General features: G+C 40.2%; 20 protein-coding genes, 3 long non-coding RNA genes and 2 other non-coding genes across 47 annotated transcripts; 16 read left to right on the top strand and 9 right to left on the bottom strand.

The window, feature by feature from the left end:
- The first annotated feature begins 37,062 nt into the window (after window positions 1-37,062).
- Cyp6a14 (Cytochrome P450 6a14) lies at window positions 37,063-39,035 on the top strand. The gene is made up of 2 exons (XM_002049631.4): window positions 37,063-38,226; window positions 38,288-39,035. Exons 1-2 carry the CDS (start codon window positions 37,110-37,112, stop codon window positions 38,701-38,703), a joined length of 1,533 nt encoding a protein of 510 aa, XP_002049667.1. The 5' UTR covers window positions 37,063-37,109; the 3' UTR covers window positions 38,704-39,035.
- Window positions 39,036-40,374: 1,339 nt separating this feature from the next.
- Cyp6a13 (Cytochrome P450 6a13) lies at window positions 40,375-42,096 on the top strand. The gene has a single exon (XM_002049632.4). The coding sequence runs from the start codon at window positions 40,405-40,407 to the stop codon at window positions 41,896-41,898; it is 1,494 nt and encodes a 497-aa protein (XP_002049668.1). The 5' UTR covers window positions 40,375-40,404; the 3' UTR covers window positions 41,899-42,096.
- A 737-nt stretch (window positions 42,097-42,833) lies between these two features.
- On the top strand, window positions 42,834-45,337 carry LOC6625465 (cytochrome P450 6a22). The gene is made up of 2 exons (XM_032437002.2): window positions 42,834-44,088; window positions 44,808-45,337. Exons 1-2 carry the CDS (start codon window positions 43,023-43,025, stop codon window positions 45,230-45,232), a joined length of 1,491 nt encoding a protein of 496 aa, XP_032292893.2. The 5' UTR covers window positions 42,834-43,022; the 3' UTR covers window positions 45,233-45,337.
- A 611-nt stretch (window positions 45,338-45,948) lies between these two features.
- LOC138911360 (probable cytochrome P450 6a23) lies at window positions 45,949-48,157 on the top strand. Its single transcript, XM_070209939.1, has 2 exons — window positions 45,949-47,043; window positions 47,110-48,157. The coding sequence occupies exons 1-2, from the start codon at window positions 45,963-45,965 to the stop codon at window positions 47,529-47,531; spliced, it is 1,503 nt and encodes a 500-aa protein (XP_070066040.1). The 5' UTR covers window positions 45,949-45,962; the 3' UTR covers window positions 47,532-48,157.
- Window positions 48,158-48,246: 89 nt separating this feature from the next.
- On the top strand, window positions 48,247-50,881 carry LOC6625467 (probable cytochrome P450 6a23). The gene is made up of 2 exons (XM_002049635.3): window positions 48,247-49,772; window positions 49,847-50,881. The coding sequence occupies exons 1-2, from the start codon at window positions 48,695-48,697 to the stop codon at window positions 50,263-50,265; spliced, it is 1,497 nt and encodes a 498-aa protein (XP_002049671.1). The 5' UTR covers window positions 48,247-48,694; the 3' UTR covers window positions 50,266-50,881.
- LOC6625468 (Cytochrome P450 6a21) lies at window positions 50,824-52,571 on the bottom strand. The gene is made up of 2 exons (XM_002049636.4): window positions 51,407-52,571; window positions 50,824-51,347 (listed from the first exon to the last, which is right to left on the bottom strand). The coding sequence occupies exons 1-2, from the start codon at window positions 52,500-52,502 to the stop codon at window positions 50,923-50,925; spliced, it is 1,521 nt and encodes a 506-aa protein (XP_002049672.1). The 5' UTR covers window positions 52,503-52,571; the 3' UTR covers window positions 50,824-50,922.
- A 684-nt stretch (window positions 52,572-53,255) lies between these two features.
- On the bottom strand, window positions 53,256-55,009 carry LOC6625469 (probable cytochrome P450 6a21). Its single transcript, XM_002049637.4, has 2 exons — window positions 53,855-55,009; window positions 53,256-53,795 (listed from the first exon to the last, which is right to left on the bottom strand). Exons 1-2 carry the CDS (start codon window positions 54,948-54,950, stop codon window positions 53,377-53,379), a joined length of 1,515 nt encoding a protein of 504 aa, XP_002049673.1. The 5' UTR covers window positions 54,951-55,009; the 3' UTR covers window positions 53,256-53,376.
- A 2,943-nt stretch (window positions 55,010-57,952) lies between these two features.
- Window positions 57,953-60,062, top strand: Cyp317a1 (Cytochrome P450 317a1). 2 transcript variants are annotated; one of them, XM_070209659.1, is made up of 2 exons: window positions 58,766-58,837; window positions 58,896-60,062. In XM_070209659.1, the coding sequence occupies exon 2, from the start codon at window positions 58,903-58,905 to the stop codon at window positions 59,719-59,721; it is 819 nt and encodes a 272-aa protein (XP_070065760.1). In that variant the 5' UTR covers window positions 58,766-58,837; window positions 58,896-58,902; the 3' UTR covers window positions 59,722-60,062. The 2 variants fall into 2 exon arrangements, with proteins under 2 accessions (XP_002049674.1, XP_070065760.1); XM_002049638.4 differs by having other exon boundaries at window positions 57,953-60,062.
- Window positions 60,063-60,147: 85 nt separating this feature from the next.
- On the bottom strand, window positions 60,148-94,389 carry Kank (kank). 6 transcript variants are annotated; one of them, XM_032436907.2, is made up of 12 exons: window positions 93,851-94,389; window positions 91,927-92,387; window positions 76,263-76,306; window positions 71,037-71,302; window positions 70,418-70,925; window positions 65,048-65,463; window positions 63,547-64,976; window positions 62,256-62,723; window positions 61,949-62,195; window positions 61,508-61,720; window positions 61,221-61,421; window positions 60,148-61,158 (listed from the first exon to the last, which is right to left on the bottom strand). In XM_032436907.2, coding segments are annotated over exons 2-12 (3,957 nt in total). In that variant the 5' UTR covers window positions 91,929-92,387; window positions 93,851-94,389; the 3' UTR covers window positions 60,148-60,996. The 6 variants fall into 6 exon arrangements, with proteins under 6 accessions (XP_032292798.1, XP_015029409.1, XP_015029410.1 ...); XM_015173923.3 differs by lacking the exons at window positions 91,927-92,387; window positions 93,851-94,389 and adding an exon at window positions 78,610-78,958; XM_015173924.3 differs by lacking the exons at window positions 70,418-70,925; window positions 71,037-71,302; window positions 76,263-76,306; window positions 91,927-92,387; window positions 93,851-94,389 and adding an exon at window positions 67,378-67,610.
- On the top strand, window positions 79,023-82,826 carry LOC138911322 (uncharacterized). The gene is made up of 3 exons (XR_011416849.1): window positions 79,023-79,135; window positions 82,034-82,655; window positions 82,740-82,826. It is a non-coding gene; the product is annotated as an uncharacterized lncRNA (long non-coding RNA).
- LOC26530804 (sarcotoxin-1A) lies at window positions 82,833-83,263 on the top strand. Its single transcript, XM_015174762.2, has 3 exons — window positions 82,833-82,956; window positions 83,021-83,062; window positions 83,131-83,263. The coding sequence occupies exons 1-3, from the start codon at window positions 82,858-82,860 to the stop codon at window positions 83,164-83,166; spliced, it is 177 nt and encodes a 58-aa protein (XP_015030248.1). The 5' UTR covers window positions 82,833-82,857; the 3' UTR covers window positions 83,167-83,263.
- Window positions 84,012-84,396, top strand: LOC116651095 (uncharacterized). The gene is made up of 2 exons (XR_004304118.2): window positions 84,012-84,177; window positions 84,244-84,396. It is a non-coding gene; the product is annotated as an uncharacterized lncRNA (long non-coding RNA).
- Window positions 94,390-97,190: 2,801 nt separating the features above from the next.
- Window positions 97,191-101,448, bottom strand: Agps (alkyldihydroxyacetonephosphate synthase). The gene is made up of 5 exons (XM_032436841.2): window positions 100,823-101,448; window positions 100,678-100,764; window positions 98,878-100,066; window positions 97,847-97,951; window positions 97,191-97,778 (listed from the first exon to the last, which is right to left on the bottom strand). Exons 1-5 carry the CDS (start codon window positions 100,939-100,941, stop codon window positions 97,350-97,352), a joined length of 1,929 nt encoding a protein of 642 aa, XP_032292732.1. The 5' UTR covers window positions 100,942-101,448; the 3' UTR covers window positions 97,191-97,349.
- A 126-nt stretch (window positions 101,449-101,574) lies between these two features.
- Window positions 101,575-102,482, top strand: LOC26530807 (uncharacterized). The gene is made up of 4 exons (XR_001450264.3): window positions 101,575-101,929; window positions 101,988-102,101; window positions 102,159-102,247; window positions 102,300-102,482. It is a non-coding gene; the product is annotated as an uncharacterized lncRNA (long non-coding RNA).
- Window positions 102,483-103,785: 1,303 nt separating this feature from the next.
- Lap1 (leucine rich repeat containing protein 7 lap1) lies at window positions 103,786-108,315 on the top strand. Of its 2 annotated transcripts, none has more exons than XM_070210458.1 (6): window positions 103,786-104,165; window positions 104,305-104,499; window positions 104,567-104,702; window positions 104,769-105,058; window positions 105,116-106,993; window positions 107,054-108,315. In XM_070210458.1, exons 2-6 carry the CDS (start codon window positions 104,344-104,346, stop codon window positions 107,228-107,230), a joined length of 2,637 nt encoding a protein of 878 aa, XP_070066559.1. In that variant the 5' UTR covers window positions 103,786-104,165; window positions 104,305-104,343; the 3' UTR covers window positions 107,231-108,315. The 2 variants fall into 2 exon arrangements, with proteins under 2 accessions (XP_070066559.1, XP_015029817.1); XM_015174331.3 differs by having other exon boundaries at window positions 104,248-104,499.
- On the top strand, window positions 107,403-119,563 carry LOC6625878 (fas apoptotic inhibitory molecule 1). 2 transcript variants are annotated; one of them, XM_002049643.4, is made up of 5 exons: window positions 116,059-116,299; window positions 116,447-116,598; window positions 116,706-116,771; window positions 118,028-118,327; window positions 118,396-119,562. In XM_002049643.4, exons 2-5 carry the CDS (start codon window positions 116,461-116,463, stop codon window positions 118,585-118,587), a joined length of 696 nt encoding a protein of 231 aa, XP_002049679.1. In that variant the 5' UTR covers window positions 116,059-116,299; window positions 116,447-116,460; the 3' UTR covers window positions 118,588-119,562. The 2 variants fall into 2 exon arrangements, with proteins under 2 accessions (XP_070066560.1, XP_002049679.1); XM_070210459.1 differs by lacking the exons at window positions 116,059-116,299; window positions 116,447-116,598; window positions 116,706-116,771 and adding an exon at window positions 107,403-107,475 and having other exon boundaries at window positions 118,396-119,563.
- On the bottom strand, window positions 107,880-111,039 carry LOC26531074 (uncharacterized). Of its 2 annotated transcripts, none has more exons than XR_011417032.1 (3): window positions 110,864-111,039; window positions 109,415-110,807; window positions 107,880-109,356 (listed from the first exon to the last, which is right to left on the bottom strand). It is a non-coding gene; the product is annotated as an uncharacterized protein (transcript). The 2 variants fall into 2 exon arrangements; XR_011417031.1 differs by having other exon boundaries at window positions 107,880-109,359; window positions 110,864-111,038.
- On the top strand, window positions 113,343-113,879 carry LOC138911306 (uncharacterized). Its single transcript, XM_070209549.1, has one exon. It carries the CDS (start codon window positions 113,343-113,345, stop codon window positions 113,877-113,879), a length of 537 nt encoding a protein of 178 aa, XP_070065650.1.
- Window positions 119,564-121,021: 1,458 nt separating the features above from the next.
- aPKC (protein kinase C iota type) lies at window positions 121,022-141,849 on the bottom strand. 8 transcript variants are annotated; one of them, XM_032436858.2, is made up of 11 exons: window positions 141,517-141,849; window positions 140,260-140,616; window positions 140,076-140,196; window positions 125,100-125,150; window positions 124,939-125,024; window positions 123,648-124,604; window positions 123,392-123,586; window positions 122,592-122,713; window positions 121,722-121,848; window positions 121,271-121,517; window positions 121,022-121,211 (listed from the first exon to the last, which is right to left on the bottom strand). In XM_032436858.2, exons 2-9 carry the CDS (start codon window positions 140,467-140,469, stop codon window positions 121,761-121,763), a joined length of 1,830 nt encoding a protein of 609 aa, XP_032292749.1. In that variant the 5' UTR covers window positions 140,470-140,616; window positions 141,517-141,849; the 3' UTR covers window positions 121,022-121,211; window positions 121,271-121,517; window positions 121,722-121,760. The 8 variants fall into 8 exon arrangements, with proteins under 8 accessions (XP_032292749.1, XP_032292750.1, XP_032292745.1 ...); XM_032436859.2 differs by lacking the exon at window positions 122,592-122,713 and adding an exon at window positions 121,953-122,068 and having other exon boundaries at window positions 141,517-141,847; XM_032436854.2 differs by lacking the exons at window positions 140,076-140,196; window positions 140,260-140,616; window positions 141,517-141,849 and adding exons at window positions 128,079-129,054; window positions 129,861-130,629.
- A 383-nt stretch (window positions 141,850-142,232) lies between these two features.
- ckn (CRK like proto-oncogene, adaptor protein) lies at window positions 142,233-168,118 on the top strand. 3 transcript variants are annotated; one of them, XM_002049645.4, is made up of 6 exons: window positions 142,234-142,834; window positions 149,388-150,381; window positions 164,502-164,735; window positions 165,227-165,460; window positions 165,599-166,096; window positions 166,164-168,118. In XM_002049645.4, exons 2-6 carry the CDS (start codon window positions 149,440-149,442, stop codon window positions 167,025-167,027), a joined length of 2,772 nt encoding a protein of 923 aa, XP_002049681.1. In that variant the 5' UTR covers window positions 142,234-142,834; window positions 149,388-149,439; the 3' UTR covers window positions 167,028-168,118. The 3 variants fall into 3 exon arrangements, with proteins under 3 accessions (XP_070065770.1, XP_002049681.1, XP_070065769.1); XM_070209668.1 differs by lacking the exon at window positions 142,234-142,834 and adding an exon at window positions 144,983-145,278; XM_070209669.1 differs by lacking the exon at window positions 165,227-165,460 and having other exon boundaries at window positions 142,233-142,834.
- Window positions 168,119-168,978: 860 nt separating this feature from the next.
- On the top strand, window positions 168,979-182,599 carry pcs (SH3 domain-binding protein parcas). 2 transcript variants are annotated; one of them, XM_002049646.4, is made up of 4 exons: window positions 168,979-169,589; window positions 180,424-180,486; window positions 180,547-180,724; window positions 180,787-182,599. In XM_002049646.4, the coding sequence occupies exons 1-4, from the start codon at window positions 169,548-169,550 to the stop codon at window positions 181,995-181,997; spliced, it is 1,494 nt and encodes a 497-aa protein (XP_002049682.1). In that variant the 5' UTR covers window positions 168,979-169,547; the 3' UTR covers window positions 181,998-182,599. The 2 variants fall into 2 exon arrangements, with proteins under 2 accessions (XP_002049682.1, XP_070065689.1); XM_070209588.1 differs by lacking the exon at window positions 168,979-169,589 and adding an exon at window positions 172,022-172,081.
- On the bottom strand, window positions 172,447-172,528 carry TRNAL-AAG (transfer RNA leucine (anticodon AAG)). Its single transcript has one exon. It is a non-coding gene; the product is annotated as a tRNA-Leu (tRNA).
- On the bottom strand, window positions 177,927-183,153 carry LOC6626454 (SAM50-like protein CG7639). The gene is made up of 5 exons (XM_015173918.3): window positions 182,987-183,153; window positions 179,453-180,040; window positions 179,267-179,378; window positions 178,379-178,937; window positions 177,927-178,322 (listed from the first exon to the last, which is right to left on the bottom strand). The coding sequence occupies exons 2-5, from the start codon at window positions 179,965-179,967 to the stop codon at window positions 178,171-178,173; spliced, it is 1,338 nt and encodes a 445-aa protein (XP_015029404.1). The 5' UTR covers window positions 179,968-180,040; window positions 182,987-183,153; the 3' UTR covers window positions 177,927-178,170.
- A 516-nt stretch (window positions 183,154-183,669) lies between these two features.
- LOC6626455 (uncharacterized) lies at window positions 183,670-185,119 on the bottom strand. 3 transcript variants are annotated; one of them, XM_015173916.3, is made up of 3 exons: window positions 184,968-185,119; window positions 184,479-184,885; window positions 183,670-184,418 (listed from the first exon to the last, which is right to left on the bottom strand). In XM_015173916.3, exons 2-3 carry the CDS (start codon window positions 184,716-184,718, stop codon window positions 183,720-183,722), a joined length of 939 nt encoding a protein of 312 aa, XP_015029402.1. In that variant the 5' UTR covers window positions 184,719-184,885; window positions 184,968-185,119; the 3' UTR covers window positions 183,670-183,719. The 3 variants fall into 3 exon arrangements, with proteins under 3 accessions (XP_015029402.1, XP_015029403.1, XP_002049684.1); XM_015173917.3 differs by having other exon boundaries at window positions 184,479-184,850; window positions 184,968-185,118; XM_002049648.4 differs by having other exon boundaries at window positions 184,479-184,814; window positions 184,968-185,114.
- Window positions 185,120-205,771: 20,652 nt separating this feature from the next.
- hbs (hibris) lies at window positions 205,772-235,863 on the top strand. 2 transcript variants are annotated; one of them, XM_015174332.3, is made up of 12 exons: window positions 205,772-206,361; window positions 230,401-230,910; window positions 230,970-231,140; window positions 231,208-231,498; window positions 231,562-231,861; window positions 231,926-232,216; window positions 232,287-232,589; window positions 232,656-232,940; window positions 233,017-233,298; window positions 233,367-234,169; window positions 234,254-234,637; window positions 234,885-235,863. In XM_015174332.3, exons 1-12 carry the CDS (start codon window positions 206,322-206,324, stop codon window positions 234,891-234,893), a joined length of 3,669 nt encoding a protein of 1,222 aa, XP_015029818.1. In that variant the 5' UTR covers window positions 205,772-206,321; the 3' UTR covers window positions 234,894-235,863. The 2 variants fall into 2 exon arrangements, with proteins under 2 accessions (XP_015029818.1, XP_002049685.2); XM_002049649.4 differs by having other exon boundaries at window positions 234,233-234,637.
- Window positions 235,864-246,467: the final 10,604 nt, after the last annotated feature.

The following is a 246,467-nucleotide window of genomic DNA, read 5'->3' as shown; positions in this document are numbered from 1 at the left end:
CAAAGTTTCATTTTTCATTTATTGCTCAAAATATACCATATTTTGTTGCTGTTCAACTATCAAATACTAATGACGAAACTTTTCAGTAAGCTCTTTACACAATCCTTAAAATACTTGCTATAAAGCGCACATCGTCGATTTTTGCTTGCGATTGTCGCCTGAAATGCGGCCAGTGATGGGGGTTTTCATACTCTTTTATATATAAATGTATTATATGTGGTGTATATATACATGTACAGTTTCAACAGTCTTTTTCTATTCAAGCTAGTCCCTCAGTTTAAATCTTTCGTCATAAATCTTAACATAGGTCCGTCTGTGTAATGCAAGCGGTACATATATTGGAGCCGGAGCGATTGGACAACTAAATAAAATTTCTCTATGCTCCTTTTTTAAGAGGCAAGTCCTTTATCACATAGCTCTAAAAGTGGCATGTATTCGTCAAACTATGCAATTAAAGGCTTTATTGTATTCTCAACACATATCTGCAAGGCCCTTAGCCAAATGTCGAAAAGAATATTTATTCTACAAAGTAATAACAAAATTTGTGCTCGATAAAAAGTTTACTAATTTATTTATTGGTTACATTTTATTTTTGATAATATCCAATTCGATATTGGAAAGTTCATTTTTAAATACGGTAGGCTTGTCACCCTTATTCTAACCAGCAGGATCCATTAGATAAATACTTATAACCATGCTAATGCTTAATATGATAGGAATATCTTTTACTTTCATAACTCGGCTAATGTCAAAAGTTTGGCACTAAGCCCCTTTTTAAAAAGCATAAAACAAGACAGAAAGCACCATAAGTTTAAATAGAAGGTTCAACGAGTTCATTCATTGCGTGATTTTACTTTATGACACTCCAAAACGATTCGAGAGTCTTAATAAAATGTGGAAATCACGATTTGTGAGGGTTAGGCTATACACGAAACGCAGTCTGCATCTTCAATTGCTTTAGCTAGATAATCGGACGTTGCACACAGGCCAAATACGCATTATTATTTGTATTAAAAGACAGATTTTACGGCAAAATTTCGGATTTGACAGCACCGTATCCGGCCAGTGAAAAATCATTGCATTTATATATGTTATGTGTGTCCTTTATTGACAACATGTTTTTCCAATAAATTTATTTATGCTCGCATAGAGTTGTCTGATCCCCCCCCGAATACTGACTCTCCCGCGGGTTACATGTACACACATATGTGCGGGCTTAGTAGCTGGCGATAAATGGGTCATTGGTCAAATTGAAATAGTTAAGCTGCGCCTGTGAGTAGCCCGGGCACATTTATCATGATTTGGTTTAAAGTGCCGCCGAATGGTAGCTTTGCAAATTGTCATGGCCGGCAAGCGAAACGCCCAAATCAATTTAAACTTATCAAATTGGCTTTCGGTCGCCTGCCATTGATTGATTTGCATTTGCAGCAAATAAAAAGCGAACAATGACAAATCCGAAAAGTATGACTTTAGCTTCTGAGATTGATTAACGTTGCGAGCACCTAGAAAAGTTTTCATGCAACAATTGGAAGAAGCGCATCTAGTCGAGTGGCAATGAAAAACGCATCAAATAGCAATCAATGTGCATAACATATAATTCTGCTAAATAAAGAAAAAGAAAAGCGCACCGTATCTGTCGAATGGTTTCTAATTATATAATTCTCTTTGGAGCAATGTATTTATTAAAATGCAACTAGTAGCTTGGCTTGAATTCAACTTTAAGCTGTCTATTACTTATTTAGCCCGATCCGAATAATAAACAATTCAAAGCAAGCAAACTTGTCACTTGAGAAGCTTAGCACACATTTCTCCGATAGTTGTTGTGTGCCACAAAACAACTTAATACATGAGTTCTTCGTAGTTGCATGCTTTTTATTTTTTTTATTTTTTATTGCGGTCGTCCTGTTGAATGTCTGCAGCCGCAATGCAAATTTAATGAGCTGCACAAAATTGTGTTTGCAGTTACCATGTTGTGTGTGTACAGAGTCTGTATGCACTCGGGTCAATCAAAAGATTGCAAATGTTGAGACAATATGTCTGCAAGAAAAGCATTTGATGACAATAGTAAGACTTCTAAGCTATCATAAATTCATGATTTGACTTTAATAGCGTCTGAGCTATGCTCTGAAAAAATAAAATAAAACAAAGCAATGAACCCTTTATTTACGGGACATTTTCCAAAAATATATAACGAAAACTGAATGTAGCCAATTGCATGGATGCCACTTTGTTTTTGACTGCTTGCAAATTAGCCCAAGACAAATAGTTGAAAGAAAATTATTATAAGGACAATAATCTACAATTTTATCTTAAATTTTAGAAACAATTGCACCAAAAGAGAACTCAACCTACTTGCGGCCGCATTCAAAGACTGAGAACACACTCAAACAATAAAATCAAGAGTAATTCCAATCCGTCTAAAAGATGACATAATCAGAATAACCATATAAATAACATAATGGCCTAAGCGCAAGCAAAATATTGTTGCCTAATAAAGATATTTATAGCCATAATAAAATCTTTCATGAAGTATGTAATAATTTTTTAAGTGCACATATGTGCTCCTCCGAACATGCATGCGAATTGGAATTTTTCTCTAATTTTGTGCAGGTTATGTTAAATTGAGAATATATCTGAGTTTACAAAGGGTTGCATGCTTTTCGCAGGTTGTTATTACTCAAGCATTTGGAAAGTTTCAAAGCAGCAAGTTTAACTAATTGGTAAATATTTGGCATGAGGGTATTTGTAGTTGGAGATATTTTTAAAGTATGAGCTGTAGTGCAACTGACGCTGACTATTTTGGCTGCAGCAGGGCCTGGAGGTTAAAGTTTCTCAGTTTATTTTAAGTTTATTGAGCGTTCTGTTAGCAGGGGAATAGAACTGTATTAGGCTGCTGGCAAATAAAGTGAGCTTTGAGTGTAGACTGTGGGGCTTGAAGTTATGAATGTCAGTGTGTGTCGTTTAATGCTAGCGATGCATGACCAGAGGCAGAATACGCCTCGGCAAACTTACAAAATGAAACAAACTGCGTGCCACCAGGGGCTGCGTTGACAGTAACAACGCAGCGGTAAAGTTTCTAATATGTGGCAAGCAAAAATGCAAAAGGAAAAATATTTGCGTACGTCAAAGTGCTGAGCAAATATGGCATGTGAGTCTGGCAACGGCAAATAAACCGAAACGAACGACTTTTAACCCACACTCGCACTCACACACATTGTACATATGCCGGCACTAACAAGAAACGGCGGCAGCAAAGCAACTGCATTGCATGTGAACAAGCAGCACGAGTTCACATTGTTGTCATTTGTTCAACGTATTCTGCAGAGCCTGCAACAAAAGCTAAAAGCAACGGGAAAGCAACTTTTGCGAAAAATGTGTCAACATATTGCCAGAAGTTAGTTTTGTGTGGCCTAAACAAAAAAAAAAAAAAAGAAGTAAAAAGAACTTTACTGTGTTTGTTCTCAGCAGGTATAAAAGCATTGATTAATTGAGAGCATAAACAAAATATGCTGCATTCAGTGGGCGCATCAAATAAAATAACCAAATCTTTACCCACACGCAGACGACCATGCAATCTCTATCTGTATGTGCGTACATGTGCATATGAAGCATGCAGCACACATATTGCTCATACGCAGCGTGTGCGCTTAAATATCTACTTGAACTACACATGAGTGATTTGGCAGCTCTCCAGCCAATGGCAATCAAGCTGACAACGAACTATGATTGCAGTTGCCACGCATTTAATGGCTGCCTGATCAACGGCCTGTTAGCGCTCAAAAGCTAATTAAAGTCCGCATGAAATAAATCTAAGAACCTCATTGTCATGGCGCCCGAGCAGCCAGGAACAAGAGTCAAAAGACAAAAATAGACAGGTCTATTAAAAAGTCATTGCCTTGAAGAGGTCGCAGCAAGCATGGCTATTTGAGAAGATGATATAACGAGCAAGCATAGGTCGCTGTCAATCACAGATACCCTAACAAAACCTTTTATAGTGAAATTAAAATATTTTTCCGTATATATAAATAAAATAACATAGTATTTCTATAAGTCAAAGTTCCAGAATATCCATACAAAAAATGCGCATTGCGCTCACTCACCTACAAAATATAAAGTATATTTATATAATCTGCAAATTTATTGGTTAATTATGAACACCCTCTGGAAGGGTATAAAGAGCGGAAAGTAGCCACGACTTCACGACAAATTGTTATTTAATTGTGCGGCAGAAAATGGAAAAAAACAAAAACAGAACACATAAAATAAAAGATAATTAAACGCGACAGTCCGTCGGAAGGACACAGCCAGGGGATTAGGTGGTAATGGCAGGTACATAAATTGCTGCTGCTGAAAAAAAAGGACAGTAAAACGAATATGGGTGACTGAATTAAAAAGCATAGTAAAGACATGACTAAGAGTTTATTTCTGAAATACTGCAGGACGGTAATTATCTACAATTTTAATGTTTCTGGCTTCATTTTTAAGTATTTTTTAAGCGCTGTTGGCATTAGGTTAAATTTGTATTTTTATAAATAGGGAATCCAATGAAACGTCGAAGGCGGCATTAACATCTAAATAGTCGGTAGATAACATATTCACAAGTGACCAACAGGTCAGATTTTGGCATAGGTATTTCAAATAAACTCAAAAAGTAAGAGGCTCTAGTCGGGAGTTACCGGCTAAGGGATACCCGTAACTCTAAAAAAAATTAAAAAATTAAAAAAAATAGTTCCTTGCTTCCGCCTTTACTCAAGAGCCACACCAGATTGAATATTAGCGAGACAATATTACAGCAATTGGTATGTTTTTGACAGAATATATACATAAATGCAAAAATCGATTTACTGTCTATAAATCGAAGCACACACTATCGATAGTTTCGTTAGTACGTCAAAAGAACTATCACAAGACATGATACATTTTTACAAGCACATCATGCAGCAGTGTTGGTAAACCTTTAAGTGTAAGACAAACAGAACTTTAAGCCAGGGCTTAGTGTTGATAGAATGAATAAATAACAATAAAAGACACCAGACAGAAGAACACTTGGAATTGCCCTGTTCAAACACTTGAAAGTGTCAAACAATTTAAGAACGCAGTAAAATATACCACTCCAAGTTATATATATATATATATATATATATATATGTATATACATAGTTTATGGGACCTCCGCTGCGGATGAGTTGGATGTTGGTCTATTGTCTAGCTGCTGTCACTCGCTGGCATTGCATATTGAATTATGCGCTCTGTAAAACGCTTAACGCGCAGACAGCTGACAAGAGAGCACCGACAATTGTCGCGCCAACAACGAACAAACATTGCTTTCATAGTATTAAATCAGTCAGAAGGCGAGAACAATGTCCTTGCACATGATTATCAGGGATATATAATTACTACATATCAATTGCCGCAGTGCACCACCTACTGCTGCACTTAATGCGATTTTGATTTCCCCTGACTATAATTTAATTAATTTTGTTTATCTGTGATTATGTATTTTACAAATGCTTAGCTTTAAGCTAATCACTTTCTCTTTGTTTAGACATAAACCAAATGAAGCTACTTATGCAAAGCTGCTTGGTCCGACCACAATTGCAGGAGCATCAGAGCCAGATCCAGATGTTTGTTGACCTTGTCATGCTATGGTTACCACGGCGTATGCGCAACATAGCCAGTCGAAAATTTAATTAACCGTACCAGGAGCTGTCATAGACCTCAATGTGTGGCAAAATTGGGACTCAAGTTACGAATGTCTTGTGTATATGAAGGCTGGGTGCCTATTTGCATATTACTTAGGTTTCTACCCGCGTCTGGGCAGAGTAATACAAATCATGCCTGTAAGTGAGCTTGAGAATAATGCAAATAATGTACAAATATACGTAAGTGTCTACTTCTATGTGACTCGTGTCAGCATTTGATTTTCTGATGCTCGCAGCTAATTAAGTTTGAGTCTCAGTGAAGATTCAAATCGTATACTGAGATTTGACTTCAATGGAATGGCAATGTTTCTTTTTCTGTTTTTAATCGGTACCTCTTAGGTGCAACATCAAATTGTTGTGCTAATCTGAGCATGGTTTTACCAAATTGGAACCATACTCTGCCTCCGTTCATGCTCTCCCCTGAGTTGTTAGCCACAAATTAGATTTTTCCCCATCAGATTCCAGTTTGCGCAGCATATTTAAGATCCTGGCGGGCATGGAGCTGCTGCCTGGACGCTTAATATGTCAGCGCAGGAAAATTTATGCACCTGATATGCGTGCTTCCTGCCGGTAAGGCCAATATAACGCTAAACAACCAAGCGTGTGGCACATTTGCTGGTCGCGCAGTCGAACGCGACAGCAGATGGCCAGCCCATAGGCCTAAATCGCTGACAGAACCGGCTAGTGGCAGAACCAGGCACAGGTCCTGGCTGGTAGGCAAACATAAATTAAGTTCCCCAAAATATGCTCGTGATTTACGTACGCACTTTGGTCGGACATGTGAGCCACTTTTGCCATATTTGTTCATTTTGCAGGCAGTTTTGTCCATTTTCGGCAAATAATCACATGGTTAATTGTTTGTGCGTTGCCTCTGTTTGTATGTTTGTCTGTTTGTGTCTCTCTCAATTATGGCGATGTTGCCCTTAAATAAGTTGACCATTAGATGCTGCAAACAGCTGACACCTTTAACCGTTTGAAATTCCCCAACTCATTAGAAGGACGAGTGAAAATTCCGACATTTGTATTGGCTTGCGTGCTTGAAGGTAAAAATTATAAGAATGTGAACTTTAAGCTTTTAAAAAGAATGAAATGTTTGATGCATGCCATAAGCTTTAGTGGTAGCTGATGGACTCGGATCCGATTGGATTTGGATGAACGCAAGGATAACCTTAATATGTGTACTTAGTGGACTTTTATCATATCAAATTAAGCACATTCGAAATTATTAAATATGCAGAGTATGTGTAGAAGGAGTCCTTCGTAAATTGAGTTTTTTTTTATCTATTCGTCTCGAGACACCCTTCGATTTTCCACAAAGATATTTACAAATTAGTTTGAGGTCTTTCGGTTGTTGAACCGTGTGGCAAGGGTGTATATTCCGAAGCCTGTCTTAGCGTGCACTTTGATTTATTATTTTAGTAAAATGTCAGCTTCCTAGCTCCTACGTTTTTGGCTGTGCGTTGATAATTAATCGATCAGACAGTCAGACAATCGGTCAATCTCTCTGTTCATCAGTAAGTCAGAACACACAGTTTTAAATATTGAGAATCATATAAAAATATCAGATTCCGAGCTGCTGCTAATCATTAATTCAATCAGTCAGGAGGTCAGTCAGTTATTCAGTCAGCCAGTTAGTCAGTCAGTAAGTCAGCTTGTTAATTGTCAGATAGTCAGCCTTCACATACCGTTTTATATAAGTAAATTTAAGAATCTTCACATCATTCAAACTTAATATTTTGGCCATCTAACAGAGTTAGCTTTACGTCGACTTGGACCCTGGGGTAACCATACACTCACACTTGACATGTGGGAAAGGCTCTCAGTGGAGAACCGGCATAGCGTCAACGCCTCCCCCTGGACACACGCACCCAAACACTCATCCACGGCAGAGATTTATGATACGGTTAGTGTCGAATGAGCGTGAGAGTATCTGTGTAAACATGGAAGCCACTGCTTGCAGCAAGCCTTTTGCCTGCCATGTGGCAGTTCGACTTACTGAATGTGTGTGTGCTTGTGTATGTGTGTGTGCTTGTGTATGCGTGTGTGCGACAATCTGTGTATAGACGAGTCACGCACGCGGCGCAACGTGCACTTGGCGCAAATGACATGTTTATGTGGCATACTTTTCAGCTTAAATTGAGAGTGCCAAAACTTTGAAGCCGTCTCATGGCAAGCAATTAAAAACTGACAAGCAACAAAAACGAAAAAATATATAAATTTATATATATAAATACATATATACGAAAGGAGAAAAAATCAGTTTTGGGTTGCGCATTCTGCGGCTGCAAATCAACACGTACAACTATAAAAAATGGTACAAAATGATGATAAACTCTCGCCCGAATGCTGGGCTCGTGGTGCGTGGTGCGTGGTGGCATTTAGCAGGAGGCTGAGTGTCGCATAAACCGAAACTCGAACACAGATCATGCAAATCATGATGGAAATAAAATTTGGTGCAGGGCGACACAAACAATTTAATAAAACTCAACTTGCGGGAAATTTACATGCTTCACAGCACTTGCCTGACAGATACTTGGCATTCCTAAGCCCAGCCCAACCCCAGCATTCAAAACGTCTTCTTTGTCTGCTTTACAGCTTTCGACTATGGTTAAAGTTTTTTCTTTTACACTCTCGCACACACACACACGTGCACACAAACACGGACGGGACTGTGTCTTGGCTTTGTCTCTTGTCACTTAACTTTTCTGATAGTATTGTCTAGGCAGTGCCTCGGAAAACTTCTTTTGCATTCGTGCTTTCAAAATCGAATTTGTTTCACAATTTCGTTATATGCTGTGGCTGCGGGCACCCAACCAAAAAAAAAACCATATAAATAAACCAGACAAATGGTAGCTAGAAATCCATCCCGCAACCACGAGCGGTATGCGGGCTAAATAAATGTTAATAAGCTCAAGTCGTTGTACTTTTCGGGGCTAAGACTCTTGTCAAATCCGATGAATACAAATAAATTATGCTGTTATTCAAATCAGGCCCAGTTTCCAGCCAGCCGTCGGCATTTTGTTTGTGCCAAAACGCTTGTCTCTAAAGAGCTTTAAATTATCAAAATATTTTAAGCACCAGAAAAGTTCAAATCTGGAATTTGGGAAATGCGGCTATTAGTGTTTTATCCTTAACTGACCATTATAGAGGAAACTTTACTAAACCAATTAGAAAATATTTCATTTTCATTCAATTAAGATAATAAGAATATTTGAATCTGTTGTATACAATTAACCTGGGTTACTCAAATATATTTTGATTAAACCAAATAAGAATTTCACGGAATTATTTAAAATAAGTATATTCGATTCGTTTATTTTGATATTTATTTGGACGCCTTTGACTTCTTTTGTTTGAAGCGTCGTGTAAACCTAAATGCAATTAATTTTCATGCAGCACTTCAAAGCATAATTGAGTGTCAAATTGAATGAATAATTTCGAAATAATATATATTACACCTAATAGATGTCCGAGAGAAAGAGACGGTATATGAGACTTTTATCCCAAAAATAATGGGCTTTTCCGCAGTTGGACAGTTTAATGAGTTTTGTTATATTCGTAGAGGCAAATGCGAAATAGCCTTCTAGCGAAATGTGTGCTTTTCTAAATATACTTATTAAACTGAATCAGGTTCACATTAAGGACAGCTACAAAGGACCTGCAATATGCAAATTTCGAATCTGTCAAACAACAATGAAATCTTATTAAAGCCTACTATGCGTGGCAGACAACCGAGGCACCGACAACAACTGCCAACTGCCAGAACAAATTTAAATCACACAAGGATGAAATATTACACCTGCGGTGAAAATATCAGCATGACCTCACTTGCTACAAGCGGTAAGCGGCATGCGGCACAGGCAACAGGCAAAAGGCAAAAGGCGAGAGGCAACATCAGAGCAAAGTTCAAATCAAATATACAATTTCTTGCCCGACCAAAAATCAGAAAAAAAGCAATCATTGCCAAGCATTAGAGGAAAAGGTAAAGATAAAATATGATAAAATTGTTGAATACATTTAGATTGATGGCGTAAAGGGAAATTATGGCTGCCTCTCCTATATATATATATATACATATGTATATATATATGGGTGCAAATATGCGTGTAATCAGCTTACTTACGCATGTTTATTATGTGTTTACAAATATTCAATTTGTATATTTTTGTAAATGTTCCTAAATTGCATTTAGAGGCAATAAACAAGTTTTGAGAACTTGTTCGTCGGCCAGCTTAAAACAGGCCCGAAAACTTTGTTCGCCACGCTTTAAACGCGCATAAATTGGCACGAATTTTATGCAAATTTCGAGCGCACCAAATTAACAATTATAAACGACGACTTCTCATCGTGCAATTTACATAAATTTACGCGACTTTATGCGGCGATTGCTCCCATCCCAGGACAGAAACCCGTTGTGGCAGGCAACCCTTCACTTGGGGACTTTCAACGCCCGCCGTCTGTCATTCAACGTGGTCGTTGTCCTTGTTGCTCTTGCTTTTGACAGCCTTATTTACCGTAAAAATACAACTTTTTCTTCCCTCTGTTATTTGAGCAGCAGCAACTGGCATCACTTTTTTCCCCAAGTGGCTTGTTTGTTTATAGAATTTACAGTTTTTCCCAGCTCAGTTCCTCAGTTATCTTCCCTTTGGCGGCGAACGCTAAGAAACTGGGCGGTTCTGTGGGCTACTCAGTGTTCAGCGCTGGGTGCTCAGTGTTCAGTGACGCTGCTGCTGCAGGTAATGCAGCCTGTTCATAAATCTAATGTCTGTCATTTTATGGAAATGAAGCGTGCAACGCTGCGTATACGTGATATACACCTATACGAAGGAATATACGTATACACATATGAAGCTAAAACATTTTATGCTGCTTGGGCAATACATCAAATGCAGGCCGCAGGGCGACCTATTGGTGATCGACTACAAGTCACCCAGGAAGTCTAGCAATGGTATATTTTATTTCATTTCATAAATGTAATTCTAAGTATGTTCCACATTATATGAATACACATTTTTTACAAAATATACAAATATTTTCAAATTAAATAAATATATATCCGATAATAGAGTTAAGTGCACTGTGTTAAAGTTAAACTGTAATTTTGAACTTTTGAAAAGTTGAAGAAAAAAAGTTAAGAATAATTAAAATACATTTTAAATAGTCAGTTCCTTTTGCAAGTTTAGAACTAGCAAAAAACATTTCCTGTTTGCAATTAAGTACAATACGAAAAACAATGAAACGTTTGTGATTTTTACTTTCCACACTGAATTCCTCCTCACTGAATTCCTACTTAAGCCTAAGTGAATTTTTAACAGAAACCTATTATTTAATTTCTTTGGATTCTCGAATAGCTTCATTCATAATCAGAACTAAAAATACTGAAAGAACCTTGACCTTCATTTAATGACAATTAAGTAAGTAACTTTGGGAGTATATTTGCAAGATCTACTTAAATCCCATTACTTCGAGTTGGCTTACTTGGGCATCGATTAAATTCCTGTCGTACTGTTACATAAATATCTTGTAAATCTTGAATTGCTGTCAATTTCATTTTTTCTTTGTAAATTAAGTGAAATATCAGCAGCTAATTTGAAGTCATTTCTTACGCTTCGCTAAAGGCGCGGAGAGTGACGCGCCCTGGCACCCAATCATTTCAAGTAGTTTGTTTTGGCGTTACAATTAGTGCGCCGAGAACAGTTAGCTGCAAAATAATTTCACAGCTGATTACACAAAGGACGAAAACAGGCGGAATATTCGTAATTGGAAAATGATGTCAGGCTGATCTCTGTTATCCTGCCACGACGACAACGACCACCAAGATGAGGGCGACAGCGTTGATGTAGAAGTTGAAGTTGTGCCTGCTCCACACTCGACAGCTGATTAATTGACTAAGGGCAAATCAAGCGAACGGCAAAAGCAAGCGGCAAAAAGCTGATTTAGGTCAGGCCAACAAAATGAACAAAAGCAACACAGACAAAAAGAGAGAAAGAGAGAGTGAGTGAGGGAGAGGGCCAAAGAGGGTACCCCAAAGATCTGTTAATTAATTTAGCGAGTTTGTGGCTGCACCCAACAACCAACTATTCGCAAACCAACTGACATCGTCAGCTCTTACTTCACTTTTGCCTTTAAAGCAAAAAACCGCAGGAGACTGTGAAAAATTCAATTCAACAATAAAAGCCGAGTTTTTTTTTCCATTATTTCATTGCTGTTATCATTGGGGTAATGGAAAACAAAACCATACTAACGCAATAAGAATGTCCATGCCCTTAATGTCTAATACACACACACACACATATATGTATATCCATCTCTGCCATAGTGCTCGTTCTGTCTATTGTTGGTGTTGCTGCTTAGGCCTTGGCGCCACTTAAATGTTGCGTATGTGAGCCAATATAAAAAACGAGCCATATAAAATATATAAAAGTGAATAAATGGATGCGCAGAGGCGTCGCTCTCGATGTAAGCATAAAAGTAAAGAGGGTATTTTACAGACAAGCTAGGATTAAATCGGTCAGCTGTAAGAATTTTCCTTGCTTACAGGTCATTTGATACCTTTAATTAGCAATTATGTAGCACAAAATTTTCCTTTTCTTACAGAAATTGAATTCATATCAAATGATACTAAAGCTTCAGAAAGACTAGATAAAATTTCACCGAATGACACAACGCAAGAAAGCTGGAAAAGTGCCAGACTTATTGCATAGTGTAATTTAATCCGATAAGAATTTGCATTGAAACGAAGCTCATGTTAACCTCGCTATTAATAAAGAGACGTACAAAAATCATAAATTTAATTATATGTTTAAATTATTTACAAAATTTTGTCAAGCTGATTAAGCTAGATTTTTTATTTAGATGTTCATGAAAAATTAAAGTAATTGCGAATGTAAGCTAAATGAACATGCAAAAACTGGCCTTCATTTATATAACAGATAACATAGCAGACTAATTCGCTCAGTTTTGATTGATTAAAACCCCTTAGGGCTAACGCCCTGTGCACACTGGATGCGAACATGGAGCCAAAACAGCTTTCGTGTTTCCCAGTGTGGATGTGGGCATACTTACACTATAAATAAGTGCCACATGCCCAACATTTTTATGCTGTTTTATTGCATTGCGCTAAAAGGCAAAGCAAACGAAACTCAAGTAAAATCCGAACCGTGACCATGTCGGCGATGTGAGATGCTAGATGGGAGACGTCAGATTCTCATCTTTTGGTTGCTCGGCTCGATTTGCTCCTCCTCGAGTTCGACTTCGAGTTTCGAGTAGCCCGTTTCTGGTTATGTCGATTTGGCTGGCAATGCCAAAGCCAAATCGTATTATGTGCTACATTTAACGCCCAAACAGCCGAACATTTCATTCAGATACTATCATTTGCCATGCCATCAGCCGTCAAAGTAGAGGAACGCATTGTGATCGGGCTTCTGTCTCTGCGCATATATATATCTATATTCCTTGCCGCCAACTTCACTTAACTTTGCATTACGTTACTTATACGCATACGCGTACATATATCGTCGCTGGCTATTTTATTCCTTAAGCCAGCTGCGATGCAATAAAATCCAACTGCTTTGTGTAAGCCTTTCGCTGGCGCGCCCGCTCCCCCCTCCCCACTCAATCTGCGATTGTACCTGCGGTTAGCTGCGACGCTTGCTGCAAATCGATGCGCAGTCGTAAAATGTGCCAAATTTACTGCATACTTTTGTGCGTGCTCGTGTGTGTGTGTGTGTGTGTGCGCGCGTGTGTGTGTAGTCGTGTGGCTTGCCATTTTTATTCCCTTTTGATTGGCCTTTGTGCAGATTAAAGCTGTATAAAGCAACGCGTAAAATTTACGCGCTCCATCCACAAAACGTTTAACAGTGCGTATGTGTGATTTTTTTTTTACTGGATCTATCAGCTCTGTTGTTCGCCGCTCATACTTATAATTGAGTTTGCATTAATTATTTTCAAATGTTACAGCGAACGAACGAACTACGCTTCGTTTTGTAGCTTAATGGATTTTGCAACGCCAAGCGCTGTGGTCGGCAACAGTTTATTTGATTTTTTTTTTTTTTTTTTTTTTAGAAAATTACCATGGTTCAACACGCAGTGGGCGTATTCAATTAAATTTTAATCAAGTTAATTACGAGCAAATTCAATGGCGACAAATTGACGGAAACGCGCCGAAGAGGATCAGAAAAATAAATACAGCCAACACGTAAGGATGCGACACAGACCTTGGCTGCGAATCGTACGGTAAACGAAATTAAACCTGAAATCGAAGCATACTAACAACATATTCTTTTTTGAGTTGCCATAAATACATCAGGCACCGGCCAGCTAATAGCTCCCACTTACATGCACACCCATGCAAAGGAGCTGCTCCCTTGCCTGCCCGACACTTCGAGACAACAGGCCAAGTGGCGAAGACAGCGAAGCTACTCAAATGCCAAAGCATCGGCTATAATGCAACAGTAAGCACCAGGGCAACAATAGTCGACGTTTGACGTCCGAGCACAGCAACTTGTACTCCAGCCAGAACTTGGCCAACTCTCAAGCGTCTGCCCAAGCAAAGAGGCAAACAGGCAGCCAACCGACTGCAGCTGTGAACAGACACTCAAAGCCTGCTGCACTTGACACTCGAGTGTAAGTGAATCGAGGCGTTAAAATTGCGTTAGTTCCGAACCGATTTCAGAACAAGCAAGGCACTTGATGACCCAGTTCTATTGGCCGAAAGTTGCGCTCTCTCCCTCTAGGCAGCCTGCCTAGGTAAAACTTTGCCAAAGGGTAGTAAATGGGTGAGATGCATACAAAAACTAATGGCGCTCAAAGTAAAGTGTTCTTTCATTGTTTCCCTGGGCACTTGTTGGTAAAACAGTCTGCGGCTTTTCACCAGCTTTGTTAGGTAAAATAAGCAAGCAAGTGATATTACACCCTCTTCAGATTCTACCGAGTATATAGGCTAGCCACGCACGCACGTTTCGTATTTGAAGAGTTGAAGCCAGACTACATTTATATATGGAATGTCACAGACTTGGGTTATATTATACACGAAATCGAAATAGATATCTTTAGTTTTTTTTTTTTATAATATCAAATAAGCAAGCAATTAATTATAGAATATTGCAGAATTTCCCTTTCTCTCTTTTAACATGATTTCTACTTTCTTTGTATGATAACAAACAAAAGCATGTGTTACAGGGTACTTTAGAGTCCTTCTATGATATCAAATTAAAGCAATTTTTGACACATCTTTTCGCCCATTACGTGTATTATTGAATTGCTACAGTCTGTTTAGCAAATTCAATTTCATATTTTTTGAATTTAATAAAACATTTCTAAAAATTACTTTAATATACTATTCTGTTTAAAGAGTATTTAATCATTTATAGCTCATTGTTCTGCAAGAAAATGTTGCAAATTTTTCGCTTATTGGCAGCCAAATGGCAGGGTATTTTCAAGTGCACTTTCAAAATTGCTCACTGCATGCTATGGTAAATGGAAACTTCGCTTCGCCTGCACCTTTAGTTTACCAGCCAATTTCATCAGGTGTCAGCGTTGTCTCTGCCAGAAGTTGTCGGCTTTTGTCACATCTTCGTCGGTTGCCACACAAAATGACATTTTTTGGCATCGGGCCAAACAATAAACTGCTGCAAAGAGCGCTAATTGTAAACCTGTCGCTTGGTGACGGCACGGAATTTAGTGGAGATTCTTTTGATTTCAGCGCTGACGTAAGTGCGCCACATGGCAGAAATGCAAATATTTGCTATGTTTTGTGCGCAGGGCGGCACCGCTCTTTACTTAATACCCCAACGTAACGCGATTCAGCGATTGGAATTGTATGTGAATGCTCCGGAGCCGTGGCATGACAACGCGCCCGGAAATCACGCAGCTCGCATACGCCATTGAATTTTAAATGATGCTGCGGCACATTCACAGAAACAGGCTCAAAAGGCTGTGAATGTGCCTCTGACCGCGACAGAGACTGAGACAGACGCTGAGACTAAGAGATGGAGACTGCGACAAGCAAGCGCCGCTTACAATTACGCCCCGTCTCTCTGCCGAGTGATATGTTTACAGAAATGCAAGACAAGTCGGAAAGCGCTGCGACTAAAAGAAAAAAACACAAAGTTCTTGCCGCTGTTTAAACCAAACCACTGGAGCCACCAATCTAGCAGCCAGCTCCCACGCCCATGCCCATGCCCACGCCAACGACCACGGCCACGACCATGCCCACGTTCCTCACCCTCTCCCTCTCCCTCTTCACGTTCAGGACATAATTGGCGACGTGTGCGCGTTGCCGTTGGCGCCGCCTGCACATTTAATGCTTATGAAATTCTTAGCAGCACTTTCAAGCTGTATAGATATATACTACAAAAGCATTTTTACCTCTGCCACCAATAAGCTTGCGCTATGCTCAGCTAAGCTAAGCGAGACACAAAATTATCAGGCACACGAAACCAAAACAAGTCGGCGCCATGCGAAATTGTGCGACTAGAAGATACCCAGCAACCCGTTTAGTAATTGCATGCATACACTCGCTACTGTGAAGAATCGCATCTTCATTAGTTTCTGTGATGAGATTAAAGATGACAGTTAACCGTGGAATCAAAAACCATGTGTTGGATTCTGGAGTCGCATCGCATAAGCCATAGCATAAAGAACATTCAAGTTCAAACAGTTGGAGTTCACAAACCGTTCTACGTACAAAGCCTATTATTCATTTATCACAGTCACTTGTTTGTACGTTGTTACCAATATACAACTTTCGGTTAATAAACTATTTATAAAAGCGTCCAAAGCGTATTCTCATATTTGGTGGCAGGTGGACGAATCGTGAAATAATCTTTACGCGTCTAACCTATTTGATAACCTTACAAATTATATGTCTTTTATATATTTTAATCCGATATTCACTGCTTTTATATACATGCGGGATCTATATTCGAAATTTATTATCTATCTCCATCTCGTAAAGAACTTAATTATACCCTTGTTAACATCTTTTAGTGGGTATAACAGCAAAAAAAAATGAAACAAATTTGGCAATGAGAGGCGAGCACGTTGTGCACATAATATAAAATGTATTAAAAACAAGTATGAAACTTGACTTAAAAGTCGCGACTATAAGATATCCTATACTCTACACTCACTCTACTCTAGAAACACAAAAAAAGAATAAACAATAATAATAATAAAAAGGCTAAATAAAAATAATTTAGGAATAAATAATACACAGCTTGTGGTAGGGATAACAGCTCTTATGTGGAGCACACTTACGTGTATCTTTGGTGTAACTTATGCTTTGCAAAAATAAAATAAAAAAAAAAACATCAAAATAATTTGAAAGAAACCTTTACACCAGAACGCATACACAAACGGCATGAAAAATCGTTTATCTCAAAGAATATTTTCACTGCCATAGCTCATGAGAAAATGTCATTCCCGACTTCGGATAGCTTGAGTTTTGTTCACAAGACGCTGTGCGTTTGGGTTATTTCTGCTGCTCGCTTCTGTTTATTTTGAGAAAGTGTTGACTACAAAAAAAGTTTGTCAAAGAAAATGGACAAATAGTAAAGTTTTTTTCCTACCTTCTATCTCGTAGCCCACACAATTTGTAATTTTTATGAAGAGCAGCTGCAACTTTGTTGCGCTGTTTGGCAACCGCAGAAAATGTTGGGGCAGGCGAAACCGGAAGCAGCTGCCGATGAGGAAGTGCTGCAGTTATCCAACAAACTCTTTGATTGTACTGCAATGTAATGGGTGCCCGCGGCAAAGGATATGTCTGCACCCGCATATATGCATATTTTATGTCTCACTTATGACATTCCGATATACTGCCAGGCCTGGGTGTTAAAAAAAGTGTTGCACGCTTTTGTATGCTGGCACTTTTGACCACAAAATTGCTTTTATAATGCTCAGATGGGTGTGTGTGTGTGCTCGTACTGAGCCAAAGGCCATGAAAAATTTTAAGTATACTTGACTGAAGCTGAAATATGAGCACAGCTTTCTACAAGCAATTTTGCTGGCAATACTGCAGAAGCATGCGAAATACTTAGAATAAAAATGAGATAGACATTCAAGAGGAATATCTTCCGAAAGAGTTCAAGGCAAAAAGAATTTGGTTTGCTTGATGCCATAAGTGCAATACCTGGTAAAGTATTATGTTGACAAGGAATATGTATATCATATCTCCCGTAGAATTGAATGCATGTTAATTAACATACTAAAATCCAGTTTTTCCTCATAACTTTATAGATAATCCTTGAATTCAACGATACTCTACATCTATCAATTAAATAACAATATTTTTTTCCGATTTTTCCAGGATTTTTTTTCTACGCCTTGGGCAAAAGCTCTAAGCCAAATCCAGCAGCCAACGCAAAAGTTTTTAATGCAAATGTATCTGTCCACTAATTAAATTTTCATTCCATTGTTCGCTTTTACGGGTGGTTAGTTAGCGTCAGGAACAGCAGTGTATGGACCTTCAGGCAAGACTATTGATGGGCAAATCCAAGCAGATAATGGCGCCAATAGGCGGGCAGAGTAATTATGTCTGAGCCCATTCTGTTAACAATGGCACTGTAAATGCATGTCATTGTTGTGATGGACCATGAAATGGCAGAAACAGCAGAAATATTGAAATGTTAAATGGACAGAAATACAAATTATAAAATGTTAAGCGAAGCTAATACATTAGCTTTTAGTGGGTGGGAATTAATTTGAATTATCCTGTAATATAATTAAAATGCATTAAACTGCATTAAAAAAGTTGCAAAAAATCAATCTGCCTACATTTTTTTTATAAATAATTGAATAGTTAATAATCACAGCTGCTGTTACCACACACAATAATAATTGCATACATAATTTTAGTTAAACTAATATATATACATTATTTGGCTGCCCTTTTATTAAACATAAATGTATTATTTAAGCATTTGTTTGCAATATAAACTGTGATTTTTTCGCTTCATTTGAAATTCAATTTGGCAGCCGCAAAAATTCCAATATGCCGGCGAAAGTTGACTTATTTATTAAGGATCGCACAATAATCTCGAGTGCCAGAACATTTCTGAGCAGACAAGTATCTCTATGTGCTAAATCAATAACAATAAATTTGGCTGGCGCACATAAATTCCAGCCCTAAGGCATGCAACGAAATATATATTTATATATAAAAATATATATTTTATATGTCTGTGCAATACGTCGAGGCAATCAATAGTGCCAAGCACACACACACACACACACACACACACGTGTTGGCCATAAATTCATCTTCCCTCGTAATGCTGCCTATCTTTTTGTACAGTGCAAATTGTTCCATGTGGCAACCAACTAATTGCGGCGAATAAAATGTTGCCGAAAAAATGTTGGCTCTAAGCCAATATTCGGTCGAGGAATTTGTTTTCATGTACGCTGAAGCTGTTAACGGAGACAATAAAAAATATTTTCATAAACAATTTTAGAATTTTGTTCATGGACAAATACCACATCCTTTGAATACAACTTGTTAGAGACTTACACGCTTGATTATTTTTCAGTATTTAAAGCAACAGTCAATCACAGAAAACTTGAAAGACTTAAGGAAATAATATAAAAATATATTATGTGTTAAAATATTTGTATTATTATCTTTTAAAAATTGTGGAACAGAAAGGAATAAGAAAAAAATCAAACTCTTCGCTCTATACGCCGCACTTGGAGATGGTGATATATGGTACTAGCAGACGTTGTCGCTTATTTTTCGCTTGTACGAAATTAAAATGTTGCACTATGACCTCGATCCCCCATTGACACACAGAGATAAATCACTTTAGGGTGGTACTCAAGAACCTAACCGTTGTGAAATCTTCCTTGTTCTTACAATTTGTGCTGTGCCTTGGCTACCAATCATGGCATTTAGTCTCCCAGTCAGAGCAAGCAATCTTATACATATATATAATTAAGTTTTACACGTTAGGTTACTATAAAAAAATATATTTCAATTTATTATTTTCACTTAACGGCTACTTTTGTTGAGTACATTCAGATTTGCTTCCCGAATAAGAACTGATTTATCTAACTGTTGCGGTCGCTTAGCAAACTTCGCTTTGAGAGAGTTTGAGTCAAAATTGAGTGAAGTTTGAGCTGCGTCAGCAATTATGCGTGGGATAGTACTCTGATGGGAACATTGACAGTGGCGTGATATTTAGGGTGAATTGTTTATGTCTACCAAAGGGGGACAGTTTGATCTTGACCAATGTCGATGTTATCACCAGGCTCTTTGTTTACAATATTAGAAATGTTTATAATTGTGCTTATGCTTATGTGCTAAGTTATGTTAAAGGGTGGGTGCGACTATGGATATGTCACTCCCCCAACCATTAGAAAAGTGCCTGTCCTCAGGTGTTTAAGTTTGGATATAGTGTAACATTTTCTTCTTTTACAATTGGTATATCTCCTATTATTGTAGGTGTTTCTTCTACTTTGGGTTTTTTATATTTTATAATTAATTTCTTAGGTATGCTTTTGAACTTATATGTCAAATACAGTGTTAAACTTATTAATATGATTACAAATATGGTTATTGTAATTATCTGGAATACATTGTTAAATTTTGTATGTGCATTTATAATTTGTTTCGTTTGTACAAACGAAAGTGGTTCTAATTTTATAACATCATTGCTTACGTAAATGCTTTGAGTATAATCTAACATATTGTTTGAAATTGAAATTTCATTAATTTGCAATGAACAATTAAAGATTTTTATTATATTGTTTCCTTCTATTGTTATTTCGTTATTTATACAATTATGGTTTAATATAGTTTTTGGTAAATTCCAAGTTAAAATTATATTTGGTTCTATGTAGTTGATTTGAAAATTTTGCAAAATTTTAGTATAACTACATTCTGATGTTATTTGGTTTAAAATTCCTGTTAAACATTCATTATTAATTAATTTTTTTGTTTCTCTGCTATAAACTTTTTTATCTTGGGTAAAATATTTTTCATGAGCTATTTCTGTCAAAATATTATTATTTTCATCCGGGTATGGAATTATTTCGAATACCGGGCTTTTTATTATTTCTCGAGGAATATGGGATATTATCAGTATTTCGTTTGTATCTGATTTAAACCAAGTGGAAGTTTTTGTATTCAACAATTTCTCAGAATTAACATGCAACAAATAGTCATGTTTTAGTAATTTTGGGTTAAAAATTCCTAATCTTGTGAGCTGCATTCCCATCTCAATGTCTTCTATATATTCTGTAAAGTGTTGTAAGTTAAATATAAGGATATCTAATTTCTTTCCTTTTTGTTTCTCTTGATCTAGTTCGTTCATGATTTCTATTCCTTTGTTTATAGCTTCTATTATGTAATTTAATTCGTTAACCTGAACGCTGTTTTCTGCTAAGTTGCTTATTTTTTGTTCAATTTCTGCTTTGTCTTCTTGATTTAATGTTCCAAATAAGTATTTATATGCTGTTCCTACTATGTTAACTAAACCTCTTTTGCTACGTTTGGCTATTTTTAAGCCGTTTATTTCTCTGTTTAATTTTTCTACTAGGTATTCGATTTGTATAAGGTTATTGAATTCTTTACTTTGTTCAATTAAATTGTTAAAAGTTTCTTCGGTTTTTGTTGAGGTTATTTATTAGTTTTTCTTTATTAGCTTGAGTGTCATACTCTGGTGTACCTGCATATATGAATATGTCCGCTGGTGTTCTGTTAGTCGTTTTGTGCTTTGTTTTATGATTGTACGTGTAGAGTATAGTTTCAAATTTTGTAAGTTTATTTTCGACGTCTGAGTCGCTGTTAATGATTCTTAGTTTTTCGTTAACTGTCTTATGAAATCGTTCTACGTCGGATATACCATTTTTACTAGTGGTTATATTAATATTTACTGCTTCTGATTTTAGCCATAATTGTAAAGCTGTGCACATAAAAGCTGAGTCTTTGTCTGCCTTTATTTCGATGGGTTTACCCATTTGGTTGAACACTTGTAATATAGCTCGTTTGGTTTCTAGCCAGTCTCTACTTTTTATTTCTATTAATGATGCAAATTTTGAATAGATATCAATGCAAGATAAAAATTGTTTATCTCCTACTATGTAAAAATCCATTACATATTTTTCTCGGATATTAGCGATTTCCGGAGTTATTTCGAAAGTTAATTTTGTATCTCTGTGTTCTGTTTTTGCGATGTTGCAAATCTCACATTCATTTATTAGATTTTGAATTAAATTTTGATAATCTGGGAAATAGTGGGTTTCTTTGAACCAATTGATAGTTTTTTCAATTCCTGGATGTAATAATTCTTTGTGCTTTTTTAATATTAATTCTTTGAATTCTGCGTATGTTTGAAGGTCTATTAATTTTGTACTAGTTTTCATTGCCTTTGTTGAATTATTTGGACTTATTATTTCTAAGTAGGCTTCTTGAAAAATTGGAAAATCTGCTTCGTTGTGGAAGTATAGCACACTTTTCTTTGTGCATAAGTATTCTTTTATTAATTCTTTGGCATGCGTATTAGTCATGTCTTTGTACGTAATTTTTATGTTGGTTTTGTGAAAGTAATTCGTAACTTTTGTTTCGTTCTCGGTTCCTTTTTCAAATTCTATTTGTCGATTATAATAATTAAGTGGTCTTTCTGTGATTTGTAAATGGTTACTGTTGTCTTCTTGAGCACTATGTATTGTTGCTCTTGTGCTAATTGTATCTTCGCCTAAGAAGTTTTCGTTTAATTGAATTCTGGACAGAGCATCTGCCACATAATTTTCTTTTCCTGGGACGTATTTAATTTGGAAATCAAACTCATTTAGCTTGATCTTCCACCTTTGTAATTTCATGTTAGGTTCTTTCATATTATTTAACCAGACGAGTGGTCTGTGATCACTAAGGATTTGAAATTGTCGACCAAAGAGATAGGACCTAAAGTATTTAGTGGCCCAAACGATTGCTAATAATTCTTTTTCAATCGTTGAATAATTTAACTCATGCTCGTTGAGAGTTCTACTTGCATAGCATATAGGCTTATGCTCTTGCGAAAGGACGGCCCCTATTGCCATATTACTTGCGTCTGTAGTTAATGAAAATGGTTTTTCGAAGTTAGGGTATATTAAAATTGGGTCGGATGTTATGAGTACTTTTAGCTTTTCAAACGCTAGTTCGTAGTCTCTGTCTTTTATATTGATTTTTGCTCCCTTTTTTAATTTAAGTGTTAATGGTTTTACTATATTAGCGAAATTTGGTATAAATTTCCTATAGAAACCACATAATCCTAGAAATGATTTAATTTCTTTTGGGGTTTTTGGAATTGGGAATTTGACAATTGCTTGTATCTTGTTGGGATTTGGTTTTATACCCTCAGTTGTGATGATGTGACCGAGAAATTCAGTTTCTTTTCTCATAAACTCGCATTTATCCAACTGTAGTTTTAAGTTAGCTTCTCTAAGCTTCTTAAATACCTTTTGTAGCGACAAAATGTGTTCCTCCAATGAAGTGGAAAAAATAATAATGTCGTCTAAGTAGACCAGACAATCTTTAAAAATTAAATCTTCTAAGAGATTGTTCATACAACGTTGGAACGTTGCAGGTGCATTCTTAAGACCAAATGGCATGCGAGTGTACTCGTAATGGCCATGTTTAGTCGAAAATGCGGTCTTGGGTATTGAACCAGGATCCATTTGGATTTGGTGAAAGCCTTTGGCTAGATCAATGGTTGTGAAATATTGACATTTTCCAAGTTTGTCTAATATTTCATCCATGATCGGGATAGGGTATTTATCATTAATAGTTAGTTCATTGAGATTGCGGTAATCTATGACTAACCGGAACTTTTGCTTTCCAGATGCATCGTTTTTCTTTGGAACGATTATTACTGGTGAGCAGTAAGGGGATTTGGATTTACGTATGATATTTTGTTTTATCATATCGCTTATTTGTTTATTTACTTCCTCATCGTATATTTGAGGATATTTGTATGGACGCTTGTAAATTGGGTCCTCATGTTTTGTTAGAATTTTGTGTTTAATTGTACTAGTGAAAGTCAAATTGTCACCTTCATGGTACTGGATATCACGAAATTCATGTAAAACTTTTTTTATTTTTTCTTTTTCTTCTGAGTTTAGGTGCTCTAGCCTAAACTCATTGTTTTCTATTAATTCATTATTAATAGCGAAGTTAAATGGTCTGTCCTCTGTTGAGGGTGGATCAAGGCACTCTTGTGCGGTCATGTCCTCTTCGACCTCTTCGTCGTTATATCTAAAACAAAAGTTAAATTCTCCTAAGGTTACGGATCCTTGTGCATAGTCTATTTTTGCTTGACATGCCTCAAGGTATTCTCTCCCAATCAGAACATCATAATGCTCTGAGAAGTCGTGAATATAGAATTTTTGTTTGCTCGGACAAATTTTGCTTGCTCCTAAGCGTATACTTTGTTTTAATTCAATAACACCATTTATGGTGTGAACCTTTAATGTTTCGTTGTAAACTGGAAAATTTAAGCGGTTTGTTTTCATTAGATTTATGGTTGAACCTGTGTCGATGACACATTTTAGAACTTCGTCATTCATAATCAATTTTATGAATGGATTTCTTCTGTTTGTTCCGAGGCTTGCTGATGAAAATTTTCGGATGTATCCATTTTCATCTGCCCACTGTTACTATCTCTTTGACGTTTAGTCGGAGGGTTTGGTGCATTCAAGCGTGAATGGGACTGATTTTGGTAGTTTAAGGGATTTTGGTATCTACCTTGACTTAATTTCTGTTGGAACTCGTGGTGAGCTTTCTGATTGTCTTCGGACTTATTATGCTGTTTATTTTGTGCGTGATAACTCTGATTCGTGTTGGAATAACCACTTGAAATGGTGGTTGGGTTAGCATTTTGCTGATAATTTCCCATGTTCCTACGATTGTTATTTGGATTTCCCTGAACATTATTATTTTTAGGTTTTTCAGTAACGCTATTTTCATATAATCCCTCTCTTTGAGCTACTTGCTTTAGTTTTTGTGTCGACGTAATGTCGTGTCTGGCTAACATCATGAAAAGCCTATCTGGTAATTTTTTTGTAATAACATCTTTGATTGTGTTATTCATAGCATTTGTATAAAGGGTTGTATTGCTAGGTATATTTTCTAGTGCTAACTTATTTAAAATAACAAAAGATTTATTCTCGAGCTCCTCGATGAACTTACGGACGTTTCCTTGGTAATTCGTGTTGTATAAGCGTCGAAGGAGTTCTTCAAATGGTGTCTGCACTTTGTATTCTTCAATCAATGCGTTTCTCAGCTCCTGCCAAGTGTTGGCTGCTGTCCTTTGTGATATTCTCTGAGCATCTCCTGTGACTTGCAATTCGATGGCTCCGTATAAGATGCTATGTTGTCTAACATCTCGGGTTGGATACAGGTGTAGGATGTAATCTATCCTTTTAATGAAGGCGTTTAGTTGATCCGTTGATCCGTCAAAGCTTGGCACCTGTCTAAGTTGTGAAAGGGCCTGGTTGAGGTGTTGTTCTGATAATTCCATTGTCATCTTGGTGTAATACACTTTTTTTTGAATAGTTTTGAGTTTGTAGGTTTGAACTTTATTGTTCTTTGATTTTGCACTTTTATTTTAAGTTAAAGTTTGTGATGGATTATTGTGTAAATGTTTTTTTTTTTTTTGTGTGTGTGTCTTAAAAAGACTCAGTAATAACGTATTGCAGGGATCAAACGATATGCAAAGCCAGTCGTTATTAACTGTAGTAGCTTTATTGCCCAAAGGGTCAATATTATTAAGCTACTAGTGACCCGAAGGTTCTTGTGCGGATACGTATTCGAGAAAATTTTTATTACACTCCGACAACACTTTCGGTCGCGATTGTGCGTTAGATCTGGGAATTAATTATCCTTTAGCGATCTTTAATTTTTCCCGACGTATCCTACCGGCTGCGCCAATTAAGTTTTACACGTTAGGTTACTATAAAAAAATATATTTCAATTTATTATTTTCACTTAACGGCTACTTTTGTTGAGTACATTCAGATTTGCTTCCCGAATAAGAACTGATTTATCTAACTGTTGCGGTCGCTTAGCAAACTTCGCTTTGAGAGAGTTTGAGTCAAAATTGAGTGAAGTTTGAGCTGCGTCAGCAATTATGCGTGGGATAGTACTCTGATGGGAACATTGACAGTGGCGTGATATTTAGGGTGAATTGTTTATGTCTACCAAAGGGGGACAGTTTGATCTTGACCAATGTCGATGTTATCACCAGGCTCTTTGTTTACAATATTAGAAATGTTTATAATTGTGCTTATGCTTATGTGCTAAGTTATGTTAAAGGGTGGGTGCGACTATGGATATGTCACTATATATAGAATGAGAGACAGCGAAACATTGTTCTTATGCGTCTTAAGTACATAATATGAAACAAACTATCAAGTACAGTACTATAGAGTATAATGGCAATGGAGACATGAGCAAGAGTAAGCTTGATTTGTATATACCCTGCAGGTGGGCTTACCGTGAGCTTGTTGTTTAAAAAGATTAAAGAATAGAATTGTGTATTTATTTACCAAAATAACAACAAAACTTATTACTATTTAGCTATTAGGATACCTAAATATCAAAGCTATGTACTTATGCTCAACAAAGTGGGGATAGATATCCATGGCTAAAAGTTGTGGAAGTTTGACGGGAGTTAGCCAGTACCAATAAATAACTTGGCTTACACATAAAACTTCTTTCCATTTGTCAACTTATCACACACATCTTTACAACTAGAATATATCTTGTACACCCATTAGATACAGGGTACCCAAAACGGCAAGGAGGAGGTGATAATAAGCCTTTGAAAATGTGGCTATAGAGTACAATTTAAGGCTGACTGCTAGCACCAGTGGAGAAACGGATAAGCCTGCATATAATTAGAGGACATGGGCGCACACTACAAAGACACAAAAGAAGCTCACAACAATAGTTTTTTATCCGCTCAGCCATAATAGACCGATATTCAAGGCATCGTGGCAGAGGTGGGAAGCGTTTTACATATGACAAATAAGCTCCTTAGGAAAATCACATTATCAAAAAAAAATGATTGTTAGATTTAAGCATATGCTTACTTCAATTAAAATAAAAATTAGATGATAATTTTATACATAGTAATAAATAAAAATAATTAATATTACATTAAAAATATTGTTAATAATAAGCGATTCCTTACCTTAGTCCAAAATTTCCGTGAAAGAATTGCAATTTAACTACATATTAAATTAAACCCTTTTCAATTTATTTCGTAGAAAATAATTTAGTACGTGATTTACTTAAGCAATATTAATTATTTGTGTTTATTTTAAGTTGAAATATCTCACTTTATTCCTTGCGGAAACCGCTCGCCTCACAATCCCAACTGCGCTTCCTTAAACACTTAAAACTTTAAGGTAGCCCGAGGACAACAAGCAACAAATGTCTTTGCATACATTGCGGCGCACAAAGAATGCGAAAGCACAAACAAAACGCTCGACCGTTGAGAAACAACGCGCACCATTTTCCTTCATGAATAATTCCAAAGGCTCGCTTTTGCTTTCGCCAGTTTTTGGCTACGTCCTTTTGAAAGCCGCTCTAGCCGAAAATCTTAAGCAGAGGAGACCCTCACACACACACGTCATACGATCACGCGGCTACGCTGTATACTGAGCGTTTTTTTGGCAAAAGCCGCAGGACAATTGAAGGAGGGAAATTTTAACAGAGCGGCTGCTGTGCGCCAAAAAGTGAAAGCAATGCAACACGTGTCCGTAACAGACTTATGTCCAGTGTTGCTAAGGTTAACAGCCGTCAACATTGAGCGACAGCTCTGTTAAGCTTAACAGCTGTAACCCAGTGGCTTACATTACATTGCGTGCTCTTAAATTTTGACAGACTGCGTTGCTCTTAAGGTCGCCTGTAAGCTGCGCTGTCAACTAAATATATTTGCTCATTTATTTATTTAACGGAATATATTTTAATAAATGTTGCAACAGTTTTACGTCACATACCTGCACAGCACACCCAGCGCATACGCACACAGATATATAAGTATATACGAACACCCACATATATTATCTCATAAATTTATGTCAAAAGGGCCAAGGTTGCCGCTCCCAGCCTCAGAAGCCACAGGTGTGGCAGCTGCAAATTAAGTTGCACATATAACTCAGCCACCCGCACCGTATGCCAAGACACCCTCAAGGAAATTGGCTGCTTTCCTAGAATATGCGCGTGCTGTGTATGTGTGTGTGTGTGTGTGTGTGTGTGTGTGTGTGTGTGTGTATGTGTGTGTGTGTGTGTATCTGTACACCCTTCTTCCACAATGCCCCACTATATAGCTACAATTTGTGCGTTAAAAGTTGGCTCGCAAAATATAATGTATACGACCCATGTCGTGTACTTTACAATTGTTGCTGGCTGCGCTTGTCATTACAGCAAACGACTTTGACAGAAAAAGCAAAACACATAAATTACTACAGAAACAAAAAAAAAGCAACAAAAAGAGCCGAACAATAAGGTGACAGCAGCTGGCGACCTGCACTGCGAATCCGAGCCGGGCACACGCATTGTCTTAAGCCGCTTAAATTATGCCATTACAGTCGGGCAATGTCAACGACTCTGCGGTGTGTCAAGGCAGACGGCGACATAACTCGAGATAATTCAGTTATAACGCGCTGCAGAAAAAGTATCTGCAGTGTCAATGAACGTGTTATCCATCCATACGACCAGAGCCAGAGTCCATCTCAATTCCAATGTCAACGACGCCCAAATAACTCTCAAGCCTCTGGGCACATTGAGATGTTCTCATGCGAGTGTAGACGGCAGCTGAGTTATATGATAATTGCAATGAAATGGCAATTTAATTTGGCTTATCAATTGCATAAGCAAACAGGACAAACAGGCCAAAAGCAAGGCCAAAAGGCAGCATCAGCAGCAGCTCAAATTAAAGTCAGCTTTTGGCTGTCTGCCAAACGGTTGACATCGTCCGCTTTAGTTGCAAAACACAGTCCTAAGGCAAAAAGTGTGTGGAGCAGGCCCAAGGCACAAACATGATTTAAATGTCAAAGGCCGACAACTCTGGCAACAAATGCTTAACACAAATTGTCAGCGCTCAAATGCTTAAAAGAAATGAATAATAGTCACCCTTTGAGCATACTTTTAAATACATATTAAAAATGTAAGCAGAGATATTTAAGAAAATGTTACATGAATTTGGATTCTTAACTGTAACAATTATATTCTCATGCTCTGCTGACAAAACAAAAACACATGTTCGGTAGTTGAGTTTACGGCTGGAACGATTTCCATATCTATGATATCAGATTTAGGTTTAAAAATTGTATTTTCCAAATATTTGGTAGATAAAACCAATAGTTGAAATCCATCAGGACTAATTGTTCCTCAAACATATCATTATTTTCAACTTAACCATTTATGATTATTAATTTTTTTGCTCAGCTGTATTGGTCAAGAATTAACCCTTCAGCAACTTTTGATACAGCCCAACACAGACGAAAATATAAATAAACGAAATGTTTAGCAAAGGAAATTATCATTTAGTAAAGCAACATTCTATACTAACCATAAAAAAACTTGCAATCAAACTTAAAGCATTCTTAAAAAACTCATCCAAGTTTAAGCCGAATTTATTCACAAACCGCAACAAATATAAAAATGTGCAATATTGTTAGGGCCCAGAAAGAATTGTATCACATGAGATTTGAATTACACAGACACACACACACACACACACACATACATATATAAAACCGCAGTCGGTCGGTGTGCATGAATTATTTGATATGCAAATCTTATAAAATATGAAGACAAGTTAAAAATGTATTATTGCAGCAAGTTTGCCGCACGATTGCAAGAATGTAATTTAATTTGGACCCACAAAATAAAATGGGATTGCTCACATGGCTGGTTGAAGCGAAAACAGAAGCTCTAGAAAATATTGAGCAGCTGAGGCAGCGACGTGAGCTGATTTGAAAGGGGGAAGCATTGCGAATTGGTTGGCGGTGTTTTCTGTGGTGCAGTCAAGGTAACAGGAATTGAAAAGGAACTGCAATGGGAGTGCGGCTGAGTGGGTTTTGGTAATCGCAAACTGACATAATGAGCACCGACACAAAAGGCAGCCAATGAAGATACCGCTCAAGTTGGGCTGCAATTGTTCCTGCCACAGACACTTTTGCCATTTAATTGAGCGCAACGAGCCAGAAGTCAACTGCGACAAGAGGAAAATCAACAAAGCGACACTAGACCAGACCGGATGGCGCCGTCAAGGTGTTGAGCCACTAATAGCTTCCGCCTGATGCCTCTCTGACTAGTCCGTTGGCAAATTGAAGTGCATCAACGACAGCATTTGCCAAAGCATCTACCAAGCCATCTGTGCGTGGCAGTAACACGTGCCGCAATGACGCTGACAACTCTTTCAGAGTTGTCGCTGTCATTGTCACCAGCTGCACTTCAGCTGGTTCACGTGCTACCCATGGCAAGCAGCCAATGCATACAAATCAGAGAATCGCGCATACGCCATGCATGCCACGCCAAGGTAAGTGCTGTCTCATCAACTCATTAATCAATGAGCGACGACGACAGCTGAAAACGGCAAATGTCACAGCCCTAACAGCAAAGGATTTGCCAAAGGACTTGCTGCCTGACAAAGCGACTAAGCGTCGTGACCTGCCCCACCTTTCAGCATTTTTTCCTTGTTGATTTTTGTGTTGACATTTACGACGCGTTCCCTTACGAATCAGGCATTGATTTGTTTTGGCGTGAGAGCATTTGACAACCTAATGCGTGGACAACAAACGATTTAGAAAATTGATTGTGTCCACACATTCAGTTTCCGGCTGCCACTAATCTAGAGCCCAGCAATTGTGCGCCCATCCGGCCGATTTCAGCGAATTGCTTACGCAATCAACAATTCACCAGCTGCACTGGGCTTGCCATAGAAAATAGCTAGATATGTTTTAGAAGATACCCTTCATATTGGTTTCAAATAATCTATAAAAACTGACCCTTTATTATCCAATGGTGGATGCTTGAAAATTGATTACAAAAATACCCTTGTACAGAGCAAGGGTAGTATTCATATGAAAGATGGGAATATTCAAATTCTAATGTGTGGATTTTATAAAAACTTAAGATATTAAATAGTAGATAGAAATTAGAATAATTGTTAGATGAAATTGATAATGAATTATATTTTTTTTCCTAACTATGTTTATATATACGATGTATCAAATAATATGATTTTACAACTTTGTAGTTGATTAGAATGAGAGGATTATATTTGTTTTTTAATATTTTATTATTTTTCTTGCTCTGACACACAGTTATTCCCCGTTTAACTACAGTCGTTGCTACAGGGTATCTATGTGAATAAATATATCTAAACACTAGCGTAAACATAAAACTCATTTATATTTATTTATTTTAGATGCCAGCCATAAAACATGCCAATATTAAGTGTTGAACATGGTGTCTATTTCGGAAAAATTTAAATGGAAATCGATTTATGGATTTATAAATTTGGCAAGACAACAATTGAATTACCTAAAAGTGTTCAAATGATTTTTTAAACGAAACAGTTTACGTTTGTACTTAATTTACTGTAAATAATAATAAATGACAATATTTAAATGTAGCCAAGTAATAAATTAAGAGCTGCCACAGTGGGAGAAAAAAAATTCCTTTCTCATTTGTATACCCTTGCGCAGGGTATTCAATAATTATAGCGAAGCGCGTTACGCAAAGAAACGAAAAGAACACGTTTGAGTCCATTTCAGAATAACAAGGATCCAAATTCGCTACCCAAATGCGCAAGTGCTATTTAGAAAGTAAAATAGATCATTTTTAACTATGTATATCCACGACTGATAATACAAATATTTACAAACGTATTCCTCTCATTCTTCCTGCTGTCCCCTCAGTTTGCAAGGTATCTCCAGGTATTACATTAAGGGTATTTAATCTGCGCCGAAGTGATTGCATCATTTTATTATATTTTTTTATTGTTTTTCGTAAACCACTTTGTTTCAGTCGACTGCTTTCCACGGCAACGAAGAAATGAATTTCGCTGTGCTTTGATTTTGCATTTCATTTTCCTTGCTTTCTATTCCTTTCTAGATAAATTCTTTGGCGAAGTCCAATAAAAGCATAAATTAAGCGCATGATAAGTTTACAAAACGCTTTGTCAGCTTGGACTTGGTGTTTTGTCTGAGCGGAGCTCGCATAGCTCGCTAGTATTGGACACCTTTTCCGCTCAAGTAATTAGCAATTTATGCAGCTTTGGTTCCAGCCATTTGTTAACAAAATGGCCATCCTTGGGTCGTAAAAGTTATCACCTTTTCGCTGGCCACTCTGGCCTCTGGCCGGAAAAGTATGCTCTGGCAAATTGGTATGCAGACACCAAGTGACTCTCAGCTAAGCATAATGAATTGTTACCTAAGCATGATTTATCTGTGCGCAGTATATAAATCTACCGTAGAGTAAATGAAAAGCGACGGCTATGTTGCACCCTGTAAAAATATTGTTATCTGTATAGATAGATATGCAAGGGAGAATAACACAAGTGAATGAATCAGTAAATGCTTGAAGAGTACTTCAATCAAGTGATATGCGAAACGAACTGAAGACACAAGAATAAATTAACGTGCAACAGACCTTTTCTTAAGCCACAGCAAATATACCTTCTAAACTAAAACACCTGCCCAGAATTACCGCAAATATCTTCCTCATAATTACGTGCATTTTACAAGCTTCTGCTGACCACAATCGACACTTTGACCTTTCGGCCACAATATGCGCTCGTTAGTCAATGTTCAGCAATTTGCTGTGAATCAATAATAAATGTAAATAACATAACGTGCACATCTGTCGGTTCCCTGGGCAGTGTGGGCCATGCTGTTGCTCTTACGGTCAGGATTGATAATGATGCTGATGCTGATGTTGATGCTGATGGTGATGGTGATGGTGATGATGATGCCATCAACGCCGCTGAAGTAATCGAAAATAGGAATTGTTGCAAGTGAAATATGGCAAACTGTGGCTGGACACGCGCCCGTTCAATATAATTCAACGCCACATCATGGCAGCTGTTCTGTTCGGACAAGACAACAGCGCCAATTGACCTGAAATCAATGGGCCACGTAAGCCGGAGCTCCGCTTTTGGCACTGTCCGAGTCATCAAGCCCCACACAACCGGCCTCAGGAGTGGTTGGAATTAATTTTTTTTGTCTTTTGACTGATGGCCCTCTGCCATGTTACAATTATTTTGCTGTCTGCAAATTAAACTAAGACACGAAATTTAAATCACACGTTTTTCTTCACTTCACCTTTGTTGGAGAACCCCACGGAAGCTGTTTCGCTTAGCTAGCTGTTTTTTTCTTTTTGCTACTCGAAACTTATTTATTTGATGTTTCGCGTTGCTAATTAGTTCATTTGTTGCCTTACAAAGTTTTGTTCCGTTTCTTTACCACGCTGCCCTAAAGGGTAAAAGCTTAGGTTCTTCCCAGTCCTGACCGCACTCTCAAATTGTGGTGCAGGGTCGTTTCGCGGGTATATTATCCCAAACCAACCCTTTAATAGCTCCCCAGTTCCGGGATATGCAACATACACGAACGCAGTTGGCAGTGAAAGTTTCAAGAGCATTTCCGAACTACTTTATTAAGTCCGATCATAAATTAATTTAATTTAACCCTAAGCAATGCATAATTATTTGCGAAACTTAATTTAAAAGGGGCATAATAATATTTTTATTAAATTAATATTCAAACAAAAACAATATTGCCTGATCGATTAAATCGATTAAATGTAGTACTATATTTGATATATCTGCCACAATTTCTTTTCTCGCATACTTTTTATATTTTACAATCGAAAAATATCACAACAAATAAATGTGCATAAACAAAATGTGACCTTAAAACCACTTGAACGGAAATTGTAATTGCACGTATACAAAAAATTGTATTTATTTTTTATTCAGCAGAAACCAATATCATATCATATTTCACCATCATATTTCATTGATCAGATCTTTCGTTTGGACTTCAGTATTTGCACAGAAAACATCAATTTCCCAGAATTTGCAGGCATCACTCGCAAAAATGTTTCCAGGTTCAATTATTCATTCGTAGACACTCAAAGCACATCAATATTTCCCACAGGGCTGAGCTTGACATTCACTTTGCTGCAATTGGACATCTAACCAAACCGCCAACTAAATTTCACCAAAATACAACACAGCAAACCACATTGCTGGACCTTTAGCCATTGGCTTTTGGCGTCCCATTGGCTCGCTTTGTAATTTTCTCGTCCAATTCAATCTGCTTCATATATTTATTTGTTACACAATTCGACGCGCGGTCTACAAAAATCTTTGCAATTGCCAGACGCACAATAAATTATAACACAATTTCCTTCGCAAGTTTTCCCCAATTGCCAAATGAAAGCGAAATGAAAAAAAAAATAATAATATGGGAAACCAAAGTTCTTGTAACTAACTGAAATAATCTAAATACAAATCTAATTTCTTCAGCTGGCTTTGCTGAAGAAAAAAAAAAAACTGAGACGCTTCGAGCAACAATAAAAACTTAAATATTGCCCACACATAAGTAATTTATCCGAAATGCTTGCGGTCACTCGATTAAATGCTTAATTAGTGAGAAAATGTAATTTACCTCTGAAGTACTTAAAACGGAATTTGCAAGACGTTGGCCAAATCTTAAATCAAATTAATTATTTTCAGCATCGTTTTCGCTTCTTAAATAAGAGGAAACTACACAAAGTTGAGTTCGCATATCAATTAGCTAAAATTGAATATTTGTAAACTTGAGAGTCAAGCATTAAAGAGAATTAGCTTTTAGCCCACACACAAAATTAATTGAGCCAAAATAACGATGTTAGGATTAAACCTAATTCGATCAATTGTTAGCACATCAGGAGACTTAAGCTGCAAAACTTTGAATAAATTGAAAACATGAATAAAGTTGAGCAGAAGTCAACCTGTTTACAAACAAATCCGGAAAATCAAATCAGCTGCTCGCCTTTGCTGCTCGTTGAGAAAACAACCATAAATCAAAATCTTAAGGTCGCATACTTAAAACATAGCAATCCGCTTAGAAAGAAGGAGGAAAAATGCTAAGTAAACCCTCAAACCAATTGCTTTAAGTAACATGCTTTTGGTAAAAACAACTATAGCCTAAACCCTTACTCTTGGCTAAAAGCCAAGTTAAGCATTTATGCTTTGCATTCGATTGGTCCCGCTGTGAATTTAATATGCCACACTTCATTGCAGTTCGGCTAAAACGCAGCATTACGATTTTTATGTCTATTCGAAAATGGCTCTGGCGTATTAGAGGCATAAAACAGGCATAGGCATTAGCCCAAATCCTTTAAGTACCAATACACACACCCACACACACACACACACACACACACACACACACACACACAATGTGGCACATGCCACAACGTCAACACACTCTTTTGGGCGCGAAGCTGTTTTATTAACGTGCACGTGCAGGGACCAGAACCAGGACGCGAACAAGCAACGAAAATGCCAGCAGGACCTCCTCGAGTTTCCGGCGGTGCTGGCCATCAAAATCAACGTTTAATGTCCGTCTAATCGCTTTCGCATAAATTTGCGCGCGATTTTGCAATAAAGCTAAAAACCCAGTCTGCATGCTGGCTGTCTGTTGGTCCCACCCGCTGTGGTGCCTAGGGGGTATATTGGCTCTAAATTTGATGTTAGTTTCATGGGCTTTACGCATGATTTGAGTTACCATTGGCCAAATTTAATTAAACCAAATGCCAAAAGCCAACACAATCAAAGCAGCAGCAACAACAACAAGAGCAAAAACCAATGGATATCCAACCTTTTGCATGCGAACGAGAGCTGCTGACATTCCAATTAGAAAAGCAAATAAAGCAGACTTTAATTGAAAAATTGTCATCAGTGCCCAGCTCCATTCCAATCGTACACAAGAAGACAACAAAAGGTCAAAATGGTGGGAAATCTTTGTGTAACTGGATTGCATTGCACAATTCATTAGCTTATATTCAAGGCATATGAATATTCTGTTAGAGCACACCCATCGCATCCACTCGCATATCAATTACTCAATTGTTCCAATCAAATTTGCTCAAAAAACAAGTATACAAAAAAGAATAAGTAATACAATTTAAATATCAAGAAACTCTTATTACATGTCATAAGAGAACATACTAAGCTTATTCTCATCGCATCACAAACAACGCATTAGACCACCAAGAAGTCTGCTGGGACAATTATACACTTGTAGAGGGTATTATAATTTTGTCATTGAATTGGTAACTCACAGATAAAGAAAGCCTAAGAAGTATGTATATTCTTTATCAGTATCAAAAGTTGCGTCAAATGCTTATGCTCGTCTTTCTGTTTCCATGCGATATAGTCCCTCAGTGTTTAATGAATTAATGGAAATTCCCTAAGGTCTTCTTGTTGCGAATACTTCATATATCATTTAACAAATATAAGCTTCCTGTTTTAACATATTTGTTTAGGTAGTTATCACGACTAAACTGGGCAATTTTAAGTTTCACTATGTTTTATATATAACTCTATCGGGAAACTATTTCAGCTGACATAGGAACGAAGATAGAATATATCTTAAATAGAAACAATCGGTCGCAAAATTAGTTCTTGTACAGAAAACTTTGTTTGTAAAGGTCAATAGTAAAAATAGGATGAAAAGTGAGTCTCTGTTCATCATGACACGTTCAACAAAACAAACAGCCCATATTCCATAAGAGTATTTAATCTTCGACCTGCCAGACCTGTCTTTCCATCTTGTTTTCTCTCCCATGTACTATCTTATCTTAAACTGGGTTCATAGTTGTACTGCTGCCGTAATTACGCACTGAATACTTGAAATGGTTGCTTCCAGTAAAACACCTATATATTATTGATTTGATAATATTTTGTGTTTTGTCATTGTGAGTATGAGTCAAAATCGATAATACGTAGCTTTCTCCTTTCTATGTTTTTAACTATGAGTATAAATACTACATATTTTTGATTGGCAACAGAAATCCTAACGTAACCGCCGATCTATAAGATCCCACACTAGTTGAGTGGAATTTATTACACCAAGGAGAGATCAGGTTAAATAGAATATTGCATTTTCTACTTAAACGTGTTTAAGCAAACGGATCTATTAGCGTTTTTCTGCTCTTGTGACTTATTTCTCGGGATACTCAATTTTGGAATAGTTGTTACTCTAGCTCAAAATTTGCCACATCTGCGAGAGTGTCATAGATCGCTTTGATATCTCCGAAAGCTTTTCTGTCAGTGCTGTTGGCAAAATATAAATAAAAAGCCGGCAAAGCTCGCCAGATACTTAGTTCCCCATTGACACTTGCCGAGGTAACTCTATACGATTTCCATCATGGTTCTGCTTACGATCGCCCTGCTGGGCGTGGCACTGGCGCTTTTTTACAACTTCTACCTCAATGTGTACAAGTACTGGGATCGTCGGGGCGTACCCTACGAGCGGCCTCTGCCAATATTGGGCAACATGAGAGGTATCGGCACGCGGTTGCATTTCCGCGACATCAATCAGAGACTCTACGATCGCTTTAAGGGCAAGACACCGATCATTGGCATGTTCATGTTCTTCAAGAGAGTCGCTATGATTGTCGACCTGGATCTGATCAAGCAGATGCTGATCAAGGACTTCAACACCTTTCAGGATCGCGGCGTTTTCAGCAATGTGCGCGATGAGCCGCTTACGGGACACCTATTCACGCTCGAGGGCGATGAATGGCGTTCCATGAGACACAAATTGACGCCCGTCTTTACCTCCGGCAAAATGAAGCACATGTTCGGCGTAGTCGTCGAGGTGGGTCATCATCTGGCCGACACCATGGATAAAGCTGTAACCGCTGCTCGCGCCGACGGTGGCGATGTGGAGATCAAAGAGTTCTGTGCTCGCTTCACCACAGACGTCATTGGCACTTGCGCCTTTGGCCTCGAGTGCAACAGCCTGGCCGATCCGCATGCCGAGTTTCGTGCCAAGGGTCGCATGCTGTTCGAAAAGCCGCGTCACCACCAGCTGGTGCAGGCCTTCATCTTCACCAACTCGAAACTATCAAAGAAACTGCACATGAAGGTGTTTCCCGATGATCTATCCAATTTCTTCATGGAGGCTGTGCGGACGACAGTCGATCATCGACTAAAACACGGCATAAAACGCAATGATTTCCTCGATCAGCTGATTGAGCTACGCGCTGAGAACGAGGAGGCGGCACGTCGTGGGAATGGCATCGATCTCTCTCAAGGCCTCACCATTGAGCAAATGGCCGCCCAGGCTTTTGTCTTCTTCATAGCTGGATTTGAGACCTCCTCCAGCACAATGGCTTTTTGTCTATACGAACTGGCACTGCAGCCGGATGTGCAGCACCGCCTCAGGGAGGAGATCGAAACGGTGATCAAGGCGACAGCGGATGGAGAGCTCACCTACGATGCCATTGGGCAGATGAGCTATTTGGAGCAAGTGCTGGCAGGTAGGAAATGCATATTCTCAATACAACTCTTACTCTATTAACCTCTCAACTCTCCCAACAGAGACTCTGCGTAAGCATCCGATTCTGCCCCATTTAATGCGACAAACGAACCAGGATTACAAAGTGCCTGGCACAGACTTGGTCATTGAGCAGGAAACATCTATTATAATTCCTGTACATAGCATACACCACGACCCAGATATTTATCCGGACCCCGAGCGTTTCGATCCATCGCGCTTCGAGCCTGATGCCATTAAGGCGCGACACCAATTTGCATATCTTCCATTTGGAGATGGACCTCGCAACTGCATTGGTGAGCGCTTTGGCAAAATGCAGGCCAAGATTGGCCTCATTTGCCTTCTGCGCCGCTTCAAATTTGGTGTATCTAATCGCACGGAGATTCCGCTGATTCTTAATAACCGGAACTTTCCATTAGCCACTAAATATGGCATTCATCTAAAGGTGGAACGTGTTTAAGAAATCAACTAGAGTGTATATAATATACAAACTAAATTATAATAACTTCTGTGCCGATGGAATTGGGAATTCAAAAAATTTATTAAGTAATCTAAATGATTAGAAATAATAAATTCCATGGAAGCTTTGGGGCGCCATAGATTTAACACACTAGATAATTAACTCAAGTAGGTTGCAAAGGCAACTGAATGTCGAGATATAAGATAAAGGTGTGAAAGTGTTATTTCTTAGTAAAAAGCCATGTTGACTAGTACTTCATAAATTCTCTAATAACTCTATCCAACAGTCTAAAATTTAATAAAAAAAATCATATTTATAAGAGAGAGCAGCTCTTAACTTCCTTCATTGTTATTGTTATTAATCATCCCACCTACTTCCAACTCAATTTAAACTCAAGACCATTCCTTAATCTAAATCCTTAATATGTAAAATAATGTTTATCAAGCCCGTATATCAAACTTATGAAAAATTAACACTCTTACTCTTAATGAAAGTTTTATATACCACGACAACATTCATTATTTTATCCAAAGCACCAAAACCCCACCTGTTTATTATCAGAAAACCGTCTAAATGCCACACAAATACTCTTACCGTATTTCACAGTTCTAAAAATCGAATTAAATTTCAATATGGAAAGCTTTCAAAAACAAACAGCACAACGGAGATGAGGCTATGGACATCAGACTATTAATAGAAAGCATTCTGGACATGTTTATTTGTACGCTTTTATTTGAATATTCAAATCAAACGATTATTGCGCATTTTAGCTGATATGTACATGCTCTTCATGCAAATTGGCAATATGCAATATGCATATTTATTTTGACTAAAAGACTTATTTGCGATTATGAAACCAAAAAATTCCATGGAAACAAAGTAAAACTTTTACCCGTGTAGAGGGTATTCTAATTTTGTCATAAAATGTGTAACGCATAGCAGACATTTTCAACACCATGAGATATATATATATACTCGATCAGTATCGTTGTCCGACTTTCTACTACAGGCGGCAAGTATATGTAGTGGGAAAAGGCGGGATCAGGTACTATTGGTATTAGTTTATATCTGCTCTTATCAAGATTGTATCACCTATGATATAGCATATATATAGAATATAGAATGACAAATAGACGGACAGACCGATAGACATACAGATGGACAATTGTCATGAATATTATTCCTTAAGGGTGTATTTTAAATAATATATAATAGGACATCCATGAAGTTGACATAACAAACAAAAGCTCAATAAGTGTTCATTGAATTTCGTGTAAAAAAATATACATATTTAAAACTGCTGCTGGATTTAAGCCAGCTGCTTGCTTGTGGTTTCTGTTGAAGGCCCATATTTCCACTATTTTTTCACTATTATATTTAATAGTTTAATAAACATGGAAAATAACTTTTGGCAGCATCATAAATAATAAAACTAATGGCAATAATAATAATAATAATAAGAATAATAATAATAATATCAAAATATTTATAATACAAATAATAATAAGAATCATTTAAAAAAAATTAAATTTTGCTACATACCTTGTTCTGTACATATTACACACACATATATATGCCTCTAAGCTGCTTTCCGGCGATAAGAAAGAGAGCGAGAGCGCGGAAGAGAGAGCACGCAAAAAGCTGTCACTATACAATGCAAATGTTCGGTTGGCGTCTCAGTTGCAACGCGTTCATGGAATCATGTTAACGTTTCTTTTATTACTGGTCACCGCCGGTGGCGTCATCTATGTCTGGTTGAATCAGCACTACACGTACTGGCGCCGACGCGGCGTGCCGGGGGAGCGACCTGTTTTCCTGTTGGGTAACATGCGCGGATTTGCGCAAAGGTTTCACTGGATGGACATCAATTGGCGCATTTATGACAAGTTTAGGGGCCGGGAACGATTTTGCGGCTTTTATACGTTCCTTAGCAAGGCGTTATTTGTGCTCGACCTGGAACTGATCAAGCGGATCATGATCAGCGATTTTAACAGCTTTGCGGATCGAGGACTCTTTCACAATGTGCGCGATGACCCACTGACTGGGAATTTGCTGTTTCTAGACGGCGAGCAGTGGCGCTGGCTACGCCAACACCTGACGCCGGTGTTTAGCTCCGGTAAGATGAAGTATATGTTTCCCACAATGGTTCAAGTGGGCGAGCAGCTGGCGTTGAGCGCGGAGCAGCAACTGGGCGAATTCGAGGCGAAGGATCTGTGCGCTCGCTTCACCACGGACGTCATTGGCAGCTGCGCCTTTGGTCTGGAGTGCAACAGTCTTGCCAATCCGGGATCGGAATTCCGTGAAATGGGCCGCTCGATAACGGAACGCCCGCTGCATCAAGGCATTGTACAGGCCTTTATGTTCGCCCAGCCACAGCTGGCAAGGAAATTGCGCCTGCGTCTCTTTCGGCCGGAGGTGAGTCAGTTCTTCATGGACACTGTGCGTCAGACACTGGAGTACAGAAAACGCGAGCACGTCAAGCGCAATGATCTCATCCAGCTGCTCATCGAGCTGGGTGAGCATACGGACGAAACGAAGGCAGCGTTGAGCTTCGAGCAGATTGCCGCACAGGCCATGGTCTTCTTTCTGGCTGGCTTTGACACCTCCTCCACGACCATGTCCTTTTGCCTATACGAGCTGGCGCTCAACCCTGCTGTACAACAGCAGCTGCGCCAGGAAATCCAAAGCACCTTGAAGCGTCACAAGCAACAGCTGGGCTACGAGTGCCTGCAGGAGATGACCTACCTTAACCAGGTGGTGGCAGAAACGCTGCGCAAATATCCCGTGCTGCCGCACCTGGTGCGGCGCACAACCAATGCATACAACGTGCCGGAGAGCAGCCTAATCCTGGAGCCGGGCACGCGTGTTATGATACCCGTGCATAGTATACACCACGATCCAGATATATATCCCGAGCCAGAAAGTTTTGATCCCGCACGCTTCGAGCCCGAAGCGATCCAATCGCGTCACCCATTTGCCTATCTTCCGTTCGGAAATGGACCACGCGCCTGCATAGGTGAGAGATTTGGCCTGATGCAGGTGAAGATTGGCATTGTTACACTCTTGCGCCATTATCAGTTTCGGAGCACACAGAGAACTCAGATTCCTCTGAAATTTAGCAAAAAAAATTTTCTTATCGCTACGGAGTCTGGAGTTCACCTTCAAATGGAGCGACTTGATATCGACTTACCATAAATTATGTTTCCGTTTAAATGCTAACCTTTCAAATGTTGCTTTAGGTCAGGTGCAGAGATTATCAGCACTCGCAATATAAACAATTCAATTGGCACAATGAAATATTTCATGCGAAACCCAAAAGAAACTACGCGCTTTAAATAAATTCGATAAGCAAAAGCTTTTTAAAAGCTAAGCGGCTGGAAGTTCAAATTCCCATTCCCTCTCTTCATTATTGTTTCTGGTCTGGCGCTCTCAGCTCTCCGCTGCGAACAAATCAAAATGTAAACAACGGTTGTTTACCTGTGTTCAAGAAATGTATTCGCTTTAGCATACCCTGTAGCTTAAACTTTTAATTGAAATTTTTCTGCTATATTTGGCGAATGTGCTTTTATGAATTGTTACAGTATTCTAAATGTTTTAAAGAAATGACGTACGTACTTTTATGTTGTTAAATTATTGAGATATTTTTATATACTGATAATACTCAATTTTCTTTGGTGCAACTTGTCGATGTAATATGTAAGATAACGTTAAAGCACCTTCAAAAATATTGTCACAAGTTGGAAGTTCTGCAAAATGGCAATTCAATTAAATCACAAATAAATAAAAATACCATGTATTAGTAAAATGCCAAATGACTAGGAAAACACCCTTTGCTAGAGCATTTCTAACTGTTTATACATATGTATATGCAGATGAACATGCACCTAAAAAAGCGAATGAATTTAAAGAAAAATGGCCAAGCAATAGAAAGGCAGCTTTAAAAGCTGCAAAATACAACGGTAACTATAATGCATGGCATTAACTTTATCGCCACCTGCCTTTTGTGCAATGCCGTTATCACAAAGTCATTATTCAAGTTCAGGGTTTACTTGTTTGCTTCTCTCTCTCGCTTTCGCTCTTTCTCTCGCGCACTCACATTAATGCGAGACATACTGAAAGCGCGCGCCACTGGAAATACTGAGAGCATGCGAATTGCCATCACATAGTTGATCACATAGCTGCCCCGCGCGTCAGCCCACCAATTAAACGAGGCTATCTGCCCGAGATGTTTACATTGAAACGCACTTTGAACCGCAGCTGATTAAGAACCGCTCCACAGACTCCGTCGCCGCAGATCAGTTGAAAGCGAAACGCGCGAAATGCTGGATGTAATTGCGCTGCTCTTAATTACACTGGCCGTCGGGTTCTGGTTTGTGCGCACGAGACTCAGCTATTGGGCGCGACGGAGCATCAGCCATGCGCGGCCCACTTTTCCCATGGGCAACCTGGAGGGTTTTCGGAAGGACAAGCACTTTAAGGACATTCTGACGCCGCTTTATGAGAGCTTCAAGCCCACCGGGGCGCCCTTTGCGGGCTTCTACTTTATGCTGCGACCGGTGGTGCTGGTGCTGGACCTGGAGCTAGCCAAGGAAGTGCTTATCAAGGACTTTGCGAACTTTGAGGATCGCGGCTTGTACCACAATGAGCGCGATGATCCACTCACAGGCCACCTGTTTCGCATAGATGGGCCCAAGTGGCGGCCACTGCGCCAGAAGATGACGTCCACCTTTAGCTCCGGCAAGATGAAGTTCATGTTTCCCACGGTGTGCGCCGTGGGCGAGGAGCTAGCTCAGGTCTGCGCTGAGCAAGCGCAAAATTCCATTTGTGGCATTCTGGAGATAAACGATCTGATGGCCAGGTACACCTCGGATGTGATTGGTAGCTGTGTTTTTGGCTTGGACTGCAATGGACTGCGCAATCCGGAGGCCGAGTTCGCCGTAATGGGACGACGCGCCTTCATAGAGCGACGCCACAACAAACTCATTGATGGCTTCATTGAGAGCTTTCCAAATCTGGCACGCCGTCTGCGCCTACGCCAGATACACCAGGACATTACGGACTTTTACATGCGCATCGTACGGGATACAGTCAATGAGCGCGAGTCAAAGGGCATTGTGCGTAACGATTTCATGAATCTGCTCATCGAGATGAAGCATCGCGGGGAGCTGACGCTGCCCGAAATGGCCGCCCAGTCGTTCATATTCTTTGCCGCCGGCTTCGATACCTCGGCCTCGACCTTGGGATTCGCCCTCTATGAACTGGCCAAGCAGCCACACCTCCAGCTTAAGCTTAGACAGGACATTGAGCAGGCGCTTCAGGCGCATGGAGGCCAATTTACGTACGAGTGCATGCAGGAGCTGCGCTATATGGAGCTGGTCATAGCAGGTCAGTGTGATAACAATAAGTAGGGGTATTCATATATTTCGCACACTGCCAACCAGGAACTTTTTATAGGTGACTTTCTTGCGATGTTCCTTATCATGTTCCAAACAAAATATTATAAAATACCAATGCTTAACACGAAGCATTAAGTTTTAAATCTAGCCTATAGAGTCATCAGTAAATATATGTATAACATATATATAGCTGATAATTATAAAAATTTATTTTATTTTATTATCACTTTTATGAGTTATATTTTCTTTTAATTCCTGGCTAGTTAATACCGCAATCCTAGGTAATTTTCCTATTTTGTTGACTAGAATATATAGATAAGGGGATATTCGCATATTTCTGAACCCCAGAATTTTTGATAAACCATCTAATCTATTACGGAGACAGACTTGTATATATCTGCAGAAAAATAGAAAGAGGGGATGAAGAAAGTAATTGAAAGAAAGGGAAATAGTGAGAGCATGTGCAGAGATTCACTTAGTTAGATAACTAATACAACTTGTTAATATAATACTTATAGTCAAATGTGGGATAGTTATATATAAACTATATAAAATATATAAGCTTCGTTTGCATTTTATATAAGTTCATTTATAATAATATATTCGACTATACACAATTATAATAAGAGATACCTTACATATATGGCCAACATTTTTTTAATTCTTATCTAAATCCGACTTTAATTGAACCTTAACTACAATTTTTAGAAACGCTTCGCAAGTATCCCGTGTTGCCTCATCTGTCGCGCGTCTCTCGCAACTTTTATGCGGCCAAGGGCAATAAACACTTCTACATCGAGCCTGGCCAGATGGTTTTCGTACCAGTCTATGGCATACATCACGACCCAGAGCTATATCCGGAGCCGCACAAGTTTATTCCGGAACGATTTCTCGCCGACCAGATGGCACAGCGACACACCGCCTCCTGGCTGCCCTTTGGCGATGGACCCCGCAACTGCATCGGCATGCGTTTCGGCAAGATGCAGACGAGCGTGGCCCTCTTTTATCTGCTAAGGCGCTTTCAGTTTAGTGTCTGTCCGCGAACCGCGTCCAAAATTGAATTTGTCAAGTCCAACATATTGCTATGTCCAGCCAATGGCATCTATTTGAAGGTTGAGGAGCTAAGAAAATAATAATACAATCACATTTATCAAATTGACATTATGTAGTCTTATATGAATAATGATTTAGTCGATAATAATAAGAAATATATTAATAAATAATTTATCGTACTTACATATCTACAATTATATTGACCACTGCCCGATTTAAGACTATTTTTGTAACTAGGGTTCATTACATTTTGTTCGACATAAAATTAATAAAACTTTAATTAATTGATTAAGAACTTATTATTAGCTTTCTCTTCTTAGACTCACGCCCTGGCTTTTGTTAACATCATTGGGCTAGCAGGATTCCGATTACTATTTTGGGTAACTCAATGACTAAGCAATAGCATTAGCATTCCTTCTATATATAACTACTACGATTACTACCTGGGAACCATTATTTCGTTTGTTCGGTGCAACATTGCGGCATATGATACTATGGAATGAGATTAGATTAGATACTATGCATCCAAAATTGAAAATATTTAAATAACTGTGCCCGATAAGTTCACCAATTAAGCGTGAATTAAAGCTAAACTTTATTTCCCATAACAATTACTTTATTTGCGAATAATAAGAACTTAAGATAATTGATCTTTATTCTTTATATATCAAGAGAGAGGTAGTAACTCGCTCCCTCTCTCTGTCAATGTGTTATAACCACATTTAGCGGAAAGCTCTGCGAGAGCGAGCTTTGGACTATATATAACGTGTGTTGGGCGTATGGTTAGCTCAGTTGACATCGGCGCATAAAATGTCGTTTATTCTAGCGCTGGTCGGTATTATAATATCGCTGCTGTTTTATGCAGTCAGGCATAGGCACAACTATTGGAATCGTCGTGGGATTCCACACGATGTGCCCAAATTTCCGAAGGGCAACATCGGCGACTGGCCGTCCAAGCGACAAATAGGCGTTGTCTTCAGGGATTACTATCTGAAGTACAAGAATGCAAATAGTCCGTTTGCGGGCTTCTATTTCTTTTTCACCAAGACCGTTGTGGTCACCGACATGGAGCTGGTGAAACGCGTCCTCATAAAGGATTTCAATAACTTTGAGAATCGTGGCGTATTCTATAATGAAATTGACGATCCCCTGTCGGCCACGCTGTTCAGCATTGAGGGACAGAAGTGGCGGCAGCTGCGGCACAAGCTGACGCCCACCTTCACCTCGGGCAAGATGAAGCACATGTTGCCCATAGTTTTGCAAGTGGCTGAGGAAATGGTCAAGGTGTTTAACGATAAGGTGTCTGCACCTCAGGTGTTGGAGATCACCGATTTGGTGGGTCGCTATACGGCCGACGTGATTGGCACCTGCGCCTTTGGGCTCGACTGCAATAGTCAGCGCAATCCAGATGCGGACTTTGTCAGCATGGGCAAGCGAGCAGTCACGGAGCGACGCTATCATGGGCTGCTTGATTTCATCTTATTTGGCTTTCCCAAGTTGTCGCGTCGCCTGCATCTGAAGATAACAACTGAAGAGGTTGAGGAATTCTACATGCGCATCGTTCGCGATACCATCAACTACCGCCTCAAGAGCAATGAGAACCGCGGCGATTTCATGGACATGCTCATCGAAATGTATCAGAAGCAGCAGAAGGGCAACACCGATGAGGGCCTTACCTTCGAGGAGCTGGCGGCCCAGGCATTTATATTCTTTGTGGCCGGCTTTGAGACCAGCTCCACAACCATGGGCTTTGCCCTGTACGAACTGGCCCAGCATCAGGACATCCAGGACAAGTTGAGAGCGGAAATAAACGATGTGCTTGGCAAGCACAACAATAAATACTCTTACGACAATGTTAAGCAAATGGAATATCTGGAGCAGGTTGTCATGGGTAACATATTATACAGCCCGTTTGTTTCTGTATTTCCCTAATTCTAAACTTAATACTTCAATATAGAAACTCTTCGCAAATATCCCGTGTTGGCCCATCTGACACGCATGGCCATCTCGGACTATTCGCCAGGAGATCCGAAATATTATATTGAGAAAGGCAGCATTGTTGTGATACCAGCCCTCGGCATACACTACGATCCCGACATCTATCCCGAGCCACAAAAGTTCAAGCCAGAGCGCTTCACGGAGGCAGAGATTTCGGCTCGACCAGCCTGCAGTTGGCTGCCCTTTGGCGATGGTCCCCGCAATTGCATTGGCTCCCGCTTCGGCCTCATGCAGACCTGTGTGGGCCTGGCCCATCTGATCAAAGACTTCAAGTTCAGTGTGTCCCCCGAGACCCAAATACCCATGAAATTGGTCACCAAGAACATACTGTTGTCTTCTGAAAACGGCATTTATTTAAATGTTGAGAGGGTTTCCAAGTAAATACACAATTGTTATTCATGTATGAATTAATCAGTTAGCCAGATAAGAATTATACACAAGAACTCTTTAACTATACTTATCTAATCTAACATTGATAAGTTAAGCAGCTAATCAATTGCTTATACACCCATCACATGCACTCTGTAAATTAATCTGTGTCAAACACATTTTCTATCACCCGAAATTTATTGAATTTTTCTTATAATAGTTAAACACAAAGTGAGTAAGTATAGTTGTCTTATACTAAAACCTATTAATTGTTCTTATATTTAATTCAAATAATGTTTGCCTTTAATACTACAAAAATAAATATTATTATCAGCTGTAGACTTCAGATAAGTAGCTAACATAAAGCAACTAACTTCTTGGTTGACAGCCTTTATTGTTTATCGATTGACCATGTCCGGCATCTATTTGTTTCCCTATGTTTCTTCCATATAAACGTAATGTCATTATCATCTGACAAATAATTAATATATATATATATATAATAATGACGCACAAATGGCACATAAGACAACACCGACCTTTTAAGGTTTATTTAAGGCAATTTAACAAATAAAATAAATAATAATAAATAAAAATATAAATAATAAAAAACTAATATATATCATATAGTTGCTTGAGTAACGGTTGGTTCTGTTTTATTATTATTATTTTATTTTCGTGTAAGCCCAGCATTTATTGGTTTGCTCCCTTAATATGTGGTCAGAACTTTTTACTATTTGGTAACATTATACAATACAGCTTTGTAGGAAACATTAGTTAAGAAATAAGTTCATGTATGAAGGTGTTATCGTGACAGCCCAGCTTGAATTGTATAACATGTGAGGGTTCGAAGTTTTCTCGTTCAACTCAATATTTCAGCCCTCCGCCTGGGAGCTTATGCATTTGCTACCATTACTAGTTATACTTATGTAAAGACTAGCCACTCGAGTCCCATCATCATAATACATCATTATCTACGAGAGAACTCTAGATGAACCCTGTGCCGCCTCGTGTGCCATTTGCTAATATATTTTAATAGAGTCGCGTCAACATGTTTGCAATAAAGTTAATTTTAAGTAGAGGTCCTGACCTGCACCACGGGCCAGAGCAGGGCCTATAAATGCCACAGAGCTTGATTATCTGCCACCCAGTTTAAAAAAGTTTGGTCAACTGACATGTTCGCCTCAACTTTGCTACTCGCGTGTGTCCTGATCGGATTCTATATTTGGATAAGGCAGCGTCTATCCTACTTTGAACGTCGTGGCATTGCGCATGAAGCTCCCCTGCCGTTGGTGGGAAATCTGTGGGGCTGGCGGGTAACAAGACACACCTCGGAAATAGTACAGAATCTCTATGTGAGGTACAAGCACTTGGGCCCACTCATTGGATTTTATTTTCTTATGACGCCCGCCTATATTATTTCGGATATGGAGCTGCTGAAGCGGGTTTTCATCAAGGATTTTGCTAACTTCGACGGTCGAGGGCTGTTTTACAATGAGCGGGACGATCCCTTGTCCGCGCATCTCTTTGCCATTGATGGTCCCAAGTGGCACAGCCTGAGGCCCCGCATGTCGCCCATATTCAGCAGTGCCAAGATGAAGCTTATGTTTCCAGCGGTGCTGCGAACAGCCCGGGAACTGTCGAAAGTGCTACACGAGCGTTGCTCGGGAAAGGCTGCTTCTTTGGAGGTCACCAAGCTGCTGGCGTGCTACACGGCGGACACCATTGGCTCCGCAATTTTCGGGCTGGACTGTAATAGTCTGCGCAATCCAAAAGCGCCCTTTGTGCAGATGGGACTGAATGCGATGCTTAAGAAGCGCATCGATTACATATTCTGTCTGCTCTTCCCAGAGCTGAGTCTCAGACTGCACATCAAGCGAACGCCCGCCGACGTGGAGGCCTTCTACATGGGCCTGGTCAAAGACACCATCAGCCACAGGGAGCAGCACAAGATAAAGCGCAATGACTTTGTTGATATCATGCTGGAAATGAAGCAGAAATACGATTCGGGCAACACAGCCGAGGGTCTGACGGTCAATGAGATCGCCGCCCAGATGTACGTATTTCTGGTGGCGGGCTTTGAGACAACATCCACAGCTCTAACCCTGGCCTTGTACGAGCTGGCACGTCACGAACATATCCAAAGCCAGCTGCGGGAAGAGATCGAGGAGGTCATTGCGAACTATGGGGAGAACGGAGAGCTAAACTACGAGGCCATGCAGAAAATGAAGTATCTGGAGCAGGTCATATCGGGTAAACAAAACTAACAGATCAAAATATTTTAAGAATATTTTATATTTGTGTGTTCTCATTTAACTATCTCTTAGAAACCCTGCGGATGTATCCCGTGGCCACAGAGCACATGCGTCGTGCCAATGGACATTTCGAGGTGCCAGATCATCCGAAGCATTATATACCAGCTGGATCGCATCTGATCATACCTGTCTATGCCATACACCATGATCCGGAATATTATCCGGAGCCGGAGAAGTTTCTGCCCGAACGTTTCACAGAGGAGGCCATACAGAAACGGCCCAGCTGCGCCTTTCTACCCTTCGGTCTGGGTCCCCGCATCTGCATTGGCATGCGTTTTGGCCGTATCAAGCTGGCCGTGGGCTTAATTGCATTAATACGTAATTTTCGCTTTGCCTTTGCGCCCACCACCCCACAGACCATGCAATTCGAGAAGCATTCGTTTCTACTACACACAAAAGGTTTCCAGCTGCAAGTGGAGCCGCTCGGCTAGAAGCTCAAATAGATATCGCAGACGAAGTTTTGCGACTATTAATACAATTGACACGGCTTTCAATTCTTACTCATTCATAATTAATTTTAATTTATATTTGTATTCTTGTATATTATACAATGATAAGAGCATAACAAGCCCCAATAACCAAGGCAGAAGCACAATCACAAAACTGGTTTGCAAATTATGTTTATATATAGTAAATTCACATATACAAGCTAAAGTGACGCAATATTCTCGAGCTTAAGTTAATCATTTGTTCTTCCAACCAGAGAGAGAGAAATAGATAGATAGGGGAAGAGAGAGAGAGAGAGAGAACAGCTTTGAAAGCTTAACAATTAAATATTTACGCATCCCACCATTCACATTCAGTGCATGAGTGAACTTTAGATATGCCAAGCCCACTGGCTCTGTAATAACAAATAAATTGTGTATATACAATAAAAATTATGTTTATGAAAATACGACGTAAGCTCGAATAATTGTTACGGATACAATTTTTATTTTAATAACAATTTGTTCCCTTTAAATTCAACCATTTCTAAAAAATCTCATAAATGATATGTAACCATCCGAACACACAATATAATTAAGTATTAACACAAAACAAAACAACTAGTATTAATATTGAGTCCATATTAAAATGTTTTGTTTAAGCTAGACTTGAACACGCTCCACTTTCAGGTAAATGCCAGACTCGCTAGCTATCAAGAAGCTCTCCTTGTGATTTTTAATGGGTATAATTGTCTTATCGCACACCGAAAACTTAAAGTTTTTGATAAGCATGGCAAGACCAATGCGAGCCTGCATTTCCCCAAATCTCATTCCAATGCAATTACGCGGCCCATCACCAAAGGGAAGCCATTCTCCCGAGTCACGGTTCTTCACTCGTTCGGCTTTAAAATTATCTGGATTGAATCGATTTGGTTCAGGATAGAACTTTTCATCACGGTGAATAGCACCGCAGGGTATCAGCACTGGCATTCCCTTCTTGATAACATAGTTCGGATATCCTGGAACGACAAAGTCCTCTAAGCATTCGCGGTTGAGGACTGGAAGAACCGTGTATAGCCGAAGGGTTTCTGGGAATAAATAACTTGTCTAGTGTTATGTGAATTAAATGGTTAATTGGATTGCTTACCCGATATGACCTGGTTCAAATACTCCATGTCCTTGATACATTCATAAGTTAGCTCTCCATTATACCTGGCTAGTACCTCATTGCAATCGTCCCTCAACCGTTTTTGTATGTCCTCGTTCTGAGCCAATTCAAATAGAGCAAATCCCATGGTGGTGGAAGATGTTTCAAATCCGGCGGCGAAGAAGACGAAAGCCTGGGCAGCTATTTCTTCAATCGTAAGACTCATACTCTCACCCGTCTCGGACTTCATCAATTGATTGTTTTTCAAGTCAATCAGTTGATCCATGAAATCGTTGCGTCGAACATTGTTCTCCTCTCTGTAGGCAACAGTTTCTCTTACAATGCGCATGAAGAACTTTTCAATGTCCTCTGGAGTCATCTTCAAATGAATGCGTCTTGAAAATTTTGGAAAACTGTTCAGAAAAGCAATTCCCAAGGCCCCATGACGATGATCGGTTAAAGCCTTACGACCCATGACACGGAATTCCGCTTCCGGATCCTTGAGACTGCTGCACTCAATGCCAAATGCGCAAGTGCCAATAACATCTGTGGTAAATCGAGCCATGAGTTCCTTAACCTCAATAATCGAAGACTTGGCTATCATTTCTCCGAAGACGTCTACGAATTCGTGACCAATTTTTACAATGGTAGGAAACATGTACTTCATTTTGCCGGACGTAAAGGTTGATGATAGCTTGTTTCTCATAGATCTCCACTTGTGACCATCTAGCAGAAACAGCTGACCAGACAGTGGATCATCCTCGGGGTTGTGAAAGAAGCCTCTATCCGTGAACTTATTGAAATCCTTGATCAGGATATGCTTCACCAAGAAAGGCTCCAAGATAAATGCGGCTGGACGTTGAAACCAATAGAATCCGGCAAATGGTCCCGTTCCTTTAAACTTGTTATAATAATGAATCCAAATATCTGGAAATGCTCGCTTAATGCGGACGCCCGCCAAGTTGCCCATCAGAAAATTGGGCTCCTCGCATGGAATGCCCAAGTTTTGCCAATGCTGCATATTACGACGCAATCTCAAAAAGAGATAGCCTATCAGGGCTAGCACCGCAGTGAGTAATAAGGTGCCGACTCCCATGGCGACCAGCAACTATTTATATGATTCAGATAGATAGACTCGCCGCGATGTAAAAGAACTTTGGCGAAGTACTGAGCGCCACTGCGATCGGGTGCACCTATTTAATGCCCATTTGAAGCTTTCGCACTCAGTGTGACTATAGATATTCTCTGAAGAGCTTTTTGGGAGTGGGTAGTCAGCTGTGACAGTTGTACTCTATCGAAACAAGTTCTTCAGCACTATGGAGCATATTTTGTGGTATATTATTCTATATGCGAATTATATTATTTAATTCAATTATTCTGATGACAATGCTCTCTTTGTTATATAGCTATATTAAAAATGTTAGACGCCGGCTGCATGGTCTGGGTTTCATCCATTGACTATCGCATTTTACTTAATTTATTAAATACACGCTGTAAATTATAACGAGGGCCTGGAGGGATTAAAAGTTTTTATCCTATACCCAGCTAAAATTTTTATGTATGTATGTCCATTGTGAGTCTGCCTGTATTAAGTCTCTCTTGCACTTTCTCTCACTCTCTACCTCTACCTCTTTTTCTTTTCTTTTTCTTTCTGTGCTTTGGACTAATTTGCGAGAGACCGACAGTTCGGCCTAGCAGCAATTTTCATATTAAATATTAATAACAATAATATTGAAGTAATAGAAGCTGGATAGTAGCTGCGATGTAGTCGTAAAAAATATTTATATATTGGCAAGACAAAAATAAGTATGATTTATGTAAATAAGCCCCGCAGTTTCAAGTTAAAATCAAGCAGTGTATTTTATTAAAATTCCTGAGCAACATATTAATAATTCTAAACTCATATCGGGTCATTTGCATAAATCAAATGTACAGTTGATAAGAACTATGATATGTTGCCATGTGAGTTCTTAAACTCGCTCTACCTTTAGGTATATACCTGACTCGCTGGCTATCAAGAAGCTCTCTTTGTGATTTTTAATGGGTATAATTGTCTTATCGCACACCGAAAACTTAAAGTTTTTGATAAGCATGGCAAGACCAATGCGAGCCTGCATTTCCCCAAATCTCATTCCAATGCAATTACGCGGCCCATCACCAAAGGGAAGCCATTCTCCCGAGTCACGGTTCTTCACTCGTTCGGCTTTAAAATTATCTGGATTGAATCGGTTTGGTTCAGGATAGAACTTTTCATCACGGTGAATAGCACCGCAGGGTATCAGCACTGGCATTCCCTTCTTGATAACATAGTTCGGATATCCTGGCACGACAAAGTCCTCTAAGCATTCGCGGTTGAGGACTGGAAGAACCGTGTATAGCCGAAGGGTTTCTGGGAATAAATAACTTGTCAAGTGTTATGTGAATAAAATGGTTAATTGGATTGCTTACCCGATATGACCTGGTTCAAATACTCCATGTCCTTGATACATTCATAAGTTAGCTCTCCATTATACCTGGCTAGTACCTCATTGCAATCCTCCCTCAACCGCTTTTGTATGTCCTCGTTCTGAGCCAATTCAAATAGAGCAAATCCCATGGTGGTGGAAGATGTTTCAAATCCGGCGGCGAAGAAGACGAAAGCCTGGGCAGCTATTTCTTCAATCGTAAGACTCATACTCTCACCCGTCTCGGACTTCATCAATTGATTGTTTTTCAAGTCAATCAGTTGATCCATGAAATCGTTGCGTCGAACATTGTTCTCCTCTCTGTAGGCAACAGTTTCTCTTACAATACGCATAAAGAACTTTTCAATATGTTCTGGAGTCATCTTCAAATGAATGCGTCTTGAAAATTTTGGAAAACTGTTGATAAAAGCCATTCCCAAGTCCCCATGACGTTGGTCGGTTAAAGCCTTACGACCCATGACACGGAATTCCGCTTCCGGATCCTTGAGACTGCTGCACTCAATGCCAAATGCGCAAGTGCCAATAACATCTGTGGTAAATCGAGCCATGAGTTCCTTAACCTCAATAATCGAAGACTTGTCTGTCATTTCTCCGAAGACGTCTACGAACTCGTGACCAATTTTTACAATCGTAGGAAACATGTACTTCATTTTGCCGGACGTAAAGGTTGATGATAGCTTGTTTCTCATAGATCTCCACTTGTGCCCATCTAGCAGAAACAGCTGACCAGACAGTGGATCATCCTCGGGGTTGTGAAAGAAGCCTCTATCCGTGAACTTATTGAAATCCTTGATCAGGATATGCTTCACCAAGAAAGGCTCCAAGATGAATGCGGCTGGACGTTGAAACCAATAGAATCCGGCAAATGGACCTGTTCCTCGGAACTTGTTATAATAATGAATCCAAATATCTGGAAATGCACGCTTAATGCGGACGCCCGTCAAGTTGCCCATCAGAAAATTGGGCTCCTCGCATGGAATGCCCAAGTTTTGCCAATGCTGCATATTTCGACGTATTTGCAAGAAAAGATAGCCTATCAGGGCTATCACCGCCGTTAATAATAAAGTGCCGATGCCCATGCTAATCAGAAATTACTTATGCTAAAACAAGTGAAAGTGGTGGAGCACAAGTCTTACTATTTAAACAAATTTCAGCGGAAAACTAACCGCTACTTCGACGGTGTGTGCCTTATAAAGTCAAGAATATACGGTCGCAATGACATTTGAGCTTTAACGGACTCACTCTCTGGTTAATCTGTTGGCTTGCTAACACACTTGGTAGTGCTTAAATGTGTCCGTAACCCTTATCGATTGGAGCTTTTGCAGACTTTTGTAGCTAGCCTCCAAATATATATTTTAATGTCTGAAACGCCATCTAGAATTCATATAGTTCTCGTCCGGAGGCAAATTTACTCATCAGGTCCTAAATAAATTTTCATAAAGATCCTTGATATTTGAAATATCGTAGATTATTTACTTGACTTGCTTCAATTCATGTCTTCAGGTTTCCATATCTATACCAATGTTTGGAAATTTTGTTGTTTTTTTTTTTTTTTTATGATATTGTTATATTCCGTTTGTCAGGAATCGGCCAACAATATTGGCCATAACAAGGCAATTAAAATAGTTGCTAAAAACACTCCTCGTCTCATAATATACTTTCATAATCCTTTGATTACATGCACATTATGTTGATATAGTATATCTTAATAGATTTAAGATGTTTCAGTTGTGGAATAGAAGCTATTATTAAGCACCACTAAAATAATTGTATGATGTGGTTCTAAGAGCTCGGTACATTAAAGAAACTGTTTAAAATTAAATAATTATCTCAAGCAACACCTTTAATAAGTATAACAAGCTTGGGATTTCCAGCAATAAATAAGGAAGTGATTTAACTAGCTTAAGCAGAAAAGTGCGTGGCATGAACTGCCTGCTTAAGGCATGAGATTTCATCAAAATCTTTTGATTAATTTATAACATAAATTTTAATAAAAATTAAAATGATTTAGTACAAAAAAAAAATGTATGAAGAATAATAAATATATATCAATTTATTAATTATTATCAAAAATAAAAGAATCGATTTTATTCTTATTTTATATATACACCATACCAAAATGGGATATAGGCTTTCGGAAGAAATTTTACACTTTTTGAATTCCTGCCATACTTCCCCCAATTTAAAAAAAATAAAACAAAGAGTCATAATACTGGGCCAAATGTTATGAATTGAAGTATTTCAAACAGGATGCTATGATCGAAAATATTATATTGGCTGTGGTTTACAGACATCTCTTATTTATTCTATTTGGAACTACTCATTGTAAAAATCACGAAGACACTGACAATGTCTGCGATAATTTTGTCATTTAAGGTGAAGCTTTCTCACTCACAAAGATTTGTTTCAATTGAGGTGCGTCTAAATCGGCATATTTATTTACAGGTGGCCCGGTAACGCTGATGTTTGCCTTCTGTCGCATTTTAGTTTAACATTTAATTAGATTTCAAGTACAGCTATTGGTAGAAACAATAACTACAATATAAGCAACAACAATTGAACAGCTTTATTTGTTGTTTGTTGTTATTCGCGATATTTGTTTTAATACCCTGTACGCACATCAAATGTAAGAAAGGGACATTAAATTTGGTATGTAACAGGTAGAAGGAAGTATATCTAATCAAAAATCAAGACTACGAGCTGAGCTGGTCTAAATAAATTAGTTGACCTCTATTTAAGCTAGAGATTAAAATATTAAAACTTTTATTCTGGTATGTCACAACAAGAAGTCTGATTCTACGATTCTCTGTCTACTTCCAAAATATTGATAGACATCGATTTATAAAAAAAAGGTAACAGGAGCCAAATACTGTGTTTGGTTATCAAATACGCAGATAACATATTGGATACCTTTTGCCGGTCCCCCAAAAATTACGATTATTTTTTTTTAAATATATTATTTAAGTACAATTTAAGGTATGCATATCATTAAGATCGGACTAGGTAAGGTGCATTTATTATAGTGCAAGGCTATAACCAGTGCTTAAAGGGGTATCTTCATGTCGGTCACTCACGACGAGTCTGGCTCTTGTTGTTGTAGCATTTACGCGCTAATTGGACGTTAAATTCAACAGGTCAACTAAACAAGTACATTGAGAGCAAAAGCTGCGAGTATTTTTGAACTGTGCTCGAATAAATCCGCTCACATGACTTCAAATTAAATGTAATTTAAAAAAAAAAATAAATGAAAGCTGGCTGATTCGTCAATTTTTATATTTTGCTAGAAAGGGGGGTTATACATACTAGCCCCGCCGTAGACAGCTGATGACTGAAGTCATTAAAAAAAAAAAAAAAACATTACGATAAGGGAGTATATAACATTTATTTGCTTTTGCTCATTGAGCAGACAACTTTTTTGCTCAGTGCAATTAGTTTATGGGCCAGTTTTAATAGAGCTAACCCCACCCCAACGGGAATACCATAGGAATTTCAAAGCCAACAACTGCTCTTTTATCTATAAGAACCAAAAATAAAAAATAAGAATATTGAAAAAAAAAAAAAAAATCAAATAAAAGCCGTACAAAACTGATAACAAACGAAAATGAACTTTAAAGTGTATTGCTACGTAGATAATTTACAGTGTTCAGTCATGCGGAACTAACAAATGCGCTACATCTATTTTTTATTTTTTATGTAAATTATTTGTATCAGCATATTGAGTTCTTGTATAATTAAAATTACAATATTCCCTGAGTAGCAGATGCAAGTGACTAAGAAGTAGTGTTATAGCGAGAGAACTTCTTTTCAAAAAGAGTGTAGACAACTTCAATTGACCGCTCCGACTAGATTGTTTTTGTGCTCACAGCTCATTGATTCGTCCCACGCTGAGACTTAGTCACATTGAGCTGCGAGTCTGCTTTGTTGGCCTCACTCGGACGCCCACTCGGAGCGTGTTAAAGCCATATGCAGCAGTAACTGTAGTGTAGCGTACTCCAGGTACCCCCCTCGCTCCGCCTAAATGAAAAGCTCCCAATGGCGCGGAGCGTATCGTAAATATGTTTTACTCAATTGCACTCAGTCGAACAGCGCGGTTTGGTCATGAAAGTAACAGATTCAACTTGTCGCTGAGAACGCGTCCGCGATTCGCATTAGATCACTGACGGATTCGGTTTCCGGCCACAAAGAGTCACTGGCCAAAACTGTGTGTGACACTGTGATTTCGCGTGTATCTGACTGTGTGTGAGTGTGTATTTTCAATTGTAGTACAATTTAAAACAAATCAGTATGAAAGGCATGTGGATAATATTTATGATATTGGGCCTAATCGTGCTCTGCCTGCTGGTGCTGCTGTTCATGGCCGCGCGCTATCAGCGCGATTATTGGCGCTATTTGGACATACCGCACGAGAGGCCCAAGAAGCTATGGCCCATCGTTAAACAGCTCGTCACCCAGTCGCTTAGCACTGAGGCAATGAAGGCCGCCCACTACACGACCCTCTACAACAAGTTCAAGGGCAGTGGACCCTTCTGCGGTTTCTATGCGCTGCTGCAGCCGCGCGCTCTGGTGCTCGACCGTGAGCTTATACGCCAGATAATGATCAAAGATTTCGCGAATTTCAACGATCGTGGCATTTACTGCAATCAGAAATCGGATCCGCTATCGGGCGATCTGTACGGACTGCGTGGCAATAGATGGAAGGAGATGCGACAGAAACTGGAACCGACGTTTGAGCGAGAGCGCATAGAATGGCTTTATGGCAGCCTGTACGAGGAGGCCGAGCAGCTGCTGCTAATTGTCAGCACCACGCTGATGAAGCAGTCCCACTCCACGCTCCACATACAGAAATTAATGCGACGCTATGTGCTGTCCGCCCTGGCCAGCTGTGTGTTTGGCCTGAACGCCGAGCAGCGCCAAAAATACCCATTGGATGAGTTTGAGCAGATGACGGAGCTGGCGCTGAGCACCCGTAAGCATGGCTATCTGATGAATCTGCTGATGATACGCTTTCCCAACTTTTGCCGCAGGCTGCGCATGCGCCTAACTCCCAAGCAGGCCGAAGTCTACTTTCTGACCCTACTCGAGGATATTGTAGGGCAGCGCGAGGTATCGGATGTACGTACTCAGGATTATCTACAGCTGCTGCTGGACATTAAAGCGCTGGAGCTGACTACGCACGAGTACGAGGCTGACAAGGAGCTAAAGGCGCATCTGCAACACGAATTGGCAGCTCACGCGTTTGTCTTCCTCAAGGCGGGCTACGAGCAGACCGCCAACACCTTGTCCTTTGTGCTATATGAGCTGGCCCTAAACACGGAAGTACAGAGCCAGGTCCGCCAGGAGCTAAAGCAGACCATGGCAAAGCATCAGAATAACCTGAGCTACGAGTGTGTACAATCCCTCACACTCATGGGTCATGTCATCCTGGAAACCCTGCGCATGCATCCCATCACACCCTACATAATGCGTCGCGTCCTCAACAACTACACGCTACCGGAGCACATGAAATACACGCTGGTCAAGGAGCTGTTTGTGATCATACCAACCCATGCCATACACAATGATCCCGAGTATTATCCCGAGCCGGAGCGCTTTAAACCCGAACGCTGGGGCAGTCCCAGAGACTCCTTCAAGGAGCAGAGCACATGGTTTGGCTTTGGCTCCGGCGTCCGCAATTGCATTGGCATGCAATTCGCCCAGCTCCAACTGCGTCTCGCACTGGCGCTACTTCTGCTGGAGTTCGAGTTCACTTTGAACTCCAAGCGACCGCTGGTCAGTCTAGACGATGGCATCGCGCTGCAGCTGACTCCGCTGGGCGTAGTCGAGCCCGGCCTAGAGGAGCGTGCCGTCTAACTGAGGCAAAACCTGCTAATCCCAGTACACGAATATGGAATTTATAATGTGACTAAAGTTTAGATGAATTTAAATACCTTTAAATATTAAGTTTTAATTGGAGCTAAATAATAACTTTGCAAATATGGAAACTCAGAAATTCCTTGAAAGCAATGAAAAGTTAAAATAATATTCACACAAAAATAATAATGAAAAAAAAGAACAAGAGGAAAAATGAAAAAAAAAATTAAGCTTGTAAGTACTTAAGAGTGAAAACTCAAATTAATAAATAAAAAGATAAATACTTGGAATAATATTTAAGAAATCATAAACACAATGAAAACTAAGTAATTAAACTAAATAGTGTTAAGAACCTGACAAATAATATATTTTTGTTAATATATGACAAACTTAGAGACAAACTAAAATAATTAAGCGTAAAACAACTTGAACATAAATTGTATTTATTTAAAATGCTCTAAAATAGTTAATAGTAAAATGAATACATATATGTGTAATATTAAATACAATGTGCCGCCTTAAGTTTGAATATATATATACGTTTACATTGATTCGTACTACGCTTGGGTAGCCGGAAATCCCGGAAATTGTTTTCAATTTAATAAAAGTGCTTATTGAAATATTTTGTTTATCAACCATTATTTTTTTATTGTAAGTAGCTCTGCAAAAATAATTTAATTACACATTAATTAATTGCTTTACATTTGTATTATTATGTTTGTTTACTTTTAATTTGTTGTCGTTTTTTGCATTGTCGTTTGCTGATATGGTTGCTATATGGCTGCTACTCGTGTAGCACAGGCTAGTGCAGTATTTGTTTAGTGATAATGTAAATAATTTCTTACGGGCTTAAAAGAAATATGTATGTTACTATTAATTAAATGTAAGTTTTGTCAGTTTTCCATTGGATTTTAGTAGCATAATTACGAAACTAAGCATTACTTATAATTTTTGCACAGGTTAATTGTTAAGTTGTGAGCTGTTTAGACTTTATAATTAAATAGAGATTCAATTAAATACAATTTAAAAATAATATTTAAAAACTGCTTGTGCCTTCTGTTTTCTGTGTTAACTATTAGCTAAAATATTAACAATTGTTTGTTTGTTTTTTTATAGTTTAGCTGGACTGATATGGAATGCTTAAGCTGTTTTCCCTAGACAGCGCTACGAAATGCTAATTCAAATCTTACCACTAATGTTTGTTCGACATTTTGGCCGCTAATACAGAATGGCTGCCCGGCAGCTGCGACTTTCCCCCGAACTTCCGCTACCGTTTCACTTTGGTGGCTTTGGGCGAGCGGGCAGGGGCAGGGACTTTCGTATGGGCTCCCCTCGATTGGGCAGCTTGCTGCGCAGCATCTGCTCATGCACGTAGAGCAGCAAACCCACGTCGCGATGTCCGGCCTGCCAAGCGATTTTGAAAGCCGTGCTGCCATCCTGCAATATAGGAGAAATAAAATTAATACTGCTGCAGGCTAACGCCCAGGTTTAATACTAACCACGTCCTGGACCAGTGAATCGCAATCCTGTTGCGACAACAAGTGCTTAACAATGTCCACACGTCCATGCTCCGCGGCGCACATCAGCGCCGTGCTACCATCCTCATCCTGAATATTGATATCTGCGCCGGCATCCAGCAGCATGGCAACCATGTCACTATTACCATGCGACACAGCGAGCATCAATGCGGTCTGGCAATGCTGCAAGAGTGGGGCCGAGAATCAGTTCGGTTAGCAATTGATAAAGAGCAGCGTCCAGACTGACACTATGACGTGCCTTTACCTACCTTTTTTGCTCGTATGTTGACATCGGCCATCTGAAACAGTCGCTCCACGACTGTCCGATGCGCCGCTTGCTTCAGCTTGGCCAAAGAAACGAGCATGACGCATGTGTATCCAGCGTTATTCATTTGGTTTACGTTGCAAACCTTGGAATCCAGCAGTATGGATACGACGTCAAAGTTACCATGCGAGACAGCATAATGCATGGCCGTGTTGCCCTGTAAATATAATAATAGAGGTCAAGCACTGAGTATTGAGTAGATGTAATAGCTATGTAGATCATACATGGAATTAATCTCAAGAAAGAATTTTAATTTTATCTCATCTTTTCCTACTTAGCGTTAATAATCTGTCTTTATTAGCTTCCTTGCAAGAGATTCATTGCTTAGCATTGAGTTCAAATTTTGTTTTAAAGCCTAAATGCTCTGGCAACCTTATCAACTCACATTGCTATCGAAGAGGTTGACACAATACTCCAAAACTGGCACGGACAGCGATTCAAAGTAGTCCAAGTAATCCTCAACCTCATGCGGATTGGACGTAGCGGTGCTAGAGATGCGGAACCAGTGCTCCCCAATGGTTGCCTTGGGCGTCTTTAGGCTGAACGATGTAAAGGGCCTGGAGCCCAATTTCTTGAGCAGCGAATCGTTGACGACTTTAAGTGCATCCTTCAGCTCCTTGGGCAGTTCCGTTCTATGCGTCGGCAGAATATAATATTGATATCATTTGATGATTTGAGATTCAAAAACTTACTTTTTTCTGGGCTCTGACGGTGTCTGAGCCAGCTGATGCAGCTGTGCCTTGGTGGGCGGACGCTCCTCTTTTGGACTTTCTTCCACGTCTGCCTGCCGCTCGATGACGGTCACCTGGGAGCCTTCGCTTTGACTAGACTTGAGCGGCGTGCTCGACTTTTTGCGTGCACCTTGTGATATCTCGCGCTCCACGTTGGAATCACTGGACACGGTTAACGCTTGGTCTGGCGAGGCGGACTTGGTGCTTGTCGTCGTTGCCGAAGAGGTCATCAGTGGCGCTGGCGAGGCATCGCGGGACCAGCTAATGCTAACCCGTTTCTCCTCGCGCACAATCAACTCATCGTCGCCAAGCTGGGTTAGATCCAAATCCTGAGACGTTGCAGTTGATTTGCTGGACGGCTGTTTGATAAAGCTCTGCGACTCTGGCGAGAGGTCGTGCGCAGCACTTGGCGGCTTTTCCTGCAGCGAGCTGTGGAATAATATTTTAATGGATTCAGTTTAGTCAGAAGATTCATCGATGTAAACTCTGCTCTGAAGGACGCACGTTAGCAACAGCGCTGAGCAGCCGCTGACCACCAGTGGGTAGCAGGTGAAGCTGCTCAGGCCGGAAAACATCGAGAACACCATGGAAAAACGAAAAGCCAAACAATAAACAAAAAAGTCGATAAACGAAGCGAAGCTGCAAACGCGCCAAAGCCAAAATGAAAACTGAGCCTGAAGGTCAATGCGACCAGGCTGGCATTCGCAACTATTCGGACTCCGAATCTGTCTCGCACACTGAGCATCTCCAATGCGCATGACACACGACTTCCTGTGGGTTTGTGCCTCGGCTAAAAACTTGCAAAAAAAGCTTTTTGTTCTCTGACTACAGTGGGCCATGATGAGCATTACAATATCTATTATAAGTATATAAATATATAAATCGTATATTGCGATTTTTCAATTTTGTGGTCTTTACATACATTAGGTGAAAAATAAAAATCTAGAGACCTACAAAAACTAGGACTAGGATTTTCATCTTATTTTATAATGGACTCTGTAGTCATTCGCTATTTTAATTTAAGTTCCTTAGATTTGAAATGGATGTGAGTAACAAAGAACAAGAATATACCTCGGAAATTTCAATGTTTTCCATATTATGGTGATCAAAAAAAGAACATTTTTGAGCATATACACAAGTCTATAAAACAAACATTGGACTAACTGACAATGCGTGGGACCTAGGTGAATCTACGGTCGGACTAAGAGTGGGGCAGTATAAAACTGAATTAATTAATTAGAGTTCAACTTACCTCAAAAATATTTTTCTTTCCGCCTTGGGGCTCTTTATGGTCGATGGCGTTCCTGTGGCAGTTGGTAGTGTATAAGTATTTTGTCTCTGGAACTGCCTGCGTACTGGACTGGGACTAGTGAGATGCTTAGGGCGCGGAATGCGCGAATCTGCCGAGGCAGAGCGCCTAACCGTGGGCGCAGGCGTGGAAGCTGCCGCCGGAGTAGCCGCAGCAGTCGTTGCAGCGGGCGTCAGCTCGCTGTTGTCCGCCTTTGAAAAATCCTTGGCCAGCACGCGGATAGCCTCTTTGCAGGAATCACAGTAATTGGCCGCACAGGCAATCGAGATGTGCGGCTTGACAATGTCGCCGCAGCCAACGTCCCGTTTGTGCACATGATCCGTGTTGCAAGCTGAGTGTGTAGTGCTCCGCTCTGGCTTAGGCAATGGCGCCGGCTCGGTGTTACTGCCTGCGTGGCGTGTAGATGGGCGTGTCTGTGGCGCCATCAGCTGCTCGGACTTGGTTGCGCTGCGTGAAAGACGCTGCAGTCCATTGGTATCCGTTTGGCGGCTTATCGTTTCCACGTTCCCGCACTGTGTTGCCATCTGTTGCTGTTCCGGCCTCACCTGAGCCCCCGTAGAACGCACAGTGGTCGTTGTTGTTTGGCTCGACGCACTGTGCACCATTTTCATTGGGGTCTGGCAGGCAATGGCCTTGCGCTTGATCGCCAGCTGCTCATGCTCGCCCAGGCTGAAGGTGTTGCTGCGCCCCGGCAGCAGTGGCACGGGCTTTGGTTTCTCCAGCGGCTCCTCTGTGCCACAGCTGACGCTGACGCTGCGCCGAACGATGGCACACTTTTCGCAGAGCACATCCGTGATGCGATGGTCGGAGCTGCCCACGCTGCGCACATCCGGCTGGCAGTTGGTGAAGTTTTCCCTGGTCGTGGGCTTGGCACTGATGCTCACATTGTGCTTGAGCACCGGTCGCTCCGGCACCGTTTGATTTCCCATCTCGCGCCGCTCCCGCTGTGGCACATACATCTGAGTGCCCACCGAGATCAGCTGCCTGAGCCGCTGCTGCCTGCAATCGCTGAGCGCCTGTTCAATCTTCTGCTTCAGCTCCGGCTGCGAGTAGAGCACCTCGGCTTGCTGCGTGCCCACATGCCGGACGGTCAGCTGGGAGCCCACGGCCACATCGCGTGTGGCAGTCACTTTGCTGGCCGCCTGTGTGGCCACATCGCGTCTTATTATGCTGGGCGATATGGAGCTGCTGCGCATGCGCGCTCCCAGGCTCTCCAGCGAAACAGGACTGATGCGCTGCGGCGTAAACTGGACGGGCGAGGCGTTCTTGATGCCTGGACTTGGTGGGGAGGGCGTCTGGCGTTGACCACGCAACAGCTCCTCATTGCGGCGCTGCAGGCGCTGCTTCTCAGCACGCAAAGAGCTGAGTTCCAGCTGAGAAAAGAGGACAGAAGCATGTACATTTGTATGTGACTCGAGTATTGCATAGCAATCCATTTGCTCACCTCCATATCGGGTATGACCTTAACCTGTTCCTCTAGATCCTTGAGACGTTTGAGACTGAGCGCCATTTGCTCACGTATCTGGCACAGCGCCTGTGCATCTGCTGTGGTCTGTCCAGCTTCCGAACTGGCCGGCGACTGCAGGGGGCTGGCAGTGTCATGCCCATTCGCCTGCTCCGCCTTGGGCGTGGCTGTCAAATGATGGCGCCGTGGCGGCGGTGGTGGCGGCGTCGCCTTGGCCTGCTCCAGCTGCTCCACTGGCGACTTGGCATTGGCCGCCACCGTGGCCTGCACATAGCTCTCGTAGTGCACCTCGGCGGGACTGGGACTAGGTCGCTGCTGCAAGGGCAGCGTGTTCGAGCGCTGAAAATGGCGCGGTGTGCTCGACCGCGGTGAGCGATTGCCCGCCATGCAGGAGTCTAAAAATAGAAACGATAAAGCCAGCTTTAGATAATGGTTGGCATTCAACTACTCTCTCCTTCTGTAGTTACTTGCTCTGTCAATAGCTTTGCTCAAAACAATTTTAATTTGCAGACTTGCCATAGACGCATGCAGTTTACTACTGACAACATTTTGGCCCAACCAAATGCCATAATATAATATAATATTAGTGATAAAATATAATAGATGATATACAAACTATGCAAACTGTGCCACAGTCCGCATAATTTGCCAAACAAAAACAGCCACAAAAATACAAAACAAAAATGCCAAAAATAAAAACAAGTCTACAAGACAAAAGACTAATGCTACAACAGACCCGGGTCTCTGTCCCTTAAACGCGTTTGTGTCCGACTGCTGATAAGTCGGGGCGCCGACTGTCGCTATTATTATTCAATATTGATTTTACCTACATACTGACAATTTATTGCACTCATTTGTTTATAGTATAAGAGACAACGTTTTTGCCCGAGCCGGGCATTGCCCGAGCTGGTTTTTGCACTCAATTGCAATTTCAACTGATAGTATCCAATGCTAATCGATAAAAGAAAACCCAAATATATATCCTCTATCTAGCCACGTATGCACGTAGGTGCAACACATACGGTCTCTCCCAGAGCGCTGGAAAAGTCTCTATCTTCCGTTCTTCCATTTAGGATCGTTATGTTATCGATAAACTGTTTGCAGGCTTTCGACACTGTGTCAGCGAAATTTGCTGTCAATATGTTATTTAAGTGCACTCTACGAATTGGCAGGATATCGATATGTTATCGATATTAAATCGATTTCTATCGATATCCCATTAATGCTAATCGATAAGCAGCAAGAGAGTCCGTCGAGCAACTTTTGCGATTTCGGAATCACGTAAATATAACTTGACAATCTTTTTTGACTCCGTAAATTGGAATACGGCGTTGCAGTTATTCGTACTCTTAATAAACCAGAGTTCGCAATGTGTGTGCGCATAGTTTTTACAGACACTGTGTTTCGACAGTTGTTACTCATCGCCTTGCCGGCTGCCAAGTATTTTTGTTTTCTCACTTTTTTTACTGCCGCTGCTCCATTTGCTACTATTAGTTAAATTCAGTATGTATACGACATACTGCATACGACAGCCTCCTGTGCACTGAACTTTAGGCAAAATAAAATGAGACTAGAAGAAAATAGCAAAAATAACCGAAACGATTTCTATTTTTTGTGTGCTGTCGGTGCCAAGTTGGCTGAGCTGTCGAGAAAGATGGTCAAGGCAATGTCGGGCTGGCCGAAGAGACGCAAGTCGCGTGTTTGGTAGCATTGACCGGGCCATAATTAATCAGTTTTTATGAGCCAGAAAATTAGCAAATATGAAAATTGAAAACACGCGTTGCCCCAGCTAATATCAGAGAAAATAGATATTCCCAACCTGCTGTCATGTGGCATTTGGCTAATTAACCTACAGTCATTCCACCAGCTTCGCAATGGACTTTGCCTGGGCTCCGGCTTCATTTTGATCTTTCGATTCGTCTCCTTGTTGCGGCGCAGCGACAACGTGTCGCTGGCTGTGGCAAACATTGTTGTTGTCGATTGTTATTGGTTTTTAGTTTGTTAATAGCACAATTAACTGAACAATGCAACTACATAATTAAGAACACATTCAGCGGTCAAGGCGGCAGCCATTGCACTTTGCTAATGCGAATTAAATAGTATTTTTTTTACGATTTTGTTAGGCGGGCTGCGTTATTTTTGCTGTGTTAATTAAATCACTTGCTGTGTGAGTAATAAACAATATTAATTTGATTTGCTTCGCCAGATATGAAGCAAACGTTCGTACACTCGCATCAAAAATCGATGCGAATAACGTCGCACATTATCTGACACAGTGCGGCATAAAATTACACGCACACTCAACTCACTCTGCATGAATTCATGTTTTATTCTCTTCAAAATTGTGAGCATTGGCATTACAAAAAAATATATATTTTTATTATTGATTTATATGCGTATTAGCGTAGCTTCTTATTTTTATTTTCCACTCCCACGAATTTTCGAATTTTGCCAATGCTGCTTTTTCTTTGATCTATTTTTGAATTTTTCTTTAACACGCGTGTCTTGTCTTCCTCTTAGCGAATTCGCCATAAATTTAGAATTTATTTTTTTTTGTAGTATCTAAAATAGTTATTTAAATACGCTGCATTCGGCTATTTCTAATTTTTTACAGTTTTACATATATTATATATGCCTATAATATACTCAAATTGGATTCGTTTTCTTTGTCGGTCGTTTGTCGATGTTTCGCACTGTTTCGAATTTTTTTAGCTCTAGCATTTCTTTCGCTGATTACTTGTTAATTTCAATTCATATATTTTTATTGCAATTATTTCGTACATTCTAATTTAATTATATATCGGACTACACTCGTTTTATAAATTTATTCGTTTAGATCATTTCGGTTATTGATTGCTTTTTATTTCGCTGCTAGACACATTTTTATGTTTTTCGTTCGAAAGTCGTCGACAAACTGAGTTGAGATTTTCGAGCTGCTGCCAGCCACGAAAAAAAAATCATTTAGCATGAGCTATTTTGTTATTATTCAACAGCTCTTGTGCCAAAGCAGAACAACACAAAAAATTGTTATGTATTACTAACAAAAAAGAAAAACAGCGGCAATTTATGTAAGTCGTATAGGGAGAGAAGAGAGCACAGCGATAAGGTCGTCGCTCGCTCAGCAAATACAAATTAAACAATCTGAACAACACTAAAAAAAGGAAAACAATAACAAATAGAGATACTAGACAACAATTCGCAGATAAGCTAAATGCACATTATTAAATGATAATGTTGATTATTATGATGACGCGAACAAAACCATTTTGTAATATATTTAGATTCATCGTTAGCTGTCTCGAACCTGACCAGAGCGGTGCGAGTGCGCTTCAAGGTGGGTCTCTCTTAAGTTTGTCCGATCGTTTTGCAAGCAAATAATAACAATCTTTGCTTAACTATTTCCATACTTTAAAGTGTGTGTAGTGTATGTCTCGCATAGCCAGACTATGCTATACGAAAAACGCCCCTAATTTGTGAGTATTCATTTCAACAAAAATCGATCGATAAGTATAGATATATTTGCTTATGAGCTGCTGCGAATCGATCAATGCTTGGTTAATTTATTATAAGTTAAAAATAGCTTACAACATATACTAAATATAGTTCAAAAATATATACTTGACGTTTAGTGAAAGTTTAGTTGGTCTAAGTGAAGGACTGCCTCTCAACTCCCTGAGCTGCCTAGGAAAAAAAACAGTGGTGCCTGCCCAGACTTGCTTTTGGGCCCCAAGGTTAACAAAAATGATATCTAAAAGCATTTGGCTATTGTTAGCTAGCTTCCTAGGCTCGTCTCTAAGGTCGACGTCAATTGTCAAAAGTGTTTTGGCAACCATATTTTGGCAATACGCATTAAATTGAAGGCAATTTATAAGCCATTTATTACGTGCCTAAGCAAACACATAACAAATGTTGATGTATGTACAGATCAATATATATGTACATAAGTGTATACTTTAGTTATCATTAATCATTGTCAACTCTATGCTCCTGGCCCAGCTGAACTGTTCGCTTGCAAAATGCGACTATTTGATTTGTTTATTTGGCTGAGTCTCTTGCATTGCTTTTTGCACACTTTATGGCAAATTTATGGCATAAGCAAATACAAGAAAAACGGGCCAGCAGCAAAAACAACAGCAACAACAACAACAACAACATTAGCAGCATTTGCATGCAAATTGAGCGCCAAATGCGCATTTCAAAATTGATTTAAGATACGAACGCCTGAAATCGCCTTGAAGTTGACTGCCGAGCCGCTTGTAAACTCCAATTGAGTTTGAAATGCCAAAGATGCAAAGCGATTGTATCTATATTGGCATAAAGTATCTGTATCTGCAGCTAACTCGGCGGTTTATATGCAGCTTAATGTCTTTTGATTGGGCTGAGACACTTTTTTGGGTGGAGGTCCAAAATTGAATTATGCCTCGGCATTTTGCGTCTCGTTTTTGGAGCTACATTTAAATATTGCTTTGATCTAACAGCTTGCGTGTCGAGTTGACAGCTTCATGCGTTATGTTGCCTGCCAAACACAAGTGTACAATGGGATGGAAATTCAAAAACACACACATTGCACTTAAATTACCAACAAGCCTTAATAACTTATTGAATTGATTTCTTTTACTTTGAAATACTTTTGATCTGGCTCTTGCGTTTACAGTAGATTACGCTAAGAAAACTAAAATGTTCGAGCATCATAATTCATATGAATTCGATTTAATAACTTAACATTTTGTTGGCCCGCAAATACAATTTCAATGTATTAATAGTATTTTCGACTCTTCGTATGTTCAATAAAAAATATTTGATTTATTTCAATTTATATATGGCAACATGAGTAATATTGCTTTATATACGAGTACCATGGAAGGAAGCATATTAAATTGCCATAAAAAATAAATGACTCAAAAATATCCGGACTAGTATTTGAAATGTGGGAAATGTCTACAACGATTCAACTAATATATAAATAAATCTAAGTCATATTTAAAAGAGTATAATATTCAATAGTTGTCTAAAGTCAGCTCTAAATTGATGCAACTACTGTATGCTATATTTTCAAAATATATGTATGTAATCAATTAAAAAAAAAAAACTATTTTCGTTCCATTGTACGGTATCTCAACAACTTCCAACAGTTGTTCAAAATTTTTCACACTTTCCTGCGTAAAAGTGTCACATGCGCGGCGGCGTCGCTAATTGCTGAGAGAAGCAAAGGCAAAAGCGAAATGAAAAGCAAAAGTATCTGCCAGATACAAATGAAGTAGTCTGCCGACTATGAATCATTCAGCAGCAAAGCAAGCCGTCAAGAGTATTTCCTCATCTATTTTCAGCACTCAAAAAACTGACACTCACCTGCGACATCAAAGTAACGATCCCATGTGCTCTGGCCCATCCGACGCTCTTTGACCTCCTTGGAGCCGTAGCCGTTGTTGAGGCTCAGGCTGAGGCTCAGGCTGTTGTTGTTGCGATCCATGGAGTGGGCGCTGCCGTTGGTATAGCTATAGGCGCCTGCCTTACGCCGCTTGGTCGAGGCGCGCTCCAGTGTTCGCTCGAAATCGCTGCAGACCTCGTCGAGCGCTTCGTGGAGGAAGGCGCGCGTTTCCGGCGGACTGACGGCCGGGTGGGCATGGCCATAGATATGGTTGCCCTGATGCCTTGGCGGCTGGTAGATGCCCGCATCGCTCTCGATGCCGCCACGCAGCGAGGAACAGGTGGAGGAGGCTGTGCCATAGGGCGACTCAGCGCGTGGTGCGAGGCTGTTGCTGTAACTGAAGCGTGGCACTGACGAGGAGCGCGGCCGATAGCAGGGCGATTGCCCGGCAGCGGGGCGTGGCGAATCCGGTTCGCTTTCATGTGCGGCCTGCGTAGAGTAAACAGGTGACAAGTTAATCGTGTGCGAAGTGCGCGTCACTTTGATGTTGCCACAGATCAAAGGCCACGAATTTTTCAGTCCAAACAGATTTCGACTCACCTCTGTTAGCTTGGGTTGCACACGACTTTCCGCCTGCCAATCGCTGCCAAACAGACTCTCAAAGCCAAGCATAAACTCCATAGATTTGCGCGAACGTCGACGATCACGTCGCTGCAACTCCTCCTCGCTCGGCTTGGCATTGGCCAGAGCCTCGCAGTAGCGCACAAAGTCCAGATCGATGTGGTATCCATACGGACAGCAGTTGCAGCTGCGCACAGAGCGGGTTAACGTGGAGCTGGGGGTGCCATTGCCCGGCACTTGACGAGCTACAGAAGGACAGGCACAGAGAAATAAGGGAGAAATTGAGATAAACGACCGGATGAGCATCAGAGAAAAAATATGTATAATGTATCTTAAGTGCAGACAACGCATATCTTAATGTCACTATCAAGGTCACGTCTGTCTGAGTTCGTCTGCTTCTGATTCTTGGTATTGGCAACACACACATACACGCACACTTGCAGACCGCATCTTTGTATCTTTTATATATTTGTGGTTGCGTCTGGCTTAGCTTTTGTGTTTGGCAGCCATTTGGTAGTCTCTGAGCCACACCTGCCGCTGGCCTAAAACACGTTTCAGCTTTTTGGTAAATTGAGCCGCAGTCGCAGCAGCGCCCAAGCGCAGTTCTCAGAATGTATCCGTCGGTTAAATTTGTGTGATTTGCTGGCCATATTTATGTTTAATTGCGTCATATAATAACTAATTTTGCTTAATTAAGATAACGAACTATGCACGAGAGTCAAAAGCAATTTACAGCCTTGAGTTGCCTTTTAGGTACCTCGTCTAAAGCAAAAATGTAGCTACTATATATATGAGATTCTAATTTAGTTTTAATTTGTTTGATATTTTAATTGTTTCAACTAGTCAATAAGGAATTGAGCATAATTTCTATTATTATCTACAGATTACAATCGAGTGGAGTTACACTTCGCTTAACTATCTTCTCATACCCTAGACTTGAACTTGGACCGGCATCGCCTTTGTCTAGTTGCCCTACTAACTTGGGCTTCTCTTTAAAAGATTATGAGAACTGTTTATTGATAAGAGTTGGTAGTAGATATAAAAGCAGACCATCTTTATTTTCATGTCCAATATTGAAAACTTTTGATAAATGAAACTATTGGCAGATTTTCTTTATATGTGAGATTGACTAACAAATTTTGCCTGATATATTAAAAGCAAAGCCAAAACATTTTGAAACTAAAAACATGAAACATAAATCGAAAACTAAAATATTGAAAACTGGAATACCACTCACAATTATAACAGATCGACTCAGTTCGCCTCACAGTGGAAATATATGCAATATGTGGTCGGAGAGGCTGTTCCTCTTCAGTGGAGTTTAGTGCTACGACCGCATAACTCTTTTAGTAAAGAGCAATTCCTCTACAGAGGAATTAAGTGTTAACCAAACCCTCTTAGTACAAACAACTCTTTTAATACATATCATTATCTATTCTCTAACAGCTTTCGGCCTCACTGCCACTCACTTGCGCCGCAAATTCTCTGCAGTATGCGCTGTGGTTTTCTTGCGACATACCACTGCAACCACAGGAGCGCCAGCCACAATAAATTCCAAAGCATTTGTTATTGGCCTTAGTCCACTTAAGCTGAAATCGATAATCGAGAAACACGCGTATGTTATTCCCAAGTCTTGCGCCGATGTGCTGACCATTTGAAACGCACGTTCGCAGCCCAACTGGATGGGCACAGACTTAAAATTCTTGTTGAAGTCATCATTCAGCTAATTGGCGATAAGATAGGCGACTTTTGGAGCGCTTATCAGACGGCTAAACAGCGCCTAGTTAAGATTGCAGCAGCACGAAAGCTTTCAGTGTGTGTTTAGCGCCAGGTGGCGCCATCTATGTGTGAGTTGCATTTAACTAAAATTATTTTCGGTTTCACTTTCAGCGCTCGGTTCATTCATAAAAGTGTGCACCTCTTTGCCGTGGGCGTGCCGTGGGTGTCTGCTGTGAAAGTGTTTGGCTGCACTACGCGGCGTATACGTGCTGTGCTAACCAGGCCAATAAACCGCATATTGATGAGCTGCGGCTATGCCTGTTGCCGTCATTAGCAGCAGTCAGGGCCAGGGGTGTAGGCGTGGTGTTTTAATGACGCTGCTTGCCGGCTTAATTATTGTCGCTGTATTGGACACCAAACACCCAACACCCACACACACGCACATTCAATCACAGCTGTTTGTTCAGTTTGGCATGTGCTGTATTTGCTTTTGGCCGTTGCATTGTGGGCGTCCGAGAATGCGGTCTGCCTAATGTCGCCTAATTGGTGGCCAACAGCGGCTCGTCTGGCTGAGTGCTTGTCTATGTCTCGTCAGCCAACAGCGTGTTGGCTGTTTCAGATTGCAAAACATGGTCTCAAGTTGATTGACTGCTGCAAATGCAAATGCAGCGCAGGGATTTTCACTCCAGCACGTGTAAATCAGTGTCCGCTATTAAGGCCAGTCCGCAAATGTAAGAAAAGTGACACTTTTTAAATATCTAATATATTTCTAGCCTTACTCTACAGATGCTCGCCTTATGCAATTGATTTGCATTTCACGGAGATTTTCACTTTGGCTAAGTGTGACTTTCGCTTAGCTTATTCTGCCAAAGTTGCTGAGCTCATCAGCTAATGCATATACTACATTCAATTTTGTGATATTTGCATATTCTATTAAAAACAGCTTTCGACTATATGCTAAAATAAAACTGGCTGCTAAACAACTCAATACCAACATACATCAAGTAATGAAGAACAACTCTTAAAATAATGGAAGACATCTTTTAAGAAGATACTTTTCAAAATAATAGAAAATATATATGATGTGCATGATATGAAACTAAACCCAGCTTTCGATAGATCATAAAGTGATATATACATATTTTAAGATAAAAAGTTATACACAAATATAATGAATAATAGATTTTATTACAACTGTCCGAAACTATAGAGTTCCAGTCTAGCAGGGCACGACTTAGCTTCACATATTTTAGAGCAATTATTGCAGTCAAGGTATATTATTGCAAGATGATTCAGTTAACAGTCAGCAAGCAATTGAAAATCAACGTCAATTCACTTTTTTCTCGCTGCCCTTTCAGTTACGCATGTGAACAAGTTTTGGGAACGTGGACAACTTTATTTACACGAGTGCCGAGACCGCGCTCCATAAAAGGCGCCTATTTATTCGTACAATGACATAAATCGCGCACTCGACGCACATAAAAATTAAGAAATTAGCCCAGCGGACAGGCAACAAACTGAGCTGCAAGTAAAGCTAAATTACGAGCAAGCCCCAACTCTGGCCAAGCACGTAGACAGACTCAGACTGTGCCTTCGACTCCGACTCGGACTGGAACTCGGAGATCGATTTTGCAGTCTTAATGGTGACAGCGAAACGTACTCCAGACAGACCCAAAATCCAAGCAATCCACATCATCATCATCATCGGCAGCGTGGTCCGGTTGTAATGACTAAATTTTCTGTGTGGGCGGCTCTGGCGAAGACGAAGGCGCAAACGCTGCCCAGCATACAAAATGAAGCCGGCTTGTGAATGAATTTCGACGGACAGACTTTATGGGGAGAAGCGAAAAACAAACTTAAATTAAAACTGGTTGTCCGACTAATACATATATAATACAACTTAGCCTCATATGAAGGAACCTGGGCTGCCGTTGTGTCTGAGCCAGCATCGGGTAGGCGGTTGTTGCAGCTGCAGCTAATGAAGCTAACGGTGCAACAGCAGCAAAAAAAAACCCCAACAACAAATTACCGTAAAATGCAAAAACTTAATTATGCTAAACACGTGCAGTCGCTGTTCAATCTAATTGCATGCCACGACACACACGCCAACTAATAGAAACTAAAACAAAACCTTCTTTGATTGATTATACTTTCTTATAGAAAGTATGTTCGTTAATAATGTAAAATTCTGTTAATTTACTATACATTCAATGTACTTTTTCTATACCCTGAACTTATTAAAAATGGGTATTTATCTTATATGGGAGGAGTGCCATGATCACTATAGTCTTGAATCTTCTTGGAGTACAGTTTTTGGGATTATTATATTATCACATTATTATATTATTATTATCATCCTTAAAGTAATATAATATTATCATCCTTAAAGTAATATAAGCGTACTAATAAATTTTGTATTACAATTGGCTTTTACCTAATAGATTGAAAAGCTGAAACTTAAGATATACCCTTATTCATCTATAGTGGGAGCGCTACATAGCTTCTCGAGTTACCAACTGTTATAGTAAAGTTAAAAAAACTTTTAGGTAGTTAGTGTATAAGCTATTTTCGCATAATTGCTGCAGTTCCCTTTTCCCCAGTTTTCCTTTCTGTTCGCTTTGATTTGCTTTAAAGTGCTCCCCATGGAACGACGCAGTGGGCCAATTTATGGTTTTTCCCTATGCATTTGATTACCCAATTAATGCACGGCCTTTTGTTGTTGTTGCTATTATTATTTTTATTACGATTCGCCGCGTGTCATAAATTTTATGCGTATACGCATTCAAAAAAAGAAGAAAATAAAAATATTGTGAACTGCGTGTGGCTAATGAGTCCAATTTGGCACAGACTTGGCTAGTGCCCAGTTGGCATTTACATCTCACGTTTAATTGACTCAATTAACGCCAGCAACAACTAGCCACGCCCACGACCAAAACTGTCAACTCATATCCGCTGTCATAAGTTGGCCAAAAACCAAACATTACTGCATATCAACTGTCTTTATCTATATCGATCTGAGCCACACATTTGAGCCGGTTTTTGGCTGTTTGGCTTTCAGGCTTCATTAAAAACCACATGTGCTTTTTCATTCCCGAAATATTTGAAATTGCAATTATTGCCCGGGGCTGTAGGCGGCAACAGACGCGGCCAAAAGCATAAGACATTTGCATAGGGCTGACTACAACGTGTCCGCACAATGGAAAGTGCGTTGATTGCGGAAAATGCAACTGCAACGGCAACGACGACGGCAACGGCAACTGCAACTGTTGTTAATCTGAGTGCCGCTGCCGCAGTGACAAATTGGCGCAGACCAAAGACATTGCCTTATTGCCGGTGGGTGGGTGTCACCGACGCCGTCATCGCCACTCGAAGCTCTGTGCGGGCGTAAAGTTGACCCACATCCGATTCCGCAGAGTGGCACTCACGTGGGCTTAAGCCACGATCTTATAGCTAAATAAAAAACCTACGCCAAGCGGCACTACGTACCATTTTCCTCAATGAAGGCGCGTTGACTTCGCAAAACGAGCGACCTGTAAGTGGAGAAAATAAAAAATTTGGTTAAAAAATATGCAAAACTCATTTAAATCTTTAAACAAATGCTTAAATAGCTACTGTTTAAATGAAAAAATCTTGTTATGCGAGTTACAATATAAACGAGTTGATACTCCTACTGCCCCGTGCTGCTAATCTGGTCACAAATTATTGTCCTGACAAGATGAACAAAAGAAGAGTGTAATTGCGAGACAAAATAAAATTCCAGCATTGTATAAAATCGACTATGAAATGTATGGTTCCGGTGGGAAATGGGGGGTTGCCTGAACCTCAGATGTATAACTAAGTGTATTCCAAATCCTTTGCTCGTTAAAAAATGCATATTGCATAACTCAACTAAGCTAAGCAACTCCCCAAAAAACAGAGCTAACAAAAACACCTAATGCACAGACTTTGTCTAAATATGTGCCATATATATATGTATATATATATATATATTTCCAACACCACAATTTACCGATTTCTTGTCAATGTTGTTATTCCCTCTGCTCAGATGTAAAGACAAATTTATGTATAAGCATAATGATACGTGTATCATAATCATAAACACACATATTAATTTGGTCTGCGCTCCAAAAATAAGCGACGCCGTCGCTCGTTTCACATGGATGCAACTTGACAGACAGTGATGGGTAGGGGAATGGAGGGGCACGTTGATTACATGTGGGGGAGGTGGCGGGTCTGTGGCTCTGTCATGCATGCGATACGGAAAACCGCATAAATCAGTTGACGCATAAATTTTCATTTTACATAAATTTTGAAATCGAAAAAATAAACGCAACATGAAAAATATGGCATCAAATCGCAAGACGGCTTTCAACATGATTTGTTTATTTTATTTTAAATCGGCAACATTGTTGTTCTGTTTTGGACTGTTGCCGCAGCCGTAAGCGTGGAAAACATGACAGGCAATTAATTTAATAAGATATGAAAATGCACGGCCCGTTGACAGAGTTTTTCCCATCAGCGCCATTTTTGGGCTAATTGCATCAGGTTGACGAGGATTCGGCCAAACCGAAAACAAATTATAAATAATTGCAGCTTCCGTTGCAAATGCGAAGAAACAAATGAAAATGAAAAATGCGGCACGCATGTACAATTTTCCAGGAAAACACACACATACATACATATTCTAAATGCCAGGCTACAGCGAAAGGGGGGAGCTAAGTTCACTAATGAGTGCATCGCCTGAAAGTGAAATAGTCGCAGCCCCTTGTGCTTTATGGGATGGCAAACAGATTATTGTGGATTTTGTGGCACGCATAGTTTCAAAGATGTTTCAAAATACCGACGACAACAGCAGCAACAACAACAACAACAGCTACAACAACAAAAACAATGACAACAATGGGAACAAAGGGGGCCACAGGCAAAACTCAAAATGCTGACAGCTTGATATATTTTATTATAATTTTCCTGCTGCGCTGCCAGAAGCAAGTGTGGAACTAACTATACGAAAGTATCTTGGTATCTGTATCCGCGCACCTAAGTATCTACGCAACTGCACAGCGCATTTTTGCTGCATTCTATGTAGCAGCTGTCTGTCCCTTGCCCAACACTTCATTGATTTATTTATAAATCAGATAGATAGCTTCTATTTGAACAGTTGTCAATGGCAAAACAAATATTTGGTCGCGTTTTGTTAGCGTTTTACACGCGTTTTCTCAGGCCTGTGTAACTTTTAGCATACAGAACAAAAATGTTGACTGACAGCTTTTACTGATTTTCATTTAGATAATTTTCTTATTATTTTACTATTTCTTGCATTAGAAAAATGTATATTTATTATCTCTATACATTTCGGTTTATTGACTTTTAAGATTAGAAGCACATTTTTATTTAAAAACTGTAATAAAATATATTTTACACATCAGCATTTACATATTTTTAACATTCACATATTTTAGCATTGCTTATTTAAAAGATTTTCAGATTTCTGAGAAATATATCTAAGCAAATTATTTTTCTTAACTTCTCGCATCATACTTTAAGCTGACTAACAGGTTTTCTATTATCATCTTTGCCCAATTAACTTAAGATTCTTTTTCATTTGATTTATATATAAACGCTTTGCTGTGTTTCCCATATTTTGGCACTTTAGCAGCTCGATTTTGAACTCACAGTCACACCTTTAACCCACCCCCACACAGCTATATCAAATGTATCTGGCGAGTGATCTTTAATCTCGGCAACAGCGCCCAATTAATTTAACTTTCCGGCCTTAATTTGGGCATTATCGCAGTGGAGATCGCTGCGCAGTGCTGGGCTAGTTATCATTTACCTCCAAAAACGCTTAACGGCTTCCTGTTCCGTGGGCGTCAGGTGCGTTATCTTTTGGGCAAACTTTGACTCATCGTATAAAAGCAAATCGCCGGGTAGACCACTGAGTCCGATTCCAATATTGTCAAGACACACACTCATGCTGCATACGTAATTTTGCGAATGACTATGTCGGCTGGCACTAGGCGCTGCCTAATTAATTGGCAATGCGCTATTTTTGGTAACAAATGGTAGAAATTCTAATTAATTAAATTTGATTGGCAGCGAAACTTCACGCCATGGCGACACCGCAGCTCTCAGACTGAACTCGGGCACGAGAAACACATTACATTTGCTGCACTTTCGGCTGACTCAGCTCAGGGCCACACTTCACTAAGCACGCAAAAACGAATCTTTTGTAGTTTATTGTTTATTTAGTGATTTTAGTTGAACAGCAAACGTAAACGTTCCGCGCTCGAAAATCGCTCGAATCGAACTGAAAGCCAACAGAGAAAAACTTTACGAGTTGCCGCTGAACTTTATGCCCTGTAAGCGTATGTGTTTGTGTTGTTGTGGCTGAGTGTGTGAATGCTACGATGTATTTGTCTTTTTTTTTATTTATTTTTTGTTTGTTGACGGCCAAAAGAGCGGCAAGACAGAACTTTGTTAACCCAGACGAACAATATGAATTGATTTTTGTTTCTCTCTTATTTTTGCTTTTTGGCCAGCTCAAAGCATGGCTCAACCATGCAAGAGTTATCGATACGCTAATTAATAAATATAAGCAGCAGCAAACCAGTTCAACAGTTCGAAAGACTCGTGCTTCGTAACCTGTTGAAACACCCAAACAAACGTCATGCCCGATAAGCGCTTACAGCTAGCCGAGTATCTATGAGAGCGTGTATCTTTCACACATACCTACGTGTATCTACTTGCATATAGTACATTAGGAGCACTCATTTGAAATGCTAGAAACAGAAGCGTCAATATGGTTAGTTCTTTGCGCCTCGAATGCCTATAAAAATGATTGATGAAGCCAAAGGGTGTCGCCTGGCTGTCGCTCTAGAGAGGTGAGCGGGGTCTGCTTTGATGTTGCAGCCAATGCCGAGTTCTTTTTCTGACCCGAAGTCAAACTTAAAATAACTATTAATTGGAAAATAATATTACAATATAATTAAGGGTATTTCAATTTTTATTAACAGAGTCTGCATAAATATTCCCCCTATATTTTTTATATTCTACGAGTAAATAAAGCTTCAAGAATCGAGTGCAGTCGCCCACTTTGTAAACAAACAGCAAATGCAGCAACAACCAAAACACAACGATAGACGCCAACATCGTCCGGACCAAGCTCGACAGCAAAATACAATTGTTGTCCCAAAAACAAACTAAAAAAAAACAAAACGAGAAACTACAGCTATCTTGGCACACCGAATAGCTAATACCCTAGCAGGCACTTTTCTCTTCGAAGAATAGCTTGTAGGTGCTGAGTTTTGTGCAAATAGCTTGGAAAGCAGTAGGATTTTGTAAAAATTTCAGGAGAATAGTGAAACAAGAAGCTACTTCTCAACCCGCTATTCCTATGGTAGCTACATGATATAGTACTGATCCGGCTGGCTCCGACATATAAACAGCTAACAAAAACAAGACAAGACCAGACGGAGATATATATATATACTGGTTGAAGGGACTCCATGCACAGTTCGTGACAAAATTATATTACCCTCTACAAGTGTATATTTACATGTATATATAAAGACACAGTTTGTCACACACACACACACAAACGCACATTGACTGCCTGCGATAAGATAACTCCTAAACACTTCAAATCATTGCAGTGCGTCAAGCTGCATGTCATGCCGTCTGTCAGTGCATGCACTACAAGACCGCGTAGAAATAACAAAATGAAGAGAACAATTGAAGTTTACACGATGCCCAATCAAATGCATTCCATTCGTTTAATACGAATTTAAAATATTGCATGTTCAAATTCCTTATACTTTCAAATAAACTGTCAATGAGTGAAGAACCCAAATATTTATGAAACAGCAAGAATAATTATCTGTTATTTGCCCTTGCAATATTCTAGCTTCTTTTGCAAGAGTATATTACATATTTTAAAAAAAAAATTATCAATTTTACTTGATTGCATTTTGAAGTTTAAATGCGCTAATATAAAAAATACTGAGCAAATACTTATAAAGCTGAAGACCTTTGATGCAAGCGCTATATTTTAGTTATCTAAAATTACCAATAACTAGCTATTATTATAACTATTAATCATTTTAACATATCCAATCGTATTCAGATTTTTACGTATATTTTTTAATCATTAGTCTTAACACAGCATCTAAAAACGAAGACTAAGACAACTTGCTTCTGACAAAACTATTGTTGATAAAGTCATCTTTCGTAGAATTTAAATTATATAGTTCCAAAGTGTGCGCGTGTCTGTGTGTCTGTATTAGTTGACAAAGCGTCAGCTAATAAAAATGTTTATTTCAATTGTAAAGTAAATGAAATGTTTGCCTGTAACAGAAATTATGAATGGCTCATTATGGCTGGCTATTTACACAATTGCCGCCTTATAAGCGATAGCCTATTGTGGATTTCCATGTCAGGCCGCGTATCAGCGCTGCGTGTATTGAACTTTAACTAGTCGAAGTATTAGAGGCATAAAATTGTATTAAAAGTATTATTAGAGGCATGTGTTTTGGTCACTTGCATATTGATTTATGCCTTTAGTTTATTAATTTATGTAAATGCGTGCCATGGAAGCACGCCTGAATAGATTAAAATGCTTGAAATTTTAGTTGGTTGCCCGAACGAACTGTTAATGAGCTAACAACAAAATTTCATGCTCCATGAATGTGGCAGTGAATTCGGTCGCTTATTAATTGTCGCGACCCTCGAGGCCGAGGCGTAGATACAAATTAGCTTCGACTTATTGGCAACTTATACAAACGCGATTCCGAGCGTTAACTGAGCCGGTTATAATTCGCATTCTCGTATCGTATTTTTGGTATCTATGATTTCATAAACAAGTTTTGCCTGCGGATTTCACGGCTTTTAATTATGCGTTAGACAGTTCTGCACATGGAAATCTCATTGCGGGCCCCGCAATAAATGTTTAAATAAATGGCTGCAATTATTTATGCGTCACACCCAATCGATTTTTTCTACGATAGCTGCCGGTGCCTGAGGCCTCTCGATTCTCGATTCGCCAGCTCCGCAGCTCTCGACTTCGACTCAATGAAATTCAGCCAAATGTTTTATTGATGTGTTGTAGATAATGTAATTTTGTATTGTTTAAATTGTAACCGCCTTGGCGGGAACTCATTTATTTTTTGTTTTTAATTTTTTATGTGCCTGCTTGACCGCCGGCGTGGATCCGTTTTTATAGCATATGTCATTTTTTATTTTTTTCTACTTAAATTTTACAGGCTCTGGAGCTGTAAATGTTTTCTTCAAAGAGGCCCCGCAGAGTGTTGAACTACTGTTTTGGTAGTAAGTGAGGTGGGGCTTTAATAAAGTTGTCAAGTGGCAAGTTAATGTCCGCTTTATTGCAGTTTCTCGTTTAACTACTAAATAAAAGTTAGATCGATACAAGATTAATCGCGAAATTTACCGCTCTTGAATGAAAAATGCGGGCGAGAGAAATCTACTTTTCATAACTTGGACAGTTGATGATAAATTCGATGGAGCTAAAACTCATTCTCAGCTATCTAAATAAAATATATATAGGCACCAAGCTCATAATAATACGGTTAGAAATTTGGCAAAGTCAGGTTGTTCTTAGAAAATTGATGTCGAGTCAAGTTCTTAAAATACAAACTTGTAATAGGATAAGTTAATGACAGGCATCTATACCTATAGCTCTGACATTCTGTTCGAAAAATTGATATTTTTATAGATTATGAAACTGCTGGGCTACTTGATTACTCACATAATACTTGGGGAAAGGCCGCGGTTATTTTAAATCAAGCAAATCTATAAATAAATAATTTTCAAAATTCAACCGCGGCTGCATCTTTTATAAAAGACAAAGATAAAGCCAGAAAACTTGTAAGCCATAAAATCCATCTTGAAATATTATTGATTAGGGCTATAGTTAAATAAATAATTCGCATTTCTATATTTACCACATAGAAAGTTTACTGTCTACACATTTGCGCAAATGCTATTGGGAAAAATCCAAGCTAATCTATACTTGGGTCAGTAATTGTATACTTATCATTTCAGTTATTTGCTTGCAACAGAAGCTAAGATGAATTTCTTCCATATGTTAATCGTAATAGCTTTGGTCTTGGCCATTTTTATGGACCAATCGCGTGCTAATTGGATAGATGATATTGGCGCAGAAGTGGTAAGTAAAATATAACATAAAATTAATAAATTTATGAAAAAAATTGTACATGTTAACCTTTTAGGAAAAGGCTGGCAAAGAAGTCGAAGAAATGGGCAGAGCTGTTGTAAGTCATATATATAGACTACGACATTAAATTATATATGCTGAATAACTTTTTTAATATCTTTTTAGGAAAATATGAACAATCAATTTTTATACCAGCAATAACATTTGCTTCATTGTTATCAAAAAATATAAACTTCAATAGATATTACTGAAAATTAAAAAGATGTGAAGTGCTCATAGGAACACGTTTGATTGAAAAGATAAAGATTTTGTTAACGTTTTTCTTTAAATGAATTCATAGATAAATATATGTTTTTATAAAAACTCTTTTAAAAGTAAGTATGAAGTATTTCTATAGTCGAAAATGCCCAACTTAACAAATCTGTTTTCTTCGAATGGAAACAACTTATTAAGCTGATTAAAGTCATATATGAAAAACATTTTGAGCAATTGCTGATGTGTACTTTGCTTTGTGCTTATAAAAATAGAAGTCACGAAAGCTGCAGTCAATTTAAGATATACAAGCTATTTAATACCCTGCATTGCCAAAACCGCACCACATACAATAAACTTTTTATATTTAATAATGAAATTTGTCATTACACTTATAAGATATTATTGAGGCTAAAAGTATTTAAGGTACAAATTCCAAATCTGAAGTTACAGGGTATAAAATCTTTGAGCAAGTGTTGCTTTCATGACTGATTGGCCTCACTTGTATACCCTACCAGCGCCTATTAGGGAGTTTGACAAGCTGATTATATATAACCACAAGATACAAGTCCTTTTAGCACTATATTTATAAGACTATGCAAAGATCCACTCATTTGTAGTACATATTCAATTGCATAAACCTGTTAAGGTTTGTTTGAAAATGTACTTAAATTTATTGCAAGGGTATTCAAATTTCGGCCGGTCGGAAAAAACAATTCTTTCTTATTTTTGGCAAATTATGTCTTATCAGCATCGTTGCGGCTGTTAAGCTATTTATTTATACACAGGCCAGATAACCCAGCAGTCGTCTAATTCTAGTAGCATCTGCATCATCTCTAGATTCAAGAAATACGCAAACTCAATATGAATTACAATATATTAGTGTTAATTGCCGTCATTTTGGCAGTCAATGTGGATGTGGCCAAGGCTAATTTGTGGGACAGCATAAAAGATACATTTGTAAGTTTGCACTAAACATAGATGAAGTATATCAAAATCAACTTTATGAACACTTGTTTATTATAGGAAGACATAATTGACGCAATTAAAGACTTATTCTCATAAGATAAGTTAGTGAACGTGTCAGTCTTAAATGCATTGAATTGTAAACCAAATGATATTTAAATAAAAAAAATGGAATTTCTCTTTAAAAGAAATTCTTTTACATAGACAACTTCACTCTAAGTTTTACTGGCATCAAATTTGTTTGAATTCTCTGGCTCGTAAGAGTGCACGTGTATTTATGCTAGTTTGCCGTTAAGTGTGAAAGGCAGCTCCATCTTCATTTCCACTCGAAGTGACGTCTCGCTTTTTGGGGTCATTTCAATCAGCACCTGTCACACGGTTCGAGCGTTGGCGTGTGAAGTATTTTGGGCTGTCGAGTTTCGTCTAGACGGCGGAGCAGCTCACTTGGCTGTTGTAAATTAATTAAAAGAAATTGTTTTGGCCGCTGGGCTGATGCTGAAAATGTTTCCTAGAACATCGTTCGACACTTTCGCCCAACACATAGGTTTTTTTTCCTTTTTAGTTTTTTGCATATCGATAAGCGGCTAGTCGCGGCCCGTTGCAGTCATAATTTATACGTTTCGGCGCAGTTTATGACAGGCTAACAAATTTCCTGCTGCCGCCCCATGTGGTCAGCAAACGGCGGCCAGCGCGATACAAGATACAAGATGCAAGCACAAGATACAAACGCCAAAGGCGGCTGCCATCAAGGCCGGCGACCGAGCCGCAAACTTATGACTGCCAAATGCCATGAGGCGCATAATCGAAAACAGAATGCACGCGTGCGCTGAAGCTTGAAGCCTGACGCCGCCGCCTGCCGCCGCTGCTCGAGTCGTAAATTATGATATACTCGCAGCGATGCCAGCCCAGGAGACCAAGTCAGGGGGAGGGCATAGCAGATGCATAAATATAGTTTTCAAGTTGATTGCAATCGGCAGTTAAGCAAGGCGCTGGCCGAGTGACTGGCTAGCAAAGGTGAGCAACTCGGAGCTTTATCATCTTTGCCATGATCATCGCCTGACCTGGCCACCCACAGTCGCACAGATTTGCCAGCTGAGCTCGCTATTTGTCAATTATCGCAATGAGCGATCGGCTGCCATTTCGATCGCACGTATCTGGACTGTAAATCAGAGACAAGTCCGCTCATTGCATCACTGTTCAAACATTTTCCACTGGACAGCCGCTAAGTAGACGGTGATCGCAGGCAACAGCAACAACTAAAACTCATAAGTAACAACAATCACAATGAAGCTTAGGTAAATGCTGTTACACTGAGTCGACATTTGGCTGGCATTTTAAGTCACGGGGCGTATACGCAATTTACATATGTCAATGCGAGTGATGCGATGACGCGCCGCTTTATTAGGCGAACACATCGTATATACCTGCCCTCCCCTGCCGTCCTCTTACTCATTTCATTCTTCTTTTTGTTTATTGTACCTGGTTTCCATAAAATTGGTAACATATGACACATATTCTTAAGCTGAACGTAACAATTAAACAATGTAAGCTCCGACCAAAATAAGTATAAATATGCCCGATAGTCTGAAGTAGATTAAGAGCAAGTAACAGGGTATCTGTAAGTCAGGCTTTTGAATATATAACATCCTCTAAAAATATCGATCGCTTTTTAATATTTTCTAAAAAATACAATGCTTTTTACATTTACAATCAAATGCCAAGTTAATAAATCAGAGAGTGCAGTATCAATCCTTTTCATGCCTGATTGAGTGATATTACTAGAAAACGTTCTGTACATCTATAGATAAAATTCCAGATGCTAAATTTACAGATACTTCACATTTAAATTTCTGATAGCGACTGCGGAAGTATCGATACTAAGTATGTCATGGTGGCAATGGAGGCAATGACCATAAGGCTCATATTGTTTTTTTACATAGGATACATCAACTGCAACAGGAACATAACTGTAAGTCTTAATATTTTGAGTTGGTTATTTTTTAAGTGCTGGGTAACCCTGAGTCGAGTCTGGCCGCTTGGCAAACTTGCATTTTGCTTTGCCCGTTGCCGCCAATTAATAAACATTTACGCTCTTTGCATTGATTGCCCGCCAGCGATAAGTTGAAGCGACTTTTAAGACCTGGGCGTATTGAGTTTCGTAATTGAATTCCAAATTTCGAATGCACGTCGGTGAAAGTAAGTCGCAAAAATTCATTTGAAAGGCCGCAGCCGATGACGTCTAATGCAAAACTACTTTTTGTTTCCTTTTCATTATTTCTGGTCATTTTTTATGTGCCAGTCGTGAGTGCATAAACAGTACCGCAAAAAATGCAAAAATACAAAATAAATACTCTAACGATTTCCGAGTTCAAATTGATTTTGTGTTTTGTGCTGCTGCGCAATTGCCAGCTTCACCTAAGCCAGGCTTGTTGAGCAGGTGGAACGTTTCTAAAGGCCGAATATGTATGCAAATATTTGGAGGCCAAACGAATCGGCTCGAGATGGTGACAACTAGTAAACATTTTAAACGCCAGTCGGCTTTGGTCATAGGAAACATAATTTTGTTTTGCTGTTGTGGAATTTCGAAATCGTATTTGTGTCATATGCAAACGAGCCAGTGAGAACAAAACACAAAACTGAAATTCGATAGCCCAAAAATAGCAACTATGTGGAGTGTAAATAATGAGTTGTGAACACGTAGAACGCTGTTGACATTTCACAGTAAGCCCGAAACCTGTTTGGGGCAGAGGCGTAGGACAAAGGGATTACTGAATAATATCACCAGCTGGGTTTTGCTTACTCTGCCAGGGCTGCAAATACTATGAAAATAGTGGTTCGGCCTGTGGTCCCAATAAGTTAAATAGTTTGAGGTATAATATTTTTTTAAATTTATAGAAAACCATTTAGTTTTTTATTTAATGTTGCTCGCTTTGTGTTTTTGGGCTTGGTTTACGCTTCGGTTCGTTTTCGAAAAAAAAAGGAAACTTCGTAGCTCGGTATTGTTATAGACTACAACCTTTTTTAAAAGTTTTGGCTCTTAACTTAATAATAATTTAATGGCACCGCAATAGATACTTCTTTAAAATCTAGTACCTCTATAGCTTTAAAGTGCATGCAAACACTTCGAACATAATCATCATCAGCCACTTGACCGCAAGACATAAAAGCCACAAGTGCCACAAGCGAAATGAAGTAATTTTTGGTTCAACACTTGAAATCACGCCTGCAAATTTCAATTGCCCTCCAGGCATTATAATTATGCCATTATGATTACGAGTGCTCATTACATTGAGCAAAATTTCACGACAATGGGCCACAACCTTCAATGTGGCAACGCTGAAGTGTACAAATTAAATTGGACATTAAGCTGAAGCCGGGCGTACGATGCCGACATATCCGACACAATAGACAAACAGTCAACAAGTTGGCTCTCACAATTGGCACTCACTCGCTGTCAAACAACGGAAGTTGTCTCCAAGGCTGCCGGCAACGGGCTGCGCTGATTTCATTCATCCAAAACTCGACTTGAATTACTTGCAAATTGCTGGCAGCCAACGTTGGAGGGGGACGTTCCGAAAACCACAATCTCAAACAGCTGCTGCATACGAAATGAGATTGTCAGCTGTCAATCAATATTTATGCATGAATTTTGGCATGTTCTGACGATTCTGCAGCCGCAGCTGTTGCCACAAAAATGTGCAAGCTCCACGAATAATTGGGAACCCATTTAACAACTTTCCCACAACATATCAAAATTCAACAAGTGCAGCATCGAGTTAAACCATTATGGATATCATATCTTATAAGCATACAAAACTAAATCAGCCAGAAATGCGCAAAAAAAATTAAGTGAAAAGTCGATTTTGCAACACTCTATGCCAGTGCTGCAAAGCGATCAGTGACGCTTATTATGTGCCTTATTCTCTAATGGCAATCGCTTGATTTTGATCAGTAACAATACAAAAATTGTTCATCAAAGAGCAGAAGATGAATAGCTTAATAAATAAATAAGATCAAACATGTATATTAGGGAAAGGTCATTAGACCATGAACCTGTAACTGTCATAATTTTTCCCAATAGATTTCATTGTTATTATTCATTGCTTTTTCATTATTATTGCTCAAACCAAACAAATAGTTGGGCAAACAACTTAACTAGCCCAAAGTACCCGTTTGTTAGGGCCACCGCAACAGTTTCTGTTGCCAACTGCATAAATCACAATGAAAGCTCCGGTTACCAGGGCCAAAACTGCAAAGGCAAGCGTTATTCCTCACGATGGCACTGATGATGGAACCGGCTGGCATAATAACAGAGAACAGAGCACTTCTTGAGCACGACGCAAATAACTTGCAGCGTGACTGGATAAAATGCCAAGCCGAGCCGAGCCACACAGAGTTAGAGCTGGTTGCCCAACCTCCGGACTCCGTAGCCCATTGGAGCCATGCACTGGCGAGACATCTCCCCAAGTTTCCAATCGTCGCCGGTCGGCGAAATTCAAACAAATCGCTCAAACAATGCAGCAACAACAAAAAAAAATCAAAGAAAAAATATAATAAAATACAAAGCAATTTTTTGACACGACTCGCGCAACTTTGGCTTTTGTTGTTGCCTCGCTTTTTTTGTGGAACTTGGCTGGGATATTAGAAAACCGCACAGTGCGTTGCAACTTGCCTCAGATTTCAGTTAATTGATTAGAAAAACGTGTGCATTTAGATAAGCTCTGAGACACATGATACTCAATAACCATAAACGCATCGCCTTATACGGCTCTTGCGTTGAACGTGATATTATTGTATTTTAAAGAAATAAAATGGTATCTTATAAACGAAATGTCTTGAATTAACTTTTACCAATTTGGTATTGGCTTACTGAGCATGCATACGCAGCTGTATGCTATAAAGTTTTGTTTCTAACAACACAATTACCATAAACTAATTTAATTTCCCTTTTCTTTTTTCTACAAACCACAAAACAATTTAGTTGATTTATATATTATTTAGCTGCAGCTGACACTTATAAATTCTATCCCGACACCCGATCCTCTTTAAGTCATCGAGACCAAGTATGAGGTAAGAGTAATCAAATTTTAAGTAGTTTTTTATTTTTATCAACAAAAAGTTGTTTAGATCAAAATACATTGCTCGCCGAACGATTCTCTGTCGTATTTTTGAGCAAAGTATGTGTTCGAGTATTAATCAAGTTAAATTTATAGTTTCTCTGTTAGACGGTTTTTAATGTAATGCTCGATACTATTAATGCTATTATTATAAATTTAAACTAGAAAGGACATCTTCGAGACTCCGACAATTTGCACACATTTCCCCTTTGCAGATATATTTGAGAAAAGTGAAGCTCGTAAATGCTGAATTTGATGAAAATATCCTAGAAAAGAAACTGAAAGACTTCTTCGCATAGAAACAGGCAGACGAACAGAAGGATATAGCTAAATCAACTTGGCTGTTGAGGCTGATCTGGAATTAATACATCTTATGGGGTCAGAGTTGTCTCCTTCTATGTGTTTCTCTCTTCATGACAAAATTATAATAATCTCTACAGGGCATACAAACATAACGTAGAAAATGTTATTTCAATTAGGTCAAAATGTGCCTTATTCCAGTATATTACAGTCTTTTAGTAGACCAAATTGTCATGCTTCCTGTTCGTCCCTCATTTCTATGTTAATTTTAATGATCTCGAGATGCTTATTTCTCAATATTTTGGGTTCTGGAAAAAACCGAACGCGCAGCCCACTACGTCATTAAAATAAATCCATTTTGATATTATTTGGAGGACAAACTGGGCCCGGATACCGCGATAACCCAGTCAAACTATTTTCTACACTATCCAACGAACTTGCTATGCTTGTAATACCCGCATAAATTTGTAGCTGACAAACATGCAAAAGCTGTTTTTACTCCAGACTAGTGAGTACTGTGCTTGAGACGCCGCCGCTTTGGTGTTCATATTTTGGCTAATGACTGGCACTAACAAAAAATTAAGTGGCCACGAAAAAAACAACATAAAAAGTGGCAGCCACTGCTGCAGCATTTGTTGTTGTTGCTGTTGTGAGTTGACTAGCGCACAAATTTGTTCACATTAAACTTAAAGTTTTTTTTTTGTGTCTTATTTAATTTTATTATTATGGCCTTTTTGCACTGTCGAACATTTATTGGCTGCTTGTTTATGATTTTGTGTTTGTTTGTTTTTTTTGTTAGCCAAGTTCATTTGAGGAAAGACTCCTGCTTGAGGGTCACCAGTCGCTGCCGTTGTTATCGTTGTTGTTGTTCTCGCTGTTGTTTGTTAATTTAGTTGTACGAGGCGTGGCAAATGGCCTGTGAATGGTCTGATGGATAAGCGAACGGCCGCACAGACGAGCCGCTGCATTCATTGCCCAACCACTTTAAGCCTATTAAAAGCTAAGCAACTCAGGCAATGTGCAACGCCAGCCGCACAGCTTATAAAAGATACTTTTTGAAAACTATGCCAAACAGCTCACACGCCAGAAAAAAAAAAAAAAAAACTCTTTTACTCGTAATGTGCGATCGACAAATTGCCAAATAACTGAGCTCAAAAACCAATACTCCAAGTCGAAACTAAGGCCTGAGATCTTTGCATCAAAGTAGCCGCCGTCGACGCCGCCATTCAATGGGATAAAATGCGATTTACAGTGGGCCGGAAGCATTTTTATGATTTTATTTGCATCGTTTTGAATTTTCAAATAATATTTTAATTTTTTTTTAATTTCGCATACATCAAACCCTACCCATTGGGACCTGATTAGATAACATAAGAATGTTGCATAAAGAAAAACGATATAGTATTTCCGCATGAGAAAGGGAAATTATTTCGTGGGCCTCATAAACATTTTAACCCAACTAATATAAAAAGTAGACAAAAATTGTTTCAAACAAATGTAAGAAGCCTATTGAAATGTTATAGAAACAAGTTCAAAAAGTGTTTGATATAATATGAGAAGAGTAAACATATCTATTCATTTTACAATACTTTGGGCTTTCTTTGGCTTCGTGCTTGGAGATAGGATCTTGGCAGAATTTGCTAATAAATTATTTTGTTGCCCCGTGGACCTTTTGCAGCTTCAACATATTTTATGTGGCAGCTTAACCCATTGTGACCCATGGTATGGGCATTGGCACGCGATTCGTGCCCCCCGCCGCCCCAGCATAACAAACCGCATTTTGTCTTCACATTGTTTGCGTGCCAGCTTTTTGCTTATTATTTTTTGTTGTTTTCAACGTCGGCTACTTAAGCAAACATGCAACATTTTGCCCGACCGCTAAAGTATCTCTGAGATACGCGGGCTGGCTTATTAAAATGCAATCAGCGCAGGAAGCGGTATCTGCCGATGCTTATTTATATGTATATATGTATGTGTGTGTGTGTGTGTGTTCTTGGGTTTGTGTGTCTGTTCATAAAACTGTTTGCTGGTTTTGACCATAAGGCGCAGTTGCTCCGAACCGCCTTCAAAACTATGCGCGGCATTTGTGTCAAACACGCGACCCAGTCGCCAATGGTCCCCCAAGTGCCCCGGCAAACAATTGTCGGGAGCTGGCAATGGCTGTTACCAGTTGCAAGTTGCCAGTTGCCAGTTGCAAGTTGCCAAAACTGCCGCCTGCCATTGCACCAAATTGGCAACTGGCTTAGAAAGTCACCAACATTTGCTGCTGCTGCTGTTGCTGTTGATGGCAGCCTGAAAGAAAGTCAAATGCCATGTTGCCACTTACATGTTGCTGTTGCCAGTTGATGTTGCTGTTGCCAGTTGTTGGTGTTGCTGTTGTCGCTGATTTTGTCTTTGCTATTGCTATCGATGTTGCAATTGTTGCTCTTGTGCGCTTTAATTAGCAGCTCCAGGGCAAGGCCTTACCACAGCTGGGCAACTCATCTTTTACTTTTGACTGATTGGTGAACTTTTGTTAGACAGCGCGACGACGTTGATGTTGCTGTTGCTGTTGCTGTCGCTATTGTTGTTGCTGCTGTCTACCGGCAATTTTAGTTTCTTTTGATATCTTCGATTGCACTCTTTGACGTGCTGTTGTCGTTAACTTGTTGTTGTAGCTTGCCAGTTGCCAGTTGCATGTTAATTAAGCGCACCTTGACTGCATTTGCCTCCAGCTGCTGCTGTTGTAGCTGCTGCTGTTGTTGTTGTTGTTGTTGTTGTTGCTGTTGCTGCTGTCGCCGTAGTTCACTGCAAATGTAAAGTTGTTATAGTGATTGTTGTGGTTATTGCTGCTCATGTTTCGTTATGCTGAGCAGGCAGCTTTAAGCCTAACATTTGTTTTATGTCAGCTTGATGAGCAGTTCAAGTATCTATTAGATAAATTACTTAGGTTACGGACTGCATATGACTTCAAAGACATGAGCATACATATCATCAACTCATGCGGCTGACAATGGAGCTATATAACTTTCAAGACATGAAGAAAACTTAAAAAGTTTTTATAAAACAACATAGAGCAACCTAATATTAATTTATAATACCTGCAATAAGCAACACATAAAATTATATATGTAGAGTCTTAGACAAAATTTTCTTAAGTCTGGTATAGTATTAAATCTAAAACAAACTATATAATTGGTATTGAATCTATTTACCTACCCGGAATTCAACAAATTATAAATGTAGCTGTCAGATAAAGACTTTAATAAAACTAAATTAAAATTCGAAATCGCTAGACTACATATGTATCTAGATCAACATTTTATTTCTTGTAGTCTCGAAATATAGCGCAGATAATTCAAAAAACAGTCTGTAGAATATTTATAAATTCTATCGCCCAGATTTTAGAGGCTAGTAATATAGTATGCTACATTTTGCTACTTAATAAATCCATGCTCCACATTTGTTTTATATTTTATATGCATAATTTTCTGCAACTCAAATAAAAACCCCACAAACGGCAAACCCACACTCAGTGGAAGTATGCGAAAAATGTTTCAATTACAACAATTAAAATTTGATTAACAAAGATTTAAGCAAGGTTTCTCCGCTTAATAGCTGGGTCCGTAAGTTAGACAGGCGAAATCAGCCCACACAATGAAACCATAAGCCGAAACATTAAATCAAGTATTTTGCGTTGGTGGCTCAGCTGTGAATGGCCAATTCAGGCAATTCTTTTGAGCCAAGTCCAAGTCCAAGTGTCTGATAGCAATAAGGTAGAATGAACGATATTCTGATGCAAAACCAAACCAAGCAAAAGTTTATGGGTTTGTGATTTTGGCTTTACGGGCTGGTCGTAAAAAACTTTAAAGCACATGATATAAAACACTTGAAAATGGCGTAGGTTTGTTTTTAGTGCGAATTGCTTTAATGAGTCAGTACGGAACCAGTCGAGGCTACGCTCTAGGGGCAGATCACAAAAGTGCGGCGCATCTTCAAGTTAAATGCATGATGTGGCTGGTAAATTTTGACCAGTCATTGCAGGTGTTCTGACTGACTGTTTGACCACTGCGAGAAGGTAGATCTGAGAATTTCCGTTTGATTATAGTTTGTAATGCATTTTTAATGATTTAATCGTTTGTTTTTTTGAGATTTTATTTTGATCTTAACTCTACCCGTTTTAGAGCTACATTTGTAATGCGCATTTGATTCTTTCAGTTTTTAGTTTTAATTTATATTATTTTTTTATTGGTTTTCATGCGTCGACGCACCTGTTTCACTGTTGGTTGCTCTTAAAGGCTAAACAAAAGCAGCTGCCGCCAATTACAAGCGCCAAAACGTTTCCAGCTAATGGACACACATATTTGTTGCATTTTTTCCCACACACACGCGCGCAGCACAACACAACACAACAAAACACAGCAATTCGAAACCGAAACGGAAACCGAAAAAACAATTTGATGTTGCAAGCGACGCGCACGAATCGTAACTGCTGCAGCCAGGCTACGAGAAGCTGCAGCTAGCTGCTGTCTGTAGTAGATCTTGATCTCTCACACACTCACACACATACACACATACACATACGCACTCACTCCCGCGCTCTCGCCCGCTCATACGGCGACTCCTTGTGTTCTCGTATCTCTTCAGCTGCGCTCTCTCGCCTTTTCCGCGTTGCGACGCTAACGACGGCGCCCAGGTGAGCTCCACATAAAGTTCTAACTCGGCGAACGAGAAAAACGAAAACAATAACAAAATTCTGAGCACGTCGCGATTGCGTTTGCGTTTTGTTTGCCGTTGTTGTTAGCTCGCCGCGCTGCCCACAACTGAGCGCCAGGTGCGACAGCAACTGAGCCGCAGCCGCAGCTTGGGCGCGCGCTGCCACAGTAAGCAGCGGCTCGGCAGAGCGCAGTTGTGTCTGTATTGCGGCTGTGTTGTAGGCTTCAATGGGTTAACTGGCTTGCTGTTGTTGTTGTTGCTTGTTATTGCCTATTGCCCGTTTGCCTGTGCATGCGCCGTGTTACACGGCGAGTAAGGCAGACTACACTTAAAGAAATATGGTGCAAGTTGCTTGTACAGCACATTATAAAATGAATGCAAATAAAGCTTTGATTTAAAATAATGTATTTTAGCAAAACCTAAACCAAATTAAATAAATTTAGCAGAATAGTTCAGAAGGAGTAAGATAGGACATTGGTTAGTCGATTCTAGCCAGCTCAACACCTTTGCATAACAGAGCAGGTAATAGAACACCAGCTGCAGAAACATGAATCATGAATGATCTTTCAGCTGTTGCAAAGTGGTCCAGTTGGGTCTTAATGGACATATATATCTGGATGTGCATGTCGCAGGATTCGACTGGGAAAGCAGCGACGACATGTAAACTGAGATTTAAAAGGGGCATTCATAACAATATCTTTTGGATGCGGCAAAAACTAAAGTGGGCTATGAAGGGAATACACATACATATAATGTGCAGGGTATAGAAGATGCACTGAATATTATATTCAGATAATTAATTAACACATTTTTTAAAAGCCAGACCGTTTTCTAGGCTTTTTAATAAACTAGCAAACTGTTTCACTTTACTTTATTAAATCTTAAGTAAGAATGTCTTTAATAGATATTCAAATCGATTGCAATAGATATTAAATGTTTAACATTAAATCGAAGTTTTTATAGATTTTCATGTATTGCTTTACAAGACTCTAATATGAATAACAAAAAACAACATAAAATTCTTCTTAGATATAGAAATCAGCTATTCAGAATTTTTCTAAGGAATAAACTAGCAGCATACTTTTGATCTATAAGGCTCGCTCTCTCGCGTACCTATGCTAATGAGAGTTGACCTGGCACTCAGGTAGACAGAGCCGGGACTCTACGTGCGTTGCACGTCCGCATATTTCAAGGTTTCGGGAAGATGTTCGTCAAAACAAACAGCACAAGGTACCAGAACGAACCGGAGGCTGAGTAATGTGACAGTGCACAATGTGAATGGCCATTATGAGTATGAATGAATATGTATCTCCCGGCAGGGTCTGGAAAACGTGCCTCTTGGCGCAGGACTGAAACAGAAACCGGGACTGCGACTGTGGACTGTGCCATAAATTTGCCGACTTGATTGTGTTTGACTTTAAGGCACTTTGTGGCATAAATCACAGGACCGCAAGCGATGCCAAAGTGAGAAGAAAGAAACTGACTCCGAAGACTAGAGACTGACCCAAGGGTTAATTGCTGACAATTTTCAAAGGCTGGCAGCCAAAAAAAGAGAAGAAGAAGAAGAAAAATAAAACTTAAACGGCTTAGAGAGACCTGGCCAGGTTTAAGTTTTGCACACTTCTCCGATTTTAATCTTTATTTATAGGCCTTGTATGCGTGCGTGTGTGTATCTGTGTGTGCGTGCTCAAACTCTTTTGGGGAGTAACTACCATTTGGCATTGGCACGGTAACAAGACAAGACAGTCCGACGACGATCATCAATAAGCAGCTGCCGGCTGCGCATGCGCCCCATTCCCATTCGCCCCATTCGCCTATTAACGAGCGCAAGGAGCTGGCCGAAAGAGATTTGCAAGTCGTTGTTGTTGTTGTTGTTGTCATTGTTGCCATTGGCAAGCTAACGAAGTTGACAACTTGATGACATTTGATCTCTGGACTTGAACGATAGCAACAACAACAACAACAACAACAGGAATGCCGACAGGCACAAGGCCTAAGCAAAGGCAAACCGCAAATGACAGCGCGATGATCAGATGAGACGCTCAGAAAATCAGACGATCCGACGGTCAGTTGGTTTGATTTTGGTCTAGCCACGCTCACAGCGCATGCAGATTGGATTCAGGTTGGAGTCGCAATTGGAGTTGGAGCCTGTGACTGGATTGCACAGACACAGCAGGGTGCGCTACATTGTAAATCCTTGTGTGAACGAAGCACAGTAAAACAGGTCGCTGCAAGAAAGGTGCACTCAACTTGGCAATAACTTTGCTTAGGCAAAAAAAACAACGAATTTTATATAAGGAGATCATTAATCATATTTGCATTTGGGCTCATAACTTTGGCCAACGGGCATCGATTTTGTGCAGAAAATAGATTTAAAAATACAAAAATTCCAAAATTAATTTTTATTATAAAAAAGTATTATTTTGCAGTGATTTTCGATTCTTAATTAATTAAGTAAAACATCGTTTTACAGTCGATTAATCAATAAGGAAAATGGTTTCTTTAATAAGTATCTAAAGTAAAAAGAGAACGTTTTCTTAATTGATTAATTGATTGTCGAACATTTGCTAAGCTCTTTGCCAAAATAAATAAATTGTATGAACTTAAACATGCTTCAGTTCAGTTCTATCTAATTCATGCGCCCTACACAGTCCACAGATACTCTTATGCACATTTCCTTAGGGCTTATGCGCCGATACTGACACCAGCCTCCAAGTCGAGCTGAAGTCGAGTTGAAGTCTGCTGCATTTTGTGGTCTGGCGGCAGACAAGAGACCCCGTTCGGAGACCACCAACAGCATAGGGAGTGAGGGGCATGGCAAACCAATCTGCAGACTGTCCAGGCTGTCATCAGACATGCGTGGATAGAGTGTTAATGCGGAGTCATTTGGTTTTACAAATATTCCATTTATTTATCAAAACTGTAACACCCATACAAAAATGAGCCCCACTAAAATTGCCAAGGTTCAAAGCAGCTAGAAATCAGTTAAAGGTATTTTAGATTTAGACTAGTATTTCTATAGATATATATTATATAGATATATAGTAAGTGGCTCTAGAGTTTGGCTTTCAGAGCAGCTGCTGCTGCTGTTGCTGTTGCTGCTGCTTGCAGCTGCGGTGGTTTCTCCAGCTTCTCTGCCAGCTGCAACTGTTCCTGCGGTGGCAGCAGATTCCCCGCCGCAAAGATGTTGCGAGGATCCAAATGCTGCTTGGCAGCGGTGTAGAGCGAGCTGCCCGTCTCGGTGACCGCATTGCGATACCAATGGCTGCGTATTTTGCCCACACCATGGTGATGCGACAGGGAGCCACCGCAGGCCAAGATCTCCTCGCGTGCACTGTGCTCAATGGCCTCGAATACCTCAACCGGATTGGGTATGTTCAAATAGCGGAAACCAAAGTAAAAGTATATGCATGCCCCCGCATCGTAGGTCTGTGTCACTCGCGCCGAGATGGTGTAGTGCGAAATGTTGTGTCTGGCGCATTCCTGCAGGCAAATTAATACAAAGTTCGCTTTATAATTATTATTTTTGCAAAATTGATTTTTCTACTAACCGAAACGACGCGTCGTTTCACACAGCGACACAACAAACTGCAGCGATCCCAGGGTACAGACGTCTCAAACGATTCAGCCACAATGCCTTGATGAAGTGCAAAGTCCTGAAAATAAAGCAAAGGAGCTTAATTTATGAGGCTAGCAGAGAAGATTTTTTGATCAGGCAATTGCTTTATTCATTTATATATATATCTATATATAATAAATATAATGTATATTCATTTCTATCATGTTTTAATATATATTTATATGCGACACATTTAAAAAAAATTTTAATAATGCCTGTGCCTAATCTCAAACATTGTAATAAAAAAGGAGCAAGAATTAACACGCCAAATATTCAATACTCAATACTCACACATCTGCCTCTGCATGATATAGTGGGCCGATCCGGCCGACTCGGATCTTTATACAGCCTGCCATAGAAGAGCAGAACCAAAGTTTCGTGAGACTAATTTATCGACTCGACTGTTGATGCCTATCAAAATTGTACGTGTACCTAATGGAATCGGAGATGTCAAGACCCAATGAATCCATTAACAGACTACTGCACAGCTAAAATGCTACGAACGATTTGAAAACAACAGCTATTAAGGCAATAATTAATTAAACTCACATCACACATTTCGCATAGTTAATAAATAAGTGACCACCTGGCAAACATTTTAAGTTGCTTCATAATATTTACCGCCGGAAAGGCGGCACTTTGGAAGACTCGCAACTGGCAAAGGCGACTTAGGGTAAATATTTATAAAAGAACAAATAAATTTGCGTTACGTTTTTTACTTGCTAAGCGTTAATTTGGCGATCTTCTTGCAGTCGCAACTAATATCAGAGACTCGATGATATCTCAATCCGCTTACGGATTGACCAAAAAGGGTATATCATCCCAATGAGAAACTCGATATATACAAGATATTTAGTATGTACATATGACATTTACCCTATATATGAGCATCTGTTATAAATAGTTAAATTTCTCGCCCTCCCATTGAATTGAATTTGGTATTTGTTCGGGGACTACACTCACCCTGATGTATGCGATGACAAAGGTGAATAAATAGCCACGCTCGCCGTTCTGACCACCTGCCGGAAATCCCTTGTAACGTGCGGCGATTTCATAGATGACCGCCTCCTGACGCTGCACATCCTTCTGTTCGCCCTCGAAGAGCAGCGTGGCGGCGCATATGTGCGCCAGATCAATGCCCTTCCACACGGTCACATAGCGCTGTTTGACTGCATCCAGGCAGCTGGCCAGCCAGCTCTTTTCGGGCTTGAGCGCCTGACCGAATAGGAACTGCTCATTGTCCATCAGACGGACCGAGGCGGGCTGGCAGCGTCGTCGGGCCACCTCGCGCATAAAGAGCACGCCCTGCTCAAAGTCGGGGAACACCAAGGAACCATAACGCTGCACTGGCGGCAGCGGACGCACCTTGAGCACGACCTCAGTGATGACGCCCAGCGTGCCCTCGGAGCCGAGTATGATGTGATTGAAGTCCGGGCCACAGCTCACGCGCGGCGCGCTGCACTCTCGCTCCAGTGTGCCCGCGGGCGTCACCATGCGCACACGCACTACCAGATCCTCGATGTTACCGTATACGTTCTTCTTCATGCCGGAGGCGCGCGTGGCCACCCAGCCACCGAGCGTGCTGAACTCATACGAGTCCGGCTCGTGGCCCACGGTGAGACCCTGTTCGCGCAGCACTCGCTCAAGATCCTGACCGACCACGCCCGACTCGAAGCAGACGGTGAGATTCTCGCGATTGAGCCACAGCAGGCGATTCATTTGCGACGTGTCCAGTACACAAATCATGCGCTGCTCCTCCTGCGGACAGGTGATGGCACCCGAAACGCTCGTCCCGCCCCCAAAGGGCAACAGCATCACATTGTGCTTGTGCGCCAGCCTCACCAGCTGCACCACCTCGTCGTGGCAGCGCGGCCACACTACCAGATCCGGTATGCGCCGGAACTTGTTGTGCCACAGGCTGTAGATGTCATGCAGCGTCTGGCCGTGACACCGTACCAGCCGGTCGACGCCCTCCTGCGAGTGCTCCACTTTGGTGCAGCCGCGCAGCTCGTTCAGGAAGGGCGCATTCGCGACTGGCGCCGGGTACGTCGGCGGCAGCTGTGGGTATGCATTGGTGTGATCCACGTGCAGATCGAATTTACTTCTCACCCACTTCGTAAAATTGGGTAATTCACAGCCGGCTAGCGGGTATCTGAAATTGCAAACACAAAAATCGATAAATATCGATTGGCCAAAACTAATTCAAATTTTCGTTTTTTTAGTTTGCCGAAACGAATCAATTGCCAAATAGATGGATTCGAATATTTTTTATCTATTATATTATATTGCTTAAAAATCCTTTTCATATCATTTTTTTTTTTACAACCCAATAATCATAATGTTGGAACTTTTTGCTCAAGGTATTTCAACAGAACTAATTAATTGTTGGTTTTTCAAGATAATTTAACTAAATTCAGCAATTAGGAATTTGGTTCGGCTCTTTAAGTGACAGTGATATGGCAGATTCGAACCAGCTTGCAACCTTGGATACAATACTCAATCAAATTGAATAGATAGGAATATTGTGTTTGCATTTAACTTAAAGAGCTAGTTTTAAAAATATAAATTTAAAAAAAAAATAAATATATATGCATTTAAAGATCCAGCCTGTTCAAGTGTATCAAGCCGAAACTCAGAGATAGAGCTCCAATTTGCATAAACTATTATACACTTTACTTTTGAATTTGATAGCTACTAATTTAATTATTAACATGACTCTTAGCGTATGAATAAGTCGCCCACAAGGCAGATTCTAATACTTACTTGTCGCCTTTAAAGCAGATGATGCCCTGCTGTCCATAGAACTGGGAATCGTTGTAGCCCCAGCCGTACCACTTGAGCGCCTCCTGGCTAAAGTGAAACAGTGAAACATCAGTTGGAATGACAGCTGTGACATATATACACTCACCGCTTCTTGGGTATTACGCTCTCCACGTGCCGCGAGAGTCGCGTGTCCAGCGCCAGAGATGTACCCTCCGGGGGTGGCTCCGGGACTTGTGTGGTCACAGCATTTCGCTTGGCTGCCATTTCGTTGTACAGTGGAGCTTGGTAATTGTGCGATTTGTTTAGAGGGGGAAACACAATTTTGGCTGGTATTTAATTATATTGCACAGCCCGTTGAGCGCAAAAATCGATAATTTGTTTTGTTATTTTTTTTTTTTTTTTTGTTTTTGTTTCGCTTTTGGGATTTGCTGTCGTCAGATGAAACAAATACTTGGCCTGCTACGGCAACTGGGATGCAATCACATTCAATTTGCTATTTGTTTGGTTAAATATTGAGATGTTGGCTCATAATACTTGGTTTCTATTTGCTTGTACTTTGCGCTAAAAACTAAATTAAAATAGAAATTTCACTAAAAAAAAACAACTCGGCGGCAGCTGCTGCACGCGCTTTGGTTTCAATATCTCTACCACGACTGCCAGGCCCGATGAGAGTGCGCCGCGCCGCGAGAGAGAGAGCAGCCCCCAGGGCACGCACTGTGCTTTGGGGGATGGGGCAGAGCGAATCGGTTGTCGCCCGTTTGCAAAACGGTTTCGGCTGAGGTACGAAACTGAAATATATTCGGTATTTGAATATTAAAAAAAAAAAAAATTAAAACTGAGCAATCGATGAATTTCGACTGCACATCTACGTTTTCGTATAAAATTCATTTCATTTTAGCAGTTTGTGAGCTACTCTCAATTTGGCCTGTCCAAATTTTTTTTTCCAAAAAGTTTCAAAATTTATGTAAATTTCGTTTCGTGTTCTTTGGATAAAGTGTAATCATGCCAGGCAAAAAGCGAAGCTCTTCCAAAAAATCAGCTAACTCCTCCACGCCGGTTGCCAACGAATCGGAAGCGACTAGCCCGGAGGGTACACCAGCAGATGCTACCAAAGCTGCTGAAAAGGAGGCGAAGAAGAGCAGAACCAAGAGCAAGTCAAAATCCAAAAGCAAGAAGGATTAAAACAAACCAAAGAATTGACTGGACAAATGATAAACACAAAAAATATTTGAGGACTTTAAAAATTTACAAGGTATATAGTATATATATTGTATATTATTTATATACATTTTTATATCCATTTAATATAGTAATAGAATCAAGGAAAATACGCCTTGCGTATTGAAGATGCAGAACCGATTGACTTGACGACGATGTATTTGGAAAATATATGTTCGATCTTAGCAAGAACTTGTTCAGCAATTGTAATTAAACTTTTTCCGAGCTGGACATATTCTAAAGTCAATTTATCACAATTTCAGCTCATTACACGTCCAGGAAAAGGTCGCAATTGTAATTGAACATTCAAAAGCCGGCATGTCAAGCCGTTTAATACCTGCTCTAATTCAAGGTGAATATACAGTTGATTGGAATAATTAAACTCGAATAGAATTTTATTTTAGGCGTTGGAACTATGAAACGAGCGACGATTGCAACTTGCTTAATTAGTAGGTCCCTGAAGATCAAAGTTATGCAGAAATTGAACCAAACGGCCGGAATGAATGAAATTTACGTATTTAACAGCACTGGAAACTAAATTCTTTAATTTTACCGAACTCACAATTAAATAAGGCTAGCATACATAACCGTTTCTCTCAATCTGCGCGCGCTCTCTTCAAGCACCCGCTCGCTCTTAGTGTTGTCAGCGCTTTTGTTTACGCGGGGGTTGGTTGTTTCACAACACAGGCTGGCCGAAAAAAAGGGGGTGGCGGCTGGTAGGTAGGGTGTGTGTGTATAACAAGCAACTCTCCACATGTGTGAGTCATGTTTTATGCGTAGCGGTTACGTCAATGAAATTTAAACTCGGCGACAGGTGGTTTTAATTGTGAATAAAGCGGGGTGTAACCATCCAATGAGCTGTTATTTTGTGGCGACCCACTTAAATATTTGAAATAAAATTGTCTATACATAGCACTGCATAAGTAATTTATTGTCATGGGAAATGTAACAGTTGCTCGTTAATTTTAAATTTAAATTGACACCCATATTTATCTATTGTGAACACAAGCTATTGTTTTAGTGAGGGAAACTGTTATAAATAGTTTCAAAAACTAAGTTGAAAGTTGGTTTGATTAGTAAATACACTGGCACATAACTATTGTAAGACTATTTTAAATAACATTCCCTAGACTCACGATAGTCAATATGGAACTTTAAAACGACGTTTCAATTCACAACTGCAGTGCGCGAGATTGAAAACAAAACTGAGCTCCTAAAAGCCAGTTGCATTTTACGATTTCGTTGTCTCGTTTAGTTGTTAGTAAATTTTCGTCTCGTGCAAAAGCCAAAAACAACTCTAAGGCAATGTTTATTATGCGCATATTTACACATCTCTGTACAATTTTATAATTGTTTAAAGTGTAAATTCGTGAGACGGGCACAACACGAAACAAAAAGTGGACGCTATTTGTTTAATTTTCGCACTGCGAGCGCTTAGAGCGTCGTCCATTTGGGAGGTTGGGTCAAAGTCTTGAGTTTTTGTCTTTTATTTTTTTTTTTTTTTTTTGATTTATTTTCGCTCTTTTTTACTGGCGGCTTGCTCGAAAACTTGCATTGATGTGTTTACAATGAAGCTTGGAACGCTCAATTTGCACTTCCGTCATTATTGAACACTTTGTTGACACGTGTGATTTACTATATTTGCAAAGCGTTACGCAGCCAGGAAGTGAATAACAAATATTTACTAGCAAACACTATTCGATTAGCTACAGCCACTGAACAATAGCTTATAAATATTACTTTTTGGCAATTTAAATATTAACGGTTGCACGCTAGCGACATCTGGCGGAAAATAGCTGGAGTGCACAGTAACCGATATTCATATTAACACTGCCGCTCCAAGATATTGCAGGTGTATATCGATTACCATAAACACAGTCATCGATATTTATTTGGCTTTGCATTCCTGTGCACTGTGACTGCTGCCAACTCGCAACTTGTCATCTTCAACACGAAAAACATTAAAGAAAATCCAATTTGAGTGCGTAAATAAACACAAAATACAGGCACAACGTGAAAATAGCGTAACATAGCAACCGCATAGGTTTGCAAGGTGCCGGCTGCCTAAAGCAAGCGGCCCCAAGCAGACGTACCTCTCCTATTGTTTGTATTTGTGCGTATACATTGTGTGTGTGTGTATGTGTGTGTGTACGTCGAGTGTTGGAACAATAACAAGCCCAACAAAATGCGAATAAATTGTAACGGAGCAGCGTTCAATGCGGCCGCTGCCTTTGTGCTGCTGCTGCAGCAGAAGCAGCGATGATTCATAGGTAAGTTATGCGCCTGGCTTACCGCTTATTTAGTTCTGTATGTATGTGTATGTGTGTGTATGGCTTATGTGTATTTTTGTAGCCCACAATAATTATACCAACAACAATAACAACGGCCGTGCCTTAATATCGAACGTAGAGCAATAAAACACACACAAGCACACGAAACGTTGGCAAAATGCCGCTGCTGTCCAAATGCTTTCCTTGCTTCAAATTTAAACGTGAAGAGGTCATCGACAAGCTGGACTACAGCAATACACCGCTCCAGGATGCCTTTCCCGAGGTGTGGCAGCACGAACGTACCCTCGAGGAGCTGCATCTGAGCAATGCGCGGGTAAGCAACAGCTAGTTATAAAACACATTTAATATATGTCTTATATATATATATGTTCTATTTTTAGCTACAAACACTGCCGCCGCAGCTGTTCTACTGCCAGGGATTGCGCATCCTTCAGGTGAACAGCAACAATCTGGAGAGCATACCGCAGGCCATTGGTTCGCTGCGTCAATTGCAACATCTCGATCTGAACCGCAATCGTTAGTCGCCGCATCCAAGCACGATAATTACATAAAAACAAAATTCTAATTTTCTGTTCCTTGCAGTTATTGTCAATGTGCCGGAGGAGATTAAGGCGTGCAAACATCTAACCCACTTGGATCTTAGCTGCAACAGCCTGCAACGTTTGCCTGATGCGATTACGTCGCTTATTTCGCTGCAGGAGCTGCTGCTAAATGAAACATACCTGGAGTTTCTGCCTGCAAACTTTGGTCGTTTGGTCAACCTGCGAATTTTGGAGGTGCGCCTCAACAATCTCATAACGCTGCCCAAGTCGATGGTGCGTTTGGTTAGCCTGCAGCGGCTTGATATTGGCGGCAATGAGTTCACCGAGCTGGTAAGCGTAATATAGTTAATTTGCATAAATTAAAGCCTTATTCCGCTTTCATTGTAGCCAGAGGTCGTTGGAGAACTAAAGTCACTGCGCGAGCTGTGGATCGATTTTAATCAAATTCGTCGTGTTGCGCCCAACATTGGCAAACTGCGCGAACTGCAACACTTTGAGGCCAATGGCAATTTGCTGGACACACTGCCTAATGAGCTAAGCAATTGGCGTAACGTGGAGGTCTTGTCAATCTGCTCCAATAATCTGGAGGCATTTCCATTTAGCGTGGGCATGCTTAAGTCGCTAGTCACGTTTAAGTGTGAGTCCAATGGGCTCAGCGAGCTGCCCGACAGCATAAGCTACCTGGAGCAGCTGGAAGAGCTGGTGCTGAGTCACAACAAGCTTATGCGCCTTCCCAGCACAATTGGATCGCTGGTCAAACTGCGCTTCCTCTTCGCCGACGACAATCAGCTGCGCCAGCTGCCCGACGAGCTCTGCAGCTGCAGTCAATTGAGTGTCTTAAGCGTGGCCAACAATCAGCTCTCAGCGTTGCCCCAAAATATAGGCCATTTAGCCAAACTGAAGGTGCTTAATGTAGTTAATAACTATATCAATGCCCTGCCCGTTTCCATGCTGAGCCTGGTAAATCTCACGTCTCTGTGGCTTAGCGACAATCAATCGCAGCCGCTGGTGCCACTTCAGTATTTGGATGCCAGCAGCAAGACGCAGCTCACGTGCTTTATGTTGCCGCAGGTGACGTTCAAGATGCAGGCCCAGCAGCAACAGCAGGTCCAGGACCAATACGAGTTTGTCTACGCGAATCATCAACAGCAGCCACAGCACCCGTCGAGCCCATCACGGCGCATATGCTTTGCCGAGGAGGCGACCATTCTGAGTGCGGGCAGTACCAACACTAACACCAGCAGCGCACCACAGCCCGCTCCAAGTTACTCCGCCAGCTATGTGACAGCTCCGCCCACTCCTGAGCAGCTGCCTGCCGGCAGCTCGGTGCGTTTGATGCGTTCACCCACGCCGTATCCAAAGGAGCTCCGCCAAATGGCCAAGTATATGCGTCAGGCGCAGGCGGCGAATGCGGCGGCATCGGGGTCCAGCGAGGTGCGAGAGGCGCGTGTCGTGGTGCCCAATGGCCAAGTGGCCATGCCACACTGTGATAACAATCAGGACGCTGTGGATCATGCCACGGCAAGTGCAATATATGGCGTTGCGCCCGAGGCGGCCCACATCTACGGTGTCTACCAGCCGGCACAGCAGCAGGCCACACAGGAATATTATGGTTTGCCGCTTGTCAACTACGAGGGGCACTACCAGCAACTCTATGTCGATGCCAACAGCTTGCCGCTGCCTACAACGCATTTGTCAAATGGAGCTGAAGAGAATTATGAGCTGCAACCGCTACAACAGCAGCCAGCAGCGCCTCCACCACGCATGGAACCGCCACCCTATCACATAGCACGCGTGTATACCAAGAAAACGCCCGAAGATCTCACGCTCTACGAGTCCATGCGACAGCGCAAGCATCAACAACAACAAGAACAACAACAACAGCAGCAGCAACAACAGCCAACAACACAACCGCTCTACGAGCAGAGCAACAGCTACCAGGATGCGCTAAATAGCAACTTCAAAACAACGGCAATTGGTGCACAATTGGAGGAGCTGGACTACCAGAACAATATTAACATGGAGCAACTTGAATTGCAGCAACAGGAGCAGCAGCAGCTTGAGCTTGAAGATGAGCAGCAGCAGTTGCAGGATGCGGATGATACCTTATCGCAGAACTCATTGAATTCCACGGCCACCAACAATACATCCAGAACTAAAAAGTCAACCTGGATATTTGGTGTGCACAAAAATCCCACTGTCAAGCAGGTGACCCTCAAATGGGAAAACAGCATTGGCTTCGACATTGCCGAGCTGCTAAATCAGGTTATTATATTATCTTAATTAGGGTATTTAACGTTCTGACACCATTCATTTCCCATTTAGGTGGGCATCTTTGTTAGTGCTATCACGCCAAATTCAAATGCCGCGCGGCTGCTGAGCCTCAACGATAAGCTACTGGAGATCGACGGCTATGACCTGACCAATGCCAATCTGAGCGATGCCAAACGTGTCCTGCTTAACTGCGGCACAGTCATAAATATAATGCTGTCACGCAAGTGATGGCCCCTTCCGTGTCCCACTCCCCCCATGCCTATATATACCGAGACCGAAGACTTGCGCATTTTTCTAAAGTAACTTGAAATACGCTAATATAAATCAGCAAACCATAAATATTAGCAACTGCATTTTCAAGCCATAAACAACCTTTTCACTGGCGCCTTAAACTTGTAATAATAACAGTTGCATTTCATTTAGTTAGAATCTATTTCAACTGCCATTTACGATACTTAGCAGAAGCAAAAGTGGTGAGTTCATTATATCATCATTATTGTATTCTATTTACTTTGATTGAAAACACATTCTTCATTATATGCGAAAAGAAAGTATTTTAAGTATTCGAACTGTAAGCTAAGGCAAGCGTCTTTTACGGAAAACTTCTGAGCTAAGAATTGTTCTAAACACCTTTGAAACTATTCTATAGATTGTTACTTGAACACACGACTGTATTAAAATATGTTTCTTATGTATTTGATTAGCAATAACTAGGTTTTCAGTTTGAAGTTGTTAAAACGTGAGCCAGTATTTGATTGGTATTCAAAATGAAGCAATATTATTTTTTCTGTATTAAAAGTTCTACATATAATTATAATTCTTGAAAGCATTAAACATAATTATTTGTATAATATTAGTATAGTTTTTAACTGGATAGTAGACTTCAATCAACAAACACTTATTATATATTTATTTGAAGAAGTATGATGAAAACATATTGAAGAACAAACGATTGCTTTTAATTTAATATTAATCTCAAAGTGGGCCTTTATTTTTGGCCGCCAGTGTTATTCATAGCAAACATACAGAAAATATAATAAATAGTGCAATTAGCGTTGATTATACGTGCATACAATTACGAGTACCATATAGACAGCATTTACAAAACAAACACATATATACACATTTATATGTGCCTAGATATACATATAAGTATATACAATATTTACAAATAGCGCCTATTTTACGCCCAGCGTTGTTCAAATTTGTTCCAAATTGAAATGATTATGTGCTTAGATTAAGGTTAAACAAAGATATTAGCTGTTTATGTTAGTTGTTATGGTGCAGCAATATAAATTCTATATGAACATAAATATATCTATTCTATATATTTATTGTCTAAATCAATCAATTTTCTATTAAAAAAAAATTGTTAAATTCTCATACCATTGGCGTTGTGAACAGTATTATTTTTTAGCTGATTAATATTTGAATATTATGCTAAAGTTTGACATTTCTATATCTAATAGATCCAAACATTAAAACACAACCACAAATACACACAAATACAGCATAGCATAAGATCGCACATTATATGAAAATTAATTTTGTTTATTCGCGCTACAACAAATCACCCAAACAAGATGCAAACAAAAAATCAGTAATTAAATAAACACAACAATTTTTCACCTAAGCTTGTCTTTTGCCTTTTAAGAAAACAACCTCACATATGTGCATTAACATACCCTAGAATAGTATGGCATATTTGTAGATTGGAATTAAAATACGTAAACACTGAAATGCATTAATGCATTTGATTTGAGGATCGAGTAGTTTATAAAAATTTAATCAGCAATATTTTTTTTTATTATATTTACATCAATTTAACTATAGATTATTTTGTACATATTCCCTGTGTAAATTAAACAGGTATGCAAATATTCGCTCACATTCAGCATTGCAGGCCCTATAAACCATACAATCAACAAAGTAATTCTCGCTATTATAGTGTCTAGTATCAAAGGCTGTTTTAATAGGAGCTTTTATCTCATACTTTGATATCCAACGTTCCTCTTTCAGCAATTTTCTGATTTCGCGCATTGTTGCGCTTGCACTAAATGTTTTGCAATACATTATATAATGACTTGGCCCTATTGGAGGTCGATGACAGTAGAATTGATATCGTACGGTTCGATTTCCCTCCATAATGGGTTTCACACCACACCATTCCGTTGCAGTAGAATCATCGGCAACGGCCATGGGTATTCGAGTTCCCATTAAAAGTAGACTCAAATAGTTCTTGCAGTCGCCAAGAAAAGTATTCCTGTCATATTCTAAAGCAGATTTTCTTTCCTTTCCAGTTTCTTTGCGCCCTCCAATGGCCAAAACCTTTGTGTTTAATGTCAATGTGGCCACTGCTGCAAAGAATTTAAATTTAAATTTTAGTTCACTATTTTGTTTGTTTCATCTTACTTGTATCTCTTTCTGCCGTATCTTTATCCATAATTGCTTCGGTTTCTTTGATTATTATTACAGTATAGATTGACTAGTTATTTGCTTGGCGCGTACTTTGGGATAGATATCTGCCTCTTGTTTGCGATGCATTTATACACTGAACATAACGAAATACTTATAATTTCACAACAAATTTACTGAAAGCTCAGCGAAAGCTTATTGATAATTTAGACCTTTTCAAGAACTTCTTTATTCGTCCTATTTTGAAATTATTTTGGACTACCAAAATCATTACTACTAAGAACCAAAACAAAACCTGATTAGTTGGTTAAAAAACAGCTAAATCTAATGCATGTGTTACACATGTAAATAAATGTGTATTTATTTATCGAGGTGTATGTCGGCTGTAAGCATACATATATGTAAATATATGTAAATGCTAAAATAAAGGAAATAATGAGGTATATGTGTTGCCCTTCTATCCGATTCTCATGAATTTAAGTTAGTCACGTTTTTGTACATTGCTCGTTGTTTACATATTGGCAAGTTGTTTGTTTATTTGTACAGATATAAATATACATGTGTGTGTGTATATGGCTATTTATGCACAAATGTATTTGTTACAGCCGTCCTTTAGTTTATTAATGCTTTTGTTGTTACATATTAATAGCATTTTACAGTCAGATATAGATTGTAGTACAATATTTACAATGATAATATCAAGTAGAAGGCCAGAATCTATAATAAGATATACTCTAACGTATATTAAGGCTTTGTTTCTTAAGTAAAAAATTTATGCATATTAATATCACATTTAAAAGCTAATCATCATATGACAACTTTAGCGAATAACCTTATAATTTTTGAAAAAAAAGAACAGGCAATTTTTCACATTGCTAACATTTTTTAACATGTTCTTTGTGTAAATAATACAAAAACTGAAAAATTCTGTACCTTTCAGCGTCAAGGGCCTCAGCAAATATTTGATCAACCTTAGATCTATAGCCCTTATAACAATTTTCGTTAACAGGCATTTCTAAAACATATTTTGAAGTCCAATTTTCTTGCTTCAGTCGCTTTCTTATATCGTGTAATACTGCCTCGGCATTAACTGTCTGGCCATACATCATATAACCACTATCCCTACCACTGGGATGGCAATAGAATTGAAAGCGTTTTACTTGATTATCCTCCTCGATTCTTTTCATTTCAAGAAATTGCATCATAGACCAATTCATGGCCACTTCTGTGGGCGTACGAGTTCCCATTAGAAGAAGTCCAAAATGCTTCTTGCAGTTGTCAAGAAAAACATTCATATCAAACTTAACCACCGGTTTTTTTTTAGACCTGAAGTTTCGCCTCCGATTACCAATGGACAATACCTTGACTTCCGAGGTCAATGTCGCCACAGCTGGAAATATGTTCAAGTATTATTATTTATTGCCGGCATGAAAAACTGTATCTTACTTGTATCGCTTTTTACATTATCGTGTTCCGCAGTTGTTTCCGATTGTATCATTTTATTGCCGTATTAAAATGTTTCAGTTCCACAGAAGACGAACTATTTGCTTGACGTAAACTTTTTGATTGGCGAAGCTTTCAAGACGACGCTACTTTTTTAAGCAGCACTACGCGAAATACTCATAACAATTTCACAACTCTGCCAAAAGCTTTTTAAAAAAAAGCTTGAGGTAACGCCATTCGAAAGCTTTCAGTGTGTCAAGCGTCAACAAACAAAAATGCTGATTACTCAAATGAAAAGCTAATTGTTATTTTTTAAACTATCTTATATTATTATTTTATATATTTGTATAAGTATTGTCAAGCCATAAGAAGGCAGCGCCAGCACTGCGTATTAGTAATTACTTGCGATTGGATTCTCTGTGTGAATGTTGTAAATATTGCACGAATTTAAAAGTCCTCTTCATTTCCACACCAAGGGCCTCTAAAACAACCTCTTGAATGTATTGATCGGAGCCGTAGTTTTTTTTGCCACCAATTTTTGTTTTCAGAGGCGTTTCTATGACATCTCTTGATATCCACTTTTCCTTTTTCAGTCGTTTTCGCACCAGAGCCATAACTTCCATTGGATTAAAAGTGGGACCAGATATAAGCATGCCTCTTGGATAACTGTGACCTTTCTGGCAAGAAAAGTGATAGCGCCTGGGTTGGTTATCTTCCTTAATGCTCGCCGCAGTAAATCTTTCCACCAAATCCCAATCTTCGACAACTGTTATAGTTCTTCGACTACCAGTTAATAGCAAACACAAATGCTTTCTAAAATCTTCTTTGAAATTATTCACGTCGTATTTGAATGAAGGCGGCTTCTTCGTTGAGTATTCCTCACCTCCGATCGCCAATACTTTTGCCTTACACGTGATTGTAGCGACTTCTGGAAGTACATAAGCATTTTAGAAATATTCAATATTGTTTTTATTTTATTTTAAATTACCCGTCTCTTTGTCAGTTTCTGCATTAAACTCTTCCATTTTTTATATATTTGTTTGTTTACTTATGCGATGCCCACAGTTCCAGCACAGCTGACAAACTGACTGTTGATCGAAAACCCACTTTGCGATTGCCAAAGAGCTCTGACGAAATCCCATTCATTTCACAGAAAAGCTCTGCAAAAGCTTGAGTAGTAAGCTCTGTTTTTGTTTACGTCTTGCACAGCTGTTGTCTCAATCTTACCGGCATAAGCACATACATATACATACACATAAGTGCCTGATCTGAAGCTGTGTATGTATGTCGAAGACAGGCATACAATGGAAAATAGGAGACCTTTGTTTATGTAGTCGATATTTGTAGGCCTCACCATACATGTTTTCCAATTACACGAGATCAAAAGAAAGCTCTTAGTTAAAATAAAGAATACAAAATACTTTATTTAAGAAATTAGAATTTAAGAAACAATTAACTTAAAATTATATTACAAGTAAAGGCAGCGCCTGCACTACCTGAAAGTACAGAGTTTTACGTGTTTTACAGGGTATGCCCGAATAGAATTACTTGTGAATAGATTCTCGGTGTAAGTATAGCAAGAATTTAAAGAGTTTTACATCTTCAGCATGAAGGGCATCAGAAACGATTCCTTGAATGTATTGATCGGAGCCGTAGAATGGGTCATGGGCACGACTAACTTTTGTTTTCAGCGGTGTTTCTATGACATTCGTTGATATCCAATTTTCCGCTTTCAGTCGATTCTTAACTATATTCAGAACATCCACTGCATTAAAAACGGGCCCAGAAATAATCTCCCCAGTCGAATAACTGTTACCGCGCCCACAAACAAAATGATAACGCCTGGGTTGGTTATCCTTCTTAATGCTGGCCGCTCCAAATCTTTGCACCAAGTCCCAATCCTTGACAACGTGGATTGGTGTTGGATTTCCGGTTAATAAAAGACACAAGCGTTTTGTAAAATCTTCCCGAAAAAAGTGCACATCGTCTTTCGCTGGCAGCTGCTTGTTCTTTGGGTATTCTTCATTCCCGTCTCCAATAGCCAAAACTTTTGTCTTGGACGTGATTGTGGCGGCTTCTAGTAATACGTAAATAATGCAAAAATCTATAATATTTTTTTGGTTAATTAAAATGCTGAATGTACCTTCCTCCCTATGTTCCATGTTCGTCTTTTTTAACTTGTTTTTTTCAGTACGAAAGTTACAGATCCAAAACAGCTGAATAACCAACTAAAGACGAACTCTGTGATTGGCAAAAAGCTCTTTCGATTTCGCCACCTTTATAACGAAAATTTTGGACCAAAAGCGCCCTTGAAAGCTTTAAGCTGTGTATGTTTTATATTTTTGTTTACGAACGCATTGTATTTCGGCTAAAATCCAAATACAACCGTGAAGCTTTCGAGATTTGCAATGAGTCAGTTCAACAGTATAGACTGTCAGCTGTTTTTACACTTAAGTTTATTGAAAGAGGCAACGAATAAACAATGGAAATTGTAACAGAAACCAATCAAAACGTTGAGTTACTGCCAGCCAAATCAGAGGTCTTGGCTATTGGCGATCCACAAGAGTATTCCTTCATGAAAACAAATCCACCGCAACGTGATCGAGCTAACTTTCATGCTGACTGTAAAAGGCGCTTGGCGGAACTTGTCTTGGGTAATGCCGCAGATATGAGGAGTGATGAGAGCTCTGTGGATTCCTTCGGAGCCGAGAGTATTCAGATCAACAGTGGAACACGACATATTTACTTACAGTGCAACCAACCCGTCAACGGGTGCATGTTTTGGATGCGCACATATGATTCCAAGTCCCTGTTGCGGGCGGTCAAACAGAAACTAAGCAATGAAAACTGGATTTCGGAGAATACAATGGAAATATCCTTGAAATCGAAGCATAACAATAGCCAGGAGCTGAGTAGAATCGAGAGTCGTATTTACAAAATAGTCTCCGATTACCTCTCGGAACAGGATGCGCGTATACTTCAATTTCTGTGCTGCATGCAGCGACAGCACAGGAAATAAAAATAATAATAATCAGAGTCGAGACTATACTGGAAACTAGCAAATTATCTAGAACTACAAAATAATAAGTTAATAATTAATAAAAAACTAGTAACATTAATCTATCGGTGTGTGTGTTATCTTGTCGAAAGCTATACGCTGATTTGGTATAGTATTTTTGCTAAAATATAAATAATTTCATTTAACCCAGATATCATAACTAAGCTTTTCGAGAGTTTCGATGATTAATCGGTTCAAATTGTAAGATCGAGGTAGCTACTCTGTGAACAGAGAGTATGTAAATTTAAACCGCTCCGGATAAAGGAAAAATTAATTGCCTGGAATATTACTACCTGTTCACTCCAATTGCATAAAAGTAGTCTTCATGTTAAACTTAGAGTAGACTTCGATATACTCTTTCTTATGGGCCTAAATAGGCTGAGGTAGGTTTCGCACTACCTAACTCTTGCTTCGCATTTAATATTATATATTCATTACCTTTTATTCATATATGGTATTTAATTGCGTGCTGCAGTAAGCAACTTTGTTTAGAAATTTAAATTGTTTTTTTTTTGTCAAAAGGAATTTTAAAGGTGTTCCATTATTATTTGATTTGATAATTACACTGAAAAACACATTCAAGGAAGACACACGCTTTAAGTTGCTGCCATGAGGATTGCCATTTGCCAGTTGGAGGCCTTGTCCTTGTCATGTTTCGCTTTGTTATCTCCATGGACTCTTTCATTGTTGTTGTTATTGTTGTTGTTGATATTGTTGGCAACAACTACAGTGCCTGCAATAAAACTACATACAGCGACTGTAAGCGGTTTGAAGCGCCACTTTTCCATTGACCTTCGCGTGTGGAAAATTCTGTTTTTTTTTCTTATTTTCACTTGTTTTTCATATATCCACCTCCCACACACACACACATACACAATCGCAGAGCTAAGAATAATAGCCAAGGCCCAAATTTGACATATGATGTGCCAGCAGCTCCGCTGTGTGGCGAAAACATTTATCAATACTTGTTTTTTTTTTTTTGTGGCCAAATCGAAATACAAAACTAAGACAAACTGTCACACTATCCATTCATCCATCTATCCATTTATCTATCCATCTAAATATCCGTGCATCTATCTAGCTATCACTATCGTACCCCTTCCCGGCTGCCCTTGGCGCGGGTCATTAGCATTTTTGGCGTGTATTTACGGCCGCAAAATATTACGCCATAAACTTGACAGCCAAACAAAATGCGACAAATTTGCGACGCCCCCAAAAAAAGGTCGGGGAGCGAGTTCAGCAGGCGTATGTTGCTTGCCTCGAGTTGGCAACAAATTTATGCCACCCCACCGCGGGCAATATAATTGTCACATTTATATGTAGAAAGCGGTGCGGGGCGGGAAGGGAGAGAGGGAGAGAGCGTACAGCCAATTGATATGAGCAGCCGAAAAGTGTTGTCTTACGCTCAATTTGAGGCAGGCCTCAAGGCAGCGAGCGTTTCAATTGCAATGCATTAGGAGGACACCCAATGAAATGTGCCATCATAATGCACGACTGCGCTATACCCTGCGGGTATATAAATATTAATTACTTTACCACTTCACTGTCGCTCAAATATGTTCTTGCTTGTTTCCCGTGAACAACAGAGCTCGAAACTTATCTCGCGCAATAAAAGATGTTTGTAGGGTATCGTAAGACTCTCTTAATTTCATGGATTAATTCATTTTGATGATGTCTACAACTGATTGATGGCGGCGAGTATTTTATTGACTACTTCAGCTGCCCTATTGCCGAAGGAGCAGCTTAAGTCTCTCTCTTGCAAAGCGCTTGATATAGTTACGCTACCCGCTTGGCTAATGCCATAATTATTGCATACTTGGCGGCGCTTGGGGCTGCTCAAAAAGTAAAGTTTATTTTTATGCTCAACGACGATGGCGTCGGCGACATGTGTGCAAATGTTAACACACAGCAAACACACACTAGCACACACACATAGGCACACACTCACGCGCACACACTCACGCAGCAAAGTGCTGAGCTGTGGGGCTTAAGCTCACACACACGCACACACTCAGGCACACGCACACTCAAAGCGAAACAAATCAACTCGGTTTTTGGCGCCATGCGGCGCGCTCCGGCTACGGCATTGGCTTTAGCTCTGGCTCCGGCGCTGGCTGTGCACTTTTTCTAGCCACAACAGAAAGAGCCATCGACAACGCAACTCGACCAGAAACAGTCCAGACCCGGGGCCAACAACTACTACACAAATTTTCTTTAGTTCTTTGTGGCATTATTGTGTGTTGTTTAGTGTGCCATTGACGCTGAATGCTGACGGTTCGCGCTGCCGCCCACGCGCTGACGAATATAATATAATAATAATAATAATAATAATAATAGTAACAAAAGCAGAGCATAACTAATTGGGCAAACTAACAGCAAAGGTGTTAATAAGGCCCTGCAATTAGTTAGCTTTTAATTGAAAGTGCATTTGTCTTGTTGCCAAACTTTGTTGCATTGTGTAACCAGCTCTAGTTGCTTGCATTTTTAATGCAACAACTAAATGATTATTAACTGAAATCGATTTTCAGTGCCCGGCCCGGCTATGTCGTTTCTGTCGCCAACGCTGCGCATGGAGAATCTGTCAACAGTGCCCATCATGAGTCTGGACCATGTGCCTGAGGCAGAGCGCTACAACAAAGAGAACATCGTTGCCCAATGGTGTGCGCCCATCAATGGCAAGGTTCACTTCATTTCCATTCTGAATAGCCTCATTTTGCCCTATCTCCAACGCCACGTTGACTATCATTTAATTAACTTTCGGCTCTCTGTTCTTTCAAATGCGCCCAGATGTACCGCATCGAACTGGAGCACGGCACCACAAGTGGACGCCGCATGATCTGGGTCAATGGTCGGGTAAGTGGTGAATGCACTTTCAAAGCACACCCCAATAATAGCGCAATTAGTCATACAAGCACCACAAACAAGTTTATATATTAAGCACAGGCAAATATTCTTTATAGTAAATTCTAGAAAGACTGAGCTACTTTAAATGTGTATTGCAGACATAATACAACTTTATTACTATTCATATACATATATGAAACTCTTTCTACGGACTTTCTCCCTTTTTTCATTTCAAAACTGATTTTAAATATCTCTGTGCGAGAGAGGTGTGACAGTTTAGTCGGAATCAAAGCAATGTATTACATAAGTGCTTTAAGAATGCGTGTTTCAGCGATTTCGGTTTTTCCACCCACAACTGGGAAAAATTGGCGATAGATAGTTTTATAATACTTGGGCTCAGAAAAAAGGGTGAAATGATTTTGTGCAACTAAATGTTACAAATATAATTCGGTATGTAGACTTTCCTAGAGCATACTGAGATACAGAAGACCTTTGCATAACTCCTCCATCACTCCCAAAATTGTAAAGCGCGCATTTTTTTAATGGCCTAAGAAGCTTACAAATATTTAGATGGCATCATTCACTAAAATTCTTAACTTGTAAGTTGCATAGATATTTAAAAATTATTTAAACTTCATACAAATACAAACTTTCGTTCACTCAACGTTTGACCCTATGTGGAATTCCCAAGCTCGTTAAAACACTTATTAATTTCAGAAATTGATCATTAAAAATATTATTTAAAGTATAGGAAAACATAACATAAACCATAAGGTCTAATATTATTTTGTACTCATTTAAACTTAAGAACTTAGAAAAGTCGTTTTTAAAATTTTTTAGGTTCAATGTGTGAAATTGTTTTGAATGTAGCCCGACTTTAAAAATCAGCGCACGAAAAGTGGAAAAAGATATGATTTGACAGACTGGAGCACTTTTACTTGATTTTTATACTCTTGTAGAGGGTAAAATTATTTTGTGCAGTGCAAAGGCTTACAAGTCCTATAACCCTATAAAGCATATGTAATCCAGATCAATATAAACGTCAAAGCTGTCATCATGCCCGTCTCTGTTAGGTGGACTTTTAATTAAGGTATCTATGGTTGGATTTGTGCGTTGATCAGTCAGTCAATCAGTTAGTCAGTCAGGACAAACAGTTTTATATAAAGACACGTGTGCAAACTATATTACCTTCAGAAATTATGAAAATAATTGAAACTTTTCTGGAATATATCTCCCCTATTTATGCGTGCATTTGACTTTTGCAGGAGGTGTTGCGTCGAGACTGGATGTTTAAGTTGGTTGGCGAGGATACGTTTGAAATCGATCAGGCGCGATGCATTATTCGCGTTGATCCCGCGCCCGGTTTCAAATATGAATACTCGCTGTACATAGATGGCAAGCCGCACGCTCAGTACGCCGAGGAGCTGACACGGCTATATCGCCTCTGGCTCTGCACATGCGGCACGGAGCAGGCTGGGACAACGGATGCGTCCCAGGAGTATCGCATCATGCTCAAGCTGGACACGCTCAGCTTGTATGTAAACGATGAGCTACGCGAGGAGATGGTATGTAGTCGACCGGAAGCAGGCCGCTGGCCAAGCCTGGCCATCAATCATGCCTACCTTATTTTTAGGCCGTTTTTGTGCACGGCGGCACGGATACGAGCTTTGTGCTGCAGGACACACAATTTGTATTACAGGCACGCTCAAGCGGCAACAAACACGACGGCATCGTGCACACCCTGCTCGTTAACGGCGTGCCTGTGCCGGAAGCAAAGATACAGCAAATCATGCAGGAACCCGTCTCCATACTACAAACAAACTAAATCTAGCTAAGACAAAGGGCACCACATTTGCATCTTGTCATTGATTCCTTGTGTTTTCGTCAACTTAGATACATACTAAATCGGTTTCAGTAGTAAATAATTGGATTACTGTTGCCGTTGTCTATAGAACTCAATCCAGTGTTTAGGAAAGTGCCATGCATACCCATTTAGAGATATGTTAATTATATGGAACCAAATTTTGAAACTTTATTGCAGACTATACATATGTTGGAACCGTTTGGATTGGACCAATATATCTAATAGCTGTCTTGGGAGCGATCGATCAACAATTAGGTTCTTTTATGAACAGCTTTTTATAATATACACTATGTTCCTTATATCTGAGCAAAGTCCTATCAAAATTGGATTGCTATAGCATATATTTCTAGTGCAAGAATTGGTTAATAAATAAATTGTTATAAGACAACATATTTAATATATATATTCTATACTCTTACGATATCTGAAAAACTATATCAAAGTAAACTAAGATATCTACATGGATATTTTATCCTTAGCGTTCCTTTGTTAATTTCATTAGTTGACATAGCAAAATTACCAGACCCACCGCGTCCATAATGAACAAAAAATTGTTTAAAGTTTTACTTACACAATAGTTTATTCGTTTGTTTATATGCATAATTGTAACGCAAATGGTTCACGTTCTCAATTTCATTTGACATTTTGCTAGCATTCAAAGTACTCGAAGTGCATTTAGTATAAAAATGAAAAATACAAAAAATTAAAAACACAAATTGATTAGAAACAGCACTTGAAAAAATAAAAATATACAAATACATTGTTCAAATAAACAAATATATTTAAGTTAAATACTTGAAGAAAAAATATATGTGGTATAAATATATATTTGCCTAAAAAAGTTTTGACGTCTACAATTGATTTTGTTGTTTTGAAAACTTTAGGAAAATTCCTCTTACATTAAAAATCATTCTCATGAATTCATTGCTGTCACTACGTTTTTTTTTTTTTACAATTAAAAGGTGCATACTAAATTTGTTCAGTGTTCATCAGTTACGTAGGTATGTACGTATGTATGTATGTATGTAAATGATGTACTATGTTAGGCTTTAATTGATTGCTTGTTATTATTTTCGTTTAATCAAAATATGTTTTTAGAATTTGTATTTGCGTTTAATAATTTTAAATTGCTTTACGTGTTGTCACTTTGAATACATTAACAATTAACTACTTATTTTTTTTTTGTTTTCTTTTATTTATCATATACGATTCATTTCAATAATTTGTAGATAATTAAAAAGACAATTTTGTAAATTTTCATTAAAGTTAAAGCAACACAATGATATTTTTTGTTTTAATACTAATTGAATTCTGTTTTGTTTGTTGAATTACTTTTGTTTTATAATATGTCTACTCGTTAATGGATTATAAAACATAATTTACACGTTTTATTAATATACTTTTATTTTAAAAACTCACGCAATGCAAAAAATTGAAACAATTTTCTAGGGAACACATAACAAATTCGTGTTTCGAAAATGATTCAATATTCAGATCGTTTACAACGAGCAATAAAACGGGACAGTAATAAAAATAATAAATTTATTGCTTGCTGAAAATCTCATACTTATACGTAATTTACAAAAATTTAACAACAATTTCGTATAGTAAGTACAATGTGGAATGTGTTTCTAATACTTAACAAAACAAAAAAATTGCCAGTAGACGGATGTTTCTTTTCTTTTCTTTTTTTTAAGATATTGTGTAAATTTAATAATACAGAAAATACAATAAATTATCGATTGCTTATAAATATATATATATATATATGTATATTTATTTTAGAGCGTTTCAATGTTTGTTCGTGTCATCAAATTTTGATGCATATTTTTTTGATAATTTTGCCAGTTCAATTAGTTCTATACTTTAAAGGATTTTCTGTTTACACACACTTGTATCAATTTGTTGTTGTTGCTTTTAAAAACCGTTCTGCTCACTAACACTAACACACATACATTTTACATAATAATTACGCGCTTAAATATAATAGATTGATTTTGCATTCCTTTTTTTTTTTTTTTTTTTGTTAAATAGTGTATCTATATTTTTTCACTTTTTGTTGTTGTTTGTAGTAAAATTAAATGTTTTGCTTTTAAATATTTAAAAATTATATGTTTATATATATTTTGTTTAGATGCTAAAAATGTTGCTGCATACTTTTTAGGTGAATTCGCTGAAAAGTCTTGCATTGAGTTATGAAATTGTTTGTTGCTGTTGTGTGTTTGTTGTTGTTGTTGTTGATGTTGCTGTTGCATGCATAGATTTTGCCTAGCTGCCTAGGTGCTTAAATAGTAAAGTAATCATTTGTAGTTTAGTGTAATACTCGCAACTTGTGACCGTTTTTTCTTCATTCTTTTGTTTTTGGTATGAAAGTAGTGTTCGTTTTAAGACATGTTTTATATAGAAGATTATAATTGCTTAATATTGTAATTGCTTTTTTTTTTAGTATTTTATGTTTTTTTATATATATATATTTTTGTTGTTGCATTTGCTAGTTGTTGTTGCTGTCTGCTATTTGTTGCTCTTGTTGCTGTTCATTTTCTAATTCGTAATTTTAATTAGTTCAATGGAAGGCAAAACATGTGCTGCAGTAGACTTTTATTATTATTTGCTTGCATTTGATTATTATGATTGTTATTGTTACCATTATGATGATGTTGCTGCTGCTGATGCTGTTGCAGTTGCTGCTGTTGCTGTTGCAGTTGTTGCTGTTGTTGTTGTTGCTGTGGGTATGGATGATATTGCTGTGCCTGTAGCGTTTGCTGTTGGCGATAATGTTGCTGCTGGCTTATATTATTATTGGTATTGGCTGCACCTCCCGCGCTGTTCAAATGCAAGAGGCTCAAATCGTCAGCCACGGAATCGTAATCACTGGAATCCTCGCCATAAAGCTGCAAGAGTTAATAATGAAATTCAATTTCAATTACAGAGTCTAAAAAGGTTGAAATATTGGTTGCTTTTTCATTGCTTTTACAATAGATAAGATAAAATAGGAATCAAACGTCTAAAGAAATATACTTAAGGTTCAGTTTAAGCTTGACACATACTTTAACATTGATGGTAAAAGTATCATCGGTTGCTTAGGTTTTACTTACACGCATATTATATGGATGTAAATCACACGTCTCGTGGTGTCAGACGCAATCCTCCAATGACATAAGCAAGGGGTTTACATACTCGAAGCCCTCGAATTCCGATTGATCGATATTATCAATGACATGGCTATGGAAGAGAATGATATATTAGTAAAAATAATATTTGAAAACCTATTGGATTGTTAAAAATCGATTATAGAGGAAGAGAATTATAACAAAAAACCAACTTACTCATCATCTGGTGTCAGCTGCACCGGTTCCCCGGTAAACTCGATCGGGAAATTAGCCAGATCGCGATCTGAGTCTAAGCGTGGCTTGAATGGAGGCGAAACCTGTTTGCGTTCGAGCTGCATGAGGTTGAAATTGGCATGTGTTTGGTTGTGCAGACGTGTGCGTGTGTGTGCGTGTGTGTATAGAGGATATGCAAAGATAGTAAAAATAAAATGATTATAGCTAAAGATAGTGCCAGCCAATTTCGGCAAACGGATAAAACAAATTCAATAAGGCTCAGGACACATTTCGAATGCATGTCCGTGTGCGTTTTTCTGTGTGTGTATTGATGATAATGATGATAAGTAGATAGATCGAGCTGGGTAGGGGGGTGATCTTTATTTTTGAAAGGGGGGGGGGGGGGGTTGATTGATAATAGAGAGTCGAGCAGGAGACAGCGGGCGGGTTCACAATGTGGCTGAGAGCGAACATTACCTGCTGTTAGTCTGACCGCGAATGCTATGAAGTTATTATTCGTATAATTTATTTTTGGGTATTGTCTCATGCGTCGTTGTACAAATAGAACAAAATAACCAAAACTAGAAGGCATTTACTTTTCTTTTTTTTTTTTACATTTGTTTTTCTTGACACAAAACTTACGGATCGTCTGGCGTCAATTCAGCCGGTTCTCTGGTAAATTGAACGTCAAAGTTTGTTGTCATATAAGGATCGCCAGGATCCAGGGTTGGTATATAAGGCGGTTGTACCTCCTTTTGTGCAATCTTTTCATACACAAAATTATATATAGTACGTTAAATACTTAATCATATGGGTTAAAATACTCGCAATATTCAAAATACACCAGAAAATAAATAAATTAAATTCTGACAATTAACATATAAGGTTGTCTTCATTCAATTAGAAATGAAAACATTTTTGGAGCACCTTTCACTAACTACAATATTTATTTCTTGACATAAATTCGAATGCTGATTGATGTATGTTTTATATTCGGGTTTAAATATACCAACCTATTTAAAGGTTCTTTCACTTTTATTCCCTACATATCTATCCTACCCTATCTTATTTTGATTTCGAGAGTTCCAAAAAGAGTCCCTTAACGTCTTATTTTTTAAAAGTTTCCTTTACTCTGTCATTATTAACTCTAGCTTTAAGCATAGGGCGGGCTTCAAGGAGATTATAAATTATATAATTTCGGACAGACAGAAATAACTAACATTGCCAAAGCTGACTATATAAATTCTTTCTTTGGGAACAGGGTATACAGGAAAAAGAAAGCTCTGCTCTGCTCCGGATTAACTTGAACATTAAATAATTACTTATAATATTTTGAGCTCTAAAATGATTGGAGCACCACAAATATCATCATTATTAACAACACTCTGACATCATCAAATACACACAAACAGATAGTGTCCATGCGTTGGCCTTAGACTTACCATTTCCCAATCAATAACCTTGAAGAACGGATGATTTACAATATCCATGAAGGCAGATTCGCGATGGCAGCCCAGGCGATCGGCAGGATTCTTGTTGAGGAATCCTTTGAGAACGGAGGCAGCTTTGACGCTCAACGAACGCGGTATGCGTATGGTTTTCTCCAGAATCACTTGGAATAGATAATCCTCGGTGTTCTGCAATCAATGAATGAAATGTTAGACATCTGCTGGAGTTGGGCAAATCTATGAAAGCTACCTGATCTGGATTTTCAGAAGCGCCGGCAATGTCGAAGGGACTGCGACCAGCGAGCATCTCGTAGAGAAGCACACCGAGTGCCCACCAGTCCACCGAGAAGCCATAATCCTCGCCACGCAGTATCTCAGGCGCTATATAGTTGGGTGTGCCGCAGAAGGTGGAGGTGGTGTCACCCGGACGAATGCCCTCCTTGCACATGCCGTAATCCGTTAGCTTTATGTGGCCCTCATGATCCAGCAGCACGTTGTCCAGTTTCAGATCGCGATAGATGATGCCCTTCTCGTGCAGAAAGTTTAGTGCCAAACTAATCTCAGCTGCATAAAAGCGAGCGTGCTCCTCCGGCAAACGACGTTGCCTCTGCATGTGGTACATCAAGTCGCCGCCGCGCACAAACTCAATGACAAAGAAGAGGCGCGAGGGTGTCTGGAAGCAAGAGTGCAGCCCCACCAGGAAGGGATGATTCGAGGCTGTCTCAAAGACATGCTTCTCGGTCTGCACCCAGTCAATGTCCTCGTCATCGGTGACCAGCGCCTTTTTGATCACCTTCATCGCATAGATGCGACGCGTGCGTTTCAGCTCCACCATTAGCACCTTGGCATAGCTGCCGCGTCCAATGACGCGTATCAGCTCAAAGTCATTCAACGAGTACTGGCGCTGGGTGGCCGGCTCCATCGAATCTTCGGGCGGTGGCGGCACAACAATGTGGGCGTGCTCGTGTGGCTCATAGGAATCGGTAGCACCGCCAACCGCCTCGTACGGCAGCGGTGGCAATGGCACCGGCATCGGATCGCTGGCCTCCTCGGCACGCTCCTTGACCAGCGGCTCTGGCTGATCGGTGCAGTGCTTCTGCACCAGCTTATGGCACTTTTTGTGCACCAACAGCTTGCACTGTATACACTTGAAACCCTGACGACCCAGGCCCCAGATGCGATCCTGGCAATACGCACAGAAGGCACGCTAAAAAACAGAAAAGAGTAAATTATTATTTGCTTTATTATTTTATAAAATAAAGTGTATCTTTTATTCGATGCTTCGATTTCGATCTTTGTGTATCAATGAAAATTTGTATATCCTAGCAGAGAGTATTTGTAATGCATAATTTGAATTTTATTTATTATTGATTATTTTGGTATTTTTCTCATTTAAAATTCTAATTTGGCTTCGATACTATTTAGATTTTGTTTATTTCATTTAATATTGGTCTCATGACTTCCACTTTTTGTCTCATTTGCCCAGTGTGCAGTGGTGCTTCTATTAGATATCTAAAATACACGCATATGTGTCTACTTACGCGATTAAAACGTTTGGCCTGGAAAATGTGTCCATTGACGCGATATAATTTTCGCCAGCGACGTGCGCCTCGTCTGTAGATGCTGCCTATTGGAAAGAGATATCAGAATGGAGTTAATAAAAGTGTTTCTAAAAAAAAAATGTACAGAGAGAAAGACTTACGATCTTCGCCATCACAGGACAAGCCTGGCGCTTGAGGAACATTCGGAAATACTGCAAAATACAAATGATAATAAAATATATTGCATTAAATGGCAACGTGCGCGGGCGGATAGGTATAAAAATAATTATCAAAATTGTTCACTTTCAATTCATTTTTATGCTTACGGCCAGTTGGTTTGCCCATGGTGAGCCTGACCTTATCAATTTTACTCGCCGAACACTAAAGCCCAGCAAAGTGATTTTCTTGTTGTATATTTTCTGTGTCTTTTTATTATATTTTTGCTATATATTTTTTTATTTTTGCTTTTTTTACTTATAAACGGATTTTTGCCCAGCCACATTTGCCGTCGATTGTGTGTCTGATGTGGCTTGTTAACATGACAGAACCAACTCCATGACTGAGACAGACGAGCGCTAGGCGGTCGGGTCTTATCTCTGGAGCGGCCACGCACCATGTACAAAACACAAGCAGCGAGAGCGCAGCGCTCTTTGAGAAGTTTTTCCAAGTAATTGCCGCAGTTAATTAAGTTTTCCGTGCAGCCCAAGAGACAAACGATCCAGTCAGTCAGTGTCCGTCTCAATTGAGTTCAATTGTTCGCACAAGAGTTTTGATATTTTAGCTATAACATTCATATTCAATTAGTTTCCCAACTGCCGTTCATTCCTACGGGGCGTTTCAACATTTGACTCGCCACAAGGCCGCAAATTTGAGGCAACACGATCACAGCGAGCCCATGCTTTGCATTGACCTAGAATTCCCTGCTTCTAATGTCAGGTATTGACTACCTATCTACATACATACGGTATCTGGTAGGCGTTTATCTATGCACAGACACATGAGAGTGTGGGTCTTATCAGCGCGATATGCGATATGTATGACAAAATTTGTTTGGTTTTCGCTCTGTGTATGGGTGTTGTTGTATAGCCGCAGCTACTCATAGCTATAGTAAATGCTTGGCACAGAGATAACTCGGCAAATTTATAGTCCAGATAGAAATATTGGGAAATACAAATAGCTTAGTTGGGAAAGCAGGTGCGTTAGACAGTAGTTTAGTCATAGAATTGAGTAGGCAAAATAATGTGAAGGTCGACCGGATGTTTGCAAGGATAGTGTGGAATACATGTGGAAATGCATGTAGAATGCATCTGAAATACATGTGAAGGACATCTGGTATGCATGCGAAACGCATGTGGAATGCAAGTTAAACGTTTGTAGAATGCATATGCAGTACAACTGGAATATATATTAAATGCATGCATGATGCATATGCAATGCATCTAGAATGTATGTGGACCACATGTGAAGTACATCTCGAAAGCAAGTGAAATGCATATGAATTGCATGTAGAATGCATGTGCAATGTATGTAGAATGAATAAATATGCAGCGCATCTGGAAAACATGTGGAATGCGTATAAAATGCATGTAAAATACACATGCAGTACATCTGGGACGCATGTGGAACACATGTAAAGTACATATGAAAGTACATTTGGAATGCATGTGGCATGCATATGAAATTAATGTGGAATGCATGTAAGATTCATGTGAAATGTATGTAAAGTTCGTATGAAACTTATTTGGAGAAACATGCGTGTGGATCTCTTGTGGTATGTGTGTGGAAGGTAACGCAAAGGTAGCCTACGTGAAGGTCGCAAAACTTGATTAGTTCAACTGATAAAACAAATTTGAGCTATAAAAAAAAACTCGACAAGCAGTCCACAGACTATTTTAATAGCAGTTATTGATTCATAAATAATTCAGTACTGATCTCACGCTCTTATATGGCATCGAAGCTGACAGCCATTGACACTTGAAGTGGCTCTATCAGATCAATACTAACACGAGAAGCCACCACTCATAAAAGTGGCCGTTTGGGTGCTGTAAATTTGTGCCGCCTCACAGAAGCCGCTCCAGATGATCATCGTCGTCTTTGTGGCGGGTTCAGCGCGGGTCAGACAGCCGCACGGGCGCAATAGCGGTTTCCAATTAAAACTAGTTAAAGTTATTATGTATAAAAATAATATTTATGATATTTTCTTATATGTTTGAGGCTTTTTGGCACGCGCGTAAAGGCGTCGTCACCGCGCGAGCTTCAGCTGCGAACTGAGGCCGCAAAAGCGAGCAAAAGAACCGAATTCAAAAAGCACAACAAAAGAAAAACCGCATAACAAAGAAATAACAGACTCAAGAGGCTTTTGAATTGTCGCTAGAATTGGACGAAGCGCTGAACTCTAATTGGGAGCAAGTGAGAGCGCAGCGAATGGCACAGACTTTAAGATCAGGGATGGAAATTAATGCTCTAAGAAATATTTACTTATTCAAATGAAATAAAATGTGAATAAAGCTAATTGAAATAAATCATTTAATACATATAAAAACAGTGTTTTTCTTGCTAGAAGAATGACATAGTTTAAAGTCCTTTATATAGGACGATAGTTGGTGTTTTTACCTATGGAGAGCCAACAATTACCCATTGTAGAGAAATTTAAAAGCTAAGAAATAATTGAAAATTGATTTTTGACATATTAACTTAAAAGTCTAAAAGTAAGTTTATATGTCTATCGGATTTTATAGGACTCTTCTTAAATTAATAAATTTGTGCATTTTTTCCCAATTTTTCGTAGCACATTTTTGAATATATTCTATTGAATTCAACTTGAACTTTTCTCTGATGAGGCTAACATTAAGTTATGCATGTGTTAAATTATAAACGAAAGGAATTTTTATCAGTGATATTAAATCTTTTATTTGAAGGGCTGTAAATCTAACAAATAATATAAAACACAGTTAAATAACACAATAATATAATAATAATAATAATATAATAATAATTTAATAAGTCACATATTGTCAGACTTATATTATTAATAAGGCCCTCTGCTTGAATACGTTTCCCATTTAATTTGTTCACCAAACGCTTTCACTCTAGTCTCAAATACAATTCTGGACATTTTGTTGCCCATCTCGTACAATTACCTGTTGCATAGGCTGGCTCAATCTCCTCCTCGGATTGCAGCTGATGCTGCGGGGGCATCTGATGTTGTTGCTGCTGGCCGTGCTGTTGCGTAACGCCCATGGGAACCGTGGGTATGGGCACGGGAATGGGCAGACGCTCGTAGTGTATGCACTCGTGATGGTATTGCTGATGATGATGCCCGTGGCCATTGTGTATGGTGCCCAGGACGCTGCTGCGTCCACCAATGCTGCCGCCAGCGATGCTACCGCCAGCTCCACAGCCATTAAGGCCGCTGCCAGCGCTGCCGCTGTGATGACCATGATGATAGTCCATTAGCATGCCGGGGCCGCCGATGGCCACAGTGGCGCCGATAGCACCACCGCCACCGCCACTGCTGCCGCCACCGGAGTCATCGGTGGTGGTAGTGGTGTTGTGGCAACGACTGGAGCAGCGGCCCAGCGAGCCGCTGCCGGTGCTGTGATGCCCGAGGCTGCCCATATGCCCGGCATGTCCCATTACCAGCATGCCGCCCATTATGGAGCCACCGCAGCCTTGGCTGGAATCGGAGCCAGAGTCATGCCCGGTGCAGACGGCACCCGCCGAACCTGGCCTGCTTAGCGTCGCATGCGGCGGCGTCACCGACGCCGTCGTCTGCATATAATGATGCGTATACGGATGCGGATGCGGCACATCGTAATCACCCGTATCGATGTGACTGGCGGATATCATGCCAATGCTGCCGGTGCTGCCTGTGCCCACGCCCACGCCCACGCCGATTCCAACTCCAACTCCGACGCCGCCCTGCAGACAGCCCAGCGAACCGTGGGCGCTGCCATGATGACTGTGACTGTGATGGCTGCCATGGGCGCTGCCGCTGCGACTGTGAAGCGAGACGCCTCTGGTCAGCGTATTGTTGGCCGACTGTATGGAACTGACCACAGCGCCGCGGCACATGATGTCCGACAGTTGATTGGCCTGAATATCAAAGTACTTCGACTGGCCACACACAGGAAGGAAGGGGAACAAATGTCAGTTGATAAGCTCAAGTCCCTAGAGAGCTGTGCTTGATTTACAACATTCGTTGCCTTGACTACCCATTCAATAAATGTTACATTTTCCAATTACGCGAATTACTTGCATTTGGGGGCTGTTCCGCAATGCGATTCTGATCCAATTTCTCCAAACTATCTGAGTAGATTTTATCAAAACTTTTGAAAGAGTTTTTCTTGGTAAATTCCTAGAAAGTGCTCCTAAATATGGGGAATCTTCAATGCTTAATGTTTAGCTAAATAACTATAGTTAAAAGCAGCTCCTAAGAATCTTTAGTTAAACAACTTAGGTACAATAGAAATTAGGGATTTAGGCGAAACTTTATTTGATTATGGCTAACATTTCTAGAAGTATTAGGTCAAAGAAAAAGTTGGAATTCCATTTTCTAATTGATATCTTCTTAACTTCGGACAATATTTTTTTAAATGGTTTTGCATAGGGCACAAACTGAAGAGGCTACTTTAAGTTATGTGTTATATATATATATCAATTCTTCTAGTCTGAGAGAATCTAAGTATTAAAATGTTAATCCAAAATTTAGTAAATTCTGTTTTTAGTAAATTCTTTGAATAGTATTATTCACTTGTCAAGTTCCTAACATATATATCTATATAGCTTAGCTTATCTCATTTACATGGCTTTACGCGGATTTGCGCCCAAAATTGTGATCAACTTGAATTGGTCTCATTTCTTTGTTTGGCATTTTACGGTTCGAATCATGCACAGCTCTGGAGCCCTGTTCTATTAAGTACCGTGTTCAGTACCTGCGGACTGTCCAGCTGATCCAGCGACTGTCTGCGTGCCGCATAGTCCAGGTGCGTGAGCAACTGCTGTGCGGCCGGGCAATTCTTGTTCGAGTGCTGATGCAGATGCTGCTGCGAGGATGTGAGCAACGGCGGCGGCGGCGGCGTTATCGAGCCGCACGGCGAACCCGGACAGGGACTGGAGCAGCGCGACCGGCATGTGGGACTGTAGCAGAGTGTGCCGCCGCCTCCTTGTTGACTGGCCGATGGTGTCGAGGGGCAGGTCTGTGACTGCTGCGACTGCTGCTGTTGTTGTTGCTGCTGTTGTTGTTGTTGCTGCTGCTGCTGCTGCTGTTGTGGCAAGCACGGCGGCGGCTGCTCCTCCTCCTCCTCCTGCTGCACAAGATTGACGGGCAGCGGGGTGCACTGCGTCAGGCGGCGTGGCGAGCGTCCACGATCCACTGTCGTGGCGGACCAGTAGCCCCAAGCCATAATTCGTGTGTGTTTCTTGTTGTTGCTGTTGTTGTTATTTTAGTTTTGTACGCGGCGCGTTGAAGATTCAGTTCGGTTTGTTTTGCACTTGAATTTTGCTGTTGCCGCTGCCGCTAGTTGCGATTAATTGCCGCAAATTTGCATAAACTGGCAATGTCAACAAGCGTACCAAAGAGTGGGGCACAAGCAACGCAAAGAGAATGAAAACTTTAGACCAAATTGCACAGTGGTACAAGTGTGCGTCAAACAACCTGCTGATCACACATCAAAATTTATTCGACTCTTTTTTTTTGCGAACAGAATAGTTACTAGTTGTAAAACACTGCATTTAGTTAGACGATAAAACAAACAACCCTTGAATACATTTAGTTTATCATTTGTAATTGAAATTATATAAGCTGTTCAATTTGCTTCTCACTCACAACTTAAAAGTTAGTTTTTATAAAAACACTGTTTTCCATTTTCCCTTAAAAATCGCACACCAAAACTACAATGACTGAAAAGGCAATATCCTTCTTGTAATTGGTAACTTTTTGAAATATTATGTCATTTATGTACTTTAGTCACAACACAATCAACTCCCGTGCCACTGTGCCGGCTCAAGTGAAAATTGTGTGGCACATGGCAGCACATAGTAAACGAACACAACAAAAAAAAAAATAGAATAGAAACCGGGACAAGGCCCAGCAGCAGCTGCAACGGCACTTTCTGCATTTACCGTTGAGAACGGGCAGCAACGCCGCGGGCTGCCTAAAACTATGCAATGCAAAAGTTTTCAAAGCCAAGCGACAGCTGCGCCCCTTGGCGTGCAAATTCTATAGTTTAAAATGATTGATTAAAAACTGCAGGCAATGGGCGGCTATGGGGCGTGGCCGGCTATGGGCGTCATGCAGACGGGGCTGTCGCCGCAGAAACCACACCTAAAAAAAAATATAAATTGTGTAATAATGGGCAGAACACAGCATGATGGCAGAAGTGGGAGCGAGACAGCGCAACGATGAGAGGGAGAGATGCGGCGAAATGCAAGCAAAACAGCTGACAACTCTGTTCAAGCGCACAGGCACACAGGCACACACACACACACACACATCAGCACACACACATACAGCGGCGCTGCGACAATCACAAACAATTGAACCCAAGTCAAACGAGCGCACAAGTTGCTGCAAATTGTCAAAGGCGTGAATGCCTATGAAGTTAAAGCGAGAAGGAACTACATTGCGAAAGAGAGTATCGAAATGCGAGAGAGCGTATGCCAAGCTGCGCAGGGAAATTTTACTCGCAGCGCGACAGCCCGAGAAAGGTATGCAATCCTCCCCAGTGCAGTCAAGTGTAAATAGAAAATTTCTTCAAGTGTATTGGTAGGTCACATCAAAATTGCTTGACGTTGGGACATTGTTGTTGTTGTTGTTGTTGTTGTTGTTGTTGCTGTTGTTGTTTTCGTTGTTGCTGTTGCTGTTGTCGCTGTCGCTGGTCTTGTAGCTTGTTGAGACAATTGAAATTAAGTACTCTACTTTCATGCATAATTCGCATGATTAACGAGGCAACCAGAGGGTGGCTCCCACAGCAGCAGCAACAGCGCACAGCAGCAGCAGCATCCACTTGAGGCAAGTGGTTTCTGTCGTGACAAGTCAGTCGATCCTTGCTTTTGTGCTGACAATGCAGCCTGGCCAGGGACCCAAGCCAATGCCCATTGAGAGTGCCCCAGCCCGGTGGGAGCCGGCTGCGGGGCGGGCGCGTGTTTTGGTTAACATCGTTTGCTAAATATAAACACACTTTCCAGGCATTGTTTGGTGACTGCAATTGGAGCATGAATATTGGTTGGGCCCCATCAGAGGCATGCAGTTGGGCGGCAAATGCGGGGTTCGCGGGTCACCGAACGAGCTGACAAGTTGGTTAGTTGCACAGCATTAAAATTGCCCCAGCACCCAAACACCCAACCACTCAACCACCCAAACCGACCAGCCACCCACTCAGTGACAGTGTGCGGTAAATCAATCAGTGGCTAACCCCAGAGATCCTTTGACGTTGCAATAAACTCGAAATGAGAATATAATTTTATGAGCACGTTGTTTTGCCAGCTAAACGAGCTTTATCCTATAATAGAAACTTTCTGCAGCCGCTTTAATTAAATCATGAAACAAACTTTCCTCAAAAGGAAGCTGACACAAATGATAAAATGTCGTTAAATTAATTGTTTTACTTGTTTTTATAACTTTAAGAATACTTAGTTATAGTTCCCAACTGTATATTTAACCGGGTTAGTCTGCCCTATTCATGTCACTTTCTTGTCATTGCACAAATTTTAAGTATAGTTTGATCAAATTGTTTGGTCTATATAAAGCTGATTGTCCTATATCTTTCTCGCATATATATTCGACTTATACAACTTGAGACTTACAGCATTTTAAATTATAGTTCTTAACAGATATAAATTGTTATTTTTTTAAAAGTATGTATTTAACGATAGTATTTAAAGTAACACACATGTGGATTATAATCACGTTACGTAACACTGTATCGATGAGTAATAAAATGTTAACATAATAATGTAACTGTTAACAGAATGATAAAAACTTAACATATGAGATAACATAATAAAGTTAATTCCAGATCGTGCATGAATAATGCTGTTTCACAGTTGATTTAAAAACGATTATTTTTAAAAATCAGAAGTTCTTGAGCTCTCTCCAGAAACTACTCAATTATGGCATATGTCAAAATTGATTGATAGTCACCATCGAAGCACGGCATTTGGATGAAAGGCTTCTTTTCTTTTCAAGAAAACAATAATGTTTGATTTATAATAACATGCATCTACCTTCAGTCTATGATGCAACCTCTAGAATATGCACATAGATACATGCATATATAAACACATACTATATAGATTATATATGAATTATACTCCTTTTGTTCTTTTTGAAGAGGTAAAGGAATAAAAGAAACTAAATTGCAAATGCTAAATGCCTTTCATGCCTTTCCCTGTAAGTTTTCCATCAATTTAAGGCTCTTCAGACACTGAGTAGCTATAAGGATTAGCATATTGAATGCATTACGCATACGCACTGTAATCGAACTGAAATGAATGGGCAACATGTTGAGCAAGTATCAATTACATGAATTAGCAATAATGCCCAACAACTCGGCTCGAAACATTGCTAATGGGGCTAATCAATCAGAAATACACAAAGCAGTGTGAAATAATGCTAAAGCTACAATGTGACACAATATAATATGATAATTAATGCATTATGCCGTTGTCAACATCTATTATTAAGAGCCAGTCAATGTTCAATGATTAAATGATACCGCGCCAGATTTAGCAATTCAACTACAATACGTATATATTCATCTCTATATATCTATATATAGAGTGTGCTACTTCAACGAATTGGCGAATCAACAATGCTTAAGTATCTGCAAACAATGGGCTTACATCACATCACACGGCGCAGTCAACCGTTGATGTTTATCAGGACACGCCCCAGCGAAATCCACTCAAGCTGCCAGCGATAATAACGATAAATAAAACAACAACAGCAACAACAACAATAAGGCGAGCGGCCATCTTAAAGCCGCGTTCTCTGTCTACGCTGGCAGCCTCCTGCTGCCGCTCTGCCTCTAACCCGTAGTTAAGCAACAAACATTTGCCTGCGACTGACGTCAGAGGCGAAGGCAAAACGAGCAGAACCGTAAATTTGTGTGTGCCTGGTGCCTGCTGCCCGGCCATTTGGCAAAGCCACCTGCGTCCGATACTTGGCCAGAGCTGAAGCACTTTGCACTCTTAAATTTCACGCCACAAGAAAGGACGCAAACAACTCCAAAGGCAAAGCAGCCAAATGCGAGTGCGACTATCGCTGTGAGCTGAGGCCATTCTGGAGCTGGCCATGCATGCAAAACGAGTCCAAATGTACGTCATGTGCATGACTAAGCGTGGGTGGGGGGGCTGACGGGTGGTGGCTGGGGTTTTACGAGCCAACTGAGAGCTAACAATAATTTCATTAAGCCCAATGGCATCATTAAAATATGCCAAACAATCATAATGTGCCCACTCTGCAGGGCTGGCGTTGGGCGAGCCCCAAAAAGTATGCAATGCCAAAATGTAAATGTGTTGATTTGCCAGCAACAACAAGAACAACAAAATTTAAATGGCATCGCATTTGAAGGCGACAGCTTGGCCAACAAATTTGTCGATTGTGGGCTTTTGATTTTCACACACACACACACACACACGCACACGTGTCTGGAGAGCCGAAACGAGAGAAAGAAAGAGAGGGAGGGAGGGAGAGAGCGAGCGCAAATTGTGCGCCCTGCAGCGTCTTGGCAACATACTGACACACATACAGCCACAGCTAGCTACACATGTGTGTTTGTGTGTGTGTTTGTGTTTGTTAGCCTGGTCAAGTACCAAGTATTTGGGCATCTTTTTGGCCTAGACAGCTTTTGGGCTTGTAATGCAGGCAGGCGACGGCGTCATCAACGTTTGGATGAAGTGCAAATGCCTGCTGGGGTCAAGTTTAGGGCGGGGGGGGGTCTTACACAAACACAAGCACACACACACACATGTGTATAGTGTGTGTGTGTGTGTGTGTGTTTTTTTTTTTGCGGCACGTCTGTTTGCCACTGTGTTTGTTTGTCTGTCTGTCCGTGTGCGCCGCAGCAGCCGAAAGACGAATCAGCGAAGCAAATGAAAATCAATGATTCGATTTTGGTGCTCAGCAAACGAGCTGCGACGTTAACATGAACCGGATTCAGTCGCAACCAACAATTTGATTAAGTGACAAATGTAAAACATGACACTTGCCTTGCGGGTATACCGCAAAATTGAAGGTGAACACGCGTCCTGTTTCCCCTGTTTCTATCAGAAAAAAAGTACAATGCCACACAAAAAGTACAAGCAAAAATATGACAAGCTGCTCGTTTAAATTTCAAATTTAAAATTGGAGTAAAAAGGAAATATAAATTATTTATAGTTGAAATCTCTCTGATATATCAAGTAAATTGAATTTAAAATCAGTTTTTGCTGAACCCAAGTTTTCACTATTCAAAAATTATGTTATTAATAAAACAAATATAATTGACTAAGTTACTAAATTCATGAAATTATTATGGCTCACATTTGAAATGAATAAGATAAACCTAAGCTTATTTAACAAATGCATAGACATAAATGACTTAAGCATAAGCCCAACCCAATTCATTCACTTCACAAGTAAAACTTGTCTGCGTTGTGAATAAAGCCTAAAAGCATGCTATACAATTCTTAATCACAGTCAATCGACTGTGCTTTAATCTTCAACAATCCCATTTAAATATCGACTTAAGAGCAGACATTTAAATGTTTCAGGCTCTCCTGAACAGCTTAATTCGAGACAAAAATAGTTAAACTAGTCATTTGCAGCAGCTATCAATCATACGCCCCGTTGCACAGTAGAATCAAAGCGGAAAAACTAATCAGAATTCCAAACCAAATGCGATGCCAGTCAAAAAATATTGCCCCGCGGCAATTGATTTTTTTTTTGCTTCAAATTTTATACTTGTTTTTTCCTCCTTTGAAGTACTTCTTGGGCGAACAGCGAGAAGTTTACTAAGAATTTTATTTAAATAATTTAACAAACCCTTTCGCTGGGCTTTTCACGTTTTGTGTCAACAATTGGCAACGTTTCAGTTAAATTCACTCAGTTTATACTTTATATTATGTATAATTTATATATGCGTGTGAGTGAGTCTGTGTGTGTGTGTGTGTGCGTGCGTGCATGTGTGTGTGTGTGGGGTAATTTGGTATATTTGCTGTGCGCGACGACGCGACGTTAGCAACAGCAAGAAAAAGCGAAGCTTTCTTTCTTTTTTATTTTTTTTTTTTTTTTGTTTTAATTTGTTCCGTTTTATTCTATCCGCACGGCACTTCCAGACAGGCGAGCAGCCACGGCGCGAGTGTTGCGACAGAACGACGAATGCCGACGCAGTCCAAAAGTTTTGCTAGGGATATTTTTGCACACACACATAATGAGAGCCGTCCCGTGCTGTGTGTGTGTGTGTGTGTGTGTGTGTGTGTGTCTGCCCGCTGTTCAATGTCAGGTGACGCAGGCAGGCAGGCAGCAGCAGAGGCAGAAACAGCGCCGGACGCCTTTTAAAGTTCGGCTCCTGCACTTGCGCTCAATTTCACTTCCTTTGAAACTTTGGCAGCCGCCTAGCAAATGGCAAACGCCGGCGCAGCATTGCCAGCAGTTGAGCGAGCTAGAGCAGCTCAGCTGGCAATGCTATCAGCGCTCAGCTGTTTTTTTTTTTTTTTTTTTGTATTGTCTTTTGTTCCACTCAGCGCTTCGGAGGGAAATTGTTCTCTTGCTAACTATCTCTATCTCGCTCTGCTGTGAGGGCATCTTGTATATCGACCTTATGTGTTTCAAAGCTTGTACGCCTGGATAAAGTTTGTTGCGCGCGTGTTAGTGTGCGTGTGTGTGCGAGTATAGGCCAGCGTTGCCATATTGCAGGCGCATAAATTATAACGACAGGCGGTGAGATAAAGAGAAAGAGAGCGCGCTTGTGACAGAGAGCGGAACAAAGGGGCAGACGCTTTATTGTTAGCCGGAGATGAAACCGGAAGGTAGAAGGCAAAACACAAGGCAACCAAAACAACGGCTTATAAAAACGCCTGCCCCACATACATGCACACAGACACAGCATTTACTAATCAACACACAGCAACACCAGCAGCAGCAGCAGCAGCAGCAACAACAACAACAACAAAACAACCACAACAACAACTGTAGCAATAACAATAACTACACAAACAAACATGCAAAGGTAGCAAAACATCAACAGTCGCGTCGTGTAATGCTTTTAAGGCGCTTGTATGAGTTTTGTGGTACATGTGTACACGTATGTGTGTGTGTGTGTGTGTGTGTGTGTGTGTGTGTGTAGCAGCAGCATAATATGTTAGCACACAGACTGAAGACAGAAGCGGAGAGAAAAACGCACAGAAAATGCTTTTAATACATTTTAAGCCGCATTTTTTCACACGTGGCTACAAAAAAAACAAAAAAAAAAAAACAAGAACTACAACAAATGCGGGAAATATTCATGGATGGCAACATGTAGAGGATAGTCCGGAAGCCGGAATATATCCAAAAAAAAAAGAGAAAACATTTCTAAACTTTGTTGAGTGTTTTGCGGTGGCAAAATTATACCAGCTCAAGGTTTTTGCTGGCTGAACTCAGTTTTTTGCTATTTACGACAACAGTCGAAAAAAAAAACAAAAGAAAAATTAAAATAAACTACCCTGGAACGAAGCCCGAGATAACGGTAAACTTTGAAGGCATGAATTAGAGTTAAAGCATTCGCGGGGATATATTTGCAAAAAGTTCTAGATATCAAAAGGCGATAACATTCAACTTTTTTGTTTAGTCAACTAACACTTATTCCAGCGCAATTAGAAGTACAGTAAACACTCGCGAGATGAAACTATTTGCCTTTCTCCGATTCGCAAAAGTATTGAAATAAATTATTTAAAACGACTTCGTATATATTTACTTGAATGTTTTTTCGTTTTCATATCTTTTGCATGATAAAATAATTATTTTAGCGTAAAAGAAATATTGTGCATCTAAATTCTACGAGTCGAGTTTCTTTAATTTTTACTCAAAAACTGTCTTCTTGTATCTAAGGAAAATGTGATATATTCGTTTTTTTCAGGACTTTCCACTTATTGTAGGAAAATACTCTAACCTAAAATGTTAATTTGGACCACAAAACATTATAAAATTCTGGTGTTGTCCCATTTTGTTGTTTTACGTGTTTTACAGTTATTTATTGTTGTTGTCGAAACATTTTGTTTTTGTCATTAGGCAAATTTCGAATGGGGCGAAAGCCAAAAACTTTTTGTGGCAAGGATAATTAAGCACAGACAGTTAACTAAACAGATGGCAAAAGACTCTGAGTGTGTGTGTGTGTGTGTGTGTGTGTGTGTGTGTGTGTGTGGGTGCGGGGCATATTCCCCGCGCGTGCCTGCAATGCCAAAGCAGCAGAATAAGCCGCACAAAAATGTAATTTTTGAAAAGCAGCCTAACCAAGCTGGCAGCAAACAATCTAATTATAATGAATTATAAACGAAGCCGGCAGCAGCAATCGGGTCAAAGGGCAGATATGAGCTGAGCAGAACAGAAAAAAAAAAAACAAAGTGTAAGAACAACAGCGGAAAATCGAGGGAGTTACCTAAAACCCGAGTCTACTTAGAGGCGCATAGCAAAACGTTTAGCCTGTAGGTGAGTGTAAGTATATATGTGTCTGTGTGTGCGAGTGTGTGTGTGTGTGTGTGTGTGTGCCGTAATATGCCTGCACAAGTTAATTAATATTTTATGTTATTAACATGGTCGACTGCTGTTTGGATTTGGGCTGCACGGAGGCCAACCGGGAACGCCGGGTGTTTGCCAAAAGGCAACGCCAGGCACCGTTTATTGGGGCTAATAAAGCAACGAACGGCATATTGTTTAACCAGGCTCAAAATGTGCACAAAATTGCGGTTAAATTGTGCTACATCTGAAAGCCCCAAACAGCCAAGTCCAGCCCGAGCACGGGCAACAGCCACAAATGGGCGAAAAATGTTGATAATGAAATTTGTCAAAATTAAAAACTTTCGCATAGTTGTGCGGGCCAACAACAAATGTGTGTAAATGCGCATGTGTGCGTGTTATGTAAATGATACCAACTCACGGAATCCTTTTGCAACATAAAACATATCCCTTTTTCAGCTAAGCCAAAGCCCAAACGGCATTTCGGGCTAAACAAACAATAAATTTACTTCTTAATTAACGATTTGTGTTTACCAGAAACTTCGCCCAAACTCTAGCAGCATTTGGCTTCAGCACAAAATATAAACAAAATAATTTATTGCATATTTTAAATTTGTATTAAAGAACAAAGAACTTATTGTATTATTATTGGAGTTATGTGAAATAATTGTGTATGCCTTATTTAGAAGATATTTCAAAATTCTGGAATAGTTTTCTCAATGACAGAGTGAAACTCTCCAATTACAGAAAAGATGTCCAAACTTGTGGGCAAAGATTTTTCAACTTGAATACTCCGAAATGCGCGACTAGTGGATACCCTTTACTTTCTTTTAGCAACAACATATATAAAATGAAAGATACTTGATCTGTTTATACTTAACTAGAAGATACATGTCAAATTTCGTGAGTCTAGCTTCTAAAACCTTAAAGATTTACTAGGAATAGAAGGACCAATATTCAAGGTCTCAATTCTCTAGTTCTTAGATTGATTCGTTCATAGATACGGATGGTCGGACAGACGATCAGAAATGACTAGATCGACTAAGCTATTGTTGCTAAGCATGAATATATATACTTTATGTTGCCGGAGTTATTTCCTATTGCCTGTTGCATACATTTCCACAAAAACATTCACATTTTGTAAATCCTCGCTATTAGTCTCAAAAAATACATACAAATTCTTTTAGTTTAGGTTAAGTGCTCCATAATCAATCTAACAAAATACAGTCTACGCCCCAATCCTGGTGTTATGACATTGAAGAACAACCCACATTAACCCCAGTGACACATTAAATGGCATTTCGTTCTCAAAGTGACGTGGAATACAAAAAGTGCTTATCGGCAACTCGATAACATCGTCAAAATCAAATAAAGTACTTACAGCATAGAGAATTATATAAATATATATGTATATCGCGATAAGAAAAGACTCTCGACTTACCATGAATGACCAGCTGGGAGTCGTAGTTCATCTCATACAATCGTATGGCTTCATCCAGTTCCATGTTGGTGGATATGGTGCAGGGGTCGTTCTCCTCATCGACCCACTTGATGGTGAAGGGCTGTAAAAGAAGGCAAACACATTTAGTAGAGATACAAGGATCTAGTGATGTGCTCGAAGTCACCTGATCGATGGGAAAGCGGCAAATGTTGCGTATCTCATAGCACAGTTCCTCGTACGTGATATTCTTATTGATGGTCGTGATTATGATCTGGCCATTGTAGGCAGTCTTCACTGTAATGCAATTGGGCGAGGCGCCCAGCAACGAGGCGGCATTGTTCAAGCTGCCAGCGCCACTTCCATCGTTTAAAATTTGCGAGGGCATTTTCTGCATTGGGACGGAAACGTACAAAACGACGATTGAGACGGAGGCGTGTTGCAAGCGGAGTTATTGTCGTTGATATTTATTGAGAATTTATTTGTTTGTTTTGTCTTTAAGTTGTATTTAAACATGCACAAGAATCACAGAAATTATAACGAACTGTAAGAAAATAAACGATAAAGCAAAAATGAATTAGCACATTAGGTGCTTTAAATAAAAATAAGTTAATTAATAATAGATAATATAATTTGTTTGTCTTTTTAGCTCATTGCAACTTAACATTCTGCTGCTGGACTTAACAGCGCTGTTAAGCTATGCTTTAACAGTGTTTTCTGCCTTTCGCATCCCCCCGCCAGAGATGCAGCACGCCCAAAAGCTTCAGATGAAAAGCACTTTTCTCTTATTCGAGCTTTTTTTAATTCAAATCACTTTTTGGGATGCGCCACGCAGCTGTCAAAATTTGACTTTTGCCCCACCACACCGGTTAAAGTTCGCGAGCATAAACAACATGCCACAGGTGTCTGTTGTTGTTGCCGTTCAAACGCACAGCCGAATTCTTGCTGGCAACTAACATTGCAATAGCATGAATCATAGCATCTGTTGCGGCAGCAACTGTTAAAAGGCGTTACGCCCACAGCTGAGAGTAATGCAAAAGAAGCCACAACGAAAATTAGAACGCAAAGCTCAACAGCAAGAACAACAGCAACAATGTTAAGTGTGCTTATTGCGCAAACACGGCCCACGGCCCACAAACAACGAGTATTTGTATTGCTTTAATTAGCGCCGTGCATTGACCAACTAAAAAGGCAGCCAAGACGACAACAACAACAACAACAGCAACAACAGCAGCAGCAGCGCAGCGAGAGCCAAGCCAAGCCAACAAATGCCAAAGCGTAGCAGCGACAACCTGTATTTTTTTTTTTCTTCTTTTCTTTTCTTTGCTCATTTGCATTTAAAATCTGGGCTGTGTTGCCGCTTTTGCTTGAATTTCTATTTGCAGTTGAATTTTTGCAAGACAATAAACTGTCGATTTACTTAATTTCACCTCATTATGCTTACTTCTGTTAGTCGTGGTAATTTGTTTAACCAAAAATGCCGCACAAGGCAATTGTAATAAGCGCACTCTCACACACACACACAAACACACACAGAGACACACACCGCACACACGCAAAGAAAATACTAACGCAAACGGAACACGGCACGCAAAGAAACGGAAACCTTAATTGCAGTTAACTAAAAAGCGACACATAATTAAGCTGACGAAATAAGCGCACGCACTTTAATTGGTATTGTTAGCCATCAATTGTGTTTAAATAATTGTAACATTTTTTACAAATGCAACAAGTGTGGCTGTCTGTGGCTAACAAATTGCGCTGTTTTATACTGAAAACCAAAGATGACACTACATAAATTTAAATATTTATCGATGCCAGAAATTGTGCCATCGATGATCATATTCCACACAATCGTTATATCGATTGTATCGATATTATGTAGAAATTAGTCATATTCCATCTATTATATCGTGATTTATTATTTTTTTTAAATAATTCTTGACAAACATAGTGTTTTATGTAAAAATAAATTTGTAGATCAAGTATTACTAGAAACACGGCAAGTTATTGATAAAAAACAATTTAATATTATTTTGGTTTTTTTTTTTCTAAAACCACATGATAAGAAATACTGAAATTAGGCATTTTTGTTTCGATAAGTATCGTTATTTACTTAGTGGTATTTCGGATCTTTGAATCTGCAGTCACACTCAGTTATGTTTTTGTTTTCCTGCTAAGCGGTTCGGGTGGTTTGCGTCGCTTTGTCGCGCGAATCAGACGAGTGATAAAAAACGCATAAATTAATCAAATCTGGCACAAAATTAATAAATGTTTATATTTAATCGCACAAATATTTTAATTAATTGAGAGCGCCAGACAGCGAGCACACAAGCAATTAAAACAACAAGTTCACAACAAAGAAAATGGCGGCGTAGCAAACAATAAAAACCAGCGACAACAACACGGTGCCAACTACGCAAGCAGCGCAGCTTAGTAAACTCTTTTTGGCTGCACAAAAAATTAATCTGGTTTTATGTTTTACTTTTATGAGTCGCGCGCGCGCCATTTGTATCTGTGAAATTGTGTGTGTGTCTGTGTGAGAGAGTGCTTGTAGAAAATACCATAAAACGTGCAGGCAACAACACAGCAACAAATACAATAATTAATGCCCTGTTACAGTTTTACATTTGTTTACTTTTGTGTGTCAACTTTCGTCGCGGTTGTTTTTTAATGTGATTACCTCGCTTTATGTCGTTACTTTTTGGAAATTGAAGCGACGACAAAATAGTGGAAAATCGCCTTTGCCACACATTTTACAGGTTAGTATTTTGAAGGCGGCCGCAATCGCGCTCGAAATGTTTTTGTTTTGACATTCGTGTCCTGCTGCCGGCGTCGGCGCTGACGTCGCCATCTGTCATTTTGTATGGTTCTTCTTCTTCTCCGTTTGTGTGCACGGGGCGCTACCAGCTGTTCGGCTCCTTTGTTAAGAGTGGCCAGGGCATCTGCAGGAAATTGGTTTTTGTTTCGAAACAATATGCAGCTGCGGCTGCGACTGCATCTGCTTATGTAATTAATAAACCAACACGTGTCCGTGTCGGCGGCAGCAGCGTTCTGCTTGAGCGCCGACGCTGACGCGTGCTGCAGACAACAATGGCGCTGCGGCAACTCTAGCTGTGCTGATGCTTACCATAATTTATTCCCAGCGCCCGTTTGTTAACAAAACGCGCTCGTCCGCAATTAAATGTTGGGCTGTCATCTACGCATTGTCTTTGGCAGCACTTGTAAATTCAAAATGTGTTTACTTCATCTCTTCTTCTTGTTGAGCTTTGTACTCGTTGCAAAGCACTCAAATTGCGCCATAAAGCTCATACATATAAATCAATAGAAAGCGCAGTACAAACACTCGCACACACACACACTGACACAGGCTCATAACTCACTTGCTATAATGGGTAGCGACTCTCGCGTCCGCTCAGTATGCAGAGATTTGTGTGGGAATCAAATGACTTGACGACGCGTCGTTGCCGTCGCAACGTAACGCAACGCAACGCAACGCAAACGGCTCCAATGAAGTGTTAGAATTGTCGTTGATGTGGGCAGGGTTCAGTGGGCGGGGGGAGTAAAGTGGCAGCTTAGCGAGCGTCGATATCATTTCGTTCAGCGAGAGCGCGCGTAGATGACAAAGACAGAAACAGAGAGCGACAAAATAAGAGCGTGCGCAGGCCATTTAATAAAGTTGGAGCCTTTTTGAAGTTTCTGTGTTAAGCCCGTTTGGAGCGCGTGCTCGCTCTCTCTCTTTCTCTCTCACCCGCTGCTCGCTCATTCTCTTTGGGTCTTATTGGCTTATGCGGCAAGCGAAGTGGTTGACTAGCCTGCGTCTGAATTTCTGTCTCTGTGTGTGTGTGTGTGTGTGTGCGTTTGTTGGTTTGAATGTGCTTTGTGGCATACATGGCACAGTGGGACAACTGCAATTAATTATAAGTTAAGCAAGCAGACCAAGAAACTTGTCAATAAATATGTTTATAGTTAATAAAATGTGTGTTTAATTTGACAAAGACAATAATTAATTTTTATTTTGTTAACTGACTGATCAAATTACTATTCAAATTAAATCTTAAAAACTAATTAGATGTATAATTATAAGTTGTATTATCTGAAAAAAAAAAACATAGTGAAAGGTACTCCTTCACAGTGAAAATTGTTAATAAGAAAATAAACTATTAAAAGTATCAAAAAAGTAAAACAAATGTTTATATTATTGATTTTACTTTTGCTTCTTACTTACCCTTGAATTTGAGTTACTTTAATGAGATGGACCCAGTTTTACAACTTCCCATGCTAAACACGATTGAATGCAAATGACTTACAATCATTCAAGTTTTTCCCGCCTCAATGGACTGACCTCTAACTCTTATCGTAGCAATCTGGGGAAAACGAAAAATAACAATGTCAGCTCGTAAATATTCATAAGGTTTAGCTTGGACAGGTTTCCGTTCTGCTTTGAAATGTGATTTTGTCCACTGTGCGTGCATTGTACGACATGAAATGAATACATTTCTCTCAGGCTCCTGCTCCTTGCTGCTGCACACTGTGGGGCGGTTGTATGCACACGCCTATAATCAAAGCGGCTGCCCCTGTTGCATTTATTAACTAATTTGCCAGCAACAATAAATTGCCATGCAATTGTTATTGTTTCAATTGCAACAAATTGGCTTGCCTGTGTCTATGCCGCTGGCAGCAAAAACCAAATTGAGAAGAGTTTTGAGTGCGGTAAATTGCGCGCACTCCAGCTCGCACGCTCGCTCTCTCTCTCTCTCTCTCTGTCAATTGTCTCTCTTTCTGTAAACCTTTGGTAATGTACAGCAGGAGGACTCTGACTCGGACTCGGAACTTGAGCCGCGTTTTCAATACGCTTTGACTTGCGGTCGCCGTCGGCTCGTGCACGTTCCACCTTTTTTTCGGCTAGTTCTTCGTTTCTTTTAGCAGCAGCAGCAGCAGCCGCCGCAGCGGCAAGTTTTTTGCGCTGCCTTTTCATATGCTTTACTTGTTTTGTGTCGGTGTGTCGGTGTTAGTGTTACTTGCGTGTGTGTGTATGTCTGTGTCTGTGTGTGTGCGCGCAAAAGAAATTTGCACAGAATTTTCCGACGCGTTTTTGTGCTACAAAATCAATTGCAATTTATGCAAAATATATAATTAATGCTCATTTAAATTGAGCTTTTGTGTTTCCCATTAAGGTTGCTCCGAAAATCAACGTTTTCAAATGGTAATTTACATATTTTAGCCACAGTTGTTGCAGATATTCAGCCATAAGCTGTGTAGCTGTGTGTACGCATGTATGTGTGTATGTATATGTGCGTGTGCGTGTGTGTGTGTGTGTGTGTGTGTGCGTAGTAGTAAACGCACTTTGCAAGTGGGTGGCAAGTGGTTAGGTACTAAAAAGTTCAATGTAGCTGTAAATGCCTTCTGCACACTCCACCTCCTGCTCCTGTCGTTGTTGTTGTCGTCGTTGTTGTTGTTGCTTTGTTCGCATTGCTCGCTTTACAACTTGTTCGCGTTTTTTGACCAAAAAGCAGAATTGATGGCCGCTTTTGGAGCTTTGCTGCTCTCAACGTACGTGCTGACAGCCTTATTTGGTCCGTCTGTCCGTCCGTCTGACGGGCTCTTCTTCTGTCTGGCTGTCTGCCCGTCTGGTGCCATATGCGCTACGCATTCGTTTTGCATTAACCGTTAACTGCACGTATGTGTGTTGCCCCGCACACACGCTTCTTACCACTTTACCCCTCGCGCCCACACATTTGACACATCTTCGTTGTGTGTTGCATTTTACTCCTACGAGCTTTTTATGGGCTCTTGTTTGCTCCGTTCTTGGCGTTGCCAGATGAAACCTGAAACAAAACGCAAGACAATGCAATAACAACTACAACAACAACAACTCCCTTTACAGGCAAAACAAGTTTATGCTGCCTGCGGCCATTGTGGTTGCTTTTGCTGTCCTCTCCTCTGCTTTGCTTCTCGCAAGATCAACATCTCCAGTTATCGACAGGCAGCGACACCATCTTACTTTCTTGTTGTGGTTGTTGCTGCTGCTGCTGCTGCTGCTGCTGCTGACAAAACATGCTACCAACAATGCACAAAGTACACGAAAACCTAGACTCAGACAGTGGGGCGTGGCAAGGCGACCAAAAAAAAAAGAAATGTAAGAAAAAATGCAGCCAAAAACTTTTTATCAGCTTTGCATTTTAGGGAAAGCATGGAACAGCGTCTCATGACATATGCAAAGCACCCGCAACAACAGTAAAACAACGATTGATGAGCGCACAAGATACCCTGTAAACAATTGTAACATGCATTGTTAATGAAATTCTAACTAGAAAGCAATTCACAGATCTGGCAACTCGAATAAGTTAAAGCTAGGCTTTGATCAAAGCTCTACAACCCTGTTTTATATTACATCTCTACAGGGTGTACGAAGAGTCGTTGTCAATAAGTCGCGCTATTAATGAAGTGTTGCCTGGGCGGTCCCTTTATCTAGCGTGCTTAATGACACCCACACAGAGAGAGAGAGAGAGAGAGAGACACTTACACACACATAGATCCCAGTTAAGCACCGTTAATAAACATGAGAATGAGATTCGCTTCATTTGATTTCAGCCGCCACCGCCTCCGCCGCTGCCCCTTGCCTATTTGAGGTCCAGCTCCCATTGCCAGTGTGCCATATGAATCTGGGCACTGCAGTGGGTTGGGTTGAGGTCGGGCAGTGGGGGTCGCTTTTATCGGGGGTGGCTGGGCAACATCAACTTAGTTGATGTGATGCCTGGCCTGATAGATTGGCCGTGTTGCCGTTGCCGTTGCCATTTTATTGCGCTCCATTTGGCTGATTACTCATGCCAGTAAACTTTAACGGCGCACAGCGACGATCTCAGTTGATAGACTATCAGATACACTTACGCAGGCAGCTGGTAATTGATTGCATATTCTGTCAGTTGCCTAAAATTGATTGCTTTTGACTATTTTACAATCGTAAAGTTTATCAATTTATTAAATTGTATATTAAACATTGTATTTATTTTTTATTTATTCAAATTAATTAGTCGGAACTTAAAAGATAATTTAACTGTGAAAAGACTTGAATGAAATGTTGTTCCCTCCGAAATACCCACAAATATGCTCATATTTGCAATATGAGACTTATTCTCATAAATATGTGAGCATGTCGTATAAGTTCTTATCGGAACCCATTCAAAAAATATTCAAACTTTACAACTGACTCTCAATACTCCCACAATGTGAAGCGTATCAACTTTGCGGTCCCTTTGTGCTGTTCTATACGTATTTGTGTCTGCCTGCCTGTCACTGTGTGTGTGTGTGTGTGTGTGTGTGTGTGTGTGTGTGTGTGTGTTTAAAGCACTGGCAACCATAATTATTTTTAGTTGCTCAGCGTTTTTGCTGCTAACTTCAAAACCGCAACTCCGCTACATGGTACGCACACACACACACACATTAGCGATAAGTGTGTGTGTGTGTGACTACAACGACAATCAATAAATCTTTCAGCCTGCGCTGCCCTTTGTAATAGTTTTGTATTGTGTGCAGAGTTTCTAATAGGAAAAGGCCGCCCAAGCGTCCAATTGCATTTCCAATCAGTTTTTATGCTCATGCACTCACACTCACACACACACACACACACACACGTATTCGCACTGGCAAGTGGTGTTGTGCTCATTATGATTACTCACCACCCACACCCACAGCCAGCAGCAGTTACAACAACAACAACAGCAACTGCAATAGTTTTTGTATTATCTACGCCAGAGGGCGTCCTGTGTGCCATGTTTGCAATTAAATGTGCAAGCAACAAAAGGCAACACCGAAATGTACTCATAAAAATGGGCAGTAAACAACACGCAAAACGAAACAAAAAATAAATAAAACGGGGAAAAAAAACAAGCAGACAAACAGAAAATGTTAGCCCAAAATGCAAGCCGGCCGCACGGTTCAACAACATCTGCAAATGTGCAGCTGGGTGAACGGGGTGTGTGGGTGGGTGACAACAACAATAACAGCAACAACAAATCGCAACCCACATTTGTGTATCGTTCACAGTTTTTGATATACTACCCTACTACAACTCTGCTGCCTCTGCCGCTGCCGCAGCCGCTGCCTCCTGTCGTTATTCTGTGCGCTCTCTCTCTCTCTCTCTCTCTCTTTCTGTCTCTCTTAGTGATTGCGCTTACTCTCTGGACTGCGTTAGCCTCTCCCGCGCCTTCGGCTGCAGTTTTTCGTTAATTTTCGTTTCACGTCGCATACATAAAAATTCATTAAAGGCAGTCGACGACGTCGACGGGCTTGTAAATGAAATTTACTACTGCCACCGTTTTACGTGTTGTTTTTTTTTTTTAGCATTTGCTACGTTTCGCCGTTTTGTACTCCCACACACACACTCACAGACAGACTTTATGAAATTTGGCACCTGATTCTTTACTCTCGTCCCTCTGTGTGCGTTTGTGTGAGTGTGTTTACGTGCCTGTGTGCATGTCGACCGGCCGGGCATCGAGTACTTAATCGAACAGGTGGCCGTTGTTGCAGTTAGCATGTTATCGATAAACGCTGCTCCTAATCGTTTTGGAATTTAACTGTTTCACCAGAACTGCATATTAAAGCACCTACTCTTGTACTTGTTATTGCTTCCGAGTATTTTGCGGCTTTGTTCTCGCTAATGCTAATGACATGGCCAGGCAGTAGCTCTGTTCGTGACTTTTGCCAGATTCGCGCTGCTGCCGCCGCCGTCGCCGCCGCCTGCCTGTGCATTTTTCAAGTGTATTATGATGTCGCGCCTAGACAAGCCACAACTTCCTCCCTCCCTCCCTCTATCTCGCCCCTCAAATCACAGCCCACAGTCAACGAACTTTGACATCGTCTTTTCACTTCTCTCCCCATACCGTCGCCCCACAGTGTTTGTTTATAGTTGTGTTTGGTGAATGAAATTTGTAATACGATGCTGCGGGCGCACAGTGGGTCAGTTTGAACATTTCGCTAAGTAAAAATAAAAATAAATATTTTCTACAAATGAGAATAAAATCTTTATATTTTCAAATATTAATTTTTCGCTCCAAAGCACTGTACTTGTTTAGTAACTTGTCATTTTGGGCCCACTGTGCAGCGAATGTTTGTGCAACTCTCGTGCGCTGTGGCAGTTTATTGACTTGCCGCAGCGTGCGCATAAACAGTGTGACCCTATTTTTAGCTAGACCAACAAAAATATATGCCCAATTATGCAGATTTCCCCTTCCTTCATACATCTGCTGCACATCTGTTGGCCACGATATTTTCTAATGCAGTTTTTATTTGCTTTTGCCCCCTCTTGTCTCGCAGGAGTTGCCGCAGCTAATTTGGCCAGCGCGGCCAGCTCTAACAGAAGCGCGCCATGCATCGCTCACTGAAGCCGCACGCATCGACGGCACAAGCTAAAAAGGTACAGCCGCCAACCATACCGGGAGATCAACAGCCGACGCCTGCCTCACCCTTAGGCCATCATCAGCCCCTAATACCGATCTACAGGCTGAGCGGACCACTGCGACACCATCAACAGCAGCAACAACAGCAGCAACAACAACAACAGCAGCTGCAGCAGCTACTGGACGATGGGATTTGTAGCATGAGTGGCAGCAGCATTGTATCGTCGCCCTCGCTGGAGGAGGGCGGCTTCAACCTGCCGCGCGAAACGAGCGTGGCGCTGCGCATGAAGGATGAGACGGCACCTGGAGCAGCAACTGTTGGCGTTAGCTCTGGCAGCAAGCCCCCGGCGCAGGCTCCGCTGGCGCCCAGCATTGTGGCATGCCCGCCGCCCGTATTTTGCGCAACGCTGCGCGAGCCACTCACCCACAAGGCGGCGGTTTACTATCATCAGCAGCTGGCGCTGCAGGAGGATCAGGGCATTGATTTGACACAGTCGCCTGGTCGCGATTCGCCAGGCTCATCATCGGGCTCGGCTGGCTCTGGTTCGCGACATAGCACCGCCAGCCTTGACTCGGGTCGTGCCTCCTCCTATTTGACAGGCGTATCCTCGTCGGGCGCTTCGATACGCGCGCCGCTCTCCTCACCGCGCTGCAGCTCGGTTAGCTCCTGCTCGATTGGCAGCGTCGATCGGCAGCGTAACGATGAGCTAATCATTGACTGGCTGCTCGAGATGAAGTACGAGGAGTACGCTCAGCTCTTCATTGCCGCCGGCTACGATTTACCAACGATTGCGCGCATGACGCCCGAGGATCTCACCGCCATTGGCATCAAGAATCCGCATCATCGCGAACGCATCAAACAGCGCATCGACAAGCTGCAGGTGCTCGACAATTTGCCACACTTTGTGCCGGTAAGTAAACAAAGAGACCCATTCCACCCATCAACTCGCCAACTCGACCCAACCGGTTCCGCTTTTCTATCTAATCAGGCAAACAACTCGTGATATTTGCATAAAGTCAGCCTAGTCATAAGTCAACACACACACACTAATTTGTCAAATTGGCATTAATTGCGGCATACCAAACTTAAATATACATATTTGGCTAGGGAGGCGCAACATCTGACGATCGCAAGGTATTAAATACTCTTTTACATATATCAAGTAGTTGCCGACTTGTTTCTAGATTCTTGCGTTAAAAGTTGCCTACGATTTGCTAGGTGACATTTTTATAAGTTAAATCAACTGAAAATACATCTTCAAATACAGTTGAAACTCAATTATCCGGAAATCTATTAGCCGGTTACATATATTATCCCTGATTGTTTGATTTTCAATCACTTTTAACCCCAATTAATTAGCTCTATTAAATGTTAGTCAAAGAGAAACAGGAATAAACCACGCTTTATAAGAGGTGCAAATGAAATGAAAACAAAACTCTTCTAACTAGGACTTTTGAATATCCTTGAAGAGCTCAGTCCCAAGCATCACGGTTAATCGAGGATCAGGTTTAGAGTTGTATTTCTATTCTCTCATATATATGCTTAGTTGTATGTTAATGAATGGGGATTGACATGTCTTTGTACAATAAATTAATATTGGATTACGATTTTTAAATAGTTATAGAGCACATTCTCTGCGTTGTTCGTCTTATGAATTATAACAAGCTTTTCTTTATTCTAAAATCTCTAACCTCGTGCTTTTCTTATCTTCTTAATTAAAAGGCAGAGTAAGGGTTGCCATTAACCTAATCGCATAGATAAACAGACTAGATCAGATTTCTAAATACATCACGTAACGTAATATGTAATTTAATAGCTTCCCACGGCTTAAATATCAATAAATATATATTTCTATATGTTTTCATGCACGAAGATCTCTCATCTCTATTAGCTTTGCCGGATTGTTGCAACTAGTTCGCTTTCTGTCGCTCGATTGTTTATTATTTTTTGGTTTTTTTTTTTTTATTTTTGTGTGTGCATCTTATCTTTTATATGTGTTATTTCATTAAAAAGGCATTTGCAATCGTGCTGCAAAAACTCGTTTCTCACATACTGAGGCGGCCCCCATAGCATAAAAAAGCGCCGTCAGCCAACTGTTTTTTTTTTTTTATTATTATTTTATTTTTATTGTTAATGAAAGAATTTCGTTTAATATGCGCACATTAATTCCCATCAACAATTCATTAAAAGACACACTCGACTATATAAACAGACGGCGAATGTAAAAACAACGCGAGCTTCGTGAAGTTCTCTTGAGTTTGCCAATTTATTCAACGTGTTGGCGCCTTTCCAGGTGACATTCAGCTCAGGTGTGCACAGGGGCCGGCAGGGGGAGAGCACTGTGCAGCAGTTGAAGTATTGACTCGTAGCTTGACGGGGCCTATTAAGCGCCGGATCTCAAGTGTTCGCTAGCATTGATCCGACAGATCAAAAAGTTAATCAATAGAGCTTGTGCATCGTGTTCGACTTGGTTACAACTAATTGCCGCAACTGGATTTATAAGGAGAGTGTAATTAATAGATTAAAAAGCGAACTAGCCAGATAACATATTACAATTGAACCACAACTGATTGTTAAGTTAATTTAGAGGTCCAGTTTTTAAACAAACAACAAAGTCGATTAAAGGCAAATTGAATTTGTATAGAAGACATTTAATAGCTGAAAGATATAGATATAGATATAGATATAGATATAGATATAGATATAGATATAGATATAGATATAGATATAGATATAGATATAGATATAGATATAGATATAGATATAGATATAGATATAGATATAGATATAGATATAGATATAGATATAGATATAGATATAGATATAGATATAGATATAGATATAGATATAGATATAGATATAGATATAGATATAGATATAGATATAGATATAGATATAGATATAGATATAGATATAGATATAGATATAGATATAGATATAGATATAGATATAGATATAGATATAGATATAGATATAGATATAGATATAGATATAGATATAGATATAGATATAGATATAGATATAGATATAGATATAGATATAGATATAGATATAGATATAGATATATATAGATATAGATATAGATATAGATATAGATATAGATATAGATATAGATATAGATATAGATATAGATATAGATATAGATATAGATATAGATATAGATATAGATATAGATATAGATATAGATATAGATATAGATATAGATATAGATATAGATATAGATGTAGGAGTTGGAAACAGAACTAGGAGTGGTCGAACTTACAATCAGTTAAATTAAACAGGCGAGTATAATGTTGGCATTATACTCATTTGGTAATATAAAATCACTTATCATATGCAACCCTGCTATGGATATTTAATCAACGATAGATTTATCGATAAAAATACAAGAAGGAGAAGCTCAGTTGTAAGCTAGAAGAGTCAATGAAAAGATGTGTTCGCTGTTGCTCGTTGTCTTTGAAATACATGTCGGAAAATGTACAATAATCATAAGTTTACGCTTGTTCACCAATTTCTCTAAATAAAATAATATGAACATAAAGAACTCAAGTGCTTGTGAAGGCCATCGAATGGTCATCCCTACAAATTTGGTGTCAGAAGTGGGATAGACAGAAATTGTGAAATTCGTAAATTGATTAACGAGTACAAACGTATGCAAGACTATTAATCGGAGCATAAAACGAAGCGGGTGCATGAAAATTCATTAAAATTCGTATGCCCTGGAAAAAATGGAAAAAGTCAAGAATCGTCTAGGATTAATGGCGACAGCGGCGAAGTATGCCTAGAGAGCTCTAGTAAGAGCGAGACAAACAGTCGTGTATTGCGTGACAGTGGTCGATAAGCGCAAGCGAGAAGGCGATGTTTTAAATTCTGCGTAGCAAAGGCTGGATAGCGCAAAATTTTCACTTCGTGATGAAATAAGAAGTTGCAGATCAAAGAGGCGAAGAGCGAAGAGCGCGGAATCTTTCAATAAAAGAGCGTGTGACTGGAACGTGCTTCAACACGACAACGATGATCACAGGGTGTATCAAGTTACAGATCAACAACAGAGTATGTTATTTCGTCATTATATGAAAATAATTACATAACTAGTTGTTGAGTAAAGAGTGTTAAATCAGTAAAAAATTTTCAAAGAATCAAATTATAACAAAGAAGAAATTAAGTGTAAGCAAACACAAAGTGAAAGTATAAGTTAAGACAGACGAATATAATAATTTAATAATTTCTAAAGTTGCTGAAAAAAAAAACTAAAATTTGATTCATAAGAGTTTAATTACTTATACCATTAAGTTAAGTACATTGAATTGTTTATTTGTAAGATTCAATTTTAAGCATTGTGAAAAGCGAGCAACGACGATAACAAAATGAACAGAGACGAAATTTTGGCGTTAAGAGTTAACGAATTAAAAGAAAAGTTATCGGCACTTAGTTTGGTAACAACAGGTAGAAAGCAAACTTTGCAAGACCGACTTTTAGAATATTATGGGTTGCAGGTTGACGATAATGAATCTGAGTATGACGATGCTGGGTCGGCTCATACCCGTCAAAGCTCACCAATGCAGATAGTCCGAACAACGTTTACATTACGCGACATTGAAGATTCACTCTCGCAATTCAATGGGTCAAATCAACCAGCTGTTGAAAAATGGATTCATGAATTTGAAGATAACGCTTTGGCAGTGCAGTGGAACGACCTTCAGAAATTTATTTACTCAAAGCAATTACTAAAAGGTGCAGCAAAATTATTCGTGCGCAGTCAGCATGGAATTTCAGATTGGATATCTTTAAAGCAAGCGCTATTGGAAGAATTTGGGACGGTAGTTTCATCAATAGACGTCCACCGCATGTTGCGGAATAGGCGTAAGCGTCAAGGTGAAGATTATATAGAATATCTGTATAGCCTTATGGAAATTGGCGGACCTCTTAACCTGGATGACTCAAGCCTGATAGAATATTTTATTGAGGGAATACCTGACTCGAGGAGTAACAAAAGTAATCTGTATCAGGCCAAGACTCTGCAGCAACTAAAAGAACAAATCAAGGTATATGAGAAAATCCGTAGTAGTCGCCCTCAAGCGTCTAATACGGGTAGGATGCATAACGATACCGAAGAAAAGAAACCTGACTTGAATAAAGAACGAATTAAGAAATGTTTCAAATGCGGCGATCCATCACATCTAGCCAGAGAATGTAGACAGCCAATAAAATGTTACAAGTGTGCTCAACCAGGGCATAAGGCAGCTAACTGTTCAGGATCGCGTGCAGTGGAGAAGAAAGAAGGCCAAAATGCGAACACGATGATAAACAAGGCCAACAGTAGTGGAAAATGCATTTTTAAGGAGTTGTCTTGTAAGAACATATGCTTCTCTGCATTAATCGATACAGGCTGTGACCTCTGTCTGATACGCGATGATATCCTTAAAGAGCTAGGAAAAGTTGAACTGAATAATGAAAAACAGTGTCTTGTTGGTATCTGTAATAGTGAGCTAAATACACTGGGAAGCTTTGTCACTCAAGTCGAAGTTGATGGTATCTTACTGGATATAACCTTTCATGTTACGAGCAGAGACGACATCCAATACTCAGCTGTAATAGGAAACAGCGTATTGAAGCAAGCGGACTTAATAGTATCGGAAAATTTCGTAGAATTTCGACCCAAAGTGAAGGACAATGCAAACGAGAGAGTAATTGACAAGACATCAACAATAACAGAAGATACTGTCGAAAATAAGAAGCCAGACATAGAGCTTTTACAAGAATTCAAAGATGTATGCTTTTTTGCAGAAAATCAGGAGGCTGAGATCGATCTACATCACTTAGAAAAACCTGTTGCAGACGCAGTTCAAGCAATAATTAAAAACTATTCACCTGAAATGAAGAAGAAATGTCCAATTGAAATGAAAATTTTGTTAAATGATGAGCGTCCAGTTTTCGAACGCCCAAGGCGCATATCACATGCGGACAAGTCTATTGTCGATTCGCAAATCAAAACTTGGCTAGAAGAAAAGATCATACAGCCAAGTACATCGGAGTATGCATCTCCTGTTGTCCTCGTTCCGAAAAAAGATGGTACCAAAAGATTGTGCTGTGACTACAGGCGTTTAAACGAAAAGATCGCGAGGGACAATTTTCCAATGCCCTTAATAGACGATGTGATTGAGAGATTGCAGGGCCAAAGTGTGTTTACTACACTTGATCTCGCAAACGGATTTTTTCATGTTCCAATTGAGCCAAATTCGAGAAAATTTACATCATTTGTAACAAGTGCAGGGCAATATGAATTCCTGTTCGTCCCTTTTGGAATATCGAACTCCCCAGCTGTATTTTCCAGATTCATTCATGCAATTCTTGTAGATCTGGTACAGGATGGTACAGTCGTAACTTATATGGATGATCTTATAATTCCCTCCAAGGATATAGATGAAGGTATCCAAAAGTTAAAGCGCGTACTGGACAGAGCAGCAGAGTTTAACTTGCGTATTAAGTGGAGCAAGTGCCAGTTTCTCATGAAGGAAGTTGACTTTTTAGGGTACGTTATACAGGGAGGCACAATAAGACCATCTGCAAGAAAAACCCAGGCAGTTCAAAATTTTCCTATACCGCATGACCGAAAGAGTTTGCAGCGTTTTCTCGGATTAACATCGTACTTTAGGCGCTTTGTAGAAGACTATGCGCTGATAGCCAAACCGCTCTCCGATTTGTTACGGAAAGACGTGCAATTTAAAGTTGATGAAGAACAACTAGTCGCATTCAGGCAATTAAAATCAGCATTAGTTAGTACTCCAGTATTGCGATTATATAATCCGAAAGCCAAGACTGAAGTGCATACGGACGCCTCAATGAATGGTTATGGTGGTGTACTCTTGCAAAAAGACTCGGACGATCAATTGTTGCATCCAATTCAATATTTAAGTCGGAAAACAAAACCCTCAGAAGAGAAGTATCATTCTTATGAGCTTGAGGTGCTGGCTATAGTCGAGGCCTTGAAAAAGTGGCGCGTTTACTTACTTGGCATAAAATTTAAGATTGTGACCGACTGTAACGCTTTCGCTTTGACCATGAAAAAACGTGGAGATATTCCATTGAGAGTCTCGCGTTGGGCACTCTTCCTTCAAGATTTTGACTACAGTATTGAGCATCGAAATGGCAGCAAAATGAGGCATGTTGATGCTTTAAGCCGCGTATCCTGTCTTATGCTTGAAGACTCACTGCAGCACAGATTGCAGCAAGCACAAGCGAGAGATGATTGGGTCCGAGCGGTGCTAACTGTTTTGGATTGTAGCACATACGAAGATTTTTATGTTAGGCATGGTATTTTATACAAGGATCCCATCAAGGAACTTATAGTAGTACCATCGCTGATGGAAGACGAAATCATAAGAATTGCACACAAGCAAGGGCATTTCTCAGCGAAACGAACTCAAGAAGCAATCGAGAAGACATTCTATATTCCGCAGCTATCGTCAAAAGTGCCAAAAATTGTAAAAAGTTGCGTAGAATGCATAATATCTGAGAGCAAATCAGGCAAGAAAGAAGGGTTTTTGGCACCAATTGACAAAGAAGACAAGCCCTTAGGCACGTACCATGTGGATCATGTCGGTCCAATAGAACAGACAAGTAAAAACTATAACTATATTCTAGTGATAGTCGATGCGTTTTCAAAATTTGTTTGGCTCTATCCAACAAAAAATACCACCGCAGAAGGAGTTGTAGATCGACTAAGACGGCAGGCAGCAGTGTTTGGAAATCCTAAGCGCATAATATCAGATAGGGGTGCAGCTTTCGTTTCAAACCTGTTCAAGGAGTACTGTGAAACAGAAGGTATACAGCATCTTACGATAGCTACAGGAGTTCCAAGAGGAAACGGCCAGGTAGAACGTATACACAAAATCGTAATACCAATGTTGTCTAAACTATGTCGTGAAAATCCTTGTAGCTGGTATAAGCATATTGATATCGTTCAACAAACAATCAACAGTACGCCGCCAAGAAGCACTAAAGTTTCACCGTTTAGATTGTTGACTGGTGTGGAGATGAAACTTAAAAGAATATCGGACTTGCAAGAACTATTAGAAGAAGCTGCTATAGAGGAGCTAAGTAACGAAAGAGAAGAAGTTCGTAAAGAAGCGCGGCAAAATATAGCAAAAATACAGCAGGAAAACCGAAAATCTTTTAATAAACATCGCAAAAAAGAGTCCAATTATAAAATAAACGAACTTGTAGCCATTAAGAGAACACAGTATGGTACTGGTTTAAAATTGAAACCTAAATTCTTTGGTCCATATAAAATAGTAAAGATTCAAAACCATGGTAGATATGACGTAGAAAAGGTAGGCGACCACGAAGGTCCAGGGAAAACTACAACTGTAGCAGAATACATGAAAAAATGGGAGCCAAATGCTAATTTAACAGAAGAGTCGTCATTCGGGTCGAATGAAGAGTCAGGATGGCCGAGTGTAGGAGTTGGAAACAGAACTAGGAGTGGTCGAACTTACAATCAGTTAAATTAAACAGGCGAGTATAATGTTGGCATTATACTCATTTGGTAATATAAAATCACTTATCATATGCAACCCTGCTATGGATATTTAATCAACGATAGATTTATCGATAAAAATACAAGAAGGAGAAGCTCAGTTGTAAGCTAGAAGAGTCAATGAAAAGATGTGTTCGCTGTTGCTCGTTGTCTTTGAAATACATGTCGGAAAATGTACAATAATCATAAGTTTACGCTTGTTCACCAATTTCTCTAAATAAAATAATATGAACATAAAGAACTCAAGTGCTTGTGAAGGCCATCGAATGGTCATCCCTACATAGATATAGATATAGATATAGATATAGATATAGATATAGATATAGATATAGATATAGATATAGATATAGATATAGATATAGATATAGATGTAGATATAGATATAGATATAGATATAGATATAGATATAGATATAGATATAGATATAGATATAGATATAGATATAGATATAGATATAGATATAGATATAGATATAGATACAGATATAGATATAGATATAGATATAGATATAGATATAGATACAGAAACAGATACAGAAGCAGATATAGTTATTGTTAGATATCGAAGTAAATGTGGATGTGGTTGCGGATGTAGAAATAGATATAGATATATTAATAATTCATTTGATCCAGATACTACTACTAAAGTATTCCAATACATATTTTTCTTACTGAATCTCTCTATATTTACACCTCTCTATAAATTGGATATACGTATATATATTTAATATATTACGCATCAATTTACAGTTAAATGTGCTTATCGCAATATAAAAATTGCACATACTGCTAATACATATATCACGTGATTCGGAGGCCGCTCTGAAAGTAAAGTTCCGCCACGAAAATGCACAACATTGCCTTATCCACATAATTTTTGATGTGCGACAATATCCGATATAATACGTGACATAACGAAGTGCAACGCGATTGTCTATTCGATATGCACTTCACGTGCACCCAAAACAAGCCCTCGACACAAGTTTCTCATAACCAAATGTGGTGCTCGAGCCCTCTTAAAACCCCATTTTAAGCAGTCTCGGACCATTACGATTAAAGTAACTGAACAAAAGTAAAATTACAATAATCGTTAAACGTGTCGCTAGCATAAACTTTTTTATAAACCCAAAAAAAGCAACTAGGAAGAGAGTACCCAATCTTGTGCTAGAATTGTAAAACAGAAATATATGAGTATTTATCTGCTATCGATATTTATCGATTTCTTAGTATCAACACCAAGATAGTATCGATAAAGATTAGACTTCCGACTAAAAAGTGATCAAAAAGATTTATTAAACTTATGACTTGAAACTGATCGTCTTAGCTTTTAAATAGAATCGATTGATATATTATTAAACTATCGATCAAAACTGATCGTCAAAACTAACGACTTTGAAAATTGATATTTATCGACCTCGTACGTATCATTATAATATAATTTACCAAGCAAGTTATACTGCTAGTATTGATAAATATTAATATATGCACTTAAAGCTAATTATCGAAGATCTGATAGTATCGATAATTATTTAACTATCGACTCAAGTTAATATTTATCGACCTCTTAGTATCCATTAGAAAGTTTAACTTATAGTCAAAATAATTTGATAGCATTAATCATTATAGAACTATCGACCTCAAACTGATCGTCGCAGGACTTCTTAACTATCGATATTTATGAAGTTATCGACTTTAAAATTGGGGTAGCTCAAAAAGCAAACAAACAAACTATTGAGTAAAAGCAATTAAACAATGCATTTTAAATGGATTAAATTGTTTTTTATATAATATAAACTTTACTTGTTTTAGATATAATTTTCGAGTCGCAATCATAAAGTAGGCTCAAGTCAGGCTTTTCGCTCGCCCGCCCTCAATGACACCTTTGTGAATACAACAAATACTATTCACATTTACCACAATGCAGCCGTCAACAGTATAATCCCCAAGTTTAGACTGCATTTGAAGTTTGTCTGAATCATTGATTTCGTCAGCCTCTCTGGCAGCCAAGTCGAGCCAGAGCCCGAGACTCGAGACTCGCACTCGCACGCGCATTCCCCGCCGCCCACCTGTCTTGGCTGGACCTGGGTCGTGGTCTGTCGACTGCCCACCTGCCTGCCTGCATGTGGCATGAATGCGCTTACAAAATGCATGTGTTGTTTCCAACTGAAACTGAAATATCATTTATCGCCTATCTATTTCTATCTCTGGCCCGAGCTCAAGCTCTGAAATTCGAACCGCATTCCATAGTTACTCGCTCTTAATTGCTTGTTTCAAATTATAACCTCCGGTTAGCAATTTTTGTTTTTCGCTCAGTGTCCATTATCTGCCATTGGAGATCTTTTGTTTTGCCATTTGTTTAATAACCGAGCGTATTTATTCATGTGCCAATATCTCGACCGATTTGTGACGCTTTGAAGCTGTGCAATTTTTCAAGTCAAAAATGACCTCAGCTTTTATTTTAGATTATTGTGTTCGCGCTTGGCTACGTTATACTCTGAACCCATTTAAAATGTTGTTTCAGTGCAAATATAGGCATATATATTCTTGATCAGCATCGATAGCCGATGTACGTTTGTTTAAACGTGTCAAAAAGAAACTGTAAGAGCTCTTGACTCTTGAGTCTTTAAAGGACCTCCGAGCTCCTGCGCAGTATATTGTGCATTTCTATAGGCGATAACTTGCACCGTTGCCAAGCAATCGATAAATATCGATATTAAGCGAATCTCTTCGGTTTTCTGAGCTGCCGTCACAATTTTTGACATGTAACATCCGGAATAGTATAAACAAATCAAGTATCTTTCAGTTTCAGCTGCATTTGGTATTGGTAAAAGAACGTTAAGGGCATTCCCTAGTCGGTATGCCCGACTAGAGCTCTCTTACTTGTTTTTCAGTTGAAAAATATGCGCCATTATATTCCACTGGCTGTGTAGAAGTTGTATATCTTTTATTTTGTATTTCTTATTTGCTGTTTATATAACACTCCGTGACTGTTTTCGCAAGTTTGTGCCGTTTGCTGTTGAGAGTTGTTAGCTCTGGTCGAGAGTTGTACTCTTATCGCTCTCGCATAGTACGTACAGCCCGACTTTTGTTATTTCTTGCGTTGATCTTGAACGCTAACATCGCCTTGGGTGTGGCTCACAACTTACATCATGCCCATATAATGGGTATACATATCATATATCTATATATACTATATAGATATTTAGTGCTGGGAATGTAACTTTCTGCACGCGCATGCAAATTGTGCGGGGCACCCTCATTAGGTGACATTTTCAAAATTATAAACGTAGATGAAAAAACACATTTTTTTTTGTTTTTGCCACTCAACCGGCGCTTTCTTTAGCTGCGCGAGCATTTTTATCTGGCGAAAAAGGAAACAAAGCAAAATACCTCAGAGCCAGAGAGTTGAGAAACAAAAAAAAAAAAAAAATGTTATTAAACATCGTCAACGATATGTCGTTGGCAGTCTCTTGGCCCGGCTCATACCTTTCCATAAAGCGGCAACAAAAACCGCAATCAAGCAACGACCTTGAGGTTTATACCAAGTGCTTGTTGTTGTTGCCGTTATTAGACTCTCAAATGGTATTTAGTTTTCGGTCTGGCGTACTCGTATTTAACTATATACACACATATGCATGCGTATATGACCAGAAAGAACTTCCACACTTGACACGCCGAAGAACTAATACCCTGCTAGACATGTTTCATAGAAATGCTTCGATACAATAGCTTTAAATGCGAACAGTTTTTCCAGGAGAAACATGAAACAGTAGCCCGATTTGCGATGATTTTGCAGTTATATTAGTTTTGAATAACTTAAAAACAGGAATGTTTAGAATTAAAACTCATTTATAGATCGAAGCTTTCGCTAGATCAATCTAGCTGGATACAGTCAGATTTTGATGAGATTTTCCAGAGGGAATCAATGTAAAGCTCACAAATGCCGAGTTTGAAAGAGATATGGCATGGAACTTTATTTTCGACATCGGATATTATGATCCGATCAGTTTGGCTATATCAACTGATCAGGAGTATGTAAAACTTGAACTTCGTGACTAAATTACAATACATTCTACAAGTGTATTTGAATATATATTCAATGCATATATATACCTTCTTTTTTTTTTTGGTACCTCCAGTTTGCTAGCAAACCAGTTTTTATTTTCGCTGTTGACCATCTTTGTTGTTGCCTGAGACTGGCTGCTGCTGCTGCTGCTGTATGCGGGTCTGTTTGGTGTCATACCATATGCTACCTGCTAATGAGTTTTCAAATTAGAAAAAAATAAAAAATAAAATATGTATATGCGCTCGTATATCTCCGGTATGTGTCTGAATGACGTTAAATAAATATTATTTCTAAAGTTTTATGAAATATACATGTGTGCATGTGTGTGTGTGTGTGTGTGTCGAGCCCAAGCGAGATGCTCTCTACAAATATGAAATGTGATTAGCATCTTTGGATTGCGCATTCAGCTGTCATTAGCTGGCAATTATGGAGCAGTATAGAGCTTTATAGATGAACTCGGGTTAGTTGGACTTGAAGCCAATACAGTTGCGAAAAGTAAGCAAACATATATTCTGCAGATCAGATATTTGTAGAGTATTGTATACACATCTGCAGTTGAGCAACTGTAAAGCTATATATGCTCAACGATTGTCTGATTGAATGATTCAACTAATTACAGAGCAAAGCACAGCACAGACCATGCCATCTCCGCTAAGACGGGCTTTGGGTGAATTCCATCCGCAATTGTGGAAAATTTGGGGAAACGGTTGTAAGTTTTTTCTCCGGATTCTCATTATCAAAGATCTCTACAACGTGTTTTACACTTGAACAAATTTTTGGAGACCTTAGCATAAGTTTTGTTTACAGCTGGACTCATAAGAGAAGTGTCTACACTATACATATGTTAAATAAATTAGTTGTTGGAGACTTTGGACAATGCTTAGTATTTTCTGTGGAGTGTAGAGAGCTCTCTGTCTTGAAAGCGAGAGAGAGAGAAAGTTATATGGAAACCGTAGAGGGATATAGTGAAAGAGAGGGATGGAGAGATGATAGTCTAAGAACTGTTCTTAAAACTGCTGAAAAATACATTGATCAATAAGCAAGTGGAGAATAGTTTAATCTTAAAACTAAGTTTTAGAAAGCTTATCATAGTAAAGACTGTTCCCACATTTCAATAGGTCCTATTTAAAGTTTGTCTACAAACAACAAGTCGAGCAAAAAAAAAGTTGATTTTATATTCTCCAAGTAAGCACAACATCGAAGCAGACCGACACAGATAATTGCCGCCTCTAAGCTGATTGTCCACGCTATTGTAGAGCCCTTGAAACGTCTACACAACTTGTGCAAAATCAGTTTTCAATCGCAAAGCAAACATTCCCATTCCCGCTTTTTATTAAATAGAAATCAACGGCAATTTAGATGGCAAGCATAAAAATCAACAGCTTCAAAAGTTATTAACACGTTATACGAAAAACAAGCAGCGCTAGAAGAGTGAGCACGTTTTGCTCGACGGGAAGATACCTCGCTTTTCTATTCAGCAACTTTCAGATTTAGAAGTTATGTCGTTTAGTATATAATGTATACCCAAAACCCGATCTCTAGCTTGAGGGTCTAAGAGGAACAGAGAGACGGAAAAGTGAGAACGTTTTGCTATACTAAAAGATACCTAGCATTTTTCCTTCAATAAGCGCAACTAAACTTTTGTAACTCTGGTATTCGATAGCCGATCGTTATGAAACTTTTGGACTTAAAAGGTTTCATGTCAAACTTAATATATATAAAATACCAAGAATGGAGCATTAAAAATTCTCGAGAAATTAAAGTTGAACTGAGGGAATCACGAAAAACTGTCTCTAGTTCAAGGATCAGAGAGTATAATTATTCAAAAGAAATAATTACATATGCAGTTGCTCAGATAAATACGTGTGCTTATTTTTCAACGTTTGCTGTAGCCATCGTATGATTACAGGGTATAACAAAATGCTGATGTTGATGATTTTCGACTGTCTGCCGTTGCGTGTGTGTGTGTGTGTGTGCGTGTGTGTCTATGGAAACTTTGGCTACCGTTTAATGGCTGACAGCAGCAGCAACGGCGACGAGTTTGTCTCTTTACCCGTTTCTTTATGCTTGTGCTTTGACGCGATTTATGTCATATCTTATCAATTACAACTGATTAGAGCCGCGACGAGCTCGCATCAGCAGCGAGACAAAACGCACTGCTCGCAGTGCCCGCCAACCAGAAGCGGCTCCACAGCCCGCAGCTCCACCTCAACCCGAAACCCCCGGAACCTAGCGAACTGATGCGGTGTGTGGTATCAGCGCTTTGGCCTGGAATTAGTTCATGGACAACAAATTGTAGCTTCAATGCCCGTGTGATGGGGTTGCTGCTAATCAAATGTGATTAGCCGTCAACACACACACACACACACGCACACACACACAAATGTGATCGACATAAACTAATAGCTAACAATTATATTTTTCCACAGGGCTCAATTGAGGAATGGCTGCAGCTGTTGCGCTTGGAGGAGTATATACAGCCGCTGCTCGAGCAGAACTACAAGACGGTGCGCGATGTCACCCAAGTGACTTGGGAGGATCTCGAGGACATTGGCATTGTCAAGTTGGGACATCAAAAGAAAATACTGCTGGCCATCAAGCGGGTCAAGGACATTATCAGCGGCAAATGGAATCCGGGCGGCACCAATGCCTATCAGCAACAGGTAAGAGCCAGCCCCTATCATGGACATGCACATAGAAATAGACATAAATTAATGGTTGCGGCATTTATATAGTAGGGGCGTGACTGCTAAGAATGACGTCAAGCGGAATAGTTTTTGAGTACTATTTTATATATATTTTTCTTTTATATTTCTTCAATTATTCCTTAATGTCTTTATTTGAAATCGTTTTTATGCACATTTAATTCTTAGTTAAGTATTATTTATTATTTAATTTAATATGATATCTAAGCTAATTTTAAATATTATATCTAAGTTAAATATTTATTTTTAAGTATTTCTTACATTTTCCAATATTTTTACAATTTTTATTCTAGTATTTTGATTTATACTATTATTGTTTTAATATTTTAATGATACATTTAAAATGATATTCTAATTTTTAAAGATTAATTTATAATTTTTTATGTTATTCTAATTTTGTTACATTTCTCACTTCTTTGCATATTTATTTTGTTAATGGCAACCATTAGGAATACCAGCGCAAGCCTTGGCAATTCAATGTGCCCATACCAAGTACGCCATCTTATGTGCCAACCACGCGTGTCTCCTGGGACGACACAAAGATCTATGCGACCAGCGCGAATGTGAATACCATGGCCAACGGGCTCAGCGGTGGCCTAAGCACCGCCAGTGGGGGGGATGCCTACTACTGCACGGGCAGCAATCACGAGTGCTGTAACGGCAACGATGTGGTGCTCATTAAGGTGGGTGTGCGGTCGGTCGGTCGGTCGATTGGTGGGTTGGGAGGTGCTCGACAAATGGACGACTTTCGTCCTTGAACTTTAAGTGCCACTGTGAGTCAGTCAGCGAGTAACTAATGCACTCTGTGCTATCCATTGCAGGTGCGTCAGCCGCGCGGCAAGAGCCTGGAATCGCTCGAGGATATACACGACAACAGCACGCGCAGCCATTTGACCTTTAGCCACTATACCACCACGGACTATGGACACTTTGGGCCGCCCACGACAGCGGCAGCCGCAGCAGCAATGGCAGCAGCTGCCACGCTTCAACAGCAGCAACATCATCAGCTGCTCCAGCAGCAGCAGCAGCAACAACAACAACAACAACAGCAGCAGCAGGCGGCGGCGGCGCGTCTATTGGGCAGCAATGCCGGTGCCATGGCCTGGCGACGTTCCTACGACGATGGCGACATTACACCCACCAACGATGCCACGCGCGAGCTGCTCTACGAGGAGGGCGGCGGCACCTTGCCACGCCAGCAACGTGGCATACTCCAACGAGCCGTGCTGAATACCATGCCGCCACTGGAACATCATCATTATATGAATGCGGCTGCGGCGGCAGAGTATGTGACAGCCGGTGGTGCTGATGGCGCAACAGTAAGTATCAGTTGAGACGTGACGCCTTTTGGTACAGCTCAATGCTAACATCTTTTCGCTCTTGCAGTCCTATCTGAGCGGCAGTCCCTTGACGGGCAAGAAGATTGCGCCCGAGCCACCGCGACGTCACTGCAGCATACGCAACTCGCGTCAGTTGAGCGTGGACGCTGCGCAGCAGGCTGCTGCCGGTGGAGCTAACCAACAGCAGCCGCAGCAGCAGCAGGCACAGTCGCAGCACATGTTCTATGGCCACACGGCGCAGCATTGGCAACAGCAGCAACAGACGGGCGGAGTTAATTCACAGCAGCAGCAGCAGCAGCCGATCTATGCCAACTATGCGACCATACAGCAGACAACCGCCGAGATACACTGCGAGAAATATCACGACAATAAGTCAAACTCCAGCATCGATTCGATTGACACGATACCGTTCGCCAATGAGAACACCGGCACCATCAAGCAGCGTCTGCTCAATAGGCCAGAGCTGCAGTCGGGCGGAGCTAGTGCTGGACAGCATGCGGCCGGCACGCACTTGCATTCCTCCAGCTCCAGTTCCAGTTCGTCGTCGACGAACACCATTGCCAACATTGCGCACTCGTTCCACTCGCTGAAATCTTCCAGTTCGCTGCACGATGCAACAATGGCGCGCAGCGACAGCATGAACAGCACAGCGAGTGCCGGCAGCAGCGCCTTGCATCTGCGCTCACCCACCTTGGAACTGGCTAGTGGGCCAGGCAGTGGACCCGAATCCGGAGCATCGCCAGAGCCAGCTGCAACGGCAGCTGCGCCCGTCGCTGTCGGCACAGTGCCGCCCAAGGTATCGGTCAATGTGCTCAACGATATTGGCAATATGTTGGCCAACTTAACAGATGAACTGGACGCCATGCTCGAGGAGGAGAAGCGCGTGGGCCTCAACATTGACAGTGAGTAAAGGACGCGCCGCAACTACAACAACAACAACAACAACAACAACAATAACAATCCGATAGCAAAGTTTCCTTAAGGTGAACTCCCGCAACTCGTGCCCCAATTGTGAACGAGAAACATTCACGTAGTGTAGCTGAATTCTTTGTGTAATCGTATCTATAGTTACGCCCAATCGTTGTTTGTTTGGTGTCCGCGTCAATTATCAGTTCTTGTTTTAAATATTAGTCTCTAATTTCAATACTAACTATAATTTTATTGATTAAGTTAAAAGTTGTAAACGCACGAAGGGAGGCACAATTTTAAAAGATATTGGTATAGAGAATGTTATGGCTGAACTTGTGCTTAAACCAATTGTTGTAATTATTTGTTACTATTTAAAGTAACATGTATTTTCATTTTTTTATTTCACACATTGCATTCAATTTCCTTATATAATTTGGAAAGTAATCATAACTTTTTAATTGTCAGACATTCCAAAACATTAGAACAAACATTTACTTTTGTTCGCGCTGTAACATGAATATGCCAATTCGTAAATGTTTTAGTTTTACAATTTATTTGGACGAGGCCAGTTTTATACATTGTTTATGATTTGTAAGCACAATATTTAGGTGTGTATTAAATGTAACTCGATGAACTAAAAAAGAAAAGCTTTCGAAACACGTATACTTTTGTACTTTCCCTATGAATGTTAACAACAAAAAAAAGCAGAAATAATTAAAAGTGTATTAACAAAATGATAGCAAACAATAATGAATATCTGAAGATAATGAAAAGTAAGCGCAAATTGCATATATGCAACAATTGCATAGTTAATATATAGCGTAAAATATATATATATGTATACATTAATAAATATATAAACAAATAAATCATTTATATGGCAACTATTTAGAGGTTTGATACTGAACAAGAAATGCAACAGCAGGAAAATAGAAAGACACACAACAAAAGCAACAAAACTATTTAGTAAACGTCTAAGCAACATTTAGTTAACCAATATTTGTATTTTGTTAAAAAAAAAAAAAAACAGAGTTTTGTTACAACTAGAAATCAAATCAAACTACAAATTCAGTTGTTTAAGCATCATTTAAAGTGAACACTTGAGTTTTATATATATTTAAAATATGTATACAAAACAAAAGAAGGCGAAACAAGCAAAATCTATATGAAAATCAATGTATAATTAAGTGTTATTCCATATAAACTATAAAATGCATTATATTAAATATACAAATTATATATATATATATATTTAAATATATATATTAGCGTTACATTAAGCAAGCAAATACGGGCATTAATGCTAAATAACGTATAGAAATTCCGTGGTATACACTTCTATTGCCTTTCTTTATAATTTACTTAAATAAAAGTTTTTTAGTGAAAAATGAATTGTTTTCGTTTCCATTCGAAATTTTCATTTGTAATGCAGTTTTTTGCGCTAAGTTAATTTGTTTTGGTGCGCATATCATTAGTAATTGAAATTGAATAAAAAAAAAAACATATAAGTATACATAAAGCATATGCATATATATATATATATTAACTGAAATGCAAAAGAAATCACACAACATGTAAAGCACATAATGGACAAAACAAAACGAAAACAATTAAAATAAAATTTCATAGTAAAAGTGAACGCTATATTTCTATTCAAGAGTTCAAAATAAATTGCAAAGCATATAATGGAAGCAGAAAACAACATTTTAAATTTCGCGCCTACAATTTTCAATTTGGAATGGTATGTTTTTATTAACAGTAATACGCAATTTGACTCCACACTTTACATACGACTCCTCACTTAACATTATTTATACAAACAGAATTGCTCCTCACGCACTGAACGACTCCACCTTTTATTGAGTCACGACAATATTACGACCTATATCGATGGGTATCGATAATCGCAACCATTTGTGGTATATTAGTGCTAGCCATTTACGGTCACACTGAGTCTGCTTTTCACTTACACCGCGTTCGGACGCTCCAATAATTTTAAGATAGTGTTTAGCATTTATATCAACAATAACAAACAAATTAAATTTAAATAATTAAAAAATAAAACAATAGCAGAATTGTGTACCCACAGTTATACATATTAATCTCAATATATATCCTGAAGTAAAGATTCCGTTCGCGTCGGCCCCTTTCGTTCGCTTTCTTGCATCACACAAACAACGCAAAACAACAAATGCTATTATTATTCGTACATTTCGTAAAATTCATCAAATTCCCAATGTGAAAAGTATTTGCATAATCTTGCCAGCACCCACTCACACATGTAGACGCACTTGTGATTATTGCCCAACCAAATTCTACCACAAAGCAGCGCCCCAGGCAGAGCAAAAGGCAAATAGTTACGCTGGCCAATAAATGCAAGTGAAAATGCGAATGCAAACTAATTGAAAAAGGCGCAAACAGAGCAGCAGCTGGCGACAAAAGTGAAACGAAATTGAAATTAAAAGGTTGTCGCAAATTAAAAACTTGGCTTTGGCTAGCAACAAATTGCTCGTGGTGCAAAATGTCAAATACTGAAGACAGCGAGCTGGACCCGCAAATTCAGGTGAGACCAAACCCAAAATGCACGTGTGTGCCCCCCCTTGACCCGCACCCTCAGTCATCATTCGTGCCAGGCACTGCCAAGCGCATACAACAAACAGAGAAAGAAAAAAAATACAACAATGCTCAGCTGTTTGTTGTTGCCTTGACAAGTTTTATTGTTGTTTTTGTCTCCCTGGTCTTTGTTTGTTAGTTGATTTTGTGGCGCTCTATCTCCCTCTTCCTCGCCCTCCCCCTCCCCCTCTCTCTTGCTCACTGATGCACTATTAATTAGTTTGACAGTTGGCAAAGCCTTTTACAGGAAGGCGGCGTTAGTTATTCACTTTACATTTACATATTTATTTAGTATATTGCATGCGCATTTGTTGCTTGACGCTTGACTGCGTTTAGTCGTTTTATTTGATTTGTTCAACAGCGAAAATCAATTTTCATAACGTTTTGCCTGGCAGTTAAACAAATTGTGCGCTTCCTTTAATGCAACTGTTAAATATTCATGTGAACCGCTGTTAAGTACTTGACAAAACAGCTGTACAACGTTTTTCTGTTGCTTTTGTCTCTACGCATTTCATGGACATAGACTCTGTGCCGCTTCCTCCCTTCCTTACAAATGCTCGTGTCCTTGTCAAGTAGTTTTGTCTTGTTGCCTCTTCCAAGTAATTGCGTTGTATGCCCTTTGTGCGTACTTTACAGCTCACATTCACATTCGTACATACATATTCTACTGTGTGCGTGTGCTCAGTGTGGCCGCAGTGTGTGGCCATTGGATTTGTGTGACCAAATACAAACAGAGTGCAGTTGTTCGCGCTTAGGCGCGGCCCAGGCTGTGGAAGCGGGAGAGCATAACTCGCATGGGAATGTTAGGTATGGCAATGGCATGAATAAAATTAATAAGTTAGGGAAATGCCAAAACGCCGACGCAAGCAGATGAAAACAAATGCGCAAATTTGTGCCCGTAGCAATACAAAAGTAAATATTGTATTTGTGTTGTCGGTTTTAAGAGTCCCGTGCGCAGTTTGAATAAATTAATTTGTTTAGTTTATTTTTCGTCGTTTCTCATGTCTTTTCTCTGCGCGTGTTGGATTCATTCCGTGCATTGTTTGATTTGAAGCAATAATCAAATTTGGGAATGTTAATTTCAGTTAAAAGTTCAATGCTTTTTGGTATTTCTTATGCTTGATTAAAAAGTTATTCATAATCATAATCATAATCCCATCAAGTTCAACAATTTGACACCCGGCCGCCATTTGTCTATTTCTATACACAAAATAGATCCCACGCTGCGAAAACCGTTTACAAAAAATTGATGTAGAGAGGCATGTGATTTGATTGGAACGTTCGGCATGTCTGTATACTCGGTATTGTGTGTGTGTGTGGGAGTGAGACAGCAGATGAATATAGGGAAAAAGAATTTACGCATTTGCCGCATATACAGAATTCGAGCTTCTTCGAAAAAAAAACCTGTTTTATGCATATAAGCGAATATTGCCAAATAACCTTTTAATACATTCAAACACTTTTGTATATATGTACATACATACATGTACGTGCGAACATACACTAAAATGATCATAAATATTTATTTATGTATTTCATTATGTGCTGCGCTTTGGTAGCTTGCTTCTCTATGCTTTATGCACCACTTCCTCTTATGTTGGCACCTGTTTGTTGCGCGCTGAGTTTGTTTATCAATGAAATTTATAGCGCGTGCAATTTCGTTGCCGTTGTCTTATCAAAGATGTCGACCACACGTCAATAGCGGGAGCAAGAGAGACGGTGAGAGTGGGAGAGAGAGGTAGGTTTTAGCGAATGAGTAGACAATGTGTATAAATAGAGGACAAGACACTTGATGACGTCTGCGGGCGTGCGACAAAGAGCGCAAAAAGAAGACAACAGCAAAATAAATACGAAAAGGCTTTGTTTTCATCTTTATCTTCGATTTGGACAGCTGTTTTATTGTTTTTATTTGCGATCAACCGAATTTGTTTTTAAGTCTGGCAAACACCGCTGCCTCTCACACGCGTCAAGTGCGGCACGGCCAAAGTCTGGTCATGTGTGTGGGGGAAGTTTTTTTTTTTTTTTTTTTTCGTTCTTCTATAGCGTATTTAAACTTTCTTCAACGTGAGCTGTGCAATTAGTTAACACTTATCACTGATACGATAAAACTGCTATAATAAAATAAAAAAATAATACTATCAGTGATAAAATATGAAATCACCATAAGGTGATTCCTAAAATATAGAAATACGAATTGCATTTTACGGCTAATGAATAATACATATTATAGATTTGCATTTTATCATGCATCGAGGTCAGAATCGATCGTCCACGGTTCTCTTTATTTAAACTTGTGAAAAAATTGAGTTTGCCTACAATATCGCTGCGTTACCTTGTTCCACTTGATAATTTGATTACGAAAGGAAACTTTATCCATGTCTAGCCAAATTTATGCTAATGACTAATAAAACACGATACCTGGACACCTTATTTGCCAGCAAGGTGAGACGCGATATAAAGAACACGACAAACACTTATGAATCACATAAAGCTTGCCTGACAAATCATATGTATATATATATATAAGTTATAGTCATATACAAGTCGGTGTATGTACTTATAAGGTATACTAATGACTCAGAGTGTGTTGTAAACTAATGACCATAGCAACTGATTAGCTTGCAAGTAAAAGAAAATGGGATAGCACAAAAGAATTTAAATGCAAACGTGCAAGTGCTTAATTACCTGGCTTGGAGGAATGTTGTACAAAATATCTATCGCATATATCAAAACAAAGATCGTATATCGATGCAAAGTTTGCTGAGCATTTCTTTTTTCAATTTAATAAAAAAAAAATCCCAATCACTTGGCAGCGGTGGGATTCGAACCCACGCCTCCGAGGAGACTGGTGCCTTAAACCAGCGCCTTAGACCGCTCGGCCACGCTACCCCGTGTCCGAGTGTCGCTCAAATATATTGCTCATACTTTTCGTTGTCGCACTTAACTAAATTGTTGAGACTTTTTATAAAAATGAAAACAATCGCACATAAACAGATTTTTGTTGCCTTGCACTTGCAACAATGGGAAACGCTCCCACACGTCGTGCGCTGCCTTATTTCTCGCCCCCGCTTGCTTTTATTTTTATCTCAATCTCACCATCGCGTCAGTGCGGCAATTGAAAGTTAAACGGATGCGTTTGTCTCGCTCGCACTTAAATGCAACTCAGACTCAATTGACAAATTTCATAAGCAAGATGATCTAACTGACGTTCAAATAACTCGGATCTCGGCAGACCCATTAAAAATACTACTAATGAGATTTACTATCATTTGGCTTGTCATTTTTTTTTTTTATATTATAATCAATAATAATTATTACCTTTTTTTCTTGTTGCTCTTTCGGATTTTAGCCTTTGTTGTGCTAATGATAAAATATCACAGTGTATTTTCAATGCGGTTTTAAAAACTTGCTTTCATTTTCGTTGGCCGTTTGTTGTCTCAGCGCAAATTGTTTGCCATATTTGTATATTTGACGGCATCTTTGAGGCGCCCTCAGCAGTTGCCTCTTCAATGGTGCATAACAGAAATCTGTGGCAACATTTTGCCGGCGGTTACCGCACACAATTTGCTTTTGTTTTTGTTTGTTTGCGTTTTGCTTTAATTAATTAATTTCCATTGCCGCCAGCAATGCGCCAAGCAATTTCATTATGTGTTGTCTCTGGTTTATATAAATCGAAATGATATTCCAGACAGAAATCTTAACAAGTACTGGGAACATTTGTCGACCTCGTGTTATCAATCATATTCGAGTTTCTGACTAATCTTATCGCTCTCACAAGCTGTTAACTTCTTGCAACAGAAATTCGTTTGCAATTACTTGAACTTGAAAAGTTGCGAAAGGCTTAAATGCAATTTCCGCAGAGCTTTGCTAAATTTCAAAGGTCACTTGCATTAAGACTAGAAAATGATTCTCTCATTAAATAGCGGAAAGCCATTAGACTTTTGGCACTTCAAGAAAAAAGCTGCTTTAAACTTGCAACCGAGTTTTAGTAGAGTTTAGTAAAAGTATTTTGGCAGGTCGCAGTGTGAATTTATTGAATTTATTTCTGAGCTGTATTATGATTAACCGAAGGGCGCTTTCTACCTATCTTAGGATAACCATTTAAATCTTATTTATAAATAAAATAACAAACATTTAGCTTAGCATTCCACGGAACACAAAACCCTCATTTTGTTTGGTTGGCTTTCACTTTAGAAAATGCAAACTTATTCTTATATGCAAAATAAGCTTTTAGATTCAATAACAGAATCTTATCTAAACTGTTTTGTTTGACTTTGGATACTAAGCTTCTAATTTATAAGTGCTGAAATCTTCAACTTCAGATATTTTTCTCATTGGCGGATTTTTCTTTTTGTTGACATAACTTTTGGTTTCTGTTTTTTTTTTTTCGGGTTCAACTTTTGGGCTAATTAAAATTGTTGCGGTCAATTGCGTTTTACGCTTAGTTGCCTCCAGGGCACGGAGCCTCTCGGTGGCATGCTCTGCTTTATATAACAACACTTTCTCGTTACCTGCAACAACAACAGCAACAACGGCAACACTTGTGCTGGTTTAGTTTTGGCTAAAACATTTAAGCCCTGCCCTGCCAGGCACACTTCAGGCAGAGCTGAGCTGAAACTTTCTGCTGCCCCCAATACATGCGTATGTGTGTATGTTTATGCATATGTATGCATGTCGCATTAGGTTGTTAATGACGCAGAAGCACCTGAGATCGAGTTGAATGTCCTTTTGTGCCACTTTGCCTGCTGCTCCTGTCGCTAAAAACAAATCGATGAATATGGCTGACGGTTCGCATTTCCTGCCCCGTTTGCAAATGTTTACGCAGCTCTCGTTGCGAGGCCACCGCAACTAGGTCAGGTCAGGTCAGCTTGGGCCCAGGCCCTAGGACTAGGCATCAAGACATCACGCCACCACTCGATAGCAGCCTGATTCCGGACACCGAGCTGCGAACGGCTGTCTGCCTGCCACAGTTGCCGGGCTGGCGTCATTCCAGTTGTCCAGGGGCGTGTACTCAATGGTTGCGAGTTTGGGTCAAATTAATAAGCTAATGAAAAATACTATGGCCAGCTTTGGCTTTGCGTGGAATAATTCTACTCTTGTAATTTGGTCACAGAACTCGACTCGGAGCGATTCGAGAAGCTGTGCGGCAGATGCATCTTTGTGGAAGCTGAGCTGTTGAAGCTTTGCACAGATGTTTCTTGTTCTAGGTCTAGGCTAAATAAACACACATTTAATGATAAAACGCATCTATTATCAGCGCGAGTTTATTAATTTTTTTAGACCCATTTTGTTGAGTCGAGTTTGTAGTTTGAAATAATATTATTTTTCAGCAGAGCTTTGCAACAAGAAAAGTTAGAAACTTATGGACTTAATGTTGCCGAAATCATTTATATATTCTTTTATTTTTATCTTAGACAAATATATTATAAGAATATTAACTTTTTTTATGCTGACATTCGCTCCTTTGCCATCTCTTTTGCTATCCATGCCCGTTTCCAATCGTAAGCTTCACTTTTGTTTCGCTCTCGCCAAAATAGATTGCCAGGTTTCTTCAAGCGGCAAGTACTTGCTGAAGCAGCTATCATTACGCTCAGGTTACACAACTTGGTTAACTCCTCCCTTCCGAGCTGTCTATCAACTGTTTAAATGTCGAAAAGAAGAGAAACGTAATCATCAACTTTGGCGGCAGTTTGTGTGGGGCGCCCGCGTGTCTGTTAAATTCGCAGCTCGAGAAGGTGACGTGTTCCCTCTCGAAATGTGCTTTGCTGTAGATACTTTTGGACGTGGACGTGGCTCGCTTCGCTTGTAACCTTTTGCATTTGATTTATATAGTCTGTGACTCAGTTTGAGCTCTGGTGCCCTTTGTGGCTTGCACCTGCCAGCTTTGATGAATGCAAAAAACGTCGGCACATCGCGTGATTGGCCAACGTTTGCCGCCTGCTCTAGGCCCTGTTTTATGTAATTTTGACCCTGTCAGCGGGAGAAGCTTTAACATTTAAGCAATTGACGTATGCATCAATTAATCAATAATTTGTTAGCTTGCTGGAATTTCTCGAAATTCTCTTGAATATAGAAAGTTAGATACACAAATGTATTAACATAAACCCAACTTGAAGTCTTTTCTTTTTATTGTCTAGTTTTATGTTTTACTTTGCTTCTCTTTTGATATTCTAAGTTGTTATTGCAACATTTATTTTCTCAGCAATGCTGAGTTTGTCTTGTTTCAAGAATAGCTGTCTTTAAAGAGGAATATGTATGTACATAATTAGGTTTCTTTATTCTTGGAATATATTCAAATGTTCCCCAACTTCTTTGAGTGCTTCTCTTTAGCTATTGGGAAGTATTTCGCAAAAAATGGAGCTACGTAAAAGTTGCGCAAATATTTGCGAGCAATATTCTGATGCATTCAGTTTACCCACAATAAATATATTTTGTTGCTTCTTCATTGTTGACAATCAAATATTTTTGCGTGCTCATATCCATAAGTAAGTACAGCTGGTTGGTAAATAAATAATTTAGCATCTGGTTGGGGTTTTACAATGCAAATTGCGGTGTCAGATAGTTTGTACGATGACAGGCTCAGGCGTATTGACTGAATAATTGTGTTTGCCTGAGAGGTCTTTGCCTCTTTTAGGGCCGCTGCACACGACGGAATTAATTAGTGCGTTGTCTGCGCCGCTAGGTGGCGCCCGGGTGCCAACTCGCTAACTGGAAAATAACTTTTGCTAACTAACTAGCATTATATTCCGTTATGTTTTGTTGCATGTTGCGCATGAAAATTGTTAGGAAATTGTTAAGCGCCGGCCCGGTTAATAAGCCTGAAAACCAAATGCGATGAAAAAGTTTTAATTAACAAGCACTTTGCAGCAAGGCAAATGCCAGCAAGAGCCAAAGCCAGAGCAAAAAGCGTGCACCTCCTTTGTGCCATCGCCATGGCCAGATGCCAGCGAATTCCTGGAAAGTTCAACTGTTGAAATTTCTGCAGCGCATGTGAAACTAGTTTTTAGGGGCCAGCCGAAAGGTAAACATAAACCGGTCTAAGCTGCTTGCGCGCTCGTCTTGGCCTTTAAATCAATCAGCTTCCCGACTTGCCCTGCGCTGGTCCGCTCCGTTACAGATACACGCTCTTTCACAGATACACACTCTCTCACCTTTACATGCCCCTTTTGTACATCCGGTATGTGAAGAAATGCCCAACGACGACGATAAAAATCAAACTGGGACAAGCTTAATAAAAGCTGATACAAAAACATACACATACCATCTCGTATGGTTACACTGGCAGACAAAATTCAGTCGAAAAATATGATAATTAAAACCAGTTTATTTTGTTTTTTTTTTTTCTTACGACCACAACAAAGCAAAACAAAAACTGTAACCGCATGCAGTTCAGCGATCCATAACAATGGACGAAGCTGGTGCACGCCCGCCGGCTAAACAATTTGGGAATTTTAAATACATTTTCAACGAGCAGTTCCTCGTATCACGTAAACAGCAGCAGGGAATATTTCAACGATGCAATAAAACCTATGCCAAATTGAGCAAATTTCCCATGTCACTTATGGGAATTAATATTTTGCCAGCTCCCTGCACTCACATTCGTCTTACTGAGCGCGGCAATGCTGTGTCAGTCTAATGCTCAGCAATAATTAATTTGTAAGCTATACGTTTTATTAAGACTTAAATCGCTTAAATGACATGGAAAATTTTCTATAATGAATATTCGTTCAGCCATAAGTTTTGTATTGTTCACATTCACATCATTCATCTCTGTTAGGGCAATGCAGCAGCTGTTGCAGGCGGAAATGTTAGTTTACATGCTGTTTGCTGCTATGTTAAATAGCCGCTGTGCTGATTGCTCTGCAGACGTTAGAGTGGTGATGTACGTTGAGCTGCGGATCGCGCGCGATGGTGTTTTTAGAGCGCGCGCGCGCTGAGGGTGGGTTCGAGTCCGTTGGACGACGAGTTTTTATAAAAAAAAATGTATCTGTGCCCCTAGGTTTGCTTTGGAATTTGCTGCTCAAAAAGCAATTTCATGTTCACATGGGGCAATAGCAACACGTTTTGTTATCACTCCACGGAGGGTACGCGTTTACTTCATTGTTTAGCGGAGCTCTTCACTAGACTTATAAACGACATTACTTTTTTTTTCTTTAAATAAATGTTCTGTTTATTATGGAACTCGCTACAAGGGGGGGTCTTCGAACCGGGAACCGCGTTCGATCGGTTCATCTGCATTAAAATACAAATATGCGATTTTTTCGTTCAACAATTTTTTTTTTAAATATATTTTTTATTGGTTGAACCTTTTATGTTTTTATATACACTCCTTATAAACTATACTTAATAAATGTTCTAGTTTACAAATTAATTTTAGGATGAAAAATGCATTGACAAAGAAAATACAACAAGATATCATTGAGTAAAATTGAACAGTGACTATTGTTGGGCAGCTACATATTGCATATTTGCTTTCGTGGGGGACTCTCAGGCTTCTATGGCTAAGTACACTTGCAATTTAACTCTTAGATTTAGACGAACTCGTAGCCAATGCCAAACTGGAAACCATTCAAGACCTTGTCAGTGCTCTGCCTACGCACCGGGACACAGTAGTTCAGCTCGATCCGAGCACGCTCGGCCAGTTTTACAGCTAGGCCCAAGCCAAAGGCGCTGCGCATGTTGTCTGCGAATAAAGAAATAGTTGAAGCTGCTCTGAGTTAAGATCCATTGTCTACATACCCGTTGTAAAGGAATTGCTATTGCCCATATTGTAAAAGAAATGCAACCGAAAATGACTAGCCAGGCCCTTGAAGACGCCTGCAAACGGCAACGGTGTCCACAAGTGTGCGCCCGTGCACCAAAACGTTTGTGCACCAATGGGCGTGCCATCGATGACTGGCCCGGCGCCGCCGTACTTGAATCCTCGCAGAGTCAGCGGTCCGCCGCAGTAGAATAGATTGTTAATAGGCAGCACTGTGGTCTTTTTCGTCTCCTTGAGGACGCCGACCCGTGCACAAAATTGTGCCACCAGGCCGGCAAAGAGAGGCACGTTCATCTCCCCGTGCGCCGTGCTGCTGGTGTACGCAATGTTGCCACCCAAGCCGCAATACTCGTTGACGGACTTCAGCAGAAAGCCGCGCGTGGGAAACACGCTGGCATCCCGATTGTCAAAGATGAGCGAATAACGCAGCAGCGATGCCAATTTGGGTCCACTGTGATCGCGAATTGCGAAGGGCACCGACTTGTTCAACAGGCCCACGTCCCTGATGGAGTTCTCATACTGCAGAGAGTGTGTGAGCTGTGTAGAAGTAGAAAGTAGAAAAAGATGAATTACAATTCGGCATTCGAGTTTTTCAGCTATTGTCATTAAGACTCTGTTATGGGTTTTCGTTATCTTTTAACAGCTGTTATGGCAGCTATTTTTAACAGCTGTTTATGGAATTACAGACAAATGTTAACAGCTGTTTTTATATTAATAGACAAATGTTAATGGTTTTGGTTTTTATACCTCTGCAGAAGGTATTATAAGTTTGGCGTTAAATATGAAACGCATTATAGAAATGCAGTTGATCAACTCTGACAAATGCCTGCAATTTTAGGAAATTGTATTATCCTAGTTCAACTTACATCCACGCCCAGCATTGTGTGTGCGCTGAAGTCCAGCAAGTAGCCCAGATTAGTTGTCTGAAACGAGCTGATGTCATATCGATCTGTTTGCCGAAATATGCTGAACGATATCCTATTTGGGCAGAGATTCAAATTAATTATATTAACACAGAGTTTAACTTCTAAGCTATAGAATTGGTGGCTTACTCGGGTCGATTCTCTCGGAAGCGCGTGTGAAAGAAGGGCTTCCAGAATTTAAGCTGCAAATCGTTTGCTCTGGTGCTGCTGTAGCTGCCCTGCAGTGATATGCTCTCGCCGCGGCCCAGTATATTCGGTATGGTCAGCTCCGTGCGCAGGGAGCCCTCGTTCTGGCCAATCTCTGTGCCCGCCGAGCCCATGATGCGTGTGTACTCCTTGCCCTTGAGCGTCACCTCATACCCTTGGGGCGAGGCATCCGCACCGCGACTAATGTCAATGTGCACGCTCACATCCTTGAATATGCCCAGCTCATGCAGATACGATTTGGCCGCCATCGCCTCCAGCATCAGCTGCTGAAAGTTGTTCGCCTTGAACAGCCCCTCGGCGGCGCGCATCACATAGTCGTTGTGGGTGCGGAGCAGGCCACTCACGTTCACCCGATCCACGCGTGCATTTATTTTGCTCAGATCGTATTTACTGTTCGGATCCCTGGGCGAGGACCCGCCATTTGGCGACTTGGACATTTCTGTGGGCTCTTCAGTGGAGGAACTGGTGGGGCAGGTGTTGATGATGTTGGTGTTAGTTGGCTGGCAGCAACTGCAAATAAAATAAACATATATTTACATATTTGTAAGGGAGCCACGCGTGTAACAATATGAAAACAAAACAAAGTATAGTTGAAATAATTTTCATTTCGAAAGTGTAAGCTATAATCCTTAAGCAAACATATTTTAGCAAAGTGATTTTCGTATGTGCAAAAATGCAGGTTTCTTTCTGCTTGGAATACTCTTCTCCTGTTTTTTTTTAGAGCCATAATTTAATGCGACACATGAAATACTTGACGTAACATACTTTTTTGTAATAATATATAAAATTCGAGAATAATCTGTCAAAAATTGGAGTCTCTTTGAATCAAACAAAACAATCAGTTTAAGAAATGGTGTACTGTGTTCCTCATATAAAGATGATCTCGTTTTCAGATTGAACTGGAGAATCTCAATAGTGCTACGGATGAGATTAATAAGCTGGAAATTGAATTGGAGGTAATTAAAGCTTAATGTGCCCCCAAAGGCAGCAGTCAGTAATGTGTTATCCATTCATAGGAGGCGAACTCGACGTTTCGCATACTGCTAAACGAGTCGACACGTCGCTTGAAGCTCTCCTCCAAGAAGCTGGGCAGCTGCATTGAGAAGGCGCGTCCCTACTACGAGGCGCTGGACAAGGCACGCGAGGCCCAAATCGAATGCCAACAGGCGGCAGTCAAATTTCAGCGTGCCAATGGTGACCACATACGCAAATCCCAATTGGAGCTCGTGCTAATGGATAGTGTTTTTTTTTTACAGAAATCCATGCGGCAGCCAAGGAAACGGTGGCGCTGGCCGAGCAGCGTTTCATGTCCAACTCTCACGAATGGCAGTTCGACAATGCCTGGCAGGAGATGCTCAATCATGCCACACAGAAGGTAATGGACGCGGAGAAACAGAAGGCCGACTGCCATGCGGAACATCAGCGACGCACGCGGCTCTTTCACCTCGCCGAGCAGAAGTTGCAGCAGCTGGAGGATCGCTTCAGGCGCAGCATTAACAAATCGCGCCCGTACTTCGAGGAGAAGCAGGTCTGCCAGGATCAGCTGCAGACCCAAAAGAATCGCATACAGGAGCTCCAGCAGCAGGTGGGCTGTGCCAAGACGACCTATTCTACGGCCCTGCGCAATCTGGAGCGCATCAGCGAGGACATACACAGGCAGCGCGGCGATTATCCAGCGTTAAGCGGCTCGCCACCCCCGCCTGGACCACGTGAGCCAGGCGTAGGCGCCGAACTCAATACTCCCACCTCCAGTGCGTTGCCATCGCTGCCAGATTTCCAGCTTGAGTTGGAAAAGTGCGACTATCCATCGATAGCGGGCAGCCAAATGTCTCTGGGCGCTGGCACCGCAACCACACAGTCCGCTGTCGAAACGGAGGACGAGGCGGAGGAGGACAATGTCTGCGACTACGATGATACAGGGCTGGGCAACGAGCTCCGCGGCGTTGTCGATGAACGCCAGTTGGAGGCATTACGCCAAAAGGTCAAAATACTCGCAGTGCGACCCATCGAAGGCGGCGACGGTCAGCAGCAGAATGATGTGTGGGAGCACGAGCTGAAGGATACGGTGGACAAGCTCGATCATCTGATGATGCTTAAGGAAGCCGCCAAGCATCAACAAACCGAGCGTGCCAAGTCCACAGAGCTACGACCAGATTCTCTGGGCGCCGAGGCGCTCAAGCGCCACAGCGACGTGGACGATGTCGATGCCAGAGATGTTGTCATCAAAATCAACACCGCCGTCTCAGTTGCCCACAGCCTGCCCGTCACGCCGCAGCACCAGCACCAGCCCGGCAATCCAGCCAGCTCCATTAAAAAGCTGCAGCAGCATCTGGCGCCCTTGCCATCGGTGAATGTTTCCATGCGAGAGCTGCCCCTGCTAGCGCGGCTCTCCAACGAGCTGCTCGACCGCAGCAGCGCTGCCATGGGCAGCGTGCGCAGGCAGCTGCGACGTCGCTCCCTCGAATAGCAGCAGCGGCAGCTCCTCTCTAGAAACTCTGCGGTCGTTTCGCGTATATCAAATTTAAAGTTAGTTTATATTAAATGAATCGTAAACGTGAACGCAAGTGAATGAAACGCATTTAGTTCACACTGAATATTGAATATTGCCTACAAACATATATATATATATATATTGCATATATATCTACATCTATTTTCGTATCTATTAAGTATCATAAATGTTGAGTAAAGTTGAGTGTCCTGCATTTGTGTGCAAACTTCAAAACAGGCACTAAACAGTAAGCAGCTTTAAGTTAATGTTTAAAACAAAACAAAAACAAAAAACAAACGCAACTCACTTATTAAAGAGCAAACGAAAATGGGCACATGCACTAAATAGTTTAGCCTAAAATAACACAATGAAAAAGAAAAGCGAAAAGAAAAGGGCACCCGTTCGAAAATGAGAAATGCAACTGAAACGAATTCAATTAGCCATTTAGGCGAAATTCTCAAACCTTGTGAAGGATGTAAGTGGAAAAGTGCAAAGTAGTTGGCAAAATACAAGTATTTCTGTGTAGTTACAAAAACAATTTTCAATTTAAAAAATAAAAATTTACATTGTAATTGAAATGCCAAATAGTCTTTCCCTTTGAGACACTGAAAAGCTTTTAGATCCAGAGTCCTAACTGACACACACACACACACACACATATATGTTTTATATTCCTGCGTAGACATGGGATCTGTCTTGTCATAATCGACTAAAGGTTCTGCTGGAAGGAATCCATGCTTAGTTTGTATTCAATATCTTAGCTTCGGTCAAAAGTGCTCCACTAAAGATTTATATAGTATTCAGTATGCAACTCATTAGCTATTGCAGTTTCGGGCGCCTAAGAACTATAATTAAGTATGATGTCACTTGCTGCCTGCAGTTTGACACAAATCTATAGAAGCAAAACAAATTTGGCCCGCAAAAGCCCGAAAATTATGTAAGCCAATGGCTCTGGAAAGACTTACCTGATATTGTGCCACTGCGTTTGCTAGCCACACGCGACAGTCGAATTTGGCGGATTCAGTTAGAAATTTTTATAAAATATAAACAAACTGAAAGGCGCTATTGCCAGACAATTTTTAACAAATTTCTTTCGACTTGAAACGCACGCGTGCGGCACCAACTAATAATCAACTAGAGATGCGAGACATGTGCGATATGTATAACCGTTACAGGCACGTGCACACACATACATCACGAATATCCCATGTCTAGAATGTTACATAATATTATAAATGACGCTATGTTAATATAACATATTGTTGGGCTAGTGCTAAAATATTTTTATTGTTCTATTTATAATAGACAATGGAGAACCTAATATGAGTCATTGATAACATGTCGCGGTATAGTGACTCGAAATATCGCTCATCTCTAAATTCAGCAGCTAGAGACGGCCCGTGAGTCGGGCTACTATCGGGTTCGGCATTTCAATTGTTTATAACAGCTGTTTAAATTTGTTTTTCCCCTAAGCGCTTGAAGTACAAAACAAATACAAAAATATAGTAGCATTGCCATTCTGCAAAAAAAACATGCACATGCATAAGTAAAAGTAATAATACATAATCGCGACGACTAATGTTTAGCTTGTTCATTGCTTTTGTTCATTCAATAATTAAGTTAATTAATTAAGTTCTACTACTGGGAATGGGCGGGCGTTTTCAAATTTATTTTGAAGCTGCATACAATTTTTAAGATTTATTGCTTAGCATTGTTTACTTTGGTGCACTTGATGCCATTTGATTGCAATTTCCGCATTATATCCAGGGCGAGCTGCTTTTTCGCATCTGCTTCGCTGGAACTGTCCATGGCTTCGCGTGTATTGCGGCGCTTGACTTCCACGCCGCATGCACGCAGCTTGTTGAGTATTTGCTGGGTGTCTCCGTTGGCCGTATTGGCCACTGGCATGGGTATGGAAACCATGGGTGGGTTTGCTGCAGTTGGACTGATTGTTGTTGTTGTTGCTGCTGCGTTGGCTGGACGGGCATTTCTCATTGCTTCCAGACGTCTTAGGTCGTCTACGATATTTTGCACAACATACATTTCATTTTTGATTTTAGCTGTCACTGCAGGCATTTCCAAACTGGCGCGCAATTTGTGTTGTTGTTGATTCGTGAGAATGGTGCGCTTTGGCGTGGAGTGTCGCATACGCTTGGCTGGGGATTCGGGCGACTGCGGATGCGGCTGCTTCTCTTTTTCAAGATCCTTTGTTGTTAGACTGCGCGTGCGGCTCTTGGCCACATTTTCTTTGGCATTGGTGGGCGATTGTTTTGCTTTGTTTGGCAGTGTCCGAGTGTCGTCTGTGTACCAGCGCGGATCCTCAAGCTCCGCTTCCCAGTCTATGTCGCAGTTCACGCTGTTTATGTTCCGCACTGCGTCCGGCTCATAGATGAGCAGCTGTAGGGCATAATAATAGTTGTTAGTTGGTTTGCTTATAAAACTTGTGGACACACCCACCTCTTGCTTTCCATTGACGAGCCTTGTCTCCCGCTTCTCCTCGTCATACTGCAGCTCATCAATGGACGTAACTATGTGCTTGACAGCAATGCATTTGCTTAGATGCGTCTGGAATGCCTCCATTGATAAGTAATGTCGCTGACAGGAGCGGCACAGCATTATCAGACGCTTTTGTTGATCATATAGTACATCGCCGAAGCGCACTAGCCGCAGCGATTTAAATTTGCGATTGCCGTTCATTTGTTTCTGTTGTTAATTAGTCGCCGCCAAAAATAGATAATCTTGGCAATATCTTGTTTATGCCTAGTCCTAAGCGTCCGTTTTGCGTTTGATTGCCTATCACGTATTACGATAATTGCTTAATGTGAGAGCCTTTAAGATTGTTTAAATATTAATTGTTTTTGTATCTTTTTCCGAATTGGAACGTAAGTAATTGAACGATAAGTTATTAATGCATGGTCTTGCAATGAGTTCAAATTGCATTCTTACCATTACTTAAAGTTGTCATCACAAATCTCAGTGCATGTTAATTACGACTAAATTATCTCCTCCTATGTTTATTTATATTTATTTTTTAAGTTTGTGAATTAATGCGTTCTGGTAGTAATAATTGGTGGCGGCAGGCTGATACACTCTGCAATTCGAACGATATGCTTTCGATAGGCAGTGGCGGCAAGAAGATTATTAAAGTGCTTGAAAATGCGCCAAGGCCAGTGTTGGTAATCATATTGTATTGATATTGGCGCGCATTTAAATTTCTACTCTGACAGCACTTGCCATTGCTATCTATTTTATGATTTTTCAACTCATGTCAATTTAATTGTCTGGTTTGCTTTTCAGCCTTTTTCTATGCATCGGTTTTATTGTTGATTTTCAATGGCAGTTGGCTTTTGTTGTCATTGATTAACGCCCATGCAATTGAAATTAAATCGCTTGCAAATGATTCGTATGGTTGATGGTGAAACAAAAAACGGCAGCAAATGCGCACCATTTGTTTGCCATTTTTTTTTTTACGAAGCTCTTGTCATACTACAAACATACATATGTACACGGTCTGATTTTGATTCCCTGACTCTGACTCTGTAGAACGCGCAATCCGAAAAAAAAAAACAAAAAATCCCTTTTTAATGTTTTGCGTGTCGCGGCACTTGTGCAATGTACTACTTTTTTTGAACGTTACGTTGCTGCAAGCCGTAAAAAGTGCTGCACATGTTTCAGATCACGTGAACACACGCAGGCACATGTGTCCCTCAGGAAAAAGTCAGACCTATAATCACCTGGCCATCAAGTTTTTAAAGTTGTGCCTCGCCCATTGTTGATATTAACGCTTAAAAATTGTTGGAAAACAAAAACCAATATGCATGTTTAAGGATTGACACTAAGAAAACGCTCCAGCAAACGTAGCAGGCCCGAAAGTAGGAAACACTTCCTGGTAGCAGCAATTGGATTTCGGTAGCATGAAGTTGCCAATGCAGTACCATGCAATTAAGCAAGGGACGACCTGGACCTGTGCCTCTGCCTTACTATGCCCCATCCCCCCCATCCTATATGTATTCCCTGGCCCATCTGCTGCCGTTGCCGTCAGTATGCTGACCATGCAAATTACGTTGCCCACAGACACACACCGACACACACACACCGACACAGAAAAAGGCACGCACATTCACACATATGTGTATGGACACGCAGCCCTGTCACCATTTGGCCGTGCGTTTGAGTGATGCAGAGAGACAGGGAAACCGAGACAGAGAGAAAGAGAAGCTAGTCTGAACCAAAAATCCAACCGATGCCAGTGCATGTAGGGCCAAAGTTAAGTTAAATGGACTTGCGGTGCACTCAAGCAGCCAACACACACGCACACACACGCACACACACACGCACGCACCCGTTTTAAGCAGTCTGAATGTGTGTTTGTGAGGTGCCTGGGCTTGTCCATGTCAAGGTAGCAGCTCGACTAGTAGATTAAATTAAACGCAGCAACAGTGCAAATGCAGCCGACGCAGGAGCAACTGCACCCGTGCACTGGGGCAACAACATTAAACGTGTTTACACCATGTCCGACCAGTTGATATGCCAACTGCTTTGAAATACACACACGCACAGACACACACACACACACACACACACACACAGTCACACATGCACGAAGTGGTGCGTGCAGCGGCTAACTCTGGACAATGAACACTTGGAATGCCACAGCGTCGTTGTCAACTATTGCCACCTTTCTATTGTTGCCAGTTTTTGTTTACAGTTTTTAAGAGCGAGGCGCATGTGGAAAAAATCAGTGCATACTTTCAGGTGCAGCGGCTGTCATAATACAATACAATGCATAGCGGTGGATAGGCAGACGGTTGGGCAGGGGGCGCGACGTTGTACGCTTCTGTTTGTGCGCATTGTGCGCGCTCTGACTTTGAATTAGCCTTTGGCTCGCTGTGCTCCACGTTGGCCACACACACGCACACACACTCACACCCTTACACACAGGTAGACTTCATCCATGTCAAAGTGCTGCATGCTTGCAGGCAGCAGCAGCTTTGTCACAAATTCTCTGTGTGCTTACCTGAGCGCGCGCCTGTGTGTGTGTGTGTGTGCTTGTGTGTGTGTGTCTGTGTGTGGAGGGGTCCAGCAAGTTTGGTTAGTTGACTTTTTAAAAACCATAGCACACACTTGTGCTGTCATTTGGTGAAGCATCTTGCAACTGAGCTGCAAAATATTGTTGCCTACTTCAAGGTAAGCTCTGCGCAATAACGTCTATTTAAGTTTTAAATTTGTTTTGAAGCTGCGTCTACTTCGGTTCTATTTTCCAGGCATAAGTTATGGACTTATTTTCATGGACATTATCTAATAGAAAAGACTTGTCAAATGTAAGCTCCACTTTGGCATCAACACATGCCATTTCGGTACAACATTTTATTGAGGGTACATTTAAGCTATTATTTAGGCACTTTAATCGATTCTTCTTAAAACTTAAACTTAAAACTTAATTAATTAAAATGATTTAAAATCAGCTATATAATTTTAAATAAAATAAAATAGTTTTCTAAAAACATAATGGATGTATTCACACCAGGCCAAAGCTGTTGCTAAAAAGGTTATTCAGATCCTGGTTAAAGAGTTTACGAGTGCTTGTTTTGTTAAACTTATTTTGTTGGTCAAGTTTTTGTTGAGTTTTTGTTTACCAGATTTTAGAAAACGTTTTGCTAGTTGGTCGATGCACTTGAAGAAATGCAGGAAAAACGCCCTAGGCTGTCCGGTCTTCTATTGACCATACGAATCAAAGTTAACGGAAAACATTGCATTGCATTTTTCTGCTTCAACTGAGCTAGCAATGTCGTTTTAGCCATTCGAATCAATGTCTTAATATTACGCTCATTTATTGACCAAGCGCAAACAAAGCTGCAAAAGTCAGGTAAAATTGCTATAAACGCTGCCCCTCCCACTCCTCTCATCCATGCGTGAGCGTGTGTGTGTGTGTGTGTGTGAGTTGGTGTGCAAAGAAGACTATAGAAAAATAGACAAATGCAGCTGCGCTCACTTCCTGGATGACTGCTGGCTATGGCCATGGCGTTGGCCATGGAATGGCTATGGCTATGGCAATGGCTTTTTGGCTTGAGAGTCAGCTTCAGCTTCAGCTTGGGCTGTGGCTACAGCTCAGGCTTTGGTAAGGCACAACAATTGCAGGAGATCGTCAATTTCCTGGCTGCTGCCTGCAGGTAGCCAAGTTGATTACAAAGCAGTAAAATCAATAGGAAATGCAGTTAAATATTTTGCCAGCCGAAATAATTGCACAGAACGTAAAGCCAAATCAAATATGAATTGTTCAGTTGAGAAAGACTGAAAAACATTTTATTGCCGCCTTCTGCTGCCGTTGTTAGCAGAAATTATTTAATTAAAAGCCGAGAAACTGAAGCTGCAAAATGAAACTGAAACTAAAGCCGAAGTCGAAGTCGAAGCGTCTGCTGGAATTTGCAGTTGGCTAAAAAGCAACGACAGAGCGACAAAACTTATGGCTCGGTGTGAAAACTTTGCAGGCCGGCCCAGCCCGGCTCGAGCAGGTGAAAAAGTTGTTTCTAATTTTTTTTTCCATTCTTTTTTTCTTCTCTGCCAGCTCAATGTTGGCAGCATTCAACTTGTTAAACAATTTTCGTATATACGAGTATTTTCGACAAGTTTGCGCTGTGTGCTGTTAAAAATCTTTAAGATACGCCAGCAAGAGACCAAAAACGAAAGCTTTACCAGCCAGCACCAGCAGCAGCAGAGGCAGCCGCAGCTAGCTTCAAGCTGCAACAACATACAAGATACAGATACAGTCAAAGCTGCAGCAGCTCGAGCTACTTTATGCGTCTGGTATAAAAAAGTTGTTGGCATTGAGCAAAGGGGTGTGTGTGCGGCTTATACCTAGATGTCTGTCTGCGCGTCTGGCTGGCAACTTTGCCAGACAATTTTTCTGCTACTTTGCATGTCAGTGCAGCCAGTGCAAATAGTCGAAAAGTTATAGCGGGTAAGTTTTGCCAGTTTGAGCAGAACGAACGTCTTCGACATTTTGCAATTGAATTCCGCCCAGCACACACATGTGCTAACCAATACTTCAGCTCCTGTATCCACTGTACTTTTGCACCCTTTGTAACTCTGTATCTGTGCATCTGTATCTTTTGCAGTGTCCCCTGTCGATGCTGTGGATGCCAAGGCCAAAAAGGCAAGACAGCTGCCCACACACTCACACACACACACACACACACACATTCACGTGGCCGGCTGCCCATTCAGATAACATTTGAGGCCATTCTGTGGCATAAAGTGTGCGCTTAAAGTGTTGCCTATTGCCAGCGCCATATCAATAATAAATGGGCCACAGTCCGGCACAGCATGCAACAGCATTTGGTGCTTAAAACATGGCGAAATACTAAATAGACAGCTTAAAAGTGGGCTATAATAAATTGACAGCTTAAAAGTATGCAGCAAATAACGAAAGCAAATGACAGCCGTTGAATAGCTGTGAATGTGAATTATAAATGGGTCAACATTTCGGCCAGGCCATAATCGATGTATATATATATGTATATATGCATGTGTCCACGTTCAGCAGCAAAGTGTTGAATTGTAAAGAACAAATGAACTGGAATGTTGTTTGCTAACAAACTTTTTAACATGTGCAAAAAGTAATAAAGGCAACTGCCTAATGGACAAAAATGCTGGCAACAAAAGGTGTGCGAAATGCACTTTGGCATTATCAGGCTCACTTATCGGGCAACACATGGAGACAATGCCAAAACAAAGGTCATGCCAATGGGCTAACAATCTCAACAGCTATTTGGATCGATTCGCCCGCGCCAGCTCATGGTCAGATTTCTGGCGCATAATTTACCAATAAGCAGACAGCAAGCAATAAGCAGGCCGCAGAGGCAAAACAGACAATGGCAAATACATGCAGTTGAGATACAAATTGTAATCATGCAGTAATCGCTGGGCTTCAGCAAATATTTAACCCGCAAGTGGACCGCCAATAGCGACAGCTATTCCCATTCAATCCGTGATAAACATAAACATAGTCGCACAGTTGGCAAACACTCGCATTGCCGTTGCGGCTCGGTTGCAGCTTAAAGTGGAAACCGCGTCGATGGTTTACAATTTCACCTCGAAATTAAATTTCTCGATGGCCTGGCAAACACACAGCTTGCTATGTTGGCATCCAAATCGCCGCTAAACAAAAATTAAATTGCAACGGTCGCAAATGAAAATCGTAAAATTATCAGCTGCAAAGCGACCGGCAAATGATTTTAAACCTATTTCGAGTCCGTGTCCGAGTCTGAGGCCGAGTCCGAGTCTCGTGTCCGATTGCCCGTGCTTATTGAAAATCAGAGCCGCATAGAAAAACAGCTGGCGGTGGGCAGAGGAAATAACATGGAAATATGTGCGTCCGGTAAATTTGTCGATGTTCGGTTTTCCTTGCTTCCGTTTTCTCTTATTTTTTCATATATGTATGTACGTAACGTTGTGTAAATAATCGTCATCCAAAAAGTCGACAGATTGTTAAAACTATCGCTTAAAATAATTTTCAATTCACAGAAATACACAAAAAAAAAAATGTATCAAAAAATTCCCATAACGAAAAACTTTTGACGTTATTTAATATTGCGTGCAACCAGCAACTGCTGTATACCTAAATACCCTGTTCTCATAAGGGAGGGTATATCAAAGGTCTGCCAAGAAGCCACGATAAATATTCGTTTATTTGCGTTTGTCTTATGGCCTGACCGGGATTCATTCAACAGTTTCTGAGAGGGTATCTTTAAAGTTCTTAAATGCCATTTTGCCATTTGCAAATCAGTTATTCAAAGCATCAAAGCAAGCAAAATGTAAACAAAAACAGCTAATTGTGCAGAGTTGCAATGCAAATGTCTATTATTATAGCTAAAATATCCTATTAAGAAATTACAAATATTTTTGCATTGTGCTTAGCATATACTCATCTATAAATCTTGCCAAAGCTGTAAACAAAAATGTTGCAAGTCTTTCTTTTGGTTTTTTTTTTTTTTTGTTAATGCAAATTCCATAAAATTCCTTGGCTTGCATACGATTTACATATTGTATACCCAATGCACCATTAAAGAGTCTAGGGTACACAAAGGTGCAAATGTATGGGGAGTGGAAATGCGGAAAGGTGTGCAACCACGTAGCACAAATATTTGTGAACACGTGTCCAATGAGCAAAAGTGACGAGCCAAAAGTGAGAGGCGAGGCTGGGGCAACTGCAGCAGCCGCGCTTTTTTTCTAATAAATGAAAAGTAAATAGGAAAGCGGACCAGTTCAGCTGCAATTTCATGTGCCCCCCCCCCCCCCCCCCCGCCCGCTCGGCTGCCACCATCCCTCGTTTCGTCAGCAAAAATATGAAATAAATTTTTAAGCACAAGCTCCAAAAAGGCGCGCAATATTGGTGCAGGTCAAGCAGAGTCAACTTTTCCAGCTCATGCGCCGAAAAGCCGAAAAAATCCAAACTAAACTTTCGGCACGTACTCATGATTCATCGACGGGCCAGTTAGGGACACGGCTAGACACGGGTGAGGGGTGAGGGGGAACGGGAATAGGAACGGGAACGGGAAGGGGTAGGGTCTGTCAGTTGCGAGTTCAATAACTGCGATCATTAGCAACAACGGAAACCGGGTCAGTTAGGGTCGTTAAAGCAGCAGTTCTTCCATGTGACTAACCAAGAATTAGAGCAGCTAACAAATGCCAGAGAGCATTAGGAAGATGTAACAAATTTAGAGGCTGTCTGCTAAATTTGCCAACTTGAGTAGCTCTCTAAAGTCAGCTGAGGGTTAAACATCAAAATACACGCAAATTCAAACGTTTCGGCGGGGTTGAATCAAGGTCCAGACTCGTTCGGTCTGAACACAAACAGAAGTTGCACCAGACGCTGACTTGTTGACAGCTGAGTATATTCTTAATAATGCATATGCCCAAAACAACAAGGCACAACATGGACGGCAACGGCTGGAGGAGGAGGAGGAGCAACAGCCGGAGTAGGGGCAGCAGCAGGAGACAAAAATTTACAATTTCGCACGCCATAGCGCCTACAAAATGTCACAGCAGACGAGACAGTGCCAGAGCGGGCGGAGCGGAGGGGAGGAGGAGCAGCAGCAGCAGCTGTAGGAGTTGGAGCAGCAGCTGTATGAGTTGGAGCAGCCGCTGCCGCCGCCGCCGCCGCCGATGACAATCACAAAACAGACAAATCCTGCAACGACTACGACGACGACGACGACGACGAGCTTGTCTCTGTGTCTGTTACGTGCCACATGTGCGTCAGATGTGGCAATGATTTGCATCGAGGTGTGGCATAAAAAACAAAACAACAACGGGCCAGTGGAGGGCTGTGAGGGATCTGGATAGGATGTGGGGCAGAGTTATGCGCTGCCTGTTTTTATGACACATATGCGTTGCTCCGGGACGGGCCTGCCCCGGGTTCGGGGATGGTGGCGGTTAGGCAATGAGACCTTTACCTATATGCGAATTTCATAACAAACAAGCGAACCACCGTTCCGGGCAGCAGGTTAGACCCAGTGCTAGGGCGGCTGGTGCTCGTTGAGGGCGTATTGTCGACCGGTTCGCCTTGTTTACTGTTGTGCCTGATGGGTCACAAAATATAATTGAAATTTGCCAGCCAGCGAGATTTTAATTAAGGTGGGCTAGGCTCATATATGTTATATGGGTTAAATATGTGCGCAATACAAAAATTCCCAGCTAAAGAGATTTCGCCACGCATTTGATAAACAGCAGCTGCTCAATGCGCAGCCCATAACCCACTTTATTACCTGCAGCGTTATTTCAGCTATTTTAAATAACATTATGCCAGGCGAGAAACTTAATGCTTAAGGTTCTTATGCAAAGCTTAAATAATAATGTCTTAACCTCTTGGTTAACCGATTTAATTTAAGTTAATGTAAGTAATTCGATAAGCACTGCATATTCTCTATAGCATATACCCTACCTGTCATATATATATCGAAAATTGTCGGATGATTCTTCGCAAAACAAAAAAACATTTTTCAATCTTCTGCAACTAGACTTTGTATCAATCAGTTGAGGCAACTGCTGCACAGTATTAGAATGTGTTTGCTCTTTGCCCGCTTATATATCGCACTCGAAAATCATAAAAATATTGATCCACTATAGTTTCAAAGCAAAATGTCACAAAGCTTGATTTATTTATTATTTCACTTTTGGCCCAATAATCTAGAGGTTCTTCTTCACCTGCTTTCAGCTGTTAATAGTCTGGGTTCAGACGGAGAGTCAACGGATTGCAATTGTAAAGCTTTTTCTAGTTTTCAAAAAAATAAACACTTTAGTCGATGTCAAATGTAATCCATTTTGATCTTTAGTGTGCAATTAAATATGTAAATAAAGCAGGTAAATAAGTATAGGCCCGCTTTGCGGTATAATATAACATATATTTCCAATTTCGGACGAGCAAGTAAAGTGCCCCATTGTGTCAGTAATGTTACATTAAATTTAAAATCTTGTTAAATTTTCAAGCAAATGATTTAAGGTTAGTTTTCATAATTTGTGCACATACATGTTATTAAATTGCTGGCGTGTTAAAATGGAAATAACAGTTGGTATACTTGGGAGCATTCTGTGTTAAGATTGAGTTCGTCCTGTTTCTGACATGCCCAAGTGTCACTGTACGGGCATCACATGTCGGAAATGTTAATAACACTTGGATACGCTTCGTCGTTGGCAGCAATTTCTAATCATTGCGTTTAGGCCAGGCAAAGCTCATGAAAGGCAGTAGCAGCTGCTGCTGCTGCAGCAACTGTTGGTCTAAACTGGCCATTAAAATGCACGGCAGCGAAGCGGATAAGGACGACACACTTCCGGCTAATTCGCACTGGCAACAATGTCTCAATTTCTATCGGCTCTCCAATTTTATTAGAGAAGAAAACAAAAAAAAAAAAAAGAAAATACAACATAAACATAAGCATAAAATTTAATGCGAATAATAAAAGCAAATTAGCCACAACAAGCAGCGGACCGGTGACACAGCAGAGCGGGGGTGCGATGGAGTGGTGCTGCGAGGCGGACAGCGGCTTAGCTTGGTGGGAAAAAATCCATGCCTATAAAGAGAGCAGCAATATATACATATAAATACGTTTAGTATGGGTATCAATATTATTGACAGCCATCGACAAAAGCGAAACCAATAATAAGCTCATTCAAGTTCATGTAAAATGCTTTAGTGGCTGTGCCGAGTAGGTGTCGCGGGGGCGGTAGGGTGGGGCGCGGGTGTCTAATTGGCGTGCGAATCAGTCGAGAAACGTGAAGTGATAAATTACGCGTGTATCTTTAAGGTTGGCATCCAATGAAAACTGTCAATACGCGTTTACATTTGGGTTTGGGTTTGGGCTTAGGCTTCGGGGCGGGAGTGGGGGGCAAAGTCTCGGGAGCTGCGCTAATGAAATCAGACAACATTAACTGCGACGCCGGCAGCCAAGACAACGGCGATGATGATGATGATGGGCGATGGGCGATGGAAACGTTGAAGACACCAAATGACGGAGCGGGCCAACAGGTGAGCAGTTGAGTGAATTAGATGGGCAATTGTTGCATGGAGACGCTGAGTTATGAGAGCGATGCTGGGGCTGCTTTCCGCTGTGTGTCTGTGTGTTTGACTGTGTATGTGTGGATGTGTGTGTGTGTGTGGCCAAGGGCCGTAAACGTTTCATGTGACGGAACTTAAATAAATGTAATTTGTGTGGTTATTGGCGGTGGTGAGCCATGAGGCCATAACGTAACAGGCTGCCTGTTAAAGGCTATTGAATTCCACACCGAGTCTCTGTGAGTTCGCCTGTGTGTGTGTGTGTGTGTGTGCGCGCGCGCCTGTGTGCCAGTGTGTATGTGCTGGGAAAAATCAACGCTTGTGTGTGCGCACACGCGAAACCGGAAGGTAGCTCCAGTTACAAGTTTAGAGTATAGGCATTCAATAAACAATCAATAAACAATCAAATTAACTTTATAGAAAAACTTCATAATTAGATCACATGGTATTTGTTTTATAATAGCATTACTTAACATTCATAAGGCTAACTGATTTTGTTGCTGATACTTGTTAAGTAACTTGTGTTGTTAATTTTTACGGCTCGCCCTAAAGTAACAATACGGCATGCCGAGATGATAGAAATATTATTTCCGATTCTGATTTCTACGAATATAATTTTCGGCCTTGGATATGTCTTTATGAATGTGTTAGACATTTCGTGGCCTAATAGATTATTGTTCCCATAAGCGAATTACAACAATAACCGTTTCAAGTTTTTTGTAAGATTTTGTAAATTTGAAATTTCTTGGAACTTAGGCATTAAAATACGTAATTTCCACAAAAATGTGAAATGCTTTCCACAGTTCCAGGAAATGGAAAATATTTTATGCTTTTTGCTAAGAAACCTTTAATCGAATACCAAAACATAAGTATTTATCAATAATTTCACAGCACACCAATAACAAAAAATAATCAATATACTTGGAAATTCTGTGAATTCGGGGATGTTCCATTAAATCGTATTATATACATTGGCAGGCGCAAGTACTCTGAAGTTGTTAGCCTTGTTTCTTATGGCCATCCATTTTCTTGGCTCTTAATTTCACTAAGCTCTTTAAACAGTTTTTACTTAGATCAGAAGTAAAACAATCGCTAATCTCACAAAAAACATTTTGTGATGAATTCGTGGCCCGTTGTGGCATATTACAAGTTGCCAGTTGCCAGTTTCCAGTTGCAAATCTGCTAACCAAGCAATCCAAGTTGCCAAATGCGACAAAAACTTTTCAATTAGTTATGCTCACAACTTCATAATGCAAAGCCAAGCGGACAAATAGTAATACCAAATTTGCAAAACGGCCAATAGCTTATCCAACAAACAAACATAAAAATAAAAAAAAAAAAACTGGTAATGTAATAGTCAAATATGCTTGACTATTAAATGCCCTGCAATTCAACTTATATGCTCTTTAGATTTGTTTAAAATTAGTAAAATAAATTATGCGAATTTAAAGTGTTATTCGAGCCTATTTATTTGTACTGACTTGATTCTATTTGTGGCTTTATTCTCCTTGGGTTATTCAATATTCTTCTTGATTCGTTAATGTTGAAGCAAAGAAAGCATCTTATTTGAATGTTTGGTTTATCTGCTTGGCAAAAATGACAACATACTTTATCTGCCCTGTAAGTGAAAAAAACGATGATGCAAAATTCACAAGCTTGTCATTAAATTTTAATATTTCATTCTTTATAAATGTTTGCCCTATAGGTAAATAATTTCAAGAGACGCGATACAGATAAACTAACTGAATTCGATTTCAATTTGGCCTACACAATAAAAACTGTTAATCAGATACTTGACAGTTATCTGGCCACTTTTTGGCCATAATTGCACAACAATCAGCAATATGGCGATGAACGACTATTGTTAGTTGCCTTTTAATAACAATTTAAAGAGCGCAGCCCAATTTATCCACCTGATCGCTCGTGACAGCAGCTGCAATGAAATTGAGCAACAGTCTAATAAAAGTTTAAAATTTAGATTCCCTTTGCTTGTGTCAGTTATAATTTTATTCCTAATCAAAGAAGATACAAAACATGTATAAAGATTTTTCATAATTAAATAATTTTGCATTAAAATTATGAGTGATTCATAGCTTTATATAACTTGTTATATTTTATTAAAACATTTATTAACTGATCTAATTACAATTGATGCTTTCAATGGCTGCCACACACCTGCTTGCCAGCTTTATATAGGGTATAAAAAGCCAAAATGACAGCCATTTAATTTGCTGCTGTCATGGTGGCAATGAACAAAAAGCCCAAATCTTACCCACGGGGCATAGTCAGTGCTCAATAATACACAAATGTGTGTGTGTGTGTGTGCGGAGCTATCTCTATTTAGTTGTTGCTCGGCCCGCTTCCGTTTCCCTTTAGGCTCAACTATAATGCCGCTATATCTGTTGGACAGTTTCGACTGTTTTATTTATTTGGTTAATTATAACCGATGCGCGTTGCGTTGCGCTGCGCTGTAGAAAATAATGAAATCAAGCAAATAATACAATTACAGGATACACGCAAAGCGAAATACAATTACGCACACACACACACACACATACACTCACAGCCAAACAGATACAAATACAATTATAGTTTTATGTGCGTATGTGTGTGTGTGTGTGTGTAGCTGCTGGACACAGCGAGTCGGCAGCAGAGCCGGTTTGCAAAAATAATAAGCGCGTAATTATGCGAATTAGGCGACAGCAGCTACATAAAATAAAGTGTAGCATACGCTCAGGGGCAACTAGCTAAACGTGCACACAGGCACACACACGCACGTAGAAACACTTGCATAGACACATGGCGCTCATTTGGCGTGTTAGATATTGTTGCTAATATTGTGTATACTGCATTTATAAATATATGCAAACACAAGAGTCTCCCCTCTCCCCCCTCAGTCTCTCACTCTATTTCTCTATTATTTTCTCTCTTTTGAAATAAGCATGTGTGATTATGCATCCAAATGCAGTCGATTTGTTTCATTACGATTAAGAGCAGGTAGCTAAAGAAAAAGCACAGATATGGCCTGATGTTCAAATATGACAGGTATTCATACCTGATCTACCTGGATCGAAGATAAAGGATTTATTTAAACAAATACTTTTGTATACTATAAAGTGTATGCTATGGCAATATTATTGGAACCATCATGCGTAATACATTTATGGAAACACTGACAATATATTTGCTTTAATACTCTACACGACTTTTGAAATAGCGTATTCGCTCATCGACTTGGCTCCCACTCTGTAAGCTACTCTGCTGCTTTGTGCGTACAACCTGTTTGTATTTATTTTATTTTTGGTAATTAGTGCTTATACTTATTTCTACATGAGCAGCTTGATATGAACGTGTTTGCACAGTGCAGCTAACTGGCAATTTTTACCTTACTAACACACACACACACACAAACACACTCAGGCACAGACACACGTACAAGTACTGACGAGTGCGGCAACAACAACTGCGACAACAACTGCAACTGCATCGCATTTTCAACAACATTTCAACATTTCAAGCAGCTGTAACGTGCCGGGGCTGCATAGAAGGCAACTAAGGCACATAAGCGTCGTCATCTAATAAAAATTTAAAGCCATTATTGCCAGTTGCCCTTATAGCCACGGCCCCTGTCTTAGTCCTAGTCCTAGTGGCTCCTTGTAGCTAGTGTGGAGCTTAAGGCAGACGCCCGTCAACTCCGCCAAACTCTTTGCCTCGCCTGAGCATTAAAACAAATTCCCAAGTATATTGTTTGAACAAGTCTCGTAGAAAACGTCAAATGTTAAATTGCCAATTTTTTTCTTGTTTCTTGGCCCTGCCTTGCTGGCTTTTCCCCCCTAACTCTACACCCCAGCTTCCCGCCCGCAGCAGCCATGGCTTCCTTCCGTGCCAGCTCTTTCTTTTCGGTATGTGTGTGTGTGCGGAATTTCGGAGCAGAGCCCGTTGCCATTTCACTTTATTTGCAACAAATTCTAAGCTGCATTCACAATAGGCAAGTACCCCTTCTGCGCCGTCTTCTCGCCCCTCTATGTGGCTGCAGGGAGTGCAACAAAATGTTGCCAGTATGGAGGCGCTAAAGGGGGCGTGTTCATGCATAAATTGTGCACAGCTTTTGGGCCTTTTGGCCAGGGCTTTGGGTTTTACTACTTTCTGGCTTATATTTTATTTTATTTCGATGCATATTTGTTGCTCTCGCTGTCGCTTTTTGTGTGTGTGAGTGACTATGTGTTTGCGTGTGAGTGTGTGTGCCTTGTGTTTTGTGTTTGCGCCATGCAACATTTATGACATCAACAGTTCACAGTCGCAGCCAACTGAGAACTTCCCTCAGCTCAGCTCTACCCACCCAATCCTGCCCTGCCGTGCCATGCCCTGCCCTGCCCAGCCCGGGCACAAAAGTCGTTTTATGACGTAAATTAATTTTGTATAAATTACATTTTCCATGCAAAAAGAATCCAGAGAAGCTAAGAAAGCAGCACGTCAAGCCAACCATAGAAAGTTGCATCAAAATTGAACTGCAACCAAAGGAGCAGCTGAAAAATGGCTCAAAAGTCTGGCCAATTGAAGACGGACATGTTGAAAGCAGGCCAAGGCTGTAACTGAAAGCACAGGGCCAGCCAAAAATCGAGAATATCCAGAGTGAAAAGTGTTTAAACCAGATGTGAACTGGCCCCATCAGCAGACAAAACAAATGCCTTATATATGCTGCACATGTTTGTGCAGCAGAGCAGTTTGTGCCACAAATAACATTCGAATCCAATGATATTAATTAGAATAAATCAGTGTAAAAATGAATTGAAAATACCAAAGTAGAACATTTAAAGCAATTTTCAAGTTAAGCAATCGCTTTGTCGGTTATGCCAATAAGATCTGTTTGGACTCAAAACTCAATATAAAAATAACCTTTTTATTCCGTTATTAGACATGTAGCTTCTATAATACTCTGAACAGACTAAGTTTCTTTAATTTTAAAGCTATCACAAGTAAAGTTCAGAATGCTTTAAAATTGATGATAGTAAAAAACAAATAATATTTGCAATAAATTTCTGCTCTTAATTTCTAACTCTTGATTTGTCGTGGCACATTTAATACCTTCTAAGCAAATTATCTATGTTTTGGCAATGTTTTACTCATTAAATACTTTCACCAGCGCTTAACACAAACTCATCTTTTATTTATAGAAAAATATTTACGTCTGCGAGTCTAGCGAATTAAGTTAATTAGCGCAATTGGTCGATACACGCAACAAATAAATAAATAACTTAATGAGCTATTGAACTAATTGGGAATGCACATAATAAAGCATAATTATAATAAACAGACTATTTTCAGTGGGAGCTGCGTGTACATTAATTCTCCGAAAATTGACTTTATTCACTCAAAAGTTTGTCGCAGTTAGGTCAAAGTCTCAAAAAAGTCCCGATACAAGCAAATAAGCATAAAAGAGCATAAATTAAGTATATCTTAGGCTAACAGGCAGGGGTGTATACAATTGAGTACATCTTGCAAGAAAATATACACGTATTTTCCAGCGGTCAGTCGGCATTAACCTTTACCTAATTATTATGTGTTTTTATGAGCCATATAAAAAGCAAGCGCTGCCGCAACACTCACAACAAGACAACAGTCTCGATAGTTGTGAAGCGTCGTAAAAAACTTGCTAATGAATTTATGACATTGCAGACAAACCTGATGAATCGTCTGAAATTTTGTTCAACTTATGGATAACTCAAGGGGTGGGCTTAAATCTAGGGGGGGGGGGGGGGGGGTTTGCCTGCAAACACTTCTCAAGCGCGTAGCTTGTCAGCATTTATGAGCACAAACATTTTGAAACATTTGCATATGATAAGTAGCAGGCGGCAACCCTTAAGACTAGACTTTTACGCCACTAAGACAACCCTACAAGTCTCTCCCCCACATGGAGACTTGCTGCACCGTGTGTAGGCAGCAGCTGTCTAATAACAAGGGCAGCTGAGTTAAGTCCCGCGAGCGCACTAATATTTATGCAGTTTAACAAACACACACACACACACACACGCACAGTTACTTATGCACCCTATTATTTATTTATGCTGGCACCCTCAATGGACCCGCCAAGGACGTCAACGGCAGCGTCGGCCCTGGGTGCCTTATCAGTGCCTGCAGTTTGTTGTTGTTGTCGCGTTGTTGTTGTTGTTGTTACTGTTGCTGCTGTTGTGCAGGTTAGATTAGGTTAGGTTAGTCCGCGCTCTTGTTGTTGAGGTTATGTAGCGCGTCGCGTGTTGCAGGCGCGCGCCTAAAAACGGATTAAAAGGGATTAAGCATACGCAGCGTGTGCGCCTTCAACACATGTTTAAATTATGTTAAAATTTGTTTAAAGCGAGGGGGCGCAAGATAAACGCGGTGCGTGTGTGTGCGTGCTTGTGTGTTGGCTTTGTTACTGATAAGGTGCTGTGTGGCCAAGGGGCGCAGGAGGGAAGGGTATGCTGTGTCGCCGCTTCTTGACTTTAATCGATGCTAATTTTCGGTTTAATTCAACGGTTTTGTTTACATGTGTTTAAAATGCCACCACGCTGTGCGTGCATGTGTGTGTGTGTGCTTGCGTGCGTATATTTGTGTGAGTGCTCTCTGGTTTCTGTGTGAATAATGTTGTTATTATCCTGCCAGATCTGTTGCCAGAATAAAAAACAACACAGAAAGGCGTTGTCAAAACAAAAGTGAAACATGAGCAACATGAGCAGGTGCGAAAATACAACGATATAGGATCTTTCCATTAGGCATGTGTGAATTTTTGAAAATTATGCGAGTGCTGAATTTGACGTAGCGTTAATAATGCGCCTTATCAGTCAAAACATAACAATGGAAGCGTTCGCTTGAATGGGCAGAGCTCGAAGTGCTATGTAATTGTAAACGCAATTCGGCTAGGAGCTTATAACTAGCTAAACATATCGAATTCCATTAATTTATAACCAAATTGGCTGGATTATTAATTCTTTAAAACAAAATAATAATTTGTAAAACTATATGCAGCTGGATGTTCACAAGAGAATAAAAAATACGCAATAAATTAAGAGCAGAACATATCTAATTCGTTTAATCGCTGCAATTTAAAACGCACTTTTGCGATAAAGCAAATTAAAGACAATAAATTTATGTACTCCATTAAGTTTGCTCTCAATTTTGCCTTGGCTGACCTCTGGACACTGTGTGTGCGTGTGTGTGCGTGTGTGTGTATCAGTTTCTCAGTTCACGGCTCAACATGATTTACCGAGGCTCTCAACTGTAAGCAGCAGAGTATACCCCAACTATCGAACCGAGCTGCTGCCACATATGAAAAATTACACGCATATATCACTTGAATGGCGCACAATTTGTGCAGATAGACACACCCGAAAATTCATTGAGGCGTAATAACAAAGCCAATGAACACCTTGATGACAGTTAACAAAGTCAACACAAAGGCGACAGGGCCAGAACTAGGAGCAGCCAGGAGATGGAGGTGCTGGAGGAGCAACAAAAACAAAGCCAATAGGCAAAACCAACGGCAACTAGAAGAACAACATTGCAACAAAAACAACAAGAACAGTAGCAACATGACAACACAAAAACAAAAAGCGAAAAGATAGCGCAAATTACAGACAAGCTTATTACGCAAAATTTCGCTTAATTAGCAGGCAGACATCAGAGACGCACAAAAGTAGGCAACAGTTGCCGACTCGGTCAGACAGGCAAAGTAAATAAGAGCTGCCTGCTGCCTGCTGCCTGGCAAAAACTACACTAACCCACACTATCTCTGTCACACTCTCGCTCGTTCCCTCTCTCTCTCTCTCTTTCTCTCTCTGTCTTCTACACACGCTCACGCACACACTCATAGACTTATGGCACCTTTTGCCAGGCAAAGCATAATATATGAACTGACCTTAACTACTCGCCTGCACGGCAGCAGCAGCTCCTATGAGTAACAACAATAAATACAACAGCAGCGAATAACTAAAGCAAGCAGGAACAGTTAACACGAGGTTTTCCGAACTAGCTAATACCCTTACAAAGAGTTGTGTGCTTTAATAGGCCGATATTTAGCAGCAGTTAAAGAACAGGTGAGTTGCATTAAGAATTTAAAGCCAATAACGAAACGCTGTGTCAATTATTTTCTTACTTAAAAGGAGAAGTTTACAAAATGACGCAGCTATTGCATTATAAGAAATTCATATGAACTGTCCGAAACCCAATTAGACTACACCGCATACAGAGGTTGCAGATAGTAATATAATCGAATTAACTTGGCCTCAAATGTAATATGGCCGCTTTGGCCTACAGCAGAGACCTGTGGATATTCTGAAGGCAGCAACATGTGAGAGCAGCGAAAATTTACTTGGCCAAAGGAATATTAAATGCCGCGTGGGAATTCTCGCTGTTTATGACTGCAGCTGAATTTCCAACCGCACAGTGCCCGAGTTGGCAGGCCAAAAGGGAAATGCCACAGACAGAAAGAGGGGCACAGACACAGCGAGTGAAGACCGGGCGAGGGGTGGGGGTCGCTATGCTTCAGTAATTTCACTTAAGTCATTATGAGCCATTAATAAAGCCTGCTGTGTGGACTATTGGCCACTGGCACTCCCTGCTAGTCTGCATAGGTATAATTGTACACACGACTATTCTGTCTGGGGCAAGGCGCCCCATCACCCCATCCCCCAACCCCAACCCCGCCCCATCTTCCCAGTCATTCTTTACCCATCGAAAGTCAACCACGTGGATGATGTGCCCAAATGTCTGCTACAGATGGCGATTCGAGTCAGTCTGTGAGTGTTTGCTGCCTTTAACGCAGTAGTTTTTCTTTTACTATTCACACACACACACACACACACACTTGCGTGTGTATCTGTTGAGTGTTCAGTTTGAATTTGCTTATTTCATGGCTTCAATTTTCAGTCCATTTTTTGTTTTGGCTATAGAAAAACATTTTTATTGCAGTCTATCATTGGCAAAAGCAAAGTCGTTATCGCATTTCGCATTTTTTATATTTGTTTTGTTGTTGTTGTTTTTATTTTATTTCCTTTCAAAAAATGGGATTTAATTAATTTGAAAAACATTTTATGAGCGTACGTTCAATTATTTTGAAGTAATTATGAACGTGAATACGCATTTCGTGAATGTGCCTTAATATTCATTTCGATTTAAATTTGATTTTTTTTTCATAAACTATTTTTTCTTAGATAACACTAAGCTCATTAAATAGTGTTACTTTTGTAAAGAACATGTGTTTAATAAATGTATTATCTGATATTTCATTTATTTTAAGAACTACTCTTACATTTTGGTTATTATTTAAATATTTGTTCGGTTAAGACACAAGGTACGTGTTGACGAGGTCAGAAGTGCCGTGTATCTATCTCATAAATTCACACGAATGTGGATACGTTCTTGTTAGTTCTTATGGGGGTGTGTGTCGGAATTCATTAGCAAGCCAAGCAGACCCGATTAATATTCAGTTTATACTGAACTCACCCCCATTCACATCATGATAATACATTTAATTCTTTAGTGTGTGTTGAACTGTCGCTGACGTTGAGGGTTTTAATTTCGATAGTCATATTTGGAATAATTTAAACCGAATCATATGAGTCATATGATAATATCAAAGAGAGTATATTTAAAGATAAAATAGAATGCATTGGTGCAATCTATGATTAATTGAGCTTACAGAAATCTTTTTATGACCAAAACTTATGGGAGGCATATTGATAATATATAAATTGAATACAGGTTGTTTGGACGGTGATGTATTGTTCTATATATATACAAAGTATGTCAAACTATTTCTCAATAATCGGTTGTTAATATCCTTTAGGTATTTCCTGATGCGTTATTCACTTCCTAGTTGGCTTGTGGTCCAAAAATGTTTCAATGGTTCTATGGATTTTCACTAGATACTACACAGACTCATGCATAGGGTTCGGCGATCTACATGAAGAGTTATTTACTGGGCTGGAAAAGCTGCAGCAGCTGATAAGTTTACAGCTCAAGAAGTTCCGTGAAGCTTACAAGTGAACGGTAGCAGTCGTGTGTTTTTCTGACAAAAATTGCATCTTGCATCTCTCACAATTGACTCTTAAGAAAAAATAAAAATGATTCATCTGCCATTAAGCCTGTGTATTACCCTTGGTTTTGCGGCTTGCCAAAGAAGACCTTTAAAACTGATTTTAATTCGCGTTTCATGAGAAGTATTTGTGTTTCTTAAATGATACAGACTTTCTGTGAAGGGTGTTTCTCTCGGGCTTGAATTAGGAGAGGTCCAACCCATAATTTATCTTTCAATAAATTTTGGTGTGTATTATTATTATTGTTTGCTTAAGGCACCCAAATTGACTTCACTTTCGCTAGTATGGAAAACTTTTAGAATCTTTTGTGCTAAACTTGTTCTTGTTGTTGGTCTCGCCTGCATTTTCGATGAAGTTTTTACCATGTTTTCGGCAAACGTTGCCAGCTAGACGAACGGACGGGACACTTTTACATTTTGCCACTTTTACTTTCATAACCGAAAAGTCAGTCTTCAGACATGTTGCTGCCTCTCTGCTACAGCAGCTCTGTTGAGCTCTTCGAATCGCCTGTGCGCAACTCTTATACGGTTCGGTTTGGTCGCTCACTGCTAAAATAGTTCGAATTTGTATTCAGCTATTGGAGTTGCCTGCATAGAAGAGTTGTGTATAAGAGCGTGTCTGCACAGTTCGAAAATATTAGCAGAGTTGTACACCTCTTCGGCGGCGGCAAGGCGCAAGCGTCATGGCTGCTGTGCGAGAGTCGTGCCTTGGCTATACGAAGCTGTCTACGAAGCGGCTGTACTAAAAGCTGAAACGAGCCTGAAATCGTTTTTAGATATACTGAGAGATACACAGAAAAATGACAAAAATTGCCAAAAATGTTGAAAGAAGTAATAATTTTGAAACTCAATTAAAAGGTATATAGCTTGTTATGCAAAAATTTTAAAAATTTAATTAAACCTTTTTTTTTTAGGGAAAACTCATACTAATGATGGTTACAACAAAAGTTGGTTAGCCACAACATCTTTCTCGTTGCATGACTGGCTTAGCAATGACTCAAACCGTCAATGACTCGCCTCGCTTGCCTCGTATAAGTTCGCGTTTGAGTTCGAGTTGGCTGCAGCTTCGTTCTGTGAGCCACCTGATTCAAGGTTCGAGTTCGCTTCAATCGTCTGTGAGCGGCGCTTCGAGTTGGACCTGTCAGGCTGAACGTATCTACGGAGGCGGCAATTGTATCTGCGTTTAGTCTTCAACGGTCTGCGCGTTGTTTATGTACGTCGTGTGTCTCTAGCGTGTCGAGTGCAACAACGATCAAAACAAAACAAAGTCGAGTCGAAACGTGTTGGAAATTAACGACAAAGCGCAAACAACTGAAAGCCGCTAAAAAGCATTTGCATGGCTAAGACCCCTAAGAGGTTATCAAATTTAGTTTAACAGTTAGAATTAACTAACAAGCTTACGCTCAGTGTGTGTGTGCGTGTGTGAGTGTACGCGTGTGTGTGTGTGTGTCTTTGTGTACTTCGTGTCTATTGCGCAAAATGTTTGCCCAAATGCATGGCTCAAATGCATGGCCAAGCCTAAAATAGGCAGCCGCTTACAATTAAACACAAAAGATACAATAGTATCTGCAACTGTAAACAGCTACAAAAAAATATAGAAAAAATTCCACGTGTTGAGCAACGCGGCCAATCAAATAGTTAAAAATCACAACAACAAATATACACATCAAACGGCGGCAAGATGCAGTTTTGGATATCTTTGACATTTGCATTGCTTTCGGGTAAGTTATTAAGCGAAGCGTCGCCTTATGTGCGCCAAAAAGTATCTCATAGATGCAGCGCTGCTGTCTATCTTTTTTTTTTTTTTTATTATTTTGTATTTTGACCGCTGCGGACTGCGCACCAAAAAGTTCATGACATTTGACTGGGCTACGAAAAAAAAAACTGAAATACATACATATAAAATAGAAGATGAGTCTCAGACGCAGACGCGGCAGCGCTTATCTTTCCATATGAATTGTGTGGCTCCGCAGACTCCGCGGATACACTCGCACATAACTCCTTTTGTCTGGCCTGTCTGGGGCCGTTGCTGCTGCTGGTTTTTCTTCTGTTTGCTGTTGACATTTAAACACTTGTTTTTGCCTCCCGTTGCCGCTGCTGCCACTGCTGACTGTGGTTTCTACTTCACAATACGAATACGTATAAAAATTGCTGTTTTTTTTCTTTTTTGCTTTTCGTTGTTTTTGTTGTTGTTGGTATTTTTTTTTTGTTTTTGGATATAGCCAAGTGTTGCGCTAACACACGGCGCACTTGCCACCAAGCCAGCAGCCACCCCCTCCTCTGCCATCGCGCTGCTGTTGCCCACGGGCTCGCTTTAAATGCAAAAGTTTTTCGTATAAATTTTTTCTCAGTTATTTTCCTCAACATTTTTGCAGCTTCAACTTCTGCTGCTGTTGCTTCTTCTTCCACTTCTTCATATATATTTTTTTTGTTTTATTTTTATATTTTTACTTTTTTGCCACTGCTGCTGTTTATTTGATTTATGCGACATAATTCGAGGCGAACTTTGTGGCACACATAATTTAATTTTTGCCATCTCACTTTGTTGTTGCTATTGCCCGCTGCTGCAGGCTGCAGTCGGCAGGCTGCAGGCTGCTCCTGTTTTTAATTATTTGCAATTTTGCATTTTTATTGTAAAGTCAGCCGCGCTTTTGTTGCCCAGCAGTTTGTTTGACTGCTAATTGAAAACTATTTGCATAAAAAATGTAAAACATTTAACAAGTTTCGAATTTGTGCTTGGCCGTTACAAAGTTCTGTTTTTGATCCAATGCTAATGAATTGAGGCCAAACTCAGTTGCTGCATTGATGAAAATCCCGATGAAAATGTTTGGAAATCAAATTAAGAGTCTCAGATGTGATCGGTCCAACTGCTGTCATCGAGTCTTCGTTAACACAGTCCTAATGATTTTACAGCACATGACGAATTTATTAGTGAGCATTGAGAATCTTTAATTAACGTGCTGTTAATAGAAGCTTTAAATAAATAAACGTGTATTTGCATTAACGATTTAAAGTGGCGCGAAGACAAAAAAATGTATAGAAATAGATTTGGGAGAAATTACACGGCAATAATAAAATAGGATAATTAAATATACGAAGAAATGACAATTAAAATACACGTTTCTAACAAATTGTTGATAGTTTATTAAATTAAATTCTATTTCCATTTATTTGTGACAGCTTATTATTTTTTGTTTATAAATATTCCAAAGCAAGAACCGAATTTTAGAAATGAAAATTTTTAAATAGCAGCATTTGAATTAAAGCAATTAAATAGTTCTGATTTTCTTTTAAAAGTTGTCAAATGTGCGAAACCCAAAAAAGGAAATGCAACTGATACATTTAAAACGCCCTCAATTTGATTGTCCAATACTCCCCACTTTTCCTTTATAATTGCTATATCCCAGTTTGATTGCGCTTTATTACAAAATAACTGAGTTAATAAAGAGGAAAAAGCCATTAAGAGCAATTTGAAAAGATTTTTGACATAACGATTTTCGTACATATTCATTATGTGTACTTACAAAATTGCTTAAATATTTTGTGGCACATCATTTTAATTTGAAACCTTCGTCAGGACAACAGTTTAAGGGGGGCCCCAGCAGTTGCAGTTGGCATCGTTATGACCGCAGCTCCAGTTGCTCGGGCTGTCGCTGCGTTTGGCGCACGCCCAGGGATATGGACATGAGCAGCAGGAGCAGCTGCCCCGGCATGTGGTCGTAGGCACCAGCTCCATTTGCACGCGTTCAAAATTAATACCAGTCAAGCTGCAAAAGGCAAACAAGCCAAACTGGCAAACTGGCAGGGCAGGCAAAAAAAAAAAAAACACAAAAACTCAAAAACACAAAATAAAAGTAGAAAAAAACCGGCAGGCAGGCTGTTAAAAAGAAATACACCTGCCCCAGAGCCCGCAATGGGGCAAGCAAAACACAGTTTGAGGCAGTCAAATTTTCAACATGTGTAGCAAGCGGCCAACCTACAAAAGACGGCACAAAAATTATGATTACGTTCATTTTTTCTTCACTCGCTTTTTAGCACAACTAGAAAAATTGAGGATGTGGTTAAGCTCTGAAAGACGAGGCGGGAGCCGAGAGATAGAGGATGAGAGGGTGAGGAGAGAGTGAGAAGTTGAATAAAAAAAAGTGTAGAATTTACAAATCTCTTTTGCCTACACACTCGTAAGCGCTGATGGGCAACAGCAGGGGATGACGGGGGGCAGATGGCGTACAGAGCTTTAAGCCAAATATGTAGGTTTATGCGATGTGTATAGAATGTGTGTGTGTATGTGTGTGCGAGTACGAGTATGTAGATGAAACGTCCGACTTTGCTATATAATCCCAGCGATTTACCTAGGCAAATTGAATTAAAGCTAAAACCTCGGCAAACGGACGGCCCTCGGCTCATAGCTGGACTTAGCACCGATTTGACTTAAAGCCGTAACTGAAATCTGCGTTGGCATAAAACTTTTGACGCACTTGTCTAAAACTTGCGCCACCATCGTGTCTGTGTGTGGGTTATAATACGCAACCACTTTGCAGTGCATTGAACTGGTCCGGCTAAGCGCTACGGCTAATCGGTGGGCAGCAACAGCAGCTGCTAAGAGTCCCAGCCCGAGTACCAGCCCGAGAACTACGAGTACTTGTCCAGTGAGCCACTTGCTCTGATTAAAAAAACTGCTGCGAATTATGTTGAACAGGTTGTGGGTTGAGGCTGAGCGGAGCGGTAGCGGGCACAGAAGGAGGTTAGCAGACAGCCCACATATAAGAGTGCAGCATAGAACATTAAAAGCAGCATGAGCAGTGGGCAAAGAGGGGAGGGGGGGGAGGCAGGTGGACCGGTACAAGACCTGAACTGACCGCAATTGCCTTAGCAAAATCTGGCTCTGCTCCACTTGGAACTGGCCCAAAACTTTTGTGTAATATTCTTATAGAGCTCTTAAGCGATGCTCTGCATATGGCTGAGAGCTTCGAGTTTGCAGTGTTTCAATTATTTTGAGGGTTCCATTACTTTGTTTAGTTTAACTAATTATAGATAATCAAATTTTCTACTTTTAAGTCGATCAAATGAAGAGCTAAGTTAACAACATCCTTTTAAAGATTTCAGATTACAAAATAGCTCAGAAATAAAAGTAATTTTTCGATTTTAGTTCTTGTTGAATTTTCTACTACAAGCACACCAATTATTATTCACATTTAATTTAAGATATTAACTAAAATCACATTAAATATCTAGCTTCGAATCCTCGACAATTCTGTCAACATTTTATTTGCACTATATTTTTAATTATAACCCGCCAACTCAGCTCATTTTAAATAAGTTTCAGTTTTGCTGGCATTCTTGGCTACTTTTGTCTATCTATATCTGCAGCTGGATTCCTTTGGCTTGTGTACCTTGTGCTAGTTATAAGTAAAAGCTATCTACAGATTATTCTGTTGCCATCCTTTCACAATTCTGTCATACAAGCATAGTTAAGTCTTTGCCAGCTCATGCTGGGGCTGACGATTGCAGCTTTCCCAGCAAATTCCAAAATGCTCTGAGCCGGGCCCATGCCCAGGTCCAGGCCCATGCCGAGGCATTTACCTAATAGACCTACCAACGTGTGCAACTCTGTTGAGGGTTTCGTCTGCTGCTGTTGCTGCCCCCATCTCTCATGTTGGATAATTACAACCCCTGTCTTACATTTTTTTTTTGTTTTTGTAAATGTCCATTTGTACAACTCACTCCCGGCTTTGACTTTGACTATCCGATGTTATCCAGCAACTTGGAGACCCGCACAAAATGCTGGTCATTTGTTTTTATGTAAATAAAATGCGCTTCCAAGTTGTTATTGCTGATGTTGTTTTTGTGCCTCTTGTTGTTGCTGGTGTGGTTGTTGTTGTTGTTGTTGTTCCTGTTGTTGGCTTATGCATATTTGCCTGTACTCAACGAGTCGCTCAGTCTGACACTCTTTTTATACAATATAAATTTATATATGTGTGTAGTTGTTGCTCCTGTTGTTGTTTTTCTGTGTTTCGCAAACATTTTCTGTTTGTGCCGCCTTTGGCTGGGGCTGGTCAAAAGCGCACAACATTTTCCTTTTTCGTCGTGTTTTCTGTGTGTGCGTGTGTGTGTGTGTGTAGTTGCTGTTGTTGTTGTTGTTGTTGTCTTTTTTGCAAATTCACTTCCGCCACAGACTTTTGCCAGCAAAACGGCAACATCGAAAAAAATTAACACGACAAAAAATATAATAATAACGAAAAGCAGCAGAAAATTGCTCGCAGCTTTGCTGCGTCTTTTGCTGTTGTTTTTGTATTTTTTTCCTATTTTTGTATTATTATTTTGCTTACATTTTCTTTGTGCAATAAAAATAAATAACAGTTTATGAAAATTTGCCAAAATATCAACAGCAACATCAACATCAAGAGCAGCAGCAACAACAACAACAGCAACAACAACAACAAAGTGGAGTGACTTTTCCTGTTTTTGGCGGCGGCTTTGGGAACGCGTTCTGCTTGGATTTTCATTCTATTGTAAAAAGCTTTTTCGTAGCTGCCCATTTAAAAGGCGTTGACAGCAGTGAGGAGTGCAAACCCCCTCTCTGCTTCGGCTCTCACGCCCCCCCCGTACCTTAGTACCAACTCCCACCCGCCCATTAAACACCCCTCATAGCAAATTTGTGCTAACGAGTTGTCGTCGTTCGTTTGGACTGCAAAAAAAAAAAGAAAGAAAATAAAGAAAACCTAGCTGAACTGAGCTCCGAATAGGCCCATATGCCCATCATGATCCGATGCTGCCAATGCTGCCTGATGTGCTCCTCCCCCTCCTTAGTGTTGTCTTTGTGCTAAATTGAACCAATTTTTTTGTGTTTTTTATATAACTTTTTTCCGCTTGTTTTTTGTGTTTTTTAACTGCTATACGCTTTCATTTTGTTTGTTTTTGCATGCATGTGTGTGTGTGTGTGCGCGTATGTGTATTTGTATATTTGTGCTTTATGTGCGCCCAGCGCTGCGCTTATTTTGCAGCACTTTGCGCGTCAAGTGAGTAAAACCCCGAGCAGAGCTCTACGAATGCGCTTTCAAAGCGTCGAGCTGTCTATGCATCTATTCATGCGTGTCGTGGCCCTCCAATCTCCCAACTGGGCCTATTTTCAAAGCACACACAAAACCCATACACATGACATGCACATGTTTTTTCCTGCATATGTGTGAATTAGAGATGGGCACGTTCGTATCATCGATATTGTTATTATGCGACCCTATTTTGCTGACTTTTATGGCTTTCACACGCTCGAAAAAAGAGAGCAAGAAAAACAATATGACGTTCACATTATTTTAAAAATTGCGCAAATGTCGATTTCTTTTTATAAATTGGATATTTTACTTTATTTCGGTTTCCTTCAAATGAATCCATTTAAAACTGTTAGCCCTAATATCTAGTGAAATAAATTAATAGTAACAATAAAAAGATATGATATGTACCAAGCTTATCTTGTCAAGTCAAGATTATTTTATACTATATAGTAAAATGTGGTTCCCAAATACCAAATTTATATGAATTTATACGAATTGAAGTAAATTTGGGATATTCTAAGTATATTTATTTAGTACATTTTTACTATTTGCCATCGCCAAAGGTATACATTTATTTCTTACGCAATTAAATTAAACTGATTGTATTAAAAGTCAGTAAATAAGAATATATTTGCAATGATACATATTTACTAACATTATTTTATGTTTGTAAATGTTGCCGAATCACATTTCTATTTGCACATCTCGAGCACAATTTCTATGCCTATCGAGCCGTGTTTGTTTGTGTGTGCATGTTTGCAATTGCAGATTTGCAGCCAATGCACCAAGATTTCGAGTGGGAGTGTAAGTGGGAGTGGGCGTGCGTGAGGTGTCTGTGGCACGGCACCTACTACGGTGATGGGAAGCTGTCGGCGACTCCAGCATACGTACATATATGCGCTCAGCGTCTCCAGCTGCATCTCCGTCTGCATCTGCATCTATATCTCCATCATCGTCGCTTGTCTGTCGTCAGCTGAAGCTGAAGTTGGAGCTGCGGCAACTGCGGTGGCAACTGGCGCGGCTCGTGGCTGCCACTGCCACTTGGTAACTGGTAGTCGGGGTGGCAGTTCGCGGCTGTTGCCATTGCATTTTCGGTCATTATTCAACGTCATTGCAATTTGGCGCTGCTGCCGCTGCCGCTGCCACTGAAGCTGCCGTTGCCGTTGTTGCTGTGGCAGTTTCAATGATGCATAATTTGTAGCGTTATATAAATGCAAGCTCTGTTGATATTTTTTATGCTAATTGCATGCAAGTAAAACTTAATACACCGCACACACACAAAGGCACTCACACACACACACACACACACGGTTGGCTGTAATTATGTGCGCCGGCGAAAAAAGAAAGTTGACAGTTAGGTGGCGTCAACTGCAGCAAACAGCAACAGCAGCAACGGCAACAGCAGCCGCAGCCACTGCAAACAAGTTGCAACAGTTGCCGTTGTTGTTGCCGCTGCTTTCTGGTTGTTGCTGCAGTCGCTGCTTATGACGGGCCGCTCGTAACGAGCATATATGTATATTTATATATATATATATATATATATATATATATGTACCTATAGCAACATGTGTACAGTTAGGTGTTTGCATCTGATATATGCAATTATGCATGACGCTCAGATCAATGCGATAAAGCGGTCGCAGCAATATTCAGGAGAGAGCGACAACAACCAACACCTCAAAAAGCAAAAACTACAACAGCAACAAAAGAAAAAAAAAAAAAAAAAAACAGACGAAATAATAAACTTTCTGCAAAATATTGGGTTAAAGATCTGTAACGTGTGAAGTTGGCTGCGGATGTTGTTTATAGCGGTTTATAGCGGCAGCAGCCAGTGCAACTGTAATTTATGGGAGAACGCGGAGGCAGGCCATAAGATGTTGATGAAAAGCTGCGTGTGTCTCGCACTGTAAACAGAATATGTGGGCGGAACATTATATACTCTTAGTGCACTCATTTGCATATATAACTCTTGTCTTTAGGGCAATGTTTTTGTCGTCTGTTTTTGCACAATTTAATTGAATGCCATAAAATAGTTTACGTTATGGCCACAGGCTAGTTTATTCTATGATCCAATAATAAATTCAGCACTAAAATCAACTTATTGCGGCCAATTTAAGATAACTGAAGGGTGAGTGAGTCCTTATCCGTCTGTACGCTTGCTGCATGCAGCTAAAAGCCGCCTCGCTGTGCAAGGCACTTCCCTCTAGGCACATCTAAGTATCCTGCTGGCCTGCATGTATACAGTAGGGGACAGGTATCTTCAAATAAGTCAGAAATTTTGCTTCCATATACATGCACAAAGTGCCATTAAATGTGAATTAATATTTAAACTGCAGTTGTTTCTCTCACCTTTTAGTTGCCGACCTTAAACTAGAGTTATTTGAGCAAGTTGACGAAGGAACTTGAAATAATTGGTAAAAACAACGCCGTTGGCTAATTAATTAAGTTTAGTACGCACCATGACATAGCTTGTTGGCATATGCTGCTATAAAAGCTGCCATAAAAAACGCTTTAGGTACCAAATTACAAGTCAAACGCTGGCGGAAGCAGCCGTTAAAAGGCACTTAGTAGCGCTTTGGCAGCACCCAAAGTACCCCTCACCAATATGCTGCTGCTGCTGCTTTAAGGCAAACATAAAAATTCATTAGAAGCGCTTTCAATAAATTATCAAGCTGCATTAATATACGCTCGATGCGCACTTGAATATGCGCTATCAATGGTCATTAATCTGCTGGAGGAGGATGACGACGACGACGATGACGACGACTGCGACAAACGTTCATGTTGACGAGCTCTGGATCTTGGTAGCCAGATACCCTACTCCAATGTATGTTACATCCTTTTGCCCTTAAACAAACCGAATTGACTATGCAAAATAGAAATGAGATATATATGGTAGTATTCAAATTTCAGAGCTGCAAGTTCTATGCTCTATTGTTGGTTAAGTGTACGAGTATGTTTGCGTGCTCGCTCGTGTATGTTGTTCAAGTGCTGCCAATTAACAGGGCAGCCCTAGCAGCAGTGCGAATCGATATTTACTCAATTAATTTATTACTTCCGCCAGCAACGACAGCAACGACAGCGCCAGCAGCAGCAGCAGCGATTTTTCATTCATAAAAAAAGTCAGCTCGCAAAAGTTGGCCAACAAAAGCTGATGAAGCGTCGTCAGCGTCGCTGTCAGCGCCTAAGCGCGTCGTGCGAGTTTTCGAGTTTTCGAGTCACTCTCTGCCACAGGAAGCAATCATCGTGCTACAAGTCATATTAACTTACGTTGGGCGCACAAAAACAAAATAAAATAACCCGAACGATACCCCAGACCCCAGACTATAGCACGCAGAATCACAGCAAAAACAGAAGCTGAAGCGAGCCAGCTGGGCCGGTTCCAGCTACCACAGATCGCCGCTTCAAATGGAGTGGAGTTGGAGCGCTGGAACTGTGCCTGGATGGTCAGCATATGTTGTCCGACAACTTTGCGCATGCGAAAGTTGAGCTCCGAGTGCATGAAACTATCAATGAAGGAGGCCTCTTCGACTTTAACTTGTGCTTCCCAGGCCAGCTAAATGCGAGCAGGTGCAGCTCGCCCCGATACTTCAACACAAACGTGTACACACAAACGTGGTTAAGCACACACACACAAATTTCATAATGATGGATGGCTATGAGTTGTCTGTTTTACTTGAGTGTGTGTGCGACGCGCCTAAGCCGGTTTTGGACAACAGCAGTTGACGGTGTCTCTTTCCCCTCCGTTGCCTCAATTAAACTGCCAGAAAGACCTGGCCGAAAACCCACAAAAGTGTACGTTAACTGTGTCCCAAAAAAAAAAACAAAAACAAAAACAAAAATGAAATAATGCTTATAATAAACAACATAAATAAAAAATTGAATTAATAACAAGACGCGACAATGTGAAAATTGTTAAACGTCGTGTTTTTTTTTTTTTCAATTTGCTTTTGCAATTACCTAGAATAACTGCAAGAGTTAACAACAAGCATAATAAGTAATGTCAAATATTGGGTCAAATTGAATAGTAATTGAAAATTTACCAAATATGGACAAAAATAGCTCTGGGAAAAAAACAAAGCTCTTATAGCTCGTTTGATAAATTGAAACTTTTTTAGAAAATTTGTAGCTTTTCTATAGAAAATGCAGGAGTAAAAAATATGCTCTTGGATAGTTATTTTAGTACATTTATATTTAACGGAGTGATTTGGAGTAAAACTCTTGAAGCTCAAGCTAAAAATAATTAAAAAATATTAAAAAATTTTAACTATATCTACAAATACTTACAAAGTCGTATTTGGGTTAAGGGGTATCAGTAGGAGTATCAGTTTTATATAAAAGTGCCTAAATAATTAATAACTGACTGCTCCTACGCATCGTGACTGAAACAATCTTTTTTAAGTTAGTAACTGTTTAACATTAGCAACAAGCAGATAAGCAACAACAACAACAACAACAACAACGACAGAAACAGCAACAGCGGCAAGTTGGCTCTTGGCTTTTGGCTGCGTGTTAATTTTGACAAATGAACATTTTGGTTGGCGGGCATGTGGAGCATTATTCCCACCCGGCTTGTCTATAATTTACAAATTCAGACTAAACAGCGGACTGCGGCGGCTTTGCTTAATTATGGCTTCCATCGCTGACTGGCCTTTGTCTTGTCTCTTGTCTTGGCCTCAAACTAATCAGCTTGGAGCCATTAATCTGACCAGTGTGCCCGTGTTTCATGTTGCAGTGCGAGCGTATCTTTTGGCCATGGTGTCGCTTGATTATCTAACATTTGGCTGCGGTCCGAAGACAGTTGTTATGCTCGAACAGTTTTCAAAACGCCGTCAGATAACTTGAATTTCTGGCCCGACGCGCTTGACTGGCTGTGTTCAGTTCTTAGACCAAGCGACGTTTGGGCTTAGATTAAAAATTAAATCGTGATTTTTATATACACCATATATTGCGCTTTTAAATAAAAGATATAAAATCTATGGACATCACCCGCATTTGTTCACACGCACATACATGCATAAAGCTTAAAACTTAATGAATACATCCTTGAAAATATAAATAGGTAATACGAACATTTTGGTCTGCAATCAGACGGCCATTAAACTTTTTAAAAACAAACGAGCTGGCTTCTATAAAGCTGAAAACAAACAATCCCACAGTTAAAAAGTTTAAATCTGTATACATAAATAATATGAAACAAAAAGGCAAGCACAATACTCGAAAATAAACTAAAAAACTTTTCAACAGACCCGCAAACTCATTCATGGATTCTACGTGAGCGTGCGGGTACAAGGCAATAAAAATAAAATACAAAAATAATACAACATAAAAATCAAATGGAATTGCATACATAATATTTGCATATACTTATTTATAGTTGATTTAATGAGTAAAAAAGAAGAGCTACAGGCTTAAAAATGCAATGGAGTGAGATAGTTCCGAATCCTATAAATTTAAATAGTACGCTTAAAATGTTATTAATTCAGCATTTTTTGCAGTCCCATGAAGTTTAAACATTAAGCTAAATGCAATATTGTATAATTACCGGGAATTATTGATTAGCAAAATTGATACTAAAAAGAAACAAGGTAACTGGCTTTGAATTTACGATTCTGATATTTTCTTAATTTTGTTTATTAATTTACAAATTTTATGCACAGTTTTTATGCTTTTTGTATGTTAAGCAGTTTCCTACAAAAATTTGTTTTGTGTTATGCGATTATTTATGAAGGCTAAAATTTTGTTTATTAACCAAAATTTATTTGACACATTTTATAATCTATGACTTGTTTTAAATATATATTGCTATCAAGAGTTGAGTTAAATGCCTTTTTATTATAATTTGAGCGTTAACTTTGTTTATACAATGATATTTTAAATACTTCTAACCCAGTTACAGGCTAAACTCATTTCTAAGTCTCACACTTAGACGTCTAAAAAGTTCAGCATGTCAATAAAAACAGCAAAAATATGTAGTTTGACCTTTTGGCGAGACAGACAGACACACAGCTCGGCAAGTCAAGACATTCAGAAAAGCGAGAGAAAAATATATATAATACAAAGCCAGCGGGCCAATTGGGCCCAGACATTATAATTATGCAGCTGCCACATACACCAGCCAGCAGCAACAACAGTAATGGCAACGGCAACGGCAATGGCAACAGCCAAGTGTGGCATGCAATGGCTTCGTGTCTTGGCATTTGGCAAACGACAAGTGCAGCCGTCGATCGCTGCCAGAGCTGTCGATCCGTCGATCCGTCGATCCGCCAATTCGCAGAGCGCATTAAACTAAGCCGGGCAAAAAAGTCAAAGCCAGGTGCGTGCTCTGGGTGCCTGAGACAGAGCGACCAGTTCATTGTAGATACATAGCCTAAGCTAGAGCTGTAGCTGTAGCTGGAGCTACGCTTCAAACAGCCCCTCGCATTGGCCAGTTAAATTAAAATTCAGTTTGATATGCGCTACAGCTCAGAGCCACGACGCGCCGGTCGTTCGGTAGGGGATTGTCTGTCCGTCGCTGCCGGCCCACGTCTTTGTCGTCTTTGTGAGCCATTCATATGGCGGTTGCCATTCATAAACCCGTATTTGAGGCACGTAGGCTGTGGCGACGGTTCAGTTAGTTAGTGGCACTCGAACTGGTTTTCTAAGCCGTGGCTAGCGCTAAATGTTGATTTTGATTTCTTTATGAGTATATGTTATGTATGAATATGTGTATTGCTTTACCATTTTGAAATGGCCGAGCTCGCTAGATTTCTTATTCAAACACCCTACAGCGCTGTGGGTTGTGTCAATGGAACAGCTGCCGCTCGTCGGCTCTGCGTCTCTGTGGGTGTGTGGGAGTGTGGGCATAGCTTAAAGACCGGTAGTCTTGCTGTTAAGAACCAAAGTTAACGCGTTAAAAGCAACGCCAACCCTCGCTGAAGCTTTGCTGTACTTAACACAACAACAACAAGAAAAAAAAACCGAAAAAATTGTATTTAATTTGCCTGCCACAGAGTACACCAACAGCAACAACAACAGCAACAACAACAGGATTAGGGACAAGAAGTGCCATAAACTTTGCCCATTTGCAGACAAACACCCACCCAAGTTTTACGAGCGCACTAAATAATATTTTGTTGCATATTTTAAGGCACCGGCGCTTCTTCCTCATTGCTATATTGTTCCAACTTTCTTTTCTATATATAAGTATGTATATATTTTCACTGGCTAATTTATTTTCATAGACTGCCGACGCAGCTTTCTTATAATATTATTATTCTCTTTTTTTTTTTTTTTGGTTCTGGCCTAGGTGTTGTCTATGATTTTTATGCTTTCCCAAAATTTATGACTAATAAAATTTGTCAATTTTTTTTCAAAAATACATATTTCCCCTTCGACGGCTCAGCGGGATGTGTGGGTGTTAAAGATCTTTAGCCCACGCATCTGCGACAACAACAACAAAATTGCTTGGACGGGCTTTGACAACCGGACGAACGTATAAACCAACGAATGTTTTGTTGAGTGGCTTACAGTCGTAAAATCATCAAATCTATTACAGCTCTTTGTTATTTTATTATGAAAAAATGAGAAATAAACAACAACAACAATAACAACAACAAAATACGGCAAAATTGGTTTGTATTTCGTTTTGTTATTTTTTCGGCTCTTCCGAATGCTGTTAAATTTGGTTTCAAAAGTGTTGTTCAGCTTTAGTGTTTTTTGTTTTTGTCTCACTAATGCAAATATTCAAATGTATTTTATATTGTTGATAAAGTTTGTGAGCTCCATTTGCTGCTTATATGGTATGGGTTTTTAAATTTGGGATTCATGTCTAACAATTTGGGTGCTTAGCCAAAAATTTTTGCATTTAAATTGTGAGTTGAAAAGAATTCTATTCCAAATGCCAGACTTAATTTACTAATTGCCCCGCCCGCATGGGTCTGCCGCAAAATACTTTCAATTTTCAAAACAATTTTTCGTGCTGCGGTCGAACAGAGACAACACCAAAAAAATAGAATAGATGAAATAAAACAGAAAGTATTTTGTTGCATATTTAAAAAATAGTTGACAGCCGCAGAGTTCAAAAGGGGCAATAATTTTTATTAATTAATTAAGGATGAAAGCGCCGGTTAACATTGAGCATAGAGCAGCGGGAACAGCAGCAGCAGCAGTAGCCGGGTGCACATCTTCTTCGTTCCAGTCTCCAGTTCATGTTCATCTAAAATGCTCATGAAGCAGAAAATAATTAATGTTAATGCTATGGCTGGCTGGGTTACTTTGGCCTGTTCCTCTGTTCCTCTTCCTGCCCCTCAATGGGCACTGGCCTGCCCCGAGAATGGCGCTCTAATTTGTGCAGACCGCAAAGTTCATAGCAAATTAGTTGATTAGTTTAACGTCGCTGCCAAAGAGCCTGTCCGTTTTTGGCAGGCAGACGCATAGAGGGGTACGGGTAGTGGAAGGGTGTTGCTGGTGTGTGTGTGTAACCATTCGATATGGCTGGTCACATTTGTTCAGCTGCAAATTTTATAATTCAATCAGTGCACACAAACACACACAGACAAACAAACAAACAGACAGACAGACAGATAGTCAGACAGACTTGGTAATGCGGCAATTTGTGTGAAATTTACCAAAAGCTTCGCAGGCTCAGAGAGGCGGCAGGAGAAAGTGACTGAGAGAAAGAGCGGGAGGGAGGGAAGGGAAGGAGACCAATTCCGGGAACGCCATTGCCATTGAGAATGTTATTGTGGGCTGTGCGATTCGCGTGAGTCAAATGCGTTTTATTTTGAATTTATTAAGCGTGCCCAAGGCGAACATTAAATGTTCGCTCCGTGACACTGGGGAAGGACTGAGGCTGGGCAGAGCCATAAAGATAGCCGAGAGCACAGACAATAAAGGAGAATATTGAAATCGACGAGCAAGTGAATATGAAAGATGAAGTCTGGATAAAGGGTGCTGGCAATTTTGTTATTGAAAAGATGAAAAACAAGTTCAAAGCGAATCAATATACGAAAATAAGTATATTTGTATATGCATAGAAGAATAAATAAGCAAGCCAACGTATCATTCATAAATGGTTCAATTGATTTAATACTTTTGTTATGTATTATTATTGACATCCAGTCAACAAATAATCTCACGCTTTATCAATGATAAATATTTGCCATTTGAAATGCGTATCCAAAAAATATAAGAAATGATTATTAATATTTTTAAAATGTGATGACGTTGATATTCTAGTCAAAGAAACCAGTTTGCCTGCGCTACGAAGATTGATAGACGACGGCAATGCGGGCTGGGATTTATGATAAAAAAAAACTATTTTAAATATCACAACATGCTGTGAAATTTGAGCATCTATTTGTGGCCACACAATTCGCTTAAATTAGGAATGAGCTCTAGAAATAACTAAGCATCTTGTGCTGCAAATAAAATAATACGATTCTTGAGATTTAGCTACAATGCGCTACCTTCCATGTGCTTATGGTTAAACGAAAGCAGCTTGGAGGAAAATGATCCAACAATCTGTTGGCCAAAGCGGCTCAGCATCGAGTGCACACCATTTACTTAGCTGCTTTTCAAATTATAAGCCTTTCCACATATCCACGCGCGGTGAGGAGAGCTCCTGGTGCTGCTGCTGGTGCTGCTGCTGTGTGGTGTGGTGAGCTCTAAGCCACATGTAGAAAATAATTGTCATGGCTACCCAGAAATCCTTGCGCAGCGCCATTTAAAACAATTCCAAACACTTTGTGGGCGCTTAACATAGCTGACAACAAATTTGACACCAAAGCCGCTTTAATCAATATAATAAAAGACATTTGTTAAATTAACAAAACCCGCCACGAAAAACAACAGCAACAACAACAACAAAAACATTGGAAAAAAAGGAAGAAATTTTAATTAAATTTATAACGCAAAGCCGCAAAGAGCGCCTAGAAGCTCTATGGCAAAGATTTATGTGACCGTTAATTTTGTCAAAGTCATTCGTGTTGTTGTTGTTCCTGTGGTTGTTGCTGCTGTGCTTGTTCATGTTGTTGCTGACTGTGTGCACGCTAAGTGTCCTGACGCCAAAAGGAGTGCGAGAAAAAACCTCACCGGATTTCCTGTGATATGCCACAATATTTTCCATTAACGCACTGAAGTTGCAGGCAAACACAGCAAACTGAAAACAGAAACAGCGGCAAAACTGGAAACTGGTCTTGATAAGACAGCAGCAACAGCATCAGCAGCAGCAACATCAGCAGCAGCGTCAGCAGCAGCAGCAGAAAGAAAAAAGACAAAAATAAAAACAACAACAGACAACAGACGGCGAGAGAAAAAAAAAAACAAAAGCATTGAGCAAAATGTGCGTTGGTCCAGAGTACGAGAATAGGAGAGTAGCAGTTCCCCGGGCCGGGTTCAGGTTTAGGTCCAGGCCACTTCAGTATGGATTGTCTGTGGACAGCAACATCGCTCGGTCTCTGTTGCACACGTTGTTGGCCTGTTGCCTGCCTGCTGTGCGACAGTCGCTGGCTTTATATGAGTTAATGACTTGTAGATAGTTTAACTTACAAAGCATAGAGGCGTGGAGTACAGTGCACATGAGGTTGGCGCCCGAGCAGGGAATGTGCGAGCAAGGGGTTGCGCTGCTGACCATTAGTGCGACATCCGGCGTTGCGCTTCGCTTGCCATTGCCACACGTATACGTAGTCCATGCTCAAAACTATTAGCAAGCTTTGCGCCTAGGCCAGCTCACACACTCACTTAACTTGTGGCCGAGTTCGAGACGGAGTCACAGGATCGCCACTGGCAGAGGCATCGGCATCGTTATGGGCATCGACTTCGGCATCGGCATCGGCATCATCAACATCGGCCGGCATGGAACGGTTTTGCGGTTAAGCTGTTAGTTTAGTTTGCGTACAATTTGTGGGCCTAGTTGACAATTACAGCCCCTTGGAAGAGCATTTGAGAACCGACTGCTGACTGCTGACTCCTTGCGCCCCGACCTCCGACCACCAGACACTGGCCACTGGCAACTGGCCACCGGCCAGAACGCATGAATGAAATGGTAAACCGGTTTACTTTAGCCACCTTCTGTTCGTCTTTCATTTACTTCACTTTACAGCCTGTGTTTTCTTCTTTATTTTCTGAACTGTGCTCTGCCAGTGCTTCCTACTGTCACACTTCAAGGATTTCTTTGTTGGCCATCCTGTCTTGCACATGTGTGACAATTACCCATTGCTTATTCTCTTGCATATGCCAAGGTATACATATACAAATGTATAAGTACATATGTATGTAGGGATGACCATTTGATGGCCTTCACAAGCACTTGAGTTCTTTATGTTCATATTATTTTATTTAGAGAAATTGGTGAACAAGCGTAAACTTATGATTATTGTACATTTTCCGACATGTATTTCAAAGACAACGAGCAACAGCGAACACATCTTTTCATTGACCCTTCTAGCTTACAACTGAGCTTCTCCTTCTTGTATTTTTATCGATAAATCTATCGTTGATTAAATATCCATAGCAGGGTTGCATATGATAAGTGATTTTATATTACCAAATGAGTATAATGCCAACATTATACTCGCCTGTTTAATTTAACTGATTGTAAGTTCGACCACTCCTAGTTCTGTTTCCAACTCCTACACTCGGCCATCCTGACTCTTCATTCGACCCGAATGACGACTCTTCTGTTAAATTAGCATTTGGCTCCCATTTTTTCATGTATTCTGCTACAGTTGTAGTTTTCCCTGGACCTTCGTGGTCGCCTACCTTTTCTACGTCATATCTACCATGGTTTTGAATCTTTACTATTTTATATGGACCAAAGAATTTAGGTTTCAATTTTAAACCAGTACCATACTGTGTTCTCTTAATGGCTACAAGTTCGTTTATTTTATAATTGGACTCTTTTTTGCGATGTTTATTAAAAGATTTTCGGTTTTCCTGCTGTATTTTTGCTATATTTTGCCGCGCTTCTTTACGAACTTCTTCTCTTTCGTTACTTAGCTCCTCTATAGCAGCTTCTTCTAATAGTTCTTGCAAGTCCGATATTCTTTTAAGTTTCATCTCCACACCAGTCAACAATCTAAACGGTGAAACTTTAGTGCTTCTTGGCGGCGTACTGTTGATTGTTTGTTGAACGATATCAATATGCTTATACCAGCTACAAGGATTTTCACGACATAGTTTAGACAACATTGGTATTACGATTTTGTGTATACGTTCTACCTGGCCGTTTCCTCTTGGAACTCCTGTAGCTATCGTAAGATGCTGTATACCTTCTGTTTCACAGTACTCCTTGAACAGGTTTGAAACGAAAGCTGCACCCCTATCTGATATTATGCGCTTAGGATTTCCAAACACTGCTGCCTGCCGTCTTAGTCGATCTACAACTCCTTCTGCGGTGGTATTTTTTGTTGGATAGAGCCAAACAAATTTTGAAAACGCATCGACTATCACTAGAATATAGTTATAGTTTTTACTTGTCTGTTCTATTGGACCGACATGATCCACATGGTACGTGCCTAAGGGCTTGTCTTCTTTGTCAATTGGTGCCAAAAACCCTTCTTTCTTGCCTGATTTGCTCTCAGATATTATGCATTCTACGCAACTTTTTACAATTTTTGGCACTTTTGACGATAGCTGCGGAATATAGAATGTCTTCTCGATTGCTTCTTGAGTTCGTTTCGCCGAGAAATGCCCTTGCTTGTGTGCAATTCTTATGATTTCGTCTTCCATCAGCGATGGTACTACTATAAGTTCCTTGATGGGATCCTTGTATAAAATACCATGCCTAACATAAAAATCTTCGTATGTGCTACAATCCAAAACAGTTAGCACCGCTCGGACCCAATCATCTCTCGCTTGTGCTTGCTGCAATCTGTGCTGCAGTGAGTCTTCAAGCATAAGACAGGATACGCGGCTTAAAGCATCAACATGCCTCATTTTGCTGCCATTTCGATGCTCAATACTGTAGTCAAAATCTTGAAGGAAGAGTGCCCAACGCGAGACTCTCAATGGAATATCTCCACGTTTTTTCATGGTCAAAGCGAAAGCGTTACAGTCGGTCACAATCTTAAATTTTATGCCAAGTAAGTAAACGCGCCACTTTTTCAAGGCCTCGACTATAGCCAGCACCTCAAGCTCATAAGAATGATACTTCTCTTCTGAGGGTTTTGTTTTCCGACTTAAATATTGAATTGGATGCAACAATTGATCGTCCGAGTCTTTTTGCAAGAGTACACCACCATAACCATTCATTGAGGCGTCCGTATGCACTTCAGTCTTGGCTTTCGGATTATATAATCGCAATACTGGAGTACTAACTAATGCTGATTTTAATTGCCTGAATGCGACTAGTTGTTCTTCATCAACTTTAAATTGCACGTCTTTCCGTAACAAATCGGAGAGCGGTTTGGCTATCAGCGCATAGTCTTCTACAAAGCGCCTAAAGTACGATGTTAATCCGAGAAAACGCTGCAAACTCTTTCGGTCATGCGGTATAGGAAAATTTTGAACTGCCTGGGTTTTTCTTGCAGATGGTCTTATTGTGCCTCCCTGTATAACGTACCCTAAAAAGTCAACTTCCTTCATGAGAAACTGGCACTTGCTCCACTTAATACGCAAGTTAAACTCTGCTGCTCTGTCCAGTACGCGCTTTAACTTTTGGATACCTTCATCTATATCCTTGGAGGGAATTATAAGATCATCCATATAAGTTACGACTGTACCATCCTGTACCAGATCTACAAGAATTGCATGAATGAATCTGGAAAATACAGCTGGGGAGTTCGATATTCCAAAAGGGACGAACAGGAATTCATATTGCCCTGCACTTGTTACAAATGATGTAAATTTTCTCGAATTTGGCTCAATTGGAACATGAAAAAATCCGTTTGCGAGATCAAGTGTAGTAAACACACTTTGGCCCTGCAATCTCTCAATCACATCGTCTATTAAGGGCATTGGAAAATTGTCCCTCGCGATCTTTTCGTTTAAACGCCTGTAGTCACAGCACAATCTTTTGGTACCATCTTTTTTCGGAACGAGGACAACAGGAGATGCATACTCCGATGTACTTGGCTGTATGATCTTTTCTTCTAGCCAAGTTTTGATTTGCGAATCGACAATAGACTTGTCCGCATGTGATATGCGCCTTGGGCGTTCGAAAACTGGACGCTCATCATTTAACAAAATTTTCATTTCAATTGGACATTTCTTCTTCATTTCAGGTGAATAGTTTTTAATTATTGCTTGAACTGCGTCTGCAACAGGTTTTTCTAAGTGATGTAGATCGATCTCAGCCTCCTGATTTTCTGCAAAAAAACATACATCTTTGAATTCTTGTAAAAGCTCTATGTCTGGCTTCTTATTTTCGACAGTATCTTCTGTTATTGTTGATGTCTTGTCAATTACTCTCTCGTTTGCATTGTCCTTCACTTTGGGTCGAAATTCTACGAAATTTTCCGATACTATTAAGTCCGCTTGCTTCAATACGCTGTTTCCTATTACAGCTGAGTATTGGATGTCGTCTCTGCTCGTAACATGAAAGGTTATATCCAGTAAGATACCATCAACTTCGACTTGAGTGACAAAGCTTCCCAGTGTATTTAGCTCACTATTACAGATACCAACAAGACACTGTTTTTCATTATTCAGTTCAACTTTTCCTAGCTCTTTAAGGATATCATCGCGTATCAGACAGAGGTCACAGCCTGTATCGATTAATGCAGAGAAGCATATGTTCTTACAAGACAACTCCTTAAAAATGCATTTTCCACTACTGTTGGCCTTGTTTATCATCGTGTTCGCATTTTGGCCTTCTTTCTTCTCCACTGCACGCGATCCTGAACAGTTAGCTGCCTTATGCCCTGGTTGAGCACACTTGTAACATTTTATTGGCTGTCTACATTCTCTGGCTAGATGTGATGGATCGCCGCATTTGAAACATTTCTTAATTCGTTCTTTATTCAAGTCAGGTTTCTTTTCTTCGGTATCGTTATGCATCCTACCCGTATTAGACGCTTGAGGGCGACTACTACGGATTTTCTCATATACCTTGATTTGTTCTTTTAGTTGCTGCAGAGTCTTGGCCTGATACAGATTACTTTTGTTACTCCTCGAGTCAGGTATTCCCTCAATAAAATATTCTATCAGGCTTGAGTCATCCAGGTTAAGAGGTCCGCCAATTTCCATAAGGCTATACAGATATTCTATATAATCTTCACCTTGACGCTTACGCCTATTCCGCAACATGCGGTGGACGTCTATTGATGAAACTACCGTCCCAAATTCTTCCAATAGCGCTTGCTTTAAAGATATCCAATCTGAAATTCCATGCTGACTGCGCACGAATAATTTTGCTGCACCTTTTAGTAATTGCTTTGAGTAAATAAATTTCTGAAGGTCGTTCCACTGCACTGCCAAAGCGTTATCTTCAAATTCATGAATCCATTTTTCAACAGCTGGTTGATTTGACCCATTGAATTGCGAGAGTGAATCTTCAATGTCGCGTAATGTAAACGTTGTTCGGACTATCTGCATTGGTGAGCTTTGACGGGTATGAGCCGACCCAGCATCGTCATACTCAGATTCATTATCGTCAACCTGCAACCCATAATATTCTAAAAGTCGGTCTTGCAAAGTTTGCTTTCTACCTGTTGTTACCAAACTAAGTGCCGATAACTTTTCTTTTAATTCGTTAACTCTTAACGCCAAAATTTCGTCTCTGTTCATTTTGTTATCGTCGTTGCTCGCTTTTCACAATGCTTAAAATTGAATCTTACAAATAAACAATTCAATGTACTTAACTTAATGGTATAAGTAATTAAACTCTTATGAATCAAATTTTAGTTTTTTTTTTCAGCAACTTTAGAAATTATTAAATTATTATATTCGTCTGTCTTAACTTATACTTTCACTTTGTGTTTGCTTACACTTAATTTCTTCTTTGTTATAATTTGATTCTTTGAAAATTTTTTACTGATTTAACACTCTTTACTCAACAACTAGTTAATTATTTTCATATAATGACGAAATAACATACTCTGTTGTTGATCTGTAACTTGATACACCCTGTGATCATCGTTGTCGTGTTGAAGCACGTTCCAGTCACACGCTCTTTTATTGAAAGATTCCGCGCTCTTCGCTCTTCGCCTCTTTGATCTGCAACTTCTTATTTCATCACGAAGTGAAAATTTTGCGCTATCCAGCCTTTGCTACGCAGAATTTAAAACATCGCCTTCTCGCTTGCGCTTATCGACCACTGTCACGCAATACACGACTGTTTGTCTCGCTCTTACTAGAGCTCTCTAGGCATACTTCGCCGCTGTCGCCATTAATCCTAGACGATTCTTGACTTTTTCCATTTTTTCCAGGGCATACGAATTTTAATGAATTTTCATGCACCCGCTTCGTTTTATGCTCCGATTAATAGTCTTGCATACGTTTGTACTCGTTAATCAATTTACGAATTTCACAATTTCTGTCTATCCCACTTCTGACACCAAATTTGTAGGGATGACCATTTGATGGCCTTCACAAGCACTTGAGTTCTTTATGTTCATATTATTTTATTTAGAGAAATTGGTGAACAAGCGTAAACTTATGATTATTGTACATTTTCCGACATGTATTTCAAAGACAACGAGCAACAGCGAACACATCTTTTCATTGACCCTTCTAGCTTACAACTGAGCTTCTCCTTCTTGTATTTTTATCGATAAATCTATCGTTGATTAAATATCCATAGCAGGGTTGCATATGATAAGTGATTTTATATTACCAAATGAGTATAATGCCAACATTATACTCGCCTGTTTAATTTAACTGATTGTAAGTTCGACCACTCCTAGTTCTGTTTCCAACTCCTACATGTATATGCAAGAGGGGTTGGGGAGGCACCTCGTAATGACACTAAATGAGTTGTAGCCAACCGGAGACGGGGCCTGGGCTTGGCCTCTGTTTTTCTCGTCGTTGTCGTTGTCGTTGTCATTGTCGTCGCAAAACCTGTCAAGTTGTGCAGTTTTGTTGCTGTTGTTGTTGTTGTTGTTGCTTTTGTTGGTTAATTGCCGCAGGAAATGTTCTTGCTGTGGTAGTTGCAGTTGGTCAACTGTCTCTCTTGGTCTTTGGTCTTAATTGCTTGAACTTTGGGCCAAGTTAATGCAGCCCTATGCAAATTGAAGCGCGCCCTCAACACCAACAATAACGAATGACTAACTTGCAACTGCGGGTGGTCACTGCATTGCGTTTCCGTTGTTACCAAATCATATCCAATGGATAGCTCTATTTTATGCAGATGTGTATATATGTATATATATATTGATTTGTAGTTCATTTCGTGCCCAAGTCCAACGGAAATTGAGCTCGTTTCAAGACCGTGCAGCCTCGGCCCGGCTGTTGTGTACGACAAATAATCAATTAATCCATTGATGAAGTCCACGACAGCGACGTTTATTTGTTGAACCATTTGTAGGCACGTCTCACGCAGCGCTTGGATGTTTGCCTTTGCTGGTTCCTGTCTCGCACAGTGGCACAAAAACTAAGCAATCAATTATACATATTTTTATAAAAACACATTGTCTTTTTTTTAACCAGTTTAATTTAGCTTTGGCTTGTCTGGGAATTGAATTAAATGGAATGGAACTAATTGAACTTGTTTTGATTGGCAGTCAAGTTTCAAATAAGCTGAGAATTATGTGTTGCTTTCTGAATGTTAATTAATAGCAGTAGCTAAATTCCAATTTGAAATATGGAGTGACTTAAATTGATTTAAAAATGAGTTGCTAGTTCGGAAATAAAAATGTCATTAGAGATATATGAACCTGAATATTAATTTAACCTTTAGCGTTGGCATTCATTAGCACTTTTTATACATTAATAAATGAGTAATGCTTATGAGCTGCCTTATATTATATCCTAAGATTGGAGCTTGAATGTTTGAGTCCCTTAGGCAACTCATCTAATTATTTCATTAATTTAATATAGTTTTCAAGATTTTAGCTATTGCAAAGTTTTTTTTTAGCCCTATTTACAAGTTTTGTATGACCTAGTGACACTGTGCGTGCTTTTATAAGTATTACCTATGTAGATTGCTCTAATGCTGATTAGGTCGACGACAACACACACTTACACACGGACACACTCGAACACATACACAGCTAAGTAGTCGGTTCAATTTGGTATCGAACGTGGCCTGCTCTTTTCTTTAAGACATTTTAATGCTAATGAGCCGCAAGCTGGAGACCTACATCGTTTCGGTGTGGGTTGATATAGCGACACACAGACTGGCAACGGGCAGACCATGATGAAGACTGAGACACAGACGGACGGGCGGACAGACATGTCCATGTCTCAATGACAGTCTGAAAGTGCCCTGACACATACACCTACACACATGTGAGCCATGTGTGTGCGAAACAAATAAAAAAAAATAAGAAAAAAAAAAACAAGAAAAAATAAAATAAAAGTTGTTCCAAATTAGTGAGATGTGACTGGGCTGCGTCGTTGGGTCTTACGCTTAAGTAATGGTTATTTTATGTGTGGGCTGCGAAAAGTAGGTAACTGTAACGGTGACTGTGACTATGGCTGTGACTGGGCCGTGTGACAGGTCGATTCGTCGATTGCGTTGCCAATTGAACTAGGTGCTCGCTGCCGCCTGCTGCAGTTGCCAACTACGTGCGCAATTGTCGAACGTGCCGATTAACAATATGCGAATTTCCTCTTTCTCTTTTCTCCCAGTTGGCGTCACCTGCAGTGGCCAGGTAGTCACCCCATCGGCCGCCTCGCCCGCTGTGCAAAAGTTCCGCGTTACCCCTCACGATCTACAAATACTGGAGGGCACAGATACGCTGATGCGCTGTGAGGTGTCCTCGCGCGCCGGGAAGGTTCAATGGACAAAGGATGGCTTCGCGTTAGGTTTTTCAGCAGTAATTCCCGGTTTTCCGCGCTACTCGGTGTTGGTGGATGCCGCCCATGGCATATATAATTTGCAAATTAAGAACGCCACGCTCGAGGACGATGCTGAGTACCAGTGCCAGGTGGGCCCGGCTGCTGGCAACCCGGCTATTCGCGCCAATGCCAAACTCAGCATTGTGGCAGCACCCAGCAGCATTTCCATTGATGGCTATGCACGCAATGCCAAGGTGGAGGTCATCGAGAGTCAAAACCTAACGCTACAGTGCATCACGGAGAATGCTAATCCGGCGGCAGAGATTGTCTGGTATCAGGGCGAGACGCCGATGACTTTGGGTAAGGTTTTAGCTTTAGCGTGTCCATTTCGCCTTTTCTAACTTGGCTGCATCCTGCAGCGCCTATTGTCTCAATAAATCAAACATCGGCCAAGCGTTTCCGCACCAGCTCCACGTTGCATCTGCAGCCGCGCTCTGACGATGACTACAAGGAATTCTCCTGCGAGGCGCGACACAAGGCGCTGCCTCCGGATGTGCCGATGCGCGCTCAAGTACAGCTCTCTGTGCTATGTAAGTCAAGAAACCCCTATATTCTATTCGCCAGCAACTAAGTCTTCCTTCCACCACATCCCATCAGACCCACCTGGCCCGCCATTCTTTGAGGGTTACAGCCAAGGTGAGACTTTGCGTCGTGGCCAGGAGGTTCAAATCGCTTGTCGCAGTCGTGGTGGCAATCCTCCAGCACAGTTGGTTTGGTATCGCAATGGCGAGGTCATCAATTCACCGCAACGCACTTCGGGTCGCCTCTCGGAAAATGTGTACAAATTCACGGCCAATACATCGGATAATGGCGCCAATCTGGTCTGCGAGGCTAAAAACCTGCTGTCCAATACTCCGTTGCGTGCTGAACTTAATCTGACTGTCCTATGTAAGTTGCGCAGATTAGCTATAAGTCCCCAGTTGCCTGTAACACCAAGCACCTTCTATACAGACGCACCGAAGGATGTTTTCCTGAGCGGCGCTACCCATGCAAAAGTCGGTGACGCTGTAGAGCTGAACTGCGTGACAGCTCCCTCCAATCCTCCAGCGCGCATCAGCTGGTCCATGAATGGGCGTCCATTGAGTAACAGCACCTACAAGACGACAATCAGCGCTGATGGTGGCTGGGTGAGCAGCTCCAACATTACCTTGAATATCGATTCTCAGAGTCGAACCTTCATTACCGTTTGTCATGCGCTCAACGCGGAGCTCTCTCAGAATGTTGTGGGTTCGCACACGGTGAATGTTTTGTGTAAGTGAATCAGAAACCTAGGGTCAGTTACGCGCAATTTGCTTTAGCCGCTTCTGTTCAATAGATCCTCCCTCGCCTCCTCTACTGACCGGCTACAACGATGGTGACATTCTCATCTCCGGATCGATTTTAAAACTGCAATGTAGCTCCGCTGGTGGCAATCCACCTCCCGCTTTGCAATGGTACAAGAACGATAAGCGCTTGAATGCCGCCTCAAAGGTGACTGATAACAAAATCAGCTCTGAGCTTTCCTTGCTGGTGAATGCGTCCGATAACAATGCTATCTACAAATGTGAGGTTCAAAATGCGGCTATCGAGATACCATTATTCGCCACAAAGACCCTCGGCGTACACTGTAAGTAATTTGAATGACTCAAGCCGTTTGGGTTGGTTCCTCATCTATTGTGATTGCTTTGCCCATTTAGTTCCACCGGAGACAGTCAAAATAAGTGTTGCACCCAAGAACCTAGTGCCCGGCATACGAGCCAAACTCATCTGTGATTCCAGCTCGAGCAATCCACCCGCGAAAATCAGCTGGTGGAAGGATGGCATACCAGTGGAAGGACTCAATTTGGCCAATAGGCCTGGTCTCTGGGGCGGTTCGGTGTCCACACTGGAGATGCACGTGAACATTACCCAAGATCTCGATGGCTCCATCTATACCTGTCAAAGTCACAACGAAGTGCTACAGCGCAGCGTTCACGAGACCATCAGCCTGGACATACTCTGTAAGTGCCTCCCAGCAATCCAGTGACGATATATCTCATCTGAATAGCCACCTCTATCGTGAATAGTTCCTCCCAAGTTCGACGTTGCCCAGATTACCAGCTTTGTGGGCGTGGAAGGCGCACCACTACAAGTGGAACTACATGCCAGTGGTAATCCCATGTCCATTAGCTATACCTGGACCAAGGATGGCCTGCCCATTAGCAGCAACCCCTTGAGCGGCCAGCGTTTGATATCTGATGGACCTCGTCTCAATATAAGTCGCCTGAGCCGCAACGACGCAGGAGTCTATGTGTGCGAGGCACTCAACACACAAGGCACAGCCATGCTGGAGATTCAAGTGATTGTAGAATGTAAGTAGTCATAGGGTAGCCGTAGCCAAGGCGACCTCGATAAGTTGGCCAGTTGCTGATTTTGCTCTTCAATTAGATGCGCCCATTATTACCTCTGTCACAGAGGGTCAAAGCTTTGCATCTGGCGCACAGGCTGTCCTAGCCTGTCAAGTGCAAGCCCGCCCACTGGAAGCAGCCCATGTGCGTTGGTCACGACCTGGCTACGATTTGGCCACACGCACCACTTCCACATTTGAGAACAACACCGCACTATTGCACATTGATAATGTTCAGCGTGGGGATATTGGCAATTTTACTTGCACTGTGGACAATCAACGTGGACCAGCAGCCTCAAAGAGTGTTGTCCTTGTCGTACAGAGTAAGTAGCAGAGCATCTTCTGTGCAATCCTCGATAGCAGCTAACATTGAATACTTTATTGATTGCAGCATCCCCCGAGATTGATCACTCGCCCGCCTACACCCGCTTTGCAGCTCGCTTGGGCGTTCGGGCACAGCTCATCTGTCGTGCTTTGGCCTCGCCACAGCCCAGTTTCATTTGGCGTCGCCATGGAAAGGATCTCAAGATGCAGCGACGCAACAAATTCACGACCGTCGAGCGCCAGGTGGATCCGCTGCACTTTGAATCCGCTTTGCTCGTGGAGAGTACCTCGGCGGATGACTATGGACAGTACGAATGTGTCGTGCGTAATTCAATGGGTCAGGCCAGTACAACTCTGGAGTTTAGTAAGCCCACGCGACCGGATACTCCTCTGCAGCTGCGGGTGGGCAATGTCAGCGATACGAGCGTTGAGCTGATGTGGACACCTGGCTTTGACGGCGGCATGCAGGTGTATTATCGCGTGCGCTTCAAGCAGCAGGGTGAGGATAAATACAAGTATATGGACGCCAAGGTAGGCCAACAAAACATCACTCTGGAGGGTCTAAAGCCCGGCGGCACTTACTTCTACTCTGTGATGGCGCACAATGAGGCAGGCGGCAGCAAATTTCTGCCGGACATTAAGCTCACTCTAAGCAAGGGCTCTCAGCCGCATTCTGCGGAGTATACCGAAAAGGATGAGCTGCCCAATGTCATGATCATTGGCATTACTTCCGCGGCCATGGTGCTGTTGGTGTTGAATGCTGCACTTGTAGCCTGGTTTGTTATACGGAGGCAGAATAAGACACAAGGCGAAACGGAGCCCAGCAATGATGATGCCTACTCCAAGGATGACAATCAGTCTGTCTATAAGGTAAATAGGCTACAGCTAATAGCAAATATTGAACTGCAGACTGATTGGACTTATCCTAACCAGCTGCCCATCACTGCATTGCAGGCGGACGTGCAAAAGAAGGCGGCCGCTTCCACATATCTCGTCGAGAACGTGGACATCATACAGTCCACAGCATATCCACCCAAATACCAGGAGAGCTCTATGTGCACGCCACCCTATCCGCTGTGCAATCCAGATTTCACGCGCACCCTGCCCAATCCCAAGCGGCACAGTCAACGCAACAGTGCAACGGGCCTGATTGAGGGCATGCCCATGCGCGCCAAGGATGATCACATGTTGATCTCCAATGGCCTGTATATACCATCTCCATCGCCTGCCTCCTCGTTGGTCATCAAGGGCAGCTACATATCTTCGCCATCACCGGCGCCGCCAGCCGATGGCTCCTATTTCAATATGAGCGACAAATACATGTCCTATCCACCAGTGGTAAGTCTAAGATTTCATTTAAAATAGCTAATAGTTAGTTACAGAAATGGGACTATTTCTTTTCTATTATTTCTTATCTGAGAATAAATTTTCATTTAATAGAGCTAGATATAATAACTCTCTCGTTAAAAATAATTAAAATTGTTGACACTCATTGGTGGATTTTAGGTGTTTTATATTGGATTATTATATTAAATACCCAATCTTTTTCGCTTTTCTCCCTTCTTCTCATTAATTGATTCGACAGACCTACTAAACCATGCAGCACGTCAAAGACGAAAGACAACAAATACCAGCCAAACCCAGCTGGACTGATTGACATAACACATCACAAAACAAAGCCAACACCAAAATTAGAAACAACACCAACAACGGATATATAATGAAATTGAGATCGAGTCGATTTCAGTCAATAGGAGTTTTTGTTGATGCTTTTTGCTAGGGTTTGGTTGTTGCTGTTGCAAGTTTTTTGTTTTCTGTTTATAATTATTACTAAATGACGTTGATTATTATGGAGCGCAAATGGAGGAAACATGTTGAATGTATTTTGAGAAAAGACATTTGCATGCGGCGCTCGAAGGCTGTGATAAGTACCTGTATCCAAGGCTCTCCACTCCACTCCAACCGACTCGACACGACACGACTCGGCCAACCGCATCATGATACCCAGCACGCACATCAAAACTTGGATCCACATCAATCAATCGAAGCGATGCCGATGCCGATGCCGATGCTGATGGCGATGCCGATGCCGATGCCAATGGCAATGGATTAGCCTTTGGGGCAGGTGCGCAACCCACTCTACAAATGCTTGCCCCCTCTCATCATCAACCATCAACCGACAAACAACAACAAATACAACAACAACAACGACAAGAGAAGAAATAGAAGAAGAAGAAGAAGCAGCAGCATTAGTGGATACAAAACAACACTCAAATATTAATTTGTAGGCATTTTTCTCGATATTAAGTAGTAGCAATTACGATTTTTAGCATTTAGCGTAAATATTAACGAGTCTGTTGAGTCGTGACTCATTCTCATTAGCAGTTGTTCAAGTTTAAGCTCTAGACATACCAATATCTCAATATACCTTCGTATAAGCCCAACAGGCGCAACGATATTCAAAACAAAAAAAAAGCTAAAAAAAAAGAAAAACAAACGATTTGAAATCACAATAAAACAGAAGAAAATCCTTAAGTGTATTTCAATTATAAAAATATTTTTAAGCGCGACTTTCGTTAGATTTAAGAGCCAATTAAAAATAGTATAAGTACATACACATATACAAACACAAACATATATATGATATACCATATTTACACAAATCTAACGATTTTTTATCATGCATGACAATAAAATATATACATGATAAAATATGCGTAAACGCGCAAGCGCCAAAAATTATGTTAAATAAAAAACAGAAAAGGGAAATACAAACGCGGAAATTAAATAAAATGTTAAATAAACTTAGATTTCAGATCTTTGCATTTAAACAAGATAAGCATCTGTACTATATAAAATCAAATTAAAATAAATTATATATGTAATTAATGAAATTAATATTTAAAATATTTCACATCAAAGAAAAAACAAAATATTCAAATTGAAAAAAAAAATTACAAAAAAAAAACACCCACAACAAATTTTTGTAACTTCAAAGAAAAGTATTTGATTAAATAACTTACAAATTTTTAAAAATTAAAAATCTAAATATTCTTCCTCCCAACCTATTTATGGGATTTCTGTGGATGCCCGCTTAATATTTAACGCCCACTAATGGCCGCCTAGCCACCTGTTTCATTATACAACATGATTCGGCCGCAGAGCTCAAATTTGTCTATTGCCATCAATCAGCGCTTGGCTTTGTTCATCATTCTTGTGCCACCATTTTTGCTGTGAGCTCCATTAGGTAGGCGTGCCGGCTTACACCTTAAATGCTGCCTAATTGTTTTTGGGGCCAGACTTAACGGCGTCGGCTTTTTGCTTAGAAATTTTATTAATTAATAGCGTCGCTGTTTCGCTTAATTAATGACACATTTAATAATATTTATTTCTTAATTTATGGCGGCTGCATTAGCGGATCATAGAATTAGTCTGGGCCAGCTTTCACTGCCGCCAGAATTAAGTCATTTGCATACGATGTTGTCTACGCTAAGAGCATGTATTTATATGGAAATCTGTCTCTATATATAAAACTTTTTGTCCTTACTGACTGACCGACTGATTGACTGATTGGTGATCTATGCACTGCCCAAGCCGTAAGAGCTAGAAAGTTAGTTACCTTATGTGATAAAGTGACTAGTTATCTCGGGGTTTCGGGAAAGTCCTACCGCATGTTGTAAAAAAGCGCGAAACTTTTGGGCTTACCATCCCATCAGCCTCAAAACTTATCTAATGGGTGTTTTGTATTTTTTGGGAAATCTATTCCTCCTTGGTTGAAGTGGTGTAAATACGAATCCGCTTAAGTGACGTTTCGCGCTCAAATTTATATCCAAGGGTCTATGAAAAATCATTTGAGACATGTTTTAAATCAATGCGAAAGTGCGATTTAAAGATTTTTGGTGAAGTTGTAAGTTTTGTCCAATTTCATTTAATCTTATCAAAGCTCTACATGAGAACTAAATAAAAACGCGTTTCAGCGATTTCGGAAATTTCACCCGCAAACAGATCTTTGAGATATATATATATATATATATATATATATATATATATATATATATATATATATAAGACTGTATTTTCTGACTGATTGACAAACCGGTTGATAGACTGGTGATCGCCGCGCAGCACGAAGTTAAATTTTTTTTGTAATGGTTAACCTTAAAAAGGTATGAGTTTTTTTAGTTAACTGTTCGATTTATATGTGATAGTTTGTTTTCTCATAACAAATGCAGGCAAAAGTTATTTTATTATTTTCCAATTTCCCTGCTGCGCAGCAAATTAAAAAACGTATTTTTTCACGAATTCCAATAAAACTTCCATGTTACGAAAAAGTATCTAGTTATAATAGTTAGTGTAGGCCATCTAATAAACATTATACCTGCTCATATTCCCATTATAATGTTTTCTTTTGCATTTGCTCTCTCTGTCTCTCTCTCTACTTTATATGTTGCTTTAGTAATGTGTGTTTATAAAAGTCAGTTTCCCCCCTACTAAAAGACGGCATAAAATAATAAAGCGTGTATATGTAACATTTTTGAAAAAAACGTTGTGGTAGTTTGGACCTAAAAACGCAACTGTTACTAAAATTCAATATTTTTTTATTATAAAAAATGCAAATTAAATATTAAAATTTTTTTATTTTTCAATTTGCATATTTTAATTCTTTGTTTATGTATACATATATATATAGATTAATGCAGAGCAAATTGTTTATATCGCACAATTTGCACAAGAAGTGCTATTGTCCCATTTTGAGGAAGCAGGTCAACGCGTCCTAGATTCTGATTTAAATATTAATGAATAATAGTAACAAAATGTATTTTACTTTTCAATTGGCTACTTGTTATTTTGTTTGTAATTTGTTTACGCTATCCATTTTGTTGCTAAAAGTTCGTATTACACAAAAAACCGATTCGATTTGTTTTCTTTCATTTGATTTCTTTGTTTATTAAATCGAGTATTTGTTTATGCGTCGAGTCCGTAAAATGTCAGTTAATTAAAGTTGCAATTTCAAAAGGCTGCAATTGCAATTGCACAGAAATTTGATATGGGCATAATAGAATATGTTTCCATTACAAATAAAATAAAATAAATGTTATTTTAATTACCATGTTGCCTGCTGCCTGCTATTGCAGCGCCCTAGCCTAGTAGCCTATTATGGGAACCTATAATCTCGTTTAGATTGCCACTTGCTGCACTCAGAAGCAAACAGCAACAAAACAATTAAAATTAATTTTCAGCATGCTTTAAGTGCGTAGAACGAGTGTCAACAGTAACAGCAACAGCAACAGCAACAGCAACAACGACAAAAACAAGAACAGTATCAAAACAGAAACAATGCATAATTAAATACAGTGAATTCATTAAATTTTAATTAAAGCATTTGAACGGGCAATGGATTTTTATTTTACTCGACTTTACAATTGCAAAACAAGAGCAAGACGTAAAAAAAAGGATACGCCAGAAAGTCGATACTCTTACACTTTCCGACTCAGCAAGTCTATTGATTTGCTTTTATCTAAAAAAATGTATGCATGAAAGCAATTGTGATGTAATATGATGTAATATTAAAATGATTAAAATTATGATGCTGTATTTTATTTCGAATTCTAGCGTTTCCTGTTGGCCATTTCAATATATTTTTTATTAATTTAATTTGATACCATTAGCAATGATAATTAAAGCAAATATTTAAGCTCTCTATTATCCATTGGATTTAAGCAGCTATTAATTAAAAATTTACTTGTGTATAAATTTCTGCAGCTACGCGCTTGCCTTACCAAATCCGTGCTCTCATTGTAGTGTATTATAGAAGCTACATACGACGAGAGCCAAGAGGCAGCTAGTAAAGCCAACGGCGGCACGAAACGGAAAACTTCATTAAAAGTGGGCAGCAGTTGGCGGCAGCCGTTGCCAGCCAAGGCCATGAATTGTGGCAGGCGGCTGGGGGCAGGGAATTGGTGGGCTGTACATTCGCTTGGTTCTAGGCATGTTCTAAGCATGACTGCCAATGTGACGACGCCTGGCGCGGCTTCACTTCCTGTGCTTGTGCCTAGTCTCTGATGGCGAGGCCCAAACTACAAGCTGACTGCAATCGAACGCATAATCATATTTAATAAGCGCGTCGCAGTCAGCAAGTGAAAAGGCATCGTTCAGTGTTGCATCTTGGCCAGGTTCATGTGATGGCTGTCTGTTGTTGTTATTGTTGATGCAACAAGTGCGCCAGAACAAGGCACAGATGTGCAGAAAACCGGTTCACGATAGCTGCAACGCTTTAACGCAATTTGTTAACCTGGCTGACAAACTGTTGCCTGCTGCCTGTTGTTACTGCTGCCCGTCTGCCTGCCTGGCTCCTACTCTGCTGTTGCTGCTGCTGCTGATGCTGTAAAAAATAGGTGCGAGTGCAATTAAGAGCCTGCCTGACCAGTTCCGAGTACGAATACGAGTCGAATCCTGGCCGGCAGCGAGCACTTCATTCATAAAATTACGCGCATGTTGCGTGATGTTGACGCTAGATAAGAACCAGCCGCATCCACCGCATCCACCGCATCCATAGCACCAGCTGGAGCCAGAAGACCTGCCCAGTTAGGGCCAAAGCCAACCTGTTGACGTGCTGGCCAGTTGCGGAAAAATACTTATATATAGACTACTTAGATTTGAGCGAAGTTGACTTGGCTGACTGGCAGGAAAAGTGCAGCGGCATAAAAAACTCGCTTTTCTTGGTAATTAATGAAAGCTGCCATGGCTCAGGCTCAGCCCGATGCAAAGCCTGCTCTGAGGAAGAGGCAACAAATGGAGCTGGCTACTGTTGCCGGCAGTTATTAAAATGTTGCGATAAGTTTTGCCACGGTCCCGGGCCACATTTGTATGCAAAGTGCCAACAGTTTTTGATGATGCGACGCGCAGGAAGTTGTCGCTGAAAGTGATATTGAAAACTGCCCGCAGAATGGATTACTTCCTTTTGGACGCGGCCACAGCCGCTGCCAACCAATGTGCACTAGGCACCTGGGGAACTGCCAGACACGGTGTGAAATCCAACCGGAGATGAATCTGCTTACCTCGAAGAACACTAAAATGCGCTCCAACTTAGAGACAGCATGAGATCTAAGAGGATTTTGATGAAGATGAAACTGGAAATGGCAAGGCGGCTATGCTTTGAGATTTGTATTAGAAACAAAATGAAAAGCCGATTAGCAGAGTTTCTTTTAAGAGAATCATTTATAGACAAACGAAAACTATGATCTAAATCTAAATAGGAATACTTAAAGATTCTCAGAAATAACAAGCAAAATGTTGAGTTCTTGAACTGCATTACTTGGGTAGTTCGTAGGTCTAGAGCCTAAGCAATAAATATAATTTTCTTTCATTTGCGGCACTTGACGCACAACTCGAGCTTTTCTCACACCTCCCTCCACCGCATCCCAAGCAGTTGCAGAGTGCGAGGGTGGGTGTGGCGCCTGCAATGCCCGCATGCCTCGGCAATCAACTGCCACACCATTTAGCATCATTAAATTAGTAGGTCAAAACATCAGCTCAGGCCATAAAAAATGTCACAGCTTAGAGGAAAAATGCACTAGTACCAGGCTAAGGCGTGCGAAAGAGACAGAGCCAGCGGGCGAGAGAGAGAAAGGTGAATAAAGAGATAGAGAGAAAGATATTTAAAAATGTGGTAGCCAGTGAGTACTTGAAATGTGTTCTGTCAGCCCCAAGAAATGAAAAGTCAAGTTGGACTCATTACGGCTGACACCCCCAAAAAAGGCAGCAGTACAAAAGCTGCTTTTGGGACCCCGACATTTGTCAGTCAGTGTACATAATCTGTGACACAATCGTAAGTAGCATAATAATCTATGGCAGCAAAGAATATTTTCTCAGCGTATTCATGTGGCCTCAAGTGGCCAACGGCCAGAAAAATTGTCTTTGGGCAATTAGAACGTTTAAATATTTAAAAAGTTGATGCGTGTTTGCGGCAGTTATGTAATTTTCTAGATGCGCCGCAAAACCTAATGACAAATTTAATGCGCCACTCGTTTTGGGACCTGGGGGGCTGCCTCAGACTCATGTCGACAACCAAGCAAAACAAACAAACAAACGAGACAACGCAACACAACACATTGGGATGCCTCTGGAGTACGTTGGCGTGTGTGTGTGTGTCTGTGTCTGTATGTATGACCTTTAATAGGAGTTGGAGTCGCAGTCAAAGCCTGAGCTGGGGTCGGAGTTGGCGTTGGGACTCTGTTGTTGCATGTGGTCCCCATTTCAAGTGGCGAGTTGGTTTTTTAAAGTTATTAAAAAATTAAAGCAGAAAAACTGTAGCTGGCTTTTCATTCAAGTCCAAGGGGGGGTGCTGAACACATTATTCACTCATTAAAATCATCAGCTTAATAGCCTGAGCCGGCACAAAAAAAAGCGAAATTATATTTTTTACAAGCTGCTACAAAGAATTATTAACAAAAATTCTAGACAAGTTCACTTCATGCATACATAAATAATGCACTGCGGAGTGCCATAAGATGCAGAAAAAAACGCAAGCCATGAGACCTTGTGTTAAAATAGCACGGGAAAACAGACGTATGAAGCAGACGCTGTGGGGCTCGAACTTGTCGTGGATTGAGGATTAACTTGCAGCCTAGACGCCAAGCATAGTACGCTACACAGGAAGATTAGATGTGTTTTTGTGAAAATATAAAAAAATTATCTAAAAATATAAATGTGTTTCAGTCTGTCCAAAATGATATAAATATTTAAATAGAGTTGTTATTGAACTAAAATATTTGTTAGTAAATTGTTTTTTGTTTTCCCCAGAATAGAATAATTAAAAAATCCAATTATCTTTTATTTGTGTTTCTTGTAATCCAATCTACAACCAAATTGAAAAAGAATAATAATTTTGCTAGGCATCTAAGTGCATTTATATATATCCATTTAAAAATTAATTATTTTTATAACATTACTGCACTTAATTTTTCGTGATGACAATTTAGCTACTGATATTTATTATTTTCGCTAAGCTTTTGGTTATGTGTACCATGTGAAACAATTCAATATTTGTATTAAATTAGTGCAATTATTTATGGTTTTTGCCAGTTGAATGCTATTATCGCATAATAACCTGCAGCTTTTGATTATTAAACATTTGTTTACCTATGCATTTGTAATTCTTTACATTTTACTCTGTTTAGAAATACGCTTAAATAAACATATGCAACTATTTATGTAGGCATAGAAATAGAGAGATGCTTAAATCTAAGCGTATACCAGTGCGTATTTGGTTTATTTATTAATTGATTGTCTATATGTGTATTTTACACAAATAGAGTGATGCGGATATTTTGTTATTTTAAAATAAAATAAATTATTTGTTTGAGCTATGTGCTAAAATGTGCTAATTTACAACCGAACGACCTCTGAACTTTTATCAAATTTAATGAGCTTGATGTTGCTGAGCTGGAGGCAAGCACAAAGCGCTGCTCATCCATTTTAACAAGCCAAATGATTTGTTATGGCTTGGCACAAACAGCGCCTGGCCATCCGTAAGACCGTCCCAAAATGGCCATTGCAGTGCAACCATAAAAAAGATGAAGCGATTTGCAGCCACTGTTGTAATTGTGCCGCTTAGCCGAGCGCCGCAGTCGCTGTCGCAGTCGCAGTCACTGCCGACGTCAACGTCCGCGCAGTGAATCAAAAGCTGAGGAAAAAGAAAAACGGCAGCGCTACAAGTACGCGAGTACATAAACTTTTGCGAGTGCCTATATAAACATGTAGATACATACATACTCGCCGCACGAAGTGCTGCAGATACAGATGTGAGGCAAGAAGTACGAAAATTTTCGCCTTACCGCAGACACAACTGACGAACTGACTGCAGATGGTGATGGCAAAAGGGAGAGGGGATAAGGGTTTCCAACTGGGATGGGATGTGGTGGAGGGAGCTGGCATCGGTGCTGGGTATCAACGAACGAATGAGTGAGCGAGTATCTTGGGAATCGTCACAGGCCTGAGAATAATTAATTCCCACGAATTAATGTGCACGGCACCAACAGCAACAGCACCAGCACCAGCAAAAGCAACAGCAACCAGAACAGCAACAAAAACAGCAATAGCAACAGCAACAATAACAAGTGCTTTGCCTTGGTGAGGTGTCTTTAAGGAAGCAGGCGGCTCAGCCGTGGCACAAGTGTAGCAGCGGCTGTATCTCAATCTCGTTGCCGAGCTGCTACAAGTTGAAGCTTAAGTTACTTTGCCTTTGCCAGCACGAAGAAATTAATATCTGTGATGCAGCAGCAACAGAGGAGACGCTTTTTGGCATCGCTTTACCTGCCACAGTTGCTACAAATTACACGCAGCTTGAGAAACTGCCAAACTGCCTGTCCCCCCCCCCCCCCCCCCTCGACCACTCCACCTGCTGAATCACTTGAATGTATTTAGTCACCTTAATGAATTCTACACATGATGTACTGGGAATTTGCGACAAAAGCCTGCACAGATTTGCCAGCAAAATGTTGCACAGAGCTATCAAAGTTTCCACAGGTAGCGTCGGCAACCCTTAACGTAATCACCCCACCCCAGCTAACAATTTCCCATTTCCCCGGCCTAGTTACAGATACTTTATAATTTTATGCGAAACGTCGTCGACGTCATGTGTTTAACATTTCTTCTCCCTTTTTTTTTCTTTGGTCTGAAAATGACGGAAGTGCTATAAACTGGGAAGGCAACCGAAATACTGAAAACTGTGAATGGTGACTGTGAAACAGTTTTATCATGACATTTACCATATTATCTGATCTTTTTTCAAATCTTTCTTGGTTAAAAAAAAGTTTTTAATTTTTATTTTTGTGTCAAATTTACATATTTACTTATATATGATGTTTGAATTTGTAAGTCGACTGACAAGGTCTCTATTTACACCGATTTCTGACTAGATGCATGGATTTAATTAACAAACGGTGTTTATTTATGTATGTTAAAGCCTCTTGTCTTAGCCCTGTCGGCTGTCCGGTTTACTGACTAGAACATATATAATATTTTTTCCAGCATAAGTTTTTCACCCACGCTCCACTGTTAACATTCCCAGCCTGCTTCTTTGTGTTTCCTTTTCTTTTAAGCATTCTTAAACGTTCCTTATGAAGTCACTGTTACCTGGCATCACCAGCGCCAAGGAGCCTTTTTCTTGGTCTATATTAAATAATTATAATTTTAATTAAAATAGATTAAAGCGGTGTTGTGTGCTTGAGCGACTTGTGAGATGATTAAGTAAAAAGGCAGACAGCCAGGAGCGCCAGGAGCCTACTGCTGCCACAAATGGAAGAGGAAGTGGGAAGGAAAAGGTGCTGCAAGGAGCTATAGAATCTGCAGCAGCAGGTAAGCCTTAGCCGTCGCAGGCGGATGAAAAAACACAAATCACTTCAAGTTGTTGATGTTGCTGTTGAGATTATGACGATGATGAAAAGCGCGCGCTGCTTTTCCTATACATAAAGTATAAGAAAAGCCAAAAACAACAATAACAAGAACAACAACAAAGTGCTTGCGGGGAGAACGGAAATGGGCCTCGAGGCGAAAGTCGGGATTACAAAGTGAAAAACTTTGGCGGCTAGGCGTTGATGAGTGCTTGTTGGGTCCGCTTTGGTGGTAACACGCAGAATCTAAAGTTGGTATGCATATAATTAGAATTAGAACAGACTGCGCCAGAGACTTCCAAATGTAATATATATAGGCAGGCACAACCGTATTAGGTGTGTTTGATTATAAACAATCTAATCCGCACTAATGAATTTTCCATTTTTCCAAATACTTTAAGTCATCTCCAATTGCCGCGGATTATCATTCATCTATCATACTCTTTGGGCATATTTGGTAGGCTCAGATTCAATTACTTCTGCACAACCGCAATAATTGCTGAAACACAATATCTCGCCCTAATAGGCAAATCCTCGTTGAGGCTGTCGCATCAAAGTCAAGGGCAACTACTGTTACTGTAAATCTCTCAACAATATCCCTTTCAAGTGGCCTGGCCACATCCTCGCCCGATTGTCGCCAAAATCCAAATCCAAGCCTGAGACACAAGAAGAACACAAAACCCAAATAAAAGAAAGAAAAAATAAAAACAAAAAACACAATCTGACTTCCGCTTTGGCCTTTGGCTGAACTTCAGGTCAAGCCACACACACACACAGGACAGTCGGGACAGCCCGACTCAGGATCAGGCTTGCAACTTGATCGCTGCTCAATGTTGACAAATTAATGTGGCAGCGGCTGTTGGGCAGAGGCCTTCGTTAGATAACCTTGTCTTGAAACTCGATGCGGCTTACTTGAAATACGAAATACTCGAGACGAGCTTGCCCTGCCTTTAGATGATGTGTTGATATTTGAATTCAAACAAATGGCCCGACCGTTGACATTATACTCATAAATAATGCCGATTGGCCGGCGGTTTGGTGTCCTTGTGCGTGTGTGTCTGTGTGTGCCACAGTTTGTTTGTTGTCTGTAGCTCGACACCAACACCTCAGAGGCAGTAATTAGCTCGGGTCGTAGTCAACGTACTCATCGTTGTTGCTGTTGTTGCCTCGGCTCAGCATAGGGCGCCCATGTGGCACATTTCGAATGCCGTTGGCTGTCCCAACATGTCTTGGTTTTATTTTTAAACCGCACATTCCTCAAGATGCCCGCTGGGTCCGCTTGCTGCTCAGTTCAGTTGTTCATCTTCAGAGCGCGGCTGCCTCCCGCCTGCGCGTAGCTCCTTGGGCTTGTTATTGTTGCTGGATATTTTCATGACCTTTGCGGGGGTTTTCATTTCACTCGTTGCTGTGTTCAATCATTTATTGATGCTGCCACAGCTGAAGCTGGTAGCTTCAGCATTTTCTTCGGCTCGACTTGACTTTGGCTTTGTAGTCCCTTTGGGGCATGTTTTGTATAAAAATACATGCATATGATTTCGTATTTCGTATTTCACATCGTGTTTTCTCTACGGGCACATACACACAAAGAGAGACTTGCACACACATATTCAATTAGCGTATGTGTATTGGCTTCTTCATGCATAGCATAACACACAATTATTTTAATATATTTCCCGAAAATATTTCTTTTTTGTTTTGAGAGAGCATTTTCTTTAGAGCAAGCAATGTCTGTACTCATTGAAGCGCAAACAACGCATTGCTGGCTTATTACGGAT

The sequence above is a fragment of the Drosophila virilis genome, chromosome 5 (assembly GCF_030788295.1).
Source record: "Drosophila virilis strain 15010-1051.87 chromosome 5, Dvir_AGI_RSII-ME, whole genome shotgun sequence".
Lineage (NCBI taxonomy): Eukaryota > Metazoa > Arthropoda > Insecta > Diptera > Drosophilidae > Drosophila > Drosophila virilis.
Note: the sequence above shows the minus strand (reverse complement) of the source record. Positions and strands in the feature narration are given on the sequence as shown.

What these genes read in the sequence shown, in the direction of transcription:
- LOC6626454 (XM_015173918.3), bottom strand. Translation starts at nt 179,967, where the DNA reads ATGTCCAAGTCGCCAAATGGCGGGTCCTCGCCCAGGGATCCGAACAGT. An exon ending in ACACAATGCTGGGCGTGGAT is followed by an intron (nt 178,938 to 179,266) that starts GTAAGTTGAACT and finishes ACTTCTACACAG; the next exon opens with CTCACACACTCTCTGCAGTA. An exon ending in TAGCAATTCCTTTACAACGG is followed by an intron (nt 178,323 to 178,378) that starts GTATGTAGACAA and finishes CTTTATTCGCAG; the next exon opens with ACAACATGCGCAGCGCCTTT.
- Agps (XM_032436841.2), bottom strand. Translation starts at nt 100,941, where the DNA reads ATGGCAGCCAAGCGAAATGCTGTGACCACACAAGTCCCGGAGCCACCC. An exon ending in TTGTCATCGCATACATCAGG is followed by an intron (nt 97,952 to 98,877) that starts GTGAGTGTAGTC and finishes CTTTATTTTCAG; the next exon opens with GACTTTGCACTTCATCAAGG. An exon ending in TGAAACGACGCGTCGTTTCG is followed by an intron (nt 97,779 to 97,846) that starts GTTAGTAGAAAA and finishes ATTTGCCTGCAG; the next exon opens with GAATGCGCCAGACACAACAT.
- Cyp317a1 (XM_002049638.4), top strand. Translation starts at nt 58,156, where the DNA reads ATGAAAGGCATGTGGATAATATTTATGATATTGGGCCTAATCGTGCTC.
- LOC6625469 (XM_002049637.4), bottom strand. Translation starts at nt 54,950, where the DNA reads ATGGGCATCGGCACTTTATTATTAACGGCGGTGATAGCCCTGATAGGC. An exon ending in TTTGAACCAGGTCATATCGG is followed by an intron (nt 53,796 to 53,854) that starts GTAAGCAATCCA and finishes ATTTATTCCCAG; the next exon opens with AAACCCTTCGGCTATACACG.
- ckn (XM_002049645.4), top strand. Translation starts at nt 149,440, where the DNA reads ATGCATCGCTCACTGAAGCCGCACGCATCGACGGCACAAGCTAAAAAG. An exon ending in CCAATGCCTATCAGCAACAG is followed by an intron (nt 164,736 to 165,226) that starts GTAAGAGCCAGC and finishes GGCAACCATTAG; the next exon opens with GAATACCAGCGCAAGCCTTG. An exon ending in ACGATGTGGTGCTCATTAAG is followed by an intron (nt 165,461 to 165,598) that starts GTGGGTGTGCGG and finishes TATCCATTGCAG; the next exon opens with GTGCGTCAGCCGCGCGGCAA.
- LOC138911306 (XM_070209549.1), top strand. Translation starts at nt 113,343, where the DNA reads ATGGAAATTGTAACAGAAACCAATCAAAACGTTGAGTTACTGCCAGCC.
- LOC6626455 (XM_015173916.3), bottom strand. Translation starts at nt 184,718, where the DNA reads ATGAACGGCAATCGCAAATTTAAATCGCTGCGGCTAGTGCGCTTCGGC. An exon ending in TCGTCAATGGAAAGCAAGAG is followed by an intron (nt 184,419 to 184,478) that starts GTGGGTGTGTCC and finishes TATGCCCTACAG; the next exon opens with CTGCTCATCTATGAGCCGGA.
- LOC138911360 (XM_070209939.1), top strand. Translation starts at nt 45,963, where the DNA reads ATGTCGTTTATTCTAGCGCTGGTCGGTATTATAATATCGCTGCTGTTT. An exon ending in TCTGGAGCAGGTTGTCATGG is followed by an intron (nt 47,044 to 47,109) that starts GTAACATATTAT and finishes ACTTCAATATAG; the next exon opens with AAACTCTTCGCAAATATCCC.
- LOC26530804 (XM_015174762.2), top strand. Translation starts at nt 82,858, where the DNA reads ATGAATTTCTTCCATATGTTAATCGTAATAGCTTTGGTCTTGGCCATT. An exon ending in ATGATATTGGCGCAGAAGTG is followed by an intron (nt 82,957 to 83,020) that starts GTAAGTAAAATA and finishes TTAACCTTTTAG; the next exon opens with GAAAAGGCTGGCAAAGAAGT. An exon ending in AAGAAATGGGCAGAGCTGTT is followed by an intron (nt 83,063 to 83,130) that starts GTAAGTCATATA and finishes ATATCTTTTTAG; the next exon opens with GAAAATATGAACAATCAATT.
- LOC6625465 (XM_032437002.2), top strand. Translation starts at nt 43,023, where the DNA reads ATGCTGGATGTAATTGCGCTGCTCTTAATTACACTGGCCGTCGGGTTC. An exon ending in TATGGAGCTGGTCATAGCAG is followed by an intron (nt 44,089 to 44,807) that starts GTCAGTGTGATA and finishes TACAATTTTTAG; the next exon opens with AAACGCTTCGCAAGTATCCC.
- Lap1 (XM_070210458.1), top strand. Translation starts at nt 104,344, where the DNA reads ATGCCGCTGCTGTCCAAATGCTTTCCTTGCTTCAAATTTAAACGTGAA. An exon ending in TGCATCTGAGCAATGCGCGG is followed by an intron (nt 104,500 to 104,566) that starts GTAAGCAACAGC and finishes TTCTATTTTTAG; the next exon opens with CTACAAACACTGCCGCCGCA. An exon ending in GCAATGAGTTCACCGAGCTG is followed by an intron (nt 105,059 to 105,115) that starts GTAAGCGTAATA and finishes CTTTCATTGTAG; the next exon opens with CCAGAGGTCGTTGGAGAACT.
- LOC6625467 (XM_002049635.3), top strand. Translation starts at nt 48,695, where the DNA reads ATGTTCGCCTCAACTTTGCTACTCGCGTGTGTCCTGATCGGATTCTAT. An exon ending in TCTGGAGCAGGTCATATCGG is followed by an intron (nt 49,773 to 49,846) that starts GTAAACAAAACT and finishes ACTATCTCTTAG; the next exon opens with AAACCCTGCGGATGTATCCC.
- hbs (XM_002049649.4), top strand. Translation starts at nt 206,322, where the DNA reads ATGCAGTTTTGGATATCTTTGACATTTGCATTGCTTTCGG. An exon ending in GACATTTGCATTGCTTTCGG is followed by an intron (nt 206,362 to 230,400) that starts GTAAGTTATTAA and finishes CTTTTCTCCCAG; the next exon opens with TTGGCGTCACCTGCAGTGGC. An exon ending in AAAGACCCTCGGCGTACACT is followed by an intron (nt 232,217 to 232,286) that starts GTAAGTAATTTG and finishes TTGCCCATTTAG; the next exon opens with TTCCACCGGAGACAGTCAAA.
- Cyp6a13 (XM_002049632.4), top strand. Translation starts at nt 40,405, where the DNA reads ATGTTAACGTTTCTTTTATTACTGGTCACCGCCGGTGGCGTCATCTAT.
- aPKC (XM_032436854.2), bottom strand. Translation starts at nt 130,343, where the DNA reads ATGGCTTGGGGCTACTGGTCCGCCACGACAGTGGATCGTGGACGCTCG. An exon ending in GTCCTGTGATGGCGAAGATC is followed by an intron (nt 125,025 to 125,099) that starts GTAAGTCTTTCT and finishes TCTTTCCAATAG; the next exon opens with GCAGCATCTACAGACGAGGC. An exon ending in GAATTGACGCCAGACGATCC is followed by an intron (nt 121,849 to 122,591) that starts GTAAGTTTTGTG and finishes TCTCTTCCATAG; the next exon opens with CCATGTCATTGATAATATCG.
- LOC6625468 (XM_002049636.4), bottom strand. Translation starts at nt 52,502, where the DNA reads ATGGGAGTCGGCACCTTATTACTCACTGCGGTGCTAGCCCTGATAGGC. An exon ending in TTTGAACCAGGTCATATCGG is followed by an intron (nt 51,348 to 51,406) that starts GTAAGCAATCCA and finishes ATTTATTCCCAG; the next exon opens with AAACCCTTCGGCTATACACG.
- pcs (XM_070209588.1), top strand. Translation starts at nt 172,031, where the DNA reads ATGCTAATGACTAATAAAACACGATACCTGGACACCTTATTTGCCAGC. An exon ending in ACACCTTATTTGCCAGCAAG is followed by an intron (nt 172,082 to 180,423) that starts GTGAGACGCGAT and finishes TCTCGTTTTCAG; the next exon opens with ATTGAACTGGAGAATCTCAA. An exon ending in AGCTGGAAATTGAATTGGAG is followed by an intron (nt 180,487 to 180,546) that starts GTAATTAAAGCT and finishes ATCCATTCATAG; the next exon opens with GAGGCGAACTCGACGTTTCG.
- Kank (XM_015173923.3), bottom strand. Translation starts at nt 78,749, where the DNA reads ATGAGTGTGTGTCTTGACAATATTGGAATCGGACTCAGTGGTCTACCC. An exon ending in TCGTTACTTTGATGTCGCAG is followed by an intron (nt 65,464 to 70,417) that starts GTGAGTGTCAGT and finishes TTCTATTTTTAG; the next exon opens with ACTCCTGCATGGCGGGCAAT. An exon ending in ATTCACTGGTCCAGGACGTG is followed by an intron (nt 61,159 to 61,220) that starts GTTAGTATTAAA and finishes CCTATATTGCAG; the next exon opens with GATGGCAGCACGGCTTTCAA.
- Cyp6a14 (XM_002049631.4), top strand. Translation starts at nt 37,110, where the DNA reads ATGGTTCTGCTTACGATCGCCCTGCTGGGCGTGGCACTGGCGCTTTTT. An exon ending in TTTGGAGCAAGTGCTGGCAG is followed by an intron (nt 38,227 to 38,287) that starts GTAGGAAATGCA and finishes CTCTCCCAACAG; the next exon opens with AGACTCTGCGTAAGCATCCG.
- LOC6625878 (XM_002049643.4), top strand. Translation starts at nt 116,461, where the DNA reads ATGTCGTTTCTGTCGCCAACGCTGCGCATGGAGAATCTGTCAACAGTG. An exon ending in TGATCTGGGTCAATGGTCGG is followed by an intron (nt 116,772 to 118,027) that starts GTAAGTGGTGAA and finishes TGACTTTTGCAG; the next exon opens with GAGGTGTTGCGTCGAGACTG. An exon ending in ATGAGCTACGCGAGGAGATG is followed by an intron (nt 118,328 to 118,395) that starts GTATGTAGTCGA and finishes CCTTATTTTTAG; the next exon opens with GCCGTTTTTGTGCACGGCGG.